We start from the raw sequence: 288,358 nt of genomic DNA on the forward strand, positions 1-288,358 counted from the left end.
TGATGATGTCCACCATCAAGAGTTCTACATCTTTACACATTTTGAACATCACTTCAGCATATAATATTTATTTAATCCTGACTATCATCGTGTGAGGTGAATGATCTCCTCCATTTTACATAGAAGAAAACAGAAGCTCAAAGAGAAAAATGACCTGTCCAAACTCACAAGTCAAGTTTGTTGTTAGCCATCACCCCAGAGAAGAAATACTGATTTTACCCCACAGTTCTCATTGAACATTTAGGAAATATTTTATGTGGAGTACTAAAGGAATTTCAGGTCATTCAGGAAAAGGAAATTATATGACCAGGTAATGTTCCATTAAAATGTTGAATTCATGTGGGATGAGTCTTTGAGTACTTTCTCTATTGTTCTTAGAACAGTGTTCACAGTGGGCACCTGGGTGAGTCAGTTGGTTAAGCCTCTGCCTTCAGCTCAGGTCATGATCCCAGGGTCCTGGGATGGAGCCCCATGTCAGGCTTGGTCTCCTCTCTCTGCCCTTCCACCCCCATTCATGCTCTTTCTCTCTCTCTCTCTCTCTCTCTCTCTCACTCTGCTCTCTCACTGTCTCTCAAATAAATAAATAAAATATTAAAAAATTTAAAAAAGTGTTCAAGGAACAAACCACTTCTTTAGTATTTGTTGAATATTGAATGAATGAAGGTGAAGAGCACTTGAGGCAACCACTAGCTTTTTCCTCTGGTTGTATATGTCAAAATCCTGAGTCAAAATCTTGTTTTTCTCATAGACTCTATTATGAGTTGAATTGTCTTTCCCTGAAATTTGTATGCTAAAGCCCTAACCCTCACTGTCTCAGAATGTGCCCTTATTTGGATATAGGGTCTTTAGAGAAGTAACAAAGTTAAAATGAGGTCATTAGGGTAGGTCTTAATTCAATATGACTGTTATCCTAATAAAAAGGGAAAATTTGGAGACAGGCATATGAACATAATGTGAAGATAATGTGAATAAACATAGGGAGAAGATGGCCATATACAACAAAAAAAGAGGCCTGGAATGGATCCTACCCTGACAGCCATCAGAAGTAACACCTTGATTTTGGATATCTAGCCTCCAGAAATGTAAGAAGATAAATATATTTTGTTTCTGTGGTACTTGTTATGGCAGCCTAGAAAATCAATACTGACCCTACCTCCTATTGTCACCACTCTTAAAATATATCTAGAATCTAGCCACTTCTCACTACTGTGCTTCTTCTACTCTAATCAAGCCACATTATCTCTTGCCAAGATTATTCAACTGTCTCCTAATTAATCTCCAGGGTTCTATCTTTACTTTCTAATTCTATTTTTCACAGAGTAGCCATACTGTTCCTTTGAATGTATGTCAGATTCCTGTTACTCCTCAAAACTTTTAGAAGTGTCCCACATTTACCACAACACAAAGCAAAATCCTAGTATGGAGGATAATAACACATAATTTAATCATCTGCTTTCTCTCTGACCTCATCATCTCTTCTCCATACCTTCACCCATCTCTAGGTTCTCCTCCACCATACTGACCTCCTTGTTCTTCCTTGAATATGTTAATCATGTGTTTGCATCTAGGCTTTGTATTTATTGCTCCCTTTCCTTGTTATGGTCACCCCTGACATGGCTGAATGGCTCTTCCTTTCACTTTCTTCCAGTTTCTGTGCAAACATCACTTTTTCAGTCAATTTATCTATTGACCAAACTACAAAATAGCACCCCAGTCTCTCATATTTCTCTCATAATTCATTCACCTAAATTAATTTTTCTCCCTAGCATTTATCACTGTCTGGCATAGTACATAAATATTTAAACAATTCATAAAAAATAGAACAATAATTTAGGGTGATCTATAGTATTTTCTCACATATACATTGAAGACATTATTAAGTTTAAAAGGGAAAATTAATATTTATGTGCCACTTCTTATAATAAGTACTGGGGGTTCCTAACTTCTACAAAGATATAATAAAACTCAGCTATTGTCATCTGGTTGTTTACAGTCTAATTGGCGAAGTAGTCTGATGTCAACTCTATTTCTTTGGAGAAACATGGAGGGTTTCATAAAGGTGATATCTGAACAGGTCTTGAAGAATAGGTCTTGAAGAATGTAAAAGGCCAAAGTGGGTAAAAGAGAAAAAAAACATTCTAATCACATTATTATCATACACAAAAATGCTTGTCGAGAATAATGTATAAAATACAATATATTCAGAAATCAATTGCAAAACAGAGCCACCTGCAGGAAGCAGCGTAGCAGTGACACTGGCTGCCTAACTTGCTAACACTAAACCCCACACCCTGTGCTCTGGCAGGACTGTCCTTCTCAGTCAAGTTTGCCACAATCCCAGCATGGCAGGCCCCTCCCCCAGAAGACCAGCACATGCCACTGCTGCTCACCCCACATCTCTAAAGTCTGCAGTTTTAAAGGTCAGCAGGTTTGGGATGCCTGGTTGGCTCAGTTGGAAGAGCGTGCAACTCTTGATCTACCCATGACCCTACCGCTTATTGTCACCACTCTTAAAATATGTCTAGAATCTAGCCACTTCTCACTACTGTGCTTCTTCTACTCTAGTCAAGCCACATTATCTCTTGCCAAGATTATTCAACTGTTTCCTAATTAATCTCCAGGGTTCTATCCTTACTTTCTAATTCTATTTTTCACCTGGTAATGAGTTCAAGCTTCACATTGGGTGTGGAACCTAGTTAAAAAATACATACATACATACATACATACATACATAAAGGTCATCAGGCTTGGCTGGGATAGAGCCTGGAGGGCCCAGTGCTGCTCCTGGAGAGCAGGCAAGGAAACAATCTGGGGGCAGACAACATGGAAACAGTAATCTGAAAAACTGGGGCACACAGAGAGAAAATTATTCCCTCTTCTCAGAGTGCTTCCCCGAGAGGCAATATTCACAGAGATGCCTCTCTGGGAACAAAGGGGCTAGCTGGTGATGTTTCTCTTCCCTGCTCCTCAGCACAGGCACAGAGCCACCTGCAGGAAGCAGCACAGCTCTAACTCTGGCTACCTAACTTGCTTATACCAAGCCCCACTCCCCTACCCTCTGATAGGACTGTCCCTCTCAGTCATGTTTGCCTCAGCCAAGTACCCAGTACAGTGCCCCCCACCTCCGGATGACCAGCACAAATCCCTGCCCACACCACAACTCCCAACCAGAGTTCTGCAGGGCCTCAAATCTTGTGGACGGGGTGTCAGGTTTCATTTCATAAGCGGAACAGAGCATGCCTTGTTAAAACTGGCCACATTCAGGTCAGGGACCAAGCACTGCCCACAGCAGGCAAGAAGAGACCGCAGACAACTGGCCTAAAGGATAGAGCAGCCAAAATACAACAACAGAGTGCACACAGCACACACCAGACACACTCACTGACACACCGGGCCCTGGGCACTACATGACCTCTTCCTCATAAAGCCATTAATTTCAGAAGCAAGAGACATAACTGGCTTTTCTAACACAGAGAAGAAGGCAGAGACTTACACAAAATGCCAAGACAGCAGAATTTATTCCAAATGAAACAACAACATAAGGCCATAGCCAGAGACATAAGTCAAAAAGTTATAAGTAACATGCCGGATGAAGAATTTAAAGCAATAATCATAAGGACACTCGGCTTGAGAATAGAAGACATCAGTGAGACCCTTACCACAGATATAAAATAGTTAAAAAAGAATCACTCAGAAATGAAGAATGCAATAAATGAGATTAGAAACAGGTGCAATGCAATGAACTGCAGGATGGAAGAAGCAGGGGAATGAATAAGTGACCTAGAAGACGAAATAATGAAAAATAATAAAGCTGAACACAAAAGAGAAAGAATTATGCAACACGAGAATAGACTTAGGGAATTCAGTGACTCCATCACATGTAATAACATTGTATTCTAGGAGTCCTAGGAGATGAAGAGTGAGAAAAGGGGGCAAAAATTTTATTGAAAGAAATAATAGCAGACAAATTCCCTAATCTGGGGAAGGAAACTGTCCTCCAAATCAAGGAGGCACAGAGAACTCCCATCAAAATCAACAAAAGCTGCTGTACAGCAAGACATATTGTAGTAAAATTTACAAAGTACAGAGATAAGGAAAGAATCCTGAAAGCAGCAGGGGAAAAGAAATCCCTAATCTACAAGGGAAGACAAATCAGGCTGCAGCAGGTCTCTCCACAGAAACTTGGCAGGCCAGAAGGGTATGCCATGATACATTCAAGGTGCTGAATGGGAAAAAAAAAATATGCAGGCAAGAATAATTTATCCAGCAAGACTGGTATTCAGAATAGAAGGAGAAATAAAATTTCCTAGACAAACAAAAACTAAAGGAGTTTGTGACCACTAATCCAGCCCTGCAAGAAATATTAAAAGGGACTCTTTGAATGGGAAAGAAAGACCAAAGGTGACACAGAGTAGAAAGGAATGGAGAAAATCCCAATAAACAATGGCAAAACAAGTAATAAAATGGCAATAAATACATATCTATCAATAATTACTTTGAATGAAAATGGACTAAATGCTCTAATCTAAAGAAACAGGATGTTGGGATGGATAAAAACAAAATAAGACCCATCTATATGCTGCTCACAAGATACTAATTTTAGACCTAAAGACACCTGAAGATTGAAAGTAAGGGGGTGGATAAACATTTATCACAAAAAAAGGATGTCCAAAGAAAGCCAGAGTGGGCGCCTGGGTGGCTCAGTTGGTTAAGCGACTGCCTTCGGCTCAGGTCATGATCCTGGAGTCTCGGGATCGAGTCCCGCATCGGGCTCCCTGCTTGGCAGGGAGTCTGCTTCTCCCTCTCCCACTCCCCATTTGTGTTCCCTCTCTCGCTGTGTCTTTCTCTGTCAAATAAATAAATAAAATCTTAAAAAAAAAAAAAAAGCCATAGTACCAATACTTATAACAGAATAACTAGACTTTAAAACAAAGACTGTAAAAAGAGACAAAGAAGGGCATTATATAATCCTAAAGGAGACAATGCATCAAGATACAATTGTAAATATTTATGCATCCAACATGGAAACACCCAAATATATAAAACAATTAGTAACAAAGCATACAAGAATTAATTGGTAATAACACAATAATAGAGACTTTAATACCCCACTTACATCAATGGACAGGTCATCCAAACAGACAACCAACAAGGAAACAATGGCTTTGAATGACACACTGGACCAGATGGACTTAAATATATTCAGAACATTCCATCCTAAAACTGCAGAATATATATTCTTTTCAAGCGCACATGAAACATTCTCTAGAACAGATCACATATTAGGTCACAAAACAAGCCTCAAAAGGGGCGCCTGGGTGGCTCAGTCGTTTAAGTGTCTGCCTTCACCTCAGGTCATGATCCCAGGGTCCTGGGATTGAGCCCCACGTCAGGCTCCCTGCTCCACGGGAAGCCTGCTTCTCCCTCTCCCTCTGCCTGCCGCTCCCCACTGCTTGTGCTCTCTCTCTCTCTGTCAAATAAATAAAATCTTAAAAAAAAAGGGAACAGGCCTCAATAAATACAAAAAGATTGAAATCATACCATGCACCTTTTGTGACCACACTACTATGAAACTAGAAGTCAACCACAGGAAAAAAATCCAGAAAGAACACAAAAGCATGGAGGTTAAACAACATGCTACTAAACAATGAATGAGACAACCAGAAAATCAAAGAAAAAAATTTAAAAATTACATGGAAACAAATGAAAATGTAAACATGACAGTCCAAAACCCTTGTGATGCATGCAGCAAAGGTGGTCCTAAGAAGGATGTATATAGCAATACAGGCCTGCCTCAAGAAGCAAGAAAAATCTCACATAAACAACCTAACCTTATATCTAAAGGAACTAGAAGAGGGACCATGAAAGAAAATCCAATGGAAACAAAAAAACAAAAAACACATTCTCCTCAACAAATGGTGTTGGGAAAACTGAACAGCAACATGCAAAAGAATGGAACTGGAGCACTTTCTTACACCAAACACAAAAATAAATTCATAATGGATTAAAGACCTAAATGTGAGACATGGAATCATTAGAGGAGAACATATGCAGTAACCTCTTTGACATCAACCATAACAACTTCTTACTACATATGTCTCCTGAGACAAGAGAATCAAAAGCAAAAAATAAATTATTGGGACTTCGTCAAAATAAAAAGCTTTTACATAGTGAAGGAAACAATCAACAAAACTAAAAGGCAACCCGACAGAATGGGAGAAGATATGTGCAAATGGCATATCTGATAAAGGGTTAGTATCCAAAATCTATAAAGAACTTATCAAACTGAACACACAAAACACAAATAATCCGGTTAAGAAGGGGCCAGAAGACATTAATAGACATTTTTTTCTAAAGAAAACATCCAGATGGCTAGCAGACACATAGAAAGATGCTCAACATCACTCATCATCAGGGAAATACAAATCAAAACCACAATGAGATACCACCTCCCACATGTCAGAATGACTAAAATTAACAACCTAGGAAACAACAGATGTTGGGGAGGATGTGGAAAAAGGGGAACCCTCTTATACTGTTGGTGGGAATGAAAAGTGGTGCAGCCACTCTGGAAAAAATATGGAAATTCCTCATAAAGTTAAAAATAGAACTACCCTATGACCCAGAAAATGTACTATTGGGTATTTACCCCAAAATATGAATTTAATGGGATATATGCACCCCAGTGTTTATAGCAACATTATCTATAATAGCCAAATTATGGAAACAGCCCAAATGTCCATTGACTGATGAATGGATAGGAAGATATGTGTGTGTGTGTGTGTGTGTGTAGTGTGTATGTGTATATATACACACATAATGGAATATTACTCAGTCATAAAAAATAATGAACTCTTGCCATTTTCAATGACATGGTTGGAGCTAGAGAGTATTATGACAAGTAAAATAAGTCAGTCCAAGAATAACAAACACCATATGATTTTACTCATATGTGGAATTTAAGAAACACAAGAAATGAGCAAAGGGAAAAAAAGAGAGAGAGAGAAGCCAAGAAACAGATTCTTAACTTTAGAGAACAAACTGATGGTTACCAGATGGTGGGTGGGCAGGGGGTTGGGTTAAATAGGTGATGGGGACTAAGGAGTACACTTGTGATGAGCACCAGGTATTGTATGGAAGTGTTGAATCCCTATTTTGTACACCTGAAACTAATATTACACTATATGTTAACTAACTAGAATTAAATACTTAAATAAATAATTGCAATGACTTCTTAAATAAAAACTGCTTAGGGGTGCCTGCATGGCTAATTTGGTTAAGTGTCCGACTCTTGATTTTGGCTCATGATTTCATCATCTCAGGGTCCAATGTTGGAGTCCTGTGTAAGGCTCTGCACTCAGCAGAGAATCTGCTTGAGGATTCTCTCCCTCTGTCTCTGCCCCTCCCTCAGTTTATGCTCTCTCTCTCGTTCAAATACATAAATTAATAGATAAATAAATCTTTTTAAAACGTGTTTAATGAAAAAAATTGTTTATTTTCTTTCTGTATTTAAATAAAAATAAACAACTGAAGTAATCCAACAGATCTGTTCAGTAAAGTATGCCATCCAAGTATAAATTAAAATTTGTTTCCGTTTGTTTTAAAAAATTGGCTCCCATTGGGACGCGTAGGTGGCTCAGTTGGTTAAGCATCTGCCTTCAGCTCAGCTCATGATGTCGGGGTCCTGGGATCGAGTCCTGCATCGGGCTCCTTGCTCAGTGGGGAGCCTGCTTCTCCCTCTGCCTGCCACTCCCCCTGCTTGTGCTCTCTCTCTCTCTCACACAAATAAATAAATAAATAAAATCTTTAAAAAAATAAAAGATTGGCTCCCACTTAAAATCCATACTTATATATCAGCATATATCTAATTTTGCCTATTATGGGTTTATTCATTTGACTCTGACAAACCTATTCAGAATTTTAATTATCCTGATCTTATAATAAGATGGAATAAATTAAATAAGTAAATCTTCAGAAGGGGGGGCACCTGTGGAGTGCAACTGGTTAAGCATTCAACTCTTAGTTTGGCTCATTTGGTGATCTCAGGGTGGTGAATTGGAGCCCAGTGTCTGGCCTCAGTGCAGAGTCTGCTTAAGATTCTCTCTCCCTCTCCTTCTGTCCCTCCCAACCCATGTGTCCACTCTCTTTCCCTACCTCTCACTCTCTCAAAAAATAAATAAATCCTTTTTAGAAAAAGTAACATTTTAAAAAAAGAAGGAGTAAATTTACAAACTAAATTTTTTAGTGATACAGAATCAAAACAACTACATTTGTTACAATGATATGTTATTTTACCCATTGTGTGACACACTATTAGGACCTGCACTTCTGGTCTTATTTATGCTCTACTATTCTAGTTTATCACATGGGGCTTTAAAAAGAATTAATATAATCCACATTGGTATCATATAGCTGTGTTATTTGGTAGCTGGTTTGGGCTCATGGCTGCTTTGGAAATGTTTTAGAGAAATATAAAAAAAGTCCAGGCGCAGAGTGATGCCAGTTATAGCTGGATAGCTATCGATGCTTCAGGAAGTAAATGAAAACAGTATTTTTAGAAGCCAAGATTCTTCAACCTCTTTTTTTTTTTTATTCTTATGTTAATCCCCATACATTACATCATTAGTTTTAGATGAAGTGTTCCATGATTCATTGTTTGTGCATAACACCCAGTGCTCCATGCAGAATGTGCCCTCCTCAATACCCACCACCAGGCTAACCCATCCTCCCACCGCCCTCCCCTCTAGAACCCTCAGTTTGTTTTTCAGAGTCCATCGTCTCTCATGGTTCGTCTACCCCTCCGATTTCTCCCGCTTCATTCTTCCCCTCCTGCTACCTTCTTCTTCTTCTTCTTCTTCTTCTTTTTTTTTTCTTAACATATATTGCATTATTTGTTTCAGAGGTACAGATCTGAGATTCAACAGTCTTGCACAATTCACAGCGCTTACCACAACAGAACCAACACTGCTGTGGTAATGTCTTTAAAAACTCCTACATCATATTACTCTATTTAGGCTGTTTGCCATTTTATGGCCTGTATTACATTGAAGATAAGACTTTTGCATACATTTGCAAATGCAAATAAAAGAAAAAAATATTTTAAATATAAACAAAAGTCCTTTAAAAACATCTTCCAGCATTACAGGAAATAAAATCCAGTCACTCTTCTGAAAAAAGATATTATTCAAATGGCTATTAGGCAATTCTTAATATAAGATTGTAGTATTTTTCTAAGCAATTCAGTTTCTATTTTTAAAAAAATCAAATTTCCAGGTTGGTATTAAAATGAATTTCTAGGCCTAAGATGGAGCTGCTCCTGCCCGGGGTGCAATGTCAGCAAATCAAAACTTAAATAACTTTTATGTCCTTGTAAATGTTCCACTTGACCAGAAACACAATCTATCCAGTCAGCCAATCTCCAAATGCCAAACCAGCTCTCTGCCTTCTGACTCCAAACAAGGTTAACTATGTAGCTCCAGCCAATTAGATTTTGTTTTGTTTTCTTTTTTATTCTTTATCCTATAAAAATTTCCTTCCTTCTACTCCATTTTGCATTTCTCTAAATAGACTGTTCACTTCATGAAGTGTTAAATAAAGTTTGTTTATATCACCCAATTATCTTTTTAATCAATTTCTAACAGTTTTTGGTGAAGACAAATGGGATCCTAACCTGACTGCTAACATCCTATGGGACAAACACACATAGGCTAGGCCATGGTAAGTCACTCTCAAATCCAAGCTCTGGTCTCTTGCATACAGCTCATAAAAAGACTTTATTAAATATATATATTTATATAAAATATCAGGGGCGCCTGGGTGGCTCAGTTGGTTAAGCGACTGCCTTCGGCTCAGGTCATGATCCTGGAGTCCCAGGATCGAGTCCCGCATCGGGCTCCCTGCTTGGCAGGGAGTCTGCTTCTCCCTCTGACCCTCCTCCCTCTCGTGCTCTCTCTCATTCTCTCTCTGTCAAATAAATAAATAAAATCTTTAAAAAAAAAAAAAATAAAAATAAAAAAAATAAAATAAAATATCATACATACATATACACAAATTGTTCACAGAAACGTTCTGGACTACTTATATTAGGAGTCTGCAACAAATGGCCAATGTTAGGGCTCACAAAGTCTCAAGGTAAGTCTACAGCATAAACAATTGAGGCCCTTGAGGAAATACACTAAGACGAGAAATTCAGATTGTTTTGACTATCAAAATCAAAATCAATGTAAGCACAAGTCAGACTGTTAAAGTCATTAGGGCACCACCACAACAAAGAAATCTTCTAGTGAAGTAATAGATCTAGTAATAGAGTAAATCTCTTGCTAATGGATTCTCAAAAGCCAAAGCCACAGTGAGTACACGGCTGTAAACAAAAATCCACAAAGTTAGTGGGCAACTAACAACTGCACCAGCTTTAAGGCCAGAACCCTAAAACATTTGCACCCCCCTTCACCCTTCTGTGGGCCCATCATCAAAACAATGGTCCAGAAACTGGTGTCTTCTTTGCAATCAACTGGGACACTGGAGAAAAGATTGTCCTTGAATGTCTCATCAAATCCTTCCACTTCCAACTCAAAGGCTCTCATACCTACCCTCAAAGGAAGAGGCTCATATGGGCCCGTCCCAGGGATGACGGGACTCCAAGGGAGTCCCTGGGAAACTGCTACTAATTATTGACTTAAACAGCCAAGGCAGGGGCTCCTGAGTGGCTCAGTTGGTCAAGCAACTGCCTTTGGCTCACGTCATGATTTTTGAGTCCCAGGATAAAGTCCTGCATCAAGCTCCCTGCTCAGTGGGGAGTCTGCTTCTCCCTCGGACACTTGCCCCACTCTCATGCTCTCTTTCTGTCTCTCTCTCAAATAAATAAATAAAATCTAAAAAAAAAATAGAAAAGAAAGAAAGAAAGAAAAAATAAACAGCCAAGGCAAAATAAGAACTGAGGACCATCTCTTCAAAATGCAAATCTCAGAGAGATACTCTTATCAAAAGGAGGGAAAAAAAACAACAACATGAAAAGACTGTTTGGAAACCAGGAGAATTATTTTTTTTTTAATCTTTAACACAAATATCAATAAAAGGTTTAACCCATCTGAGAGGGTAAACAACTTATTCCTTGTGCCAGAGACACAATTTGGATCCAACTGTCTTTTTATAGCTAGTGACACTTGCATTATCTTACTTGTCTCATAGGTAAAATATTAAAACAAAAGGTGTTTGTATCTGTCTGTATGTTTGTATATGTCTATGTATGTATGTTATAAATGTGTGACTTTTTTTCTATTCTGGATGATACTGCCAGAGTTAATTTTTAAAATCTCTATTTAATTGGCTTAAAGACAACTAATCCACAGAATGCTAGTGTAACAGAGTATACAATTGCTTACTTAGCAATTTTCACTAGGAATAAAGCATCCTAAGAGTTAAGGATTCTAATCAATATATGTAAATAAAATGACTTCAAAATAATAAGGGCGAAATAAAACAACTGTGTATGAAAAGTAGGTAAAGAAAATAGAATGTGTTTTTGAAAAAGGAAAGACATGGAGGATGTATTTTGTTTTGTTTTGCTTTGTTTTTGGTTTTGGTAAGGGGAAAAATAAAGTATTTTTGTCTTAAAGTAAAATGATTGGCTGAGAGGATGAGAAAGAGGGGAAAAGATAGAACAAAATCTGAATGGATATAAAAAGTTGTAGAAAGTTTGTGTTCTTTATCATGTTATATCAATATACATGTGCATTCATTTTTCATTTCTTCTTCAGCATTAACAATAAAAATTTTTGCATTTCCTATTGTTGAAAATGCTTACTTTTAAAAACGGAAATTTGGAAAAGACTTTTATGCTTTAATTGAATCACTTCTACAGATCATGTGTGGTTTAAAAAAGCTCTATATTAGGTAGATAACTATTTTGATTTTGTCTCACCTAATTATGTTCTAATTATGAAATATTTCTTTTCTTCCAGTTACTGAGTGTCCTCGAATGAAATAGAATCTCTTTTGTCTTTCTTTAGGATGTATGATCAGCCTTTAGGGTCTCTCTATGAAAAGAAAACTTGCAGATGAAAGACACCGGACTTTTTGATTTTCTGAAACCAATTAAGAAAGAAAAAAAAAAAGAATATATTTCATCCCTCTGCTAAAACTCATAGTTCTGGAGCTCCCTTCCCCCCTGCCCCAGTTCTCTATCCTCTACCCACTTGGAGAAACCATCCTCTGCTTAAAGCGAAGGAACCAAAAATATTTTACCTCGAATAGCCATTACTGCAGTGGGATAAGAGACATTGTTTAAACCTTCCAGGAACTACAAACAGCATGTAAGAAGGAGAAGCCACTTTCTGAGGTCACCCACTTTAATTTACACTCTTGGCCATCTCAAGGCCATGAAATCCATTTTCAAGTGGCTCCATGTTCAAGTGGTAAAATTTATTTTCTGCAGCTTGTCCTATTCTCACAGTTCTCTTTCTTCTCTTCTGAAGATCCCTGAAACTCAAAATCTCATGCGTCTTCTTTGGTATTTTTTATACGCTGTCATGCAGAGAAAATTTAAGGGAGAACAAGACAGGAATTTACATTTGGAAATCTATCTTCCCAGAACTGTTCTTTGAGCTTTTAAAGCTACCTTTGTAACAAAATAAATTTATTTTCTGGAAAAACACAAACAAACAAACAAACCCAAAAACTTGAGTTATTAGAATATTCTGACCTAGGGCGCCTGGGTGGCTCAGATGGTTAAGTGTCTGCCTTCGGCTCAGGTCATGATCCCAGGGTCCTGGGATCGAGTCCCGCATCGGGCTCCCCGCTCAGCGGGGAGCCTGCTTCTCCCTCTGACCCTCTCCCCTCTCATGCTGTTTCTCTCTCGCTCACTCTCTAAAAAATAAATAAAAAAATCTTTAAAAAAAAAAAAAAGAATATTCTGACCTAGATTCAGATATATTTCTCACTGTAATATCTTTCTTAGCCAAGTGTCTCTCACTCTGGTTTTAATGAATCCTGATTATTTTCTGAATAATACTCTTCTTTTCTTCTTCCCTCAGATAATTCTTGCAGATCTTTCAGTTCTCACACCATAGTGCTACTTCTTTTTTTTTTTTTTTTTTTTTTTAAGATTTTATTATTTATTTATTTGAGAGAGAGAGAAACAGCATGAGAGGGGAGAGGGTCAGAGGGAGAAGCAGGTTCCCTGCCGAGCCGGGAACCCTACGTGAGACCCGATCCCAGGACTCCGAGATCACGACCAGAGCCGAAGGCAGTTGCTTAACCAACTGAACCACCCAGGTGCCCCGATCATGCTACTTCTATGGGACATTTCTCTATCACTCAATTTTCAGCTAGGTGAGCCTTCCAAGAGCTCTCATAGCATATTGTACAATATTTCATTTATCAGAGAATGGATAACACTATATTGAAATTCTTGTTTATTTCTCTGTACATTACATTAAAGTGTAGGCTTCATAAGGTCAAAGATAATTTCTAGATTATTCGTGATTGTATCCTCAGCTTTCAATAGAGTCTCTTGCATAAAGTAAGTTCTTATTATTTTTTGAATGAAGAATAGCATAGTCAATTATTTGAATATTGAGATCTAATGACTAATTTTTTTTAATTCTTTATTTTTAAGACTTTATTTATTTGTCAGAGAGAGACACAGAGAGAGAAGGAACACAGGCAGGGAGTGGGAGAGGGAGAAGCAGGCTCCCCGCAGAACAGGGAGCCTGATGCAGGGCTGGATCCCAGGACCCTGGGATTGTGACCTGAGCCGAAGGCAGACACTTAACGACTGAGCCATGCAGGCACCCCTCTAATGACTAAATTTTAAAATTCAAAGAATTTTATGGTAAGATCCTCTCAAAACCTTCTTAGTTTGCTGTTTTTTGTTGTTGGTGGTGGTTGTTTTTTTTTTTTTTTCAAATTAAAACAGTTACAAAGATTTATTGTAACATATGAAGCAATATAGTAAAACATGTATAAATGCCAAGCTAATCATGCCTTCCCATCTTTCACCTCACTCCAGTATGCATCTCCCTTTCAAATATTATTGACATGTATTTTCCCATAAGCTTTTATGTAAATAAAATTATTTTGTTTGATTCTTTTACCAAAATATAATCATGTTACAGTCAGTTGACAGTTTGCTTTTGTTGCATCACCATATAAAATGGGCCTGACAGGGGTGCCTGGGTGGCTCAGTCGGTTGAACGTCTGATTCTTGGTTTCAGCTCAGGTCATGATCTTGGGGTCCTGAGATTGAGACCCCTGTAGGACTCCCTCCTCAGCAGGGAGTCTGCTTGGGATTTTCTCTCTCTCTCTCTCTCTCTCCCTATGCCCCACCTGTTCACACACTCTCTCTCTAAAATAAATAAATAAAATCTTAAATAAATAAATAGGCCTGACAACAGACTAGTGATTAAACACCAAACATGTCTACAGTTTCTTTTCACCCCCTCCCACCAATTTATTTAGAAATAAATTTTAGCAGATTGCTACTTGCCCTCCAATATCCATTTCTTCTGTATTTCTCTATGCAATAGCAGCATCGATATTTAGTTTGTGGAATGGCCTTCTCTAAATCTTTTCTTTTTTTTTTTTTTTAAGATTTTATTTATTTATTTTAGAGACAGAGCACAAGAGGGGGGAGCGGGAGCGGGAGAAGCAGACTCCCTGCTGAGCAGGGAGCCCGATGCGGGACTCGATCCCGGGACTCCAGGATCGTGACCTGAGCCGAAGGCAGTTGCTTAACCAACTGAGCCACCCAGGCGCCCCTCTAAATCTTTTCTTATTTCTTACATTTAGGTGTGTCCACGTGACTGTTTTGAACAATGGGATATGAGTAGAAATGATTGTGTGACTTTTTAATTTTTATTTTATACTTAAAAAATTTCTTGTCTTTCAGTTTTTAGCTTTCATCTGGTGGATCAGTAATGTGTTGATTTGAGAAGGTTGAAAAATGTGGATGATAGCTAAAGCCTAGGAATTGAGGAAGCATGATAGAAGGTACCAAGAAAAGAACCTAAAAAAAAAAAAGGGACCTAAATACATTTAATTTTGTGGACTAGAGGTAGCTCTCTGCCCTTGACTTTGGGCCACATCTAGACTGCTAGGAGAGAGGTAAATAAGATTCTATTTTATTGGAGCCATTTGGGTTTTAGGTTTCATTATTAAGAAATATAGAATGTACCTTAATTAATAGATGAACTGCTACCTGAGAATGAAGTACTGCCTCAAGAAAAAAAATAAACAATATGGCATAGCTCAGCACTCAAGTTATGCATAACTAAGAAACAAACATTTCAGGCCAGAAAACAGGTGTTCCTGTTATACCATGACAAATCATTTAGTAATATTCTATGACAACTTCAAAGATGTATCATGTATCTATTCAGTCTATAATTTTGAGGGAGATGGTAGAAAAATTCATATCATTGGTATGTTTGTATGTTCTGGTGTTTTATGTTTTCATATATTTAGTATTGAAATAGGTTAGAAAAGAACCCATATGCAAGGAGTGATTGAAGAGGATAGAGTTCTGCCAAGAGCCAAAATCTTTGCTAGGCTTGTAATTTAAACTAATGGAGTGAGGCAGCCAAATGAGCCAGTTTCCAAATCAAAAAGAGGAAAGATGTTTTAATAAGGATCTCCCTAAACAGCTTACCATTAGATATTCTTGGCTGGACGTTGAGCACCAGCCCAGTGATGAAGTTTTATTAGAAATGGATACTTTTATGTCCAAGTGGATAATTTTGATGGGTTTAATGCTACCACAATTAAAATGAGGGATAAATATATGGGTCAGATACAGAAAGTAGTAAATAGAGGAGTCAGCAGGCTTAAAATCTATGTCCAGAAGGGATCTGTGGCTATGTTTATTTGCACAATGAAGTGAAAGAAAACAGGTAAAGTAGAAACTTACTATTCTATTGAAGAGATTGTATTACTAAAGAAAATACAAACCTGTTCTATAAAAGCTTTTGTCCAGTCCCTGAAGCAGTTATTTGCTTTCAACCATGTAGTAGCAGAAAGCAGTCTCAGAAAGCTGTTTGGTCAGCAAGAGTAAACATACACTCAAACAACTTCATATTTGGCTATTAAGTTTAATAAATGAGAAGGAATCTCCTAGAGGTCAAAGCCAGAAGTCATGGAGACCAAGATATAAGAATGTAATCAGCAGAGAATCAAAGGCATCCTGATGAAATAAACAAAGAACAATCTATACATCTATTATCTATTACCTAAGTTTAAACTGAATAAATGTCTTAAGAATAATAAAAACAGGGGCACCTGGGTGGCTCACTGAGTTAAGCATCTGCCTTCGGCTCAGGTCATGATCCCAGCGTCCTGGGGAAAAGCCCCACATCAGGCTTACTGCTCAGTGGGGAGCCTGCTTCTCCCTCTCTCTCTCCCTGCAGCTCCCACTCCTTGTGCACTCTTTCTCTCTGTCAAATAAATAAATAAAATCTTTAAAAAAAAGAATAATAAAAACAATAAATTGTTAATGTTTATGAGGAGCTTATTAAACACAGAAAGCAATAAGATAGTATGATTTTCCTTAGTTTTATTTTATTAGGCCCCAAGTTATTCTTTAACATTAATTAACTTTCTTTTTTGAGATTCCCAAATAGAAATTATAATAATGTTCCTAAAGTAGTGGCATTCACATACAAAATACAAATTCACTTAGAATTGCTAGAACAAGTTTTCTCAATCTTCATGCTATGGGCATCAGGAGCTGAATCCTTCTTTTTTTTGCAGGAGGCTGTCCTGTGCCTTGTGGGATGTTTAGAAGCATCCTTGGCTTCTACACACTAGATACTAGTAACACCTCTCTCAGTTTTGACAACCAAACAAGCTTCTAGACATTGTCAAATATCTCACTGGGGTAGAGTTATCTCCTGTTGAAAGCACAGCTCTAGAACATATATTCTGTTCCCAGGAGTTCCTCTAGAGAGGCTCCGTATTTGCCTTCCAGAACCTAGAATATAGTTCATATTCTTGTTTCCACTAACTAACTAAAAGGACTTTTTAACTACATTCTATACAATCTTCACTTTATTTACTTGCCTATCAAAAAATTAAAGTTGTTTTTTTTTAATTTTATGACAGTTTTATTTTCTTCACTCTTTTTAAAATAGATATCTCTGAAACAGAGGAATTGATTTCTAAACAATTTTCTCTCTACCTGTGTCAATTCTTACTTCAGTGTCTATTCAAATTAATGAGAAAGAGCAAAAAAAAATAAATGAATGAAGAAAAAAAGAAGAAATGAAAAATACAAGACTTGTATGTGTGAGTTTTGCCATTTGTATTAATCATATCAATTATATAACAAACATTCTAGATTTATCTAAATACTGGCTTTGGTAGCTTTGGTTGTTTTTCTGCAGAAATAATATAAAAATAAAAAATGGCACTTGAAAAACAAAATAATATGCACCAAATGGCCAGTGTTCACTCTAATATTATTCAAGCAGAACTTTCACATTTCACATTTTACATATCAAAAGGTGCAAATTTCATGACCCAAAAGTCAGTATTCATATGAATTAAAATAAAAGGCATTGGATGTTTACCTCTAAACTGATTCAAACAAACAAACAAATTTAAATATATTTAAGATAATCATGCTAATGTATCAGCATTTCAAGTATTTTGCAGGAGGAAATGCAGTCCTAGCAAGTGAGGCTCAGACACATTTTTCTTATTTCTGGGTCTGAAAATTAATCTTGAAATCAGTGGCTTTGCTTATTTATTACATGCTCTATAAGGAAAAAAAAGAGGCTGTAATTGTTTGTTTTGTTGTTGTTGTTTTTACACATCTATAGAGAAAACAAAATATCAGATTGCTTATTTTCATAGTATTAGTGATTAAAATTATGAAGGCTGAAAGAAAACAGAGAATTAGAACAACTGTTTTAATCAATTATAATTAGCAATATTCAGGTAACCTCACAAGTTTTAGGAAGACAATTTTGACTTAATTCTGTCTGATTCTTTGACATGGGATTGTCTTCAGAAATCAATCAATGACACTTCTGACTTTTAACTGTTCTTAGATAGTGCCTTACTCAATTTTTTATATCATCTGTAAAGTACAAAAGGCTATAAAACAAGCAGTAGCTCTTCCTCATTTGATTACTTTTATTCTCTCTAGTTCTTAACAGCAGTTAATCTTCCAGGTTCTGACAATAAAAATGAATTCTATGTAAGAATTTATTATTAACAGTTAGGGAGTCACTAGAGAATGCTATTCTCCATTGTTTTAAAAATCTTTCAGTGTCATATGCTACCCACCAACTTAAGTGATAGTTTTAAAAGTATTTTGGGGATAGTTTTAAAAGTATTTTGGGCGAAGAGGTTTTCTAAGGATCACTAGTTTACCCTGATTTGAAAATGTCATAGAAATTTGGGAAAGCATGCCCTGTTTCTTTACTTTATTAAACATATTTATTTAGCATCTAATATGTCTCAGGCACTGTTCCCCTCTGTTAAATTCTATGAAGAAAATAAATACAGGAATGTGATGGAGACTGACATGGGAGATTGTGTAATTTATATCAGAGAATGAGTTGATATTTAGACTGAAAGTTTACAAGAAGGTGGCAGACATAAAATAGTTGACAGCAAGCCTGTCCAGACCAAAAAAAAAAAAAAAAAAGAAAAGAAAAATACAAAGAAAGATTGAGATTTGATTTTCAGAAATAAGAGTTATCTAGAGTTATATATGTGTATATATATACACACTTTGACATGTAGTTGGAAGTAAGATAAACAATAAGAAAAAATAAAACAGCTAAAAATGACAAAAGATGCCAAATGGTACATTAAAAATTATAAATATTCCTATACAAGAATTAAGGCATTATTAAAAGATCAATCCATGTATTGACAAGACACACACAATATTTTTAAGCAAGGTAATTTATGTCTAATGTAATTATTAGCAATATCTAAAGTGGCTTCTTCTAAAATATGATAATTTGTTTCTGGAGATTATCAAAAAAGTATCAGTAAGTAGGAATTTTAGAGACTAAGTAACTGTGATATTATTCTATATAATTAAATATTTAAATTTCACTTCAATTTTTTGTTTGATACATTTGCTTTCTTTAATTTTTGCCACTTCAGATCCTCCACTGTCATTATAAGTGAGAAGCTGAATATCATATGAATATCAGGCAGAACCTAAGAAAAAGAAAATTTTTCTTGCGTAAGAAAATATTGTGTTTGAAAAGCCTGTGGGAGGGTCAGACTGACCTGACTATGAATAGGAACTAGCAAGATGGAGTTCTGAGTAATGCAGAATCAGAAAAATAGGAACTATATGGCAGATGTCAATAATGATATTTCAAATTAAGATTAGCAAATTTAAGGAGCAGATTTGACACAGTTGAAGAAAACTAGTGAAATAGAAAACAAACCTGAATAAATTTAACAAAATGCAACATAGGAACATAGAGATAGAAAATATGAAGAAATGAAGATACTTGGAAGATACAGTAAGAGGGACCAACATAAATTTGGTAGAACTTTCAAGAGGAGGCTATAGATAGAATGGTGCTCTTTTTGAAGAATATAAGAATATAAGAAACATGTTCTCAGATACTGAAAGTACAATAAATCCCAAGAAGTACAGATAAATATAAACCCTTACTTATTTTATTGTAAAATTGGATATCAAAGATACACAGATCATTTCCAAAGTAGCAAGAAGAAAAGACTGATTATTTACAAAGTTATTAACTGTCTGTATACTTAATTAGTTTCAGTTTGTGATTCACTGCTAAGTTCTCTTGATATATTCAAATGCATAAAAAATTTGGATAATTCTGTCCTTTTAAGGAAAAAAATGATTTTATTTATTTGAGGGAGAGACACCGAGCATGAGCAAGGGGAGAGGCAAAGAGAGAAGGAGAAGCCAACTTCCAACTGAACAGGGAGCCTGATGTGGGGCTCAATGTGAGGCTCGATATTGGGATGCTGAGATCATGACCTGAGCTGAAGGCAGACGCTTAACTGACTGAGCCACCCAGGTGCTCCTGATAATTCCGTCCTTTAAGGAAATTTGTACTCGGAGCCTTTTAATCTGCTTCATTCTGACCTCTTTATCAGAAAAGATAGAATTCTTTTCCCCCAGTTTCTGTTGATCCTCCTCATACGGGAGACTCTACTCTCTCTTGGGCTCAATCCCCTGAGCCTTCTTTATTCAAATTCCTCTCTGTTTCTTCACCTTTTTGAAAAAAAAATATATACATATATATTCTCCAGTTGCTTTGGGGAAAGGTATGCCAATTTGATTTACCTAGAAAAAGTTTAAGAGGTGATTTTTTCTGTTCTTGTTTAAATGAGTGCTTGCAGTATAACAGAAATGAGAGAAGCAGTATAAATGGTGGAAAACAGCTAAGCAAGCATGTCAGATAGAGTCTAGTTTCATTCTGATACCTTGGAGAGCTCTGAAAGTTTAATTGAACCACTAAGTGGATCTCACTTTAAGGCATGGGAACTAATGTCCTCTAACTCCATATCAGTCTGTCAAAGGCTACAGATTGCAGCTTTGTGAGGTGGTAGAGTGATGTCCCAGAGGAGCTGGCCCTTTAGACCCAGAACAATTCTCAGAGGAAAGGGCAGCAAAAGAAAGAGATCCATTAGAAGGCAACATTCACAGCACCTGGGAGATGAGTACATATGGCAGTAAAGAAGATTAAGACAAACTGCTGACAGCATCTACTCAATTGCACTTGATTCCCACATTCTGATTTCATCCAGTTGCAGATTCTTCAATGTTCTCGTTGGCCAGATTTCTGGGAAAACTTACAAGAGATGGAATAATAAGATAAATTAAATATTCCACTGCTGCAGTTGGTCTAGAGACCATAACTGATAATTTTGCTCCACCCCGAATTCTAGATCCCTTACTACCATGGATGGCCATACTGTCGCTGGTCTAGATAGTTTGCCTGATGGACAAAACCAGATTTGCATTGTTGAAGGTTCTAAGCATTGAATTTCATTCCCTTATCAATCTATGATTGCTGTACCTGCCCCTTGTTAGTTGGAACTGAACACAGAGGTACCAAGAATCATTCTATTAAGTCAACTAGCTCACAGACACATTCTTTCTTGTCCCTATTATGTATACATTAATGACAAACAGGGTTATTTCCCTTGATAATATGATAACTCTTTTGTTTGCCTGCCAGCTAAGCACCTCCCCCTATCTGCAAATCAGACTGGGACATCAGAATTTATGAAAGCATAGGAAACAATTTCTTCAAGTAGCTACCCAAATGATGATGATAAGATCCATTTCTATTTCTACCCTTTCTTTCCAGATCATGTGTTCTAACAATTGGGAGTGCAGTACTATATAATGACTGTTGTTTTAAGCCAGTTAACCTCAAAATTTAGCATTCATTAGAATCATGTAAAGAGTGTGTTAAAACATTGTTTGTTAAACCACATCTACAGACTTTTTTGTTTCAGTAATTCTAGGATAAGATTTGACAGTTTGCATCTCTTTTAAGGTCCTAGATGATACTGGGATGCTGCTGGTCTAGGAATGAAACTTTGACATCCACTGATTTAAGTTGTATTTCTAAACAAGAATGTTCTATTATTGTTTGTGAAGTCTCCAAGATGGTACCTCAGCTGAATATTCAAGAGGCTATTTGTTCAAGTTTCCTGGAAGTGTAATATGTTGTGATAACAGTGGATCTCAAGATCATGAGTTCATAGCTACATCACCATTTCTGTAATGTGACTCACTTGATATGAAACAAGGTCATGCACAATAGCTCAGACATGATTTAAACCCTTGAATAGCATTGCTGCCTGGGATATGACAGGCAGGAAAGATTCCCCAAATGTGTGTCAATTCTGAGCAGGATAAAATATTTTCCTTTCAAGGTTAGAAATGGTCCTATGTAATCAACTTGACACCAAGTGGCTGGTTTCTGTTGGTGACTAGTTAGACATTCAGCAGTGACAATAGCTAAATTTGACTTAGTGAAAAAGAATCCATGCTTTTAGGCCCAAGGGCAATCACCACCTTTTTTCTACATATCTACTGGAATAATGCACTTATTAGAGAAGCACAGTGTTGACCAAAGATAGAGAATGACTAACTTCTACTGGCTGAGTCATCCTGCCTACTTGTTTTTATATTGTCACTAATGCAGTGGGTGCTCTTTGGTGGAACACAAAGACACTATGTGTGCTCTCCTATGAGTCCATATACATGCCCCTTTTGGAGACTTCTTAATCCATGACCTGCGCTTTATTTAATTTTTATTTTTTTGTGAATTATTTTATTTTTTCAGGTGTCTGCATCTTTATTATTATTATTGTTTGTTTGTTTCAAATTTTTATTTAAATTCCAGTTAGTTAACATATAGTGTAATATTAGTTTCAGGAGTAGAATTTAGTAATTCATCACTTACATGTAACATCTTGTGCTCATCACAAGTGCCCTCCTTAATACCCATTTGTCCTATCCCCCCAACCACCTTCCCTCCAGGAACCCTCAGTTTGTTCTCTATAGCTAAGAGTCTGTTTTATGGTTTGCCTCTCTTCCCTCCCCCCATGTTCATCTGTTTTGTTTTTTAAGTTTCACATATGAGTGAAATCATATGGTATTTGTCTTTCTCTGACTGACTTATTTCACTTAGCATAATACACTCTGGCTCCATCCACGTCATTGCCATTGCAAATGGCAAGATTTAATTTTTTTTTTTGATGGCTGAATAATATATATACACACACACACACACACACATATATCTCATATCGTCTTTATCCATTCATCAGTTGATGGACATTTGGGCCCTTTCCATAATTTGGCTATTGTTGATAAAGCTATTATAAACATTGGGGTGCATGTGTCCCTTCAAATCATTATTTTTGTATCTTTGCATAAATACCTACTAGTGCAATTGCTGGATCATAGGATAGTTCTATTTTTAACTTTTTGAGGAACCTCCAAACTGTTTCCCAGAGTGTTTGCACCAGTTTGCATTCCCACCAACAGTATAAGAGAGTTCCCCTTTCTCTGTATCCTTGCCAACATCTGTTGTTTCCTGTGTTGTTAATTTTAGCCATTCTGACAGGTGTGAGGTGATGTTATAGTTTTGATTTGTATTTGCCTGATGATGAGTGAGGTTGAGCATCTTTTCATGTGCCTGTTTGCCATTTATATGTCTTCTTATTCATATCTCCTACCCATTTCTTACCTGTAATCCCTGATCTTCTAACCATGCTTCTTCTAGGCCCTTGACCAATGAGCTAAGTTATTTTCCATCATTTATGACTCTACTGCTCATGAAGCCATGTCTTTCTCCACATAATATAGATACACTGCCCACTGAAGGAAAAATTACCCTACCCATTAGGAAAATTTATTCTAAGCACTCTCTTTTTGGGACACCCATGAATGGGAACATAGTGCAGCAGCAGTCCATTTATGGCTTGTACACTCATGCCAAATCAATCCACCCTTGAACCAAACATGGGTATTTTCCTCCTGTATATGTTAATCATAAGAATCCTTTCTCCATTAGGACTTTAATGTAGCTCATGAGATGTGATTAGGCTGAACAAACAGCTATCCCAGAAGTTCTGGTACTTTTACAATTAAGTCCTGTGCTGATCCTTAGATAAATCTACTCTCCAGTTTCAGAGTATGAACATCTCTTTAAATGTTTTTAAGGGGGTGCCTGGGTGGCTCAGAAGGTTGTCTGACTTGGCTCAGGTCATGATTTCAGGGTCCTGGGATTGAGCCTTGTGTTGGGCTCCATGCTAGCCAGGAATCTACTCGTCCCTCTCCTTCTCCCTCAGCCCCTCCCCACTACTCATGCTCCCTTCCTCTCTCTCTCTTTCTCAAATAAATAAATAAAATTTCTAAAAAAATGTTTTTAAGGAGACCCTCACATATTCACTTTGTGTTAAATTTCTCATTAGTAGATTTAAAACTATAATTTTCTCTTGTAATAATTATAGCTAAATGTTATTAAGAGCTTCATTGGTCACTGGCACAAAGTAAGTTTCAGGAAATATTAGCTGTTATTTTCCCTAAATTTGACCCCCTATTCTCTTTAGATCTAAACCAGGAGAGCTCCCTCCCTCCTTCATGTCAGAGAGCAATGCATGGGAAAACAAAAACAAAACAAAACCTACCTTAAAAGTGTATGGCTATTATGGACTGGATATTTGTGAACTCCACAATATTTACATGTTGAAATCCTAACCCCCAGTGTGATAGTATTAAGGCAGCAGGGGCTTTGGACGGTGATTAAGTCCCTCTTGAATGATTACTGACCTTATAAGAAGAGAAATGAGAGCTTGTTCTCTCTGCTCTCCACCATACAGAGATACAAGAAAAAGGCAACTAAATGCAAAACAATATAGAGTTCCCACCAGACACCAGATCTGCCTGTATTTTGATTTCCCAGCCTCCAGAACTGTGAAAACTAAATGTCTGATGGAAGCCACCCAGTCTATGGTAATTTGATATAACAGTCTAAGCTGACTAAGGCAGTGACCTGGCCTGACCCAAATGAAATTAGTGGTAAAAAGAATAGGTTTATGCTGTTTCTGAAAATTCTTTTTGTTACTTCTTAATTTTTTTATACAAAATGAAATTCATTCTTTCAGGACTTTACTCCTTTGGCACAAATCTTTGACAAACTCCTCCACATATTTTCTCCAAAGACGGATTAAATACAGCAGTCTTCTTGCTTTTGCCTTCTTCTTCTTCGTGTGTGTGTGTGTGTGTTTGTGTGTTTCCAAGAATGTGACTATTCCAGAATTTCCATCTTATTTCCTCTTGATTTATCTCTCCTCTCTCTCTCTAGCTTTCACTTTGGTCTCACTCTCAGTCTTTCCTCATACCTCTCCATCCTTGACATGTTCTTTCCAGTTTCTCATGAATGTAATTATGATCTTGTATTTCTACAAACAAATCTGGATACTCCTTTCCCTCCAATAGAAGGAGGGAAACCGTTAACTAATACACTTAAGATGTCTTCTAAGGCTCAGCAATGGGAAGGTAACAATGTAGAATTTTTGTCTTATATTTGCATCTTTGAATTCTAATATGATTTCCAAATTTTCTGTAAAGATTTCTACTTATAAACTATGCAACTGATGCTTCAGATTATAAAAAAAAAGTGAAATTTAATTTTAGAGATGAAGGAATACTATAGACAGAATAATGGGACAAAAAACTCTTTATAAAGCATATTAAAATATTCATATAGGTATAAATTCTATCTTCAAATAATATGCACACTTCATTTTACCTGTTCAGTTCCTAATGATAATTTTGATCTTGCAAAATACTTTGCAGAGCTGCCATTCCTCATTCAGTGATGTTGAATCAATCAATCAGCTCGTATAATTTTCAAAAGCTTGGATGTTAAATTTATCTTTATCTACTGTAAGTCTTTGAGATTAGCTGGCTTGTAAATAAGGCATAAAATTATATTTTACAAAAAAGAACAAGAAAACAAACAAAAAGAAACCTATATGTTACTAGAGGAGATAATAAGAGGGTGTGTGTGTTGATATCCTTTGAAGGATGATCAAAGAGATAACTGAAATACATTGGGAAATAACTGTAGAATAATGGCAATTTAAAATAAATACACAAATGCCCTTCTAAATCTTAGGCTCCTCTATGAAGAAATTTCTTCTCTGAAGAAATATATTAGTTTCTTCTAGGAGTATTCTAGAAAATTCTCAAAGTCTTTCTTTTAAAATTTACATTACGTGTTTATAGCTTCTTTTAAGTTGTTCTGGATTTTTAAAAATTGTTTTTTAGAAGATTTTTCCAAAAGTATAGGACCTTTGACATTTTAAAGATCTAAAATTAATGAAGGCTGTAATATAGAAAAGTCATTGCAATATGTCAGTACTCTATATACCTCTAGTAATGTTTGAAGTATGTCTGAAGCACATCATTCTTAGAGCCTTCTCTGGAAAACCTTAATCTCTTCCACTCATAAATATATTGAACTTGATATATTTCAGGAAGCCCTTCCACATTTTTAGAATAACTAGGCCTGGATTTCTCAAGGAGGGGGGGGTTCCTGGAGATTTTTTGTACACAGAGCACATAGAATAAACTTTGTTTAGGCTCTTCAATAGCATATATGCCAGTGTAATCAGGAAGAATTTAAAACATTACAGAATCTAAGCTACAAAAATCTCCTTTTATCTGATCAGATTTTGGGTTGCAGCAAGACAATACTTGTGAATTTGACGTAAATTGTCAAGATTCTTTATTTTATATGTATGGAGAGGCACGTATAGTTTATTAAACATTTTTAAAAGATTTTATTTATTTATTTGGGAGTGAGCAAGAGAGAGAGAGAGAGCACAAGCTGGGGGGCAGTGATGAAGAGAGGCAGAGGGAGAAGCAGACTCCCCGCTGAGCAGGGAGCCTCATGCTGGGCCTCATCCCAGGACTCTGAGATCATGACCTGAGCCAAAGGCAGATGCTTAATTGGCTAAGCTACCCAGGTGACCCTATTAGATATTTTCTTATAAATTATAGCAAAATCGGGGATTATATAGGTATAGACATTATGTGCAGTGCAGAAGCAATCTGTTTAGCCATGGTATTTAAAATATACATTATATTTAAATATGTTCCAAAATACCTAAAAGATAGCTTAGTCCTCTTAGTAAACAGTTGAGTCAGTGCCCTCAAGAAGAACTATAAAGATATAAACCATTTTATTCTGTGTTGGCCTACTCCTTGTAGTTGTTTAAAATATCTATCACTCCATTTTCTAATATAAAAATAGGAAACAGAGGCAAGTCAAACATTCTCTAAGTGCATTCCAAGGAAGAACTTACATAATCGCTTTTATTTCTCCCTGAATATCCTTTTTTAATAAAGATCCTAGTTAGAACAATAAGGGGAGGGAGTAATAACTATATTGCTGAATATTCCTTTAATTTCATTCAAATATTGGTCATGGAGAGCAAAAAATTTAGTACAAAAATATGTGTGCAAAACACAGACAAGTTTGAATGCATCCATGATAAGAGTTGGGGGTTTGAACGGAAAAGACACATAAGTGGGAGGTCAAGCTCCTAGTCAACTGCTCAGGTGTTGGTTAGAAATACTGTACTGAAATCACAAATGTAGTAACTGAGTTCACAGAGGGAGAGTAGGTAGCAGGCACTAAGATGCTAGGTCAAATGTTAGTGTCTAGCATTTGATCACCTAAAAGCAGGTTCAGATTAGTAGCAGTTATAAAATTACCAATATTTCTTTAAAACGGTCCTTCACCTTTGTGTTTTCCTTGCCTTTTTTTATTATTGGTTAAAAAGAAATAGTAAACATAAGCTCTCAACTTGAATGAGACAAACATTAGTATTTAATTTGTTGATCATTCTAAAATTGACCCAATTAAATGCTGATTTTAAAAATGAATGCATCTAAATTTTCCTGATTTAAGATAGTGCTTATTATGGAGATCTAAGGTTTGTTTTCATTTGTTGGTTTTAAGCAGATATTATTTAACAGAGTGGGGAAGTTCTCTTTAGCTTAATTCATTAAGGCTTGTTTTCTCCCCCCAATAATAACAAATAGGTGTTAAGTTATATTAAATGCTTCTTCTGATTCTGTTAAGAAGATAATATAGTTCTTTTCTAGTAATCTGTTTAGAGTTAATTAATTAAATAGAATTATTTTCAAAATGTTATTTTTATTGTATTCCTCTTTTATCTTACTGGATTCAGTTTCTTTTTTTTTTTTTTTTTAAGATTTTTTATTTATTTATTTGACAGAGAGAGAGATAGCGAGAGCAGGAACACAAGCAGGGGGAGTGGGAGAGCGAGAAACAGGCTTCCTGCCGAGCAGGGAGCCCGATGTGGGACTCGATCCCAGGACCCTGGGATCATGACCTGAGCCGAAGGCAGACGCTTAACGACTGAGCCACCCAGGCGCCCCTGGATTCAGTTTCTTAATTTACGTTTGTTTGGGGTTTTGCATTCATAACCATGAACAAAATGGACATGTGATTTTCCTTCCTCTCCTTCTTCTTATCTGACTTTGTACCTAGACAAAGAATTTGGGTAAGGTAAGAATGACATACCGCTTCAGATTTTGGTGAAATATACTTAAAAGACCCTGTAAAATTTAATTTTTATTAATGGAAAAATATTAAAATTACTACCTTGATTTTTTAACAAAGAAATAATTAAAGAAAATAATTTATTTTATTCTTGAATCAATTTTGTTTGATATTTTTATTTAGTGTCCATGTGTCTAAGCTTTCACATCTTACAGCAACTATAAGTTTATACCAGATTTAAAAATTTTTCTATATCTTGTTTATCCCATTTTTATGCATATTATTTTTGCTTTATCTTTTTTCTCTTCATCAATCAAACCAAATGTGTTTCTACTTTATTAGTATCTTAAGACAATTTTGTTTTTGCAGTGTCTCTTTGATTGTTTTTTTTCCATTGTATTATGTTTCTATTTTTTTAATTATCTGTTTTCATTTTTTAGTGTCTATTCTCTCTTCCTTTTTCCTAATTACTCATTGGAAACTGATGTTATGACATTAAGAATTTTCTCTTTTTTTAAAATAAGTTTTCAGTACAACACATTTTCCTCAATGTACTATTTTGCTGCATTCCTCAGGCTTGAAATATAGTCTTTCTACATGTTTTACAGATAGATAGGTAGATGATAGATAGATAGATAGATGATAGATGATAGACATGTACATATATACCTATATATGTATATATATGTTAATTTCTAAAAGAGTCATTTTTAGCTCATGTATGGGAATTTTAAGGGTTTTAAATTTTACCTTTTTATCAACATAATTTAATTCAATGGTGACAGTAATGTTCTCAATGTTACTTAATTTTGAGGATATATTGAGAAGATCTTACGTCCTGAGTGATATTTTTAAAAATTTCATGTCTTTGAAATTAATGTGTACCCTGTAGTATAAGATACAGAACTTAATACATAGATTTATTAGACAAGGCTTGATAATTGTGCATTCCATAACTTTACTGATTTTATATTGTTTGGACAAACGAAAATGAATTTATGTATAAATATTACACCATCAGATACATATATTTAAACAATTTTATATCATCCTCTGAAGTTGGCACTTTGTTATCAAGTACTGATTCTTTCTATTACAGATAATTTTATTTTAGAATATTTTTCTACTAAAAATATAGATATAACTGATTTGTATTGGTAGTATTTTGCCTTATATAACTTTTTCCATCAATTTATATTCAAAACATTCATAGCGTTATGATTTATATGTGTCTCTTTTCAATAGCACATAGATTTGTATGTTATAAAACAACTTTGATCTTTATCATTTAATGGACATGTTCCTTTATATTGTATTTTTCTTAATGACATATGCAATATATATTTGTATTTATATTTGAGCTCATTTTTCTATATTTCTTTTGTCACTTAAAAAAAATTTTTTTAAAGATTTTATTTATTTATTTGACAGAGAGAGAGGAGAACAGCGAAAGAGGGAACACACGCAGGGGGAGTGGGAGAGGGAGAAGCAGGCTTCCCGCTGAGCAGGGAGCCCGATGCGGGGCTCGATCCCAGGACCCTGGGATCATGACCTGAGCCGAAGGCAGACGCTTAACGACTGAGCCACCCAGGTGCCCTGTCACTTTAAAAATTTATTTCATGAATCAATAAAATGCACTTTGCTTATTTTATTCTTTGCTTTTATTAGTTAGAAATTTTTATATTTCTGCTGGTCAATTTAAAGCATTTAAATATGTACAAAATTTCCTCATACCTTAATTTGAATGATATACTTGCTTACTTCTGAAAGATTTTAAAAGGATTTTCTTTTTTTTTTTTTTTTTAAGATTTTATTTATTTATTTGACAGAGAGAGACACAGCGAGAGCAGGAACACAAGCAAGGGGAGTGGGAGAGGGAGAAGCAGGCTTCCCGCGGAGCAGGGAGCCCGATGTGGGGCTCGATCCCAGGACCCTGGGATCATGACCTGAGCCGAAGGCAGATGCTTAATGACTGAGCCACCCAGGAACCCCTAAAAGGATTTTCAATACATTAACTCGATAATCTCACTTGCACATTATATATTACTGATGTCAAATCTTTCAGGGTTATTTGCAATCATATATTAGTTATTAATTTATTATTATTTTATTCAAATAATGTTGGATGTTCCTGTGGGTTTTCCATATAATATGTACTCCATTCTTTCTTTTATCTCAACAATACTTCGTGGAGAATTTGTTTTCTTAAAGTCTCCCTCTCAGATTTTAATTTGAGGGGGAAGTGTTGGGTATATTTTTCCTGAATTTTTACCTGTAAACGTTGAAATTTACCTTTGTTCCTAAATGATAGCTTTGTTTGTTTTATAGGTATTTTTTCTCAAAATTTAAAGTCATCCTCAACTGTTTTTCTGATTTCCATTTTTATTACTGGAAGATCTGTTACTGTCTTTTTTGATATTGTATGTCATCTCTCCTTTTCCACTGGTTACCTTCAAAATTTTCTCTTTGTCATCAATGTTCTTTGGTTTCATTTTGACTTGCCTGGGTATGGATTTTTTTTGTATTGACTTTTCCTAGAATATCTAACACTTCTTAGATTAGTGGACTTCTGTTTTAACAATTCTACAAAAAAAAAATCTACAAAATTATCTCCTTTTTTCCCTTCATTTTTTCCCATTTTCTCTTTCTCGTACTCTAATCAGACAGTGTCTCTTTCTATACTTCAACTACCTTAGCACCTTTTTCATATGTTTAGCTTTCATATGTTTAGCTTTTGATTAATTTTCAGATACATTCCATGATCCACTTAATATCTGTTTAATAGTGTCTAAGTGACTTCACCTATTATGTTTTCATTTAAAAAATATATAAAATTTCATCTAGCCATTTTATTTTTTTAATATTTCTTTTTATTCCTAATATTTTCTTGTGGATAATCTGTTCATAATTGCATCCTTTAATTCTTAAACATTTAATATACATTTAGAGTAAAATCTGTATATGAAAGTTCCAATATTTTTCTGGATTAAATTTTGGTTTCATCCTTTTGCCAATACTTTCTGTGGCTTGTCTTCTAATATGTTTGATATAAGGTATTAGTTTGTAGGTGATTGTCGAGTGCACATCCACACACACATACATGTATACACACACAAAAAGCCTCCAAATGTACCCAGCATAGAATATGAAATTATGGAACCCAGCTGTACTATCAAGGATGAAGATCCCAAGGGTAAATAAAGTACGTGGGATCAAAGCATCCTTAGGCCTAGATAATTGTGGGGAGTTTGGCTCATTGAGGAAGTCTGGTTCCTAGAGTCAAGGACCAGGCGCTTTGAGAAGATTAAGGTATCATTTAGACTCTGATTGAAAAATTAGTTTCTTCTGATGCATTGGAAAGTTTAAAACCACATTTACTGAGTACCCTTGCAGCTAGTGTTCTTGATGAATATAAGATTCCACCAATGAGATATTGGGTAGATGGAAGTGGAACAAAGATAACTTTTTTTCAAAAGCAGCTAGCAAAAATTAGAAGAGACTTGAATGTCTAATGGTGCCAGATTCTGCATTCCAGCAATTTGGTTAGGAGAGCCAGTTTTTAAGGCAGTAATAATGGTAGTAGCAGCCTAAGTCTCTCCATTTGATGTGCTGCTACATTAGTGTGACTTCCTCTTAATTCCACTCCTTCAATTCTAATGATTTTATAAGCACTAATGCCATGATGTAAACCGTTTCTCCCTGATATACTTAGAGCAACTTCGGTTTTCTTCACTGAACTCTGACTGAAACAGATGGGGACTGAAGAATATTTTAGGGTAGAGACATGATTAAGATTTATGGACTATATGATGGTTGCTTTTAAGATTTTTTTTATTTATTCATTTGAGACACAGTGATACAGAAAGAGAGAGAGCGTGAGCAGGGGGAAAGGCAGAGGGAGAGGGAGAAGCAGGCTGCCTGCTGAGCCAGGACCCTGACGCGGGGCTCAATCCCAGGACCTTGGGGTCATGATCTGAGCAGAAGGCAGACCTTAACCATCTGAGCCACCCAGGTGCCCCTGATGGTTACTTTTTTTTTATTCTTATGTTAATCCCCATTTTACATCATTAGTTTTAGATGAAGTGTTCCATGATTCATTGTTTGTGCATAACACCCAGTGCTCCATGCAGAACGTGCCCTCCTCAATACCCACCACCAGGCTAACCCATCCTCCCACCCCCCTCCCCTCTAGAACCCTCAGTTTGTTTTTCAGAGTCTATCGTCTCTCATGGTTCGTCTACCCCTCCGATTTCCCCTGCTTCATTCTTCCCCTCCCGCTACCTTCTTCTTCTTCTTCTTTTTTTTTTTCTTAACATATATTGCATTATTTGTTTCAGAGGTACAGATCTGAGATTCAACAGTCTTGCACAATTCACAGCGCTTACCAGCGCACACACCCTCCCCAGTGTCCATGACCCAGTCACCCAATCCCTCCCACCCCACCCCCCACTCCAACACTCAGTTTGTTTCCTGCGATTAAGAATTCCTCATATCAGTGAGATCATATGATACATGTCTTTCTCTGTTTGACTTATTTCACTCAACATAATACCCTCCAGTTCCATCCACGTCGTTGCAAATGGCAAGATCTCATTCCTTTTGATGGCTGCATAATATTCCATTGTATATATATACCACTTCTTCTTTATCCATTCATCTGTCGATGGACATCTTGGCTCTTTCCACAGTTTGGCTATTGTGGACATTGCTGCTATAAACATCGGGGTGATGGTTACTTTTAATGGGAGCTCCTCATCTGATATCATATTGAAAGAAATACACCATATGTTTCTACCCTGAATTTATATTCTATTTCTCTTTTTGCTCTACTTTTTTTTAAGATTTTATTTATTTGACAGAATATATAAATAAAATATTTTTTAAATTTTATTTATTTGACAGAATATATAAATAATTTTTTTTTTTTAATTTTATTTATTTGACAGAGAGAGACACAGTGAGAGAGGGAACACAAGCAGCGGGGGTGGGAGAGGGAGAAGCAGGCTTCCCGCCGAGCAGGGAGCCCGATGTGGGTCTCGATCCCAGGAGCCTGGGATCATGACCCGAGCTGAAGGCAGACGCTTAACGACTGAGCCACCCAGGTGCCCCTACTCTAGATGATCTTCACATGGTCCCTCTGGTTCAGGAAATAACAGAGCCTAGGATCTGGGTGAGGTACATCTCTGAATGCTGACTCCACTGCATTCCTATGACTCTTCTTATTCTGTTATTTTTATTTTTGGACCCCACCACCACATGTTTTTTTCACTAACTCTTCCTTCCCCAATCTGCTTAATCTATATAATCTCTTGGAAAATTCAGATTTTTTTCATCCACTTTTTATAATCTCTTTTTAAAGGCACAAACTTAGGGCTCTGAGAACCAAAAGCAGTTAATTCAGAATTCTACCTTTGAATACTCAGGCTCTAGTGGGTAATGAATGATTCCTGACTGAAGTCCATGGACAACTGGACTAGCATCACAGACTTTTTGATTCATTTAAGATTGCATGAGCAAATTGGAGAGAGTGTTGCATTTTGCTAGAGAAATGGTCTGAATCTTTTATAAGATGTTAAAGAGTCACTAATGGGAGAACAGCAACATTATATAGAGTGAAATACTTTATTAGGACTACTGTGATATACTCATTTGTTATCACATTTCTATTGCAGGTAAAAAAAATCCCAAACTTTAGAATAGCCGAACAGTTACTAAATTAGTATTGAAATAAGTGGTTTAGAGGTGTTTACTTCTATTACTTGGGTTTTTATCATTCTTCCCTAGAGTAGCATTTTGCAGAATTTAACCCCAACCTAGACAATTTTCTCTAATTCCCTACAATGAAAAAAGACAAGAATTAAAAGTCTCTATATTTATATGTACAATTTGACCAAGCACTGATTTGGGGAGGGGTACTTTATTTTAGTTTGAGACTTTTTTTAGCACTATTTGGCAGATAGGCACATTGATTGAATAGACCCATCTGTTGTCCTAGCAATTAGTTGGCTTGCATCTAGATGAATCAGGCATATATCCAATGTAAGAAGAGTCTTCTGTGGTAGGCCATGATTATGAAAATAAGATTTGGCTTCCAAGAGAAATGCCAAGTTGTTCTAGGCCATAAGTCTGTGCATTCATTCATGGCATTTGGGGACTTTCCTGAGACACACAACATTTATTCAAAATATTAATTGAATCAAGTTCATTTTCAGGATGAAATTGGCTTAAGCTTCGTTTCATGGTGTTTTAAAGTACTGAACTCACAATCAATAAAGTGGGCATCATTTATTGTTAGATTTACTTAAGAGTTCTACTAAAGCTAAACATATTTTAGCAGAATATTTTCATACAATTCATCTTATAAAAAAATTCTTTGTTGAAACATAAATCAGAATTAAAGCCAGTGTAGTTCAAGTGGTCATCATCTATCTACTATCATATGCAAAATAGCAGAGAAAAAAAAAACACTTTTTGGGCGCCTGGGTGGCTCAGATGGTTAAGTGTCTGCCTTTGGCTCAGGTCATGATCCCAGGGTCCTGGGATCGAGTCCCACATCGGGCTCCCGGCTCAGCGGGGAGCCTGCTTCTCCCTCTGACCCTCTCCCCTCTCATGCTGTTTCTCTCTCGCTCGCTCTCTAAAAAATAAATAAATAAAATCTTTTAAAAAAAAAAACACTTTTTCACAAACTGTCTACCCTGTTAATTAATTGGGGCATTGACAGATTTTTGTTTCTCATCCTCAGGATATAAGCACAAATGCCACTTTTCCTTATTGAAAAGTATCTTAACTTTTATAGATTTGTTATGTCTCAATAAATTCACCCACTCTTTCATTCATATAATAATATATATTGAGAACTAACTTTGTGCTAGCATCTTAGATCCAGATGATAAAGTAGTAAAGAAAACATTAAATTTTAATGAATAAACAAACACTGCCCTTATTGAGCTTAAATTCTAGTATCAATCAAGAGGTAGTAAATAAAATTAATATATTAAATAATATTTATTATATTTTAATGCTCTGGAAAAAATAAAACAATAAAAATTAGGAGTGTTAGAGTGTGTGTTCCAATTTTAGATACAGTGAACAAGAGTGGTAACTAAGAAGGTGATATTTCAATGAACACTAGAATGACATGAGGGAATGAACCCTGCTGATTTAGGAAGTAGAGAGTGCCAGACAGAAATAAGCAAATGCACATGTCCTGATGCAGGAGTTGTGCCGGGTGAGGTAGTAGAAGAGCCAGGAGTCAGTCTGGTTGCAGCAGTGATTAGGGAGGGAGCAACTGGATATGAGGAAGGAGGTAATGGACCTCTAAAATTACTTCGGTTTTTATACAGAGTGGGATATGGATCCTTGGAAGGTTTTGAGCAGAAAAAGATGTAATCTGGTTTTAAAAAAATAAAACTATGGTTGATCTAGAGAGAATTAAGTACAGAGGCAGGATGGTGGAAGGGTGGAGGCCAATTAGTCAGCAGTAGCAATCCAGTTGACAGATGATGATGCTTTGCCCAGAATGGTAGCAGCCAAAGTAATGATAAATATTTAAAGTCCATGTAAGTGCCAAAGGAAAAGAAGACTCAGTGATAACAGTGAGGCTTTCAGCCTCAGTTACTGAAAGGATATAGATTAACATATCTGAATGGGATATTTACTTAAAACTAATGTCCATGTGGGCTTTTTAACTATTTTGACAGCAGAAGTGTAGGCCATTTGCATCTCTAGTCTTCCCCCAAACACAAAACCTCCAACTACTTGTATTGCACTTTTGTAAAGAAATTCCCCTGATATATCCTATATTAGAAAATGCTACACTCAGGGCGCCTGGGTGGCTCAGTTGGTTAAGCGACTGCCTGCAGCTCAGGTCATGATCCTGGAGTCCCAGGATCCAGTCCCGCATCGGGCTCCCTGCTCGGCAGGGAGTCTGCTTCTCCCTCTGACCCTCCCCCCTCTCGTGCTCTCTCTCTCTCATTCTCTCTCTCAAATAAATAAATAAAATCTTTAAAAAAAATAAAAAAATAAATAAATAAAAGAAAATGCTACACTCAGTCCTGCTAACAAGCATCTCACTATTCAAACTGCACTGCTCTTCCTTTAGCTCATTTATTCAAATATCTCATTGCATAACTTGTTCTACCTCATTAAATACTCCAGTCTATAGACCTACATAACTATCTTCATTTCTCTTGGTACTCAACTGAAATTACTTCATTTATCATTTCAACTACTTCTTTACAAACGGCCTTAATATCAATATTACCTCACTATATTGATATTTTTCAACTCAAATATCAATTTTCTCACTAGCACATCTAATCAACTGCAGGTTTCCTGAAAAAAAAAAACAAATTGATTAGATTTATTTAAAAATCATATCAAATGAAAATACTACTGCTAAGCTTATAGTGATCTATCAAATGTTTTTTCCTCCTACACAGAAAGAATTGTTAGATACACTAATACTCCCACACTCTTGCTCTCTAGGATAAATGATTAGATATACTTTTATTTTTTAGATGAATTTTCTCCATAAATATTCATTCATTTTCATGGTTTAAGTACTATTTGCATGTTAGTCCTTTCCCTGTTTTTATCCCTAATCCAAACCTATTCCTTAGCTCCTAATTAGTATATCTAATTGCCTACTTGTCTACCCGACTTCACTTAGAGGTTCATATGTAGTAATCCCAAACAGAACTTAGTGTTTCCAGCACAACATTTCCTTCCCCCATGGAAGAATTACTTGTTCAGATAATCAGGCCAGATACCTAAAATTCATCACTGATTTTTCCATTTTCCTCTATCACCCACTTTTATGATTTATATAACTTAATCAAATGATAAGACTGATATATGCTTATATCTTTAAAAGAAAATATGACTATAACAGCTGTATATTATATAAAATGAATACATCAAGTTGACAAGTATGTCCATCAAATGTCTCTTTGGTTTATTCTTGTTTGTTTTACTATTATTACATAATTTATTTATTTTTTTATTTTTTTAAAGATTTTATTTCTTTATTTGACAGAGAAAGAGACACAGTGAGAAAGGGAACACAAGCAGGGGGAATGGGAGAGGGAGAAGCAGGCTTCCTGCAGAGCAGGGAGCCAGATGCGGGGCTCGATCCCAGGACCCTGGGATCATGACCTGAGCCGAAGGCAGACGCTTAACGACTGAGCCACCCAGGCGCCCCTATTATTACATAATTTAGACATCCATCTGTTTCTTTATCATTAATACTATCTTATTATCATTAATATTATATCTTGATGTTTTAAGTTCCTTTATCTTATTTTATAGTAAAGATCCAATACTTGTAATTAGCACAACTATTTGAATTATCATTATATTCAGAATTATCAAATACGGATGTGTTATGAGTACAACTGCTTAAGTTAAAGTTAAATAAATGTACTATATAATCTAACACTGCTGTCAAAATTTTCCATAAAACTACCTGAGATGTTATGAATTTTAGGAACCTTTATCAAATTATTTTACTTACTTAGATTATCTTTTGGAAAATATATCAATTTAAACAAAATTACAAATGAGCTTGTCATGGAAATGTGTAACAAATGTTCTTTTCATAATTAAACACATTTCAATGAAATTTAGTTAGCACTAACATCCTACTGTTGAGGTAATGAAACTGAAAATATTGAAACAATCAACTTATATTGAACTTACTGTAGTTTTAATTATTTAAGAAATAAATCATAATGATAGTCTAATAGACCATCTAAAATTACCATTTGCATATAGATTTTGTACAATTAGTTTCTACTATGTGTAATATTTGGTTTTATGTGTGGACCTGGCTAGCTATAGTACCCAGTTATTCAATTTAACACTAGTTCACATGTTACTGTAAAGGTATATTGTAGATGTGGTTAGCATCTACAATCAGATGATTTTATGAAGATATCTTTGATAATCTGGATAGGCCTCATTCAATTAGTTGAAAGCCTTTAAAAACAAAACACTTACTGAAGAAGAAAAAATTTAGCCTCAAGACTGCAACATCCATCCCTACTAGAGATTCTCCAGCCTAATGGCATGTCCCATAGATTTCAGAACTGCCAGTCTGAAAAATCCTTAAACCAAGGCCTTGAAGTAAGACTTTCTGTCTCTGATTGTCTCTGTCAATCTCTCTCTCTCTCTCTCATACACACACTGTGGCTCTTTGCATCTGTGCACAACTAGGCTTAAAGAGCTGTGAAAAAATCTTTAATTTTAAAGTAGGAATATGTGTGGGTGTGTCTGTGTGTGTGTTGAGATGTAAGTTTAAGGGGTAGTAATGTAGAGAAAACTTCTTAAATGTACTTGGTGTTGAGCTCTGAATTTAAGAAGGAAAGAGTATTAAACTGATAAAAATGTTTGCCTTATATAATATTGACTATTTAATTCTCAGTGGCATTTTTCCAAAATTATCTAAAACTTATATTTTTGTATAAAGCACAGGACTGATTAAAGATTATAGGATGTTATCAGTTTGTCATGTGTGCTTTATTTTTTTTTATTTATTTTTTAAAAAGATTTTATTTATTTATTTGAGAGAGAGAGAATGAGAGACAGAGAGCATGAGAGGGAGGAAGGTCAGAGGGAGAAGCAGACTCCCTGCCGAGCAGGGAGCCCGATGCGGGACTCGATCCCGGGACTCCAGGACCATGACCCGAGCCGAAGGCAGTCGCTTAACCAACTGAGCCACCCAGGCGCCCTGTCATATGTGCTTTAGTTATTTCTCTTAAAATAAATCAGACAATAGTATTTAGACACTTTGCAACTGGAGTCATGTGAGTTTATTGATTCTCTTGATCGAATATGTCTAGGCCACAAAATATGTAACAAGGGCCTTATCTGTATTTGATAACATCATGGATGATAAATAAAAATATTAAAATAATAAATCATAACAAAATAAAAGGGAAATCTTATGCTGATCAATGAGAATCGTGTCCTATGAACTGCAACATTACACAAACTGAATTCTATGTACCTAAAGGCACTGATGAACAAAGAAGTGAAACAGAATGTATTTGGAGTAATATTGTGACTTGAACTATATTGTCAAATCAGAGGATCCTAAAAGGAAAATCTGCCTATTATCCTCTTATGAAGTGCATAAGCCAAATTTCCCCTTTAAAAAATGTAATAGCACACTTTTGCATTTAAAAACTTTTCAAATAACTACCAGATTTACAAAAATTAAGAAATTATGAAAGATATTAAAATCAAAACAGATGTTCTGCAAATGCCATCTGCAGAGGTTTCACTAGATGACAGAAAAATAAGAAGTCTTCAGAAAATGTCCAAGATCTAATAACTTATATAGAAAATTTTTTACTCTTCTAATTTAAAGAGAAAGGAGCAGAGAAAAACTTATGTCTATGCACACAAATAGCTTCTGAATGCATATGTAATAAAGGTATTGAACTAACAATAGACATATAAGAAAATAAAACACTATTCTCATTATTGGATACAAACACATTCAACCATTAAACTGATTTAGAAAATCTATTCCTAAATATAATAACTAATAATACATTCCTTCAGGGTTTGTTTCCAGAATAATATAACCTACATTTATGATGTAATCAAAATGACATAGATTAAGAAATGAATACTCATGACAATAGTTTACTCCTGACATAAATCCCACTGGTTAAAAATCAACCTAAAATTAAGTGATTTTTTTCTACCTACCCATCCAGTTCTTGTTGGTCCTGGCAAGGTTAAAACTTTGACGTAATTATCATTTAATAGACATTTTTTATAAAACCCTTTCCTATCAATATTACATTTTCACCCTCTTCAATATTTCAAATACTATAATATGAACTATATAAACTTTAGAATCCCAATTCCAAACTTTCTATGTCTTTTTTTCTCACAATAATGACTCATTCATTCAGCAAATAAACCCAGACTTACTAAACAAAAACACAACACACAAACACACATACCCAAATGTACCTTGAGAGAAATGCCTTTAAATATTTTCAATAGATATATTTAAACTGTAGAATAATAATTTTCTTTATGTTTTTATTATCTGTCCACATTTGTTATCATGATCATGTATGGTTTCACAGTAAAGAAAAGTGTATTCAAATACCTTTCAGTTCCTTTAAGGAAAAAAAAAAAACACATTAAATCAGTGATATTTAAGAAAGACTTTATTGGTTAAAGCAGTGATTTACAAACTTTTTGCTTTATGGCACACATAAGAATATATTTTTAGGGGACACTAAGTTACATAAGACTGCTTAAGGCTAATAGCTATCAGCCTAGTTAACTTGCTGTCCTGAATGCTGATGCCACCAATACCTTGGGACAATTGGTAGCTCATAATTTGTACACCAGTTTGCCACACTTTGAAGAGAGCTCTGGGTTATCTTAGGACATGCTATTACACAAATACTTCCATTACTTTTCAGAATATTGAAAGTAAATTTTGGGCAGTGTAACTTCCACTACTCTTTTTTATTTGTTTATTTGCTTGTTTGATGATTAGGTTTTCAGAATCAACTAAAAAAAGGTGAAATGCCTGTCAAGTATTTGTCTCTTCATGTTCTTTATAGAGGTTGGATATAATACCTTCTTTTATTCCTTTCTTTTCCCTTTTTTATGTAAGTATATTTTTAACAAAATCAAATAAAACACATTTATTACTGAGAATGGTTATCTTATGATCTTGGCATCTGCCAAAGTGAAATTTAAAACTGTATTCTAGTTCAAATTATTATTGTACAAATAAATATTTTATAGTGTGCTTTTTTGCAAACATTTGTATAAAAATCAGGACAAATATAGTATTTTTATCCATTATTACACACTAGGTGTGGCTAAATCTAAGTATTTAAAATTTTTATCATTAGAAACATTAAATTATTCTAAATGAATAACAATAAATATATGAGTTGTTAAATTCACATAATGAATTAATGCATAGTTCAAATAGCATTAAATTAGCCTATTTAATAAAATAAGTAAGTCACATTGGACTGAACTAGGACTAAAGAGTGTACTAATTTTACTATCATAATAATACTGCTTTATAAAATACAAATGAAAACTACAGTGAGATATCACCTTCCCCTCCTGTCAGAATGGCTAAAATCAACAACACAAGAAACAACACAAGAAACAATGAGCAAAGATGTGGAGAAAGGGGAACAATTTTGCATTTTTGGTGGGAATTCAAACTGGTGCAGCCACCCTGGAAAACAGTATGGAGAGGCACCTCAAAAAGTTAAAAAATAGAACTACCCTACAATCCAGCAATTGTGCTACTGGGTATTTACCCAAAGAATACAAAAGGATGCATGCACCCCAGTGTTTATAGCAGCATTATCTATGATAGCCAAACTAAAGAAACAACCCAAGTATCCATTGACTGATGTATGAATAAGGAAGATCTGGTATACACACAAACACACACACACACAATGGAATATTACCCAGTCATAAAAATGAAATCTTGACATTTGCAATGATATGGATAAATCTAGAGAGTATGTAATGCTAAGCAAAATAAGTCAGTCAGAGAAAGATGAATACCATATCATATCACCTATATGTGGAATTTAAGAAAGAAAACAAGCAAGCAAAGGGGAAAAAAGAGACAGGGAGAGAGAGAGAAACCAAGAAGTGACTCAACTATAGAGAACACACTGATTTTACTAGAGTGTAGGCGGGCAGGTGGATGGGTGAAATAGGAAATGGAGATTAAGGAGTGCACTTGCCATGATGACCACTGGGTGATGCATGGAAGTGTTGAATAATGATATTGTACACCTGAAACTAATATTACACTGTATGTTAACTAACTGGAATTTAAATAAAAACTAAAAATGTAAAAATGTAAAAAATATATATTTAAAATAAACCTTCCATTATCCTCACCCCCCTTTTTAATTTTATTTTACTTTATTATGTTATGTTAATCACCATACATTACATCATTAGTTTTTGATGCAGTGTTCCATGATTCATTGTTTGTGTGTAACACCCAGTGCTCCATTCAGTACGTGCCCTTTTTAATACCCATCACCAGGCTAACCCATCCCCCCACTCCCCTCCCCTCTAGAACCCTCAGTTTGTTTCTCAGAGTCCATAGTCTCTCATGGTTCATCTCCCCCTCCAATCCCTCCCCCGCTTCATTTTTCCCCTCCTACTATCTTCTTCTTCTTCTTCTTTTTTTTTTTTTTTTTAACATATAATGTATTATTTGTTTCAGAGGTACAGGTCTGTGATTCATCAGTCTTACACAGTTCACAGCGCCCGCCATAGCTCATACCCTCCCCAATGTCTATCACCTAGGCACCCCATCCCTCCCAGCCCCCCACCACTCCAGCAACCCTCAGTTTGTTTCCTGAGATTAAGAATTCCTCATATCAGTGAGATCATATGATACATGTCTTTCTCTGATTGACTTATTTCGCTCAGCATAATGCCCTCTAGTTCCATCCACATCATTGTAAATGGCAAGATTTCGTGTGTTTTTTTTTGATGGCTGTATAATATTCCATTGTGTGTGCGTGCGTGTGTGTGTGTGTGTGTGTGTGTGTGTATCTCACATCTTCCTTATACATTCATCTGTTGATGGACATCTTGGCTCTTTCCATAGTTTGACTATTGTGGACATTGCTGCTATAAATGTTGGGGTGCACATACCCCTCCGGATCACTACATTTGTATCTTTGCTTACCCCCCTTTTCAAGATAATATCCTATTTACTCTTCCTTATTCTGACAGATATTGTTAAATAATATTTTTTAACTTTGTGACTGCAAATTAATTTTTTTTAAGATTTATTTATTTATTTGAGAGAGCGAGAATGAGAGAGAGTACATGAGAGGGGGGAGGGTCAGAGGGAGAAGCAAGCTCCTCGCTGAGCAGGGAGCCCGATGCGGGACTTGATCCTGGGACTCCAGGATCATGACCTGAGCCAAAGGCAGTTGCTTAACCAACTGAGACACCCAGGCGCCCCACAAATTAATTTTTTAATGTTCTCAATCATGATTTCTCCTTACCACTCTGAAGAAACTGTTGTTATCAAGGTTATCAGCGACTACCTAGTAGCTGAACCTCCAGCACACTATTTGTTTTCCCCCTTTGATTTAAATACCATATGGCCCAGATGGCTTCCCATTAATTCTTTGAAATCCATTTTCTTAGCTTCCACTACAATACTCACCTTGGCTTTTGCTGTGCACTTTACTAGTTTATCTTTCTGTGTGTATCCCTGGAGTATTAGTGTTCTCTATGTTAAAGGTTTTCAGAACTATGTCTCCAAAATATAGACCAATATTTTACAATTCTTGAATGTTCAGTTTACTTCAAATACAGTGGTTCCAAAACTGAATTAATTATCTTCTGTTAGCATCCCAATTAACCAGTTAACCAATTTAGGAATCTATAAGATATCTCTGCCTCATTTCTCTCCACTATCTCTCATACCCAATAAGTTACTAACCTCTAAATTCTACTTCAAAAAGCTATTATACCCACTCTTTTTCAATCTTCCCAACCCCACCACCATTTTGTTGGTGGAGACACTTATAATCTGTTTTCAGATATATTATAAGTCACCTAAATTCCCTATCAAGAGACTCTCAGAGTTACAGTAATATCATCCACATTGTTACAAAAGTTATATTTCAGATGCAATTCTGACAAGATGATTATGCATAAAATGCAGTTATGAATTCTTACTGTCCACAAGAGAAACCTAAGCTTTGTGTAATGACGTAAAACATGCCCCAGGCAGTATCATGACTAGTTATTTTCCTAGAGTTCATACTCCCTTCTCTCTTCTTTGCTCTGCGAAATTATTCTTCAGCCTCCCCTTTGAATCGAGGAGATAACAGATATCATCCCAGTTAATTATTTTTTGAAGTTGACTGAAGTCTGTTTTGATTATTTTAAGGTAATAGCTACAACTGATAAAACTCTGTGACGTAAACCACAAAGTATATTAAGACACATTATGAAATATCATACCAAACAATTACACTGTTCTGATTTCCAGTAATTATTTTCTCGTTCCTATTTTGAAATACTTCTAATCATGGGCGCCTGGGTGGCTCAGTTGGTTAAGCGACTGCCTTCGGCTCAGGTCATGATCCCGGAGTCCTGGGATCGAGTCCCGCATCAGGCTCCCTGCTCAGCAGGGAATCTGCTTCCTCTTCGGACCCTGCCCCCTCTCCGGCTTTCTCTCTCACTCTCTCTCTCAAATAAAATCTTGAAAAAAAAATAAATAAAAATAAAAAAATAAAATATTTCTACTCATTATCCAAGAAATATCTTTTATTTTTATACCGTAACAACCTGCATATGACCAAAGGCTGAATTAATCTATTACTTATTATCACTATCTTATGTCTTACATTACTATATACCTATACACTTCATCATACTTGTGACTTTTACTTTCCCTACGTTTTAAACTATACACGTCTGTGGACAGAACTATATGTCATTGGCGTGTATGTGTGTGTGTGTGTGTGTGTGTATGTGTGAAGATATACTAGGGCACCTATTTCAATTTAGGGAATTGGTTGAATTATACAATAAATAATTTTATAACTTCTAATTCCTTAAATACTTACTGAAAAACCACTGACATGATTAAAAAAATTACTTTATAGAATTTGAAAATTAAAGTTTTATTCATATATTGAGCATACACTCAGCATAAAATGATTTGAGAATTATTATGATATCAAATCCCGTTTCTTCCTATTCCACATACAGCCTAGCAGGCAAACTATGGTAAGTCTCTCTTAATATTACTAAAAGTGGATTCTTCTCTTAAAAAAATACTACAAAAATTTGGTTTGCTCAACTGTTCCATAAGTTAATTGATCATATATGGGTGGGGTTTATTTCTGGGTTCTCTATTCCATCATATATGGGTGGGGCTTATTTCTGGGTTCTCTATTCTGTATGTTTTATGCCAGGATCATACTGTTTTGATTACTATACTTTGTAATATAGTTTGTCAATACCTAAAAAATAATTCATTCCAGTTAGAGAAAATAGCTAGTGAAAAAATGCTTTGTGTTGGATTGTGTCTAGTGTTTTTTTTTTAATTTATTTTATTTTATTATGTTATGTTAATCACCATACATTACATCATTAGTTTTGATGTAGTGTTCCATGATTCATTGTTTGTGTATAACACCCAATGCTTCATGCAGAACATGCCCTCTTTAATATCCATCACCAGGCTAACCCATCCTCCCACCCACCTCCCCTCTAAAACCCTCAGTTTGTTTTTTAGAGTCCATAGTCTCTCATGGTTCGTCTCCCCCTCCAATTTCCCCCCTTCATTTTTCCCCTCCTGCTATCTTCTTCTTATTTTTTTTTTTTTAACATATAATGTATTATTTGTTTCAGAGGTACAGGTCTGTGATTCAACAGTCTTACACAATTCACAGCACTCACCATAGCACATACCCTCCCCAATGTCTATCACCCAGCCACCCCATCCCTCCCACCCCCACCACTCCAGCGACCCTCAGTTTGTTTCCTGAGATTAAGAATTCCTCCTTGGGCGCCTGGGTGGCTCAGTTGTTAAGCGTCTGCCTTCGGCTCAGGTCATGATCCCAGGGTACTGGGATCGAGTCCCACATCGGGCTCCCTGCTCAGTGGGAAGCCTGCTTCTCCCACTCCCACTCCCCCTGCTTGTGTTCCCTCTCTTGCTGTCTCTCTCTCTCTTTGAAAAATAAATAAAATCTTTAAAAAAAAATTCCTCATACCAGTGAGATCATATGATACATGTCTTTCTCTGATTGACTTATTTCGCTCAGCATAATACCCTCCAGTTCCATCCACGTCATTGCAAATGGCAATATTTCATTCCTTTTGATGGCTGCATAATATTCTATTGCTGCTATAAACATTGGGGTGCATGTACCCCTTTGAAACCCTACATTTGTCTCTTTGGGGTAAATACCTAGTAGTGCAATTGCTGGGTCATATGGTAGCTCTATTTGCAACTTCTTGAGGAACCTCCATGACCCTGTTTTCCAGAGTGGCTGCACCAGCTTGCATTCCCACCAATAGTGTAGGAGGGTTCCCCTTTCTCCACATCCCTGCCAACATCTGTCCTTTCCTGACTTGCTAATTTTAGCCATTCTGACTGGTATGAGGTGGTATCTCATTGAGGTTTTGATTTTGATTTCCCTGATGCCAAGCGATGTTGAGCACTTTTTCATGTGTCTGTTGGCCATTTGGATGTCTTCTTTGGAAAAATGTCTGTTCATATCTTATGCCCATGTCTAGTGTTTTAAAAATATTAAAGAGGCTGGTAGGTATAACTGGAGCAAAGTAGTCAAGAGAAAATGTTAATGATGAGATAAGAGATGTAACCAAGTTGTCAGGACACTTAGGGGTTTAAAAAGCAGGTAAGGGTTTTGTTTTTACTCTGTGTCAAAATGATGAGACTTTAAAGGATTTTTGAACTTAGAGATAGCTTGATATGATTTATATTTTAAAATGTTACTCTGGCTGAAGTATTGAGCATATTATATAAGGCATGCAGGTGACTTGGAATATTGTGGTATCAGTTGGCTTTTGGTTTAAAAAATGTGTAGTCTCAACAGTCCCTATTTGAATGGGTTGAGTTTCTCAGTTTTTAAGATAGACTCTTGCTTTCATTAAAAGGCAGTCCCAGATGCCTCAGTGGCTCAGTCCTTTGAGATTCTGACTCTTGATTTCAGCTCAGGTGGTGATCTCAGTGTCCAGGGATTGAGCCCTGCATTGGACTCCATGATCAGAGGGTAGTCTGCTTGAGATTCTCTCTCTCCCTCTCCCCTTCCCCCTTGTATGCTCTCTCTCTCAAATAAATAAATAAATAAATCTTAAAAAAAGGCAATCCTTATAACCATTATTATTTTTTTTTTTCAGAAAAGCCCATATCTTTGCAGGTAAAAGAGTCAGTTCCTAACAATGTCACAAGGAATATACTTGTCCCAAGAAATAAATAAACCATTTCTAAAGTGCCTTGTTCCTATTTTAAAAATGTCAGAATTTTCTTCTGATAAGATATGTGCAGTCCCAACTATCCAGTGGGGGGTCAAAAGCAGCTATCAATCAAGAGTTCTTATGTACCAAGGCTAAGAAACACACTTCACAGAAATAAAAGGTCCAGGTCTAGTAGATGACTTCGTGCATTTAACTCTGTCCTACCTGTTGTATGGATAACACACCAGTATTCTTTCAGACATCAGGGTATAATACGAGAGAAATGGGTTTAGATTCCCGTATTATAAAGAAAACACAAGGATTTTGAAGTTTATCTTTTTATATTTAAATTCAATTTCTAAATAAAAAGGAATAAAAACAAAGTACTTTTTTAAGATTTATTTATTTATTTGAGAGAGAGAGTGTGAGCATGGTGGGGAGGGGCAGAGGGAGAGGGAGAGACTATCTGTAGCTGACTCCTGGCTGATCACTGAGCCCCATACAGTGCTTGGTCTCAGGACCCTGAGATTGTGACCTGAGCCAAAACCAAGAGTCAGAACTTTAACCAACTGAGGTACCCAGGTGCCCCAAACAAAGTAATTTTAAAAAAAAAGAATCTTCCATAATAAAATTAAAAAAATGAAGAAGATTAAAGCAATTAAAACAAAGGAAATGGAAGAACATAAAGAAAAATTAAAAACAATAATAAAACTTCACCCATTCAACAATCAGCTAAGTTTCAGCAACTCTGGAATTTTTATTTATTTTTATTTTTATTTATTGTTTTAAGATTTTATTTTTATTTACATGACAGAGAGAGAGAGCACAAGCAGGGGTAGCGGAAGGCAGAGGGAGAGGGAGAAGCAGGCTCCCCACTGAGCAGGGTGCCCGATGTGGGGGCTCCATCCCAGGACCATGGGATCATGAACTGAGCTGAAGGTAGCCACTTAACCAACTGAGCCAGCCAGGCTCAGTTGAATTTTTAATTCAAACTTTCCATACTCTGATCATATATTCATATTTCTCCAGAACTATTTTCTTTCCATTGCACATGTTTGTGATCTCATAAGTATTTCTACCTTTTGTGAATTCTTTAATTTATTCCATATAAAGGAATCCTGCCCCTTCTCTTCTCACTCTAAACTAGCATCCAAGTTTTTGCCAATACTCTCAAAACTGCCCCATTTTTGTCTTATTTTTTTAGCACATATATGCTATACTACCTATATCCTGGATCAATTAAATTGTTGCCACTCATGGCAGCCGTGCAATTATTTATGAATTCAACTGAACATAGTTTACAAATATTTTGTATGATTCTGAAATGGGTCTTTAAAACTGGCCCCAGGTCTTTCATTTTCCTAATCAACATTCTTTCCCATTAACAAATACAAGTTTCCAATATGTTTCCATTTGGATCATCCCTCAATTACAACTACCATGATTGTCAACAGACTCATTAGTATTTTGCCTCAGGGAAAAATATGGACCTCTTAATTTCTTACACACCATTAATAAATATCAACATCTGTCTTTCCTTTTCATTTCCTGTTTTAATGGCACAAGTGTTCTTATACGAAGTTAAGATGCCAGCTTGACTTCTGGATCTCATTCCATCTTCTTCAACAGAAATATCACTTTGTTGAATAAATCGTCACTTTTCTAAATCTCTCAACAACAATCAGCAAAAAAATATTGAATTTCTACCTTTGGTCAGGCAGTTGTCTATAGATTAGAATAGTGAAACTAAACAATGTCAGGCAGTTGTCTATAGATTAGAATAGTGAAACTAAACAATGTCAGATTTAGCTTGTGAATCATAGTCTCTGGTTTGATGAGTTATGTAATATTCAAATAATCATGCTTAACATGAAAAATTTAGAAATGTAAATTTCTATGAAAAATTCAGTTTTAGGAGATAATTTGATCAATAATTTAATAAAGTAAGACCTCGGGGAGGCTTCCTAAATAAGTGATTATTTAGCTCTGATAAGAAAGGAGAATCAGCAATTTTGAAATGGTTTTGCAAAGAAGTGGATTTCCAAGCAAGAAATAACCCTACAGACAGAGGGAGCATGACATTCTAATACAAATTTTAATAATAAAAAGTCCAGGATGACTGAAATGCAGAAAATTAAGAGAGATGTGGATACTGGAACTAGGGAAGTAGTTGCAAATCTATTAAACGTAAATCTATTAAATGTCAAGTTATTAAATGCAAATCTACTAAATGCCAGGTAAAATCAAGTTTCAGTGCTTGGAACAGAAATGATTCTAGATATTTTCAAACATGAAGAGAATTAATACAGGAGATTAGGATCTTTAAAAATTCTTGGGAGTCACTGGAGAAGTATCAATTAGAGATGCTGCCACATGGTGATAGAGCTCACCTTCACAGCAACTTTTACAAAGGCCAGAAGAGAGCCATTGCCTCGGGCAGGACTACAATTGCCCCAATTAAACATGTGTCTAGACGTGAAATGCCACCACAGTGGTCATCACAAACATTAAAGTCTCTCAAAACTCATTTATTAACATCATAGCATCAAGCCATGTTAAAGTATTTTACCTTAAAATTCCCTTCCTGTTTCATGGAAGCACATCTCCTGTCTTAAGTCTACATTGCTCATTAACCAAGGAAATGTGCTGTTTAGATTCATTCATTGCAGTTCAGGAAGTGCTTGGAACTGGGTAAGAATGGATGCTAAGTGGCAATATACCATAAGCTGGACACTACGTAAAGTTATGTTGGCTTTTAATCCTAAAACCATATAATCCATTAAATCCTTTTAATATATTATGTTTGCAGTTTGGAAATATCATGGTTTACTGTATGAAGAATGATTTCAACAGATGCAGAATGGATTCTAGAAAGAAATTTGGAAGGCATGGCAGTGTTGGTCAAGCTGAGAAATGATAGCACACTATTTATGGTCTGGCCATGTAAATAAAAGAAAGCACAGATAATTAAAACACTGAGGGAATAAAATTGATAAGACTTGTGCATGTATTAGTTTGTTCTTCTCTGAAGTAAATCGTTAGACAAAGATTTACATGCAAGAAATTTTTTAGATGCGATTCAAGGAAACCCTGGTCAGTGAGATAGGAAGTGAGATGAAAAAGAGATGGAAGCCATTGTAGATCTATTATTAAAAAAAAAAAAAATACTCCTCTATGGACATCTGGAGCCCATTGTTCCTGATTCTCTAAGAGACAATGGAGAGAATTCTTCATCATTGTCCTATGCAAGGGTAGAGGTTGCTGAATAATTAATATTCTAAGTCCCGTTCATATTAACTAAAGATTGTTTCTAAATTATCCACTTTCCAGCACATCTAGACTGTCCCACATGTGATCTGACTGTGCCAGTAAAAGACCTTGGATGGAGACTCACAGACACTTGCACAAGGTAGCCAAGAGCATAAATAAAAAAGGTGAGAACTATGGGGATATGGACAAGGAAGTAACAGCATCTACTACAAGAATAGATTGGATATGAATATTGTAGGAGAGGGCGATAGCAAAGATGACTTCATGATTTACATTTTGAACAACTGAATAGATATGATATCTAGATATTTACTAGATATTGTTTTACTAGAGAAAACAATAGAAAACCATGTATCAAGAGAGATTAAGAGCACAATATTAAAAATAGTAGGTTTGAGGTGCCATTGATAGATCTGCAGAAATATGTCAAGTAGGCACCTGAATATATAAATTAGGATCTCAGAGAAGAGCTATAAGCTGGACATTTACATTTTGTAGATATTAAAGCCATTAGTTTATCAGGAGTCATTATGGCCAATGTCACAGTCTTCCTCAAATTTCCATAACCAGGCCTCCATATTCATTCTCCAGTTGTTATTATTTATGACAGCTAAGAGCTCACAAATGTGCCCCCTCCACAGAATTTTCCTCAGCTAGAATCAGTCTGTTCACCAGAGAATTAATGCAATACCACAAGGATGGCCCACAACTTATCCACATGGCATCAATGTTTAAGTTTGTCTAGCCATGGCTGGATTTATTTGAAACAGTATTCTTGGTATTTTTTCATCTTTACTTTTCTACATTATTACCCAATCACTTACATGATTACTTTGTGAACAATCTCTCAATAAATTATGTGCACCTTAAACGTTGTCTCACATGAGTAAAATGCACAAGCCGGTGGCACAGAACTCCATGTCACCTACCATTATTGCACTCATACTTCAAACTCAGATCACACCTCTGCTCGTGGGCAGGGTTTATTTTGAATTGCTGACAGAGGAGGAAATACCACAGGCTTAGTTTAATCATGCGTTGCCTAGGGATGTAGGAAAGGTGAGGATGGCCTGTTGCTGAAATACAGTGACACTCAGGGACTGGCATGGAAGGTAGTTTTGAAAGGTAATTCTCTGTGTTATCAGAGCCTTAGAATTCACCTGCCATTTGCTTTCTGTTGGGAAGGTAATAATCTGAGTTAAAGGTGTACACAGAATCGCGGGCAATGGCAAATAGCTAACCTGTTCTGAGGTCTGAAAGGGTAAAGATTGGGGAATTGAGGCTAATGAATCTTTGGGAAGAGATAGAAAGATCATCTTACCAAAGGTGACACCAAGTATGAAGATCGTTCTATGGCACCTTATTCCCCATTGGAGATCAGACCCCATAGAAGCAACACTAACAAAATCAGTATGATGACTCACCCACATCATACCAGTTAGCTGTGTCATTGACTATATCAGTCCTCTCAAAAGGGCACATAGTCATAGCAGTAGAGATGGATGGTGCAGATGGAAGATGGGATAAAATGAGGTTTTATTTTTTATTTTTTTTAAAGATTTCATTTATTTATTTGACAGAAAGAGACAGTGAGAGAGGGAACACAAGCAGGCAGAGTGGGAGAGGGAGAAGCAGGCTCCCTGCTGAGCAGAGAGCCCGATGCCGGGCTCGATCCCAGGACCCTGGGATCATGACCTGAGCTGAAGGCAGACGCTTAACGACTGAGCCACCCAGGCGCCCCTAAAATGAGGTTTTACACATTTTGGATTCCAACCCTGCTCCACTAGAAATGGTCACAAAAGTCACTGATGACATCTTTGTCATAAAATCCAATAATGACTCTATTTCTGTTCCAAAGAACTTCTCAACAATTTGAGAATATTTACCACTCTGCCTTTGTTAAGTACTTCACTTTTCACATTTAATGAACTGTGCAAGTTTTCTTTCTTCTCTAGAACAATTTATAAATGGACGTTTTCAGTCTTTCCTAGTTTTTTTTTTTTTCCCCTACTCTCCCTTCTTTGAAGGTTATCAATGGCCAAGATTTTAGTCAGAGTCAATAAGATTTAATAAAATGTTAATAAGTTCTATTATTCTATATTGAGAGGATGACATGGGATATGAAGAAACAGGTATAATAATTGCCATAGAGAGATAGAAGACAGGATTGTATTTGTGATTTCTGGGATGCCGAGGCAGAGGGGTAGAGAAGTGGGACTGGAGGTGAGGAGGTGTTCTCACAAGGTACTTTTGCTTTATTTACATCGTCATTATGATGAAATACTATTAAAATTGAAAAAAGGAAAGCATTTTGAAAATTTGAAATGAATTAAACAGAATAAAAGAGCTTATGTAGGTAAATCCATTTGTTTATACATGACTGGTTATTGTGTTAAGCAATTGAAATCTTTGAACCATTTTCATCATGAAATATGGTGCAATATATAGAAAATGATATAAACTAAAAGTGTAAAGATTAATAATTTTTACAAAAGAACTCCAATTTTGCAACCCTCACCCAAAAAGGAGAAAGACCTCCACTACCACCCAAGATGGCACCCTCCTAGTCCTTTCTTAATTACTGTCTTCCTCCTTCCTTCCCAAATAACTAATATCTACATTTTATGATAATCCATTTTTCCCCTTGCATATTTAGATTTAAGACATGCCTACCTAAACACCGTTTTTTACTGGTGTGTGAATGTAATCATATAACATTACTGTTTTCTGTCTGGCTTATCTTCCTCAACATTATGGTGATTCATTCTTGTTGTTGCATGCAGGTATAGTTTATCCATTTCCACTACTGCATAATAATCCATTTTATGATTCACTACAGTACATCTATCCACTATATAGATAGATAGTTGTTTTTTCCCTAATTTTTATCATTATAAATAATACTACCTTTAACATTTTTTGCACTTCTTCATATGCATGTGTCAATATTATTCATAAACATATAACTTTGGGTTACAGAGTATGTACATTTTAACTGTTGCAAATAATACCAAGTGTTTCTAAAATGGGTGTATAATTTATGTTTCTGCAAACATTGTATAATTCTCATCCCTCCACATGTTTACCAATACTTCATATTGTGTGTGTGGTATAATTTTATTTTTAAAGACTTTATTTATTTATATATTTGACAGAGAGAGACAGCGAGAGAGGGAACATAAGCAGGGGGAGTGGAAGAGGGAGAAGCAGGCTTCCTGTAGGTCAGGAAGCCCGATGCAGGGCTCAATCCCAGGACCCTGGGATCATGACTGAGTCGAAGACAGACGCTTAACGACTGGCCCACCCAGGTGTCCCTGTGGTATAATTTTTGCTACTTTCTTATAAATAACTAAGATGGCTCATTTTCAAATACTTTTTGGTTATATCTATATCTTTATTTTTGGAATGCCTATTTATATGCATTTTTCCATTTCATATTGAACTTTAATTTTTATATTGAATTTTTACCTTTAATTATGGATTTGCAGTCTCATTCTATGTTCTAGATACAGTTTCTACATCGGTTATATTTGTTAAAAATAGTGCCTGCCATTTTGTAACTTGAATATTCACTTTCATAATATCTTGTGACAAACAGAATTTCTTTGTTTTTTCATGTTATAAAATTTGTTTTCTGTTCATTACACTTATATTCTATTTAATATTTTTATTCAATTTCAAAGATCATGAAAATATTCTTTTATTTTCTTTTTAAAGATTTTATTTATTTGACAGAGGGAGACACAGTGAGAGAGGGAACACAAGCAGGGGGAGTGGGAGAGGGAGAAGCAGGCTTCCCGCCGAGCAGGAAGCCCGATGCAGGGCTCGATCCCAGGACCCTGGGATCAAGACCTGAGCTGAAGGCAGACGCTTAACAACTGAGCCACCCAGGTGCCCCGATCATGAAAATATTCTATAATAGTTATTGGAAACCATATAATTTTTGCTTTTTGAGTTGAGTTCTATAATCTACATGAAATAGATTTTTGATTTATTCTATGATGCTGAAGTCAAATAACTATGCTTTTCATTTGCCTATCAAATTGTTCTATTATAATTTTTTGAAAAGATTATCATTTCCACCTGATATCTAGTATAATTTGTAATTTGTTTTAATTTACAACTGCATATATGCATACATGTTATATAAATATAAACAAAACGTTTATATATACACAAACGTGTGTGTATATATATACACAAACACATGTTTGTGTTCATATAAGTGTGTGCATGTGGGTGTGTGCAGTAGCTGACACATTACCTACAAGTTAACTGTAAATAAATTATTCTACTATATTGATATCACAATAAAAACTTTAATTTCCAAACCTAGTTGGGCTTTAAAATTCAAATGTCCCCCAATTTTTTTCTTTTCTGGTATGTATGAAATTTAAACTTTCGAACTAAAGCACATGCCTACTTGAGCAGAAAGTTGAATTATTTTTTGATGACTTTGTAGTCTACGGTAACAAGGATTTGTGGCACTTATTTTATACTTTCCTATTTATTGGTAGATTTACTTGTTCACTCTGGGAGACTGTTTACTAAATTACAAAAGCTTATCTCATAATTTTTGAGGGTTTACAATAATGTATTTGTTTTATATAGAGAGTCAGAATAGTATACTCTTCCCAATTTAACTTTTAATGACTTAAAATACTAATTAAAGTGCTTGTACACTATTATTCTACAGTTTCACTCTTGTTTTCAATTTAAATAAAATTTAGTACTAAAGTAAATTATGATAGTAGATAAAGAATAATAAACTCACCATTGCTTTTCAAATAGAACAACATGCCATCAATGATTCTTTGTTTCTGTCATGGAAGTGAGTGGCTTAAGATACTATATTTGCTTAGTTTATTGATTGCTAAAGCAAAACTTGATTTTGACACATACTGGATAGTCCTTAACTATAAGAAAGCTTTATGATTGAGCATTAAATGAAGTCATAGCAAAATGCTATTATATAAAAAAGGAAAATAACACTTGCTATAATACTAGTATATTCTACCAAATTCATGAGCGTATATGTATAAGTATATGAGTGTGTGTGTGTGTGTGTGTGTGTTTATTCCTCCCCCTGCCAAGAGAATGTTAGATTAAGAATTCAAAACCTCAACATAGTATTCATAGCCTTGGGGAAATTAATTGCAGATAAAAAGAAAGTACTCATGATATCTTGAAGGTTTGAAGGACTTTAGTTGATTCTTGTGCTACCTTGAGTGGTTCCTAACTATAAACATATTCAGACAATGTTAACTGTTTAATTATTGAGTCAATGTTCTATTTAATTTTATTTCCTGCAGAATAATGTTATAGAACATGTACATAAAAAGTGAAAATTACTTGTCCTCTTTAAAATTTGTTAAGTGTAAAATTGGATTGCATCGAATGGTCAATTAAAGAGTTTGTGTTTTTCCATTAATCTCAGCTATGTAATAGCAGAAAAACACGATTTAATTTCTTAGCTAACTGAAGTGTGTATCACTAATAATACCAACAATAATATAGAGGGTATGATTTTTAGGCTCTCACACGTTGGCATATAAGAAATTTTGTATAATAATTTACATAGACTAGTCACCAATCTACCTATTATTGGAATCCCTTTACCATGAGAATCACTAAAACAAAGATTAAAATGATTCCCTAATGGATTGTTTAAGAAACTAGGACGAGCGGTGTTCCTTGTAAAGAGCCAGGCTGAATGCATTATGTTAACAAAAATTGCTCTGTCACTTGTTATTGACGGTAAGGAAGATTTCATAAAAGGAACTACTGTATTGTTTTTTGTTTTTTGTTTTTTTTTGTTTTTTTGATTTTTAGTAGGGAAGAAATACTGGACTCAACTTCTAATGTTTATAGCCAAGGAGCAGGGTGGGAGTCAGTAGATAGAATGTTACTAAGAGAAAACAACAGGGAAACGGGATTCTGGCTGAATCAATTTGACAGTATTCTTGCTGAAGGCAGGCCAGGTGATCAGATATGCCTTGGGGGATGATGGTAAGTAAAGAGGAATTTGATCAAATATCTACTGAGGGTAAATCAAATATCAATAGTTGGGATCTCTCTAAACTGATTAGCTGCAACGTGGCATTGCAGGCCCGACGAGGAAAGATAACAAGGTTGAGACCTAGACTAAATAAAAGGCAGCCTGGCTAATATGTACTATATTGACAGCAGTTATGGTTAGAAATGAATTTTTGTTACATTAAGTCACTGGCATTTGGGAGTTGCTTGTTAGAGATAATATAGCCTGTCCTATCCTGACAGAAACTTTAAATATTATAATATTTATTGATTTATTTGCTAACTCTAAGAATGTATGTTTCCAAATTCATAGAATTTTGTCTGTGGGATCACCTTATATTTATAGTATTAACAAGTCTGACACAATATGCATGTCATAAATATTTGTTGAATGAAAAGATAAATGAAGATAGGATCAGGAATTACCTTCATTACAAGAGGAGCCAAGGCAAATTAGAATTTAAGGGGAGTTGTAAATTTGAGAATGAGTATATTAAATTTCTTCTATTTTCTCAATGAATAAATAGAAAAATACTTTACTAAATAAGGAGTTTAATAAATGTTTGTTAATTGCATTAATAAATTAATAAAACAGAAATAAATATTTACTCATATTTTAATACTGGAAAATACTTAGGATTTAGGAATGTGTAGATAAGAGCTTAAAACTACTAAATGATAAAAATGTACAATGAAAACAATGTAAATATGCAATTTATGCTTAAAAAATAAAATCCACCTTCATTTTAAATATGTGATGAAAGCATACGAAAGCTACCAAAGTTTGTTTCCTAGAGTTATCTCTCAAAATATGAAATATGTATTTGGTTTTTGTTTGTTTTTCTTTTCTCTTTTTTGTTTGGCAAACTATGATTTAGTAACATAGGTTATTCACCTAATTCATTTCTTAAGGCTTATAAACATCATTCATTCTCTCTGAAGGAACAAAGTAGTTTTCATTAATGGAGCAACATCTGTTCTTTTAGAAGTAAATGAGTTCCCTGAAGGACAATTAATAAAATAATATTGGCACTAAACACAGCTGGTAAAGTGTTAATAAAAATGGAACAAGTTAAAGGGAAAATAACTATGGATTCAATAAACATGAAGATAGTCAAGTATATAAATAATTTTTCATTATAAAATCAATTAAACTAGAATTTTTAATTTTTAACATGGATGTACCATACCATTCAATAATAGCACATTGAGGGGCACCAGGCTGACTCAGTTGGGGGAGTGTGGGACTCTTGATCTCGGGTTTGTTGGTTTGAGCCCCAAGCTGGATGTTACTTAAGAGATTTAAGAGATTACTTAAAATATCTTACAAAAGAGCATTTTGATTATTGAAACCAGAAATACTTATTATCATTTCATAATTGCAAATGTAAGTTGTTGGATTTAATAAACTAAATAGTGATAGAATAAAAACTTGTTGAATTGAAATGATGTTTCATGTATTAGGAGAAAAATATCAATTGAGATCCTCTTAGGTACACTCTGTTAAGTGGCAGCATAATTTGTGGTTAGCTGAACAAACACATGCCATTTATCTACTTACTTGCTATCTACCTATTAATGTAAACATTGGAATAGAAAATAAATTTAGCTAGATACTATGTGAAAGGCTTTGAACATCAGGCTAAAATATTAGAATTAATTTGTTAGTCTACTACAGTCACTGAAGAGTTTGTAGAAGAATGTAAAGCAATTAAGAAAGTGCTGGAGGAAAATAATTTATAGCACTATGTAGACAGAATTGGACAGAACAGGAGAATGGAAAGAACTGAAACCAGCTATTTCATTAAACTTAAATTTTCACTTTTAGCATCGTTAAGTAGCTGTAAGGCAGTGATTCTTTTTTTTTTTTTTAAAGATTTTATTTATTTATTTGAGAGAGAGAATGAGAGAGCACATGAGAGGGGGGAGGGTCAGAGGGAGAAGCAGGCTCCCCGCTGAGCAGGGAGCCTGATGCGAGACTCGATCCCGGGACTCCAGGATCACGACCTGAGCCGAAGGCAGTCGCTTAACCAACTGAGCCACCCAGGCGCCCAAGGCAGTGATTCTTAAGTTCAGTAGTCTTAACATTTGTCCCAGTGAATTCCTTGTGGGGAAAGAGGGTGATCCCCTGTTAATTGCTAAAGGTGTCCTCAAGTTCCCAACCCCAAGTGGGTCGGGGAGTGCAAAGTTGTCTGTTGTTTGAATCACTGCTTTACAGTGAAAAAATTGTTTGATATATGTACTTATACAATCCCAAAATTTTGATTTTTAAGGACATGTATATAAGAAGGAAATGCCACCTTTCAACTCATATTTTTAATTTGTAGCATATCTTTGGAAGCCTTCTGAAAATTTCACAGTGAAGTAAATTGCCTCTTATGTGTTCCCATGTTAAATTGCTTTCTGCAGCTATTCTAACTCTTACATTCAGTTGTAAGAGTTATAACTCGTGACAGCTTTTAAAGTTTAAGGATTATACTGTATTCAACTGCCTTGCAACTGTATTCATCACTGTCTGAAAATAGTGGTTGGTAAATACATTCATTTGCTGAATTGAACAATAATAGGCATTTGGAAAAACAGAGGACCTCATTTATCATTTTGTCTCATTTGCTTAATTTTTTGATAAGTTCACTGATGGCCAGAGATAGTAAATACTTTTTTTTTTTTTTTTCCTGGTTGCACATACCTGGTGACTGAGGCAACAATATCTAGGACAATATCCATACTGTATCTGTTGTGCTCATAAGACAGAAATGTCTTTCATGACTCCTTTATCCTTTTTTATATTTCACATTCAAAAAGAATCTGATATCTGTTTCCTAAGTATAGATGAAATTTATTCTTCTGTTTCTCTTAATTTTCAGTGAGAGTTCTTTAATCCTGGGCATTGCCATCTCCTACCCAGATTACTGCATGGGCATTCTTGCCTCCAGGCTTTCTACACTCCTTGTTGTATCCAAGTGGGTATTGACATACTTAAAACCATATTCTAGCTTTTCAGAGACTGTAGAATAAAATACAACCTCCATTATATGACTTCGAGCGAGCCAATTTACTTCTCTGTCTCTACAGTTCGTGTCTGCCATTCTCCATCTAACATTCTGTGGTCCATTTTTTAATAAATTCATATGTCATAATATGATTGTCACTTTTGCAAAAGATAGCACTTCTATCATGTCACATAATTATCCTTTTTACTGATGGGAATAATTAAGATCTAGTCTCTTAGCATGTTCGATGATTATAATACAACATTGTTGTTTATATTCACTATACTTTGCATTAGATCTCTTGGACTTATTTATTTACTAGTTGCAAGTTTGTACCTTTAAACAACATCTCTCCTATTCCTCAACCCCAGCCTCTGGTAGCCACCATTTTACTGTCTGTTTTTATTCATTTTTTTTTTAGATTCCACATGTAAGTAACATCATACAATATTCATCTTTATTTGTCTGACTTATCTCACTTAGTATAATGCCCTCAAGGTCCAGCCATGTTTTTGCAAATGGCAGAGTTTTCTTCTTTCTCATGGATAAATAATATTCTATGTATATACTGAATCTTCTTTATCCATTCATCTGTTGACAGACACTTAGGTTGTTTCCATATCTCCATTATTATTAATAATACTTTAATAAACATGGATTGCATATATATCTTTAATATCCTGTTTTCATTTCCTTTATGTATATACTCAGACGTAGAATTGCTCATGCATATAGTAGTCCTAATTTAACATTTTGAGGAACCTTCATACTCTTTTCCATAGTGGCTGAATCAGTTCACATTCTTACCACCAGTGTACAAGAAGAGTTCGCTTTTTTCCACATCCTCACCAACTCTTGTTATCTCTTATCTTCTTGATGATAGCTATTCTAACAGGCTTGAAGTGACATCTCATTATAGTTTTAACTGGCATTTCCCTGATTATTAGTGATCCTTTCATTTGTCTGTTAGCCATCTGTGTGTCTTCTTTGGAAAAATGCTTATTTAGTTTTTCTGCCCATTTTTAATCAGATTTTTTATTGATTTGTATTAGTTATTTATGTATTTTGTATATTAACCCCTCATTCAATATTTAGTTTACAATAATTTTCTCCCATTCTGTAGCTACCTCTTCATTTTGTTGATTATTTTTTTGTTGTTGTGCAGAAGCTTTTGGTTTGATGTAGTCCCACTTGTGATTTTCTGTTTTATTGTTTAATATCAGTTATTTGATCTTTAGGCTAATATATAATATATACGTCCAGCCTGAATCACCACCTTCTCTCTGACCACTGCTTCTTCTAGATAACTCCAATTTACTTTATGTTCTCAACTTAGACATTCACCTTTGATCATTATTTAATAACATTTGACAAGCTGGTAAAGTTTATTGCTTAATTGTCAATCTCTTTGCACCATAAACTCAGAGGGCAGAACCTGTGTCTGTCTTATTTCTTTTTTTTTTCTTTTTTTTCTTTTTTTTTTTTATCCAGTCACCTGGTACCTATTCAATTCTCATTCACTTATAAATGAATAACATTTATGGATGACAACAAATAATCACTTGTCTTTTGCCACACACTAGGCTAAGTGCTGTGCATTCACTTTCCTGGGAATAAATTGTTTAAAAAGAGTGAGTAAATTATCCAAGTCCCTGAGTTACTAAGTAGGAAAGACTAAACATAAAAACAGGATCACATGTCCAATGTTGATACTTCTTACCACTGCAACACTTCTGAAATCATACTAAGCACTAGGAATGGATTTATTTTAGAACTGAATGAAATGTTTTCAAATTTGCTTTTTCCTAAGAGGAATTTTACTTACTTCTAAATGGTATTTTTATAAGCTTTCCAAGTTTTTCAGTGGACCTTTCATTCAGAATATACAATCAAGTGATAATGATGCTTTTGTGTTCCATCTTTTGACATGCTATTGTTACCAAATAATGAGCTCTATCTCCCTCTTTATTTTGACCATAGTATTGAAACTAACATTTTGTTGTGTTTGTTATATTCCATGAATCGATATATCCTTGTCTTTCTAACAACCCTCTTTTTGGTTCAAAATACATTCTTAATATATTCATATATAAAATTAAATAACTGATCTTTAAAAATGTGTATTACATTTTACTATCTCCTCTGGTAGATATAAGCTTACATCAGGTGCCAGTAATAAACTATGATGAAAGAGGTTTCCAGGAAAACACTAATGATAAAGGAACACTTGTATACAGTAGAAAGACAATTCCTTTAGGAACAATTATTTTTAAAAGAGAAGGATAAACCGAAGAAGAGTAAGACTTAACCAAAATATTAAGGGAACCATAGAGAATCTAGACTGGAAGAGATCAGAATTTATAATAAACGGAATTAAGAAAGAAGGGAGATAAAAAATTTCAGACATTGGGATCTGAAAGTGTTCAATCTCCACATGTCTGTTCTATTGTTAAAATGTTTTGAAATCAATCGTGTTTGAATACATAGTCATTAAACTCTTAGAAAATCCTGAATATGTATTATTGAACCTCAACCTAATGCAGATCATAGTAAATTCAGTGTACGAGACATTTGTTATATCTGTTGTCAGTATCCATTTCTTCTTCTGTTAATTGCAACAAATTCATGTCAGTCACAGAAATCAGAAAACACTGTTTCCACAACATTCCATGACAAAGATAACAATAGTCATTTTTTTTTTCTCTCAGTGTAATTATTAGGGATCAGAAAGTGTATGTGGAAATATAATTCAAACCTGGGTCTTTCAGATTTCAAACAGATCATGGTTTCAACATTGATATTTTTGTGACTAAATCTCTCTAGTAATTCTCTACAAAGCCTGAACAGATTTGACTTCTTCAAAGTTGGATGGCAAAAAGTTCCTTTTTGCTTGATGACTTCCATTGAGAATAAAGATCACCCTTCAGTATCAACTCAGTATTAACTTATATCAATAATAACAGGTTCACGATAATAGAGCCCATGGAACTTAATCAGCAGTCTACAGGTTATTTTTAAATAATGATCATGGTAATTATAATTTGCATCGTGAATAAACCATACAATATATGTTCTCAACTATTATTTAATTTGAATTAAATCCAAGGAAGATAGTTATTATTTATACTCAAAATTTATATAAAAGGAGACTATGGCTCCAGTTTCCCTATGGTGAGCCCATTTCCTTTCTCACTTTTCTTGTCATAATAGGTGGGAAATGATTCAGCTACTGGAAGAAAATAATTTAAGCTTGTACAGACACACTTCAAATAAGCGAACAGGAGGTAATTATAATGGTATTTCAAGAATGGTTCTTGATCTGGAACATTAGTGGTTATAAATGTAAAATGTACTGTTAAATATATTTTAGAAAAAAATTTTTATCGAAGTACAGTTGACATACAATATTATATTAGTCTCAGGTGTACAACGTAGTGACTTCACAATTATATACATCACAAAATACTCACTAGTGTTGTCACCATCTGTCACCTTACAAACTTATTACAATATTATTGACTATATTTTCCAAGTTGGATTTGAAAAATGAAATATTATTGATCAAAATAAGAGCAGTGTCTATAAAATAAAACACATAAGATTAAAGAAATGCATTTAGGTAATGCTTTTAAGAAGTTCTGAATAAAAAGAGAAAAAATAGTTTTCCTGTAAATGGAAATTAAAAAGAAGATCAGAGTAAATCCCATTCCTAAATCATCTAACTCAAGTTATAGATTAAGTGCCTGTGTAGAATTATTTGAACTATTTAAAAATATGGGACAAACAGAAATGCCAAATTCAGGTAAAGTTCTGTTGACAGGACATGCTTTGGAGAAAATCAAGAAAGGAATAGTTAGAAGTATATTTAAAACCTATATTCTCCTTTTCCTGAGGCAAATAAATAAATCTTTTCTGCCTTAAATAAGATAACCGTAGTGTGTAATACAAAATAGCACACTATATAGCTAAATAATAGTTCTTATCGAGAGCCAAAATCCTTCACAGGTCTCTCTAGATGTATGCTAATCCATAGGACCTGAAATAACTAAAGCAATCTGGAAAAAGTACAGAGTTCCAAGATTTACACTATCTGACCTCAATTCTTATTATAAAATCACAGATATCAATACCTTGTCGTATTTGGAAAAAAATGAAAAAAAAAAGATCAATATAACATAACAGAGAATCCAGGAATAAACTTGCACTGATATGATTAATTGATCAATCGATTTTCAAGAACCCTACCCAAGTAATTCAATGTTGAAAGGAGAGACTTTCAGTAAGGCTCATGGAGGTCATGTATTAACTAAAACAAAACAAAACAAAACAAAACAAAACAAAACAACAACCCACATGTGGAAAAAATGAAACTCAAATTTGATCTCATACTCTCACATAAATGTTTCCAAGATATCATCTACAGAAATGTGTAAGTTAAATCTATATGTTTCTAGAGTAAAATCTAGAAAAATATTTCTTCAGCCTAGGGGCAGGAAATTCTTTCTTAGGTAGGATGTATAAAGCAAGTAACAAAAATCAAATGATATATTAGAATTCATTAAATTGTTAAGAAAATAGACAGTTCACACACTGAGTGAATATTTTTGCCAAATATATATCTGACAAAGACCTGTTTAAAAAACTTTTAAAGGACTCTTAACACTCAATTCAAAGGCAGAGTTCCCTCAAGATTAGGCCAACAACATCAAAAAAATATTATTTTACAACATCAAAATTTCCAAAGGAAATGAACAAATGGTCAGTAAGGACATTAAAAAAGTGTTCAACATCAGTCATGAAATGCAAATCTAAATATTTTTTTAAAAGATTTTATTTATTTATTTGAGAGAGATAACGAGGGAGAGAGAGAGCACAAGCAGGGGGAGCAGCAGAGGGAGAAGGAGAAACAGGCTCTCTGCTGAGCAGAGAGCCTGATGCGGGGCTTGAACCCAGGACCCTGGGATTATGACCTCAGCCGAAGGCAGACACTTAACCGACTGAGCCACCCAGGTGCCCTTCGAATTAAAATATTAATGAGAAGGGAGCATAGGTGACTCAGTTGTTAAGCCTCTGCCTTAGGCTCAGGTCATGATCCCAGTGTCCTGGGATTGAGCCCTGAATCGGGGCTCCCTGCTTGGCGGGAAGCCTGCTTCTCCCTCTCCCACTCCCCCAGCTTGTGTTCCCTCTCTCGCTGCGTCTCTCTCTGTCAAATAAATAAATAAAATACTTTAAAAAAAATAAATAATAAAATGAAATAAAATAAAATAAAATAAAATATTGATGAGATACCAATATATATATAGCTGCTAGAATGGCTAAAATTTTCAAACCTGTCAATAATAAAATACTGCTGAGGACATGAATCAACTGGAACTCTACATTGCTGGTAAGAAAATATATGGTAGTTTGAATTGTGACAAGAAATTGAGAACAATTAGTCATATACACCCTGACACCTAAAGGTCTATTTTTCTATGGAAATACTGTACTTCAAAGTACCATAACTTTCCAGAAAATTTATGTATATAATTAATTATTTGATATTAATTTAATGTGTTCTTTATCAGTAAAGTTTTTCTTATGTTTTGTTAAATGCTTTTCAGTGACTGAAGAAAAATAGCTGGCAAATCTGCATTAAAATATTCGGAACTGAAGATTACTTCATTTTTAATAAAATCTGATGTATGTAAATGATGTACATTTCATGCAATTTTAAGTTTATTATAATTACATGAGTATGCCCTACTGATTTCACAGGTTTTTATCCTTTTTTTGCAAATACACATCTGTGTGGCATCTTTCTCTTTTCATAAGTTTTTCCTTTTGATCCTATACTTTTTTGTTTGTTTTCATAATACTGACTATTATATAGCAAGCATATTTTAGTGTGAGAACCCATGCATTCAACTGTATTGTCTAAATGCATATTTTAACAATGTTCTCCTTTTATTTATTTTTTCACTTGATTTGATCGTTATATACTGATTTCTATATGTCACCTGCTTTAAATATGCTTAAGGAAATTATTGTATATTGCTAACCATTCATTAGTCTTTTCATGAAACATTTCCAACTTTACATGTTTAATTAGAATGCAATTATCTGTTTTTTGCAGATTGCCATTATAATTTTTAGAGAAAAGATTAGTATTTTTAAATTAGTTGCTACACTGAAAGTTACATGGAAAAAAGAATGTTGTAACTATTTTATTCTTATGTGATTAATTTCAAAATTTTTATTTTATAATAAAAGTATAATTATCATTATTTATAATAGTATCTTAAAAACAATCTTACTAATATTATCTTAAAATAACAATAACTCAATTACAAAAAAAATGTTGAACAAAATTTTAGACATTTTATGATTCTAGTATTCTAAAAACCATGTTCTATTAGGGCAAGTGCTTTACTTTTTTGTTCATCATGACACTGTTTTTAAGATTGCCTGGCTCAAAATAAGAAATCAGTTTACATTTCTTGAATGAATTCTCATTTTTTCCTTTATATTTCAGTATGTATAATAATGGAAAGAAAAGTATTTAAATTTTGATAACTCATATTAAACTTGCACCTTATTTCAAAGATTTCAAAAGATCTCAGAATAATAGGTTTTAATTGTTTGGCTTGGTAACTGCAAAATGTAATATAATTTACAGGGTTCCATGGAATACTACTAAGTCTAAATAAATACTTCTCATTGAGTTCATCCTCCACTTAAATAACAAATTGTGCATGAGAATATAAAAAATATATAAATTGAAAAATAAATATATAAATTGAGTCCATAAGACGGAATTATCATTAGCTAATTAAATAGAATATTTTTTGCTGTTGTGGATAAATATTATTAATGTATTTTAAATTTAATATATCTATGCAATATTATTTTACAACTTCAATTTTATTAAGTTTCAAATGCCCATCCCCTATTTTTTTTGAAATATGGTTGACATATAACATTGTATAAATTTAAGGTATACAACATATTTGTTTGACAATCTTTTATATTATGAGTGTCATTATAGCAACAATTAGCATCTCTATCATGTTACATAATTATAATTTTCTTGTGGTGGAAATAATTGAGATCTAACAAGTTTGATAATTATTACAATATTGTTATGTATATTCACTATACCCTTCTCAGGACTTAATTTGTCTACTAGTTGTAGGTTTGTACCTATACACAACACCTAGCAGGCCAACCAAAAGTAATGCTTATACTGTGGAAAACAGTATGGAGTTTCTTCAAAAAGTTAAAAACAGAACTACCCTACGACACAGCAGTTGCATTAATAGGTATTTATCCAAAGTATACAAAAATACTGATTTGAAAGGGGCACATGCACACCAGTGTTTATAGCAGCATTATCAACAATAGCCAAACTATGGAAAGAGCCCAAATACCCATCAACTGATAAATGGATAAAGTAGAAGTGATATATATATCGTCCATCTTCCTCCTAGCCTCTGACTACCTTCCATGTCCCACACTGTCATGGGGCTCAAGGCCTGCAGAAGGACCGAAGTAGGAGCAGCAAGGTGGGGCCTGTCCTCCTCTCGCCATCCCTCCCGAGGACTCTGGGGGCAAAGGGGTGGGGGCCAGCTGGCCAGGGGAGGGAAGAGGGACATGCAGCTTGGGCTTCCCGCTCCTAAATAAACCACTGATCACCGGAAAAAAAAAAAAAAAATATATATATATATATATATATATCAGCCATCAAAAAGAATAAAATCTTGCCATTTACAATGATGTGGATGGAGCTAGAGAGTATTATGCTAAGTGAAATAAGTCAGAAGAGACAAATACCATATGATTTCACTCATAGTGGAATTTAAGAAACAGATGAACATAAGAAAGGGGGAAAAAAGAGAGAAAGGGAAGCAAACCATAAGAGACTCTTAACTGTAGAGAACAAACTGAGGATTGATGGAGGAGAGGTGGGCAGGGGATGGGCTGAGTGGGTGATGGGTATTAAGGAGGACACTTGCTGTTTTGAGTACTGGGTGTTATTTGTAAGTGATGAATCACTAAATTATACTCTTAAAAACAATATTACACTGTACGTTAACTAACTAGATTTAGGGGTGGTTTGGTGGCTCAGTCAGTTAAGCGTCTGCCTTCGGCTCAGGTCATTATATAGACTTTTTAATAATCCTCTGTCCTTGGTTTATTAAGAGTTTTGAATACCCAGAATGAAAGTAATGGACCAGAAAAATAATTTCAGAATACTACCAGTATCTTTATTGTTTAAAGTATTGCTTAATGTTTGATCATTGGTTTGTGTCAGTACTTTTTCATATGTAAACTAAGAATCTACAAAATTATGTAGCTTTTGAAGTGGATGACTTACTACTTCCTAGAAAACAGGAATAATCTATCATTTATAAAAAAAGTCATATTATGCATTTGGCTAATATCTTTTGTCTTATTGGAACTAATGGCTTATAGAAAAAATAGTGCAATACCCAAGAAGAAAGTTAATTTTTTTAAGGGGGGCAGGGAGAAGGAAAGAGAGAGTCTTAAGCAGGCTCCACACAACTAATGTGGAGCCTGAGATGGGGCTCAGTATCAGAACGCTGAGAATGATATGAGCCAAAATTGAGAGTTGGGCACCAGCCACCCCACTGAGTAATTTTTAATACTGCCATAAAAAGCAGGAAGGCAGTCTCACTGTTGACAAGACTATATAATATAATGAAATCTAGGATAACTTTTTAATTTTTGAATTTGTGAATAATTTAAATTTATAACAGATATTGTATACATAATGTTTATGAAAAAAATTACTTTCAGAAAAGTTTGGAATATTCTGAAATACTTCAGCACATATTCAAGAGTCATAAACTTTGGGGCAGGGTTTCATATATCAATACTTAATTTTGAGTATTTGTGAATATTATATTTCTAAATATTAGTTAAAACTCGGGTTTAACAAGCTTTTCACATTAATTTTATTTCCTCAACTTCATTTTTCCTTATATTCCTCCAAATCTTATTACTGTAAGGGAAATTAAGTATTAATTAAAAAGTACAGTGTTATCCACTTTAGAAGTTCAGGTTTCTTATAATGGATGATTAATGTATATTGCTGAGATCTTTTACAAACCTCTTGCTGTCCATATTTAAAAAAAAAAGTCTGGAGAAAAACTTTACATCAAGAAAATAGTAAATGGGAAGAAGTTGTGTTAAATAATTTTAAAGAAGTCAGTCAATATATATGAAAAAACATCACATAAATAAGGATGACCAACATAGCTATTATTTATTGCTTATCCATTGCATTATGTTTAACCTTTTATATGTGCTAACATCTTTTGTTAATTAAAGAATTGAACATTTTATGATGAGGGAGAAGTATGGATAAAAATATTTAAATCTATTATGCCTATAATTATCACTAATATTATTCTAATTAGCATAATTAAAATGTAATTTTCCACGGGTATTATTTTTATTCAGATGTACACTAAGATAGGGGTACCATTGTTATTTTATGTATTAAAAATTAAGGGTTAGAAAATTTAAGTGACTTAGACAATGTTAACCAAACACTTTTTCTCCAGTACTTGTAAAGTGCTTCTTTTCTATATATGTTTAAACTACAAAAAAATTCATAGTTTTTTATTCTTTACTGAAAAGAAATATAGTTTATCTCATAAGGGTGGATTATCTCTTCATGATCCTAACGTAGAACTTCCTTACTGAGATTTGACAGACAAATCTAACATAGATGGCTACTAACACAGTGGACTAGAATTAGCTGATTAAATGTCGTTTGTATTAGACAGATGTGGACAGCTGATAATAGAAAATACAAACGAGAGCAAAAGAAAAATGACAGTCTGATAGCGAAGGAGGAAATGCTAAAAAGAAAGTCTTAAAAATTAAAAAGGAAATGATGATAGGAACTAGAAAGGTGTTGTGATCAGAGGCATTTAGTGTTCTTAAATATAGCTTATAAGCAGTAAAATACTTACGAAACCCAGGAATGGAATGACTACCTTTTTGGTATCTCCTCAGTCCTTGGCACTTTAAATATATTTGGGACAAAATTGTAATAGCATGCAATGTTTTGATCAACCACTATACATTAAGTACTCTTTCTTTCTTTCTTTCTTTCTTTCTTTCTTTCTTTCTTTCTTTCTTTCTTTCTTTCTTTCTTTCTTTCTTTCTTTTTCTTTCTTTCTTTTTCTTTCTTTCTTTCAACTAAATAAATATGGTCTTTGCAATGGTCAATTTCAGTTAGAATGCCTGCTAATTTAGTGGATAGAAATACCTTGAACAGTCTTGCATGTTTTGATAGCTTTGAAAAGATATTTCATTCTTTTAAAAGAGACGAATGATACAAAAGATATAATATATAGTAAACATTTGAATTCAGTGTTTATTGATTTCTTCCCACCCACAGTTCCCTAATATAAACTCTGATTGCAGTGCATGATGTCAGCTATGTTCACTGTTTTATTATTAGTGCATAGGTCAGTGCCTGATATATCAATACTTGTTAAATATTCATTTAACCGATGGATACAAACTTAACTTAGATTTAAAACTATATTAATATGAAAAAACTACATTAAGTGAAATTGTAATGAATTATACATTAATTCATAATCCTGTAAACCTACACATGTGATTTATATTTCTTATATTTTATGTATTAAAGGTCATTATCAGACTAACACCAAGTCATGTATGTAGTCTTGGGTTTCTATGGAGACAGACCATCTACACTGAAAGACCTTGTTATAGTTTAATTACCTATTTTTGGCAAAATCAAAGCCCTGGTGTTTTTTGACCATCATTGTGGACACACTATACTGGTACAAATATAAAGCATAATATTTGTTTAATATTTTAAAATTCCTGTAATCATCAAATAATGAAGTTATTACAGAGCTAAGGTCTCTCTTGTTGTTTGTTAAGTATGTTTGTGCCTTTTTATACAAGAGTTTCATTGGTTTGTCCTTATCATAAATGGAGATAAATGTAATAATAAAATTAAATGGATTTGTTTTCACAAACCTTCATAAATCACCTAGATTTTGAGGTTTTGTTAGGAGTAGACAATACACTAGCTCATATTATTTCCAAATATTGAGTTTGGAATAGTATAAATTGTATTTTTTCACTTAAAAGAAACTACCAAATGAATACTTTTTTCTTCTAAATACTCATTTTAGTGTTATGTTATCAAAGGCTATGCATATTCCAAACATATTTTTAAAAATAAAGCAGAAACAGCAGACACTATTTATGAGAGAACTTTATATATATTTTTAAAATATTTTATTTATTTATTTGAGAGAGAGAATGAGAGAGAGAGAGCATGGGGGGGGGGTTCAGAGGGAGAAGCAGATTCCCTGCTGAGCCGGGAGCCCGAGGCGGGACTCGATCCCGGGACTCCAGGATCATGACCTGAGCTGAAGGCAGTTGCTTAACCAACTGAGCCACCCAGGCGCCAAAGAGAGTACTTTATATTTTTAAAAGAGTTATCTCAAGGTATTTTTTTAAGTGATCACAGTATATTATAGTTTTATAGATGAATAATGTGCAATAGCACATTCACCCAAGAGTAAATCATATGAATTGTTGTCATATCTCCTATCATTCTGAACCAGTGCTGATCCTTCATATAAAGCAGTTATTGATTCATTTATTCACTAAATACTTATTAAGGACCTGCTGAGTTAAAATGTGAGTAAAATATATATGGATACTATTGTTCTGGGAAGACAGAAAATAAAATGTCTACCTTCATGGTATGATTTTAAGGCCCAAGTAAAATGTTTGAAAGAGCGCATCACACAAATTAATGCATTACTAGCATATTTTTTAAGTGTTTGAAGCCCAAAATTTGGGATTAAATGATGGCTATCATGATTATACTATCTAATATCTTAAGGAGATTGGGTTTAAATCATGGTTATCCTACTAATATATACCTAATACTATAATATACCTAATACCCTGTGAGCTTTCAACAGACTCAGCCTCATTTATGTGATAAAATTAAGTAGACTTAATAATTATTACTTTGCCACTTCTAAGCAATAAAATAATTAATATATAGAAAATGCATATGTACCCATTATGTAATGAAAAAAGCATAGACTGAGGTTGACTCTCTAACTATGTGATCCTGAGCTATTTTATTTTCTTCCAGATACTTTAGTTTATGCATTTGTACATTTTCTAAAATGCCTATACCACAAGTTACTCCCTTTAAAAAGATTGAATAAGATCACTATTTATAACAGAAATGATCAATTAGGTTAATTTAAAATGAAGAATTTCTGTTTGTCAAAATTATTCCCAGAAGGAGGAAAACATAATCCACAAAATGAAAACAAATATATATATAGTTACTATATACATACCAGATGAAAGATTCGTATCCATAATTTATAAATAAATAATTCAAATTATTAATAAAATGCATAAAGCTCTATATAGAAGGGGCAAAGGACTTCCATATTTATCTCACAAAAGAGAAAAGATAAATGGTTGATGAATCATAGAAACATATAAAAATGCTCTCAATCCCATTAGTAATCAGAAAAAGCAAATAAAAAATAGCTATCAGAGGCTATTAGACACTAATTAGATGGCCAAAATTGAAATGTCTGCCAACATTGTTATAAAAATGTTAATTCTCGGGCGCCTGGGTGGCTCAGTTGGTTAAGCGACTGCCTTCGGCTCAGGTTATGATCCTGGAGTCCCGGGATCGAGTCCCACATCGGGCTCCCTGCTCAGCGGGGAGTCTACTTCTCCCTCTGACCCTCCTCCCTCTCGTGCTCTCTGTCTCTCATTCTCTCTCTCAAATAAATAAATAAAATCTTTAAAAAAAAAGTTAATTCTCATTAATTCTTAGAGTGCAAACTAGCAAAAACACTCATTTATAGTAAAATCAAATAAATTTATAACCTAATACCCCAGAAATGCTCTTTCTTATGTAGCTCCAAATAATTTGTGTACTTAATGTACATGGATACACATATAAGAACACATGTAAGAAGTAACATTATAACCTACAGCTAAAAACCAACTCTCCATCTGCAGAATGGCTAAACTGTGGTAAATTCAGACAATAAAAAGTTACCCAGCAAAGAAAGTAGCAAAATAGAGTTAGTTAGGAAACATGAATAAATCTAGCAGACAAATGTTTTTCCATAGAAAAAGCAAGACAAAAAAAAAAAAATACATAGTGTAATCCCATTTATATAAATCCCAAAAAGTATAAACTATTTTTTAAAAAAGATTTTATTTATTTATTTGACAGAGAGATAGAGAGCACAAGTAGGCAGAGAGGCAGGCAGAGGGAGAGGCAGAAGCAGGCTCCCTGCTGAGCGGGGAGTCTGACATGGGGCTCCATCCCAGGACTCTGGGATCATGACCTGAGCCGAAGGCAGACGCTTGACCGACTCAGCTACCCGGGCGCCCCAGTATAAACTATTTTATTTAAGAATTTATACTTGGACAATAAAATTTAAAAGAAAGACAACAACAAGAACAACAAAATCAGGATATTGGTTTTCTCTGAATTGGGGAGACAAAGTCATTATTTCAAAGTAACACATCATGGCTTCTGACAATGTTCTATTTCTTGACCTGGGTGGTGGACATTTTCATGCTCTTTTATTCAGTGTATTATACATTTTAATGTTATATACCTTTATGTATATGTGTTACATTTCAAAATAAGAAAACATTTAAAATCTGATGCAGTATATAAACTTCATGGTAACTTTCTTAAAGTCTTAAATCCTTCCAATTCAAAATAGAAATTGATAATTATTTTTTTCCTCACAATATAGCCACACCTAAACGTCTCAGCTTCATGTTTCACTCTTCTTACTTAATTTATCAGGAACTGCCCAGACCATGTCTTGAGGTTTTGAAAAAGCTAAGGCTTTGCCTTGGAGTATCCTTCAGGTTCTTTCTTTACTGAATCTCATTCTTAACCTCCAGTCTAACCTAACTATCATCAACTAATTTGAATCTCTAATTTTGGATATGCTCTAGCGTCTGTTGCAGTATTCACAAAAGTATGTTGTTACTTACCTATGTGTGTCTAATTATGAAGATGGCTGCCAACAACCATGTCTTAATCATTATCTCCTATGCCTACTTTGTGGCTGGCTTTTATGGCAGTGGGTCAGGAAAAATCTGAAATCCTTGCTTGGCAGTTAGTTTTTATCAAGAAAATAACGTATCTGTCAAGAAAATAGATCAATATTGCTATAAACTTTCTGTAAGATAGCCACATATCTGCCATACAGGAGAATGAGTCTTGGCTGTAGGTCTGTGATCCAAACTAGACTTTACCTTCCATTTGACCAAGGAAGCAACCTGAATTCTGTGATTCAAAACCATTAACACTATTGTCTATTCCCTACTTAAAGCAAAGGATTGAAAGAATTGGGAGGATTTCGATATTATTTGGATTTAGAGTTAAATAGGAAGTACAGATAATAAATTTTGTTGCTAGTGTCACTCAGTATTTTAAAACAGGAATCACAGGGTAATTAGAAGAATGAAAATATTTTCCTGGTTAGAAAGTAGAAGGATCACTAAGTCTAGAAGATTCTAAAACACCGGAAGTGTTTTCTTAATATTAGAAATCTAAGATCAGAAAACAAGGGTAGGAAATATTATATGGGTGGAAGGAGGATATTTATAAGGATAATATGATCTTTTAAGGCTGAGAGTGACTTAGGTATTTCCACATATTCAAGTGGAGAGTTCACACTTATGAACAGCATATCAAAAAGAATTGGGAAAGCCTACAGCAAAATTACATCAACAGATGTCCTACTCTAATCAAATCTTTAGATTTTTTAGGTAGAATTATATTTATATAAACTATATATTATTATATAATATGCTATTATATTTATATAAAATTTATATTGTTATATTATATGCTGTATTTTAAATATATTTATATAAAAATAAATTTAACAACAAAATAGAGCAACTATAACAGAAAACCTTTTAGGTAGAGATAACACATAAATATTAGTTTCTGAGGTTGAGAAAAGAGAAGCTTGTAATAAAAATTAAAAATTAATAAAAATTATTAAAATATCCTATATATGCGGTGTCTGTCTGCCTCGTCTGGTGAAAATCCAACTCTTGATTTTGGCTCAGGTCATGATCTCAGAGTCCTGGGATCAAGTTCCATGTGTGACTTCATGCTCAGCAGTGAGTCTGCTTGAGGATTCTCTCCCTGTCCTGCCCCTACCCCAGCTTGCACTCTCACTTGCTCACTCTCTCTCAAGTAAAAAAATTAATTAAAAAAAATAAAATGTCCTATACAGGGTTGTAGCTCACTGTTCACATATGAATTTTAAATTTAATAAATAGATTTAGTATTCATAATCATATATCTAGAATATTTTGAATATAGAAAGCATGTGCCTTGAAGCTTAGCTGACATAATTTTAAGCTAAAATATTCAAATATTAATTTAAAACTTGAGGAAAAATGTTTGATTCTGAACACGTTTATGTGGAATTATCTAAAGTGTATAGTAAAGCATATTCCAATGAGGTATATCTTGAAACACCTTATCACACTGGGTCACTTATTCTGCTAATGGATCTTTGTCTTGCAACTTGTTTAAAAATGCACACTTCATGCCAGCTACTTTGCCTAGGATTATAAATTTGACTTAATTTCCTTCAAATTAAAAAAAAAATAAAGTTCTCCTTTGACCCCACACTTCTTTCAAGCACCTTTCTTTCCACTTCCTTTTTTTTTCTAAATTTCTTTATTTGTATTATTTTCAGTTAGCCAAAATATAGTACATCATTAATTTTTGATGTAGTGTTCAATGATTCATTAGTTGCATATAACACCCAGTGCTCATCACAGCACATGCCCTCCTCAATATCCATCACCCAGTTACCCCATCTCCCCACCCACTGCCATCTGCAACTCTCAGTTTGTTTCCTGGAGTCCAGAGTCTCTCATGGTTTGTCCCCTCTCTGATTCCTTCCCACTCAGTTTTCCCTCCCTTCTCCTATGGTCCTCCATGCTATTCCTTATGTTCCACATATGAGTGAAACCATGTGATAATTGTCTTTCTCTGCTAGACTTATTTCACTCAGCATAATCCCCTCCAGTTCCATCCATGTCAATGCAAATTGTAGGTATTCATTCTTTCTGATGGCTGAGTAATATTCCATTGTATAAATGAACCACATATTTTCTATCCATTTATCTGTTGAAGGACATCTCTGCTCCTTCCACAGTTTGGCTATCTGTGGACATTGCTGCTATGAACATTGGGGTACATATGTCCCTTCCTTTCACTACATCTCTATCTTTGGGGTAAATACCTAGTAGTTCAATTGCTGGGTTGTAGGGTAGCTCTATTTTTAACATCTTGAGGAACCTCCATACTGTTTTCCAGAGTGGCTGTATCAGCTTGCATTCCCACCAACAGTGTAAGAGTGTTCCCCTTTCTCCACTTCCTCACGAACATTTGTTGTTTCCTGTCCTGTTAACTTTTGCCATTCTAACTGGTGTAAGTTGGTATCTCATTGTGGTTTTGATTTCTATTTCCCTGATGGCTAGTGATGTGGAGAATTTTTTCATGTGTCTGTTAGCCATTTGCATGTCTTCTTTGGAGAAGTGTCTGCTCATGGCTTCTGCCCATTTCTTGACTGGATTATTTGTTTTTTGGGTGTTGAGTTTGATCTTGGTGTAGATCTTGGATACCAGTCCTTTATCTGTAATGTCATTTGCAAATATCTTTTTCCCATTCCATAGCTTGTCTTTTATTTTGTTGTTTCTTTTGCAGTGCAGAAGCTTTGTATCTTGATGAAGTCCCAAAAGCTCACTTTTGCTTTTGTTTCCCTTGCTTTTAGAGATGTGTCTTGAGAGAAGTTGCTGTGGCCTATGTCAGAGAGGTTACTGCCTATGTTCTCCTCTAGGATTTTAATTGATTCCTGTCTCACACTTAAGTCTTTCATCCATTTTGAGTTTATCTTTGTATATGGTATAAGAGAATGGTCCAGTTTCATTCTTCTGCAGGTGACTGTCCAATTTTCTCAGCAACATTTATTGAAGAGAATGCCTTTTTTTCCATTGGATATTCTTTCCTGATTTGTTGAAGATTAGTTGACCATAGAGTTGAGGGTCCATTTCTGGGATTTCTATTCTGTTCCATTGATCTCTATGTCTGTTTTTGTGCCAATACCATTCTGTCTTGATGATCATATCATTGTAATATAGCTTGAAGTCAGGCATTGTGATGCCACAGCTTTGGTTTTCTTTTTCAAGATTACCCTGGTGATTTCAGGTCTTTTATGGTTCCATACAAATTTTAGATTATTTGTTCCATTTCTGTGAAAAATGTTGATGGTATTTTGATAGAGATTGCACTGAAAGTGTAGACTGGGGCGCCTGGGTGGCTCAGTTGGTTAAGCGACTGCCTTCGGCTCAGGTCATGATCCTGGAGTCCCGGGATCGAGTCCCACATCGGGCTCCCTGCTCAGCAGGGAGTCTGCTTCTCCCTCTGACCCTCCTCCCTCTCATGCTCTCTGTTTCTCATTGTCTCTCTCGCAAATAAATAAAAATCTTTAAAAAAATAATAAGGGGCGCCTGGGTGGCTCAGTTGGTTAAGCGACTGCCTTCGGCCCAGGTCATGATCCTGGAGTCCTGGGATCAAGTCCCGCATCGGGCTCCCTGCTCGGCAGGGAGCCTGCTTCTCCCTCTGACCCTCCCCCCTCTCATGTGCTCTCTGTCTCTCTCATTCTCTCTGTCTCAAATAAATAAATAAAATCTTTAAGAAAAAAAATAAAAAATAATAAAAAAATAATAAAAAAAGAAAGTGTAGATTGTTCTGGGCATTATAGACATTTTAATAATGTTTATTCTTCCAATCCATGAACATAGAATATTTTCCCATCTCTTTGTATTTACCTCAATTCTTTCATAACTGTTTTGTAGTTTCTACAGATCCTTTACCTCTTTGGTTAGGTTTATTCCTAGGTAACCTATGATTTTTGGTGCTATTGTAAATGGAATCGATTCCTTAATTTCTCTTTCTTCAGTTACATTGTTAGTGTGTAGAAATGAAACTCATTTCTGTGCATCGATTTTGTATCCTGCCATATTGCTGAATTGCTGTATGAGTTCTTGTAATTTGGGGGGTGGAGTCTTTTGGGTTTTCCACATAAAGTATCATGTCATCTGCAAAGAGGGTGAGTTTGACTTCTTATTTGCCAATCTGAATACCTTTTTTTTTTTTTCTTTTTGTTGTCTGATTGCTGAGGCTAGGAATTCTAGTACTATGTTGAACAATAATGGTGAGAGTGGGCATCCCTGTCATGTTCCTGACCTTAAGGGAAAAGCTCTCAGTTTTTCCCCATTGAGAATGATATTTGCTGTGGGCTTTTCATAGTTGGGTTTTATGATATTGAGGTATGTTTCCTCTATCCCTATACTTTGAAGAGGTTTTTTTTTTTTTTTTTTTTTTTTTTTAGTATTTTATTTATTGATTTGAGAGAGAGAGAACATGAGCAGAGAGAGGGGGAGAGGGAGAGGAAGAAGCAAACTCCGCACTGAGCAGGGAGCCTGACTCAAGACTCAACCCCAGGACCCTGAGATCATGACCTGAGTGGAAGGCAGACACTTAACCGACTGGGCTACCCAGGCGCCCCTATACTTTGAAGAGTTTTAATTAGGAAAGGTTGTTGTATTTTGTCAAATGCTTTTTCTGCATCAGTTGAGAGGATCATTATGGTTCTTGTCTTTTCTTTAATTAATGTGCTCTATCACATTGATTGATTCCTAAATGTTGAACCACCCTTGCATCCCAGGAATAAATCCCACCTGGTCGTGGTGGATAATCCTTTTAATGTACTATTGGATCCTATTAGCTAGGATCTGGTTGAATATTTTGGCATCCATGTTCATCAGGGATATTGGTCTGTAATTCTCCTTTTTAATGACGTCTTTGGTTTTGGGATCAGGGTAATGCTGGCCTCATAGAACAAGTTTGGAAGTTTTCCTTCCATTTCTATTTTTTTGAAACAGCTTCAGTAGAATAAGTATTATTTCTTCTTTAAATGTTTGGTAGAATTTCCCTGGGAAGCCATCTGATCCTGGACTCCTGTTTTTTGGGGAAGGTTTTTGATTACTGCTTCAATTTCCTTGCTGGTTATTGGTATGTTCAGATTGTTTATTTATTCCTGTTTTAGTCTTGGTAGTTTGTAAGTTTCCCAGAATACATTCCTGGAAACTTTCCATCTCTTTATTGCATCAGCCATTCAGAGTCACTATATTTGCTGTCTTCACTTGCCTCTTCCCATTCTCTCTTAAACCACTCCATTAAAGTATTTGTTTCCTTCAATCCACTGATACTGTGTGAATATTCAGGCCATCTTTCACCTCAACTTAAGAAAATTTCTTTTTCTTTTCTTTTCTTTTTTCCTTTTCTTTTCTTTCCCTTTCTCTTCTTTCCTTTCCTTTTCTTTTTTCTCTTCTCTCTTCTCTCTCTCTCCCTCCCTTCCTCCTTTCCTCTTTCTTCCTTTCTTTCTCTCTCTCCCCCTCCCTCCCTCCCTCTCCTACTTTCCTTCCTTCCTCCCTCCGTTTCTTTCTTCCTTCCTCCCTCCGTTTCTTTCTTCCTTCCTTCCTTTCTTTCTTTCTTTCTTTCTTTCTTTCTTTCTTTCTTTCTTTCTTTCTTTCTTTCTTTCTTTCTTTCTTTCTTCTTTCTTTCTTTTTCTTTTTTCTTAGAGACACTTAAGTCTTACCCTTTAAGCAAATTTCAAATATGCAGTATTGTTAACTGTCTTCACATTGCTGTACATTAGATCTCCAAAACTTATTCATCTTGCATAACTAAAACTTTGTACCCCCTGGATAAAATCTTTCAATTTCCCCCTTCTCCCAGCCCCAACTGGACTCTTATTTCACACCATATACAAAATCAACTCAAAATGTATTAAAGACTTAAACGTAAGGCCTGAAACCATAAATTTTGTCGAAGAAAGCTTTGACATTGGTTTGAGCAATTTTTTTTTTTTTTTTTTTTTTTTTTTAGATATAACACCAAAAGCACAAGCAACAAAAGTAAAAATGGATAAGAGGGATTACATCAAACTAAAAAGCTTCTGTCCCCTAAACTCCTGAATCATATTGTCTAGCTATCTAATTCTCAATATATTGGTCTGTTAAGCATTTCAAACTAAGTGTGTCTAAAAATTAACACCTTGTTTCCACAAACCTCTAAATTCTGCAAATCTCATATGCTCCCTCATCTTAGTAAATTTTTCTCTCTTCTTCTTATAGCTGGAGACAAAAATACTCAGAGTTATATTTTACTTTTATTTATCTCATCACTCTTTCCCACACCCAACACATCAGTAAATTATTTTGGCTTCACCTTCAAAATTTATCAAAAATTCAACAGTTTCTTACATTTTTCCATTGCTAAATGCACTGTCAATTTTGGACTATTTGGCCCGATTTTCTCTATACCATTTTCTAAATGCACACACTATTACAACTAGTGCTTTTGGAGGATGAGTGCCTATATTTCATGCTACCTACTGGGTTTTCAAAGCATATGTAATTTTGTATGTGCTGTCTTGATCATACTTTATAATATCGGACTATCTCATATTAAGCTGTTAAGCAAAATAAAACAGAAAAATAATATTATTATTAATTTTTACCCTAGAATGGTAATTTATTATTTGGTGTGTGGACAATCAAGTAACTTGAAAAATAATGATACCATATAGGCAAAGCTTTATCGTGATGTTTGTTTGTTTGTTTTTTCCAAATTCACTTTTATTTGACAATCTTACTTCAGCATTTTGTTTCTCTATCATGTATATGTTCTGTATAGATAGATGCTTTCATGCTTTGTTCTGCATAATGGACCACCTGGGCCTGCATGTACACAGGCAAGCTAAGGAATGTTGTTTGTGAGCCTCATGCTGTGTGAATAACCTTGAGAGTCTGGTTGTTTGAAGTATATTATCTGGCCTCCAGGTCAGAACCTGCCCTTCTGTTCTGGATGCCAAGAGCTACAGATCTTGTCTCAAGCCCCCACTTGCTCCAGGCTGTGCTGCCCCACCTCAGTGGAATCTGGGAGGGGAGGCAGATACACATAGCCCAGGCTCCTTAAAAATATAGAAACATGATAACATGGAAATATATCTTGCTTCAAAATGCACATAGGTGAACAAATGTTCAGTTTCAAACGTCATTATTTGCCCTATATATATGACTCTTCTGGGAATGGTCAGTTGGAAGTCTCACCTGAGGGGAGGACACTCTGCCCAGGCCTCTCAATCAGGACTCCAGCCTGGCTGTTTCCACTGGGCTTCCCCAGCTGATGAGGTTAGATGCTGTAAGTACCCGATATGATGTAACTTTGTCTTGTTCTCATTTATTGCCTACTATTACCTTCATCTATGTGTAGATTCTTTTCTTCTCCTGTCTGTATTAGGTCTCTATAATAACAAAATTTCCTTTCCTTTTAGAAAACAAAACACGGCTGTTGTGAATCTTTTGTGCAGAACAGTTATTTTCTACTTTTCTACATTCCTGAATTTCCATTTATGCACAGTGAATACATCAATATTTATTTAAATTTTAATATCTATTTTGCCCTTTAAATGTATATTTTTAACAGTGAATCAGGCCTAAATTTGAATTGTAGTCTAAAGATGTGCTTTGCTTTCAATATTTAACTTCTGTTACTTCTTAATAAGCCACATAATCTGGATAACTTTCAGATCCATTAAAAGTAGTTGTTTTCTTTCTTTTTTTTTAAAGATTTTATTTATTTGAGAGATAGAGAAAGGGAGCACAAGCAGGGCGAGGGGCAGAAGGGGAGGGAGAAGCAGACTCCCACTGAGCAGGGAACCCAGTGCTGGGCTTGATCCCAAGGACCTTGAGATCATGACCTCAGCTGAAGGCAGACAATTAACCAACTGAGCCACCCAAGCACCTCTACTTTCTAAACTTAAAATTCGGGTTTAAGATTTGATGAAATTGATAGATTTTATTTTTTTTTTTAAATCAAGTTTAGCCTATTACACATCAGTCACTTAAAAATTAATACATTTTAAGAGAATCTATTTTTAGTATTATCAACATACAAAGTTATTTCCAAGATAGGAATTGCATGGAAAAAAAAGTCCAATGTTTATTGAACAACCTAATCAAATCCGAGTTTTGGAGCAAATGGAAATATCAGCAGTGGAAAGTACATTAAAGAATTCTGTGACATATGGGTGTGTGAATTGCAGAAAATGTTATTTTGTGGTCCAGATGGCTTAATGCATCACTTTTGGAGAAAGAGTTTTCTGAATTTCTATGGACAATAAATTGAGGTTCTGACATATTTGATACTTATGTTAATATAATATTATATTATCATATTTATGATTTATAATTTTTATAAGAAAGGAATAACAACACGGGCAAGGCTTTAGACTTTGCACGGAGAGCATCAGCATTACTGAAGCAGCATCCTTCTATACCTTTGAGTGTTGTATTAGTTTATTTGAACTGCCCTAACAAAATTCCACAAACTGAGTGGCAAAAGAGCAATAATTTATTGTCTGACGGTTATGGAGGCTAGACTTCCAAAATCAAGGTGTCTGCAGGGTTGGTTCCTTCTGTGGGATGTGAGGGAGAATATGTTCTATGCCTTTCTCCTACCTTCTGGTTTTCTGGCAATCTTTGGGTTTCCTTGGCTTATTGATGCATCACTGCATCTCTGCCTTCATATTCAAATGGTGTCCTTCTTGTGTGTGCATATCTATATCTAAATTTTCTGTTTTTAGAAAGATGCCAGTAACATTGTATTAGGGGCCTCATCTTCCTCCAGTATGACCTCATCTCAACTAATTGCATCTGCAACAATGCTATTTTCAAATAAGGTCACATTCTTAGGTACTGGGGATTAGGACCTCAACATATGAATTTTAGAAATGCACAATTTGTGATGGTTAATTTTATGTGCCAACTGACTGGGTCACGGAGTGCCCAGATATTTGGTTAAACAGTATTCTGGGTGTGTCTGAGAGTTTTTCTGGATGAGATTAATATTTAATTGGCACACAATAAAGCAGATTGTCCTCTCCAATATAGGTGGGCCTCAATCCAATCCATTGAAACCCAGAATAGTATAAAATGTTGAGTAGGAAAGAATTGTCTCTCTTTGTCTTTGGATGAGTCATCAGTTTTCCACTACCTTCAGACTCAAACTAGAACTGGAACTTACACCATCAGCAATTTGGGTTATCAGGCCTTGGGAACTAGACTAGAATCACACCATTGGCTCACCTGGGTACTCAGTTTTCTAACTACAGGTATTGGGACCTGTTAGACTCCATAACCATATAAGTCAATTTTTTTAATAAGTAAATACGTGAATGTGCATGCACACACATACACACACAAGAATACACATATAATATCCTATTGGTTCTCTTTCTCTGGAGAACCCATACCAATGCATAGTGCACCCTATAACAAAGTGTCATGTACATAACATTTTCCCTTATAGATATGCTTTCCTGTTAAAATTAGTATAATCCCATGACCTTGTGCCAAAAAAATAAATAAATATGGCTAAGAACTCATTTGGATATTTTGAACAAAGGAAAATTATAAAATTATGCTATGAGTTTTTGTTAGAATGCTGTTTATTCCACATGCAGAAACAGATGAGCCTTATAATTTGAGAAGATTTATGCTACTAATTATGGAAGTAGGTGTTGAACATAAAAGAAATTATGCAACAAAAAATGCTGAGTGAATAAGTTTGAAATAAATAAGAGTTTCAAGCTAAATGATGGTTTTGTAAAATATTCCTAATTAGAAAGTCCAAAATTATTGTGTTTATAAGAAGACACCAGAATAATGATCAGCAGTTTTGGAAAAAGTTGTGGAAGAAATAAAACCAACTATATCACCATTTAAATGTCTAAGACAAAATCTGTAAGGATATTTATACACAATAAAATCTGTAAATAACGAAGGTATGTAAAGGTTTATTTTTAATAGTTTTTATTTTTTCTTTTTATACTGAGACAATAATTTAGTTATATCAGCAAACAAAAAGGGTTATTTCCATATCACATCAAAATGGTGTTCTTTTTTTTTTTTAATACTTGCACAATGCACCATTACCCACATTACTTTTCAGCTAATTTTTGTTTTGTACACATAGACTTCATGTGATTGTTTACTGCAATGGTCTTTCAGAATTCATTTTTCATTTTATACTGCTACAGTATAGTAGAACCATCTTTAATTGACTCAATAAATACTAAGATCATTTTTATTGTTTTCTTAAAAGATATTTTGTGAATGCTGACAGAAGCTTTATGATTGTCTGATACTTCCAGAGGTGACTAAATAACACTTGTTTTACTAAAGCTCCAGATGCATCACAGATTATTTTACCCATTTTAATTGTGGAACCTTTTTATATTTACACAATTTCATAAATCTCAAATTTTTAAAATATTGCTTCTTAGCTGCAGCTAAGTCAAAACTAATAAAGAAAATCTACATATAATAATTATTTCTGGCATCATTGTTTCCAAAATTGTGTAAAAACTGGGTAGGCATAAATAGGGAAAAAAAAAAAAAAACAAGCCAGAATGAGATGCTTATTTGTACTCAATTACTTACATGAAAAGCCTTATTTTGAGGAAGGTGAAAAACAAGTGGATAAAAATGCCTTTTACCAAATGTTTCTCTTTGCTGCTTTTAATGAGAGCTATATTTTTGTCTGTTCATACCTTTAGTGTTTTTAATTGGCTGTCAGTATTATTTCTGTGCATCTCAAGAATGCACAAAACTGTCAAGATCTCCTCCTTGAACATAGAAATGAATTATTATTTCATATAGTAGAAAAACTCAATAAATTCAGAATACAATGGTGCCTTCAATAATTTTTCAGAAAAATGTTACATTGCTGCAGCCCCATTACGGAAGTACCTCTGAAACAAATAATACATTATATGTTTAAAAAAAAAAAAGAAGAAGATAATAGGAAGGGAAAATGAAGTGGGGGGAATCAGAGGGGGAGACGAACCATAAGAGACTATGGACTCTGAGAAACAAACTGAGGGTTCTAGAGGGGAGGGGGGAGGGGGGATGGGTTAGCCTGGTGATGGGTATTAAAGAGGGCACGTATTGAATGGAGCACTGGGTATTATATGCAAATAATGAATCACGGAACTCTGCATCAAAAACTAATGATGCAGGGGTGCCTGGTGGCTCAGTCATTAAGCGTCTGCCTTCGGCTCAGGTCATGATCCCAGGCTCCTGCGATCGAGCGCCGCATGGGGCTCGCTGCTCAGCGGGAGGCCTGCTTCTCCCTCTGCCACTCCCCCTGCTTGCGTTCCCTCTCTCGCCGCGTCTCTCTCTCTCTGTCAAATAAAAAAATAAAATCTTAAAAAAAAGAACTAATGATGTAATGCATGGTGATTAACATAACATAATAAAATTAAAAAAAAATAAATGTACTTCATACATTAAAAAAAAAAAAAAGAGAGAGAAAGAAAAAAAGGCCAAACCCAAAAGGTTACCTACTGTGTGATTCCATCTATATAGCATTTTGAAATGACATGATTTTAGAAATGGAGAACAAGTTAGTGAGTACCAAGGGTTATGAACAGAGTAGTGGGTGGGAGTGGCTGTAGCTATACAAGGGCACAAAAGAGATCCTTGTGGTGATGGAAATGTTTTGTGACATTGTTTCAATATCAATGACCTGGTTGCTTGCTGTAGTATAGTCTCAGTTGGTAAACTGTAAAGTATAGAAAGTATACAAAGGGTTTCTCTATTATTGTTTACAACTGCATGTGAAAAGTTCTGGACAACAATTCCAACGTGTGGGTGGGGGATTTCTCCCCCATACCACCCAGGACATCTACTTGGAGATAGCATGAGATTCCACAGATAAAGGGCTCAATTCTATAAGACTATCCCCCCACCCCCCACTTCAGATGCCAATCGTAAGTCCAGGTTGTCACCTGTGCTTCCAACCACCCGGCTATAGATCAGAGATTACAATAATCCTGTTCTCAGTTTCAATTAATTTGCTAGAGAGGCTCATAGAACATAAAGAAACATTTTGCTTACTAGATTCCTGGTTTATTATGGAATGATATAACTCACAGATAGCCAGATGGAAATGATGCATAGGTAAGGAAGGGGGAAAGGACATGTGCTTCCATACCCTCTCCAAGCATGTCACTCTTCCCAAATCTCCATGTGTTCACCAACCCAGAAACTCTCCAAACCCTGTCTGTTTGGGTTTTTGTGGAGGCTTCCTTACATAGCTTTGACTGATTGAATCATTAGCCATTGGTGATTGATTCAACCTCCAGCCCCTCTCTCCTCTTTTCTACAAGAAATCAGGGTGTGGGACTGAAAGTTCCAATCTTTTATTCATGATTGGTTCCCCTGGCAACCAGGCTCCCTCTTCAGGTGCTTTCCAAAAGTCACATCATCAACTTAAAACCACTTATAGAGGAAAGAGGCTTGCTTTGAATAACAAGTTACCCATTTCACCTTTATGATTTCAGGATCTGAGGGCAGAGACCAAATATTATGACAAAACATGTTCCTATAGTTCAGGATGTACTTATAGTTCAGGAAGTTCCAAGGTTTCTTTACACTGCAGTATCACAGAACGTTTCCATAGCAGTGCTGACAACACTGACTCCATGTTTGGCCCTTCATCTTGTTCATGACCACATAAAGACCTCCCTCAGGCTGCGTGTTCCAGGCCTCTTGGAGGTTGATGCATGCCCTGACTGGGATGTGGGAAGGTTTGAGCTGAATTTCCTTAAAGTGGAGTGCAGAAGGACCCACTTTAAATAACTAATAGAGTGACACACAGATGGTGTACCTTTAGATAACTACCCTTTGACCTTACCACGATGCCCCTCATTCTATTTAAGTTGTGGGTTAAGTTCTGGATGGGGGTGAAGAATAGCTATGTAGCGTCTGGATCATTGTTGTCCTGATTCCCCCTCAGTATCCTAAATAAAATTCTGTGTATGGAGTGCCTTGAACTGTTTTTTGGTTTCAAAAGGCCTGCATTATCTGGAGGATACTTTGTTGCTGTCCCTCATTCACCTTCTAACAGTTATTCTACAGTTATCTCAAAATTTATTATTTTTTCAAAATTTCAAAATTAATTAGAATTTTTCCTAAAAGTATTTTATTTCCCAGGCTATTTTACACTTTGAAGTGATCATTTAATATGTTTCTGGTAAAAGGGTTGTAGGGAAAAATTCCTAGAAAACCATTTTTTTCCATTTTGGCCTTTTGTTGTTTTCTGTTTGAACCCTGAGATGGCTTAACTTTCAAAAACCAGAGCCACCTTTAAGGTAATAGGGCAGGAAAATAGGAGAGGTATGATTTGCTAAATAAAGTAAACAAAATAAACTCCTTGTTGTTCATAATACAACAGGTTTTGTTTGTATTTAAAACTGTAGGCTTCGTTCTTATTCAGGTATGGTGAGACTGAGAGATTAGGAGATGATGGCCATTGAAAAGATAGTTTGATACTCAAACTGAGTTCTCAAGGGAACATACCATGCCACATAAGGGAAAAAGAGACACCAGGGACAGTCAGGAGGAAAAGAATTAGTGGAAAACATGGGCAAGGGCTTTTACTGTGGTTCCCAAAGGAATGGGTGAACTAGGGTAAGTAGGTTTAGGATTGGCTAGTTTGAATAATTTAAGCAGGCTCTGGGGATAGGGGTTTTCCCTAGTTGTCTGGCACCTGGCCCTGGGATGATTAGGATGATAGTGGCCCAGTATAAGGGCCCTATAAAAAAGACGGGTCAGAGTATATGGGCTCTAACTGGTTAATTTGGACATGAAAGATGCACTTCAAGAGGAGTCACTTGTTATATCTGGAAGTTAACTATCTCTGGGAGGGGCAGCCTTTCCAGGTCAGCAAGACCTCATATATCACAACATGAGACACATGGTGAATACAGTTTGTTTATTTTGTTGTTGTTTGGATTTTGTTTGTTTTTAATAGCCAAATATAATGTCCATTTTTGACAATGGGGATAATAAAAGGAAATGCTCTTTAATTGTGATAATTCCAATAGAATTACATTCCAGATTGGTTTAGATTATTTGGAAATAATAATATAATGGAATTATATTCCAGAAAAGCTTGGATTCTTATAATTAAATAATCCAGATGTATAGTTATAACTAATAATTTATTTAATGCTTTTAAAAAATTCAGAAGTTGGGCGCCTGGGTGGCTCAGTCGTTGGGCGTCTGCCTTCGGCTCAGGTCATGATCCCAGGGTCTTGGGATCGAGTCCCACATCGGGCTCCCTGCCCGGCAGGAAGCCCGCTTCTCCCTCACCCACTCCCCCTGCTTGTGTTCCTGCTCTCGCTATCTCTCTGTCAAATAAATAAATAAAATCTTAAAAAAAAAAAAAGAACAAGTGTCTATATAAGACGTCTGATTATAACACTCATGTGGTTGCAATGTGATACTGAGAAAGTCAAATTTAGTGATTAATATAATAACATTTTTATTTCTAAAACACTATAGTATAGTTGTCGATGGCAAAGGAAAATTGCTTTTTTGTTCATGCCATTTTAGTATAGGCCTAGAATAGCTTAGATCTGGTGCAAATGACACCAGGATTTTGATATGCATATTCTAAAACTGGAAAAAGAATTTAGTTATGAATATTTTTAATTCACATTTATTGAGGTATAATATACATCAAATATAATTTACTATTGTTAGGTGTACAATTCAGTGAGCTTTGATAAATGTATGTAATTGTATAATTACCACTAAAATTGAGATATAAAAAATGTCCAATCCTCTAAAATTCCATTATGTTTTTTATGTATTCTTTACTTCCAACCCCAGCCCCTTACAAGTACTGTATGATTTCTACCCCAGTGTTTGTTTTCTCTATAATGTCATATAAATTGAATCACACTAAGTAGCTGTTTGTATCTGGCTTTTTTCACTTAGCATAATATTCTGAGTTTCAACCGTGTTGCTGTGCATACTTTGCCTCTGAATAAGCCAAAGAAGCTATGTTCCCACTTCAGGGGGGAAGCAAGAAATTTACTCATTCCCTGAGTTTTGTCCTAGGCCCCAAACACCAGATAACACCTCAAAGAGCCAAATCCCAAACAGGTTCCTGGACATTAGCTCAAACAAACCTTGGCTGATACTGTCATCAATACCCCCATCTTCAATAATTTATGGATTAACACCTATTGTTCATCTGACACTTGCCTTTGGTGGCACCCTACCCTGAATTCCTGGAGGAACACTTACCCTAGACCCTCTTCTAAAATAAAGCCCCAGCCACAAGCAACGAAGAGACTCATTCTCCTTTCCTTTCTCAGTCTCCCAGACACTCCATCTGCTATTCTCCACCTGTCACTTACATTATTCAGTAAACTCTGTTTTCACTTTCTCTGGCTTTCGCTTGATTTCACCAATAAAGAGTGCATCCTCAAAACTCTAAGCCCCCACACTCAACCCCAATAAAAGCAGAACCGTAGGTCTTCTCTTTCTCACTTTTCCTCGCTCCCTCATCATCACCTTGACCTGAATGTGGTGACCCCAGATATGCTTTGTAATTTCCAGGTCCTATAAATAATAAACTTCTTTTTTCCTCTTTTCTTTTTTCTTTCTTTCTCACCCTTTTTTTTTAATGTTTCTTGCTGGTTATTGTTGAAAGGCATCTTGCAATCATAATAGGAACCAGAGAGCTGGTCCAACCACAAAACTGGTTATTGATTGGCTGGAACAGGCACAAAGCAAGGGCACATGCATTAAATTTATGATTTAAAAAAATTAAATGTTATTCCCTCAGGCAAATAAAGCATTTCGCTTGTGATTGCCCTCTGTGAACCTTAAAATAAAATACCTAATTATTTTACAAGAAAATATTTGTTTTTTTATCTTCAGAGAAATACAGATTTTAAGCACCCCCTTTTCTCTTCCCTTCAAAGCTATCTATAACATACAGCAATTTGGTGAAATATTAATAATTTTATGATTATCTGTATATATATTTACATAAGTTCAACAAGATAAAATATATTTATAAAAGCATCATAATAAAACAAAAACTGTCAATGACAAAAGACTTAAAAGTGCCAATAGTTAAAGACCAGATGAGAGACTTTCTGATGTGATTGATAAAGGAATTTGGTTATTTCTGTGACATTTATTTCAAAATGATGACTGATAACATTATACAAAGACATATCAGAATTTTAGGAATTTTACATAATTTCTGGAATATTTATAACATATACCAATATAAATACAACATAAAGGAGGCTTAGTATTATTTTTCATTTGATAATGCTTTCCAAGTAATTTATTTATTTATTTATTTATTTATTTATTTATTTATTTATTTATTTTTAAAGATTCTATTTTTATTTATTTGACAGAGAGACAGTGAGAGAGAGAACACAAGCAGGGGGAGTAGGGGAAGGAGAAGCAGGATTCCCACTGAGCAGGGAGCCGGATGCAGGACTCAATCCCAGGACCCCGGGACCATGACCCGAGCCGAAGGCAGATGCTTAACGACTGAGCCACCCAGGTGCCCCTCCAAGTAATTTAATATACCAAATAAGACTAAGTAGTGATATAGGAAAGACTTTAGGGTTCAATGCCGATGGCCAAGGAAGAATTCTTGAGATATCTTTGGTGCAAAAAGGTGGTTTTATTAAAGCACGGGGACAGGATCCATGGGCAGAAAGAGCTGCACTGGGGTCATGAGGAGTGGCCCATTATATACTTTCAAGTTTGGAGGGGATTAGGGATAAGCCAGGTTTCCAGGACCTTGAGGGGCCTAGCTACTGTTGGGAAAAGGTCATTTATTACCATCTAATAAAACCTTAGTCATGAGACCCTTCAGAAGTATACTGGTTGGCCATATGCTTGGGGGATGATTGTCAACAAGTATCTTGGGGGGTTTAGACATAAAGGAAATTTCTAACCAACTTTTTTTTTTTTTTTAAGATTTTATTTATTTATTTGAGACAGAGAGAATGAGAGACAGAGAGCATGAGAGGGAGGAGGGTCAGAGGGAGAAGCAGACTCCCTGCCGAGCAGGGAGCCCGATGCGGGACTCGATCCCGGGACTCCAGGATCATGACCTGAGCCGAAGGCAGTCGCTTAACCAACCGAGCCACCCAGGCGCCCATAAAGGAAATTTCTAAAGGAATTTTTATATGTTAAAATAGACTTACAGGAAAAAAAAATATAGACTTACAGGATCCTGGTGGGGGGTTCAGGCTAGTATTGTCATGCCCTTAGCAAAGTATTAACATTGAGGCAGTTGGGCGCCTGGGTGGCTCAGTTGGTTAAGCGACTGCCTTCAGCTCAGGTCATGATCCCAGGGTTCTGGGATCGAGTCCCGCATCGGGTTCCCTGCTCTGCGGGGAGCCTGCTTCTCCCTCTCCCACTCCCCCTGCTTGTGTTCCCTCTCTCGCTGTGTCTCTCTCTGTCAAATAAATAAATAAAATCTTTAAAAAAAAAAAAAAAAAACATTGAGGCAGTTGAGTTCCTAGAGGAATGTCACTCTGCCTGTTTCAAGGACTTGTCAATGGACTATAGGTAGTAAGGAAATTTAATATTTTTTCTTCTGCCTTTGTTTCCCACATCAAATATTATATCTCCCTTTTTATATAGGAAGAGAATGATCTATTTAACCAAAGTGATAATAAAAGATTTTAAAAGCAAATATAGGAGATTCATAGTTCTGAGCAAAATTTAGCTCTTAATACTGAGAAAACTGGGTTTATTTAAACAAAGATCTGATGATAAAGAAAACAAAGCAGAGGATAAAATTTGGAAAAAAAATCATAAAATCTTTGTTTCCTAGGCAGATTACTTAAAAAGGTAAAAAGAACAACAACAACACATTTGTTTATATATTTTTTTTTATTAAGAGCAGACCTATAATCTAAGAAAATTTTGTCCAAATTCTTTGGTCCAAAGAAGACAAAATTCTAATTTTGCATTAGTCTTGTTTTGATATTAAAACTCTTTTTTTCTCTTCACTTTAAATCAGTCTTTTCCAATCTTAGCTTGACTACACATAAAATTCCTTTCTCCAGATTCCTTTTTCATAAACTTCTGCAATTTACTATATCCACTTAGGCTTTGTCCTATCTTTTTCCTTTCTTACCCTAAACAATCATTTTACCTTAAAAAAATGCCTTTTTTTTCCTTCAACAAAAACACATCTCCATTCCTCAGACCTTCTTTTACCCACAGCACACATCCTACTTTCCTTAAACCTTTAACACCTGAACCCATTTTCTCAGCAATTGCCATAATATCCTCCTCTTCATTAACACTTTCCAAGAGATTCCACCTCTTAGCATCCAAATTGGGCTTTGTCACAGCACCAGAATCTTTTTTTTTTTTTTAAGATTTTATTTATTTGCGAGAGAGAGAATGAGAGAGAGAGAGCATGAGAGGGAGGAGAGTCAGAGGGAGAAGCAGACCCCCCGCTGAGCAGGGAGCCCGATGTGGGACTCGATCCCGGGACTCCAGGATCATGACCTGAGCCGAAGGCAGTCGCTTAACCAACTGAGCCACCCAGGTTCCCGTCACAGCACCAGAATCTTAATCCATGGCATTTTGTGTCCTCTTAGCTTTTAAGATAACATACCGAGGTCTCCAATTTGTCCTGCTTTCCTGCCTTGTCTGCAGCCCTGATACTGGCAGAATAGTGGACAACCTGTACATCCTTTTCTAATTTCAGCTCTTCTTCCTCATAGTAACTGTGTGTGTGTGTGTGTGTGTGTGTGTGTGTGTGGTACAAAACACGTTTATTAATAGACCTAAATATTTTTGTTTCTCTGTAAAAATTAAAAAGCCAAAAGTAGATAAACATTTTTAGCATTTACTGTTTACCTTATCTGGAAATAACTTAGATATTTAATGTATATCTATTCTTTGGTTTAACTTAGTATGCTGTAAGGATCCTTTTAGGACTTTTTTTTTTTTTAAGTTATTTTGTCTTTAAGAGGCTCTGCTTACCAATCAAAAATGTATTCCAATGTCTCTGAGATGTTTGGAATCCTCTCTTTTCAGGGCACCCCTTAAGGTGGACTTATCTAAGTTAAAGTTTCCCCTAAGCAGCCACTACAATTCCAAAAGTTCACCCATTTTCCAAAGTGACATGAGATCCTGGTCCACAGACCAGATGGAACTCATCTTTGCCTTTAGGTTCCATAAGATGTTTTGACTGAAGGACCTTGTTTTCTAGCAGCTGTTCCAAAACACAGGGAATCATATGTTCCCACTTTTGACTTACCCAGAAGCTTCAACAAACAAGCAGAAGAGCTATCACCAGGAAAGGTGATGACTTCATAAAAATAGATCCCAAATAAAGCTGGAGAGCTCAAAATGCAGGCAGCAGAGCTCAAAACCCAATGGAGACTTACCGTCAAACTCCAGAGTCAGTGAGAAAGCAGTGAGCTGAATGAGCTCAACAGCCACCTGTTTGCTCAACAGCCTCATAGTTGTTGGCAGTCTTCTCTAGATCCCACTTCTCTGACACCATGTAATGTCAAACTTAAAAGAAATAAAATAGCCAGCTATTGTACTAGGAAAATGGGTTTATTTGGGAATAGAGGAACTGTAATGCAGGACAAGCGGACCATGGCAAACCACAGGCAAATCCTTTGAGGATTTGATATGTATTTACAGGTAAGGAATGTAAAAAGGGCAGAGCTCAGTTGGAATCAGATAATTCTAAACCAAATGAAGACCAGCCTTGAAAATTTCCCCCACACAAGTAAACAAATCTCAATTCAGCCCCCTTAGTGGGCCCAACATAAACTGGGCCATTTTAACTTAGGGTTAATATGAGACAACTTATCAACCTTCCATCATCCAAGAAAATTCCAACACTATCAGTTTTCTGTTAGACATTTAAGAGAAAACAGTCTTTTAGTCCTTAAGTTTTGTCTTCCTGGGCACACATGTATAACATTCTCTATTTTGTATCTGACAGTTCTACTTGAAATTGAAATATTTTCACACTTCTACAAACAAGCTCCAGGTCATTCACTTTATTCTTCACCATGCAACTTACTTAGCACCCTCTCTTCTTTCATTGCTAGATGTCTCAAATGAATAGTGTGTTCATTAGTTCCTCGTACAACCTGCTTCTCTAATCCCTTAATTATCAATCATCTTACTTTTAGTTCCATTATTCAACTGAATCTTCCCGATCAAATGTCACCAACCAACAACTTATGCCTCAGTTTCACTAACTTGATTCATAAAGTTCCATTAAGTATTAGTCTTCATGGATATATAAAATGGGAATAATTTAAACTGTATGGATTAAGACATCCCCTTGGGAAATTAAATTAAATTAAATGTTTTGCTAATATTGTCATTCTGAAAAAATAAAACTCAATGTAATAAACAGGGTCTAAGATGTTATTAGTGCATTTTGCCAGGGGAAAAATAGTATGCCTCAAAATATCAATTGGTGACAGTTTATTTGCTCTAAGAATTAATTTATGGCAACAATTATGCCGAAGCCACTCTGTAAACCAGATTCTTGTGTGTGTTTTTACTTTTCCTAATTTTCTTAACAAACATTGAACTTTCATATTGTGTATGACCTTCTGAATCAAGTTGAACAGGGGATGTAACTCTGTTGTAATTCTCGTATGACTTGGTACGGTTCTTTTTTTTTTTTTTTTTTAAGATTTTATTTATTTATTTGACAGGGAGAGACACAGCGAGAGAGGGAACACAAGCAGGGGGAGTGGGAGAGGGAGAAGCAGGCTTCCCGCCGAGCAGGGAGCCCGACGCGGGGCTTGATCCCAGGACCCCAGGATTATGACCTGAGCTGAAGGCAGATGCTTAACGACTGAGCCACCCAGGCGCCCCTGTGCGGTTCTTATAAATAGAAAAAAGAATAAATAAAATCCTTAACATGTGCTACAAAGTTGCTACGTTTTCTCACCTCTCTACTTTATCTCACATCAATATCTCCTTTAATCTTTTTTTCTTAAGATTTATTTATTTGAGAGAGAGAGAGAGAGAGTGAGAATGGGGGAAGGGGCAGAGGGAGAGAATCTCAAGTAGACTCCTGCTGAGCATAGTGCCAGAGGCAGGGCTCGATCGCAGGACACATGGGATCATAACCTGAGCTGAAATCACAAGTCTGACGCTTAACGGACTGAGGCACCCAGGTGCCCCAATATCTCCTTTAATCTTTGTGCACCAGACCAACTGTCCTCATTTTTCAAAAGTACCATCTCCTTCTTGTCAAGGATTTATCACAGTGGCTTCTTTCTCTGCCCTCCCCTATGCCTAAGTAACTTCTATGTGGCTTTCAGAATTCTGTTTAAATTTTACTGGCTCGGGACCATTTACTCAGACTTCCCCAGATCAGACCTCACTTACATATACTTTCAACATGTTAGTATGGTTCATATCTTAAATTAATAAAACAACATTTCATTATTAGCTACAGTGAATTGCATTATTAGCTAAAGTTTATTCATATTTCCTCAATTTTTTACCTTCTTCTGTTATAGGATTTCACCACATTATATTTACTTACCGTGTCTCCTTAGGTTCCTCTTGGATATGACAGTTTCTAAGACTTCCCTTGTTTTTGATGACCATGCCAATTTTGATGACCTTGACTAATCAAGTATTTTATAGAATGTCTATTAGCATTTGTCTGACATTTTACATTAGATTGAAGTTATAGGTTATTTATTTATTTATTTGAGAGAGAGAGAGAGCTGGGAGAGGGGCAGAGGGAGAGGGAGAGAGAATCTCAAGCAGACTCCCTGCTGTGTGCCAAGGCTAATTCAGGGCTTGATCTGAAGACCTTGAGGTCATGACCTGAGCTGAAATCAAGAGTTGGACACTTAACCTACTGAGCCACCCAGGTGCCTCAAGGATGTAGGTCCTTCTCATTAAATCACATCAAGGGTACATAACATACCGTAAACATGACTTACTACTATAATATTGACCTTGATCAGCTGGCTGAGATAGTATTTATTGGGTTTCTCCACTGTAAAGTTAACCATCCAGCAACTCACAACTAAGGAGTTGGAATTAGTGGTTTCCTTTTATGAAGGAATATTCTACAGAAATTATTTGGAATTCTTCTGTAAGGGAGATTTGTTATTTATTTATTCATTCATTAAATTATTTGTTATTCAGTTATTCATTCATTCAATCCTAAATATATATCAGTACACGCTCATGGATATTTCTTATATACTTTGAGTTATAATCCAATACTACTTCATTTTATTGCTAACAGTGTTCCAGCTTTGACCATTTGGAGCTCCTTACTTTGCTCATATGTCCCTTTGACATATCTTCAATGTAGATTTTGTTTGTTTTTTGACCATTTCCTTATTATCTGGCCTACAAAATGCTTTAGGCTTATGTAATTTCCTGCTGTAGCCCCAGAATCAACTTTTTTTTTTTTAAGATTTTATTTTTATTTATTTGAGAAAGAGAATGAGAGAGAGAGAGAGCACATGAGAGTGGGGAGGGTCAGAGGGAGAAGCAGGCTCCCTGCCGAGCAGGGAGCCTGATGCGGGACTCGATCCCAGGGCTCCAGGATCATGATCTGAGCTGAAGGCAGTCGCCCAACCAACTGAGCCACACAGGTGGCCACAGAATCAACTTCTTAAAGGAATTCTCATTCCTTTTATTGGAAAATAATATTTAAAGTGAAGGTTCAGGAACTAGTGTGCTCATTTCATTTCTGGTATTAGTCGTGTCATCTCTCTTTTATTCTTAGTTATCTTGGCTAGATATTTATCTATTTTAGTAATCTCTTCAAGGACCAGTTTTGGTTTTACTGATTTTACCTGTTTTTAATTTCATTGATTTACTCTAGTTTTGTTATTTACTTTTCTTCTGCTTGCTTTAGTCTTAAATTTTTCTTCTTCCTCTGATTTCTGAAGGTTGGTGTTAGATTGTTGAGTTTAGACATTCTTTCTTTTCTACTATATGCATTAATTCTCTAAATTTCCCTTTAAACATTGCTTCTGCTCCATCCTACACATTTTATTGTCTTTTTATTTTCATTTAGTTATTTTTTTTTAAATTTCTCTTCAACCTTCTCCTTTGACTCATGTGTTCTGTAGATGTGTGTTGTTTAATTTCCAAATATTTTAGTATTTTTCAGATACCATTCTGTTAATAATTACAGTTTAATTCTACTGTCCCCTGAGAACTTATTTTGCATAATTTCGATTTCTGTTTAAAATTTGTTAATGTGTATTATAAGGCCCTGAATTTAGTATATTTTTGTGACTGCCTCATGTGATCTGAACAAGAATGTGCATTTTGCTATTTTTGAATAGGATATTCCACAAAGATTGCTTAAGTCAAGTTGATTTATACAGTTTATTTATACTATTCAAGTAAACTGTATCTTTATAGATTTTCTGCTTTCTTGACCTAGAAATTACTAGAGAAAGTGTTGAAGTTTAAACATATAACAGTGGATTTGTATAAACCTCCTTTCTGTGTTTCTCATTTTTCGATGCACACATTTGGATGCTCTATTGTTAAGAGCATTCACATTAAAGGTAAGTCTTTAAGTCCATAAACACCCATTACACGAAGATCTTTACCTAATGCCTTTTTTTTTTTTAGATTTTATTTATTTATTTGACAGAGAGAGACACAGCGAGAGAGAGAACACAACCAGGGGGAGTGGGAGAGGGAGAAGCAGACTTCCCGCTGAGCAGGGAGCCTGATGTGGGGCTCGATATCATGATCTGAGCCGAAGGCAGACGCTTAATGACTGAGCCACCCAGGTGCGCCCACCTAATGCCTTTCTTCATCTCTGTTACATTTCCTTGTTCTGAATTATGCTTTCTCTGAAATTAATACAGCTACTCCAATTTTCTTTTGATTAGCATGATATAACTGCTGCCCTACTATTAGCTTTGTGTCTTTACGTATAAAGTAGGTTTCTGTTTTCATCCACTCTTAAAAACTACCTCTTTTAATTAGTGTATTTTGACTGTATTCAGTGATTATTGATACAGCTGGATTCATATCTACCATATTTTCACCATTTGCTGTTGACTGCCCGACTATACCTATTCTTTCTTTTCCCTTGTTTTTTTTTGTTTTTTTTTTTTCTTCTGCCTTCTCAGGGTCAAATTGAGCACTTTTTGAGATTTAATCATATCTCTTCTATTAGTATATCAATTACACTCTTTCTATTTTTTTTTTAGTATTTGCCCTAGAATTTGCAATACACATTTACAGACGATGTAATTCTATTTTCAAATAACACTATACCACTTCATGCATACTACAAGTACCTTCTAACAGATTATTTCTTGTTCTCTTTAGACCTTAAAGATTGCTCTCATTTATTTCTATTATCAATATGCTATAGTCACACAATACTTTGTTACCATTATTTACCTGTATTTATTCTGATGCAATACTTTTCCAATTTTTATACAGACCAGATTTTCTCAATTTTATTTACTTTATTTTCTCACGGAAGAAAGCTTTTAATATTTCTTTCATGACATGTGATAAATTTCCTCAGTTTTTGTTTGTCTGAAAATTTCTTTATTTTTCCTTCACTTTTGAAGGATAATTTCCCTGGATGTAAAATTCTAAGTTGTTTTTCTTTTTTCTTTCAACACTTGAAATATTTCACTCCACTCTCTTTCACATGCTAGGATTCTGACAAGTGTTCCACTATCATTTCTATTCTGTTCCCTTTATAAGCAAAGTTTTATCTCTACCCACTCCCCACTTTCTTTTTTTTTTAATTTTTTTTATTTAAATTCAATTAACCAATGTATAGTACATCCTTAGTTTCAGATGCAGTGTTCAGTACTTTATCAGTTGCATATAACGCTCACTGCTCATCACATCACGTGCCCTCCTTAATGCCTATCACCCAATCCCCACTTTCTTTTAAGTTTCCCTCTGTTTTATTTCACTGCAGTTTAAATAGGATATGTCTAAATGTAGATATATATATATATATATATATATATATATATATATATATATATATATATATATATATAAATTCCATGGGATTTGTACTTTGGTATTGGAGATTAATTTTCAAAGTTATTGGACTTACTACTTCAATATTTCTCCTTCATCCCTTTTTCTTCTACTTTTAGTATTTCAGTTATGAATATCTAACACTTGTAAAGTTGCACAATTGTTTTTAGATGTTTTGTTTTTTATTCATTTTTTTCTTCTCGATATTTCAGTTTGTAATTTTTTACTGATATAATATTAATCTCATTGATTCTTTCCTCTGTTATATCTTATACATTGATGAGCCTATGAGAAAATTTTTCATTTCTAGTCCAGTATATTGAATTTCCAACATATTTTTAAGTCTTTCTAACTGTTCTTACTCACTTCCATCTCACTGCTAACATATCTCATTTGTTCTTACTTGTTGTCTAACTCTTACATGAAAGTCCTTAAAATATCAGTCATAGTTATATATAACACCAGGTCTGATAATTCAAAAATCTGTGTCATATCTGAATTTGATTTTGATGCTCGCTTTGTCTCTCAGACTTTTTTCTTGTCTTTCAGCATGACTTGTATTTTTTCTGTTTTTATTTAAAAGGCCATCATGATATATAGAGTAATAAGAGCTAAAGTAAGTAAGTATTTAATGTTAGATTTTATGTTATCCAGCTAAGAGTTGGGCTGTGTTTCGTGTTTCCTATAGCTGTAGGTAACAAGGGTTTCAAATTCATCAGGTGTCCTTGTTTTTGTCTTCCATATTATCTTTGGTTTTCCTGGGAGATTCCTACAAAGCCTGAATCTTATAGCTTTTTGAGCTATAAGGAGGAGAGGAAACATTCTATAATATAATGTTTAAATGTCAGTCTTTTAGTGGGCCTGTGTTTCTGGGCTGTAATCTTTACAAGCATTTCTTATCTTCCCCATCTTAGCATTCCTGTCACAACCCTCCCTTTACATGAGATGGGAAAGCTAAAGAGAGCTCGAGTTGGGTAATTTCTCTTTTAACTATGATGTAAGGATAAAGTATTTATTTATTATTAAAATATAGTTGACATACAATGTTATAGATCTACAACACAGTGATCTGACAATTCTATATGCAATGTTCACCATGATAAGTGTTGTTACCATCTGTCATCATATGTAGCTAAAATATAATTTAGTATATTCCCAATGCTGTACTTATCAAAGCTGTGACTTATTTATTTTATAACTGGAAGTTTGTATCTCTTAATCCTCTTCACCTATTTCTCCCATCCTCCCACACCCTCCCCACTGGCAATCATCAGTTTGTTCTCTGTATTTATAAGATATTTGCAAATGATATATCTGATAAGGGATTAATATCCAAAATATATAAAGAAACTTATATAACTCAACACCAAAGAACAAAAACAAAAACAACACCAAGGAACAAAAACAATAGTTTAAATAAAAAATGGACAAAGGACCTAAATAGACATTTTTCTACAGAAGACATACAGATGACCAACAGACTGGTGAAAAGATGCTTAACATCACTAATCATCAGGGAAATGCAAATCAAAACCACAATTTTTTTTTAATCTGTTGATGTGATAGATTGCACTAATTGATTTTCTATTGCTGAACAAACCTTGCATATATGGAATAAATCCCAGTTGGTAATGGTATATGTGTGTGTGTGTGTATAACTATATATAACAAGTATAACTACATATACATATTTGATATATATATATAAATTTATATATATTTGATATATATATTTATATATATGATATATAATTATATATAACTATAAAATATTTTGATATATATAGCTATATATAATGTATATTTGATATATAACTATCTATAATATATGTAAGTATATACATAGTTGGTATATGTATAACTATTTATAACTACATATACTATATATAATTATATATTTGATATATATAACTATATATAACTAGCATAACTATATATTTGATATATATATATATATATATAGTTTTTTGGATGTGTTTTGTTAATATATTGATGATTTTTATATCTATGTTCATAAAAGATATTAGTCCATAGTTTTCTCTTCTTATAAGGTCTTTGCCTGGTTCTGTTACTAGGGTAATTTTGTCCTCATAGAATGAATTAAAAAAAAAAAAAAAGTATATATATATTCCTTTTGTTTCTTTCCTCTAAAAGAGATTATACGCATTCAGTATAATTTCTTCCTTAAATATTTGGTGGAATTCACCAGTAAGCCCTTCTGGGCCTGGTGCTTTCTGTCTAGAAGGTTGTTAATATCGATTCAATTTAATTAGTTGAAATAAGCCTATTCAAATCATCTATTTCTTTTTATTTGAGTTTTGACTGATGGCATCTTTCTAGGACTTGGTCCATTTCATCTACATTATCAAATTTGTAAGCATTAGAGTTGTTCATAACATTCCGTTTTTATGCTTTTAATGTCCATGGTATCTATATTAAGGTCTTCTTTTTCATTTGTGTCCTCTCTTTTTTTCTTAGTTGGCCTGGCTAGAGGTTAATCTGTTTTATTTTTCTTTTCAAAGAATCAGGTTTTGGTTACTTTGATTTTTCTCTATTGATTTCTTTCTTTTTTTTTTTAATTTCATTGATTTCTTCTCCAATATTATTTATTTTCTCCTGAATTGCTTTGGATTTAATTTTCTTTTCATTTTCTAGTTTCTCAAGGTGGAAACTTAGATTGTTGATTGGCTTTAGACTTTTTTTTTTCTAACATATGTATTCAGTGCTATAAACTTCCCATCAAGCACTATTTATACTGTATCCTACACATTTTGGTAAGTTGTGTTTTCATTTCATTTAATTCAAAATATTTTAAACATTTTCTTGAGATTTCTTCCTTGATCCCTATATTATTTAGAAGTGTGTTATTTATTCTCCATGTAATTAAGTGTTTTCCATTTATTTTTCTGTTATTAATTAATTTCTAGTTTAATTCAATTGTAATTGAGAGTTATTTATTACTCCATCTTTTATCCTGTTCAGGCTTCAAAATATTGCATGAGGCCTGGACACTCTGGGAGAGTGGAATCTAGGTTACCTAGTCGACTGATTCAAATATCAGTGTTATCAAGAAATAGCCTCATAGACAGGCTCAGAAATAAGATTTAACAAACCTGTCAGGTTGCCATATAAAATTAAATGTTACACTATTCTTAAATTTCTGTCACAATATTTGATCCTGAAGGAAATAATTCTTAAGTCAATTTAAAATGCATAAAAGGAGCCAACATGTGATATCAAGTTTGGTTATAAAAAAACAAGCAAAAATGGAAAGTATAAATACCATCTTTTACAGATTCTAAGATGCAAAAGTTTTATATTTTTTGCATATTTGAAATTGAAAGTGTCTCAAATCCAATGGCATCTTACAATCACTACTAGCAGCTTTGACATAGTTGGTATTACCAACAAACTTATAAATTTGTCACAATCCTTAACATATTTATCTCTTTTGCTATTTTCCTTTAATATGCTTTCTTTTTTTTTTTTTAAGATTTTATTTATGTATTTGAGAGACAGAGAGAGCACAAGCAGGGGGGAAGCAGAGAGAGAGGGAGAAGCAGAGTCCCCGCTGAGAAAGGAACCCAATGTGGGGCTCAATCCCAGGACTCTGGGATCATGATGTGAGCTGAAGGCAGATGCTTAACCAACTGAGCCACCCAGGTGTCCCTTTAATATGCTTTCAAAAGTATAACACAACATTTAAAGAATAATTTATTTTATATCCATAAAAAGTACAGGTACAGAGCACCAGGGCAAATATTTGATATTAGTACAGCAAGTATTTATTTAAAACTGGAAGAATAGCTATAATTTGTCAACTTTATTTCAAAGCAAAACTAAATGTTTTTGAAATATAAAAAAATGAATATAACTCAGAAGTAAATTAATCTTTATTTTATTTAACATTGATGCACATGCAGAAAACATTTACCCCACAGCAACAGAGTACAATGTGTGTCCTCCAACTGGAAAAAAAAAAAAATCCCAGATACAGTATTAAAGCACTCTGTTATGAAATAATGCATCATTGATACACATTGCTACAAAGGATGATATCTTTGAAAAATTGCATAAACTATGTGTAAGAAGTTATTCAGAAGAGTTGGACTCTGAAATTTGAGACACATCTTAAGCAATTTATTTTGCTTAACCAATCCATAAAATCTTAAATATCCTTCCAGAAAGGGTAAGAATCATTTCTGGTCATAATACCTGGTCCAAAATATCACATGGCCATGCCTAACTTCAAAGGAGGAGGAAAAGTTTAATGCTACCATATCCCAGAAAGAAGACAGACTACTATGAGTAGATCTATGAATACCAGTGACATTGTATTTTGCTGGACACTAGTTGTACCTACTAAACATTTGATAAAATTGAACATATTAATTTATACTTTTTTATTTTAGATTACACTTGAGAAAATATATTAAGACATTTCAGTATTTCACTAAGCATACAGATATTAACTAAGAAATTATGTATGCATTTTCAATTAAAAAGCAGCTAGTTTTAATCTGTCACTGATAATAGCAGACCATTGTTTGACAAAAGATGTAATATAGCAATTTCTTATCCTGTTTAAAATTCATGAAACCATATCCTGACAGACAAATGCTTATTAATTTCTAAATTGCTTTATTGACTCTAATGAAGAAATGCGGGCTTAGTAGGCTGCAATACAATTACAATTAAAGTGAATTTTCTATTGCCTATTTAGTTGGACAGGTAGTTTTGAGTAGTTTCACATCTTGTAATTCTTTTATTATATTGGATTATTGAAGAAAGCAAGCATTTCTCAAATAAACACATTTCCCAAGAAAAGATGCTTTCAGTTTATTACAATACCACATTATATCAAGTATATGGGCCTCTATGTTTTCTACTGGATAGTTGGTGTTCTAAGTAACTGAGGGAAAAATGATAGGGGTATAAACAGCTCACCTATTATAGGTTCCTATGTGAAGCATAGCAAATCACATGATAGAGTCCTCCCTCCTCATTTTTATTTATTTTTTATTTTTTTAAATTTTTTTAAAGATTTTATTTATTTATTTGAGAGGGAGAATGAGAGAGAGAGAGCATGAGAGGGGGGAGGGTCAGAGGGAGAAGCAGACCCCCTGCTGAGCAGGGAGCCCGATGCGGGACTCAATCCCAGGACTCCAGGATCATGACCTGAGCCGAAGGCAGTTGCTTAACCAACTGAGCCACCCAGACGCCCTCCTTCCCCATTTTTAAATCTAGGTTGGACTTGTAACTTGCATTAGTCAATGGAATGCATCACAATTGAAACAATGCCATATCAGAACCTGCAAAGGGTAAGGAAGTTCTGTGTGCTTCAGCTCCTTCTCTTTAGTTATCTGCCACAGTATGGCAACAAGCCCAGGTTAATCTGCTGGTAGATGAGGGACCACATATAAATGGGCGGAGTCAATCCAACTGTACTCCCTAACCCAGTCAGCCTATATAACCAGCCTATAGCCAACCCTCCAGCTGACCACAAATGCATGAGTAAGACTAGTTGAAATCAGCCTGAGAAAAATCATCCAGCTCATGAATAAACTCCTAGGCAAAAAAAAAAAAAAAAAAAAAAAAAAAATAATAATAATAATAATAATAATAAACATTTGTTGTGGAAGGCCACCGAGGTTTTGTGATCATTTGATATATAGCATTAATTGTGGCCATAAAGAACTCAAACAATTTAAATGCTGGTGAGAATTTGGCTCTTGGAAGTATTTAGTGTTAGTTAATGCACACACATAGGGACATTTCAGCTATATGCACTTTCTTTCCAGTACATTTATTTTTATTAAAATATATACTTAAATAGGCCAAGCTTCATGGTCTTGAAATATATAAAGTTTTACAGGCAACATAGATATATAAGGAGCACTGATTTTATTATATTTCAAGTATATAGTTATGTCCTTATTGCTTGATTTTTTTGTTTGTTTCCAGCATCATTTTTTGTGCATTATATAAAAATGAAACTCTTGATTTACATTAAACCATTGATTTTATTCAACTGGAAAAAGAATGACTTAATTCTATTGTATTCTCATTAGCTCCTGCAGTTGTTATTTAGAATGTTTGATTTTTTTACTGGGTTAATTTCTGTTTGTAAAGGAAGGAACGGGATCATAGAAAAATATAAATGGGTAGATGAGAGGAAGTGTTGTTTGCTTTCCATGCTTAATATATTTTAAAAGCAATGCATATTTTTTAATCCTAAAATTTATTGGAGTTCCTAACTCCATTAATGTCTCAAGTGGTATTTGTTGAATGACTGACTTAATGAATAAAGAATGACTGAATTTCAGAGATATTCATTTCTTATAGCATAACTGATATATCTTTGTAATTTTTTTTTAAGATTTTATTTATTTATTTGACAGAGAGAGATAGCGAGAGAGGGAAAACAAGCAGGGGGAGTGGGAGAGGGAGAAGCAGGCTTCCCGCCAAGCAGGGAACCTGATTTGGGGCTTGTTCCCAGGACCCTGGGATCATGACTTGAGCCGAAGGCAGTCGCTTAACGACTGAGCCACCGAGGCGCCCCTCTTTGCAATTATTTTTGACACTTGTTAACTGCAATCCACTTCATTATAGTAATTATGTCTGATATTATTACAGGCATATATTTCTTGGGGTTTAAGAGAGAGGGAGAGGGGCGCCTGGGTGGCTCAGTCGTTAAGCGTCTGCCTTCGGCTCAGGTCATGATCCCAGGGTCCTGGGATCGAGCCCCACATCGGGCTCCCTGCTCAGCGGGAAGCCTGCTTCTCCCTCTCCCACTCTCCCTGCTTGTGTTCCTTCTCTCACTGTGTCTCTCTCTCTGTCAAATAAATAAATAAAATCTTAAAAAAAAAAAAAAAAAGAGAGAGGGAGAGAGACAGACAAAACCAAACTTAGATAAAGTAATATATTAGTTTATTGGCTCATGAAACTGAAAAACGAGAAGTAAAAAAGATACATTGAGAAAAAGTGAATCCCAGGATGATCTGAGTGCTCAAATTGAGTTAAAAGCTCCCAAAGCTGGTGGAAGAGTTACTGTCACCTGATTGACAATCTCAACAAAATTACCTAGCGTAGAGGAGAGAAACTTCTAAAAGTAAAATATTCTAAGAAGGAAAAAATGCATTTACTACAATGAATTTCTTATTTGATCTTTTTGGTAAGTACCTGTTTTTTTTAATTTATATATTAGAAAACTGATTGAAATAGGATTAGAACACTGGTATAACTCTAGACAGTCCTAAAGTTTACACACAGTGAAATTTTAGGCGTTACAGAATAGTATTAATTACTGTTATTTCATTGGAACAATATGGAGAGATTAGGAATACATTTATTAAAAAAAATTGGCATTTTAGTTTTGATAAAAATATATCTATATAAAATATCTTTGCGTACATATAAGTATTTAAAATTTTTCTTCATATTATAAAATGCAGTGTTACTTTTCCTTTTTTTAAACTCTTTTTTCCTTTTACTTTCCTTTCAATGATCTTCTCTTCCTCTTTCATGTAATATCTCCTTCAGGGAATATAGAGTATCTTTTTCAGCTTAAAAGTAGAAAAAATATCTTAAACAAGACCAAAGAAAGCAGTGATCATAAAGAAAAGCGAGATAGATAAAATAGGTAGAAATTAAGACTTTTCAGTCATCAGTTATGCCATAAAGAGAGTGAATAATGAATCAAAACACTTTTACAGTCATAAGATTAACTGATTTATTCCAGTAAAAAAATATCTGCAAAAGGAACTAAGAGGGAGAGGAACAAAGCAAGTTATTATTTTTTTCTAACATACCAATCTGTGCAGATTGAATGAAGTGGCTGAAGTAACCTAGTCATGTTAATCTAGATGCCTCCACATTGAAACATGAGAGGAAAGGAAACCAGTTACACCTATTAGATTCCATATGTATGTTTTGTATGTGTGCATGTGTGTGTGCATAAATACATATATATATATATTTCTCTCAACCCAGTTAGCTCACTTATTGTGCAATAGCATTTAATGGATGTCTATTTCTCATTTTCACGTGGCAACACCTTTGAAGAGCCTCCTGGGACCTCTGTTGACCCATGTAGATCTTGCCAACAGAAGACTCTGACATGGTTCAGAGTAGTACCTTATTATTTTAGATTTAAGAGTACATAATGCCCCAGCAAAAATAACCCCTCAATCTTATTTTCTTACAAAATATTTATAAATGTTATGTTATAGTGTATATTAGAGGCTCTTCAATGAAGTAAAATAATAACATAGAGAGATTCTAGCAAATATAGTTAAGCAGGGAGAAAATCACACGAGAAAAAAATATACATTATCAAACACAGAATAATTTACTTAAGCCAAAATTCAGACAAAATGATAGGCAGAACATTACTTACAATTAATATGCCAGAAAATGTTTTGAATTTTAACTAATCATGCTACTTTGGAAAGTAATACAATCAACCATATCCAAAGTGTAAAATCAGCAAAAGAAAAATGATCAATAACATTTATAATTAAAAATATAAATTTTAGGTGTGCCTGTGTGGCTCAGTTGGTTAAGTGTCTGCCTTCAGCTCAGGTCATGATCCCGGGGTCCTGGGATCGAATCCCACAATGGGCTACCTGCTCAGCCGGAAGCCTGCTTTTCCCTCTCCCTCTGCCTGCTGCTCCCCTGCTTGTGCTTTCTCTCATGCTCTCTCTCTCTGTCAAATAAATAAAAATCTTTAAATATACACACACACACACACACACACACACATATATATAACTGATAAATAAAATATAATTTAAAATCCTGGGTATTGTATGTGAGTAACAAATCACTAAATTCTATGCCTGAAACTAATATTACACTGCATGTTAATGAACTGGAATTTAAATACAAACTTGAAAGGAAAAAAATACTTAACCTCAGTATCAGTTGTATGGCCTTCAAAAATTTTGCTTGCAACAACCTTAAAACAAATATTTTATGATGTGATTTTATTAGTGTATTTTAACCACCTATTGAGATAGGAAGAAAGAATTAGAAGTGATTTGTGTAAACATTATATATATATGGGCTTTATCCAATGTGTCTTGAAGAACCTGGTAATCCTGCAGAACATTCCAAGTATATTTAAAAGAATCACATCATGTTGTTGCTTTGTTTTTCTTCAAATTAAACTTTTCCAATGAGTACCACAATACTCTGATGCTAATGCTGAGTTTCACTCTTTAGATAAATACTTTCAAATCACACAATGGTAGAAAGCTTTATGACTTTTTTTTTTTTTAATATTTATTTGAGACACAGAGAGAGAGCATGAGCAGGAGGTGAGGAATAGGGAGAGGTAGAGAAGCAAACTCCCCGCTGAGCATGGAGCCTGACTTAGGGCTTCATCTCAGGACCTCAAGATCATGACCTGAGCTGAAACCAAGAATCAGACACTCAACTAACTGAGCCACCCAGGTGCCCCTATGAGTTTATGTTCTTAATTAGCTATCATAATAAATGTCTCTAAAACTAACCCTTAATAACCCTTAATTTTATCTTTTTGCTTGGCACACATAAAATTTTACACCCTAAAATATGCCCTTCATGGAGACTTGAAATGGATGAGGAAGAGTATATAGGTGAAGAGTATCCCTTAATGTGGCAGACAGAATAAAAACCTCCTAAAGAAGTCCATGTTCTAATCTCCAGAATTTGTGAATATTTTATTTTACATAGCAAAGGGGATTGGCAATGTGGCTAAGGATCTTAAAATTGGAGGTTATCCTGAATTACCTAAGTGGGTCAAATATAATGACTAAGGTCCTTAAATGATAAGAGAGAGGCAGATGAGGAAGAAAGATGTGCTGATGGAAACAGAAGTTAGGAGATAAAATTGGTTTTCCAGATAAAAGAGGGCCATGAGCCAAGGAATGAGAACATCCCCTATAAGCTGGAAAAGACGTGGAACCAACTCTTTCCTAAAGCCTCAAGAAAGAGTGTATCCCTTCCAATGCATTTTAGATTTCTAACCTCCAGAACTGGAAGAAAGCAGATTTATGTTTTTTAAGACCTAATAATGGTAATTTGTTATAGCAGCAGTAGGAAACTAATACAATTATTTTTGATAAAATGGTAAATAAACTATTGTGAACAAGGCTGATTCTCAGATAATGAGTTTTTTAAAATATCATATATGGAATTGTGTATTTAGAAAATTATTTCCCCTGAAGAGTCTTTATTTGTGTGTAGCAATGGAGCATATTTACCACAGTTTGGAGACTTACCAAGGAGCATAAAACTAATAAGAGCATGGACTCTGTGGTCAGTGTTTCATGGTTAAATCTTTGATACTTTCTAATTTCAGGATTCCATGAAAATTACCGGCTCTTTCCATGCCTAAATCTTTGATACTTTTTGCTTCTTAACCTCATGAAAATTACCTAATCTCTCGGTGCCTCAGTTCCTTAATTTTTGAAAATTCGAATATTAGGAATTACCTAATAATTTTGACAAGCAGATTAAATGTAAAAAAAAAATCACATAGGCAAAGTACTTTTAAGAAAATCTGCCACCTAGTAATCAATAAGTTAATATGATTTTACTAATAACTGAAAGAAATTTCCTAACAATTATTTATTGTAAGTATAATGATTACTAATTATTGAAGACATATGTAAAACATGGGATATAATGTTTTCTGTTAAAATTGGAATACAATTGAATAATTACAAACGAAGAATGAGTTGGACAGCATACACATCATGCTGTGAGTAAAAATGATTCATATGTTATGGAAAATACTTTTTCATTTTGTATCATAGTTTAAAATGCTCAGTTTCAACCAATACTTTCAGGAATCTATTTGAATTAATCATATACTCAGATTACATAATGCATGATTATTTTCATTTTACAAAATTTTACAAATAATTTTACAAAATAATAGAAATATTGTAAACATTTAGATAAACAGGGACAGTTTATAAGATGGGATATTATGTATCCTTTAAACATTGTACTCCTAAAGATATGTTTCCAGCATGATTAAAGAATACACATATAAATAAAATATTTAAAATACACATTCCAGAAAGGAAAATAATAAAATAGCACAAGCTGGTATTTCTCAATGATGGACTTTATAAATTTTTTTACATGATTTTCACAGTTTTCTACCTTTAAAATATTTCTTTATTTTGTATTTCATTCACTATAATAGAAAATTAAATATGTTGACTAATAAATCATAAATCTTTTAAATGTCTTAAATTTAATACAGATTCAAAAATACATACTTGATTAAAATAACACAACATCTCTATGAGTAACGTATATTATCTCATAGAAGAACAATAGTTCTCAATTGTAACTGTGAAGCAGAATGAACTGGAAACCTTAAACAGAACAAAAACATGATGAACAATCAAATAACACCATAACCCCAGTCCCAGGGTTACTGATTCAACTGCTCTTGGGATGGGATAGACACATACACTCACACTTCCAGTAACTGTAATCAGTTCTAAGAAGTAGCTTATAGTTTTACCAACATTTGTAAAAAAAAGAAAAGAAAAAAAAAGACTGTTAGTGGGTCTTCACTGTAATTTTTTTGTTAAAAGTTTATAAATAAATTATTTTGAATAGACTATTTTGTTTTACTATGCATCACAATATTATCTAAAAAACCAGGACACTTTATTGGGAACCCCAATAATTTTTAAGAACATAAAGAATTTCTGAGACAAAGAAGTTTGAGATTACTGCCATAGATCATAGTTTGGTACAATCTCATAGAAAAAATTTAGTTATTTCTCGGCTTCCTAGTAAATATAATTTACTCTTCAGTTTGTTGAAATCACGTGTTATAATAAAACTGTTCTTAAAGTGAACAAGGTAAAAATTTGATGAGTGGGAAGACTGAGAACTACTTCAAAAGTTACAAAATAAATAGGTCATTTAACTAGTTAAATGTTACACATTTCTGAAATTCAAATGCAGCCAAAATAAGAACATAGGGAAAATCAATAGAAATACTTTTTAAAAAAATTATTAGACTTGAATAATATAAACTATATTATGATTCCATAAAAAGCATGATGAACTCCCTGACATTTTGAAAATTGTTGTTATATAAATAGCCAACTAATTAACTAAATAATATTAAAGAAATATAATGGTAAATATTTGTTTGTTTTCAATGATCTTTTTAACAGATGATGTTGATACAGGAGTCTAGAGACATTTTAGAAAATTATTAGTCCTTGGAGTCAAACAAATTTATTACTTCATTTATATGAAGAAATATGTTTGAGTTCTCGGAAACTTAATTACTCTTATTGAACAACCTGGAAAAGAGAACGAATTAAATCTAGGTTTTCCATCCAAATGCACTGTACGTTTTTGAGATCTAAGATATATGCCGAAATAACTGTCCCTCAAATGCAAACAAGAGTGCAGAATTTTGTTCCCGTACAGACTTCATTCCAAAACAAAACAAAACAAAAAAGGAATGTGACATTAATTCAACTAGCTAAGTAGCTTGACTCTTCTATTGGGATTTGCCAGAAACTCCATGTTATCTTTATCTGCAACTGTTACTTCTATCATCATATGACTTGCAAGATCATATGGCTTAAGTGTCAAGGCTACTTGCTACGGAGTCCTTTATTGCTCTGGACCTACTCAAAACTGGCAGTTGTCCAAGTCACCTGATAAGTGTGTCAGGGAAATATTTACTATATGAAAAATCCAAAGAAGGCTACCAAGTGCTCCACTTTCTTCTTTGTGGTGGGAAGGGCAAAGTGCAATAATATATAATTTAACTTGTAGGGAATACTTTAGTGTGCCTAAGAGCTATAGACCTTTAAAGCTTCACTAAGGTGGGGCTGCCTTAAATTTTTGTATTTCATAACATTGCACCTGGCATTCATGGGTCTAGCTGGGGCAAGCAAAGCACTTGCTCATTATTGTTCCTAGATCTAATTTACATAGTTTTATGTATTTTATTCCCCCAAAGCAAGAAACCAAGTGTAGAAACAGAATTAATCTGTTAAAGCAAAGGCATCACATCTGGAAAAACTGTGTTAATTGGTAATACACTTGGTTAAGTTTACAGTAGTCTTTGGTATCCACTATAATCCTTGTGTTTATTGAAGGGCAGGACTGATGAATTATAAAGGGTTATGATAGGGCAGCATTATCAAAAATAACCAAATTATGGAAAGAGCCCAAATGTGCATTGACAGATGAATGGATAAAGAAGATATGGTATATATGTATGTATGTATGTATGTATCTATCTATCTATCTATCTATCATCTATCTATATATATGTAATGGAATATTACTCAGCCATAATGAATGAAATCTTGTCATTTGCAATGGCATGGATGGACCTAGAGTGCATTAAGTTAACTGAAATAAGTCAGTCAGGGAAAGACAAATACCATATGATTTCACTCATTAGAGAATTTAAGAAACAAAAGAAATGAACAAAGGGGAAAAGAGAGAGAGAGAGAGGCAAACCAAGAAACAGACTCTTAAATATAGAGAACAAACTGATGGTTACCAGAGGGGAGATGACAAATGGGTGATGGGGACTAAAGAGAGCACTTGTGATGAGCACCACGTGTTGTATGTAAGTGATGAATCACTAAATTCTATTCCTGAAATTAGTATTACCTGTATGTTAACTAACTGTAATTTAAATAAAATCTTGGGGACCAAAGAAAAGGTTAAAATGGGGAACATCATCCTCCAATTAGTTAAGTGTTTAAGACTGGCTGATCTCTGTCATTTTACCTAAATTCTACTTAGTGCTTCCGATTTTCTACCTTATGCAGGAGTAAGGAAGTTTCAGGAGCTTCTATTTGATATTTTCTACTATGATGACTTTTTTCCTCATGACAGAGAACTATTTTAAAGGTTCAGCCAGCTGTTGATTATACCGATCCTGATTAATACCTCAGACCAATGCATGGCCATAATGTGGGGCTGTGACTAATCATTGAGAAATGGATTTGGGCCACTTCATTTATCACCAGGCTTCTATATGTCCCCATACCTGCTAGGGAACTATAGTAGTATTTCTGCTCTCCTGTTCTCTGTCAGTTTTGTCCTTTATGTAAAAATTCTTGAAAACGTTGGTCTTATTTTTTTCCCAATAAATAGTTACTATTTAATTGGGGGAAGCACTATCATATACACTTAATGTGATGTTTTGGTGATCTTCTTCAATGTGACTTAGCCTTCTGTTCAACTTATGTTCTTCAGTCCTGAGAATTGGAATCTGAATGAGAGCCCATATATAATTTTTTTGAGGCAGCTGAAAGCAGATTTGGGCTCATTAGCTCTTGAACAGCTTTTGTTATACAGATTAAGCTGTATCCTCACTCATGGTTTATATACCTAATCCCTAGGAATCCCATGGTCTATTAGTCATCCCTATAGATCTCTGTGAGTTATTCCAGCTTTCCTACTTGTTGCAGTAGCCATATAAATCTTGTCTCTGACATTAAGTGTTGTCACCAGGCTTGTGCTTTCTGGAATCTTATTATCATTATTAACACTTAGGAGCCCAGCTGCATAACAATTTCTCCTATTACCAACCCTGTCTACAAAAGACAGAAAATATTATTTTTTGTTAGTGATTCCAGGTGCTCTGTCATTAGCACACTGCTTATTGCTTCAGAGAAAGAAATACCCCTGGATCCTCCAAAGAAATAGAATTAACCAATAGGTCCTCTAGTCTCATAAATCTCTTCTCTCATGGTACCCAGCTGAGATGTGACCTCATTCTCAATACTGTGCTAAGGCATATTTTCCATTTCCACCTCATTTACCATAGACCATTTTCTTCGTATGTGTTTTTTTTTGTTTTGTTTTGTTTTGTTTTGTTTTGTTCAAGATTCAAAACACTGTCAACGCTTTGTATTAAGACCAGCTTAAGGATGTTAAATCCTAGGTTACAAGAAGGAATCCCTATTAGTAAATATCTTATATTAGACATATTTGCCTCTCTAGTTCATTCTAGTACCCCAAGATCCATTTCCAGTTGTATTTTCCTTGCCCTATATGAATATATCAGCCTGAACTTGCAGCTCTTTGGTGGCTTATATCCTTTTTCCTGAAATATGCAACGCTTGCTATGTTAAGGCCAGGCTGAGATTTGATACTAGCTATTGACCTCGAATATCTTACTAAATATTAGGGCAACCTTTGAAGAAGGCAAGTATCATTACTTGAGACATCCACCTAGTAGAGGCTTCTACATATTGTTAAAGAATAAGTAGGGCTTGAGGTTTAGAGATAAAGGTTCTCAAGCATGTCTAACAAGATGTCCCCATCCAAGATGTCAGAGTCTAACAGGGTTTATCAGAGCCAAGGCTTTAGTGAAGGAAAATTTTTAGAGGTTTGAATAAACCTCCTTTGCATTTCTACTCTCTGAAATCAGGTCCTGTGCCCTGCTTCAGTCAATAGGGTATGGGATATCTTTAAATCCTTTCATAGGAGACTTGGGGCTTTCATAGAATTTCTGATTTTCACAGTTTACTGATTTGACGGTAGGTTGGCTTGTACCTATTATTTTCTTCCTTGAGTACATCAGTGGCAATTAATAAAACTCAGCCCACCAGCACTAGCATCCTCCCAACACCCATGTCCATCATTTTCTCAAAAGCAAGAAGGTTGCGTAAGTCAGCATAACTCCCTTCACCTGTATCCTGTGCTAATTTCACACATGTAGGAGCCTTAATGATTGTGATGTTGCAGCATGCCGGCACTTCTAAATACACCACTAACCACCAGAATGCGGTTTTGTAGTCATCTTGCTGACAAGTAATTCAATTCCATTATCTCCTCATGGGTTTCTGCTTCCTTGGATCATTTCTGGTACCAAATTACTATAGGCACCCCTAGAAGCAAGTATACAAGTATACAAGACCACGTTCTTTATTTGGGAGGCACAGGAAAAAATAGCAGAAGAGTAGAGAGGTAACACAGAGAAGGAAAAACAACCAAAATAGATAAGTTATTAAACCAGTTACAGAAGTTGCTGATGAGCTTAATCCTCTTGGGGAGGAAGGCAAACCCCAATAATTACTTATTATTACTATCAAATAAGATGAAATAGAGAAATAATCATCAGCATATCTAGTAAGACACTCTAAAAATTTTAAAACATTTTTATTAGTATATTTAGAATTGAACAAGAGACCCAATAATATTGGTGGAGTTGTTGCTGTATTTTGTTTCATGAAGACTATTCCTATGCCTAACTGTGCTTCATAAAATGAAGACTGTCAGCTGAAAATGAAGTTCATTTCAAGGCTTAACGAATCTGAAATATAATAACCTGTATTAAAGAGTATCTATGGGGGAGACGAACCATGAGAGACTATGGACTCTGAGAAACAAACAGGGTTCTAGAGAGGAGGGGGGTGGGAGGATGGGTTAGCCTGGTGGTGGGTATTAAAGAGGGCACGTACTGAATGGAACACTGGGTGTTATACGCAAACAATGAATCATGGAACACTACATCAAAAACTAATGATGTAATGTATGATGATTATCACAATAAATAATAAAGTAAAAAAAATAAAGAGTATCTATGCACTCTCTCTGGTCTAGTCCTTTATTAAGTCAGAAGAAAGAGTTTAACTTTGACTTTTGGTAGAAAGAGGTTTGCATATAGAAGATACTCATATTTGCTACTTTAATCAGATGTTTGTTTCAGAAGGCTCTGTTTCAGAAGGATTAAGATTATTCAGACCGTGTGTGTGTTGGCATTGTTAATGTGCACATAGAAATAATTTTGAACATTATTTTACTGTAAATACTTAACTTGTTAAAAATAACACTATGTGACATTCATAATTCAGTATATTATTATTGTTATATTTTGATAAATGCCCAAGTTCTCAAGTATTGAAATTCACTTCCTACTTGTCCTTTATGTGGCTTCCTGTTCTCTGCTTTCTCTTTCTTTCTCTTTTTTCTATTTTTCTCTCTCACCCTCTCTCTTTCACTCTCTTCCTTTAGTTCAGTTTACTTTCTTTACCACATGCAGACCAAAAAAAAAAAAATTACACAATAAAATATGGTTGTAGAAAGTAACATATAAACCAGAGCAAAAGTTCAAAAAGTTATGTGTATGCATTTGTTATATTGTGTATACTTTTGAAAGAGTATACTTCCCTTCCTAAAAAAATACTGTTTCCTTTACTCATGTAGATTATTTAAAATTTGCATTTTTAATTTCTTAAATAATTTTAATATGGTAGTGGAACTTAGAGTTTCTTTAAGATACTATTAAAGAAACTATAACATCTACGTCATATTTATTATTGTACTTCCTTCCAATAATCACATCTTAAAGGAAGAACATATACCTAGCTATAAAATGTTAAGTATAAGTTGTACTTAGTCATAAGAGGTTACTTGTGAGAAGTGTTATTTTTTGGCATATCCAATATATTGCAAAATGCATTTTTATTTTCTGTGTTAGAAAGAAAGACAAATCTGATAAGCCCACTCCTTTGCTTCAAAACCTTTTGTGGCTCCCCAGTGCTCTAAGAATCAGTTCTAAGATCCTTAACATGGCTTGCATTACCTGGTAAAACATTGCATTGGGTTACTGCAGGGTCACCTTGCACCAATCACTGTAATGTCTCACTGGGTCCTGAGTGTTCTTTTAAAAACAAAATAAATTTAATTTAGAAGACTTTAAAGACTTTCCCACACACATAGAAAAGAAAATTCAAAATTTTTTGCCATGAGCTTAAATGCCTTACATGCCCTGGCTCCTAATTCTCTTCTGCCCCACATTTCCTTCTGTTCACTCTGTGACAACCACACACAACTTCTTCCAGTTTCCCAAACCAATTCAGCTTCTTTCTCCACAGATCCTTTGCATCTTCTGTTCTAACCCCTCAAACTCTTTTTTTTTTAACTTATTTTATTTAAATTAAATCAGTTAACATAATAGTGTATCATTAATTTCAGATGTAGAGTTCAGTAATTCTTTTTTTTTTAAGATTTTATTTATTTATTTGACAGAGAGATTGACAGCGAGAGAGGGAACACAAGCAGGAGGGAGTGGGAGAGGGAGAAGCAGGCTTCCTGCTGAGCAGGGAGCCCCATGCGGGGCTCAATCCCAGGATCCTGGGATCATGACCTGAGCCGAAGGCAGACGCTTAACAACTGAGCCACCCAGGCGCCCCTAGAGTTCAGTAATTCATCAGTTACATATAACACCGAGTGGCTCATTACATCATGTGCCCTCCTTAATGTCCATCACCCAGTTAGCCTACCCCACCCCCCCACCTCCCCTATAGCAACCCTCAGCTAGGGTTGTGAAGAGTCTCTTTGGGTTTGTCTCCCTCTCTGATTTTTTTTTTTTTTTTTTTATTTGACGGCGAGAGACACAGTGAAAGAGGGAACACAAGCAGGGGGAGTGGAAGAGGGAGAAGCAGGCTTCCCGCAGAGCAAGGAGCCCGATGCGGGGCTCGATCCCAGGACCCTGGGATCATGACCTGAGCCAAAGGCAGATGCTTAACAACTGAGCCACCCAGGCACCCCTCTCCCTTTCTGATTTTGTCTTGCTTTATTTTTCCCTTCCTTCCCCTCTGATACATATAATTACCTTTCTCTGATTGACTTATTTTGCTCAACATCATACCTTCCAGTTCCATCCACATTGATGTAAATGGTAAGATTTCATTCATTTTGATGGCTGAGTAATATTCCATTGTATATATATACCATGTCTTCTTTTATCCATTCATCTATCTTTAGACATCTGGGCTCCTTCCGTAGTTTGGCTATCGTGGACATTGCTGCTATAAACATTGGGGTGCACGTGCCCCTTCAGATCACAACATTTGTATTATTTGTGTAAATACCTAGTAGTGCAATTGCTGAGTTGTAGGGAAACTCTATTTGTAACTTCTTGAGGAACACCCATACTGTTTTCCAAAGGGGCTATACCAGCTTGCATTCACACCAGCAGTGTAAGGTCCTCACCAACATTTTTTGTTTCCTGACTTGTTAATTTTAGCCATTCTGACTGCTATGAGGTAGTATCTCATTGTGGTTTTGATTTTTATTTCTCTAATGCCAAGTAATGTTGAGCATTTTTTCATGTGTCTGTTCAACAAATGGTGTTGGGGAAATTGGACAGCCACATGCAGAAGAATGAAACTGGACCATTCTCTTACATACACAAAGATAAACTCAAAATGGATGAAAGGCCTAAATGTGAGAAATAATTCATAAGAATCCTAGAGGAGAACAGAGGCAGCCACCGCTTCAACCTTGGCCATAGCAACTTCTTGCTCTACATGTCTCCAGAGGCAAGGGAAACAAAAGCAAAAATGAACCATTGGGATTTCATCAAGATAAAAAGCTTTTGCATAGCAAAGAAAACAGTCAACAAAACTGAAAGGCAAACTATGGAATGGGAGAAGATATTTGCAAATGACATATCAAATAAAGGGCTGGTATCCGAGATCTATAAAGAACTTATCAACCTCAACACCCAAGGAACAATTAATTCAGTCAGGAAATGGGCAGAAGACATGAACAGACATTGCTCTAACCCTTCAAACTCTTTTTTTTTTTAATATTTTATTTATTTATTTGAGAGAGAGAATGAGAGAGAGAGAGCACATGAGAGGGGGGAGGATCAGAGGGAGAAGCAGACTCCCCGCTGAGCAGGGAGCCCGATGCGGGACTCGATCCCTGGACTCCAGGATCATGACTTGAGCCGAGGGCAGTCGCTTAACCAACTGAGCCACCCAGGCGCCCTAACCCTTCAAACTCTTGGCATGGATTCTTCTCAAAGGTCTAGAGGTGTTCAAAAGTGCTTCTTCAGAGAAAACTTCATCGATCCCTCTGTTTAATGTAGAACACTTTTAACCACGTTTATTTTTTTCAAAGAAAATAATACCATATATTTATGTGTTACATATATACATGTGAGTTGTACATATGCATACATGTGTGAATATATGTGTACACACACATAAGCACACGCGTACATTCTGTCTTTTCCCTTTAACGTGTAAGCTCTGTGAGGGTATAAGAGTAGGTATCTTGTCTGTATTGTTTACTATTATATATATCAGACTTAACAGGGAAAGATACTTAATATAATATTAGATGGGTTAAAAAAAGTTAAGTTTAGATGCCTCTCTCTGTGCATCATATCTTTTGTATCACAATGTATAGAGGATTACTTCAGTTAAAGCATGAATGTAAAAATATTAAAATAACCACATATTGAGGGTTATATTTTAGATTTCTGATTAACTGCCAGCTAAGTTATTATGATTTTAAATCAATAAGGAGCTTCATGAGGTCAAAGAAGTGAATCAAATTTTAAACTATATAATCAGAATTATTGCAACTGAGAGTTTATTCATGGAATCAGTTTATTATTATTAGCTATTTATAGAAAAAGAAATGTATTCCAAGCATATGATGAGTATTCATTAATTTATAAAAGTTAGTAGAATAGATTTTATTATAAGAAAAAAAAATCCTTGTTAATAAGGGCTCTTTTCACAGTGAAAAACAAAATACCCAGTCATGAGAACAGATGGTTCAATCAACAGGAAAAAAAAAAAAAAAAAAAGCTTCCCTTATTAAATGCATCTTCAAACTATTAATGTGAATTTTGCCCTAATTCAGTAAAAGTTGTATCAATCCTAAAATTGGGATAAATTGGCAAGATACGTGTTCGGATGTTTCATGCAGACTTTAGAAGGCCACATCTGTTGGTGCTCTCATGATCTTATTTAGAAAGATTATCTCACAACAGATGTTCATGAGTATTTCTAGAAAATAAAATACTTTGATGGCATAATGTGTACTTATATAAAAAATTTGGGCCAAAGAAATCTGTAATAGATTACTTATATGTCTGAAATATCAACATAATGTGCTATCATTCCCAAATATTTTAGAATGTATTTCCTACAAATAAGGGTTTTTTTCCCACTTAACTACAATGCAAATGTTAAAATCAAGAAATTATTAACATATTGCTATCATCTAAATCTCAGATACAACTCATAGTTGTCAACTTTTCTAATAACGCCTTTTATTTTATTTTATTTTTTTTTTAAAGATTTTATTTATTTATTCATGAGAGACAGAGAGAGAGGCAGAGGGAGAAGCAGGCTCCCAAGGAACAGGAAGCCCGATGCGGGACTCGATCCCAGGACCCTGAGATCACGACCTGAGCTGAAGGCAGACGCTTAATCATCTGAGCCACCCAGGCGCCCCTCTAATAACGCCTTTTAAAGGAGAACATTCCATACTAGAATTATGTGTTGCTTTTTTTTTTCCTTTCTACCTAAATTTTTTTTCTTTATTTGACTTTTATGACCTTGACACTTTTGAAGATTATATGCCAGTTATACTTCCAAAGTCCTTCTATTTAGTTTGCTTAATAATTTCTCATGATTAGTTCTAGGTTATGTGTATTTGGCAGGAAAATCACAGAACGAGGAGTTTTGTTTTGTTTTGTTTTTTCTCACTGCATCCTATTAGGTGGCACACATTTTCTATAAGTCATATTATTAGTGATGTTAACTTTTTTGATTAAGGTACACCTTCCAGTCTTCTCCTTTGTGAAACTACTCTTTTTACCTTTGTCATTAATAAGTAATTTTGAAATCATGTAATATATCTTGGTTGTCATCAACATTTTATTTGCTTATAGACTCAAGGCATCCTATTATTTTTAATGGTTTATAATTTTATTACTATCATTATTTTTCTAATGAAATATTCTGATTTTGCCAGTGGAAGCCCCTCAGATCGGCTTCTGTGTTTTTATGATATGCCTTCGTCATTCTTTGAGTACTTTCTTGATTTCTTCCATGGAGGATATTCTGTGGAACATACTTTTTCTATCCCAGCCTTCAAACCACACATTTCACCAAAAAGCCCTGGTTATGTTAAGTGGAGAATGATATTTTGAAATTGAGATCTAGATCCTATGCATGCTCATTGTTGTCACTGCTCCTAGGTCATCTCAGCAAACAAGACTAGAGAAAATATGTTTGAGTTCATGTGCATGTACACATACACACATTTATATGTCAGTTTATTTACATCGGTTCTATACAAAAGAAATTCCTGTGATTTTATTTAGAATATGTGTATACATAAATTGATAAAATGTATCAATCAACAGTTAACAATAAATAAGCAGAAAAATCAGTATGTGTAAGTACATGTGTAGATATGTTTATGTAGCTAAGCAAAAGTCCCAGTTACCAATTCATCACCTCTAGTTTCTAAATCACCCTTCATTGACATTTAATGCTGAAAAACCTCTCCTTTGTCAGCTGCCATGATGATAAATTCTGCCATTAGAGGGCATTGGAGATACACTGTAGGACTTGGGGCTTTTCTTCTGGGTTTCAGTGAGCTTCTCCTTTTCCTGCTTCTGTGTGGTTCGAACATCAGTGGCACCTCCAGCAGTTTCAGTGGCACCTCACAGGAAGCTTCCTAAAGGTAAATTGAGTCACAATCCTAAAGGAAGCTTTCCAGTGAATTCCATGGGCATTCCACTTGACTTACTGAGGGCGAGTCCCAGAGTCTGCCTATTTCGTCTTCCAGACGACTTCCAAGTAACAGTTTCTGGGTAAGTTCTTTGGGTACTCAGCCAGCGTCCCAGAGTTCAACAGCATCCCTCATGGGTAGATTGCCCAGTAGCTATGTGGAAAATCCAACCAGTGCCTCAGCTAGATTTCCAGAAAATTCATCACCCTATTCCCTGCAGACGACTTCCCAGAATAAGTCATCAACACTTCTGCCTGTCAACCTTGGACTGATGACTGAACCAGCTCTTGCTCAAGATCGCAGAACAGACTTCTCCACCATCCAGTGGACTACAACCATATCTTTACCAAAAAATTGGAATTCCAGCCTTGGCGTGCCCCTCACATCTCTTTTGAGTTTGTTTCTTTATTGGGTAATTTCCCTATTACAGGGTATTGTTTAGAATTTTCTTTATTCTAAACTCTTATAGTATAAGTATAATTTAGTATAAATTCTTTATACTAAACTTTCCCCAACCCCAAGTTACCATGTGGTTTATATCTACTGACTGAAACCTAACTGACAAAACAAAGAAATAAATATAGGTCTGATTAGGTGTATTTATAGGTGTGTGTGTGTGTGTGTACAAATACACTATAGAATATATATGTACAAATACATACATACATGTACATATATACTCTATACTGTTTGTATATATATTTCTGTGCTGTCTAATATGCTACTAACCATATGAGATGATTTAATACTTGGAATTTGGCTACCATGGTGGAAAAACTGAACATTTAATTTTATTTAACTTTGATTAATTTAAATTTATTTTTTTGATTGATTTAAATTTAAATAGTCATATGTTGCCAGTGGCTACTGAACTAGACAATGCATATGTATACATACACACAACCACAAGTGCATGAGTTTACAACTATATTTATTCTATATTTTTCTGTATCTGTTTGTCAGTTCAATGCCATACGGACTGTTCTGGTGAACATGCTCTCCATATTTGCACACCCTTGCTCCCAAAGCCCTTATATATTTACTCATTTCATAATTCCCCTTGTATGTACTCAAACTTGTACACTCCCTCCTTACCTCATCCATGCTTTGGAATCTTGCCCTGGGTTGCCCACATCCCTGCCTCTTAATAGATGCTGCTAAGCTTTTGTGCTCTCCTGACTACTCTGATCATCCAAACATACTAGGGCACCCTCCTCACCTAGTTGCACTTTAATATACAGACTTAGAAACCTTCCTATGCAGATGTGCTCATCCTCCTTCCTAGGCCCTAATTCTCCACTTCCGGTGTCCTTCCCCATAAATACCCCTTTCACTGCATATAACATCTATCATTGTCACAGGCATCTCTTCTCAGGGATATCATTTTCACACCAATCAGATTCTGTGCACCAAGCCAGTCTTTTGCAGATGCCTTTTTCAATCTGGGCTTTGACATCTTATGTCAGACTGTCCATTAAAGGTACTCTACTCACCCTGGTCAGGATTTGCCATGCTGCTCAGTGCTATGATGTGTTCCTCCTCCTTACTTAACACAGATTCCCCCCCTCATCCACTCCGTCCCAAATAATGACTATGGACTGAATTTGGCAGAAAGGAAATAAAAACGAGTTGGAAAAAAGGGGAGGACCAATCTTGTTTTTGTTTTGTTTGAAAGGAGGTGATCTTTGATCTATCATTAACTGATAGATTAATGTTAAAATCTGAAAACTATGATAGTAGGTTTGTCAGTTTTCTTTTTGTCATTTTATCAATTTACCCACCCACCCTCCATTTTGAGGCATTTTACTAGTTGTACCCAGGTAAAAATATCACAATACTTTCTTAAGAAACGTAACTTCTCTTATCATAAAGTGGTGTTGTCCATCTCAAATAATACATTTTGTTGTAAAGTCGATTATATTTCTCATGTTAATTATCTTTTGTAATTTTGCTATTTACCAAATATTCACTCTCCCCTCCCCCAAGGGAGAGATATGACTTCCCACTCTATTGATGTTGATCTTCACTCTATGGTGTGCTTTGGGAAGTGATATTGTGTGGAAGTGATAGTGTCTGCTCCGAATAGAGTCTTTAGGAAGCCTGGCAAGTTTCTATCCATCATCTGCCCTCTGCCATGAGAAAATATGCCATAAAGAAACTTGTTCTTCAATTTACATGCAGAGAAGACAAGGCCTGTGGATCAGATCTGAACCCTATATAAACCTGGAACAGAATTTCACCAGTCAGTATGCAGGCCAGTGAGATAATAATAATTATTGTCATTATAAGACATGGATATTTTTTGGATTTTTGAAAATAATATTAATGCTGGCTAATATGGTATTTGGTAGAGGAGTGATAGAAGAGAAAAGGAAGATTTCAGAAATTCTGAGACTTGAAATATACACTCTCAGGAAAATACTCTCATATGTAACGTTAAGATCTGTTCTATTAAAACACCTCTCTGTTTGTATTGGATTTGCTCCCAGTGCAATGTATCAATTTAAACGATAAAAAGGGCTTAGGAGGGGCGCCTGGGTGGCTGGCTCAGTCATTAAGCATCTGCCTTCAGCTCAAGTCATGATCCCAGGGTCCTGGGATCGAGCCCCGCAGCAGGCTCCCTGCTCCGCAGGAAGCCTGCTTCTCCCTCTCCCACTCCCCCTGCTTGTGTTCCCTCTCTTGCTGTGTCTCTCTCTGTCAAGTAAATAAATAAAATCTTAAAAAAAAAGGGGGGGCTTAGGTAAAAATGACAAGTGCATGTGCCACTGATGCCTTTTTTGTCCAAAGAATCTGTACTCAAGTCAAGAAAGAAATGACATTTCTTTATTTTTTAAATTTTGTTTTAAATTTCATTTAAATTCGATTAGTCAACATAAGAAATGGCATTTCTTAAAAAGAATTGTGGGTGAGGCATGACTGGAATCAAATCAACAGATTATAATGATTAGGTAAAATCTAACGACATTTTGCAATGGATGGACGGCCAAAATTGTCATCTTGGATGAAACTTTGACAATTTGAAAGGGAAATTTACTCTTGAACACACAATATTTTATGAACAGAAATCTGATTAAGAAAGGTACCAGCCAACAAGGAGGGGAAAATTTTAAATGTCTTTTTCAATGTGTCCAAGTGATACCATGAAATAGATATACTCAGAGAGTAGAGTCCAAACAAATAAAGAATAATGGCCCGGTAAGCTACTCCCAGGCAGTAGTATAAGGGCCTAATCAAGAAAGTTCAGAATTTCTACAGCCATCTGCAATTTCATAATAGATTCCTGTTCCATCACCTTGAATTGAATGTTTCTTTTCCTTCTCCTTCCTTCCTTCCTTCCTTCCTTCCTTCCTTCCTTCCTTCCTTCCTTCCTTCCTTCCTTCCCCCCCTCTCTCTTTGCTCTTAAATTTCCAGTCCAAGGAGAATCTCATCTAGATCTGATGTAGAAATTACTGAAATATCAAGGACTTTGAGTTACATGTTTTATTTGGTTGATGCTTTTGGGGTATCTTCCTCGGGTTTCAAGTGATTTGTTTTCATACAGAAGAACAGAATCCAAGTATATGCAGCTAACATAGCAGCTTGTGACCAAATACATTATTTTTAGAAAAATTCACACTTCCTTCCTGTAACCCCCAAGAAAGTTGTATTTCCTTTCCTTACTGATATGGATGGGTCATGTAACTTGCTTTGACACATAGAATATGGAAGGAGTCAACAGTATCCCAGTTCCCACACATGATGTAAAGATGTAAAGAGTCATTATAGTAGCCGCCTTGTGTGTCTGCATAGAGAGGAGCTGCTTTTTGAACCTGTAACCAGGAATGAGAACACACATAGAGTAAACCCAAACCCATCAGTTCTCTAAATAAACCCAAACCCACCAGTTCTCTGAAATAGAGCAATTGCAGCCAACCAGCAAAATTTTGTGAAATAAATATATGAGGAACTGAGAATTTTTACATAAACTTATTGCAGCACAAATGTATATCTAATTTAAATTTACCATTTGTTTGCTCTACTTCTCTGTTTAATTTTTCATACATTTTATGTTTTTTTTACAGATTTTATTTATTTATTTGACAGATAGAGAGAGCACAAGCAGGGGAGCAGGAAGGGGAGAAGCAGACTCCCCACTGAGCAGGGAGCCTGACACAGGGCTCGATCCCAGGACTCTGGGATCATGACCTGAGCCTAAGTCAGTCGCTTAACCAACTAAGCCACCCAGGCACCCAATTTTATGATTTTTGAATTGATAATCTATAGTTCTTCCTTAGTGAGAGAATTACATGCCTAAAATTAATTTGAATTCCACTGTTTTAGCCAAAGCATAATTGATACCTATCTTGATAAATTTTGTTAATGTAGCATATGTACTATTTTATATAATTTGTTTACTAATTAGTAAAAAATAAAATAAGGATATCATGGAACATGAAATATTTGCATTCATTATTAATACTCTCATTTCCAATAAACTTATTTTTCATTGTTTAACTGATGGCTTACCCCATTTTTTTAACTATTATCTAACCTTCCTTTTGCGACTATGTCTGTGATTGACATGCCTACTTCTAGATTTGAAGCAAAACGATCTTGAACCTATGTCACTTACTATAAGCAGTTAAAATATCTTCACAGTTTTCAGTAGAATTTTCAACCTTAGAAACCCACTCTGAAAAAATAGAAAAAAAGCTATGACAGACTATGCTATAAGAACATTTATTTCAATATTACCTATTACTTATTCCTTAAAATGCCATGATTGGTTTTAATTTTGAACATCTATACTCCAGCATAACTATGTTTATAACTTTCTCACTTTCATTTAGAATAATCACAAATGATTATCTCTCTCTCTCTCTCTTTTTATTTGTTTTGACAGTTAAGCTTCTTAATCCAAAGAGTAACACTTCACATTAATTTATCTTTTTATAGTGAGACTTCCAAAGGGGCAATACAAATCTTTGGAACAATTAGTGCTTCTTGCAATATTGTAATGAGCGAAGCAAAATCTATCTAATACATTTAGCTCATAGTTCATTTTAGTTCCCAGAATTTAGAATCCACAATGAATTATTGATTTCACTTATTTAATAAGACTTGTTTCTCAAAACAAATGAGCAAAGGAAAAAAGAGAGAGAAACCAAGAAAAGACTCCTACCTATAGAGAACAAACTGATGGTTGCCAGAGAGGAGGTAGGTGGGAGGATGGGTGAAATAGGAAATAGGGATTAAGGAGTTTACTTGTCCTGGGGCACCTGGGTGGCTCAGTTGTTAAGCATCTGCCTTGGGCTCAGGTCATGATCCCAGGGTCCTGGGATTGAGCCCCGCATCGGGCTCCCTGCTCAGCGGGAAGCCAGGTTCTCCCTCTCCCACTCCCCTTGTTTGTGTTCCCTCTCTCGCTGTGTCTCTCTCTCAAATAAAGAAATAAAATCTTTAAAAGAAAAAAAAAAGGAGTTTACTTCTGATGAGCACTGGGTGATGTATGGAATAGCTGATTTGCTATATTATACACCTGAAACTAATATAACACTGTATGTTAACTCTGCTGGAATTAAAATAGAATTAAAAAAAAAAAAACTTTTTTCTTTGAAAGAAATAAAGATACCGTTATTACACACTGAAGAAAATCAGTTAATGTATTTTAGTATTTTATTTGTTTTTCATTATGGGATTTTAATCATACTTGGAGATTTGAGAATTAAAGGTGTTTAATTTCTAGACCAGAAATCCTTTTCACAACTGAGTCTATACTCTATATTCAGTCACCTTTTTTTTCTATTTATGAAATACTTTATTTATGAAATTGGACTTTCTCTTGTTGAGGTTGTGGTTTTGCTGAGCAAATGGATAAGAATTATATCTTCTTTTCTGTTCTGTATAAAGCAAACAAAGGCAAGAAAAGCTGACAGAATTTTAAAAGTGTCAATCAAGTAGCAATTGCAAATTTGAAAAGCAGAAGACAATGGCATTCCTGACAAGCTGACAATACCTACAGTTCCTGATAGAAATAACTTTGAGTCTAAACGACTAGCGTAGGGTGGTGTCTGACAGCTGATTTATACATGAAACTAAAGAAGGCAGTAGGAGGAATGTGACTGTATTGAAGACTAAGGAAGGAATAAACCATAAGGAAAGGTGATGCACACCTGTTTTTTCCTTGCAACTGCTATAATGACATACCCCACACCTTGCATTTCAACTTCTTTCTTACGTTATCTAAAACAAATAAGCCTGAGACAAAGAAATAATAATATGATTAGCTGTGTAATAGTTTATTTAGTTGTTTGTCATTTATTGTCTTCTTCTGCTAGAATGTAATTGCCGACTCAAATTTTACTGATTTAAATATTAATCACAGCTAAAAAACTACAGAGTACCATCTAGGATGGTGCTTGACCATTCAATTGTCAATTGACCATTGACAATTGGGCATCACATTCTATTGAAATTGACACATAAAATTTAGCATCACATTCCATTCATTATCAGTTTGGCACCCATACACTTCTCCTTAATAATAGTTAATCTCTTAATAAAGACAGTAACGAAGTCACACTTCTGCCTAGCATGATGCATATATCCTGTGTACTGTTATTAAAACTTATTAATCCTTTCCCCAGAAGAGGATGGGAAGTCCTTGGGTGATGTTCATACTTCTCCTTGATAACCTGTAAATTAAATATTATGATGAAAAATTATTATTTATTATGTTATATGATAAAGTGATTTAAAAAGGCAAGAAAACAAGGAAAATTTAATACACATGCATATTTATAACAAAATAAAGAAGAAATACTAATAATAACTACGGGGTCCTGGATTTGCAACTGGACACCCAGATCTAGCTAGTATTTAAAACTACCTTCTTCCACTGCCCATTCTATATTCCTTTTGTGCTCAGCAGGCACCTCAGCTGGCTAATCATGATATTTTTTGAGTGATTTCTGCTACTGTATTTTTTTTAATTATAGCAAAAACATTGAACATGAAATCTATCTTCAACACACTTTAAATGTACAATTAGATATTATTAACTATAAGCATTATGTTGTACAGATTTTAAACACTTATTCATCTTGCATAACTGAAAATTTATATGCATTGAATATTTACCCATTCCCCCCTCCACTAGCAACCACCATTCTAATCTGTTTCTAGGATTTGGACTATTTTAGATACCTCATATAAATGGAATCATGTAGTATTTGTCTTTATGTCACTGACTTATTTTATTTAGCAAAATGTCCTCCAGCTTCATACATATGGTAGGATATCTTTTTTTTAAGTCTGAATAAAATTCTGTTGTCTACGTAGACCATATTTTCTATTTCTATTAACCCATCCATCACATTTAGGTTGTTTCTGTATCTTGGTTATTTTGAATAATGCTGCATTGAACATAGGAGTGCAGATATCTCAGTTCTATTTTTTTTAGATGTATACACAGAATCCTGGATTATATGGTATAAGAACCAACATATAGACTAATGAAACAGAATAGAGTCCATAAAAAAAATTCATACACAAATCATCCTCAAAAAGAATGCAAGAACCACTGAACATTACATCAAAAAGAAATTAAGAAAAAAGAATGCCAAGAATACACAATGGGGGAATGACAGTCTCTTCAATAAATGGTGAGAAAACTGGATATTCACATGCAGAAAAATGAAATTTTTCTCTTATCTTACACCCTATATAAAAACAATTCAACCTGGATTAAAGACTTATATGTAAGAAATTAATCTGTAAAACTCCTAGAAGAAAATATAAGGTAAAATATTCCCAACATCGGTCTTAGCAATAATTTATTGGATATGATAGTAAAAGCACAAGCAATAGAAACAAAATATAACAGTGAGATTACATCAAACTAAAAAGTTTCTGCACAGCAAAGGAAACAATCAACAAAATAAGACTGCAAACTGAATGAAAAAAAAGTTGCAAACCATATATCTGATTGTTATTAGTATCTAAAATATTTAAGAAACTCCTACAACTCAGTATCAAAAAAACACATAAGTGAGTAAAGGACTTAAATAGACAATTCTTCAAAGAAAACACAAATAGTCAACAAGTATATGAAAAAGTGCTCAACATTATTAATCATCAGGTAAATGCAAATCAAAACCACAATGAGATATCACCTCATGCCTATTAGGATGGCTATTAAACAACTATAACATCTTGAGTTCAACAAGTATTGGCGAAGATGTGGAAAAATCAGAACCCTTGCAAAATGTAAAATAGCTCAGCTGATATGCAAAAAAAAAAAAAAAAAAAAAAAAAAAAGTATGGCGTTTCCTTAAAAACTGAAAGAAAAACAAAACCAAAAAAACCCAAAAACAAAACAACCATAGAACTACCAAATGATCATGGTTTATACCTCGTGGTGTGACCCAAACTCTCATTGCTATGGACAATTAGTTGTCCTGCCTGAATTAAGTCATTGCAGTTTTCCATTAACTTCAATTATAGGGCATGATGATATTAAAAGTTGACCTAAGGGGGGGCGCCTGGATGGCTCAGTTGGTTAAGTGACTGCCTTCGGCTCAGGTCATGATCCTGGAGTCCCTGGATCGAGTCCCGCATCGGGCTCCCTGCTCGGCAGGGAGTCTGCTTCTCCCTCTGACCCTCCCCCCTCTCATGTGCTCTCTGTCTCTCTCATTCTCTCTGTCTCAAATAAATAAATAAAATCTTAAAAAAAAAAAAAAAAGTTGACCTAAGGGAAAAATGAAGGGGGGGTACTCAGAGGGGGAGATGAACCATGAGGGAATATGGACTCAGAGAAACAAACTGAGGGTTTTAGAGGAGAGGGGGTGGGGGGGATGGGTTAGCCCAGGGATGGGTATTAAGGAGAGCATGTATTGCATGGAGGACTGGGTCTTATAAGAAAACAATGAATCATGGAGCACTACATCAAAAACTAATGGTGTACTGTATGGTGACTAAAATAACAATAAAATAAAATTAAATTTTAAAAAAAGTTGTTCTAAGTAATCTCATATATCCTAAACATGTCCTTCCACCTTGATTATGTATAATTTCCTCTTGGAAATAAGGATCAATCACTGCAGCCAGGACAATTGGAATTGTCTATTCTAATTATACATTTCAGAACTGGGGAAATAACAACAAGATGTGTCCATGGACCCACAAACTGGGTCCTGATCTGAGGTAAAACTCTATAGATCATTTGACCTCTATAAACTCTTACTCTAACTGGTGGACAACAATGACCTTTTGGGACTCCTAGAATCAGTGTCGATAATAACTCATGTGCAGTAATCTTGAATATTTTCATCATTTTCTTTCCCCCAGTGCACACTTTGTGAAAGTTCGCAGGTCCCTTTGGGGAAGGCTGGGAAGAAGATTAATAGTATAAATTCTAACAGAGTAGCAAGCTCCTTCCTATAAGGATTCATCCCCCCCTTCATTCAAGAGGTTCTGTGTCTTAATTCCGACTTGATATAGGGAACTGAATGAGAGGCTTTGAATCTGTTTTTATGATTCAAGTTAGACTTCTATTCACTTGACCTAAAAATCTTCTGCTTATACAGATCAAATAAGAATTTAGCAGACTGACCAATTATTTCATTTTAGGGATACCATGACCAACTAGCCAACACCATAGGTCTTTGCAAATCACACTATTCTAATTACAGATTTGACTGTGTCATTCATTATGGTAACTATGCTCACCTTGCCTTTGGAGATTAAATGCAGCCACTTGGCTCCTAATATTCTGGGACCAAGTATCCCCATTGCATTTAGGCTTCCCAATTAAGGGGCAGTAGTTCCCATTGTAATTTATGACCTACAGAAAAGAGTAACAAAGAAAGTAGTATAACGAAGAGCTCCTTTTAGTAAAAGATAATTTGAAAATCAGTAAGTAACCATTATGCTGTATTTTAAGATTTTGAAAGATATCAAAATAAATTCCATTTTATATGATAATCAATAATCCCTATATTAATAACATAAACTTTGATATTTAAATATTCTGTGTTCTTTTTTCCATGAATTTTGAAGTTAAAATTTGGTTAAATAGAATGCAATAATATGGTGTCATTTACAATAATACTGTTATTTTAATGTGAAAATTTTAAGTGACATTAAAGATGTGGAAATCATGTAAATTCATAAAATTAGAATTTATTTTATAAACTAAATATCTCTGTAATTTCATATTAATGTGGAAGAATCTATAAATATCAGTATCAATTTAAAAGCCAAAAAATGATTTACAGTAAGGAAATAATTTTTAAATTTTTTCTTAAGAATACTTTTATGGTTGGAATGCCTGGGTGACACAGTTAAGTGTCCAACTCTTGGTTTCTGCTCAGGTTATGATCTCAGAGTCCTGAGATAGAGCCCTGTGGAGTCTGCTTGAGACTTTCTCCTTCCTCAACATGCAGTCTCTCTCTCTCTCTTTCTAAAATAAGTACATCTTAAAAAATAAAAAGACTACTTTTATGGTTTTGAAATATCAAGTATATTTTCCTGAATTATTTAAATAATCAATATATAAAATATTAATTGATACCTATATAAAATACTCATAAATATGTATACATATAAACACACAACTAAAATACATATACATAATTATGTAAAAATAGTTGATTTCATAAAGAAATCCTTTATAACTTTCTTTCCTTTTTTTTTTTTTAAGATTTTATTTATTTATTTGAGAGAGAGAGAGAGCATGAGGGGGAGAGGGTCAGAGGGAGAAGCAGACTCCTCGCTGAGCAAGGAGCCCGATGCGGGACTCGATCCCGGGACTCCAGGATCATGACCTGAGCCGAAGGCAGTTGCTTAACCAACTGAGCCTCCCAGGTGCCCTCTTTTTTTTTTAAGTAAGCTCCATGCTAAGCATAGAGCCCAACACAGGGCTTGAACTCACAACTCTGAGATCAAGGCCTAAGCTGAGATCAGTAGTCAGTCCCTTAACTGCCTGAGCTACCCAGACAACCCTAACCTAGTTTCTTAACTTGAGATTTGTGCATGAGCTTCAGGAATTCTGTGAAAATCTTTAAACTTGATATAAATACTTGCACGGATTATTTTTTCCTTTGGAAAGGATCATAAATTTCATCAGTTTGCTATGTGTCCATTACTAACTAAGTCTCTAAACCATTATTTATAACAGAAATATTGATTTTTGATATCTGAAATGGGAAAACTGGACTAATGAAATCAGTCTGGATTGTGTCCTTATTACCAACTGCCACAGGTACTTTTTTGTATTTTAAATAGTTTTCTGTCCAAAAAGCTATGGACTTGTTTGGGATTCACATTTAGTATTTGCATTTATCTTTACAGTTTTAAGCCATTGTAAACAAATATCAGATCAAGATAGTTAAAGACCAGAGTCAGAAAAAATTTCCACTGGAGCACAGAAAATGCTTGTTGAAAAGTAGAACCCTCTCATCTGAGTCTACATTTTTATAGCTTATAATTATTTCATATGGTTAGTAAGAATGGTTTATGATTTGCTGGAATATCATTCCTTAGAATTGAAAGCAAAATTCTCAAAAACTACAGAACCATCTTAATTCTCATGCATATTAGCAGTGGGGTACATTATTATCATTACACAGGGCAGAGACCTTTTTTTTTTTTTTTTTTTTTATTCATGAGAGACAGAGCGAGAGAGAAAGGCAGAGGGAGAAGCAGGCTCCCAAGGAGCAGGGAGCCCGATGCGGGACTCGATCCCAGGACCCTGAGATCATGACCTGAGCCGAAGGCAGACGCTTAACCATCTGAGCCACCCAGGCGCCCTAGAGACCTTTTCAGTACTTACAAATTTAAGAAAGCTAATACCAGAGTGATATCTCACAAAATGTGCTGCCACTGGGGAGTCTGTCCATATTTCATTTTCAGTAGTAACACTGAGTAGCCTAATTGCCAACACTCCCAAGCCACTATCAAGGTATTCTGTCATCTGTTTTCACTAGCAGTTTGTCTGCCTCTATCCTTGTGCTTTACTTGTTCCTCTACTTTCTCTCCTCACAAATGCTGCCAGATTTTAGTTTACTTGTAAGTTTCATAAAAATCAATAGTCTAGTGCTCACTTTGGCAGCACATATATTTAAAAAAAACCAATAGCCTACACTTAATTACTTTTTCACATATTAAATATGTTAAACATAATATATTAAATATGTAGGCTACCATTTTAAAATATTAAATTTCTAAAACCTTAGTCTAAATTTCCTCAATTTTTCTTCTTACTTCCCTCCTCAATCTAATACTTTTTCAAAAATAATTCTGCTCATAATTTTCAATGCTATCATAAATATTGAACATATGCATTAACTTTATTTAAAATGTAGTGACTCCTTGGGGCACCTGGGTGGCTCAGTTGGTTGAGCGACTGCCTTCGGCTCAGGTCATGATCCTGGAGTCCCTGGATCGAGTCCCACATCGGGCTCCCTGCTTGGCAGGGAGTCTGCTTCTCCCTCTGACCCTCCCCCCTCTCATGTGCTCGCACTCTCTCATTCTCTCTGTCTCAAATAAATAAATAAAATCTTTAAAAAAAATGTAGTGACTCCTCTTAGAAATGGGAGGAAAACTACCAAACTCATTCTATAAGGCTGGTAGTACCTTGATGCCAAAACCAGATAAAGACCCCACTAAAAAGGAGAATTACAGGGCAATAGCCCTGAGAACATGGAGGGAAAAATTCTTAACAAAACATTAAAAGTCATCCACCACAATTAAGTGGGATTTACTCCTGGTTTGCAAGAGTGGTTCAATATTTGCAAATCAATTAAGGTGATACACCACATTAATAAAAGAAAGGATAAGATCCATATGATCCTCTCAATAGGTGCCTGAAAAGCATTTGAAAAATACAGCATCCATTCTTCATAAAAACCCTTAACAAAGTAGGTGTAGATGAAACATACTCAACATCATAAAAGCCATATACGAAAACCCCACAGGTAATATCATCTTTATGGGAAAACAAAAAACAAAAAACAGAAAACAAAACTGAGAGCTTTTCCTTTACAGTTAGAAACAACACAAGAATGTCCATTCTCATCATTGTTATTTAACATAGTACTGGGAGTCCTAGCTTCCACAATCAGAAAACAAAAAGAAATAAAAGGCCTCCAAATCTGCAAGGAAGAAGTCAAACTTCCCCTAATTGCAGATGACATGATACTCTATGGAGGAAATTCTAAAAACTCCACCAAAAAATTGCTGGAACTGATACATGAATTCAGTAAAATCACAGGATATAAAATCAATGTATAGAAATCTATTGCATTTCTACACACCAATAATGAAGCAGCAGAAAGAGAAATCAAGGAATCAATCCCATTTACAACTGCACCAAAAACCGTAAGATTAGAAATAAACCTAACCAAAGAGGTAAGAGATCTGTACTCTGAAAGCTATACAACACTTATGAAAGAAATTAAGAGGACACAAACAAATGGAAAAATATTCTATACTCATGGATTGGAAGAACAAACATTGTTAAAATGTCTATATTACCCAAAGCAATCTACACATATAATGCAATCCATATCAAAATAATACCAGCATTTTTCACAGAGCTAGGACAAAAAATCCTAAAATTTGTATGGAACCACAAAAGACCCTGAATAGCCAAAGTGATTTTGAAAAAAGAAAAGCAAAGCGGGGGGTATCACAATTCTGGACTGCAAGCTATATTACAAATCTGTAGTAATCATAAGAGTATGGTACTGACACAAAATTAGACCCATAGATCAAGGAGCAGAAAGAAAATCTAGAAATAAACCCATAATTATGCAGTCAATTAATTTCAACATAACAGGATGGGAAAAATGTCTCTTCAATCAATGGTGTTGGGAAAACTGGACAGCTATATGCAAAAAGAATTAAACAGGACCACTTTCTTACACTATACACAAAAGCAAATTCAAAATGGATGAAAGACTTAAATGTGAGACCTGAAATCATAAAAATCCTAGAGAAGAACACAGATAGTAACCTCTTTTTTTTTTTTAAGATTTTATTTATTTATTTGAGACAGAATGAGAGAGAGAGAGAGAGAGCACATGAGGGGGGGGAGGGTCAGAGGGAGAAGCAGGCTCCCTGCCGAGCAGGGAGCCCGATGTGGGACTCGATCCCGGGACTCCAGGATCATGACCTGAGCCGAAGGCAGTTGCTTAACCAACTGAGCCACCCAGGCGCCCGACAGTAACCTCTTTGACATAGGTCATAGCAACTTCTTTCTAGGTGTGTCTCCCGATGCAAGGAAAACAAAAGCAAAAATAAACTATTGGGACTTCGTCAAAATAAAAAGCTTCTGCACAGTGAAGGAAACAACCAATAAAACTAAAAGGCAACCTACAGAATGGGAGAAGATATTTGTAAATGACATATCTGATAAAGAGTTAATATCCAAAATATATAAAGAATTTATCAAACTCAACACCCCCCCCCAAATAACCCAGTTAAGAAGGGGCCAGAAGACATTAATAGACATTTTTTTCCCCCCAAAGAAGACATACAGATGACTAAGAGACACATGAAAAGATGCTCAACATCACTCATCATCAGGGAAATACAAATCAAAAATACAGTGACATACCACCTCCCACCTGTCAGAATGACTAAAATTAACAACCCAAAAATCAACAGATGTTGGTGAGAATGTGGAGATAGGGGAACCCTCTTATACTGTTGGTGGGAATGCAAATTGGTGCAGCCACTCTGGAAAATAATATGGAAGTTCCTGAGAAAGTTAAAAATAGAACTACCCTATGACCCAGCAACTGCACTACTGGGTATTTATCCAAAGGACACAAAAACACTGATTTTAAGGGTCACATGCACCCCAATGTTTACAGCAGCAATGCACACAACAGCCAAATTTGGAAAGAGCCCAGATGTCCATTTACAGAGGAATGGATATATGTGTATGTCTGTGTATCTGTGTATATATATATAATGGAATATTATATGTATGTGTGTGTGTGTGTGTAATGGATTATTACTCAGCCATCAAAAATAATGAAATCTTGCCATTTGTAATGATGTAGATGGAGCTAGAGTATATTATGCTGGGTGAAATCAGTCAGTCAGAGGAAGACAAATACCATATGATTTCACTCGTATGCGGAAATTAAGAAACAAAACAGATGAACATGGGGAAGGGTAAAAACAAAGGTAGAGAATCATAAGAGACTCTGAACTATAGAGAACAAACTGAGGGTTGATGGAGGGGAAGTATGCAAGGGATGGGCTAAACAGGTGATGGGTATTAAGGAGGGCACTTTGTTGAGCACTGGGTATTATATGTAAGTGATAATTACAAAATTCTATTCCTGAAACCAATATTACACTATATGTTAACTAACTGGTATTTAAATAAAAATTTGAAAAAATGAAAAAGAAAATTAATGACTACAATATGTATAAGGATTGTTAAAATACTGATTTGGAAGAAAGAATTCTGTCAGTTAAGTTTTATAAAGTTATGTTCTCCTTAAGTTCTACAGTCTAAATAACAAGTTTGAAAGAAATATACTGTAATTATGGTCCATCTTTCAGGAAGACACATATTTAAAAACTTTAATCAATTTACTGAAATAGTAATTCCATGTTTTCTTACGTGTCATGCATTTAAATATATATTTTAGTTTCCATACCGTGTTTTGAGTTAGATCTCCTTTTATTTTTTTTATTTTTTATTTTTTAAAAGATTTTATTTATTTTTTAACAGACAGAGAAACAGCGAGAGAGGGAACACAAGCAGGGAGAGTGGGAGAGGGAGAAGCAGGCTTCCCGCCGAGCAGGGAGCCCGATGTGGGGCTCGATCTCAGGACTCTGGAATCATGACCTGAGCCGAAGGCAGACGCTTAACGACTGAGCCACCCAGGCGCCCCTTAGATCTCCTTTTAAAACTATTAATATATGAAATTATGATAACAGGTCTTAGCCTACTTGCCTCAAACTCCTGTTGATAATGTATAATGTCTATATTAAGAATATAGATATTTTAGTCCAATGGGCAGTTGTAAACTGTGGCTTAGGCCACTTACTAGGTGTGTGACATTAAGCACATTATCTCACCTCTCAGTGCCTGAACCTTTTAATTTGTAAAATAAGATTACTAATTTTACCTAATGATGTGAATTTAGAGGTTTAACTCATAGGGATTTGTAAGGTAATTACTTATAAATCGCTTAGAACAATCCCTAGTGCTTTGTTTACTATCAATAATCATGAATTATTTTACTATAAGTCCAGGGATCTAGTTCTTCCTTTAGAAATATGCTGGGCATCCATTACACATTTTTGAAATGAAATAATAAAAATAAAAAGACAAAATATAAAAATGAATGGTACTTTTCTTTAATGTAATATGTTAAATGATACTCAGGAATCTTCGTGCTTCTCTTTCTAAATTGCCACAGTTTATTTTTTATTTTTATTTTTTTTCTTTTAAAGATTTTTTTTATTTATTTGACAGAGAGGGAGGGAACACAAGCAGGGGGAGTGGGAGAGGGAGAAGCAGGCCTCCCGCAGAGCAGGGAGCCCGACGTGGGGCTCGATCTCAGGATCCTGAGATCATGACCTGAGCCGAAAGCAGATGCTTAAGATGCTTAAACGACTGAGCCACCCAGGCGCCCCTAAATTGCCACAGTTTAAAGCTGACATGTACGGCTTAAATTGTTATGTATCTGACTTACCAAGATATACAAATGCTTTGTCTTTTAATACAATTTCATTATAATCAGTATATTGTGATAAAATATATTTCTAGACAATTAAAAAAAGAAACCAATATCTAGAGTTTCATTAATAAGTACTTAACATGAGCTTGTGATTTGCTAAGTAGTATGCTAGGTTTTAAGGATACCAAATGGACTAAGATATGATTGCTCCCTTAAAAAGCTACTGCACTCAAACCCAAAGTGTAAAGAAATCCCTTAATAATAATAAAGGAAAAATAAAAGTAATAGTTCTACAGATAATGACTGTTCTACTTATTTATTTTCCCAAAATTGTACTGAATGATATAGAGTTTTGGAGAGTGATTTTTTTTAGTCATGGTTGGACTAATATTCCCAATAATATTTTGCTTAACCTTCAGAAGTTGGTATGTTTCTCTGAACACTCTTGAACATGCCCATACATCTTCAGTAAAAACAAACAACAAAACAAACAAAATCTACCTCTGTCTGCCTCACTAATGTGTTCACATATTTCTTTTTTCTTTTTAAGATTTTATTTATTTATTTATTTATTTGAGACAGAGAGAATGAGAGGCATGGAGCATGAGAGGGAGGAGGGTCAGAGGGAGAAGCAGACTCCCTGCCGAGCAGGGAGCCCGATGCGGGACTCGATCCCTGGACTCCAGGATCATGACCTGAGCCGAAGGCAGTCGCTTAACCAACTGAGCTACCCAGGTGCCCTGTTCACATATTTCTTAACCAACTGAGCCACCCAGGCGCCCTGTGTTCACATATTTCTTACCTTTCTCATACTGTATCATATTGTATCACTCATTTATCTCTTTTCATAGGTTCATAGCTCTGTGGCAGCAAGTACTTTGTCTTTTTTGTCTTTTAGATCCTGATTTCCAGTGTACCTGGACCATTGTGGGTAATTATACACACAGAGATGGAGACAATATGACTGTCCAATGGTGAAACCAAACTGTATGGGAGGACATTAAAGAAGTGGCCAGAGTAAACATAATGTTTTATTTTATTTTAATTCTACAACAGGGGGAATTCAATATCCCACTTTCTTTTTTTAAAAAAGTTTTTTTTAATTTAAATTCCAGTTAGTTTACATATACTGTACTAATAGTTTCAGATGTACAATATAGTGATTCAACACTTCCATATAATACCTGGTGCTCATCACAAGTGCTCTCCTTAATCCCCATCACCCATTTAACCAGTCTCTCCACCAACTTCCCCTCTGGTAACCATTAGTTTGTTCTCTATAATTAAGAGTCTGTTTCTTGGTTTCCCTCTTTCTTGCTCTCTTTTTTTTTTTTCCTCCTTTGCTCATTTATTTGTTTCTTAAATTCCACATATAAGTGAAATCCTATGGTATTTGTCTTTCTCTGACTGGCTTATTTCACTCAGCGTAATACTCTCTAGCTCCATCCATGTCATTGCAGATGGCAAGACTTCATTCTTTTTTATGGCTGAATAAAATTCCATTGTATCTATATACCACATTTTTTTTTTGAGATAATGCTGCTATAAACACTGGGGTGCATGTATCTCTTTGAATTTGCATTTTTTGTGTTCTTTGGGTAAACACTCAGTAGTACAATTGCTGAGTTGTAGGGTAATTCTATTTTTTTGACTTCTTGAGGAACTTCCATACTGTCTTTCAGAGTAGCTGTACCAGTTTGCATTCCCACCAACAGTGCAAGAGTAAGCATAATGTTTTAAAGTGGATGTATTTAGAAATGTGAAATAACAGTGCTTGAAATGAAATTGGTTGCTACTAAAACCAGCAAAATATACGGTTAACAAGAAAAAACATGTTTATCAATTTTAAGAAGAAAATTTTGAGCAGCTCCTGAAGGCACTACACTTCTAAGGATACAAAACAAAGTGACTGGGTAAGATGAAAAGGGCCCAGAACCCTCACTGAACTCTCATACACATAATTCTGGAAATGGTCAATAATATATAAATACTGCAAGTGCTCTAACAAGAGCGACAGGTACGAAAGAATGCTATTCTTTTTAGACAAACTTTAGGGAATTGTCTTTAATACAGTTCAGTATCATAAGAATTTACATGATGATTCCAGGTTAACTTGTCTCTGATATTAAAGCTTTCTTTTAGTATTTACATGGAAAATAACCTTGGAGAACTTAACGAACAACCTTTAATTTGAAGAGACTGAACACATGGGAAAGTATGAGCAATGATGAAAATAGCTACTGTACATGTTGATGGTACAAATTATCTACATTATTTACATTGGAACTATAGATTATATGGATGCCAGTCTGTGTCAAAGTCTGATTTGTGGTGTGTGTGTGTGTGTGTCGGGGGAGCAGGTTTGAAGTGAGGAAAAACTTTTTATAATGCATCTAGGGATATCCTCTAAATATACACAAGGGGCAGACACAAATAGTAATTGGAAGTCAGACTAAATGCAAATTCTAATGAATCCTACATCCTAGCTCAAAAGAAAGAATAAAACACAAGAGAGAAGAAAATCCACTTCTGGGACTGCTCATAGTTTTGATTGTCATAATGCTCTACCAAATTAATAAGTGTGTATTTAAGTTAAATAGCCCCCTCAAACTTCAAGTCTGAAAAAAGTTTAAAGTGATGCTGTTAAGATAATAGATGAAATTTCTTCACGTAATTGTTTTGGCCTTAATAGTTGCATCCCCCAACTGTCTCTGCCCACCCCCAAAAGAAAAACAACAATGAAAAGAAAATGAACATGAATTAAGAATAAAAAAGAAACAGAAGATCCTGAAGCAGAGCACAGAAATATCACATACGAAGATACTTATTTTGCAAGCACTTAACTGATAAGGGGTTTGGATTTTGAAAATTCTCAGTAATCTTTTCCAGTATGTAGAGAGAAGAACAGGTAGTTCATATCGTTATTTTCTTCCTCTCTGATCATAGAATTTGCTTCAGGGTAGATTAAATAAGGAGTGCATTTGACTTTCCTTGGGGAAGCAATAAAGTCCAGGGAGCTACAATATCTAGAAGAAAAATATCCAGTTTTCAGAGGCCATTTCTCAATGGAAATTGTATGTTGCCACACCTCTAAGTAGATGGTGTGAACCTGTTGAACAGTTGCCAAAATTTCAGAAGGGAGAGCAGAGTCCAGATGTTCTAACTGCCTTTCTAATAAAGTGTATACCCTATCTTAATCAAGACATATTACCCACCATGCCCCCTTGAACACACACACACACACACATGCACATACACACACACGCACACACTTTCTTCAATACAAAAGATCCAGTATATATACTGGATAACTCAGAGACACTGTATAACACAGAGACCAGGGCGCCTGGGTGGCTCAGTTGGTTAAGCGACTGCCTTCGGCTCAGGTCATGATCCTGGAGTCCCGGGATCGAGTCCCACATCGGGCTCCTTGCTCGGCAGGGAGCCTGCTTCTGCCTCTGACCCTCCCCCCTCTCATGTGCTCTCTCTCTCTCATTCTCTCTGTCTCAAATAAATAAATTAAAAAAATCTTAAAAAAAAAAAGAAGTAGAGAACTATCTGAGTTATAAATGCTTAACCTGCAGATTTCATGGATTCATAAGGGCACCCTAATAAAATCAATGTAAAATAACAATGATTTTTTTTAAGATTTTATTTATTTATTTATTTGACAGAAAGTGTACAAGCAGGGAGACCAGCAGGCAGAAAGAGAAGCAGGCTCCCTCCTGAGCAAGCAGCCTGATGCGAGACTTTGATCCCAGGACACTGGGATCATGACCTCAGCCAAAGGCAGATGCTTAACCAACTGAGCCACCCAGGCATCCCGTAAAATAAGAATCATTTATATATGTATTCTTAAATTTAAGGTTAAATACTCTTTAAATGTCCTACTTAGAAAAATAAATTCACTACAGAATATATTAGAAAGTCGGTTGTCGGGCGCCTGGGTGGCTCAGTTGGTTAAGCGACTGCCTTGGGCTCAGGTCACGATCCTGGAGTCCCGGGATCGAGTCCCGCATCGGGCTCCCTGCTCAGCAGGGGGTCTGCTTCTCCCTCTAACCCTCCCCCCTCTCATGCTCTCTCTCTCTGTCTCTCTCTCTCTCAAATAAATAAATAAAATATTAAAAAAAAAAAGAAAGTCGGTTGTCCACAGATTCTAAAAGAGATTATAAAAGAGTAAAAGAAAAAAAAAAAACCTTTATAGATAGAATTGAGGTCCTTAAATATGTATCTTCCAGATTTCATCCAACTGTCTTCTTATCAGAGATAACCAGTATCTTGAATTTGGTATACATTATTTATACTCTAATTGTTGTATCTTTACTACATATACTGTATTATTAAGTAATAGCAAACATTGGTAGGCATGCTTATAAAGATATTAAAAGGCACGTATCCTTTAAACTTTCCTTTTACATTCAAATAGTTACATACTCATTTTCCCTAACTTATTTCTTGAATTAGTTTTTTTGTCCTTTTAACTGTTAGTTACCTCTATCCATATCTTGCACACTAATTAAATAAACTCCAAGGTCACGCTCTACCTTTGATTGGACATTCACTTCTTAGCATATTCCCTCTCTCATTTTCAAGTACACTGTCCAGTATAGCTGACTAGAGATTATCATATTATGAAAGTAAACAAAAGTATTAAATACATGTTGTACACCAGACACTAATGTAACATTGTATGTCAATTATACTTTAATAGAAAAGCATTAAATATATCAAGTAACAAATTCTAATAATGTAAGCTAAATCAAGTTGAAATATAAATTTCAATTACTTATTGAAAGCTAATGTATATATACATATATGTCTTCCAATTAATCATATTAAAGTACAAAATATTATAGCTTCCGTTTTACTCAGTTTTAGCCAAAAAAAAAAGAGAGAACTTAAGTCCCTTCACGAAAAGCAGTACCCAGGAATGGTATTTTCCCTACTGTACCCTCAAAATTTGAATTAATCCACCACCAACTCCCTTATATGTCACTATCTGTACATTAAAAATTAAATTAGAATCTCACAAAATACGAAGGGTATGTGATGTCATGAGCACTGGGTATTATACACAACTGTTGGATTGTTGAACACTACATCTGAAACTAATGACGTACTATGTGTTGGCAAATTGAATTTAAATTAAAAAAAGAATTTCACAAAATCAACCTCATATCAAATACACTTCAAAATGAAGTAATTGTCAGCATATAAACAACTATGTGATGAAAATGAATTTCCAGAGCCCAGCACCTTATACAATCTACACCTACATTCTCACCAATGTTTTGTGTTGTTTGGAAGAATTAGAATAGAGGGACAAAGAAAGAGACTTTATATAACAATAAAATCTATATCTTTACTATATTGCTAAAATCTATATCTTTATATATATATAGGTACATATATATGTATGTATTACATATCATAGACTTTACTATGCCTGAGAGTATGACAAAAAGTGGTTACAAGGTATTTAAGTCCCCTATCCATACAAGATCACTATGAGATAGGATTCCTCTGTCCCTACAAAAGTCCCCCTTAGGATATTTAGCTTCCTTCAAAGAATGGTAATACAGAAATTCCATTAGTTTAATGAAATTAAACAATTTACATCCATCGAAGGGTTATATTTTCTCTTTTTGTTTGGAGTTGAGGATGATATTCTACCTATCTAATTATCTACACCTTTATTACCTAAATTTCTCTCCTATTCCAACCATTCCACCTATTCCTCTCCCAATAACACAAATTATTTCCTTGTCTTAGTTCTAATCTATTTTCAATAATTAACCTAGGATATAATTTTTTTCAGGATACTAACCTTTAATACCAAAATTGCCTTAGGGTGTCTACCATACCTATCTATAAATATATGTAATATTTCCAATTTTTATTAATCATGCTCAATTATAATGACTTGTTCTGTTATCTCATTCTCTCATTAGAATGCAAGTTATTTAAGTGTAATGGCAGTGTTGGTTTACTTTATTGATTTCACAGATCAGAAAACATGGTGATTGAGTAGGCAAGCACAATATAAGGTACACTTTAAGAACAATAAAAATATAGAAATGAAAAGCAACTTTTTAATGTAGTTCTTTATAGATACAATACTGTATAGAAGTTTTTTTTTTTTTTTTAAGATTTTATTTATTTATTTTGAGAGAGAGAGAATGAGAGAGAACACATGAGAGGGGATAGGGTCAGAGGGCAAAGCAGACTCCCTGCCGAGCAGGGAGCCCGATGTGGGACTCGATCCAGGGACTCCAGGATCATGACCTGAGCCGAAGGCAGTCGCTTAACCAACTGAGCCACCCAGGTGCCCTAGAAGTTTTAAGGAATATATTAATATGATCATTTGTTTTTAGAAAAAGATCCAGTGATCTTGGTCAAAAAACACCACCTAGTTTCCCTATAAGGGGATTAAATAACATAACATTAATTTTGGCTTTTGTTTACCTGAATGCACTGAGCAAGTAGATTCAATGGAGGATAAAATAAGTGATGACACTTCTCTCCATAACTGTGTTTTGCCTCTCCACTAAATTATTGGTGAAAACAACATATGCAAAGGATGCTGTGATGGACACCTGTTTTACAACTCACGGTGCTCACATGTCTAATCACCATGTATATTTATTATAAGAATAAAAAGTTATATAGCATTTAAAAACAGTTGAAACTGTTAATTCGGGACGCCTGGGTGGCTCGGTCGGTTAAGCCTCTGCATTCGGCTCAGGTCATGATTCCAGGGTCCTGGGATCGAGTCCCCCATCGGGCTCCTTGCTCAGCAAGGAGCCTGCTTCTCCCTCTGCCTGCCTCTGTCTGTCTCTCTCTCTGATAAATAAATAAAATCTTAAAAAAAAAAAACCTGTTAATTCCACTTTAAAAATTGAGTAATTAAGCTGTTTGTAAAGAGAAACGGAATACACCCAACACATCCACAGAAGTACAGACCCCGGAAGCAGAGAATATCAGAAAATTTTCAAGGAGATATGCCAGGTTCAGTTTCTTGACAGTCAATATTTGTAATCTCCATTCATTTGTTTTCCAAATAACTACATAGCCCAATAAACAATACTAGCCAAATTACACCATTTTAAGTAGTCCCATTTAAGTGAATGAAAATTTCACCGAGACCAAAATTTTTTAAAACAAGAGCAGAAAGTTCAAGGGTAGGGCATTTTTACCTTAGCCTCCATTAAAAAATGTTGAACAATAACAGTTAATGTGTACTTTAGTCTCTATCTGTAATAATTTTTGATAATAGGTAAAATTCAAAATATTTTAAAATCTAATATTAAAATTAACTCAGTAAAGTTTATTTATTTAAAAAGTTATTAGAGCTGCCTCCATTTATTGAGTATTTTATGACCAATTATTCACACATAGATTTTGATAATAGTTTTCTGCTACTTATGGAAAAGAGAAAATTTAGGCTTCAAGATTAAAGCAAGTTTACAGAATAATTCAGCTAGTAAGTAGCAGAACCTGGATTCTAATAAAGATCTTCCTAATACTAGTACATTATTTTCCTTACTATATTGTGTATCAGTGTATAATATATTAAATAAATTACAATTGCATAAGAAATTATAATTGGAAAGTATAGTAAATGTTCTCTCAACAAATTTTATGTTAGCATGACAGTTATTATTTTTAATAGATTTTTCATAAATTATTACTGTGTACTTTATCCTCAAAAAGCAGGAAATTATTCAGATATTTCCATCATATAAATTAGCAATTATTACGGGCCATGGTGCTGATAAATTAGCAATTATCAGGTACTTTTAGCAGATTATTCTTACCACAAGGAATTATAAAGAAATATAAAATAGCTCAAAATCTTCTAAACTTCAGAAGATTTATCATTCTCAGTCCTCTCATTAGCAACATATTTGAAATGGAACAATGAGAGTGGAGTAAATCTCATTAGCTTCAGGAAGGGAGAGAATCCTTATGTTCTATTCTGGTTCTTAGTTTTACTACATATACTTAATGAAATAAGAGATGGGCAGAATTATTTCATTAAATATGAACAGAGCAAGTGAAGCAAATTGAGTACTGCATGTATACACAAGAAAAGCTGATTTGACAATACAAATTAGGTTTTAACTAGATATGTGAAACTTGAAAATATATAACTGCATGTGAATAAAAACTTCTTTCTACAAGAGGTCTTTCAGGTTTTATCACTCCCTTGAATTGAGTATAGATCTTTGCTGTGGAGCTGCCTCAAAACGAAATTAGAATCATTTAAGTCAACACCCATATTCCTCCAAAGGTTTTGTGGTTTGATCATTGTAAAATATGCATGAAGCCAAGAGTCGTGTTAGCAAGCATCAGGAAGGAGCTAATCCATATATGCATCTTGACAGTTCTACCATGCATTTGCTTGAGAACACTTATCTTTATATCTATCAGGATGCCACTTCTGTTTATTCTGAGTCAATTTTCCATTCTCTACCCCTTCTAAATTCTCCAAATTTTATTACTATCTCTATTTTTATAAATTTTATTAGTTCCTGTATGGGTAAATTAATCTACACTCATGCTTTCAAGTCATGATTTTATGCATATGAATTATATATTTCTTCACCCTAGAGCTTGTCCATGTTCTCAGATCCATATATCCAACAACCTACAATACAATTACAAATCTGATAGTTTGTAAGTGCCACAAAATCACTATCTCAAAAATTGCAATACTCATCTTTTCCCCTCAATTCCTCTCTTTTTCTAGAATCCTCATTCTCAGTGAGTAGCATCACAATGCCAAATTCTTCAAACCTGAAATCACTGCCTTTCCTCAACTTCTTTTTTTAGCATTCCTTTTATTCAATCTGCAACCAATTTTTATTGAATATTACCAGGGATCCCTTGTGTTTTAGCCATTTTTTTTTCTCCTTTCCCCCTCAGGATTGATGGCAATGGCAATTATCAGAGATCCTTGAATTGCTCAAATGTGCATGATCAATGTAATCCCAAATCTCATTTGGATAGTTGGTTTCCTGGGACTATTTCCAGTACCAATCCCTCAATCAATTAAAGTGCTACAATGAAATACTAGTAGAGTTGGCATATTATAGTTGGGTGATTTTAAGAGATTCGAGAAATAAGACTATTCACAAAGGTGTGGAGGTGTGGATAGGATAGTGTGTAAACAAACAAAACTAAATAATGTAGCCACCCCAAAACTAAAAAGAGCAAAATGTCATTATTCCTCCTGTGTCTGCAAATAAGAGGGAATAAGGGAAAATTGGAACTTGGACAATAAGAGAATTTGGCATTAAAGGTTTCCTGAAAGGAGATATGACTTTTGGTTGAGGTATAGCCAGGCCACAGAGGATCCCCAGGGAGAAAATCTGAGGGATAAACACTTCAGCTCTTGTTTTCCATTGGTTGAATCAGAAACTATAGAGTAAAGCAGCCTATTCATTTAAATCAGACTCCCACACCATACAAAAAGGATAAAGAAGAATGAAAAGCTACCTGAAAGGATTCACAGATCAACAACACAATCTTCAACTCCTATGGGAGACAACAGCCTTCATCATGCTTCTCAGTAGGATTTCAAAATTTTTATACTCCTTCCCTTTTCATAAAGGGGAAACTCATCATGGTTTTCCTGTTATTTTCTGCTCAACATTGTATATTAAGCATTACTAGGGGTGGGAGCAAATTCCTTGCTTTAATTCTTAGGTTATCAAAGTACAAAAAGCCACATGGAGAGTAATGGAAAAGCCAGAATATCACCAGACATTTTTGGATGCTAACTGAAGATGACTGTGGGTTGTTTCTTTTGGGAACAGAATGAAGTCTCTGACAGTAAGAGTGACATGGCTTTTCACTTTGCTTTAATTTTATTATTAATGATTTTGGTATATTAATTTACATTTTTGAGGAATTTCTGAGATCAAGCTTTTTTTTTTTTTTTTTAAAGATTTTATTTATTTATTTGACAGAGAGACACAGTGAGAGAGGGAACACAAGCAGGGGGAGTGGGAGAGGGAGAAGCAGGCTTCCCACTGAGCAGGGAGCCCGATGTGGGGCTAGATCCCAGGACCCTGGGATCATGCATGACCTGAGCCAAAGGCAGACGCTTAATGAAAGAGCCACCAAGGGACCCCTGCAATCAAGCTTTTGATTTAAACTAGCAATTTGTAAGTTCTTATATATATGATAAAGTAAGTGACTTTAAACAACAACAAAAAAGATAATAAGTAGTTTTGAGAGAACTACAAGGCAAACTGAAAAAACAGAAAAAAATCTGTACTTGACCATATAATAAAATATATGTGCAGAAAGATTTAAGGGTTAATTATGCAAATAAATTTATAGAAGTGCTAGAAACAATGGGTATTGTATCTGAGTGGAAATAATAGGCATATACAAATATACATATTTTCTACACAAATAGAAAACAAAAATCTAGTTGTAAAATACTTGACTAAAAATGACTCAGAAAAAACTATGTGAAAAATGTATTTATATGTATCTAATAGATAAACTGAAAAAGTATGACAAAATTTGAACATAGGTGAGAATACAAATTCATAACTAATTCTTGACAATTGCTTTTTTTTTGCCTATAAAAGACAGATGGAAAAGTATAAACATGCCAATTTTCTGAAACTAACAAATTGTTTTCCATAATTCCTCACTGTTGGTGAGATTATGGAAAGTTGACAGTTCATATACTTCAATACATATATTGAAGCTATATAGATAAATGCACCATATTTCTCTAATTTTCCTCACTTTTGTGTATTTATCCATAATGTTCTATATACAGACTCTTTTGTAAATCCTACGTTCCAAAATGTAGCCATATTCTCCATGTAATTATTAGACCTGTGTAGAAAAAGGATCTGCCAACAATAAAGACTGAATACAAAATAGAAGATAAATAAATCAATTTTAGCTATATTTTCAAAAGCAGCAGGTAAAATCTTTTATAAATCACTATGACCCAAGACAGTAAATCATGTAATAGAAGAAAACAGCTAGCAATTTTGGTCAGAGAATATTTTTTAAAATATAAAGCTGTATGAATTCAACATTTTTATTTGATGAACAATAAAAGTTCTATTTCTTCCACTCTTGTGTTGTTTCTTTGTTACTGATTGTCTGTTTCAGAGATGTCACGCCAGTTAATGTCCTATGCATTTGGGGGGTTATTCTTTCTTTTTTTTTTTTTTTTGAAACTTGGCATACATTGTGACATGTGCTATTCATTTCAAAAAACATATTTTATGTTATTTTGAAACTGCTGGCCATATAAGTGAAAAAATACACTTTATGCTGCTTAATGATTTTGGATAATCATTAAAATAATCTTTATATAATTGACAAAACGCAGACATCCCTGACATCTTTAAGAGAATCTTGGTTAGTTTTCCTTTTTCCTATGTAAGTTGAAAACCAGGTTGGGCGCCGGGGTGGCTCAGATGGTTAAGCGTCTGCCTTCAGCTCAGGTCATGATCTCAGGGTCCTGGGATCGAGTCCCGCATCGGGCTCCCTGCTCCTTGGGAGCCTGCTTCTCCCTCTGTCTCTAATGAATAAATAAATAAAATCTTTAAAAAAAAAAAAAAGAAAAGAAAAGAAAACCAGGTTTACCATTGGTCCCATGATGGCACTATTAAAAGACAGAGATTCCTTAATATTTCTGACTATTTTATTGGCCCTTTATTTCAGGATGGTCAATGCTTGTCATAAAATAATAATGTCAGGTTCATTTAATTACTAAATACGACCATGGTATCTGCTAGTTTCTGTCCATATCCTTAACATTTGATTCAATTCAAACTTATGAGGCAGTCATGGAGAAAAGCCGTATCAGCCATACTGGAAAAACAAAACAAAACAAAACCCAAAAGCTGTTTACTCCATTCCATTAATTAGATAGTTAGTGTAGCCCATATATTCCCAGACATCTTTCAACAGATCTGATGCATTTTGCCAACACTCCACCACTAAAGAGAAAGTTATTAATGTTAAGCCTTATTTTTATACAAATACCTCAGAAAACACATTCAGTTGTGATCAGTCTTGACCACTTTGTTATATATTAATTTTAATATCCATTTGCAATTCCTCTGACTAGCTAACTGGGAAGAGAGCACTCAGAAATTTATAGTAATTACACTTCAAATGTATGCAAAGCTTTACAATTTCCAAAGCACTTTAACAAATCTGTATCATCAGAAAATTATATCACATATGCTAAACCCATTTCCCAGATAATTAAGTTGCATTTGCCTAATACAATATATCATTACTCATGACAAGAGAACAATTGATATAATGTTACTCTCCTATTCCAAGTTGGGTGATGTTTCTGAGATGCACACAACCTCCTAGAGATGCTGAAACAGAAGAAATCGTGAAATAATTTTTCATAGAATCCACACCCTCAATAAAGCAACTATGGTGAAAAGGAATATCGGCAATTTGCATCAGTTAGTGATAATGAAAGCAGTAAGTGCCTGAGGTTAAGTAAGATAAACATTTTCTTGGAGAAAAGTTTGTTGATTATTCTCAGGCCCAAGTTCAACAATACATCAATCCCTTCCTTATTCACTCTCATAACTTCCTATATGTGCCTCATTGCAACTGTCCTTTTTAAAATTCCATATTTACAAAGGTATTTGATTAAAGTTTTTCTAACCAAACAAACTTCAAACTTGAGGGCAAAGATAATCACCATTTTATTGACTGCTTTATTCCTACCATGTGACATATTTTATGCATATCAAGTGAATATCAAAACTTACATTGAATGAAATAATCAATAATAAATAAATGTTATGATACAATTATCATCACTTTATTTTTTAAATTTCTATCAATAAAAATATACTCTGATTTATAAAACAACCAAAAAACGTAAAGTATTCTTAGAATCCACAATGCTATACCAACTGTAGAGACCAACATACACCAACAATATTGCCTAAATGACTCCATAACTTCTAGACCAAACAATAACTTTTATTTTAGGGCCAAATTCTATTTCATATTTAGAAATAACTTAACTGGAGATTTTTTCTCCTGTTTATGTCTATGTCTGCTTTCATAATCCTATCCTTTCCTCAACTATCACTTCCAAATATTCAAGACATTTTCAACTTAGCTAATTATTTACTTAAAGAATGAATATTAATTACCTGATACCGTTTTTACACAGCTAAAGGTTGGGTGTCCAGTTTTTTGGGATTTTTTTGAATCTCAAAGGAATAACAGTATTACTATGATTATCATTTTATTGCTCCTGTAACAAATTGCCAACTTGGTGGGTTAAAACAACACACATGTATTACCTTACAGTTCTTTTTGTTGTTGTTGTTTTAATTTTATTTTATTATGTTATGTTAATCACCATACATTGCATCATTAGTTTTTTTTTTTTTTTTAAGATTTTATTTATTTATTTGACAGAGAGACACAGCGAGAGAGGAACACAAGCAGGGGGAGTTGGAGAGGGAGAAGCAGACTCCCTGCCGAGCAGGGAGCCCGATGTGGGGCTTGATCCCAGGACCCTGGGATCATGACCTGAGCCGAAGGCAGACGCTTAACGACTGAGCCACCCAGGCGCCCCTGCATCATTAGTTTTTGATGTAGTGTTCCGGGATTCATTGTTTCCGTATAACACACCTTACAGTTCTTTAGATGGAAAGTCTTATATGAGTGTCATTTGGCTAAAATCAAGATTTCCTCACGGTAAAATTTTCTTTCTGGAGGCTCTAGAGGTTAAGTCATGCCCTTGCCTTTTGCGAGTTCTAGAAATCGTCATCACTCCCTGATTCATGGTTCCTTTCCTCCACCTTCAAAGACAGCAAAAAAAGGGCAGGTCCTTTCATGTCACATCTATATGATCTATACATTTGCCATTTACTTCTCCTTTTAAGGACTTCTGTGAGTGGATTGGGCCCATTCTAATAATCTAGGGTAATATCCCCACTGTAATGTCATTACCGTTAATCACAAGTTTATAATCTCTTTTGCCGTAGAAGGTGACATATCCACAGCTCCAAGAATTAGGAAGTAGACAACTTTGAGGGGACATAATTCTGCCCATTACCCAACCCATCCTGCATTAGAGATATCAGAGGTACCCTACCAAGCATTAGATATCTTTTTTTTTTTTTTCCTTGCAAAGACAACCACATCTATACCACGTCTTTATATTAGAATCAGGTGGGTTTTTGGTGAAATTCCAGCTACCCATACCTGGTTACGTTTATAAAGGTTATGTCTCAAGGGATGGAAAATTTACCAGGTTCACTAAGTCCAGTAATTAAAAATTCTTAAAATCTGAGTTCTGAGAATCAAATCTGTTATTTTTTATGTGTTCACTGGCACCCATATTTAATTCTTGCCCACAGGTAACCCTCAGTCATTCCTCACTTCACCAAGTATTATGATGTGTCAGTGTAGGTTCATCAATTGTAACAAACATACCATTCTGGTGAGGGATATTGATAATGGGGGAGGCTATAGATGCATGGAGCAGAGAATATATGGGAAATCTCTGTACTTTCTTCTCAATTTTGCTGTGAATCTAAAACTGCTAAAAAAATACTCTTAAAATAACCAAGTGCATCAATATAATTTTGCCCATGAAATAAGATATATAAATTACTGCACCAGAAAAATTAACTTTTAAACTTAATGCCTCCAAATTAAAAAAATACAACAATTAATCACATTGCCTTCTTTGATAATTTAGAAACTTTAGAACAGTATGAGAAGTTCATACAAAATAAATGGTAGTTTTGTTAATAGTTTACTGAGTAAAATGTACATGTATTACCTAGACAGAAATATGAATCTGTGAAAAGGAATTATAACAACAGTTTGATTTATATAATATAAAACAATACATAAGGGACATTGTATCACTTTATTTCTGTAAATTTTGTGTATCATTTCAATGATACATGGAATAAATTGAATAATGCTGACTGATGTTTGTAATGGGAGATATTTTTCCCTGCCGGTTAAAATTTTATTTCTCTAACTAAAGAAAAATAGGTACTTATTTTAAGCATTGGTTTTAAAGCCCATAAATGATGTTGTAATTAAAATAAAAGTTGTACAAGATTTATTGTTCATTAGTAGAAATCTTTTTTAAAAAATGTTTTATGGTATAAATCTAGGGCGCCTGGGTGGCTCAGTTGGTTAAGCAACTGCCTTCAGCTCAGGTCATGATCCTGGAGACCTGGGATCGAGTCCCGCATCAGTCTCCTTGCTCAGCAGGGGGTCTGCTTCTCCCTCTGGCCCTCCCCCCTCTCATGTGCTCGCTCTCTCAAATAAATAAATAAATCTTTAAAAAAATGTTTTGTGGTATAAATCTAAAGAAAATTTTAAGATGCATGGCTTATATTTCATTATCTTGAACCATGGCTTTTTGCTGAGAATCTCATTAAGTGCCTAATAGCTTCTAATGTAATAGTCAATTAACAACATGACAGTCTCCATGGAAACGAAACAGCAAGATATGGTTGTAGTAACATAGGTTAATGTACTTAATTTTCGCAGTGTAGGAGTTCCCTGAAGCACCAAAGCATTGCTTTTTAGAAGTATGTGTGATATTAAATCAATGTAATTTTTAAATAGGAAAATCAAATAACTTCTTTTAGAAGATCTATTACCGTCAAGTATAAAGTAATTCATGCCAGTTATTATTTTGAGCACCTCTTATCCACCACTATGAAGGAACTTATTTTGGGAAATAAAGCTACATAGTTAAATTATCTACAGTCCCTAATTTCAAGAAAGCCAAGAGTGGGAGAGCAGCAAACACAAATTATAATGCAAACACAAAACTGTAACACTATGTGATGCTAATGCTGAGGATGGTGATGAGAGTAACTTTCTATGAACAAGGAAATCTGCTAAAGATTTTTTATACTAGTCTATGCCATACTAGATAGATATAAAGATATTCCTATTTTGATAATGAGTAAATTAGGCTAAAAAGAAGTCAAAAAATGTTTAAAGATTTTATTTATTTATTTGAGAGAGAAAGAATGAGGCAGAGAGAGCATGAGACGGGGGAGGGTCAGAGGGAGAAGCAGACTCCCTGCCGAGCAGGGAGCCCGATGCGGGACTCGATCCCGGGACTCCAGGATCATGACCTGAGCCGAAGGCAGTCGCCCAACCAGCTGAACCACCCAGGCACCCAAGAAGTCAATTTTTTTTTTCAAAAGTGGAGGAACTGGAAAATAGGGTTCTCAACTACTTCAATCTCATTTATTGTAGCTGAATAAATTAGATATAGTGATATGGCAAAAACATTTAATGAATATTTGCTATTGTGTATTTAATATATAATAAAAGTGATCATTTGTTAATTTCGTTTTTCAACTAGAAAAAAATTTCTTAGATATTAAAAAACAGAGCATGATCTAGCCACGCAAGGAGAACTGCTGACTAAATTATAATCACCCCGGGGCGCCTGGGTGGCTCAGTCCTTAAGCGTCTGCCTTCGGCTCAGGTCATGACCCCAGGGTCCTGGGATCGAGCCCCGCATCGGGCTCCCTGCTCAGCAGGAAGCCTGCTTCTCCCTCTCCCACTCCCCCTGCTTGTGCTCTCTCTCTTGCTGTGTCTCTCTCTCTGTCAAATAAATAAATAAAATCTTTAAAAAAAAATAAAAACAAGTAAGTGTAAGATAGCAATAGATCATAAATCATTCAATTTTATTGAACACTGAAAATGTTAAAGCTCTATGAATGAGGCAAACGTGTTCCTGATAAGTAGTTGACAATGAAATTAGAAATAAAATAAGAAAATAAGAGGAAAACTTTTCAAAAAAGTTAAAGTATACAGTGACTAAGATTTATAATATCTTCAGACACATAGAAATTTCCCCTATTAGGAAATCTAGAAAATCTGAGAGAACATTTTATTAATAAATATATAGTTTTCTTCGTAGATTTTTTTCCTCACTTTATTAGGAAAACATAAACAGAAGCGTCCAGAGAGTTACACAGTAAACAAAAATGTCCTCACTACTTAGATCCTCATATTAATTATGCTATAGTTCCTTTATCACATATCGTTATCACATACCTATACATCAGTCCTTTTATCCACCCAGTAAGTGTGATATATATTGACAAATTTCAAAATTGTAGACATTAGTACACTTTGTTCCTAAACATTTCAGGATTATTACTAACTGTAGTTAAATTGTAATTAACTTGATTAAATATAACTTTTAAGTAGAGGTCAATATTTGTTTACAGAATTTTTTTTTTTTTTTTTTTTTTTTTTTTAGAAAGGAGGGGAGGGGCAGAGGGAGAAAGAGAGAGGGAATCTTAAGCAGGCTCTACACCCAGTGCGGAATCCGAGGGGGGGCTCAATCTCACAACTCTGAGATCATGACCTGAGCTAAAATCAAGAGTTGGATACTTAACTGACTGAGCCACTCAGGTGCCCCTGTAAGTGACTGTTTTTAAAAATAGTATAAAGCAGGACAGCATCTGTTAATTTTTCTTAACTATTTCAAAAATTACTTTTTATGAAATACAACCTTGGTAATTCTACTTTTTAAAAAAATATTTTATTTATTTATTTGATATATATAGAGAGCACAAGGGGAGAGGGAAAAGCAGGCTTCCCACCAAACAAGAACCCTGATGTAGGACTCCATCCCATGATCCTAGGATCATGACCTGAGCCAAAGGCAGACGCTCAACTAACTGAGCCACCCAGGCATCCGGGTAATTCTACTTTTTAATATTTTTTAGAAAACCCCATACTGTTTTCCACAATGGCTGCACCAGTTTGCATTCCCACCAACAGTGCATGAGGGTTCCTTTTTCTCTACATCCTCACCAACACTTGTTGTTTCTTGTCTTTTTAATTCTAGCCATTCTGACAGGTGTAAGGTAATACCTCATTGTGGTTTTCATTTCCATTTCCCTGATGAAGAGTGATGTTGAGCATCTTTTAATGTGTCTGTTGGCAATTTATATGTCTTTTTTGGCAAAATGTCTGTTCATGCCCTCTGCGCATCTTTTAATCAGACTATTTGTTTCTTTTTTGGCATTGAGTTGTATAAGTTATTTATATATTTTGGATATTAATCCTTTTTTGGATATATCATTTCCAAATATATTCTTCCATTCAGATGATCTCTGACTTTTAATGGACCTATTTAATACAAATCTTAATTATATTTAATAACATAGATATCAATATGACTGGGGTTCTGTGTGTCATTTTACTATTTTTGGTTGGTTCAATTTTATTTTGTTCTCCTATTTCTAGTTTTCTAGATTCAGATTCCCAGTTATATACTGGCTTTTTAAATATCTTAAGACACAGCTGGCATGCAATAATCAGCACACATTAAAAGTGAACAATTTGGTAAGTTTTGACATATGAATAGACTTATGTAATCATCACAGAAATCAAGATACTAAACATATAAATCACCTCTCACATTTTTTTCTTTGTAAACCTTTTCTCTTATCCCTAAGCAACCATAGATCAGGATTGTTACTATAGATCAGGATTGTTCAAGAGCAGCACTTTTACATTTTATTCTGGATAATGTCTTGCACTTTGTAGGTTATTTTGTAGCACCTCTGGCCTCTACCTCCTAGATGCCTCTACCTGCCCACACTCACAATATTGTTAACTGTACATTTCTTACTTCAAATCATCAATTCCCTTGAATACTTTAATAATAAAAAACAAATTACTACATATGACACTCTGATAAATCACAAATGGAAGAATGAGAAGAATCAAATAAATTTGGGTTCTGGAAACAATATCAATTATTAAGATACCTTTTCTATCAGTGAGAAATCCATAGTATATATCCCAAAACAATGATCTCATTTTATCCACAACCAAGATAGCCCAGACTTAGGTTGAGCAAATTCAGGCAAATAGTCCTAGGATACATACTTACTAAAAAGACTTCTAATTACACAACAGTGAGCACAAAATTAATTTGTGAATAAACATATCATTTATAATGACTTATGCACCAGCTCTTTGCATGCACTTGGCTTTGCATCTTACATTTTAATAAAACAAATAACAACCCTTCAGGAAAAAAAAAAAAAAAAAAGATTTGTGAAATGAAATAAAGGAAATCTCATTTTAAATTGAGTTGGGAGGCCAGAAGGGGAAGAATTCACATCCTACCAACTCATGATCACTTACAGAACCCAAGAGGAAGAAGCTCACCTTGCATTTTCCAATAGGAAGAAGACTACTTTACTACCCCAGCAGGAAGAAAGACGATTTTTCTCCTTGCTGAACAACATCTCAGCCAATGAGAAACTGCCACAACTCAGCCAATGAGAAACCTTAGCCACTCTGAATTCTTGCTTTCCTCTGAAGGACTGTGATTCAAAATAGCCCCTCCCAACTTCCTCCTTTTTTTTCTATAAAGTAATGTCCTTCTTCTTTGTTCTCTGAACTTGCCTATGGTTTTATCATAGATTGCATGTCCCAAATTGCAATTCCTCTGCTATTTCCAAATAAACCAATTTGGCTGGTAAATAACTGGGTTTTTTTTAATTATTATTTTCAAAGTCAACAGGATCTTTTACAAAGTACAAGATAGGTTATGCTTTTCTTTAAATTTAAACACCATAGATCCTCTAGTATAAAATTTTAATATAATAAATATTCTTGATGTGAAATGTTACTGAAGTGAAACAAACAACCCCATATTTAGGCACATAATAAACAACATTCCCTTATTTTTATCATGTATCATAGTTCTCAGGATTGACTGAGGTCTACTATTCAGTCACTGGTCAGAGTTTCTTTTTTTTTTTTTTTTTTAAGATTTTGTTTATTTATTTTAGCGAGAGAGAGTGCAAGCAGGAAAAAGAGCAGAGAGAGAGAGAGAATCCCAAGCAGACTCAACACTGAGCATGGGGCCCTACATGGGACTGGATCCCAGGACCCCAAGATCATGACCTGAGCTGAAATCAAGAGTCCGACGTTCAACCAACTGAGCCACCCAGACACCCCTCTTGGTCAGAGTTTCTTATTCAGACAATGGCTGGTCCTGGAGTCATCTAGAAAATTCTTTATTCACATGCTTGATGTCTGGATTAGTTGGGAAACTGTTGGGAGTAGTTGAGACTCCTAGGGCATCTTATTCTTCGTGGTCTCCTTAGCCCTGTAGCCTCAGTATAACTGAACTTGTTATATGGAAGGTGGAGGCTCCCAGAGATGTCTCAAGAGAAACCAGCAAAAACTGCATGTTTTTTTCTAACATAGTCTCAGAAACCATACAGTACCACTTTCACCACATTCTAACTATTATGGCACTCAAAAGAAAGGCATATCTACTCCAACTCTTCATGAGAGGAGTATCAAAGTATTGGCAGGGAAGTTTAAACCCAAAGAACGTACAATAGGCCATTTTTCTTTTTTTGAACTATACATCTACAAATATATTTCTTTTTTTAAAATTTATTTATTTAAAATAAAAATGTCACTATTTTAATCCTAGCCTCGTGAATTCATCATGAGAACTTTGTTGTTCTAAGTCTTCAGTATATTAATTGTCTTATTTAGAGGATATTTCAACAGGTTTTCCATACCGAGATATTAGAGTTACATCAAGATTGCCCACTTGTATTCTGGTGTGCAATTATGAATCCTTAGTTTACAAAATTATTTATACCATTTGTAAAGAGCCATGTGCATACAGAAGTCGATGGCAAGCCTAATCCATTTCTATCACATTCATTTCTGCACTATGTATTCACCAGGCAATAAAATTTACCATTACTCTGCACAAATCAAGAGACCTTCAAGAACATGCTATTGTGATATTACAATATTCTGTGGTATTTCATTTTTTTCATATTTCACATGATGGAAAATGATAATTAAAAGTCATTATATTTTTCCAGAGCAATAGTTTAGAGGAACAGGTGCATGTCATCTCGGACTCAGTCTGAAGCTCATTTCAACAAACTCAGACTGGCTGCATTTTTAAAGACAGCACTATTAGTTGTCTCATTTGTTACAACCATTCTTTGCAATTCTCACATCTGTCAAAGTCCATACAAATAGTCCCTTGTAGGAAGCAGATGTTACAAAGTTATAATTTAGATGTCTGTTTTGACTCAGACAAAATCTGGACAGCAAAGATCCTGTTCTGTTAAGCAGCATTATCAAATGCAAATGGTTGATGAATTTTTTTTATTAGTTTACTATTGCTTTTGAAATGCTTCTCTCCATAATTAGTACTGGGAAAAACATAATATTCTCAGATTGCTTAGCCTTCAAATAGATAGGGATAAAGGAAGGAATAGGGGAAAGAAGGGAGTGGGGCAGGGAGGGATGGAAGGATGTGATAGATAGATGATAGATTGATAAATAGATACAGATAGAGAGATGATAGAAGTAACTAGATGAGACAAATTTAAATAGATATTGATATACCTGAAAGCCGAGTGTGATTTTGAAATTATATTTATATGATAATGCTAAATTGACTCAACATTTGTAAATATTCGATTTACCCAGAAAATAGTGTATAATTCATAATATTTTACTCAAAATAAAATATTAAATAATGATTAGTAAAGAATAAAGATAGATTTTTGTGGAATGTTAACTAAGATTTTGGTTTCAATTTTATTTTGACTTTTACTTTGTTCATACAGCTTCTGTAAGCATATACATATTATTTCTGAAGAATTAAAGGCAGGTTAAGAAAGCCTACTAATTCTCAGACTGTAGAATTTTCATTTATTGCTTATATATTAATTTACAAAACACAAAAGATAAATGAACCAAATTTAATTTTCAATTTGATATCGTGGTAGACACATTTTCTGCTTAATCCTTAACAGATATCCTATAATAATGATGATAACAACATATTTAAGAAGATACAGAACACAATAAATAAACAAAGGTCAGGACGTACTCTTTACTGCATAGAATTTTTTTCTGAAATGATTTTGATGTACCAATATACAAGGGCAAATTTTCTCTTATTTTTCAATTCCAAAACATAAGTGTATTCTTCTTAACATAATATTAGCCCTATTATGAATGTAATGAATTCATAATTCATGTTATGCTGAATCATCTGTATATTCTTCTTCTCCTGAGTAGAAAACAAATACTTATTTTTTCTACTAAATTTAGAGAAGATAGCATGATTTCTTTCTACAATGAAAGAAATCCTCATTTGTTGTTACTTAGTTCTTTCATGCTAGGTTAAATGCTATTCTAGCACATAAAAAATAGAAAATCTCATCCTCCTTTTCTGTATGTGAATACAAAAATGTATAAAATTCTTTGTGATTATGTAAGTTATGATGAAAAGAATAAAAATTATAAAGTATTTAATATTTCTATGATACAAACCAAAACTAGGTATTCTTGCACATGAATGTTATACCAAAAATACTCAGTTACTTTTGAAAATTTGCTTTAAAAAAGGATTACACTTTAATAACACGAATTTTCAGGATGCTGTCAATAATTGTTCATGCTCTTCTTTGTTTCCCCCCAATCATTAATATGATTATAAGTATGATACTTAAAATAGTGGCTTATATTAGAGTAATTAAAAATAATATTTGAAAAGACTTTAAAGATTATATGGGAAAATATCCACAGTATTTTATTGAATCCACACTACGAACACAAGAATATATTAACATCATATAACAATTTTTAAATATTTATATCATGTCCAATGTTGCACTTAAAAATATTTTTCACAGTAATGTACTTTTCTAAATTCTAAAAGCTATAATACTGTTCATAGTATCCTCACATTACCACTTCATCTCCACTGTTTGATTTTATGATTCATTTCTCATTCCAGGTATAGCTTACTTGGCATTCTTTCCTTCTTTAAAGTAATTACTTCATGTCAGAACTTTATTTTTAAAATATATTTCTTACAATGAACATAAATAATTTTTGTAATAAAAAAGGAGTATGTAACTGATGGTATTTATCACAATAATTAACCATCTCATCCAATATTTTAATGCCCACAAAATATATTATACAGCAATTGGGATCTGGTTTAATAATCATAAATATTATAAATAGTATGACAATCAGAATCCTAGCAGATATATTTTTCTTTAATATTCACATCCCCAATTAATTTCTTTGACTACCTATAATTAAAATTATAACAACTGAATTAAGTCAGTGGTTATGTCACTGAACTCATGCTGAAAATTTGCCATCATATTGATTATTTCTATTTCCAAAAATATTTTATAAGTTTTAACAATCATTTGCTAATGCTAATTTTTAAAACTTCACTAATTTGATAAAGTATAGTGTATAATTCTTTCGTATTTTCAAGAACTAATTATACACTTGAAATTCTCATTTGTTGAATGGATTCTTATTATTTTTGCCATTATTATTCTAAGGGATTCACATTTGTCTTATTTATCTGTTTTTGAAGCCTATATTTATACCATGAGCATTAGTACTTGAATTGACATAATAATTATTACAAAATTTCATTATCTTTTGTATTTATTTTATGGTTAAATTTTGTATAAAGTGTTTAAAATTATTATGTTTTCTGTCATATCACTATTTTTATTAGAACTATTAGTTATATTTAATCAGTAGAATCATTTTTATACTAAAATGATACAAATGCATTTGCTGCAGTGCCATTCTGTTGTTTTTGTTTACATTTCCTTAGACAATAAATCACACACTAAAAGGTCATGTCTTTGATGTTGTTTATTTATTTTACTTACCAGTTTTATTTTACTTCCTAATAATTTTCCTTCCTAATATTTTTTTACTTTTATTCTATGTCCTAATAATTAAAATTTGAGTAAGTTTATTTTACTTCCCAATAATTAAAATTTGAGTAAGTCATCATTTGTGATGTAATTTAAATTAAATATTTAAATATTTAAATAAAATAATATATTATAAAATAAAATATTTAAATATTTATGTGATATTTCTCCAATTATTATATTTCACTGTGTAAAGGTATTAGTATCATGCTGTTTCAAACATCATAACTTTTTAAATGGAAACATTCCTTCTCCCTTATTCTTTAAAACTTCTTGTGTGTTCTTGTCCTATAATTCTTACATGCTGTTCGTTCACAAACCAGTCCCTGTATATGGAGGCCAAGGAGAGACTGAAGGTTAGCAGGTGGCAGTATTAATAAGCAAAATAACTTACTTATGGAGATTGTCTTGGTTGGTGGCAACACAAGTACATCTTTGTACTTACCCATCAAATTTTGAAAGTATATATAGAGGTCTTAACTGGGTTCAGTCATGTATTCAGTGTAGTTGGTCTCAATGGCATCTACTCTCTCAAGGCTCCATGCAACACTGTGGGAACAGTAGGCAGAACATACGTTCCGATGACAGGGGAGGGGCTGGGGAGCCTCTGATCACCCTGGAGTGGCTCTAGGGCCAACCAGCAGTCATGTCCTCTTGATTGCCTCCTCCAACACATGCACGTGAGTATGTATTAATACACAATATATGCACACACACATATATACTTATACGGCATGTATCATTTATAAATATAATGGTAAATAAATAATGAATAGAGCATATATCTAAAATCCTGTTACAGACTGAATGTTTGGGTCTCAACCAAAATTCACGTGTTGAAACCCTGATCCTCAATATAGTGGTATTTGGAGGCTGGGCTTTGGGGGAGGTAATTAAGGTTCGATGATGTCAAGTGAATGGAGCAGTCATGACTGGATTAGTGCCTTTATAAGGAGATGAAGAGACCAGGGCTCTCTCTTGAGGACTCAACAAGAGGGCTGCCATCTACAAACCAGTAAGAGAACCCTCAACAAGAAATGACCATTTGGCAGATTTCCTAACCTCCAGAATTGTAACAAATTAATTTATGTTGTTTGAGTCACCCAGTTTATGGCATGTTGTTAATGCAGGCTAAACTGACTATGACATATTCTATCTCCTACATCATTCAAAGTAAAGAAAATTTGGGGAAATAGCACAGGTTTAAATGCATTTTAATATGTACTTGTTTATACTATAGATCTTATACATATGGGAATCAAAATAAATGTTTTTAACATTGATTATTAATATAATTTCATTTTATTTTATTTTAAATTTTAATTAATATAATAATATAAACTGATTATAAAACTATTAACTTTCTATACAGATAAATATAGAGGAGTAAAATATAATTTAAAAAGCAAATAGCAAAAAATTACATATTAAGCCAAAATACAAATAGTCGGTAATGAATACAAATAAAATGTGCATCTATCTTTATAGATAAACTAGATAAATATAAAATGGTAAAATGCAAAATAAAAATACAAAAATAAACCTAGGTATATATTCTCTTTATCCTTCGGAGGGAAAAAAATGACTAATGAAGATACTTGAAAATGTTAAGAATACATGATAAACTCCTTAAAAAGCAGGCGTAACATGGTATTTTATAAAGAAAGCACATGATTGATATACTTAGACTAAAAGAGCCTTTTGTATTGGTCATATATACATGCCACATAAAACATCTATTTTTATGAGACAAAATATGTAATATTGAAATACATGATAGTAGATATATTTCATTTTGTTTCTGTTTTCTTGTGTTATATACAGGTCACTAAGGTTTATTGTGTGCTACTGTTACATTTGCCATAGTTTGTTGGATAAGGCAGAAGTGCCTGACCGAAAAGTCAGACATTATTTTTTTTAAGATTTTATTTATTTATTTGAGAGAGAGAGACTGAGAGAGAGAGAGCACATGAGAGGGGGGAGGGTCAGAGGGAGAGGCAGGCTCCCTGCCGAGCAGGGAGCCCAATGCGGGACTCGATCCAGGGACTCCAGGATCATGACCTGAGCCGAAGGCAGTCGCTTAACCAACTGAGCCACCCAGGCACCCCAGACATTATTTTAATAAAAATTATCTCCTTATGCTCATGACAAATGACTGAATGAATTAGGTTCTTTCTAGAGTCAAACTATTTTCCTCAGAGCAGTAGACTTGAAAGGCATATGTTCATAGCCACCACCACCGGACATTGCAATAAATATTAATATAATGTAGTGACTCTGAATTCTGTTATGTTCTTTTCTCTGTTGTTGATTTTTATGTCTATTAGGTATAGTCCTTGGACTCGTACTACAAAATCTGGCTTCCATAAAGTGCATTGACGTATGTGTTCAGTTCTCTCAGCTTCTGAAGGCTGATATTTTGGACTGCCCCTTGGAGGTCTTGTCAATACCTTTTTAGTTTAGTAGTCAGTCAGGGATTTGCGCTGGGCTTATTTCCATATTTTATAGCTCAATACTTCTGCATTTTTCTTGCTTCTGATGTTCACCTCTTCCCTAAATTTCCAGCTGATATGCTAGTCCAGGGCTCTGTGCTCTGACCTTTTCACCTACAAAAGTCTCAACATGATGCTGCCTAAGATTAGCTCAAGTCAGGGATTGAATTCATTATAAAAACAATAAATTCACAAAGCTCATCTAGTGCATTGTTGTCTTTTCGGAGCAGATTACTCATATACTGGTTGCTTGTTTGCAAAGTTCCCAGGTGTTTTCCTCAATGCATTCATACTTTAGCAGGCAGCAGGGATTTGGGCAAAGTGAATACCCAGAATTGGAATTTTACCCTTTCTACAGTTCTCTATCCTTTTTTTTTTTTTTTTTTGCAAATTTAAGCCAATAAATTTGTGGTTTTGTGGCACTAGTGCTGAGAGAGTAGGAAAGAACCATCAACAAAAAAATAAACAAAAAAGTGGGGAGCAAATAAAGTAACAACAAAAGCAGCAACTATCATCTCATGCCTACATTGTAGCTGTACATTTGCAAAGGTAAATTTTTGTTCCACTACTGCAGGTTTATGGTTTTTCCAATGCTATAAATGTTTTAAAAATAATTTTTCAATATTTTACATTTGTCACTTGTGAGAAGTTTTAAGTGATTATGATCTCAACCACTATTGGTAACCCAATTGGGAGAAAACACGAATAGTTGACAAAGTATAAATAGTTCAAACATACTACTACTAATAAAAAGATAATCAAGCAGGGGCGTCTGGGTGGCTCAGTTGTTAAGCAGCTGCCTTCAGCTGGGGTCATGATCTGGGATCGAGCCCTGCATCGGGCTCCCTGCTCAGCGGCGGGCGAGCCTCCCTCTCCCTCTCCCACTCCCTCTGCTTGTGTTCCCTCTCTCGATGTGTCTCTCTGTCAAATAAATGAATAAAATCTTAAAAAAAAAAAAAAAAAAGATAAGCAAATAGAGTCGAGTGTAACAAGTGAACAAATACTTAGCAGAATAGGATAACTCACTAGTCTATGGAACCACTAGTCTATGAAAAGCTGATTAATATCATCAATGATGAGAAAGTAAAAATTAAAATAATTTTAAACTTTATTACACTCATTAACTTAGGAAAAAAATCTCTAAAATATCTGACAATGTTAGATATTGCAATGATACAGAGAAAAATTAATCAGTCTAATGGGTGAGAATATCACAATCTTCTTCAGGACAATACCTAATTCTAGCAAACATGGTAATGGAATTAGGGAGATGTAAATAGAGGTCCTCTAGCACTCGTAATCTTTTAAAAAATTTTTTGTTTTTGTTTTATGAGAGAGAGTTAGAGAGAGAGAGGAGGAGGAGGAGCAGAGGAAGAGGGACAAGCAGCCCCGATGCAGGACTTGATCTCAGGACTCTGAGATCATGACCTGAGCTGAAACCAAGAGTCAGTCGCTTAACCGACTGAGTCACCCAGGGGCCCTCACCCCTAAATTTTCTAGTATTAGATTTGAAAAAAAGTATAAGGAGAAAATATGGAAAAATATTCACTTTCGTTGGAACGAACGTTGATTGTGTTAAAAGTTGAAGTTGATTGTGTTAAATTGGCAATATTAAAAGAGGAAGAAGTGTTATGAAATGCTGTAAAGTTAATGAATGATCTTAAGGCAATTAATTTGATGTAAGGTAACAGTGTGTCCTTAAAAATGACATGAGTGATTATTTTACAAAAGGGAAGAGGGTGTAGAGGAGAAGCATTATTACATCTTTCTTTAGTCATATATAGTCTAATGATTATGGAATAAATTAACATTTTATATGTTATGTAATTCTCATTTTTTCTGGATTTTTTGTAACCTTTTATTTTGATATAAATGTGAGTTTATGGAATGTGAAAATATTGTAAGAATCTCCTGCTTACCCTTTAACTATATTCATCAATAAATTCCATTTCTCCAGCTATTTGTCTCATTATTCTGTCTCTATCTCTTCTCTGTCTCTCTCTCTCATAGTAGTTATAATTTTAATTTCCCTAATGATTATTAATGTTTAGCATCTTTCCAAGTGCTTGTATACAATACAAACCCTTTTTTGTAAAGGGTTTGTTCAAATATTTTACCTGTTATTTATTGGGTTGCTTGTTTTCTTATCATTGAGTTTTGATATATCTTTATATATTCTTGATATAAGTTCCTTTATCTAATATGCCATTTGCCAATATTTTTTCCTATTCTGTTTCTTGTCTTTTCATTCTTCTATTAGTGTCTTTGAAGTAGTATTTTTTTTTTTAATTCCAATGATATATTGTTTGGGCACAGTTTCTTAGAAATCTTTTCCTAGCTCATGGACATATAGATTATTTTCCTATGTTTTCTTCTAAATTTTACAATAGTACCTGTGAACGTTTGGGATTTTTTTCATCATGAATTTGTTGCATATCATTAAATGATAAAGGCAAAATTTCTTCAGTATATAATTTGACTAACAATGTACTAGTGACTGATATTTATTTCAAAAGTTGTGTACCATGAATTTAATGAAGTTAATATATGTAAAACTTTTAGAGTGGAGTCTGGTTCATAATTGGCACAAAGTATCATGCTATGAAATTAAACATGTTAATATGTTAAATTGCTTTAATAAAGACATGATGCATAGTAAGTATATAATAAAGAACATATTAAAGAGACTGTAAGCACATACCAACATACAATAATCACTATACAAGATTGTTTTTATATTTTTTCCTTCTTCCAAATTTGTAAATTTAGGATCTCAATCTTGGTATTTGCATTTATAAATCTTTCTACAAATAGAAAGCCTATAGTAGAAAAGCAATCGGCTAATTTAGCAATACAGGGAAATGATTGGTACCATATCAAAACTGGCACATTGTTGATTATAAATCATTTTTAAGAATTTATGTAAAGAGAACTATCTAATATTCTTTCTTTATATATTTGACTGATTAAAATATTTACATTTTCTATATTTCCTACTTGGATTTTATTTAATTGTTGATTATACTTTGCTAAAAATGCACTCTTAAAGATTAATAACTTGAGGGTCTTAAAAATGGAATAATTAAAGTAATGCTAAAACTGTCTTAAGCTAGAAAGAGATTGATTTCTAACTTTATATCCAACATGTCAGTATTTTTATCATATATTCACTTCATTCATATGAGAATAAACGATGTTAAAAAATGTACTTAGCGGGCGCCTGGGTGGCTCAGTTGGTTAAGCGACTGCCTTCGGCTCAGGTCATGATCCTGGAGTCCCTGGATCGAGTCCCGCATCGGGCTCCCTGCTCGGCAGGGAGTCTGCTTCTCCCTCTGACCCCCCCCCGCCATGTGCTCTCTCTCTCAAATAAATAAATAAAATCTTTAAAAAAAATGTACTTAGCAGTTAAGATCTTTGATATGATTTTCAAAAGTAACTATTTTAATTAGGTCTTTTTTAATTTTTTTTAAAGATTTTATTTATTTATTTGAGAGAGAGCGAGAGCACAGAGGGAGAGTGGGAGAGAGAAGCAGACTCTGCTGAGCAGGGAGCCCAATGCGGGACTCGATCCCAGGACCCTGAGATCAGGACCTGAGCCGAAAGCAGACACTTAACCAGCTGAGCCACCCAGGTGCCACTTAATTAGGTCTTTTAAACTACATGGAAGCCCAGTGTAGGTTTCTCTGTTTAAGTTTATAGTGAACAATTTATTCACTCACAGCAACACTTTTAATGGGAGTCTGTGTATGTGTGTGTTTTTATATTATTAATATAAGTAGATTTTGAAGTATTCTTTTGATAATGTGAATGCAATATCTACCACCACTGACACGAATGTGGAATAAACATTTGTTCATTATATATTTGGTTTCCATTATAGTCCATCATATTTTTCAATTTTACCCTGTTTAAATTCTTTACTTATTATGAAAGAATTTTCATGATGAATCATAAATGTCCAAATGTAGGAGTCACACATTCATTACTTATTAGCAAATGATGCATAATTATAATGCCTTTTTTTAAAGATTTTATTTATTTATTCATGAGAGACAGAGAGAGAGAGAGAGAGAGGCAGAGGGAGAAGCAGGCTCCCAAGGAGCAGGGAGCCCGATGTGGGACTCGATCCCAGGACCCTGGGATCATGACCTGAGCCGAAGGCAGACACTTAACCATCTGAGCCACCCAGGCGCCCTATAATGCCTTTTTGATTCATATGCACACACACAAGAAACCCTAATGACTGATACCTCTACATGAAGATCTATGGAAAATTTTCTTTTAGGCCAAGGTTTGTATTTTTATTTATTTATTTTTTTAAGCCTCCCAAGCAAGATTAAAACTTTATTCTTTAGTTATTGAAACACAAGGCAGAATCTCCTGCCACTCTTTTTTTTTTTTTTTTTTTTAAGATTGTATTTATTTTTTTGAGAGAGAGAGAGCATGAGAGGGGGAGGGTCAGAGGGAGAAGCAGAATCCCTGCTGAGCAGGGAGCCCAATGCAGGACTGGATCCTAGGACTCCAGCATCATGACCTGAGCCTAAGTCGGAGGCTTAACCAACTGAGCCACCCAGGCACCCTCCTGCCACTTTTTTTTCAAGTATGAACTGTTAGTAAAAGCACAAATTGTTAGTAAAATTTCTATAGGGAAGCCTTGAGGCCTCTCCCTCTCTTCCAGAAGCTAGATTTAACAAATAAGAAGCCTGGTCTGGAATCAGAAAAACCCTTTCCTGGCATTAGGAAAGTTAGTCAACTCCTCTGAGCCTATTCTCCTCACCTGTTAAGCAGAGATAATAATGTATATCAGAGGTCATTGTAAATATTAAATGAGATAATATACACATGTGCTAACCTGGAGACTTGTGATTTAGTAAGCACTCAATAGGCCAAGGATTTTTAAACATGTGTCTTTTTAACAAAAATAAATGTGATATCTTATTTTGAATCATTGAAAAAAAAATCAGTGAGACCCTTAGAGAAATGGGAATAGAGTCTTTATGTGAGATTACAGGACTGTATTGGTGTCAGTTTTGGATTTTGATAATTTTTCTACGGTTTCATAATATTTTGTTTTTAAAATATATTTATTGCATTATTTATAGTATAGTTTGTATATATATATAAACACATATGTATATACATATGTTAATATTAATGCTAAAGAAAGAGGGAGGAAAAAAGAGGGAGAGAGAGAAATTATAATTAATTAAGTAAATACCATATATCATTTGGGGAACCTGTGTATAATACTTAGAAATTATTTTTGTAGCATTTAAAAAGGTGACTTTTAAAAAATGTGACTTTTTCACAATAAAATATTTTGTAATTGAAACTAATTCAGTGCTATAATTTTAAAAGGATACAAATATTTCATAAAATGGTTCATGTTTTTATAAATTAAATAGTAATGAACATATAAAACTTGCTCATAAGATTCCAAAGCAATGTAAGGAAACAAATCAATACGCTTTCAAATGAAAAGTGACATGTATATCCTATATTCAATGAAAATTTTAAGCAATTAAGTTGCCTTTTATAACTTTCATATGTTCAATCCCCTAACTAACCTTTTCTCTATCTCTAGTGTTAGCTGATTTTAGATTTATGTATCATTTAATGTGCTTACCCTATACCAAATGCTCTCTGACAAATTATTTACAAATGTCAATGTTCCAATTTAAATCAGGGGATGTTTTAATTTAAGTCAGATTTACTCTTCATTTAGTTTCCCCTATGTCTCTATATTCTTACTACAAGGATCAGATTAAAAGTTTTAAATTTAAAAAAAACAGTCTATGAGATATTGATTAAACTAATGAAGTAGTCTGTTGAAAGCATATCATCCATAAGTAGCTATTTAATTTAATTCACTTAGTATTTTCCTATTTATGTTTTTCTGTGCTTTTCACATAAGTAAAAACAGTAAAAATCCTTAGATAGCTATGTAAAAAAGAAACTTGGAAGTCAGAATTTTTTTATTTATTTTTTATTATGTTATGTTAATCACCACACATTACATCATTAGTTTTAATGTAGTGTTCCATGATTCATTGTTTGCGTAACAAACACCCTCAGTTTGTTCTCAGAGTCCATAGTCTCTCATGGTTCCTCTCTCGCTCTGATTTACCCCCCTTCATTCTTCCCTTCCTGCTATCCTCTTCTTTTTTTTTTTTTCTTTAACATATAATGTATTATTTTTTTCAGAGATACAGGTCTGTGTGGAATCCAGAATTAACTGAGACTTGATACTTGATTTGCCACAATCCGTGATAATACTTAGTATAAGGACAAAGGGTGATTTAGTTGTTAAAAAAGGGAGAGCATTTCTATATTTTTTACTGATCTATTTTGTAAGGGATTAGTCTAATTTGCCACCTTTTCCGTGGTAGATTCATCTGTCCTCAAAATCCCTAATATCAGAGCAACAAGTATTCTTGGGAGAAAATAACCAATGATATCACACTTAGGAAGGACTTCTTTCTCTGGATTCTTAATTTATTGTTGTTTCCATAGCTCTCTAATGTAATTAAAATTGTGATTTTTGTAATTTATCAGATATTTCTATGTAACAGCAGGATCACTACCTTGTTTCTGCCCACTGTATCCTTTCCAGAGATAAAGTCTAAATACATTTAATATATATTTGAGATTAATCTCTTTGTTATTTATCATTATACTATACTCTTTTGCTGAATTTTATCCAGACTCACCATTTGCTTGGTATTTGTATTTTTCTTCACAATTATTTCAGTGCTTAATCTAAAAACCACTAGCTGCATTTTGATGAAAGGCAAATACACATATCCCAGAAAATGCAAAGACCTTGGAACAATTCAACCACATATAGCACCCCTTTGAATTACGTTATTTTATGTATGTTTTAATTATTTCTGTATGTTAAGCTCACCAGACATTATTATTACCTTAATATATTCAATATTCATTTACATTTACTTAAATATGTGGCTTCCTTTACTCCTGAAGAATTATCTGTGTCTACTTTGTGTTTACTTTCCTCCTATCTCATCACATCTTATTCCAAACTACCTTATGCTTATTATCAAAAATGGTCAAGGACTCATTAAGCAGACCTCTTATATCCAAATCCCAACTATTTACTAGCCATCTGATTTTTTAGCCATCTTATAATTAGAGTTTCTATGCCATACCTGTCTCATCTGTGTAGTGAGTGTTATAAAAATGTGGTGCCTTATTTCTCATCCTAATGATTAAATGAGTTAATATATTTAATGTGCTTAGAACAGCACCTGCACATATTAGGTATTATGCTTGTGTTCTTTTCATCACCTCCAATGAAACAGTTCCTGCTAAGGACAACAGTACTAAACAGATATCCATCTATCAATCTTCATCTTTTTGTCAGCATTTAACACTATGGTTGCCACATCATTTTTTTTAAAAGATTTTATTTATTTATTCATGAGAGAGAGAGAGAGAGGCAGAGCGAGAAGCAGGCTCCCAAGGAGCAGGGAGCCCGATGCGGGACTCGATCCCAGGACCCTGAGATCATGACCTGAGCCGAAGGCAGACGCTTAACCATCTGAGCCACCCAGGCGCCCGCCACATCATTTTTGATGCACATGTCTTCAAGCTTTTCTGACCCATTTTCTCTTTCTCTTTGATTGTTACTTCCATGTTTCCTTTACAGAATCATCGTCTTCTTCCCCAACACTGATTGAATTCCTGAGGATTCTTTGTCTTTCTTCGCAATTATATTGTCTAAGAAATATATTCCCTTAAGCAATCATATTTATGCCCACATGTATAATTCACTGTCTGTATACAAATATTTCACTAATTTATTTATATTTCCCAGATATCTCACTTCTATGCATATCCAAATGCCTATGTGGCCTCTCTCCTTTGAGATCTCAAAAGCATAACAAATATCAAAGTGTCCCCTTCTGACAAAAATAAACCTAATTTTCTTTTTTTTTTTTAAAGATTTTATTTATTTATTTGAGACAGAGAGAATGAGAGAGAGCACATGAGAGGGGGGGGTGTCAGAGGCAGAAGCAGGCTCCCTGCCGAGCAGGGAGCCCGATGTGGGACTCGATCCAGGGACTCCAGGATCATGACCTGAGCCGAAGGCAGTCACTTAACCAACTGAGCCACCCAGGCGCCCAATAAACCTAATTTTCTTTCAGTTATCTTAGCAACAACATGATTAACAATCCAGTTATGTGATTGTAACAATGTCATGACATCTTTAACTTACCCTCACTCTCCATATCTAATTTATCACCAGGTCCTTTCAATGGAAGTTCTGATTATGTCTAAAATAATGCAGGTTTCTCTGTATCCCTGAATACTTCTATACCCCAATAGAAATCTATTTTTCCCTTACTAATTTACAGTGATTAACCTCTAGATATTATTTATTGTCCTTCTTGTATCTCATCAATCTAATGTTCACACAGAGGCAAAAGTCATTAATTTAAATATCCACATAAGACAACTACTATAATTCATATTTTTAATTATTTCTTACTGCAATGTTAACAAAGAACAATTAAAAAAAAACTTAACATGCCTTTATATTTTGGTAGCTATTTCTCTCTATCTTTACCTTGCAATAAACACATCTTTTTGTTCTCAACATCCCAACTCTATTACCCATATAATTCCTATAGGGTGTCACATTCTTTCCTATCAGAGTCCTTGCACATGTTAGCTCTGTTCTGTGTGGAAATCTCCTCTTTTGCCAAGTTTGAGGCTACTACTTGAGACTGAAATTATTTTACTTCATTAGAAAAGGGTTTCCATACATACTTGACTAGATAAATTATCTTGCTGTAAAACTTCCTGTTACATATATCTATCTCTTTTTAGCACTTACTGCAGTTTGAAGTGTGCATGGCTAATTATTTTCATATATTTCTGTGTATTTCATGGAGATAAGAAAGGCATTTTTTTTTTCATCTTTGGGTCTTCACTTCCTAGTATTTAAAAATGCTTATGAAGTTTATTGGATACTGAATATGTATTTTTAGATAAATTAAGAGTTCTAGATTGAGATTCATCAAGTTATATGTGAGAGAGAAGACAAGGGTTGAATATATCACCACAGAGCCGAATGCAAAGAGTATACTGATGGTAAACTATTGGAGGAAGATGGCTCTACAAAAGATATTTGATAAGCCATAATAAAGAAAAAAATGTAAAAAGATGGAGTGATTACATCAATAGAATGGAAATTTTAAAGAATTAGTGAGTACAAAATCCAGTGATCCTTAGAAATCAAGAGACATATAGAACATTTTCAGTGGAATTAAAATATAAACATAAAAATAAAATATAAAAATAATAGGCCAACTTAACCAGAGCATTGTGCAATGCTATTTTACAAATAATATTATGAGTTTGATTACTAAGTAGAAGATGATAAGAGAAATATAGGCTCTTATTTAATAATAGTAGCAGCGAAGACAGATCATATATGAGTTAAATGAAGAGTCTTCTCCTTTACTAGTGCTATTTGAGATGTTCAATTTTTAAATTAAATAAAAAATATATAACTAAAGATGAGGCTGAATTTAATGGACGAGGAGTGATTCAGAAAGCCTAGACCTTGAGGAGGAGAAATCACAAGCTAGACACAATTAAGGTACATGTGTGTGAATACAAAAACAGGTATTTTTAAAAAAACAAAAACAATAAAGATTATATGATGGTGGAAATGGGTAGTTGAAAATTAAAATGGAATTATATTTCAAGAAAAGGAATTGCAGAAGTTTTGCTTAATGTTACTGATCTTCTGTAAATTAGCAAGCAAATTTCTCTACTGATAATGAAAACAGAATGAGTGGAGAATAAGCTCATGAGGTTGGGATTGTACAATTAATTTAAAAATTTGGATTAACAGATAAGGGGGAATTTTAGCAGAAGTTAAGTAGCGAGGCAAAATCCTTGTTTACTGAGTATGCAAAAGGAGTAAGAAAATATCAATTTGTGGTGTCACATATATATCTCTATCTATCTATCATCTATCTATCTATCTATCTATCTATCTATCTATCTATCATCATCTATCTCTCTCTCTCTATCATCTATCTATAAACATTTTCTACTTGTTTATCTATTTGTGAATTTATTAATTTAGTTACATATATATTGTTGATTTATACTTTTCTGTATACTAAGAATAGTGTTTATAAGAACCAAAGACAATATTTTACTTGATCCAAAGCTGAAGTGTTTTATGGCAAAGAAAATAAGTCTATAATGGTAAAATAGAGAGAGGATAATGGAAGGTGAGTGGAATAAAAGGTAATGAAAGTGGCTGAATAGCTAATTTGTTATGTATGTAGGCCATGGCCTTCCCCACCTCCTTGCCAGGTTAGATTCTTCTTTTTCTCCAGGGTCATCTTCTATTCACCTCTATCTTATTTCTCTTTCTTCTTCACTATACTTTCAGTAAAAGAGAAAGAGAAGAAGAAATAAATGGGAAAAATAGAGAAAGAGAGAAGAGAGAAAAAGAGGGGGTTGAGAAATGAATAACCAATTTTAAGGAAATATATAAACATTAAAGATCAGACATTTATATATGTTGAAAGTTTAACATGTCAAGTAATTAAAAGTCATGTATTCAAGTGCAACTGTGATCATATAACCCCATACTGAGAAAATATCGGAATAATAAATAAGGATTAAAGCACTGATTGAGGGACGCCTGAGTAGCTCAGTCAGTTAAGGTTTGCCTTCAGCTCAGGTCATGATCCCAGATTCCTGGGATCGAGTCCCACATCAGGCTCCCTGCTCAGAGGGGAGCCTGCTTCTCCCTCTGACTGCCGCTCCCCTTCTTGTGTCTTTCTCTCTCTGACAAATAAATAAATAAAATCTTTTAAAAAAATAAAAAAGCACTGATAGAATGTAGACTTAGAAAACTAGTCAAGGAGCACCTGGGTGGCTCAGATGGTTAAGTGACCAACTCTTGATTTTAGCTCGGGTCATGATATCGGGCTCCTGTGATCGAGCTCAGCATGGGGCTCCACACTCAGTGCAGAGTCTGCTTGAGATTCTCTCCTGCCTCTTGCCCTGCTCAGGTTCTCTCTATCTAAATAAATTAATTAAATTAAAATAAATAGTCAAAGTGTTATAAAACAGTTATAGCAAACTAAGTAATATTTTTCAGTCATCTAAAATCATAAAATGCGGGCCGCCTGGGTGGCTCAGTCGTTAAGCATCTGGCTTCGGCTCAGTCATGATCCCAGGATCCCGGGATTGAGCCCCGCATCGGGCTCCCTGCTCAGCGGGAAGCCTGCTTCTCCCTCTCCCACTCTTGTGTTCCCTCTCTTGCTGTGTCTCTCTCTTTCAAATAAATAAATAAAATATTTAAAAATAAATAAATAAAATAAAATCATAAAATGTTTTAAGCACTGTAGCACATTCTGGAGCTACATCCACGACAAGTACAAAATTTTCTTACTTGTTTTTATTTCCTCTTTCTTTCAAATGGAATATAATCTGCAAGAGGAGTTAGCCAAGGATATTCATAATGAAATATTTGGAAGAATTTTGATGGTTTGGAAAAAAGATTATTGAGAATGATAGTCTGAAAATTATTACTTAGTACAGATTTTAGTGAGTAGATAAGTAAAAAAAGAAAGATAAATTAAGGAAATAAGGGAACGAGAAAGAGAAAGAAAAAATGTAAACCTCAGAAAAATAATTGGGTAGATAATAAAGGGGACAATGATTACAATTGAAATTTGCAAAATAACAGTTTTATATTCAGTTACTTACAAATGAGACACACTGATGTGTTTATTGTATATGCCATTAACAAATATTTAATATTCAGTGTGAGCCGGCTGGGGATTGCTAGTGGAAGTATCTGGCTAAAGTGAAGAGTAATAATGAAGAAAGCAAGATAGTCTTTGGAAGGAAGAGATTAAGAACACAGTGCACATTTCTCTTGTCATTTAAAACTCCATGTTTAACTCTTCATCTCAGTTTAAATATCCATTCAAAGTTATTCACTTGACCAGCTGTTTTAAAGTTTAAAATTGGGATTCTGTTAATTCCACTGTATTGGGATCCTCCATATCTACTTTTAAGTCTTAGCTACTCTGCGGCAGCAAGTAACTATCGGTCAAACATGATCATTGAAGAGACATAATATTCAAAAGCTTGTCTTTTATTATGCTAAAGGATTACTTAGCGTTGATTTTTTTCAAAAAAAGTCGTTGATTAAACTAACCTTCCTTATTTTAAAATCTCAACTCTCTGGTCGCTTGGTATTTTGTTTCTTCACAGTTTTGCTTTTGTTTTTGCTGTTATTTATGGTAGTGGAAGTTGGTTAGTTGTTGCGCTTTGTTTATAGAGACCAAACTTAAACATAATACTGAAAAATTATTTAAAATCTTGGCATTTTTCGGCATGCCTGGATGGCCCAATCGGTTAAGCAGTTTAAGCATCTGCCTTCAGCTCAGATCATGATCTCAGGGTCCTGGGATGGAACCCTGGTCAGGCTCCCTGCTCAGGCCCCTCTCCCTCTGTCCCTCCTCCCTGCTCATGTGCTCTTTCTCTCTCACTCAAATAAATAAATAAAATCTTTAAAAAAAATAAAATCTTGGCATTTTAAAATTATAAAAATGAGTGTATATTGGGGCAATGTTCAACAGGAAACCTTTAGAAGTAGACATTGTTCATTTCATTAAATTAATTTTGTTACACCAATTTAATCATACATTTTATTACTGTAGAACATTTACAAGTCCTCCAAACCTATCTTTAATTGTGTCATATTTCTATATATAGAAAACATCTAATGTCATGGCTATGTGTGGAAATCTTTGTTATATCAGGTAACTTGACTTTAATAAATTTCAGGAAATATAAGAATAAGAAAAGAACTATGAAATATAAAATGAAATAACTAATCATTGCCCACAGATGACAAAAACAGACACATGATTATGATAAAACTAAAATAAAAAACTCTCGCTGCTCATTAACTCAGAACGATGTTTACCAGAGGCAGCATATGTATATTCATTAAGAAAGAGACAATTAAGTAATATACAGCAAAACTCAGTAAACAGTATATAATATTTGTACAGTTTTCTGTGTAGATACAAAGAAGTGATGTACATCACCATTTAATTGCAATGATTTTGAAAGCAATTGAGCTACAAAATAATACCACTTCAACTTAAAATAATATAAAATAATTGGCATAATTCAGTGGCATTTCAAAGCATTATGCGGTGTTCACATTATGGTGTCTTAATGAATAGAATACTGATAATCAGGAAAACTATATGCCCTTTACTCAAATTGATTGGCAATAATTCATGAGGAACCAGCAAATAATGAAGTTGTAAGTCACATTTTATAGTAATTAAAATAATCTATATTGTATGAGAGGAAATTTTTATACCAGTCATGGTATATATGCTTTATATATACAAGTGCAGTTTTTCCTGTAACTCTTTAATAAAAAAATAAGGAACAAATATACATGGAATATTTTCTGAGCTAGGGAAATCAACAGATATAAAATAGGCATGCCCTCAAGGACATATACATCTAATTGTGTAGGCAAGATATAAGCCAATATTATCTCTAAGAAATATATGACTCTAGGAAAAGGTGGAGGAAATGTCACAGGGCAGTATGGGTATAGTTTATCATTGATGAATTATAATGATTTTTTATGCAACTTGTAAATAACATGAGGTACAACCACTGGTGGAGATGTATTGGGAAGGTTTAATGGAACAAGTGGGATTTGTTTGTGAGCTCTTAAAACAGGAAATGCCTTGCGAGTTGGAAGATGTGGTTAGATAAATGAGAAAGCCTAATGGAAAAAGCTCAAAGATAGAAAAATTCACATTGTAGTCCAAGCTGTTAAATAAATCAACTGCTTAGGGTTTAAAGACGTATTATGTAATGGAACTGGATATTTAGTTTATGGCTTTCCTTTGTGTAGCATGTTAATCATTTTCAAGACTTTATATCTTCCTATATATATATATGATATATCTATATATAAATATATAGATATAGATATAGATATATGATATATATATATAAATATATATATATATATATATATATATTTGATCCTACAGTGTCACAAAATTCAGCTATGGCAGGATTGCATTCCATTTCTTAAAATATCCTGTTTAATATAATATGCTGTAAAAGATAATAAAATCCAACTATACATTAATTTATTCATTAATTTGATACTTACGAGCTGCCATTTTGATAGATACTATAAGTATACAAATAGTGACTCAATAAATTAGAAGTGTGTTCATGTTAGAGTGGGAACACAAGGGAGTAGTATTTCAGCTCTGAATCAGTGAAGGTCCCAGAGATGTGCTCCCCCATGATCAGTCTTGAAAGCATATATTTATCATGCAAGTGATATTGACAAGAATACATTCACAGCATTGGTCAGTAACTGAAAATAGAAAGAAGAGTAGAGGATGTCCTCAAAGATAACTGCATTACTTGGAGATCAGGAGAAATTCTGTGTCATTGAGTAAAGGGAGTTTGGTAACTTGAATAAGATAAGGGGGTGCCTGCGTGGCTCAGTCAGTTAAGCGTCTGCCTTTGGCTCAGGTCATTATCCCAGGGTCCTGGAATCCAGCCCCACATCGGGCTCCCTGCTCAGCAGAGAACCTGCTTCTCTCTCTTCCTCTGCTGCCCGCCCTGCTTCTGTGCGTGTGCGCACTCTCTCTCTCTAATAAAATGTTAAAAAAAAAAAAATTCCTTTCACTTATGCCTTATTTTAAATGACAATGAAACAAAGAGATATGAAATTCCTTTTCAAACCTATAATAATCAATGGTATTGTCAAATAATGTTATTTGTACTTTATATTGAAAATATGTTTTAGACTAGCATAAATATATGTAAATATAATAGCAATCAACAGCTGAGTTAGCTTATATGTTAAGTAAGGTTTGGGAAAATAAAAAGCTCTGATCTTGAAAAATAATTTTATAATTGATCTGGATATAAACAAAAATCAGTGAGAAGCAGGTCAAAATATCAGCTTTATTTCTGATAAGCCTAATTATAAAAATTGCCTTCACCCTTTGGCATATATAGTTTCCTTATTTATTTATTTATTTTTTAAAGACCAGGTAACCTCTAAGTACCTGCACTTTTTTTTTTTTAAGATTTTATTTATGTATTTATTTGAGAGAGAGAAGGAGAGAGAGAGAGAGCATGAGATGGGGGAGGGTCAGAGGGAGAAGCAGACTCCTCGCTGAGCAGGGAGCCCGATGTGGGACTCGATCCCAGGACTCCAGGATCATGGCCTGAGCCGAAAGCAGTCGCTTAACCAACTGAGCCACCCAGGCGCCCCCCCATACTGGTATTCTTAAGAACTAAGACATAATGGTCTTGACACTAGCCTTGAAATGATGATGAAACGAGCTTTATTAAGTCAAAAAAAAAAAAAAAAGGAATCAGATTCATGTGTAGAAATATTTCCCCAAAATATTGGAATTCCAATGCATACTATGCTTATATGGAAAGTCAAAGGCTGAATTGTTGCATGTGAAGTTCCTTTTTTTCTATTATAATATCTTATCTACAAATTGGATATGGGCATGTGTCACATAAATTCTGAATAAGAAGCTAGAATATCAATTTTATCAAAGTTCCGTCTGATTATAATGCAAAATAGCTTTAAGCAGAGGCCTTTGGGGGCCCGCTTCCACTAATAGAGATATGGATAAATTATAAGCTTGCTTGCTGCAGAACCCATAACTTATACAGTAGTCACTTCTGTAACAGAAGCATTGGAATAGAAATGAGATTTCACAACAATTTTTTTTTTTTTAGTATATCAGGGTTATTGCACTATGAGATGAAACTCCTGTAAAACAATAAAATATATTTTAAATAATTGTCAAAAGCGGAAAAAAATAATCCCCAACTCCTTCACAGACAGAATTGTCCATGCAACATATTCATAACTAATCACATACAAACATGCCTAAATCCATTTTACTGTCTTATCTCATAAGTGGATATCCCTAGGGCTGAGCTAGGGACCTGGGGAGAGTTTAGCTTCCCAAAGAATAAAAAGGAAAGACTCAGAATAGAGTTTGGGTCTCTCTGATCTATTCTGGCCAGAATTTTGACATAAGTCTTAGAGATATAGGAGATTCCAACAACATAAGGATGAATTTATGCGCTAATGACTGAAGGACTTTTTTTTTTTTTTAGATTTTATTTATTTATTTGTCAGAGAGACAGAGAGAGAGAGCACAAGCAGGGGAAGCGACAGGCAGAGCAGGCAGAGGAAGAAGCAGGCTCCCCGCTGAGCAAGGAGCTGGATATGGGACTGGATCTTAGGACCCTGGGAACATGACCTGAGCAGAAGGCAGATGCTTAACCAACTGAGCCATCCAAGGGTCCCTGAAGGACCTAGTACTTTGACCAAAATGTTGACATGCAACATCAAATTTAAACTCTTATCCTTTAACTTATCATTTATTATAAATAAACTCATTATCTGCTTTTAGTTATCCTCAGTGGATTAGATTTCTAACATATGATTTAAATATTCACTTATTACTCTATCATATCAACCTTCATATCATGATCTTCATATCAACCTTCAAAGAAATCTTGCAAGTCCCATAATCATGCATATTATAATCTCTGGAATATCAAGGAATTATATTTACTATAACCATGCTATATGTAAATCCATATTATATAAAATAATATTTAATATAACACTGCTTGCCATTTTAAGTGTCAGCAGTACCCGTTAATACAACAGCAAATTGTATACATAAAATATTTCCAATTCATATACATTGCTATTTATTCCTTTGAATTATATTTATATCCTCATTATCATTACATATACCTTATTATTTTGTAACAAATAAATGTTATAAATATTAGAAATTCAAGTACCTAGGACAAATATTCTTGTTTTAAAGTAGCTATTTAAGAAAAAAATAGTTCTATACATTTGTTTAGCCTTCTCAAAATATTTAAAAAATTCTATTAAATGCATGATATTTCATGAAATTTTCAGTTAATTTAAAAATTGACCAGTAGTTACAGATGAATATTATTTTTCATTTTGCTCCTAGACACATTAATCAATCTGCAGGCATGTTGGGATCAATCAATTGCAGAAGTTGTGTTCATTCATCTTTGTGCTGCCATTCATCCCATGGCAGCAAGGAGCACACTGTGTAATTGAATTTGGTTGAAATCTAATATAAGAGCAAACTGTGACACAGTAGCAATAATCAGTTTGATTCAAAAATTTGAGCAGGCATTTTGGTTTTCTGCTTTCAGCGAGAGGTGTATGATACTCTATTCAGTAATAGTACCGTAAATGAGAGCTCTGGGGAAAAGGCACACAGCATGCTTTAGGACACATCAAGTGTTCATGGATTTTCAACTTAAAAAATACAGATGGTTAGAAGAACGGGAATACTAAGTACAATAAAATGTCTATAGAAAATAAGGGAATAAAGCTTAAGGTTTAAAGTCTCAAGATACATAATAAGATTAACTCTTAAAATTTTTTGGTTAACTATACTGGAATTTTAAAAAAACTCATAAATATTGTCATGAAGTTAGCAAAAGTTATGTGATGAAATAAAGTTCCTTGTTTTAGAGATTTGGAGAATCTGAAAATTATATCTGTACCTATATATCTATATGTCTACAGCCATATCCATATTTATATATAATTGTGTTTGTGACAGAGCTTTATCTCTCATTTTTTAAAGTTGATTTTGAAATGTGATCAAAACTAGCCTAGGTGAATAATATAATTATCTGGAATTATTTGTTTTTGTATTTTAGGGAAGTAATAAATTTTCTCCATTCCACTTCCAGCCCAGAATTAAAGCAAATCTTTGGAAGTTTTTGAGCCCATATATTCTACATTTTACTCCATAAATTGTTCCATCATACATTCTGGGTTACACTTAATTTTTCATTTTTAAATGTCATTTTTCTTAAGATTTTATTTATTTATTTGACAGAGAGAGACACAGTGAGAGAGGGAACACAAGCAGGGGGAGTGGGAGAGGGAGAGGGAGAAGCAGGCTTCCCACCGAGCAGGGAGCCCCGATACGGGGCTCGATCCCAGGACCCTGAGACCATGACCTGAGCCAAAGGCAGACATTTAACGACTGAGCCACCCAGGCGCCCCTTAAATGTCATTTCTTATATCACTATGATTGTCCCTTAAATAGGTAATTGCATATGTTTTTATCTCAAAATGATAAAGAGCACATTCAGAGATAAAAGATATTCAGAAAATAAGTTTTTCTTGTAGGCTAATTTCAACACAAAATGATCATTTTTAACTGAGTTTGTCTTCACCCACTACTACCTTTATAAAATAAAATAAGACTAAAGGTGAATATTTTTTAAGAGGAGCCACTGGAATTTTCTACTCATCTTTCTGTTATTTATAATGAAAAATAATAATACAAAATATGTGGCAACTCAGCTCTTTCCACAGTTTGGCATTTGTGGACATTTCTGCTATAAACATTGGGGTGCAGGTGCCCCTTCAGATCACTGCATTTGTATCTTTGGGGTAAATACTTAGTAGTGCAATTGCTGGGTTGTAAGGTAGCTCTATTTTTAACTTCTTTTGTTTTTAAGATTTTTATTTACTTGACAGAGAGAGAGAGAGGGAGCAAAGCAGGGGGAATGGGAGAGGGAGAAGTGGGATCCCCCTGAGCAGGGAGCCCAGTGTGGGGCTCGATTCTAGGACTTTGGGATCATGACCTGAGCCGAAGGCAGTCACTTAACCCACTGAGCCACCCAGGTGTCCCTCTATTTTTAATTTCTTGGGGAACCTCCATATCATTTTCCAAAGTAGCTATACCAGCTTGCATTCCCACCAACAATGTAAGAGGGTTCTCCTTTCTCCACATCCTCGCCAACATTTGTTGTTTCCTGTCTTGTTAATTTTAGCCATTCTGACTGGTGTAAGGTGGTATCTCATTGTGGTTTTGATTTGTATTTCCCTGATGCCAAGTGATATGGAGCACTTTTTCATGTGTCTGTTGGCCATTTGGATGTCTTCTTTGCAGAAATGTCTGTTCATGTCTTCTGCCCATTTTTTTACTGGATTCTTTGTTTTTTTGGGTGTTGAGTTTGATAAGTTCTTTATAGATTTTGGATACTAGCCCTCTATCTGATAGGTCATTTTCAAATATCTTCTCCCATCCTGTAGGTTGCCTATTACTTTTGTTGACTGTTTCCTTTGCTTTGCAGAAGCATTTTATCTTGAAGAAATCCCAGTAGTTCATTTTTGCTTTTGTTTTCTTTACCTCAGAGACGTGCCTAGCAAGAATTTGTGATGGCTGAGGTTGAAGAGTTTGTTGCATGTGTTCTTCTCTAAGATTTTGATGGATTCCTGTCTCACATTTAGGTCTTTCATCCACTTTGAGTTTATCTTTGTGTATGGTGTAAGACAATGGTCTGGTTTCATTCTTCTACATGTGGCCGTCCAATTTTCCCAATACCATTTGTTGAACAAACACATGGAAAAAAAAAAAAAAAAAAAAAATATATATATATATATATATATATATATATATATATATGTAGGCTCCACACCCATCATGGAGCCCAATGCAAGGCTTGAACTCACAATCCTGAGATCAAGATCTGAGTTGAGATCAAGAGTCAGACACTTAATCAACTGAATCACCCAAGCACCCCTATACTTTTCTTCTTTTTTATGAAACCCTATTAAATATGAATTGTGTCCTTTTTCCCCTTACCTCTTGGGGATAAGTAAAGGAAGATTTTACTGGGAGAAAAAGAAAATATGGAAGGAAAAATACATTTAAGCCTTGTACCAGCTCTTCATGTTTAAAAAGGCTACACTTAAAGAACTGCTTAGATTAGTAAGTTTTGTTTTTGTTGTATGTTTGTTTGTTTTTATATTTTATTTTACACTTTGATCTATGAGGTCTCTCCTTTTATAAAACAAACAAGCAAACAAACAAACAAACAAAAGATTCTTTAGAATCACTTGACAAGGACTGTGTATTTTCAGTAAGGAGTATGTATCAACTCTGATGAGATTTTAATTCAGACTTCATGAAAAGTATTTTTATGGGACAAAGTATATTAAATAAGAAAATGTGAACTGCCATTGTTCCCAGAAAATAAGTGTAATGACAGTCTGTCATTCATAATTAATTTATTCATAATATAATTTATTAAATTATTCCATTTGTTGTGGAAATGCGTCAGTATGAATTAACTCTGATTTCTCTAACTTTGGTGGATGACATCAAAAAGATAAATATTGGTTAATTTTTGTCAAGTTATTAGTGTATTACTTTGATTTAGAATTGACTGGATGCTTAAATTGTTCTAAATTTAGTCTAGATCTCTCTGCAGTGGTTGAGTGTGTATCAAATCCATTTTGTTGAAAGATTTAACAAAAAATTTACTGATAAAATATTCCCATTCATTTCATGTTTTAACTGATTAAAATACATTTTATAAAATTACTTGAGAAAAGATAATAATGTAATATGTAGACAATAGTGATAGTTATGGGTCATAAAAGGGAAAGCATTGTGAAAGAGGGACACTTACGGAATTGTCCCAGTGCCAGTTTAAAAACAAAAACAAGTAGAATGACATAGATAAATTTCAAGAAGTTATAAATGCAAGTTTTGAACTAAAATGATCTTTGCTATAAATTATAAAATATTCATTCAACTTTATTTGTGGTAAGTACCACATAGTTCTTCGTAATGAGTGGAATGGACAAAACTTCATATGTTTACCCTTATTAGGAACTGGTAAGTTGATGAAAGCAAAGGATAGTAGATGCAAACTATAAATCTAAAAACACTCTCTGAGGGCGCTTGGGTGGCTCAGTTGGTTAAGCGACTGCCTTAGGCTCAGGTCATGATCCTGGAGTCCCGGGATGGGGATCGAGTCCCGCATTGGGCTCCCTGCTCGGCAGGGAGTCTGCTTCTCCCTCTGACCCTCCCCCCTCTCATGTACTCGCTCTCTCTCATTCTCTCTCTCTCAAATAAATAAATAAAATCTTTAAAAAAAAACAAAAATAAAAACACTCTCTGAGATAAAAGTAGGAATGCCATTAAAGCCTTTTTGAAATATATTTACTCTGAGAAGATTCAGAAAATGTGTTTTCTTATCTTTTAAAGAAAACACCATTTTTGTGATCTGCAACTTTATATTGCTAACAATTGGATAAACTGGAAATGTCAGTCAATTTAAATACAAATGATTTTAAGACTTCAGAAAATTAGACCTAGGAGTAAGTATAGATTAGTTTCTTCCAAATGATCCATTTCCTGTCGCTTTGCATAGAAATAGGCAGTACTTTTTAGTCCTGTGTTACACATAATCCTTCAAGCATTTAGGTGGTATTAGATTGTACATATGGCTTTCTGTGTAAATAAAAGTGTTTTCCAAACTAATCTAATGGGAACAAGTTCAATATGCTGGGAGTCTATAATTATATTTGAAAGAGTTCATCAAGACAATGAACTAAAAATACTTATAAATACTGGAAATACTTATTTTTAGTACTTTCATGAAGTTTATAAATGGATATTTGCTCTTCACAATTGATATTTGCTCTTCCTCATAAAGACATGAACAACATTTTCTAGTATTTTAGAAAATGATTAAAAATATCATAAACTTAATTCAAGATGAAGAAAGCAGATACTTATTTTTGGTCCCTTCACATGGTCATTATTTTGCAACTACTTTTTGGAGACTCTTGTCACATGTAGTTTAGTGTTTTCATATAACCCAAATTATATGTTGCCTGACCACTATCTTCCCCAGCAAACTGTATTGCTCTTGTGTCTTAAGTAAGAGAAGAACCTTCCAATCTGATAAACATATACTAAGAAATAATGGTTAGTTACTATTTTATAAAGTATCCTTCAATGTATAGAAGGTTGCATGGTTAGTTTTCCTCAACCAGGGCATTGCAAGACGATAGCATTCACACATCACTGTGATAGCTAAGAATGTCTTGAAATATTTCCAACCCGATATTATGAAGAGGTCCCTTTTAAAAAGAAAATTAAATCCAAAGTAAGCAAGAGAAAAGAAATAATATTAGAGGGGAAATCAATGACTTAAAACACACACAAAAAAAGAGAATAAAAGTCATTTTTAAAGATCAATAACATCAGTGAACCAGGTGGATTAGCCAGGCATATCAAGAAAAAAGAAGGAAGCTATAAATTTCCAATCTTAGAAACAAAAAGGTGACATGATTATAGATATTGGAATTGAAAGGATAATAAAGGAATGTTGCTAGTACAATTATGCCAAGATATTAGACGACTTAAAGGAAGAGGACAAACTACTTAAGAGATACAAAATGCCAAAGCACAAACAAAAGGAATAAATAGCCAAACCACCTTTATCCTATCCCCCCATAGGGATATAACATTGCTTTAATATTGGAAAATTAACTAACTCAGGGGCACTTGGGTGGCTCAGTAGTTTAAGCATCCAACTCTTAGTTTTGGCTCAGGTTGTGATCTCAGGGTCATGGGATCAAACCCAACATCAGGCTCCACACTCAGCATGGAATCTACTTGGGGTTCTCTCTCCCCTCTCCCTCTGACCTTCCCCCACCCCCCTCTCTCTCTGTGTCTCTCAACAATAATAAATAAATAAATAAATAATAAATCTTAAAAAAAGAAATAAAAAGAAAATCAACTAATTAAATCACCATATTAATAAACTAAAAAACTAAAACCATATGGTCATCTCAATAGATGTAAAAATGAGAGATGAAATTTAACACTGACTCTTGATGAAAGCAAAAAAAAGGCTTTGTAAACTCAAGAAAGAAGAAACAAATAAAGGGCATATCTCTAAAATTCTTACTAATATCACATTTAATGGTAAAAGAAATGGATGTTTTTCTTTATGATTAAGAATAGGTCAGGGATATGCATTCTTACTATTCCTATTCCTTATTGTACTGGATGCAATAACCATTTTTACAAAGAAAGAAAAATAAATAAAAATACCAATTCGAAAGGAATAAGTAAAATATACTCTATTTGCAGACGACTGAAGATCTACAGGAAAAATTCTAAGGTCCCTATAAAAGAGTTACCAAAGAGTTACTAATAAGTGAGTTTAACAAGGTCAAAAGATACAAGATAAATCTACAAATTATCAGTTATATTTCTACTTACTACATTCAACATTAGAAATTAAAATAAACTTAAAATATCATCAAAAAGTGCTATATTTAGATATAACCTCACAAAATATGTATCAATATGTACATTGAAAGCTGAAGAGCAATTCTAAAAGAAATTAAAGAGAAATACATTAAGAAATATACTATGCTCATTAAACAGAGAACTCTGTTGTTAAAAAGTCAGTTCCTTCTATATCATGCTATAGTCAGTTAAATCCCAATAAAAAAAGAGAAGGAAGTCTTTGGTATAAATTCACAATCTAATTCTAAAATATATATGCATGTGAGAATGCCTTAGAATGGCTAAAATAATCCATCTCCCCCCAAAGTTGAAGAATTTACATGATCTGACTTCAAGACCTACTATGAAATCATAGTAACTAATACTGTTTTCCTGGTTATCAGGAAAAGGAAATTAAAAAAAAAAAAAAAAGGAACAGAAAAAAGTCCAAAAAGACTTTTTTGGTGATGGATGCCAAATAGGTGATGGACTGATTTTTCAACAAAATACCAAGTAATTCAAATTTAAATAGATAATTTTTTTCAATAAAAGTTACCAAAACAAGTAAATACTCATATACAAACAACAACAAGAACAACCTTCAAAACTTACATCACCTAAAAAGTGTCTCAAAATGTCTCATAGGACTATACAAGAGCTAAGAAAATACAACTACTTTAGGAACGAAAACAGGATAAAATGTGACCTAGGCTTTGGTTGAGATATTTTAAAGAGAATACAAAAGAAAAGAAACATACAAAAATTGATCTTTACCAAATGGACTCCATAAAAATTAAATTTTTTTGCGCCTCAAAGATACTGCTAAGAAAATGAGGAAAAGCTACGTATTTGAAGAAGATATATGCAAATCATATATCTGATAAATTAGTTGTATCTAGAATAAATAAAAAGCTTCAAAAATTTAATCATAAGACAACCCATTTAAAAATGGGTACAAACTTTACAAGAATTTAACCAAAAAAAAAAAAATTCCAATGGCAAATAAATAAAGGAAAAATTATTTAACATTATTAATCAATATTGAGTGCAAAGTGAAACCATAATGTAGTACTACTTTGTACATAGAATAGATAAAATTATAAATATGGGAAATATCAGGTATATAATGTTCATACACTGTTAACAAGAATGAAAAAATAAATATATCTACAGCCTCTTTGTGAAACAATTTGGCACTTTCCTTAAAACTACATCTATCAGATGACCTTTGTCCCACTCTTAGGTATTTACGCAAGGCATTTACATTGAGTATTTACCTAAGAGTAATAAAAATATGTCAACACGAAGATTTGTATTCAAATGTTCCTATTCTAAAAAAATATTCATAACAGACATAGTTAGAAACAAAAGGGTACATTAGGAGTATTAATTTATAAGCTAATTTTAGATATACATACACTAAAATATTGCTCAAAATTTAGAAGACTAAATTATTGTTACACACAGCAACATAGATAAATCATAAAAACATTACTTTTACTGAAAGAAGTCTGATACAAAAGACTGCATACTGTATGATTCCATTTATAATAAATTCTATAAAAGACAAAACTAGGTTGACAGAAAGTAATAATTGGTTTCCAGTTGTTAGATTGGGGTGTGGGAGGGAAGTAATGGCAATTCTGTATCATGATCATGGTAGTGGTTATACAACTGTATATACCTGTCAAAATTCTTGGAACTGATAGCTTAATATTAATGGATATTTTGTATATAAGTTATATCTCAATAATGCTGCTTAAAAACAAAAGAAAAAATGTTCATAGACTAAACATCAAAATTCAAATGCAGAAATTGTACGACCAGATGAAAAAAACAAAACTTCACTACATGATGCCTGTAAGAAACATGCTTTAAATATAAAGATAAAATGGATCCTGTGTGCATCATACAAAGAATAATAAGAAGAAAGCCATGATTATTTATTTATTTATTTTTAAAGATTTTATTTATTTATTTGACAGGGAGAGACATAGCGAGAGAGGGAACACAGCAGGGGGAGTGGAAGAGGGAGAAGCAGGTTCCTCGCCCAGCAGGGAGCCTGATGCGGGGCTCGATCCCAGGACCCTAGGATCATGACCTGAGCCGAAGGCAGACACTCAATGACTGAGCTACACAGGCGCCCCAGCATAATTATTTAAATATTAAATAGTTTTCAATACATGAGGTATTAAAGAGATTGAGAGCAGCATTTAATAATGATAAAAAGTCAATTCGTTAGTTAGAAATAAACTTCATATGTAGATTAATATAAGAACTCAAATATATATGGAACAAAACTTGACAAATAAAAAGTGAGAAGCAGCCAATTCCAAAATCATAGTTGAAGATTTTACCACACCCCCCAGCAATTAATAGAACAATTAGACATATATGTGCAAACACATATTTAATTTTAATAATACTGCCAATCCCTTTGAATTAATTGATATATATAAGACACTAAACATTCTTTGCAGGTGCACATAATATATTCTCCAAGATAGAATATATGCTGGGCCAAACAATCAGTTTAAAAAAACTTGACAAAAATCATATGGAGTTAACTGATCACAACTGAATTAATATAGATAACAATAAAATACATAGAAAACCCCATATGTTTGAAAATTTTAAAACACAATTCTAAAAGAGCAAAGGTTCAATAAATAAATATTCCTTTTCTCAGGCTGAATGATTTTATGTTTAAATTAGGCAATATTTCAAATGTACTTAACTGTCATGTGCTTTATAATTGACTTTTTTTCTTTTACAAAATGGAGTGAATTAGATTACTGACTTTCTTAATTCTCACTCTTAACAAAAACCAAAATCCAGACACATTTATCACACATTTTATGTAAGTGAAACAATCTGGTGATATAATGCTCAAAAAGTTTTGGCCAAAGTATAAAACATTTTTTGCTGATTTATTTCAGCAAAATGCTTAAACCTATTCCTAAGAGCAATGCTGAGAAAACCTTACATAGATAAATGATCATTTTAAGGAAATCAAACAGAATCTGAAGGAAACTGATAATATAATTGAATAGTTTAAGTAGTAATTTAAGTTTAAGTAGTAATAGTTTAAGTAAAACTCCTCAATTATACTCCAGCTCTTCTTTAATCGAAATAAAATTTTAGACCACCGGGCCCTATTTATTTGCCAAGTTTACCCTTTGGTCTAACTTATTTTAAGATTCATTCAATGTTTCTATTTAACTGTTCTAGCATTTGAGGTTTAAAACATGAATTGTCTGGGGCAGGTGGGTCACCCAGTCTGTTAAGCATCCAACTCAGTTTCAGCTCAGGTCATGATCTCAGGGTGGTGAGATTGAGCCCCGCATGAGGCTCCGAAGCTCAGCATGGACTCCGCTTGAGATTCTCTCCCTCTGCCCTTCCCCTTGCTCTCTCTGTCTATAAAATAAAATGAATAAATAAAATATTTTAAAATAAATAAATAAAATGTGAATTGTCCATTTTACAAAGTGGAAAAATAAAATCAATGGTTTCTTCATCAATTGTTAAGGGCATTCAAAGTATTGACCTATTTAAATCAAGCAATATAGAATAAATCAGCATGGTTTTAATATTGGATTAATTTTGAAAAATATAATTATACTAATTTTGCATTACATTTTACAAAGATTAATTTAAGAAATTAAAATTAAGTTTAATCCTTTTAACTATCTTTTTTTGGCTGACAGATTAATTAGCCTGACAAGATAATTTACTTATTTTAGCAAATGACTAATCTTTTTTTGGCTTTTGTTAAATTCTATTTTTATTATCTGGCCCAACCATTTTAAACTCATAATGGTTAAAATATTTACTCTAGCAATGTCAGATATAGATTATGACAGATAGATAAATAGATGATAGATAGACATATAGATAGATGATAGATAGCAATCTTAAAAGCCTACCTTGTCAATGAAATTGGCAGGTATGTGGAAGAAACTAAATCAATAATTGATTTGTCAAATATGAATAACTTTTATTGTTTTTTACATTTGAAATTCTATCAACATTCTTTTGCTTTGGGAGAAGTGATTTGCTTTACATTTTCATGCACACACACAGAAAAGCAAGGGTTATCTCTGAAAGTCTTAAAGCATTTTTTCAAAGTATATATGCCATCATTTAGAAAACATAACTCCCGAAATATATTTCATATCTCTTTAAAATGACTAGGATGCAATTAGATGTATTTTACATTTATTTTTTGGAACAAAAGCTGCTAAGAACTTTGTTTACATATTGACTCATAGACTTTTCAGTTTAGGTATACATATATTAGCATATGATAAAAACATATATAATGTATTAGAAAAGAAGCACATAAATCAAACTGGAAATTTTTATTTATTTAGTAAATTTTCCTGAAAGTGAATGAGCCTGGTTGGCTCAGTCGGTGGAGCTTCCCACTCTTGATTTTGGTTGAGGTCATGATCTTAGGGTCACGAGGTCATGACCTCGCAGTCCTGAGATCAAGCCCCACGTCAGGCTCTACATCTAGCATTCTCTCTCCCTCTCCCTCTGCCCCTCCCCTCACTCTTTCTCTCTGAAGAAAAAAATAAAAATAAATAAAAATAAATAAAACTTCAACCAAAATGAAAGGCAAGGAAAGATAATTTAAGTAGTAAAATGTCCACTTATTGAAGAAAAAGTAGATAAATTTAAAAAATTACAAAAAATAAATTTTAGTATATAAAGAATAAGATGTTTTTGATAATTTGTCATTATTTTTTGGATATTTACCATGTGTAAAACATTGTTGGGATTTTTTTTTTTTTAAAGATTTTATTTATTTATTTATTTGAGAGAGCGAGAATGAGAGACAGACAGCATGAGAGGGAGGAGGGTCAGAGGGAGAAGCAGGCTCCCCGCAGAGCAGGGAGCCCGATGCGGAACTCGATCCCAGGACCCCGGGATCATGACCTGAGCTGAAGGCAGTCGCTTAACCAACTGAGCCACCCAGGCGCCCCTAATTATAATCAATCTTAAGTGCTTACATAATGATAAAATTTACAGAGAAACAACGTTCCCATTTCAACAATGCTCATGGTGACTACAATCCAGATTTGCCAATTTACTATGTAGACTTTTAAATTTAATTTAATTTAGTTTTACTTTATTTATTTTGTATCTTAATCGTATTTTATTATTATTAATAATTAGTATTTTGTTATTAATAATTAATAACAGTAATAATTAATTATTATTGGACCAGACTATCCTTTCAGTAGTGTCCTTGGTTCTGATGTTCCTCAAAGCTTGACCATCTAAAAGCAATAACTATAAGTTGGTTAGAGAGAATTTGAATACCTATTGAAATGTAATGAAAATGTGTGACTGACTAGACTTAGTCTAGGTGAAAATAGAGAGACCATGCATATTAAGTTAGAAAGTATGGTGTTTGCTCTTGAAAATCTTATAAGAGTAGTGGAGTATTAAAGAGGGCACGTACTGCATGGAGCGCTGGGTATTATACGCAAACAATGAATCATGGAACACTACATCAAAAACTAACGATGTAATGTATGGTGATTAACATAACATAATAAAATAAATAAATATATATATATAAAAGAAACACTCACATTTTAACATAAAATTTGCCTAAAATATATACAGCTATGCACTGAAAGATAGGTGCATAACAATACTGAACATACATTTTTGTGGCATACTATCAATAGTAGGGGCACAAAGAAAATTATTCCAGTTTTTCCACTTCATTTGGGCAAACTTAACATTACCCTACATTAGTTATGTCATCCAAGATATAGGAAAAATAACAATATGTAGCAGCTAAAAAACACTTATTTGTTAAGGTTCCATCAGAATAATAAAATCACTAGCAGAAATATATATTAAGAAATTAATTGCAAAGAACTGGCTTTCTCAATTGTGGGGGCTGGCAAGCAAGATCAAAGTCCTTTAGGCAAGCCATAAGAAAGGGCAAGCTTGAATTATCAGGCATGATCTCAAGCTCTTATTCATAGGTAGATTTTATTTTTCCTTCAAGAACATTTTACTTCAGCTCTTAAATCCTTTTAACTGATGAAGTCAGACCCACCCAGATTAATTGGGATAATCTTAAAGCCAACTAATTATGGACTTTAATCACATTTACAAAATAGCCACACAGCAAAACCTAGATTAGTGTTTGATTGAATAACTGAGAACTATAGCTTAGCCAGATTGACACATAAAACTTGCTATCATAACAATGAAGGCACATTGTAAATTTTAGACACTAAAATATAATATAGGACAGTTATATTTATCTTTACTTTTATTCTTACTAAAGCTCCATTAGATAGACATAATTTATTCCTGATTTAACCTAAGGAAGCTGGGAAGAGGTATTCGGTGTTGGTAATAAGCAGAAAGTGGGAATTAAAATCAATGTTTAAGATAACTCATGCTTTTTTATTTTACACGGTACTGCCTCACAGAAATAATGAGACAGAAATAATGTGGACAATTATAGTCCCATAAATTCATTTAGAACTATTGTTTTCTGTGATGTATGGATTTCTTTCATCTTTATTTTTATTTTTTTAAAGTTTTGTGTTTTTTTTTTTTTTTTTTTTTTTTTTTTTTAATTCATCTGAGACACAGAGATAGAGAGAGAGAGAGCATGAGCAGGGGGAGAGACAGAGGGAGAGGGAGAAGCAAGCTCCCAGCTGAGCAAGGAGCCTGATGTGGGGCACAATCCCAGGACCCTGGGATCATGACCTGAGCTGAAGGCAGACGCTTAACCATCTGAGCCACCCAGGCGTCCCAATTTCTTTCATCTTTAATGACTACCTTCACAGTTTACAATTCCTCAGATACACTTGCCATCTTACTTTTTCATTTTAATTGTAAGTATGTAATTCTATTTCAATTGAAATACATTGATGCACTTAAAAGAAATAACTAAATTGCTAAAATTTCACAATTTGCATTTTTTCCCTTCATTCAAAGGTGAAAATAATACAGACATTTTCATTAACTATTTTCCTAGTATAAAAGAGGATACATCACCATTATATCTATCATAAATGGATTTCTTTTTGGCCAATAGAATAATATTTTGGGGGGCGCCTGGGTGGCTCAGTCATTAAGCGTCTACCTTCAGCTCAGGTCATGATCCTAGGGTCCTGGCATCGAGCCCCACATCGGGCTCTCTGCTCAGCGGAAAACCTGCTTCTCCCTCTCCCACTTCCCCTGCTTGCGTTCCCTCTCTCGTTGTCTCTCTCTCTGTCAAATAAATGAATAAAATCTTTAAATATATTTTTGAAGGATAGTGTGATTTCAACAAATTAAACAATAAAAAGTACATATAATTAATTTATGTTGTGATAGTATTTGACAGACTATATGTATGTACATATGAGACAGATAACTAAGAGGACATAAATATAAGATATAATATTTCATTAAAGATATTAAATATATTATGCTATAGACAATGTTTTGATAACATATGCAGTGCATTTTACACATAGAACTTTCATAAATATCTGTTGATTATATAAATAAATATTTGTACTGCCCATGATCATTGATTATTATTTTTTGCTGTAAGTGGTTCAAAAAGCAAGCATAGGGGCGCCTGGGTGGCTTAGTCGTTAAGCGTCTGCCTTCGGCTCAGGTTATGATCCCAGGGTCCAGGGATCGAGCCCCGCATCGGGATCCCTGCTCCGCGGGAAGCCTGCTTCTCCCTCTCCCCCTCCCCATGCTTGTGTTCCCTCTCTCGCTGTGTCTCTCTCTGTCAAATAAATAAAATCTTAAAAAAAAAAACAAAAACAAGCATAAACATATAAGATGGTAAAATGGGATTATGAAGTTAAACTTTCCAGAGTTTCAGGACTATCTAGAAATATTTTACCATCATAAGAGCAATAGACTGTTAAATCTCTATAGCACTTATAACTAAGTGGACTATTTCTTGATACTGGTGTACACTTAATCATTTATATTCACTCCAAAGCAACAGATCGGTACAAATAAGCTTCAATGAATACTGACAATGAATAAATGGGAAGGTATCAATTTAGGTAAAAAAGAATATAAGTAACTTCTTTGGGTAAAATGAATTTCAAGATTAGTATGAATTGGACATAATCTGAGTCTTATGCTTAAAGGTATCACTTGAAAGAAAAGCACATGTAAAAAATAATTGGGGAAGAGTTTGTAAAAATCAAATTAAATTAAACTTAATTAAAATTAAAATCCCATAACTTTAAGATATTTTAGCACTCATTAGAAACATTAGTCATGAACATTACAAAGCCAGGATGATAGGAGAGTTTATTGAGGAAAGGAGTATCTATGATTAGAAAAAAGTTCAACATTCTATAGATATACAGCAATTAGCAGAATGAAACCTTTACCACAAATTTGGTGGTTTAAAACAATAGAAATATGTCCTCAACACTCTGGAGGCCAGAAATCTAAAGTCAAGGTTCTGGAATGGTTGCGTTCCCTCCAAAGTTTCTAAAGGAGAATACCTCCTTACCCCTTCTAGCTTCTGGAGGTTCTGTGTGTGCCTCCACCATAGCTGCGTAACTCCAGCCTCTTTCTCTGTCTTCATATGGTCTCCTCTCTGTTTCTATTTTATGTGTTTCTTATACAGATATTTGCCCTTCAATTTAAAGCCCAGGAGAATACAAAGGAAGATAACTTCTTAACAATCTTAACTAAATACGTCAGCAAAGACTCTCCAAACAAGGTTACATTTATGCCTTCAGAACATGGCCATATCCTTACTGGGGACATTATTCAACCCATAACAACACATCTACTGGCCCCTCCTCCCCCCCCCGAAAATTAATACTCCACATACCAAATATATTTACCCCATCGAACACCACAAATGCCTCAACCCATTACAATATCAACTCTTAAGTTCAAATTCTCATTTAAACATAATCAGCTCAAAAAGTCCCAAATTTCATTATCTATATCAGGCACTGGTGAGACTGAGACTAAATTAATTCTGAGACAAACTTGATCACCATCTACGAAACTTAATTAGAAAAAAAAAAATCTGCTTCTAAAATATAATGGTGGGACAAGCATGGGCTACAGATTCTCATTCCAAAAGATAAAAATTGGAAGGACTAAAGTGGTCACTAATCCCAAACAAATTTGAAATCCAGCAGGATAAATTCCATTTTTTTTCAATGTCTGAGAACAATCCTCTGTAATTAGATGTTCTGACCTCTGGGACTGCAGGAGCTCTGCCTTCTGCGCTGCCCAGGGCAATCCTACATATCTTTGTGCAGTGCGTGGAGGCTCTGTTTCCAGTCAGTCTTCCTCTTTGAATGGTAGAACATTTGGCAGCCAAGTAGCTCTCTGAATCCATTCCCTGCCTTCAGAATTTTTGGAAATCTGACAACCTTCTCTCATTACATCCTGTCTCTGCCTCTTTTAGTCCAAGCAGACAACATTTCTTTTGATACAGTATTCTCAAAAACCTGATTCTCCTATGTGGAATAGGGGTCCATGCCATCAGATAAGAAGGACCTCAACAGATCTTTCCTTATTAAACCTATCGCTATTCCTGGTTTATGTTGAGATGGTTGAGTAGTACGTCCATGAGTCACACAATCAATCTCTTCAACAAAAGGCTTTGTAGCCACACGTTTGGTCCTCTGTCTGGAGCGTGATTTTCCAACAGCGAATTTCCACATTTTAGTATCTTGTGCAATCTAGATAGGCCAAGAACTTCCCAAACCATCAAGTGCTGTTTCCTTTTTGCTCAGCAGTTTCTTCGTCAATTTATCTCTTTCCTCTTACATTTTACTATGAGCAACAAGGAGAAACCAGGTCATATCTCCAGTACTTGGAAATCTCCTCAACTAAATATACAAATTCATTTCTTACAAGTTCTACTTTCCACATAACCATAGAACATATTTAAGCCAAGTTTTCTGTCATGGTAACAAGGGCTGTCTTTCTTCTAGTTCCAGTAACAGGTTCCTTATTTCCTTCAGAGCTGTTTCTAGGACATTCATAGCTCTTCCAACATTCTGTTCAAGGCAATCTAGACTTTTGCTCTCATGAATCTTAAAATCATCCCAGCCTTTACTAAGCCACTTCTACATTTTAGTTATTTGTTGCAGCAGCATCCCATTTTCAGTCACCAAAAACTGCAGTAGTTTCTCGGGGCTTCCTTAAATTACCAAAAACTTTCTAGCTTAAAATAACAGAAATTTATTTCTCCACAGTCTGGATGTGAGAAGTCTGAAATCAAGGTGTCACCCATTTTTTGCTCCTTCTAGAAGGTCTAAGAGAAAATCCTTCTTGCCTCTGAGTTTCTGGTGGCTCATTTTCAAGATCCTTAATTTTGTCTGCATATATCTCCCCCACACCCAAATAGGGTCACAAACAGACTCTGCAATGCAAATATCTTTTGAGACTACCATTCTACCCAATAACAAGAAAAGTAATAGTGTCTCCATTCTACTTCTTATTAGCTCTATGGTATTAGGGATGTTCCTTTACTTCCCTATGTCTCAGCTTTCTTATCTGAAAATATGAAAAGTACCACATATGAGACTTAAGTGCCATGCTTAAATTAAAAGAAAAAGCTGTTTCTGATTAGGTTTTCCTTGAGAAAAATAAGAACATTAAAAAAAATAGAAACACAAAATGAATGATGAAGGTATTAAATTAATGAACTAGAGCGAGTAGACAGAAAAAAAGGAACAGGGTGGTATCAAAAATGTTCATGGGCACGCAGAATGTAATTTTAATATTAAAAATTAAGGTTGTTGGAGATACAGGCTACTGGCTATAAAATGAATAAGTCACAGGATTAAAAGACACTGCATTTGGGAATATAGCCAATGATATTTTAAGAACGATATACAGTGACAGATGGCAGCTACACTTGTGGTAAGCATACATAATGTATAGAAAAGTTGGATAGCTATGTTGTTATACCTGAAAGTAATGTAACAATTTAAAAGTATAATAAATTTAGTAAAATAGAAAACAAAAATATAAATTATAACTAAAAACATAAAGACCAAAGTTTTGAGATACAGAAGATACAAAAGATTATAGAAATGGAAGAGAGTTCTTAGCTATTTAATCCAACTAATTCCATAAAGATTTGAAGGAAGGAATGAGTTGAAGAGATGTTGAAATAATTTTTAAAAGATGAGCTAAAAAATTATGTGAATCTATAATTTTAAAGAGGCTGTTGATAAATCAGGCAAAGCTTAAAAACATAACATCTTTAGGGGGCCGCCTGGGTGGCGCAGTCGTTAAGTGTCTGCCTTCAGCTCAGGTCATGATCTTGGGGTCCTGGGATCGAGCCCCACATTGGGCTCCCTGCTCCACGGGAAGCCTGCTTCTCCCTCTTCCACTCCCCCTCCTTGTGTTCCCTCTCTCGCTGTGTCTCTATCTGTCAAATAAATAAATAAATCTTAAAAAAAAAACAACAACATAACATCTTTAGCTACAATATGTTGTTGTTATTGCTTCTGGTTTGTTTTGTATTTTTGCTGTCATTATGTCGCAATGTGGGTAATTTATGTGTTAAAGTAATACATTGGAAAACCAGTTAGAAAAAGCAGGAAACTTACAAGATACCAAATATAAAACTTTAGATGATTTATGACACTAAATTTCAAAAGACACTGGAACAAACTTACAGATTTTAGAAAAATTAAGAAAAACAACATTGAGACCTGATAATATACAAATAAATAATTGTCTCCAGTGTGCAAGAGGAATAGACAGTGTGTGTGTGTATGTGTGTGTGTGTACTTTCAAGAATAGAAGAGTTCAATAAGTATACATCTGTAAAATGTTCCCTTAAAAAAATGTCCAGGTAACTAAGAGTCATCAGAATAAATATTTGATACTGGATGTATTGTGAAAATAGAAATAAAAGTAGCATAACCTAAAAGTATGTCTAAAAGACTGTCAAAAAAAAAATAAAAGACTGTCAATAAAGTTATACACAACACATCAATAATAATATTAAAAACCACTTGCAATAAATAATAATATAGTAACAGAAATAATTCTTATTCCAAAATTTAATATGGGGGCAAATACATGTGAGATAATTAGAAAATGTATATGCTTGGGAAATTTTATCTTCACCAAGAATAATGATATTTTTCATTTTTCCCCTTAAAAGAGACTTTCTTCTAATAAACTACAATGTGTTATTATTCCTAAGACAGTTAACATTAATTATTATTAATTTTGCAATACACTAAGTTGTTATGTCTCTGCTATATCTTTTATTCTGGAATATTTTTCCCATCCAAACTTTAAAATATTTTTAATTTGATTTTTTAAAGAATTCAAGACAGATTCTTATAGAATGGCTCATATTATGAATTTCTCAGACTGCTTTCCTCAAAAAGAAATCAAATTGAAATGGAAATAAAATTATAATAAATCATGAAAAATAAAATTCTGCAATGTATAAGAGCTCTCATATCAGACTGTGTCATGACTATCCTTTAAGTCGTATAAACTCACATAGATTCCGGTGAATATTTACTTGGTGATACATATTTGGCCTTTAGTACATATTTATACATATTTGATGTTAACAGACATATTTAAAAATTTAAAGACATAGGGGTGCATATGTCTTCTTGAATTAGTGTTTATATATTTTTTTCAGATAAAAATCTAGAAGTAGAATTGCTGGATTATAGTAGTTTTTTTTGGGGGGGGGCCTTCATACATTTTCCAAAGTGGCTACACCAGTTTATATTCCCAGCAACAGCATGTGAGGGTTCCCTTTTCTCCACATCCTTATCAACACTTGTTACTTCTTGTCTTTTTGATAACAGCCATTCTAAAAGGTGTAAAGTGATATCTAATTGTGGTTTTGACTTGCCTTTCCCTGATGGTTAGTAATGTTGAGCATCTTTTCATGTGCCTGTTGGCCATCTGCATGTCTTCTTTGGGAAAATGACAACTTTTAATCAGATTGTGTGAGAGTTTTTTGATACTGAGCTATAAAATTTTTTAAATATATTTTGGATGTTAACCTCTTATTGGATATATCATTTGTGAATATCTTTTCCCATTTAGTTGGTTGTCTTTCTGTTTTGTGATGGTTTCCTTCACTGTACAAAGGTTTTTAGTTTGATGTAGTCTCATTTGTTTATTTTTGCTTTTGTTGTCCTTGTTTGAGGAGACAGGTCCAAAATATTATTGCTAAGAATGATGTCAAAGAGTTTACTGACCATGTTTTCCTTATAAGTTTTATGGTTTCAGGTCTTACATTTAAGTCTTTAATCCATTTGAGTGTGCTTTTGTATATGATGTAACAAAGTGGTCCAGTTTCATTCTTTTGCATGTAGCTGTCCATTTTTCCCAACAACATTTATTGAAAAGACGGTGTTTTCCCCATTGTATTTTCTTGTCTCTTTTGCTGTAGATTAATTGACCATATATAAAATGTGGGTTTATTTCTGCATCCTCTATTCTGCCCCATTGACCTATGTGTCTATTTTCATTCCAGTACCATACTGTTTTGATTACTATAACTTTATAGTACAGTTTGAAATATTGGAGGGTGATACCTCCAGGTTTGTTCATCAAATCAAGACTTTCTGGATATTCAGGGTCTGGTGTGGTTGCATACAAAGTTTAGTATTATTTCTTCTAGTTCTGTGAAAAATACCATTAGTATTTAGATGGGAATTGCATTGAATCTGTAGATTATTTCTGGTTGTGTGGACATTTTAACAATATTAATTCTTCCAATCCATGAGCACAGTATATCTTTCCATTTACTTGTGTCATCTTCAATTACTTTCATCAATGTATTATAGTTTTCAGAGCACAGATCCTTCACCCCCTTGGTTAAATTTACTCATAGATATTTTGTTCTTTTTTTTAAAAAAGATTTATTTATTTATTTGAGAGAGCGAGAATGAGAGAGAGAGAGAGTACATGAGAGGGGGGAGGGTTAGAGGGAGAAGCAGGCTCCTCGCCGAGCAGGGAGCCCGATACGGAACTCGACCCTGGGACTCCAGGATCATGACCTGAGCCGAAGGCAGTCACTCAACCAACTGAGCCACCTAGGCGCCTGATATTTTATTCTTTTTGATACCATTATAAATGGGATCGTTTTCTTAATTTCTCTTTCTGATAGTTTATTATTATATAGAAACATGACAAATTTCTGTATATTGATTTTATATCCTGCAGCTTTACTGAATTTATTTATTTGTTCTATTTTTTTTTTTTGATGGAGGCTTCAGGATTTTCTATAAATTATATCATGTCATCAGCAAATAGTGACAATTTTACTTTTTCCTTTTCTGTTTAGATGCCTTTTATTTCTTTTTCTTTCCTAACTGCTGTGGCTAGTACTTTCAATACTATGATGAATAAAAATGGTGGGAGTGGACATCCTTGTCTTGTTCCTATCTTAGAAGAAAAGCTTTCAGCTTTTCACCATCAACTATGATGTTAGCTATGGGTTTGTCATATATGGTCTTTATTATGTTGAGGTTACATTCTCTCTTCTTCCATTTTGTCGAATCAATGCTTTTTTAAATGAAAGCTGGTCATGGTAGAACTATGCCATGTCGCATTTTTTTCCCAATCAAGTGATAGTGTGTATGTTTTAGGTTATAAACAATCCTTTAAAAATCATTGTTTCATACAAAAGTTAAATTTATGTTGAGTAGATATATACACATTCTGTAAAAACACCCACAAATGCACAGATATTGGTGTAATTTGTACATTTCTTTTGGCTGTTGTTGATTTTGATGCATGTTCAGTTCACTTTAGGCTTGTATAAATTTTATGTAGAGATTTTACTGTTATGTAGAGATTTTACTATTGTTACTTTTCTCATTATTTTTACTTGTAATGGTATAATTATTATCATGGTACATGATACATGGTGCAAATTTTCAAGTGTCCTAGGCAGTGAGAATAACTTTGCTTCAATCATTATAAGGTTTGTGAGATTGATGACACTGATACAACCAGTTCTTTAAATCTGTTGCTTTGGGATTCTCAAATGATTAGGAATTACTCTTCTGTGGCTGTTTGCAAAGAACACTAATCAAATCATATAGTACATAATAAAACAGAGAAGAATGACAAGAGAATAAAAATTCAGACACTATCAAATGTAGTCTTCTTGACATTGAAAAATGATCCCCCCATTTCCTAATGAACATAGTTTTAGGAATCTTATGTGATTTAGTGATTGTACACTTGGTCCAAAACTAATATTTTTCTTACAACAAGTATGGATCTTTTATGAGACTCATGAACTAATAAGACATGCATGACTTCTTGTTTTATACTGGGCTGGGACTTGATTCTTGTTCAGAATGATGGCCTCAATTTAAAATAGGATAGGGTTAGCTAGGTAAAAAATATGAAACAGGTGCACGAATCAAGAACTGGGTGTTGTTGGCTCAATCAGATCTAGAAAAGGGTATGTATGTGACCAGGATTTGAGGAGTAAGTGAGAAGAGAAAAGAATACAAGTAGTCTAAAGTGGAAAGTAATTTATTTTGAAGAATTCCTGGGAATAAATTTAATGCATTTGTGAAATTGTGTGTGTGTGTGTGTGTGTGTGTGTGTGTATATATATATGTTTTCTGTCTTTGATGGGTCTGAAAAAAAATGATTAATGTTTCACTCTATTACCCATACATGCTATGGTAAAATATCAGAAAGATTAAGAAAATAGGTAATAAAAAGAACAATAATAATAATCATGGAAATTATATTTTTAGTTATGTACTTCATTCCATTTTATCAAAAATATTCAGTAAAGTGTAGAATGGTAAAAATGGAAATAATGAATTCACAGAACCTTGAATATAAAGATATTTATTTGTTTTTTTATTAAAGATTTATGTATTTATTTGAGAGAGAGAACATGATTTGGTGGAGGGGCAGAGGGAGAGAATCTCCAGCAGACACCATTCTGAGCACGGAGCCTGATGCAGGGCTCTATTTCACAACCCATGAGATTATACCCAGAGCTGAAACCAAGAGTCAGACGCTCAACCAACTAAACCACCCAGGTGACCCGAATATAAAGACATTTATTTTTTATTTATTTATTTTTTTAAAGATTTTATTTATTTATTTGAGACAGAATGAGAGAGACAGCACGAGAGGGAAGAGGGCAGAGGGAGAAGCAGACCCCCCGCCGAGCAGGGAGCCCGATGCGGGACTCGATCCCGGGACTCCAGGATCATGACCTGAGCCGAAGGCAGTCGCTTAACCAACTGAGCCACCCAGGCGCCCCTATAAAGACATTTATAAAAAGTATATTTCTACCCAGAGAATTAATAAAAACAACAAAATTCTTAGAACTAGTAGGTGTTTACAGCAAGTTTACAAGATGTATGTTGGCATAAAAGTGCTAATTGCTGTTCTATATATCATCAATGAACAACTCGATTTTGAAACTAAAAATGCAACACAATTTACATTTGCACATACACACAAAAAATAAAGTGCTTCAATATAAATATAACATAAATGTACAAAGTCTGTATGAAGAAATCTTAAAAAAGAAATGCTGATGTATGAAACCAACAATCTAAATAAATAGTAAGATATTCAATGTCCATGGTTAAGAGGAATCAGTATTATTAAGATGTCACTTCTTACCAATTTGATTGATATATTCAACATAATCTCAGTCAAAATCCCAGTAGCTTAGTTTTGATATCAACAAACTGACTCTAAAACTTATATGGAAAATCAAAAGACCCAGAATAACCAACGCAGCACTGAAGAAAAATTTGGAGAACAGACACTGACTGACTTAGATGCATTATAAATCTATAGTAATCAAGACAGTGTGGTATTGGCAAAAGAATAAACAAATGGATCAATTAAACAGAAGAGAAAGTCCAGATATAGATCCACAAATATATAGTCAACTGATTTTTGACAAAGGAACAATAGTAATTCATCAGAGAAAAGATAGTCTTTTTAATACATATGCTGGAATCATTTGAAATTCACATACAAAAAAAATAATATAGACTAAGATCTTACACTCTTTAAACCCACACAAAAACCCTCAAAACTTATCATACACCTAAATTTAAAATGCAAACTATAAAATGTATAAAAGATAACAAAGAAGAAAATTTAAATAATCTTGGATTTGGTGATGACTCCATTTTTTTCCTATATTAAATAATTAAATTAAATTTTATTTCCATTTGGATGGAAATATACACATTATAAACTATTTATTATTCCCTGATATCAGAATATTATACAATTACCCAAGCTTTGGGCTAATGGGTAGATGCTGGATATGGGCAGTGAAGAAAGAGGAACAAAGATCTCACTTTCCCTTTTATGAGAACTACTGAATATAATTCTCTGGATGTATGGAATTTATGTGTTAATATCAAGAACTTATTTACTAATAAATCCTTTCAGTTGCTGCTTTTTACATTTTAAAACAAAACTACTGACTGACATATTTTTGAGCTACTTTGAGTGATTCTCCTTATTCATAGCGGTGATGACTCTTTAGATACAATACCAAAAGCATAATTATGAAAGAAACAACTGGTAAGTTGGACTTCATTAAAATTAAAAACTTCAGGGATGCCTGGGTGGCTCAGATGGTTAAGCGTCTGCTTTTGACTCAGGTCATGATCCCAGGGTCCAGGGATTGAGTCCTGCATCAGGCTCCATGCTCAGCAAGGAGACTTCTTCTCCCTCCGCCTGCCACTCTCCCTGCTTGTGCTCTCTCTCTGACAAATAAATAAATATATTTTTTAAAAGTTTAAAAAAATAATAGAATTAAAAACTTCTCTTCTGCAAAAAAGTTAAGAGAAAGAAAAGACAAGACACAGACTGGGATAAAATATTTGTAAAACACGTATTATATAAAAACCTGGAATCCAAGAATTTAAGAACTCTTAAAATGCAACAATAGAAACCAACCCAATTTTAAAATGGATAGAAATCTGAATAGATACCTCACAAAAGGAGGTCAAATAATCACATGAAAAGATACTCAATATCATATTCCATTAGGAAATTGCAAACTAAAACAGCAATGAGATATCACTATAAAACTATTAGAATGGATAAAACTCCAAACCTTGACAATACCAAGTACTGGTAAAGATGTGGAGTAAGAAGAACTTTCATTTATTTCTGGTGGGAATGCAAATGTCTTCCACATTGGTAGATAGTTTGACCGTTTTGTACAACGCTATTTACAGAATAACAATATGATTGAGCAATCCTGCACCTAGGTACTGACCCAAATGAGTAAAAACACACAGAAATCTGCATATGAATGTTCACAGACACTTTATTCTTAATTACCAAGACTTGGAATCAATCAAGATGTCCTTGAGCAGGAATATGGGTAAGTAAAATGTTATACATCCAAACAATTGAATAGTATCCAGCAATAAGAAAATAATGAGTTATCAAACCACAGAAAAAGACATGGAGGAACTTTGAATGGTATTACTAAGTGAAAAAAATCAATGTGAAAAGGCCACATACTGTGTGATTATAACTATAAGACATTCTGGAGATGGCAAAACTATGGGAATGGTAAAAACAAAACAAAACAAAAACTAACAGTGATTGTCAGGGGTTTGGAAAGAGTGGGAGACAATCAATAGATGGAACACAAGAAATTTGGGTTGTGAAACCACTGCATATGATACTTTATTTTTTTAAAGACTTTATTTATTTATTTGAGACAGAGAGAGCACAGTATATCTTTCCAATTACTTGTGTCATCTTCAATTACTTTCATCAATGTATTATAGTTTTCAGAGCACAGATCCTTCACCCCTTTGGTTAAATTTACTCATAGATATTTTATTCTTTTTTTAAAAAAATATTTATTTATTTATTTGAGAGAGCGAGAATGAGAGAGAGAGAGCACATGGGGGGGGGGGAGGGTCAGAAGGAGAAGCGGGCTCCCTGCTGAGCAGGGAGCCCGATGCAGGACTCGATCCCGGGACTCCAGGATCATGACCTGAGCCGAAGGCAGTCGCTTAACCAACTGAGCCACCCAGGCGCCCTGCATATGATACTTTAATAGTGCATATGTGACATCATGCATTTGCCCAAATCCTTAGAACCATGTAACATTAAAAGAAAGCTCTAAGGTAACTATGGACTTAATAATGCATCAATATTGACTCATCAACTATGATAAAGACACCACGTTAGTGTAAGATGTTAATAATTGGGCAACTGTGCAGGGGGGGCAAGGAATATATGGGATTTCTCTGTATTTTCTGCACAATTTTTCTACAAATGCGAAATTGCCCTAAAATTAAACATATACATATATTTTTCTCTCTCTTTTTTTATCATAGGTATTTGCAGGAGATTCAAGTTAAGAGAAAAGGTACATCTCCCTTGGTTTTGACTTATACAAGCATTTTTTTTTCATTTGCTTAAACAACACAGGCACAGGTTAATTATATTTGTGACTTCTAGTATGCAAAATGCTATTCTTAGTTCTATCCAAAACACGAGGGATCAGTCATTTCATAGAGATATATGGGGAATCAATCAGAGATGTAGTGGCTTTCTGTAAATGTAAGGCACAGATAGTGACTTGTGAAGGAGGATCTTTAACCTAAAGCATTTCCTAAGTATTTACTGTTATAATGTTACACCATCTCCTACACCTTACTCTGAAATCATATGAGAACAACTTGCTAAACAAAGCAAACACTGAAACTATTACTATACTCACATCAGTAATTTATGAATCAATTTTGAAGCATTGGCACAATTTAAACTTTTACAAAGTTATTGCTTTTCTAGACATATATTTCTTTTAAAGACTGATACATTTCTTTAGTATGGCAATTTAAAATAATAGGGGTACCTGGGTGGCTCAGTGGTTAAGCAGCTGCTTTCGGCTCAGGTCATGATCCCAGAGTCCTGGGATCAAGCTCCTCATTGGGTTCCCTGCTCCATGGGCAGCCTGTTTCTCCTTCTCCACGGCTTGTGCACTCTCTCTCTCCAAAATAAATAAATAAATAAATAAATAAATAAATAAATAAATAAATAAATAAATAAATAAGTAAGTAAGTAAATAAGTAAATAAATAAATAAATAAATAAAACAGAAAAATAAAAATAAAAAAGTAAAATAAGATATTCCTCTAAAATAACTATCTTGGTTTTAACATATAATAAAGAATGCTTCAGAAATATATGCATTAGAGATGATCCATTTTAATAGGGTATCACAACAGATGAAATAAATATAATATTTAATATAATTTTAAATTTAATGTTTATGAATGTACAATGTAATGTAAATATATGTAATATATTTACATTATGTAAATGTGCAATGTAAATGTATAATTTTTTCTGCAGATGACAACAATGATTATACACAATGTGAATATATTTTCTCTAATTTGGACAAATGTTTTATTTGGGGAACAAAAGCCAGAAATTATAAACTAATAACTGTTCCTATTTTTATTCTCTTCCATAGCTATCTGCCTATCAGCATGAAATAAATATTCAGAGCTGAAATATGGATTAAATTGTTATGAGAAGAATCTGCTATACACATTGATTACATCTTAAATACCTTTATGTGTATCAAATAAGTCTATACTTCACCTTTCCTTCTTTTATCCCATCCATCTTGTTTCAATCCTAATCAGAAACCACATTCAAACAATGATGTAAATAAATACAGAATTTAATGTAATTTATTTGTTCTCCATTTACTTATACCCATTAAATTGAATGGTTTCATTTTTATTAAAAATTAGGAGATTCTCAGAAATGTGAACCTTTTTAGATTTCTCATATAAGCATAAGATGAAAATCACTGAAAGGAAGGGTGTCTAAACCTATACATTCTAGCCTTCACAGCCTTCATCAAAGTCTTGCTGGAAGAACATAGGCTGAAGATGAGATAAAATAAATTTAATAAAATTGTGACATCCCCCAAAATATTTATTTGAAAATAATAAGGAAATGAAAATAAATTTGAGTGAATCATGTAGAGAATTATGCTCCTATCGAAACAAAAGATAAATTTAGAGATTATTTACTGGTGAATATAAACTTTAGAAAAGTAACAAAATAGAAACAAGGAGACTAATGTATTCACTTTGGGAATTCTAAAACAAAAAGCATTTGTTTTCCCATTAAAATTGATAAAATAAAGCCTTTAATTAAAAAAAATACTATTTGAGGAAAAACAAATCTTTTTTTTATTAAAGATTTTATTTATTTATTTGAGAGAGAGAATGAGAGACAGAGAGCATGAGATGGGGGAGGGTCAGAGGGAGAAGCAGAGTCCCTGCCGAGCAGGGAGCCCGATGCGGGACTCGATCCCGGGACTCCAGGATCATGACCTGAGCCGAAGGCAGTCGCCCAACAAACAAAGACACCCAGGCGCCCTGAGGAAAAACAAATCTTTAATGAAATGCATCAGTTTAATATTTATTTATTTATTTATTTATTTATTTATTTATTTATTTGACAGAGAGAGACACAGCGAGAGCAGGAACGCAAGCAGGGGGAGTGGGAGAGGGAGAAGCAGGCTCCCTGCTGAGCAAGGAGCCCGATGCGGGGCTCGATCCCAGGACCCTGGGATCATGACCTGAGACGAAGGCAGACGCCCAACGACTGAGCCACCCAGGTGCCCCACTTTAATATTTAACAGGCAGCTTATCTTGATCCGCATTTGCAAAGAGAAATACATATGGTAGAAATACTACAAAAATGCTTTTTCAGTATTTCTATCTGAAATATATATAGCAAGAAAAATGACAGAATACACCTTTTGCTTCCTACCTTCCTTCAGGAATTTTATATTCATTTCATTATTCTCTTCACACATACACACAAGATTTACAAAAGGCTGCATTCTAATTGTTTTCATTTGCCTTTAGTTTTCTCTTATGAATTAAAAAGAAATCTGATAAATGTCTTCTCAATGCTTTTGTGATTTTATATTACTGACTTGATTTTAGCAGCTACTTTGAGTTTTTAAGATCATTTAATACTGGAAGGCTCTATATAAACATGTTTATGCAACATGGCAATGAAATTTTATTTAATTTTGATTATTTTTTAAATTTTATTATATTTACTCAGACTGCAAGATAGTATTTGCAAGATTGTTCGTGCTTCACAACTGTATTAAACACAAATTGGGGTTAGATGATTTCATATCTTACCGAAACCTGAAGAAAAAAAATCTTCACAATTCTCAGATGAACCTTTATGTTAGGTAGAGTTTGGAAAGCTGCATGCCTAATCCAATAGTAGAAAACTTTAAATACTGCCTATCAACTTCAAATGTCAATGGAAGATTACTAGCAATAAATATCATGGAGAGCTCTAATTACCTCCTACTGCTCTACTCTTTTAGAGAAGATGTTCTATCCACACAGGTCATGCTGTGTAACATATTCATTAAATATTTTCTGTGCTAATGAGAATTTGTACAGTAAAACAAACAAAAAAATAATGCTTTATCAAAAACTACAATGAAAAAAGAGTACATAATAAAGCAAAGAACTATTGCCATTAAAAATAAAATCTCCGATTTACAACAATCATACTAACTAGTATTGTACCTTCTTTAATATTCTGTTTGGAAACAAGCAGGTAAAGAGGTATTTATACAAGACTAAGACCATTTTATTTGTCCTCCATCCTTTCAGAATGAGATATTACATTTTTGCAGACTTGAAAAGAAAATTACTTTAACTAAATGAAAATGCATCTCTAGTGCCACAAGTTTCTTTCCCATTGTCATCACATGATTTATTTAAATATTGAGAATATGCAAAATGTTATTCATTTATGGAGATATGTTCACATTTATAACATGAAAAATTTAAATTGCCAGTTCTTTTAAATGTGTTTCCCTAAAAGATAATTTTCCAGAAAACAAATGGAATTTAGATTTGTGTATCCAAATGAGCATTAGAATTTTAAAATTTCATAAGTCTATTTTAATGATCTGTACATTTTAACAGAAGATAGCAAGAGCAAAGTTAATATAGGTTTGAACTGTGTGGGTCCATTCATGTGAATTTTGTACAGTACAGTAATACTGTAAATGTATTCTGTATTTCTTATAATTTTCTTAAATTCTCTTTTCTATCACTTACTTTATTATAAGAATACAGTGTATAATAAATATAACATACAAAATATGTGTTAAAATATTTGTTAATCAACGGTTTATGTTATCTGTAAGGCCAGTCAACAGTAGGCTAATAGTAGTTAAGATTTTGGGGGATCAAAAGTTACATACGAATTTTTGACTATGTGGGAGGTAACTGTCCCTAACCCCCATATTCTTCAAAGGTCTACTGGAATTGAACATTATTTTTTAAAATCTTTCATTGAGTTATGACAACTATCTACATTCTAGGGTTTTTAAACAACTGGATATTCTACTAACCATTTGAATTTCAGTTGGTTATTTTCTCATTGGTTCCATGTCTGCTGCTTTCTCTTACACTAGGTCCTTCAAAAAACTGTGATGTCTTTTTCATCCCATAACTCTCAAAGATGACAACCTTGAAATATGTGATTTCTATAATTATGATTATCCTAATTATTCTTTCTCTCCAGTTATACTTCCTGACCTAGTTTACTTGTTTACTACATGAAATTGTAGTATATCTGATTAACTCTCTCCCCTGCTGTATTAAAAACAGCATGAAAGCAGTCAAAGTCTGACTAGTCTCCCAAAGTTTAAGTGTTCTGGGATATAGTAAGTATGAAAATGGATTGAGTCACTATGAAGCATTTTTAATTTAATTTTGCATTAGCTTTTTTGACAATTTCATAAAACCATAGGCCTAACTCAAATCTCCAGATCATTTTTTCAAATGCATTACTAGAAAACAAATTATGTATGTCAGAGTTTTTATGAGAATTAAATGAATATATACATGTATGTGCATGTATATTAGAAAAATTATTGGCACACAATAAACATTGTGAATTTATTTAATATTTTTTTTCTAATTTATCAAAGAACTTCTTTTCACAGCTGTCTGTGAAATTCTAATATACTATATCTAAAACTTATTATTGGGATGGAATTAAAATTATACAGACCATTCTCATATAGAACCTATTTTTGTGGTAGGATAAACAAACAAAACACTTTAAGTTTTAGAATTTAATTTCATCATTCCTAAAACATGGATCATTATTTTGAGAACACTTATGTTTCTCAAAGTCAATATTTTATCTTTATAATCACACAACATACACATTCATCTCATCTCATTTTGAATAAAAGTATTCTATATCCTGGCAGCCTGGATACTAAATTATACCTTATTAATTGCCTGCCTAAGAGTACTGAGAGTACTGATTTTGGACTTAAATAGAATCCTGGATCATTCTTACTATGTACTTTCATTTGTTAACTGTGCCTTCAGCAAGTTGTATACTTTTCTGAGGTTTAATTTCTTCCACTGTGGAGTGAGGAATACAGTTCTATACCTCTGAGCATGGTTATAGTCACGGAAATAACATATGAATCAAAATACCTAGAATTTAGTAAAGATCTAATAAGTACTACATAGATACATCTGTTATTTTTATTTATTATTAGGTTCCAAAGCAGACACCCTTAGAAACAGGTTGAAAGGAATATAGCTGTAACTCATTTGAGATGGTGATTCTAAGGGGGGTAAACAGAAAGCTAAGACAATGGAAATCAAACTCTAAGAGGAATTTATTTATAAATTCTAAATATATTTGTGCGTATAATGAATTTAAAAATCTCTCTGAAATCTGAGTTAATTTCATCCTCTATGTGAATAATTTATGGTAGTAAATGTGTGGAATCCCAGAATAATCATTTATACCATAAATTATATTCATATTTACTTTTAAAATCTGCATAGTGTTACTCCATGTTTGCATACATTTTTTTCTTTTTCCATATCTTTTCTTAAATTATTTCCTCTCCAGTTTAGAAAAGTGGATTAGAATGATTAGAATAGATTTTTCACTGTTTGTATTAATCTAAAATTCTGTAACCTAGTAAATGAAGCAAATACAAAGTAAGTTATACTCTAAAACTTAAAAAGAAGTTTAAATAATTGTTTAGGATTCTAATTATCAGTTGAAAGTATAATTGAAGACAAAGAATGATAAAAACGAGTCTCATTATCTTAAAATGAAAGCTCTATATTTTATTTTATTAACTGATAATGTGAATTTGCAGATCTGTTTGAATTAACTAAAAAATATACAGCAATTCTGTTTATGTTTCACAATCCAGAAAAATAAACCAAAAAAAAATCCATTTTTTCAAGTTTTTATTTAAATTCTAGTTAGTTAACATACAGTGTAATATTAGTTTCAGGTGTAGAATTTAGTCATTTAAATTAATAGAATATCCTCATTGAACTCATCATGTCTCTGATCAATTAGTGCTGAAATGAGATAGACCTAATTTACAAATTAGCATTGTAAGTTTGTCCAGGTACATATATTATTCCTGGGTTTTGGATTTTTCATGAGAATTTAGAATTCACAAGGAAGAATGTGTCAACAATCAGTAAGTAATCATCACAGTTAGATAATTTTTTTCTCATGTGTCAGTCTTTTTTTTTTTTTTTTTAAAGATTTTATTTATTTATTTGACAGAGAGAGACACAGTGAGACAGGGAACACAAGCAGGGGGAGTGGGAGAGGGAGAAGCAGGCTTCCCGCGGAGCAGGGAGCCTGATGTGGGGCTCAATCCCAGGACCCTGGGATCATGACCTGAGCCGAAGGCAGACGCTTAACGACTGAGCCACCCAGGCGCCCCTCATGTGTCAGTCTTCTAATAAAAAAATATATTAAACATTCATAAAGGCCAACTTTTGAGGGTTAGCCTATTGGAGAGTCCCTATTTATACATGACATCACTTTTTAAAGATAATTGCAAACCAAGTTAATATAAAATATATTGCTCCTATTATAGTTTTTACTTATTCTGTATAGAAAATAACTTTTTAGTATCATAGACAAGTTAATTATTAAACCATCTTTTTTGCAGATAATTACATGAAAACAAATATAAATAAGTGTATAAAACATGATACAATGGAGTGTACATGTCTACACATAGAGATACACGTGCGTATATACATACATATATATCTTACATACATACACACATATTTACCTATATATAGACACTCATTCACACAAGTACACAAACACACACAAAGATTATCATGGATATATGAATATGCAATAGCATTATTATGTTCTCTTCATGTAGAGAAATGCATGATCATATACAATGAACACCAATATATATATTCCAAATCGCACACACCTAAAAATAGCCAGTTAGCTACCCCCAACTCAGAGCATATTATAATAAGTGGATTCTTATGCATTCCATCCTTTCTTTTAGTGAATAAACGTTGAAGTTCTGTCACTTCACCTCTATAAAATGGAAATTTAACACGATGGATTCTGAAAAACAAACTGAGTGTTCTAGAGGGGAGGGGGGTGAGAGGATGGGTTAGCCTGGTGGTGGGTATTGAGGAGGGCACATTCTGCATGGAGCACTGGGTGTTATGCACAATGAATCATGGAACACTACATCTAAAACTAATGATGTAATGTATGGGGATTAACATAAGAATAAAAAAAATGGAAATTTAACAAGATATGTAACTCATAGGGCATTTGTGAAGTACAAAAATGCATGGTATATGACTTTCGTAATATCTGTTGTTAGCTAATATAAATATCACGAGTATAATTACTAGCATGGTCTAAACTAAGAAGAATACACTATATCATAAGACATTGGCTCACAGAATTTTATATCTCTCAATGTCTATAAACTATATAAAATTGTTTTCTGTAATAAATTTTTTCTGTTAATCAGTTTGATAATAACTTTGTAGATACTTTGACACTTATAATTCAAAATTTTGGAGCAAAAGAATCAGCTCCAGCAATCTCCTTCATTAATTTTAAAAATAAATATTTTAGAATATCTATATTAAAATATATCAGTCTCTTACAGTTATTTAAGTTATATGGGACATTGTAAATAACACTGTTTTCTTTTTCAATATATATATTTGAGTCTATGATATAAGAAATACACATGCATAAGTGCTCTTTTCAAAGTCTAATAAGTATTTTAGTAGGGTGCTGAAATATTATAGTTGTTTGTTAAAAAATAAACTGAGGTATATTAAAAATATTTAAGGTTTATTTGAGCAAAACTGATTCCAATTTAGCAAATATAAAGAAGCTCAGAAGAGCTATACAAAAAGAGACTTTTATAGACAGAAGGAAGTGGAAACAAGGAAGTTATATTGGCAAAAAAGCAGATTGGTTATTGTAAAGTTACTTAAGAGGATGGGCGGGATCTATTAAGCAGATCACCTAACCAGTGTTGATCACATGATTCCTGATTGACAGGTTTTGAAACTCATTTCTGGGAAAGCTAAAACTGTCAAGTCTGTTTGGTGACATGGGACTTGGCATAAGTGACTCCATTTCGGGCCTGTTGTTTTGTTTTCAACATGTTGAACAACCCTAAAAATGTCTATAGTAATGTACAGCTATATATATGTATATATATAGAGAGAGAGAGAGAGAGAGAGAATTTCTTCAGCCTAATACATAAATGAAAATCATTATATTCTAAATAAATTTACTTACTTAGAAACAGAAGGTAATATGTATTTAAAGTAAAATTTTGACTTCTTTACTGATGTGGGATCTTTTGGAACATAGCCTCTGACCAAGGGACCCATTTTATGATGAAGGATGTGTTCTGAATGGCACGTGACCCTGGGATGCACTGCTTTTCCCATATACCACATCCCAGAGGTGCATGTTGTGTCATTCCAGTGTCACACAACAGTGGCATACAAAAGTCTTGGCCATAACACCTGGATGCCATTTTCCAAGATGCAGCATATGCACTGAAATGAAAACATGATATATTGTATAGAAGTAGAATTGACTCCTCCCACCATCATTCCCAGTGTCATACTTGCATTTTTTTCCCCACTTCTCCTGGAGGTAGTATCATCTAGAGTATCATTCAGTAAATATCCACTCTTCCATGCCCCCAACCTACTCACACACACTCCATGTAAAAATTATAGTTTCCTGCTCTATTGATGTTGTGAACTTGGCAATATAATCTGCTTAGCCCTTGAGGTATATTTCTCCACACTTTGACTTTGGGCTGACAAGTGACTTGCTTTAGTCAGTGGTATGGTAGCAGAGTTGATTCATGCCAAGGCTTGATTTGCACTAAGCACAGTTAGACAAGAACATAGGCCCTGTCTTCCTAGGTTTCTGCCATTACCACAGAACATTCCCAGGTAGCCTACTGGTCCCAGAAGAACAAATGACACATGGAGCAGAATACATCCAGCCAATGAGCAGACTCACAGTTTAAAGAAGATCTTTCCCAATAGATCTTTGAGCATGATAATAAATGTTTATTGTTAGAGATTTAAAATAAACAAGTACAATAACCTTATCAGGTTGTCTATAGACTCTATCCTAGTTATTGTGACAGACAACTTGAGTTCAAAAATTCAAATGAAAAATTAAAATTTCCGGGGGCAAAATCTATTTCTTCTTATTTTCCACTTTATTTCCTACTATACTCTTCTGAAAGTATTAGGTATTTGAAAAAAATAATTGTGTAATTATAATTATGGATTTCCTATATTTGGCAAAAACATATGAGAACCTAGGTAAGCATATTATAATCTTAAATATAAAAGAGGGGACGTTATGCTGAGTTCTTTTCCCTGATTTTAAGGTATAGTCATTGCTGCAGTAAAACACCAGTTAACTCTAAAAGTCCTGTTACAGCTGACCTAATAAATACCAAATATTCACATTAAAGTAAGTGCTGAAGAATCCATGAATTGCTAACAACCTACTATGAAGTGTATTCTTTGTGTCTTTTTTTTTCAGCAAGGAAGAAAACAGAAATCATCAATTTAATTATGTGTGCTTGTGTTGCCTCCTTTGTTATCCAGAGGAAGAACACTGTCATTTGTGACTTATTCAACCCACTACAAAATGTGCAAGTTAATTTTCAACTTTATTTTGTAATGTGAAGTAGGGAGGCTTTAAGCTGTCACAGCCCATGACAGGTATTTAAAACTTGTGTTGCTAGTTCTAACTGTTCTAAACATATTCAGAAAGCTGACATTTCTGAACAGACTATCTCTCAACTCTGACTGGCAAGAATATTTAATGGAATAATTTATTCTTTATTGAATAAAAACTATAGACTAAAGTTGAAATGACTAGAAAAAGTAACTTCTACAATTATTGTAGTATACTTACAATTAAAAATCAAAATAAAATGCTATTTACTGAACATAATTAGTCCAAACCTGTTAGGCTAATAATTTATAACATCAATCAACCAGCCCTTCCCTCTACCTGCAAGGAATTAATCTAATATAGAACTAATACAATATTGGTTTATGTAGAAAAAATCAATTTCTTCTACCTGTTTCACCTATATAAAAAAAATCATAACAACTTTGCATACTCTCTGTCATTTGGCCAATAAATTGAATTTAAATTATATGTTGATTAGGAAACTAACTTCCTACAAGAAATGCTTTATTACAACATCAGCAAAAGTGCCTTGTTATGTTACAATTCTTAAGAGGTGAAATTCTCAGAAGTAAGATAGAAAATCCAACTCAGTTAGTATTTATGGTATAATCTATGTTAAGAGTCTTTGAAGTCATGAACTAATTATTTACCTCAAGTATATTATTTACTCCAGATGAGCTGCATAAAATGTATAATTAATGGTATATTTCCTATAATTATAATACAATCACATAATATATAAAATATATAATATAACATACAACAAAATAAATACAATAACAAAAACTTTGCTCTTTAAAATATTCAGTATTAAAATATGTTATCTAATTTCACTTTATTTATCTGTAAAATATAAATGTAAATTTTCATGTTTGTATTAATTTGTATATCTGACACTACAGTGGCCCAATTCAATACCTTTTGAATAGTGGCAATGATTCAGTGCCTTTCTTTTTTTTTTAAGATTTATTTATTTATTTTAGAGAGAGAGAGAGAGTGAGCACAAGCAGGAGGGACAGAAGGAGAGGGAGAGAGACTCCTAAGCAGATTCTACGCAGAACATAGAACCGATGCGGGGCTTGATCCCATGACCTATGAGATCACGACTTGAGCCAAAACCAAGAGTGGGATGCTTAAACTGCTGAGCCACCCAGGTGCCCCAAAATAGTATTTTAAAGTATGCAAATCCCAGTGGAATCCCCAGGGTTCCTTGGAGAAAAAACTGATTCCAGGTCTGGTAGAAAAAGTACAAGATGTGCCTGGGATATTGTGCAAACAGCAATGCAAATGAAACTGTAATAGACAATTTTAGTCATGTCAAAAATACAAGGGTCCAAATTAGAGAGATCCCCACTGGCTAATACTGAGATACATGTGGATGAAATAATGTAATATCTAAAATTGGCTTAAAAATAATCTACTGGGGGTGGTTGGGTGGGTTTGTTTTTGTTTTTGTTTTTGGTTTTGGTTTTGGTTTTTTTTTAGGATCTATAGATAAAACACAATCATTTCTGAGTTGATAAGTTGAATTTAGGTAATGAATCCTTGATGGTTCATTATACCAGACTCTACATTTTTGCATGTGTGAAAATTTCCCTCAAAAAAATTAACTGGAGTACTTTGAATGTAAGGTATCTTAACGCACAGGTAGTGCTTTGCAAAGAGGAAATATATTGATTTAACCAAAATGACATTTCTTGTTTCCTCAGGGTTTATATTATGCATTCTTAAGTAGATGCTTAAAAAATGAAGAAGTGATATAGGAAAAGAAATATGTAATAAACATACTGTTTATATCTTTCTGGAACCCTGATCATCTTTTGCTTAAAAAATGGGTTCTCCTTCTTCAGACATATTTCAGCTTGCATCTCAAGCTAGGCCAAGCAAACACCTCCTCTAGAACGTGTGCCACAATTTTTAGTTAAGATTTTGCCTAAAAAATTTATATGGTGTAAATATAAGGTTACTAATGGACATCATGTCCAGCAATTAGCAAGAATATGTCTAAGAGATGAAGAGATGGCCTGGGATCAGAGATCTCTTGAGCATTTAGTTTCAGCCATGCCTAAATGTCTGTATAAAAATATGTCCTTATTTTTTAAGGTATTTTAAGTTAGAATTCTCTCACTTTTAATCTAAAATGTTTTGATGAATATAGGGCCAATAATAACAGAACTAGTTAATAATTAAATCATTTGAGACAGTTTTGTAAATCAACTAGTATGAGAACTATATGTATAAGAAGCTAGATGAATGGTCCCTATTGAATCAGATACAGGACAGTGAAAAAAATCTCAGGTAAAACAGGGGATCTGGCCCACAGTTATTGGCTTAATGAATTGATAAGAATATTACCAGTGAGATCACCAGCTGCCTTAGGGTACAAGATAAAGAAGAGTGGTTAGGAACATATTTATTGCAATTTATATGCAGATACCTTAGATATATTAAACCTGGAATTATTGAAAAAGTAAAAGACTGAAAAGAACAGCCCAGTAACACACTGGAGAAGTAAGGCAGAAAAATTAAAACAATAATAAGTAAAAACTAGAAAGAAGACTCCTGATCAGATTAATATAATTTATAAGTCAGAATGACAAAACTTCTTACCCAGGAAGTGAGAGTTTATTATCAGAATCGTAGCTTACTGTAGATTAATTCCTTTGTAGTTTTAGGGCATATCTGAGTTAAATATAAAAACAGTTTATAAGTCATTTATCTTTATGGGCAAAGTCACTCTTTTGCTGTTCTTGTTTTTAGTATCCAGTTTAAAAACAAAACAAAACAAAAAGAATTTCCAGTTAATTTTATACATCAAAACTTATGGACTTTGAGACTTTTATTTCATAATTAAAATCAGAATTTTGGTGCCAATTTAAGGTAAACTTATGGAAATACCAAACATTAAGGGAAAGTGCCTTGTTATGTTATAAAATACAGGAAATAGAATCCACTCTCAATTATAATAGAAGACAATGAAGGATTTGTTTGAATAAGTAAAGTAACATTTCAAAGAATAGATGATTTTATTCAGGTTGCTCTGTGAATGTTTGTTTTATTCCAATAGTATTCAATATTTGCTCAGGAAAAAAAGAAAAATAAATGCTCCTAAAAGAAATAATGTTTCAATCATAAAGTTGTCAATGAAATGCATTTCTACTCCAAATAAAAATGTATTTATATTTTACTTAGTTTTATATTCATGGAAATTCTCATTTCCAGTATACAGATAAGCAAATATAAACTTCATTCAATTTTCTGGATTTCTCACCTATTTCAATCAAAAGTAAGCTAAAGTGCTTTTATTGTTTCTTCAAAGTTGTTCAAAGTTACCATAGCAAGTTTTTACAGTTATCTTTCTAACAGTCCTATTTTAAGAGATTACTGTATATGGATACTTTATTTAATATTTAACATAGTTTCTCAGTTAAAAAATAACAAAATCTTGGTATTAATATTGTGAAGACCTCTTAAAGTCTATTTTAAGTGGCCTAAATATCACTTTGCAAAAATGCAAAAAGTCATACATTTCTCCTTATGTAGTTATTGCCTAATTTAAAAAAATACTCAAATTGAACACATAGTATTCTTTTATAAAATTTTAATTGATTTATTATGTTGTAACTAAATCAGATAATTAGTTAACATACAGAGATAAATCACATTTAGGAGATATTATCTCTTAACACTGCATCTTTAAAATTCATTTGACTGGGCGCCTGGGTGGCTCAGTTGGTTAAGCGACTGCCTTCATGATCCTGGAGTCCCGGGATCGAGTCCCGCATCGGGCTCCCTGCTCAGTCGGGGGTCTGCTTCTCCCTCTGACCCTCTTCCCTCTAGTGCTCTCTGTCTCTTATTCTCTCTCTCAAATAAATAAATAAAATCTTTAAAAAAAAATCTTTAAAAAATTAAAAAAATAAAATTCATTTGACAAGCATTTATGAAAGTCAATTATGTGTCTAGCTATTGTTCTATATTCCATGTATATAATGGTGAGAAAAATAGATAAATAATCTCTCTTCTCCTAATATGGGGTGGGAAAGGAGACAACGGTTTGAAAAACAAATAAATGCACAAAAAACACAAAATGTAAAGTACAAGTAGAAGAAAGTTACCAAAAGCTGTTACAGCAAGTAATGGGAGGGAGGCATTCAAAGTTATCACAGAAGGCTTAATTGAGGATATGATATTCAAGGTGAAACCTCCAGGATGATTTAGAGCCACAGAAGGGCACTCCATAAGAATACAGCCTGTTCAATGGCCTTAAGCCTGGAAAGGGTTGGTATATTTGTTGAATAAGAAAAAGGCATTGGTTATTAGGGAACAAGTGGTGGAGCATCATGGGATTTGGCTGGTGTAGTAGGTCACCTTAGACCAAAGAACCCTATATGTCAGAGCAGGAACCATAGATTTTACTCTGAATGGACAGCTTCCAGAACATAAAGCTAGTGGTTGTGGTAGGGTGGGGGTATGTTGGCTGATAGTGCTATTGCATAATGTGATTTAGGTGGTAAAAAGATCACTTGGCACTGTTGAATCTCAGATCTGTACCTTTGAAACAAATGATGCAATATATGTTAAGAAAAAAAAAAGAAGAAGAAGAAGCAGAAGAAGGTAGCAGGAGGGGAAGAATGAAACAGGGGAAATCGGAGGGGTAGACGAACCATGAGAGACGATGGACTCTGAAAAATAAACTGAGGATTCTAGAGGGGAGGGGGGTGGGAGGATGGGTTAGCCTGGTGATGGGTATTAAAGAGGGCACGTTCTGCATGGAGCACTGGGTGTTATACACAAACAATGAATCATGGAACACTACATCTAAAACTAATGATGTAATGTATGGGGATTAATATAAGAACAAAAAAAAAAAAGAAAAAAAAAGAAAAAAAAGATCACTTGGCCACTTATGAAGAATATATTGGCATTTAGAATTCCAGTAATTATTCCTTGTGATTTAACCTGTTAAAGGAAACATTGGAATCTTTAAAAATTGAGACTCTATATAAATATCTTTACATATATTTCTTTAAGGTGGCACTACTAGATTACTATCCAGTTATTCAAGTATGCCATTTTCCTGACAAATGCATACTAAACTATATATAAAAACATTTTAAAAAGTACTGCATTTGGATCTGTCTTACTACTATATTTACATATTTGATATTTTGAATATTGTAAAAACTCCTTTTTAATTTCTTCTTTAAAATTGTCACAACTGGATAGAGTGCTACTGGAATCATGCTCGTACTAAACATCATAATATGCACATGGTAAACCCCACAACAAAGAACATCTTCCAAGCCAATGGAGGGGACAAAGATGGTGTTCCGATGACTGTACCAAGTGAAAAACAGGATGTGCCCAACTGCCACTGAGGGGAGGGAGGTTGGCAACTGTTACTCTGAGGCAGGTTCTCCTCTGTGCTCAGGGAAAACCCAGGGTGCAGTGGTTCAACCACCCAAGTGGAAGCTAAGGCCAAAGATTAGTGCCACCAACCACTGGGTCCCATTCTGACCCTCTCAATAAATATGTGGGTGGTAGCACCAGTCAGTGCCAAAACGGTCACTATCTTTATTATGATAGAATGACTATAGAGTTCTAATGACATCCATGCCATATCTTTGGGACAATTTAGCTGGTTCTGTTCAGTGATTTTTCTGTTCCCAACATAGGGGTCTGTGAGTGATCAAGCGTTCATAACCGAAGGTAAGCCACATGAACCCATCCCATATCTGAGCTTAGCCACCGTTGGCTCTGAGAGTGGTATTTTTAAGACCCTTCTAATCAACAGTTTGATGGGCTTCCTAGATAGTTGGAGAAAAAAAAAAGAATATCCATGCCCAGTGTTATTGATAGCGTGTGCCACTATGAGTCACAGACCTGTGACCGAACACCATAGAACACCAGGATCCTAAGGTTGAAGATAGATGTTTAGTAGGAACTTGTATAGAAAAGTCTTCCACTGGGGCACTATGGTTGACACTCTTTCTATGCACCCAATCTGCTGTATCTACTAAAGGACCAATAGCTAGAGCTTATACCCAAGTTAAAGTATCAGCTTGCTAATTGCCAGGGGGCGTGTCAGTGTCTTACAAGACTGGATGTGTAAGAGCGAGGACTGCCTCAGATTCTTGCAGGTGAATCCAAATGTTTTTTTCATATATCCTCACCCCACAAGTGCTTATTTGTGATCATCTACCTCTCAGATTCCTGTTACCTAAGCCATGGAGTTAATTCCTTTAGAATAGCCCAACTGTCAGTGCAAAGGGTTAATGACTAGGGCTCATAACTGATCACCAGTCAAACCGCTCTTAGTCCAGCTCACTGGCTGCTGTGGTTCATTACTGTTTCCATCCAGGTGGTGTCAGTGTTGGAGTGAGTAGTCACTATAGTCCTTGTGGGCAGATTGCCCTGACTATCCTTCTGTATACTAGACATCTATGGGAATTTCCTTACTCCTCTGCAGGCCACAAGGGCCACCGCACGAATAGGGGTGGGGACATTTGTAGTATCTACATACTCTACAGAGCCTAGTAGCACCTGCATTTCTGGAGACAGTGGACTGGAAGACAGAGTAGTCCCCTGCTGCAAATACGCATGCCACTTAGTCAAATTGGGGGTTTGAGCTATGACAGAGGTGAGTCAATACAACATATTCTCAATATATCCCTTGATAGGAAGGAAAATTCTTACCATAATATGCTGTTCCTTAGTGAGAGGCTCTACCTGGAGAAATGTGTACACTGCTAGGGGCTGTTGCTTTATGGATTACATCTGGTTTCTGCCCCCTTGCAGAGCTGGGACCAAAATCTTAGTATTCCCTCCTTCTGTTGTCTCTGCCACAGTGTCCAACACTGTACTTTCCAGAGTCACAGACACATCTTATTCAAATAGTAGCCCTGCTTGGGAGATGCTCAGAATTTTAATCTGCTCCACTGGTATTTTTACCTTCTCAGAGTTGGCTTGCTGCTCTGATCCCCAGTCCCAAACTTGTCCTTTATTTATTAGTCAGTATAAGGGATGAAGACACAATGACAGTTGGGGAATAAGTCTTCCCAAACCCCCAAATCCCTACTTGCACTCCTTTCACATTCTTAGGAGTTGAATAGGCTCACACCTTATTAGTTAAGGCCTCTGGAACAACACATGACTTACCTGACCAAACAACTACCAAAAACTTTACGGCAGTGTCTGGATCTTGAATTTTCTGTGGGTTCACTGCCTAGCCTCTTCCTTGCAAATGTCCCAGCAAAGTCTGTAGAGAGTCCTGCAGCAGAAGTAAGTCTTCACATGTTATCATTATATCATCAGTGTAATGAACCCATTTTACTGATGTAGGGAAGGAGAACAGGGGCAGGTCTTGGGTTATTATCTCATGATGTATTGTGGGATTGTGCAGGTAACTTGGAGGAAGCACTTGAAAAGTCCATGATGACCCTTCCACATAAAAGCAAATTGATCTTGTGACTCAACAGCCAGGGATATACTAAAAAAAAATTTTTCCTAAGTCTAGCACAGTATGGTACACTCTTAGGACCATAGCCAATGTATCTAAGATGGTGTCATTATCAGGCACAGCTGCATACATGGGGGATACCACCTTGTTCAATTCTTGGTAGTTCAATATCATCCATCATGAGCTTTTTTTTTTATTCTTATGTTAATCCCCATACATTACATCATTAGTTTTAGATGTAGTGTTCCATGATTCATTGTTTGTGCATAACACCCAGTGCTCCATGCAGAATATGCCCTCCTCAATACCCACCACCAGGCTAACCCATCCTCCCACCCCCATCCCCTCTAGAACCCTCAGTTTGTTTTTCAGAGTCCATCGTCTCTCATGGTTCGTCTACTCCTCCGATTTCCCCCATTTCATTCTTCCCCTCCTGCTACCTTCTTCTGCAGCCATCAAAAGGAATGAAATCTTGCCATTTGCAACGACATGGATGGAACTGGAGGGTATTATGTTGAGCGAAATAAGTCAAACAGAGAAAGACATGTATCATATGATCTCACTGATATGAGGAATTCTTAATCGCAGGAAACAAACTGAGGGTTGCTAGAGTGGTGGCGGGTGGGAGGGATGGGGTGGCTGGGTGGTAGACGCTGGGGAGGGTATGTGCTCTGGTAAGCGCTGTGAATTGTGCAAGACTGTTGAATCTCAGATCTGTACCTCTGAAACAAATAATGCAATATATGTTAAGAAAAAAAGAAGAAGAAGAAGAAGAAGAATTAGAAGAAGAAGAATTAGAAGAAGAATTAGAAGAAGAAGAAGAATTAGAAGAAGAAGAAGAAGAAGAAGAAGAAGAAGAAGAAGAAGAAGAAGAAGAAGAAGAAGAAGAAGAAGAAGAAGAAGAAGAAGAACATTGTGAGCTTTTATACCAGCCATACTGGGCTATTGAAACAATATGGGCTGGGTGTATAATACGCAGTTCGTGCAGCTCTTGGATAGTTTCTCCTATTTCTTTATGCCCTTGGGCAATTTATATTGTGCGACAGTTATCATTCTTCTTTGAGGTGGCAGGCTTAGCAATTCCTAGTTGGTGTTTCCACCAGCACTGGTTTCATTACTCTAACCTAGAGATAGAATTTACTAATAGAAGTTTGCAGAGTTTGACCTTGTAACTTGGCATTAGAGAAGACATACAAATACCCAACAAATATATGACAAGGTGCTCAGCATCACTAATCATCAAGGAAATGCAAGTCAAAACCACAAGAAGATATCACCTCACACCTGTTAATATAGCCATTATTAAGAAGACAAGACATACATAACAAGTGTTGGGGAGAATGTGGAGGAAAGGGAATATTCATACACTGTTGATGTGAATGTAAGATGGTATACTCATTATGAAAAATAGTATGGTGATTATTCAAAATTAAAAATAGAACTACCATATGATCCAAGAGTCCCAGTTCTGGATATTTATACAAAAGAATTGAAATTAGGATCTCATAGAGATATTTGTATTTTCATGTTCATTGGAGCACTAGTCGAGATGTGGATAAAACCACCTAAATGTTCATTAATGGATGGACAGATAATGAAAATGTGTGACATACAATAGAATATTAGTCATCCTTGCGAAAGAAGGAAATCCTGTCATTTGCTACAACATAGATGAAGTTGGAAGGCATTATGCTAAGTGAAATAAACAAGCATAGTGGGGCGCCTGGGTGGCTCAGTTGTTAAGCATCTGCCTGCGGCTCAGGTCATGATCCCGGGGTCCTGGGACCGAGCCCCGCATCGGGCTCCCTGCTCAGCGGGGAGCCTGCTTCTCCCTCTCCCTCTCCCCCTGCTTGTGTTCCCTCTCTCACTGTGTCTCTCTCTGTCATATAAATAAACAAAATCTTAAAAAAAAAAAAGAAAGAAACAAGCATAGAAAAACAAATACTACATGATCCTACTTCTATCAGGAATCTAAAATAGTCAAACTCATAGAAGTAGAGAGTGGAGTTGGGGTTACCAAGGACTGGGGGAAGGGAAATCAGAGAGATATTGATCAAAGGGTACATAGTTTCACTTATAAAAGATGAATAAGTCCTAGTGATCGACTGTACAGCAGAGTGCATATAATTAACAATATTGTACTGTATACTTAAAAATTTAAGATGATCATAAATGTTTTTAAAAAAGAGGAGGGGAGGAAATTTGTAGAGGTTATGGTTAAGTTTAAGGCATTGTATATGGTGACAATTTAACTTATCTTTAAATTCATTAAGATGTATACATTAAATATGTAAAGATTTCTTGTATGTCATTACATCTATATATTTTTTAAAGATTTTATTTACTCATTTGACAGAGAGAGAGAGAGAAACAGCGAGAGAGGGAATACAAGCAAGGGGAGTGGGAGTGGGAGAAACAGGCCTCCCGCTGAGCAGGGAGCCTGATGTGGGGCTCCATCCCAGGACCCTGGGATCATGACCTAAGCAGACACTTAATGACTGAGCCACCCAGGCACCCCTACATCTATATATATATATATTTTAAATAAATGAAGGATAAAAAGAAAACAAACAAACAAAAAGAAACTGTGAGATGATAAATGTAGGTAATTTCATGCCTCCATCCCCTTCCAAAAGAATAATAAAAGGAATAGAAATAGCAAATGATGATATAGTCTCAGGGAGTCAAAGGGAATGATTCTAACTCAAGTGAACTAGAGTGTCCTTTGCTCAGGTTATAAGGCTCTTCACCTCTAGTGCATTATTTCTAGGCATACCTTGACATTGCCAGATCTTCAAGAATTTAGAGATAACAAAAATGTAATTGTGATGTCTTAATTTTTAAATATTGCCAATAAAACTGCACTTTTTTAAAACATGGTATGGACTGGTAAAGTATGTACAAATCATGTGTAGGCTTAATTTGGCAGAACAGTGATATGGAAGTCTTTGGTGAATATCAAGAACAGTTTCAGTATTGTATTGGGATGAAAGTCTACTGGAAGTTGTTTAGGGAAATAGTGAGGCAAGGATGAAGATTAACTTACTATAAAAAATACACTTTTTGAAAAAATTTTCTGTGAAAAATGATTTTATAGCTGGAAAGGGGTATGGATTCAAGTTTGGAATGCATATATAGAGAGATACATAGGTAGATAGTTATAGATAGATAAAGATATATTTTGAGATGGGAATTTTAGAACTTATTTATATGCTAATAAGAATGATTTAGTAGAGAGATAGAAATAGAAATTGATCATGTATGAGAGAAAAGCAATAATTTCAATAATGAGAACTTGAAAGAGAAATATAGACTCAGAGCAAAAATTGAAATCTTGATTTTATTATTTATTTAGTTAGTTCGTTAGTTTTAGAGAGAGAGAGCAAGTATTTGGAGGAGGAGAAGAGAGAGACGGAGAGAGAATCTTAAACAGGCTCCACACTCAGTGCGGAGCCTGACGTGGGACTCTTATCTCACAGCCCTGATATCATGAACTGAGCTGAAATCAAGAGTTAGATGTTTAAGTGACAGAGGCACCCAGGCACTCCAAAGCCTTGGTTTTATAAAAAGGGATTAAAAAAGCTTACATTAACTGTTAAGAAAATAGGGGTGCCGGGGCGCCTGGGTGGCTCAGTTGGTTAAGCGACTGCCTTCGGCTCAGGTCATGATCCTGGAGTCCCAGGATCGAGTCCCGCATCAGGCTCCCCGCTCGGCAGGGAGTCTGCTTCTCCCTCTGACCCTCCCCCCTCTCATGTGCTCTCTCTCATTCTCTCTCTCTCAAATAAATAAATAAAATCTTTAAAAAAAAAGAAAAGAAAAGAAAATAGGGGTTCCTGGGTGGCTCAGTTGGTTAAGTGTCTGCCTTCGGCTCAGTTCATGATCCTAGGTTTCTGGGATGGAGCCCTGCACTGGGCTCTCTGCTCAGCAGAGCCCGCTTCTCCTTCTCCCACTGCCTGCCACTCTGCCTACTTGTGCTCTCTCTCTCTCTCTCTATCAAACAAATAAATAAAATCTTTAAAAAAAAGTTAAGAAAATAGAGAGTATTATATAGAGGTATAGGAAGGATGATATATTTAGAAATGAGATGAAAATGTGCCCGTTTCTTTTTAGGTCAGAGCAGCATGTATTGGCTAAATGTCACTTAAATAAATATTATTTAAATATATACACACCAAATGACATTTTTCCAGGTAGTCTGAAAATCACAGTATATGCCTGAGGAAATAAACATTCTATGTGCATTGAATTATTCTGTATTATATGGACCTTATTAACACTATCCATGTAATGTCTATAATTTGTTTCCTTAATCTTTAAAAAAATATGTAGTAGTACCTGGACAAGTTTATCAGTATTTATTATATGCAGTATCATACATGGCAAATCCAGTTATCATTAATTTTACACGTGTAGGTATGCTTTGTTATGAAAGACCTGAAAATTGTTTGTTCACATGTAAAAAAAAATCTCTCTATGGAAAAAGTACATCATATGTATAAATGATATATTTATATTATATTTTATATATGATATAAAATAAACATTTACACATTCATGTATTTATATATGAATGTAATAATGTTATAAATCACTTATTTAAAAACAAACTGAGGAAAAAAGGGGAAAGTTAGGTAATCTTGAAAGTAATAGATAAGTAATATCAGTTTATACACATAAAATTAATTGCTAATTAATATTATTATGAATAACAGCATACAATTTCATTTTGAGTCATTGTTTAACAACAACAAAACACTTGAATTTCTTGCTGTTTTCCTTAGCAGTTGATTTTGCACAGTTACATGCCATTAGTGCTTAAATCTTCAAATCAACCAAAAATAACTTGATCCCGAAAATACTTGCTTCCAATTATCAGCAATAATAGAAATGCTATTAATTAAAAATATGTGACAGTGTCAGAGCCACAACTATTTACAAGACCTATAAAGCTATTTTGCTTCCAATAAAAGAATTTTCAAGCTATGTTCAGGCTCAACTTGTGTCTATCAAAATGTGAATAGTTCTTTTTCAAAATGCTTCCATTGTCCATAAAATTGAGAATTCAATATTTTTACTTTTGAGACATTGTCAGTTCGAACTAGTATATAAAAAATACGACAAACCCTGCAGTAAATATATGTTACCTTTATACCACATGATTTTAAAATATAATGATAACAACATCCTTATTATGGTAACCTACCATATTATGGTAACCTACCAATCTACCTACCCTGAGGTAACCTACCAACCTACCCTGAGAAATAAGACACTACTGTTTTAGCATGAGAAATAAATGTTATTTTAGGATATTCTCTATACCTTCATGTTTAGGCGAAGGGAAACAGATTTTATAATTATGCCTGTTGATGGCAAAGGTGTAGATGTGTGTATGTGTCTGTGTGATTTTATTGATATTCTCCACTTCCCTGGTGAGCCAGTATCATACTAAGAGATAAAATAAAAGCCCTCTGACTTAACCCTTACTGAGAGATGTCTTTTGTTGTTGTTGTTAAACAGTTCCACTATTCCACCATAAATTCTTCTCTCCCTAGTCTCTCAGCATCACCTCATACCTGAGTATTATCAAAAATAATGGCTATTATCATTCCATTAGAATGGCTGTGATCAAAAAGGCAAGAAGTAAGTGTTGGCTAGGTTGTGGAGAAAAGGGAACACTTGTGCACTGTTGGTGGGAATGTAAATTGGTGCAGCCACTATGGAAAATAGTAGTAAGTCTCCTTAAAAAATTAAAAATAAAAATACTGTATGATGGGGCGCCTGGGTGGCTCAGATGGTTAAGCGTCTGCCTTCCGCTCGGGTCATGATCTCAGGGTTCTGGGATCGAGTCCCGCATCGGGTTCCCTGCTCAGTGCAGAGCCTGCTTATCCCTCTCCCTCTGCCACTCCCTCTGTTGTGCTCTTCTGTCTATCCCTCTGTCAAATAAATAAATAAAATCTTAAAAAAAAAAATATGGGGCGCCTGGGTGGCTCAGTTGGTTAAGCGACTGCCTTCGGCTCAGGTCATGGTCCCGGAGTCCTGGGATCGAGTCCCACATCGGGCTCCCGGCTCAGTGGAGAGCCTGCTTCTCCCTCTGACCTTCTCCCCTCTCATGCTGTTTCTCTCTCTCTCTCAAATAAATAAATAAATAAATAAAATCTTAAAAAAAATAAAATAAATAAAAAATAAAAAAATAAATACTGTATGATGTAACAATCTTACTTTCAGGTATTTATCCAGAGAAAATAAAAATACTAACTCAAAACAATATTTACACACTAATTTTTGTTGCAGCACTACTTATAATGGCCAAGACAGGATATGGAAACAATTTAAGTGTCCATCAATATACAATTGAATATCATTCAGCCATATTAAAGAAGGAAATCTTGCCATTTGTGACATGGATGGAGCTTGAGCACATTATGCTAAGTGAAATAAGTGAGAGAAAAACAAATACCATATGATCTTCTTTGTATGTGGAATTTAAAAAACGAAAACAAAAAAATCAAGCTCGTATATACAGAGAACATATTGGTAGCTGCCAGAGGTATGGATTGAGAGGTGGGGGAAATGGATGAAAGGAGTCAAAAGATACAACTTCCCATTATAAAATAAATGTCATGGGATACAACATACAAGATGGCAACTATAGATGATAATACTATATATATATTTTTTAATTTTATTTTTTTTATTTGAGAGCGAGAGAGCGTGTATGCGGATGGGGGTTGGCAGAGGGAGAAAGAGAGAATCTCAAATGACTCTGCACTGTGCAAGGAGCCTGATGCAGGGCTTGATCCCACAACCCCGAGATCATAACCTGAGCTGAAATCAAGAGTCGGACACCCAGGTGCCCCAGTAATACTGTATTTTATATTTCAAAGTTGCTAAGAGTTTAGATCTTAATAGTTCTCATTATAAGAAAAAATTTGTATAATTATGTATGATGACAGATGTTAATTAGATTTATTGTGGTGATTATTTCACAATATATGCAAATATTGGATTATTGTGTTGTACAACTGAAATTAATATAAGAGTATATATCAATTGTATCTCAATAAAAAATCATATGTAAGTACAAAATACTTAAATAGCCAAAACAAAATTGAAAAAAATCAACAGTATTGGAGGGCAACCATACCAGATTTGATGATTTATTATAAAGTTACAGTATTAAAAAGAGTGTGATATTGACATCAATAAATAAATGGAACAGTGAATCTAGAAATAGATGTACATGTATAGGTACAACTGGTTTTTCACAAGATACAAAGGCAATTATTAAAGAAAAAATATCCTTCACAAGAAATGATGTTGGAACAATTCTATATCCATATGCAAATGAGTACTTCAGTCTATACCTTACAATATATAAAAAAGTTCAAAATGGATCAAAGATAAAATTTTGCATCTGGGTGGCTCAGTCTGTTAAGTGTTTGACTCTTGATTTTGGCTCTGGTAATGATCTCAAGATCATGACTGAGCCCCACATCAGGCTCTGTGCTGGGTGTGGAACCTGCTTAAGATTCTCTCTCTCCCTCTCCCTCTGCTGCCCCCCCCCAACTCACGCTCTCTCTGTCTCTCTCCCTCTTAAAAAAAAAAAAAAGAAAGAAAGAAAGAAAAGAAAAGAAAAATAATTGTAAAATCTAAAACTATTACGTTTCTAGAATAAAATATATGAGAAAAAATTCTATAACCTTGGGTTAAGCAAAGATTACTTACTTTTGGTAGCAAAGAATGTGATCCAAAAAGAATATGTTAATAAGTAGAACTTCATCAAAATTAAAACCTTCAGGTCTTCAAAAGACATTGTTAAAGATTAAAACCTCAAGTCATAGACTAATATAGACTAAAATACTTCTAAAGCATATATCAGATAAAGGACTCATATTCAAAATATATAAAGAACTGTCAAAACTCAATTATAAGAAAGCAAATATCCAAATTAAAAATTGGCAGATCTGAGCAAACATTTTTAATAAGAAGACATGTGGTTGCCAGTTAAGCAAAGCAATAATGGAGATAGACATTTTAATAATTTTTCCTGTGCACTGAACACAATGCTTTGTCAGTGGAGAAACATTCCAGGAAGATGGGTTTTCATTTTGTTTACTTCTTGCTTATTTTGAACTAAGAGTTGTGGGGACATTCAGTGCTACCCTTGCAGCTGCTGACTCATAGCGTACAATCTCTCAATGACTTCACAATTCCAGTACAGTGAATATCTCTCTTCAGTTATCCCACCTCAGAGACTACAGAGCCCAGGCCCCATTCTGCTTCACAGATGAGAAATCTCTCTGTAATCACACTGCAAAGGCATTCATTCCTACTCTTCCTGGGAGTGTAGACTGGTGAATGTCCACATATGAATCACTTTATAGGAACTGCCTTCATCCAAAGAAATTTTGGAAACATCAACCTCCCCAAGATCAGCTCAAATCTAATGACTGGTGGATGTGTAGATATGAAGTTGCAGTCTCCTTATCTTAATTTGGGCAACTCTGAAAGACCTCCCACTCCAGAACATTCCATGGTATTAGCTGAGGCCCTTCTTGCCAGTTGCATCATAGTTCAATTTCTCTCTCTGATTTGCTTTCTTGTTTTCTCATCAGTGTAGTTTTCAAGAGCAATTCCCAACAAACTTTTGGCATGCGAATCTCCCTCTCAAAGTCTGATTCTCAGGAAAATCTACCTTGAAATTATGGCTCACAGTAATCACCTTAAAATAATAAACTCAAATTTGATTATACTTATATTTCTAGAATGTACAATAGCAGTATATTTTGAAATAGGAAAATATTTGTTAGTTACATATTATTGTATAGCAAATTACTAAAAACTTAGTGGTTTCAAACAGCATATATTTATTGTCTCACAGTTTCCATAGAGCAGAAGTACAGGTAGAGATTACTAGGTCCTCTGCTCCGGGTCTGACCCAGTTTAAATCAAGTTGTTGAGCAGGGTTGCAACTTAATCTGAGGCTCACAGTCATCTTTCAATCTCACTCGTTGGCAGAATTCAGCTCTTTGTTCTTGTGAGAGTGAAATCTTTCTCTTTTTCTCTCTTTTCTTTCTTTCTTATTTTTTTTTCCAGTTATAAGCCAAGGATATCTCTCAACTTTTAGAGGTTGGCATCAGATCATTGCCACATGATCCTCTCCATAAGCTCCCTTACAATGTGATAGCTTATTTCCTCAAGACCATTGGTCAGATGAAGCCATATGATCCATCACTTTTCTTAAGGGCTCATCTGATTAGGGGAGGCTCACCCAGGATAATCTCCCTTTTGATTTACTTTAAGGAACTGATTAGTAACCACTCATGAGAGTGATATCTCATCATATCATAGGTCTCCAAAGGGAGTGATTTATTTTATTTTATTTTTTAAAGATTTTATTTATTTATTTGAGAGAGAGAGAATGAGAGAGAGAGCATGAGAGGGGTGAGGGTCAGAGGGAGAAGCAGACTCCCCGCTGAGCAGGGAGACCGATGCGGGACTCGATCCCGGGACTCCAGGATCATGACCTGAGCCGAAGGCAGTCGCTTAACCAACTGAGCCACCCAGGCACCCCTTATTTATTTATTTTAAAGATTTTATTTATTTATTTGACACAGAGAGAGACTGTGAGAGAGAGAACACAAGCAGAGGGAGCGGGAAAGGGAGAAGCAGGCTCCCTGCCAAGCAGGGAGCCCAAAGCGGGCTTGATCCCAGGATCCTGAGATCATGACTTGAGCCAAAGGCAGATGCTTAACCGACTGAGCCACCCAGGGCAACATCTAAGTTTTAAGAAGCTGTTTGTAATATAGTATAATTTGTTTTATTTTCCTTTTTAAAGATTAATCTTGCAAAGTAGGAACCAGGTGAAGTGAGCTTGGAAAATTCCCCTTCTCTCTCTGTCCGTTATTCATTCTTTACCTTAGGAGATGGAACAATTTCCCAAATGAATGAGTGGTATATTCAGCAGTTGTACATGCTCTATCCATCTCTTCTTAGCACTTCTTTCAGGATTTCCCAGTAGAAAAGACATCACCCTACTCTGGTTTCCAAACCATAGAGATCCCTGTGTGGGAGATTTGTCCACTTCTTTATGATTCTGAATTTGGGCAAAGGAGGACGAAGCACTATTCCAAGGCTCTCTAAATAATCAACAACCATTAAAAGTACTTAATACACGTGCATTCAGAGTGATGAAGGGCAAGTAGAAAATCCCTAGAAGATCAGATTCACATACTTTACAATTTTGAAAAAAGTTAATGGCTCTAATATGGTGTGCTCTTCCATATTTGAATTCTGTTCTTTGGGTAAAGATATGTATTTTAATCTTTTAATAGTTTTTTTTTTTTTTCTTTTTTACTTTGTTTTAGTTATGTGTGTTGCACCTGTTTCCACAGCTGTTAACTGCTGTACTCTACAGATTTCTTCTTGGACATTTTTTTTAGAATTTTATTTTTATTTTCTTTTTCTTTTTTTTTTTTAAGATTTTATTTATTTATTTATTTGACAGAGAGAGACACAGCGAGAGCAGGAACACAAGCAGGGGGAGTGGGAGAGGGAGAGGGAGAAGCAGGCTTCCCGCCGAGCAGGGAGCCTAATGTGGGACTCGATCCCAGGACCCTGGGATCATGACCAGAGCCGAAGGCAGACGCTTAACGACTGAGCCACCCAGGCACCCTAGAATTTTATTTTTCTATGCTTCCTATTAGTTCTCTAATTTGGTGTCATGGAGTGGATTTCCACTTCTGATGATATGCTAATTTGCCTGGATCATAATTTCTGAAACCCTGAGAATTTTTGTTCAATGCTGTATTTACTAGGGGACATCAGTTGAAACATCAAGTAATTGGTTATCTCTTAATATCAGATGAGGCTGATTGCTTTCAGAAAGCTTTTGGCATAGCTTCTCCATCTTCATACTGATTCTATCACATCCATAGGGAGTAACACATTAACATCCTACTGTGTTAACCAAGTTATTAATTATAGATTTCCACTATTTCCACATCAGGTACAACAGTAAAGGTAGCAAACATATAATATGCCTCTGGAGTGAAGGCATGGCTATAACAGATTAATATATTTTTTTTTATTCTTATGTTAATCCCCATACATTACATCATTAGTTTTAGATGTAGTGTTCCATGATTCATTGTTTGTGCATAACACCCAGTGCTCCATGCAGAACGTGCCCTCTTTAATACCCATCACCAGGCTAACCCATCCTCCTACCCCCCTCCCCTCTAGAACCCTCAGTTTGTTTTTCAGAGTCCATCGTCTCTCATGGTTCATCTACCCCTCCGATTTCCCCCCCTTCATTCTTCCCCTCCTGCTACCTTCTTCTTCTTCTTTTTTTCTTAACATATATTGCATTATTTGTTTCAGAGGTACAGATCTGAGATTCAACAGTCTTGCACAATTCACAGTGCTTACCAGAGCACATACCCTCCCCAGTGTCTATCACCCAGTCACCCCATCCCTCCCACCCCACCCCCCACTCCAGCAACCCTCAGTTTGTTTCCTGCAATTAAGAATTCCTCATATCAGTGAGATCATATGATACATGTCTTTCTCTAACAGATTAATATTTTTAAACCTATTTCATATTATTTTAGAATGCTTCCAAAGTCATATTTATTACATGGATTTTGGCAACATTCTAAATCACACAATCACACTTCATTTTAAGAAATTTAAATTTTGAGGTGTAATCATAATTCTTCTCTAAGCTTAGAAAATAAAACTAGGGCACCTGGGTGGCTCAGTTGGTTAGGCGACTGCCTTCGGCTCAGGTTGTGATCCTGGAGTCCTGGGATCGAGTCCCGCATCGGGCTCCCTGCTCAGCGGGGGGTCTGCTTCTCCCTCTGACCCTCTTCCCTCTCGTGCTCTCTGTCCCTCATTCTCTCTCTCTCAAATAAATAAATAAAATCTTAAAAAAAAAAAAGAAAACTAATGTAGTTGTATACATTTCCATGTATTGTCTCATCTGGTTAGACTGATACATTGATGAAAATACTTGATAGTCTTTGATCTCTTGCAACCTCAATTTATTTGTGCCATTTGGGGAGATAGGCTTGCCATACTTGTAATATATATGTATATATATGTGTGTATATATATATGTGTATATATATATATAATTTCAAATGAAATGTAATGTGATACTTATGAATAATTTAAGATATCATTTCTTAAAAATTAAAATGTTTAATGACATGTGGATAGTTTATAATTTTAAAATGTCAATTTATGTGTATTTAATATATTTAATGAGGATTAGGTTTTCCTATGTTAATATATCATTCATGCAATAAATATTTATTTTAGGCATGCATATAATGCTTAAACTGAAGTAAATTACAATAGTCTATGTCAGATAATTTTTATATCAAGTGATATATTTATCATGCTTATTTTATAGAAGTGCCCTCATGTATTTCTGTTGTTAATTCTAGCTGAAATATTCATTAAGACCTCATTGCATTTATAAAATTTGGTTTCCATACAACTCATAATCCTAGAATCTATGATGAATTGTTTTGGTTAATTCTCATCCAACCCTATTTATTCATCAATGCAGTAAATGTGCAGAGTCTCATTCTGTGCAAGGTATCCTGCTAAACCTAAAGATACAACAGTGAATTACATAGCTGAGGTACTCAAGTTCCTGGAGCTACAAGTTGATATTTTAAAAAATTATATTTTATAGATAGAGAAAATTTGGTCCATAACTCTCTTTTAAAGCCACTCTGCCAATCCCCAAACTTAAATCATCCTTACTTATAATTTATTTTAATAGCACTCTTAGTGCTGTTAAGCCGACTGGACAAATGAATATGCAATGCAATCAATAAAACTGTTATGTTTTTATTTTATTCCTAGGTCCACTATTCTCTAAAAATCTTCAGAACATTTTCTCTCATGTAATATACCAAAATCACCTCCATAATTTCTACTAACAGCTATAGATTTGCCTTACAAATTATCCACAAATTTTACATAGATGTGTGCCTAAGGAAACTCCCTTTTCTTGCATCAACACTCTACCTAACTTTGTTCTAGAAAACTCACTTCCCCACTCCCGTCTTTGCATGAACTGACATTTCTCCTTCTACGTAAGTCAAATCTACTTACACCTGCATGGGTCTTTATTTTTTTTTTAAAGATTTACTTATTTATTTTAGAAAGAGAGATAAAGAGAGCAAGCACAGGGAGGGTCAGAGGGAGAGGGAGAGAATCTCAAGCAGACTCCGAACTGAGCGCAGAGCCCAACTCGAGTCTCCATCTCACAACCCTGAAATTGTGATCTCAGCTGAAACCAAGAGTCTGATGCTCAACTGACTGAGTCACCCAGGTGCCTGTCTACTGCTCATTTCTTAACTGGATTGTTTTCTGGGTGTTGAGTTTCATAAGTTCTTTATAGATTTGGGATACTAACCCTTTATCAAATATGTCATTTGGAAATACCTTCTCCCATTCTGAAGGTTGGCTTTTAGTTTTATTGAGTGTTTCTTTCACTGTGCAGAAGTTTTTTTTATCTTGATGAATTCCCAGTACTTTATTTTTGCTTTTGTTTCCCTTGCCTCCAGCCACGTGTCTAGTAAGAAGTTGCTACAGTCGATGCCGAAGAGGTTGCTGCCTGTGTTCTCCTCTATCATTTGATGGTTTCCTGTGTCACAGTTAAGTCTTTCATTCATTTTGGATTTATTTTTGTGTATGGTGTAAATGGTGTAAATGGGGTCGAGTTTCTTTCTTTGCATGTTGCTGTCCATTTTTCCCAACACCATTTGTTGAAGAGACTCTTTTTTCCATTGGGTATTCTTTCCTGCTTTATTGAAGATTAGTTGACCATATAGTTGTGGGTCCATTTTTGGGTTTTCTGTTCTTTTCCATTGACCTGTGTGTCTGTTTTTTTGCCAGTACCATACGGGGTTTTTTTGTTTTTTCTTTTTTTTTTTAAGATTTTATTTATTTATTTGAGACAGAGAGAATGAGAGAGAGAGAGCACATGAGAGGGGGGAGGGTCAGAGGCAGAAGCTCGGCAGGGAGCCTGATGTGGGACTCTATCCCGGGACTCCAGGATCATGACCTGAGCTGAAGGCAGTCGCTTAACCAACTGAGCTACCCAGGCGCCCTGTTTTGTTTTTTCTTTAAGATTTTATTTATTTATTTGTCAGAGAGAGAGAGACTGAGCAAGCAGGGGAAATGGCAGGCAGAGGGAGAAACAAGCTCTCCTCTGAGCAAGGAACTCAATGTGGGACTTGATCCCAGAACCCTGGGATCATGACATAAGCCAAAGGCAGATGCTTCATCGACTAAGCCACTCAGGTGTCCCTATATTGTTTTGATCACTACAGCTTTGTAATATAACTTGAAGTCCAGAATTTTGATGCCCCCAGCTTTGTTTTCCTTTTTCAAGGTTGCTTTTTCTATTAGGGGTCTTTTGTGATTCCATACAAATTTAGGATTGTTTGTTCTCACTCTGAAAAATGCTGGTGCCATTTTGATAGGGATTGCATTAAATGTGTAGATTGCTTTGGTAGTATAGACAATTTAACAATGTTTGTTTTTCCAATTCCTGAGCATGGAATGTTTTTCCATTCCTTTGTTTCATCTTCAAGTTCTTTCGTAAGTGTTGTATAGCTTTCAGAGTACTGAACTTTTACCTCTTTGGTTAGGTTAATTCCTAGGTATCTTATGGTTTTTGGTGAGATTGTAAAAGGGGACAATTCCTTAATTTCTTTTTCTGCTGCTTCATTATTTTATATAAAAATGCAACAGATTTCTCTATGTTGATTTTGCATCCCACGACATTGCTGAATTCATGTGTTAGTTCTAGCAATTTTTTTGGTGGAGTCTTTTGGGTTTTCTACACAGAGTATCGTGCTGCCTACAGGAGACTCATTTTAGAACTAAAGACACCTCAGATTGAGTATGAGGGGATAGAGAACCACTTATCATGCTATTGGATGTGGAAAGAAAGCTAGAGTAGCAATATTGTATCAGACAAACTAGATTTTAAACCGAAGACTGTAACAAGAGATGAAGAAGGGCACTATATCATAATAAAGGGGTCTATCCAACAAGAAGATCAAACAATTGTAAATATTTATGCCCCAACTTGGGAGCACCCAAATATATAAAATAGTTAATAAGAAACATAAAGGAACTCATTGATAATAATACAATTATAGTAGGGGACTTTATCCCCACTTACATCAATGGACTGATCATCTAAGCAGAAAATCAATGAGGAAACAATGTCTTTGAGTAGCATACTGGATCAGATGGACTTAACAGATATATTCAGGACATTTTATCCCAAAGCAGCAGAATACACATTCTTTTTGAGTGCACATGGGACATTCTCCAGAATGGATCACATACAAGGTCACAAATGAGTCTTCAACAAGTACAAAAAGATTAAGATCATACCATGCATGGGGTGCCTGAGTGGCTCAGTTGGTTAAGCATCTGCCTTCAGCTCAGGTCATGATCCTAGGGTCCTGGGATCGAGTCCCGCATTGGGTTCCCTGCTCCCCGGGGAGCCTGCTTCCCCCTCTGCCTCTCTCTCTATCTCTCTCTCTATCTCTCATGAATAAATAAATATGATCTATAAAAAAAAAATCATACCATGTATATTTTCTGACCACACACTATGAAACTTGAAGTCAGCCACAAGGAAAATGTTTGGAAAGAACACAAATGTGTGGGGGCTAAAGAACATCCTACTAAAGAATGAATGGTTCAACCAGGAAATTAAATAAAAAAAAAAAAAAACATGGAAGCAAATTATAATGAAAACATGATGGTCCACAACTTTTGGGATGCAGCAAAAGCAGTCATAAGAGGGAAGTATATAGCAAATAGAGACCTACCTCAAGAAGCATATATTAAATCCTTTGATATATTTGGATAAAGCTGATATCTCTAGAATACTGAGATTTCCTGTTTCAAAATCTGCAATATGGTACATCACTCATAAATATATATTCAATTGCGTTTAATACTGCCAATTAAGATAACATTAAGAAGAGGATTGTAATTAATTTCATGAATCTAATTTATGGGTTAATACACATGTTTATGGGTTATTACACATATTTTCTTTTCATTCTGTAAAGTGCAACATCACCTGTATTAATTTTGCTTGATAAATTTCTTTTATGACAAAACAATTAGTTCACAATAATAAATATTTCAAGTTTTAACACTATGCTTTGACTTAATGATTCTTCAATGATATACACATTACATATTTTATTCAAAATTCTCCATTTTTATATGAGGACAACATACATATACACATATTCATTTTGAGACCAAAAAAAAAAGTGTGTTCTTTTTACATGTACCTTTTTTTTTCCATATCTGGAGTTTTCAGTTTTATTTAGTTTATCTGATATGTTGTCTTTAAATTAAATGCCATACTATATGTGTTCCCACAGTCCTGCAATTTATATTTCAGTTGTTTGGCAATAATAAAGACTTCTAAGATTATGGAAAAACTGGCAAAATCTATTTAAATATTTGATACTCAATCCATTTTTTACTTTTGTTATTTCCATATATTGTTCTCATGTTGCAAAGATAATTCTATCTAAAGTCATCTCAGAGAATAAAATTAATTTAGATAATATTCTTTTGAGATTGAAAAACTGGTCATCTTTGTTAGGTATCACATCTTTAGCTTTCTGCACATGTTAACATACAAAGTCAAATCATTATGCACTCTAGGAAAGCCTTATAAATGTTAATGGATGTGTTAACCACTGATGGACTAAATGTTAAAGCATATGATTCTTATTCCTTTTCCTTTATTTCTTTACATTCAGAAAGTTTGAACTATTATTTTGTTAAAGGAAAAGTTGGATCTTTTTGGAAAATCTCAGTAGCTCTGGTGATGGTCTTGAACATATTTTCAATTGCTTATATTAAAACTTACCACTTTCTCCATCTATGTTTCTCTCCACACCACTAACAAGGTAAAACCTTGGAATCAATATATACCAAAGCTTAAATGATAATAATAACTAATATTTAAAAAATGCCATGTGCCTGGTTCAGGTTTAAGCACTTAACATGTATTAATTTGCTTAAGTCTTACAGAAATCCCATTTGGATATCAGTAGTATTATCAGATTATCAATTCTACTTAACAGATGAGGAAATGGAATCAGGAAGAGCTAACGTAATTTCCCCAAGGTCACACAATTTGAAAATGACAGAAGCATAGCTCAAACCCAGATGGTCTGGCCCCAGAGATAGCACTCTCCTTCTTTATTTTTTACTAGCTTTTTAAAATTTTAAAGTATGGTAATGGAGACACAAAATGCTGTTATTACACTAAAATGCAAATGCTAAAATGGCACATTGGAAATTGACAATGACTTCACTGTTATTTCTTTGTACCATACTGGAATATTGAACATGTTGTGGATAAGCTGTACTTACCTTGGGATGAAAATGTTTCCGTTGTATACTTTTACTGTATGCTTAAAAATTCCAGAGAAAATCTTAATTAGGAAGTGATTTAAATAGAGGTACACTGATCATTCTGGTAAAGAAGAAAATAACTAGCTATTTGAACCATATTTTTGTTGCTTTTTCCTGAAGTTGACTAAAAGCAGGTAACCGTAGGAAGGACAGAGGTGAATCTAGATCTTTATCTCAACTTGATAGAAGAGAAAAGAAACAAACAAACAAAAACAAACAAAAAACAAAACCTTATCTTTGATTTCTAAGTTTCAGTGTAGAATCTACTATTACATTCTATTAAAGTTCTCAAATGTAGTGTTAGGCCAGACTGAATAATTATATATTAATGAGAAACTATTAATATTTCTATATTTCTATATCCTCAATAACCAGTGACTTGCTGGAATGACCCACAGAACTCAGCATATAGTTGTATTTGTTCTTAAGGTTTATTAAATTGCAGAGATACATGACAGGATCAGAAAGAAAAGTAGGCACAGGCAGAATCTGGAGAGATCCATGCACACACGCAGAGGTTATCTTTTTTTTTTTTAAGATTTTATTTATTTATTTGAGAGAGAGAGAGAGAGCACATGAGAGGGGGGAGGGCCAGAGGGAGAAGTAGACTCCCCGCGGAGCAGGGAGCCGGACGTGGGACTCAATCCCGGGATTCCAGGATCATGACCTGAGCCGAAGGCAGTCGCTTAACCAACTGAGCCACCCAGGCGCCCCACATGCACAGGTTATCTTATGCTCCCTTCCTCCTGTGAATGGTCTGAGTATGCTCATTTCTCCAGCAATAAAAAAGACATAACATGTACAATTTTTCTATTCCAGGAGTCCTGTTAATGACTTAACACCCGAAGTTCTTTGTGATAGTACTGGTTATGTAGACTACCCTCAGTAATTTAGCACATACAGAAATTCAGACTTTCATAAAGAAACCAAGAACTAAGGATAAACCACATTATTTGTATGCACAGTCTGGGCGGTTAACCACCCTTATCCGTTAAGGAATGGTTTGTGTGCCAAGTTCCCAACCTTGTAAGAAGCCTCAGTTGCTGTCCTAACATTTTCTGCACAATTTTATATTTTATACTATAATTTTAATGGATTTGTCTTAGGGGCCATAGGTTAAGGTCATCCTCTGGGTATAACTGACATTTCTGGTCTCAAACATCTTGGGAATGAGGACTCCAAATATAGATGTAAGCAAGAGATGGGACTCCTAAACTTTAGAATTCTCTCTTATGTGAAAACAAGGTGCATTTCTATTGCAGTGAAGAAGATGACAAGTTGTATAAATACATATTGGATTCTAATGGGAAGAATTGGGAATTTGGAATATAAGATCAAATATATCTTGTATCCAATTTAATTTTCTCTGTTGAAATTTCTATCATTTTGCATTAGTTTCTTATTACTGCTATAACAATTTACCATAAAGCTAATGGCTTAAAGCAACACAAATTCATTATTCTCTAGTTCTATAGGTGAGACATATGACAGCTTTTTGGGGGCTGAAATCAATGAGTTGGCAGGGCTGCGTTCTTTTCCAGATGCTCTAGGCATATATCCACTTTCTTGCCTTTCCCAGCTTCTAGATGATGTCTGCATTCTGTGACTCATGACACCCCTTCCTCAGTCTTCAAAGCGGGAAACATTACCTCCCTGATCCTGAACTGTTGTTGCATCTCTTTCTCTGACTGTCCTCTTCTTCCCACCTCTTGCACTTTCAAGGATGCTTTTAATCAAATTGGGCCCACTCTTACAATCCAGGGTAGTCTCCCTATTTCTTCCTATTTTAAGATCATTTGATTCGCAACGTTAGTTTCGTCTGGAACCTTAATTCCTTTTGCCCATGGAATCTAACATATTCACAATGCCAAAGTTGTGGACTTTGGGGGGCCATTATTCTTCCCACCATACCTTATACATCTTTTTAGCAATAATAGTGGTAATAGTAATAAACTCTAAAATTAATTAATGCTAGTATAAGACACTCTTTTAAGTACTTAATATAAATTAATATAAATTAACTGATTTAATATCTCCTATAGATCTATGAAACAGGTACTGTTTCCACATTTTATCAGAGAGGAAGCTAAGACATGGCATGTATAAGTCATTTGCCCAGTGTCACATAACTAACATGTGAACTATATATTTAATTTTATTTATTTGTATGACAGAGAGAGACACAGCGAGAGAGGGAACACAAGCAGGGGGAGTGGGAGAGAGAGAAGCAGGATTCCTGTCCAGCAGGGAGCCTGATGCAGGGCTCTATCCCAGGACCCTGGGATCATGATTTGAGCCAAAGGCTGATGCTTAACACCTGAGCCACCCAGGCGCCCCTGAACAATATATTTTGAGCCCAATATATGTGATCCAAGGAACATGCTTTTACCCACCATCCTTTCCTTCCTCTGTTGACTTTATAGTCACCTCTTAGATGTGTAAGGGGAAGTAAAAAAAATGGGCCTGATTGATACTTTGAACAGAATAGAAATAAGAATATAACCCTTTCCTCCAAGCCAGTATGATGTTGGTAGGAATGGTCTATGAAAGAGTTAAACATTATCAAGGTGAATTGTGACTTATGTGAGAATGAACAATGATTTTATAAGTCAGAAACTGAGTAAAGGATGAAATGCTGATTGATGAATAAGTTGATGAGATACAAAGTTTTTCTCCTGTAAACATTCAAGAAAAGAAGAGTGGGACTCAGATTTTTTATTTTTATGTATATGTAAACTATCAGAATACATATATTAGATTTATCAGAAGAATTTTTTTAAAGGTTTTATTTATCTATTTGAGAGAGAGAGCATGAGAGAGAGAGCATGAGTGAGAGAGTATGAGCAGTGGGGGGAAGGGGCGGAGGGAGAAGCAGACTCCCCGCTAAACAGGGAGTCTGGTGGGTAAAGAGCATGTCCCTGATCCCAGGACCCTGAGACCATGACCTGAAGCAAAAGCAGACACTTAACCAACTGAGCCACCAAAGTGCCCCTACATTTGTCAGAAGAATTTAAAAATATAATAAATACATAAATTTACTAGATGCTATTATTTTAGTTAAAATAAATGACTTTTGGATGCCTGGGTTGCTCAGTTGGTTAAGCGACTGCCTTCGGCTCAGGTCATGGTCCCGGAGTCCTGGGATCGAGTCCCACATCGGGCTCCCTGCTCAGCAGGGAGTCTGCTTCTTCCTCTGACCCTCTCCCCTCTCATGCTGTTTCTCTCTCTCTCTCTCTCTCAAATAAATAAATAAATAAAATATTTTTTAATAAATAAATAAATAAATAAATAAATAAATAAATAAATAAATAAATATGACTTTTTAAGGTGCAACAGTTATCTATTGCCACAATAACAAACAGCCACCAACCTCGGTGACATACAATAAATACTCACTTAGCTCATGAGTCTTCAGGTTTCAGGGTTATGGACTGGACTCAGCTTATTTCAACTAAACTCACTCATGTAACTGTATGATCATTATAGGTCATCTACCTGGCTCTGCTGATCTTGACTAGGCTCATTCACATCTTGTGCTAGGTTGACTTTTGGTTGGTTTAGAATGACTGGAGACATTTAGGATATTTGACTCTGTCTTATATGTTTTTCAACCACCCGTGAGCTAACTTGGGCATTGTCTTACTACAATATTTGAAGTCAAGAATGGGCCTGTTTAGCTACATAATTTATTATCAAGTTTGCTTATGTGACACTTGTTAAAATAATGTTGGCAAAGTCAAGTCAAATGGATGAGCTCAGAAGCAATAGGATGGGCTGCACAAAGTTATATGGAAAAGGATGTGGATACAGGGAGGCTAAGTATTTGGAGCTGTTAAGGTATCCAAACTATTACAGAAATTACAAATTTAATAAAATATTGTACGGATAATAATAAAAATTAAAGGGCACATACTGTGATGAGCTCTGGGTGCTATACGTAAGTAATGAATCATTAAATTCTACACCTGGAACTAATTTTACCATATGTGGTAACTAACTAGAATTTAAATACAATCTTGAAATTAAAAAAAAAAAAAAAAACTACAATGTTTGGAATATCAAGTGCTGTATTGTTTTACATAGGCATTGTAAATAACCATTTTAGTAAATATATGACATTTGTAATATCCCAACTTTATACATTTTCCCCACCTCCTGAAAGGAAACATACTTGGCTGTGTGGGAAGGGATGCTTCCTGGGAAAGATGAGGTCCTGATGCTCTGAAAAATCCTTCATTAAGGATTAACAAATCTCTTAGTTGCCCTAAAAGTCCAACATAATAAGCTTAGATGTTTACAAAACTAACATTTGCAATTATATGATATGTATCTAATACTATCACCATCTTCTTACATCATATACAATAATGCATATATATATCACATGTATCTGCCTGCATAACAGTAATGTAGTGATTTCTATGACTCCAAGGTGGGATGGAGCTAGGATAGAATAAATGACTATTGCCTCCCGAAAATTTGTGTTACATTTAATGAAGTAAATAACTTTCCTCTCTGTATTAGCATCTTTGCTTGTAGACCTCAAACTACAATTAGCTTTACAGATTAATATCAATATCTGTTATTTTTATTGTATAAATTGTATTAATATGACTAAAAAAATCAAATAATTTCAAATAGAAATAAATAGAAACTTTTAAAAAGAGTCCTAAAAAACAGCAGTTATAGACTGAATGTTTTTGTTTCCCCAAAATTTGTATGTTGAAACCCTAACCACAGGGGAAGTTATTTGAGGATGCAAGGAGAAGGCAGCCCAAAAAGACAGGACTTACTAGAGACAGACATTCCTGGGACCTTTATCTTAGACATGTAAACACTAGAACGAAGAGAAAATAAATTTCAATTGTTTAAGCCACCCAGTCTGTGGCATTTTTATGGGAGCCCAAGATGACAAGACAAATATGCAAGTAGGTGTCTATACATGTCTAAATGTTTGAATGTTAATGTGTTTATTTTACCATAATTGGGGACATAAAAGAAAGTTTTAAGATTATACATAATGCAAATGTGTTCAAGTGTTTTGTAAGAATGCATAATATATTTTAAGTGAGAAACATTCCATAATGCATTAATATAATATTTTATACTTCTCTGTGGGATTTTACACTATAAACAGATTTTCAACTTATTAACCAACAAAAATTAGAATATTACTACAAATGGAAGTTGTGAAAACGTATGATAGTAAATGATAATAAAGATGCTATGAGAAAAGAGGCATTAACATTCTTTCTTATTTATTATTTCATACTTCATTATTATCCTAAACAATATAAATACATATATATGTTCTATAAAATAACTTGGCCATGTTGTGCAGGTGAAGTTATAGTAGTAAAATAAGCTTATTATTAAAATATAAATCTAATTTTAAAAAATGGGTGTTATATACACACATTTGTAAGAATATCTACTTGGATGTACCTAATAGTTAAAAGAGTGCTTGAACATATTGTTAGTGCATGATAGATTATATGTATGTGTGTACAAAATAAAAAATTAGCTGGTAATATTCCATTATCCCATAATAATGTCATAATTTAATATTCAAATGAAAAATATGTAATATATATTCTGAACTACACTGAGTCTTCTAGCACTCATAATGCCAAATAAAATTTTATTATTACCTAATGAATCCATAACTTACATTAAAATATTAAAATGTATTTAGGCTTCTTGTTTTAAAAGTTTGCATCTATTAAAGTTGTTAAATTGTCAGGTTTTAAATGTGAATTGACCTACAAAGTCAAATGAAAATACTTGGATACTCAATTAAAATCCTTAGTTAATGTCATTTGAAGAAGCTAGGGAATTAGTTAATAGACTTAGAAATATTTAAAAAGCAGAATACATTTAATAATAAATTATTGTGGTGAGCATAGATAATGTTCTTTATTTTCTTTTTGGAAATAGTGTAAACAATTTTTTCTGCCTTTTAAAACTGTATCTAAACACTTTACCTCTACCAGCAATTCTGAAATAAAGATTAAATCTGTGTCTGTTTATAATGTAAATGATCACCTTCCATAATTACAATATTGTAAAAGGGCCATGTATAATAGACAAATAATCATGATTTTGACACTGTTTCTTTATAAGAAAGTTTTTTGGTGCATTCGAAAAGATCATCAGAAATGGTTTAGTACCTTTTCTATTTTATTATGCATAGAAGAATATCTAATGTCCAATATTATTATTTCAGTTGGGAAATAATATCTAAGAAATTAAACACAGTTAAATCATATAACATACTTAAATGAATAGCACAGAACAACATTTTTAGTTTTTTTAGTTATTTAGGCCATATTTACCTTGTAGTTATACCAAAAAAAGTGTTTTTCACATTTTTCTACAAAAATTTATACTTTTCAAAATATTTAGAGGTGCCTGGGTGGCTCAGTCAGTTAAGTGCCTGCCTTCAGCTCAGGTCATGATCTCAGGGTCCTGGGATCGAGCCAGCTTTGGGCTCCTTGCTCAGCAGGAAGCCTGCTTCTCCCTCTCCCTCTGCCTGCCACTCCGCCTGCTTGTGTTCTCTCTCTCCCTCTTTTTCTGTCTCAAATAAATAAACTCTTTTAAAGAAATAAAATATTTAATCGTCACAGACTTCAGTGTACCACTATTTTTTTAAATGATAAAGAAGTATATTACTTTATATAATGGTTGATCTAGATTCACTGGATTAGAATACAAGCACTTTTTTTTAAGATTTTATTTATTTGAGAGAGAAAGAGAGAGAGAGTGCACAAGCAAGGGGGAGGGTCAGAGGGAGAGGGAAAAGCAGACTCCCTGCTGAGCAGGGAGCCAGATCATGACCTGAGCTGAAGGCAGACACTTAACAGACGGATCGGCCCAGGTGACCAGAATACAAACACTTCTTTCATCAGATTTTCTTTCAATAAGCTTTGCAATGATAAAGCATGCAATGTATCATGTTCAAGTATTATATGTTTTCTGATGATGATATATGACATGCTAGATGTATATTCTCAGGTAAATATCGCCCGTTAGACCATAAGCAAAAAATATAGCCAAACTAAAATTAATGAGAATTTGATTCTTATTTACCTTAACTAGAAATCAGAAAGTCTTAATGGATTTTGAAATCTCTGATTAAAAAGATAAATTTATTACATAATATGGATATTAAGTGCCCTTAGAGATATTTTGCATTACTTTTTGAGTTGTGGCTTTTGTTTTGTATTTTTATAACAGGTAATGAGATTTAATTAACATGCCATAAATCCATCCATGTACAGTGTACAATTCAGTCTTTTAAATATATTCAAAGAGTTTTGCAACCATCACCATTTTGGGAAATTATAACCCATAAAATAAACTCCATACTGATTAGCAATTATTCCTCATTTTCCCTTATGCCCAGGCCCTGGAAATTACTAATCTACTTTCTGTCTTTATGGACTTTTCCATTCTGGACATTTCATATAAATGGAATCATCCAATATGGGGCCTTTTGTGTCTAATATCTTTCCCTTAGCATAAGTTTTGTTTGTTGGTTTGTTTTTAAGATCTATCCATGCTATATAATGTATAATTATGTACCTTGGAGTTCAACTTTGTCTGTTTCATCCTGCTTCCTTCATTCCCTCCTAAGTACTGTTGCTGAGTACTCCATATAAGTACTCTCCAATAAACAGTGTATATGCAAATCTCTTTCTCTGAATTTGTCTCCAGGGAACTTGGCCTTGGACATAGAGTATGTAGAATTAACCTGACAAAAAGAAAACAAGGAATCATTCCAGTAGCCAGTAGCCAGCCCAACATGCTTTCTGTAACAGTTAGCTTCATTTGTTTGAAAATTACAGAGTATGAGCCCTAGAAAGCATGTGCTTACTTTTATATTTCAATTCACTTTAGTGTAGTGGTTGAGGTCCCTGGCTCTGAAGATGGACAGATCTGGGTGTGAAAGCCAGCTGCACCTCTCAGCGGATCTGTACCTACACACTGCCTTCATGAGAATTTGATGTAAACTTAAACATATATAAAGTCCTCAATATAACACCTGACATTTAAAAATAACAAAATCAGTGATAGCTGTTACTATTATCAGTAGTAACTAATATATGAATGCAATGAATTATTCATAATTTTAAAAATTAATATTAGTGGACACAGAATCTCTACAATTAGATTAACTATCTTTCCATAACATACAAGATATTTGCCTAAGGAAGTTAATATGTTTTATTCAGCTTTCGTATTTCCAATGTTTTGAAATTTGCTGTTTTAATGCAGTTTTAATTTTAAAATATCCCTCTGTACTGTTGGGGATAGAAGACATGCATTAAAAGTACATGATAAGATTTTGCAAGTCTTGGCCCCTCCTAGCCATGTTCCATAATTAGAGGTTCCAACTTAACAAAAGTTTATTGCTATTAGGTTTTCATCCAAAAGTGTAATACATTAAGTGTTACAGTTGGCCAGTTTGCTTGAATAACTTTTTTGCTTGGATTATAGCATTAAAGCACAAAATCTTTTGTGCAATGTCATTTTCCCTCTAATTTAAATAATAGACTGAGCTAAGATCCATAGATAGCAAGAAAAATAAAAGATCATGAGAAGCATAACAGCAAGGGAAACTGTTTAAGAGAATGAACTTGTTATCTTCAGATCGTTCCAGCTGTTTTAAAGTTGTTCTGATATTGGAACCAAGAACTTGTAAGAGTAGACTAACCATCATTTCAATTAAGTTTTCACCTAGTTTAAGAAGTGTAGTTTTATTATATTTCTCATGCCAAATTATGACATAGTATATAAAGCAACAGGACCTTGGTAATCATCACTAATACCGGGAAAACAAAATCAGTCCTTTCTTGGGATCATTTTCCTCTATTTCAGTATCTCTAGTTTTGAACTAGCATTTCTGATACTATTAAAAGGCCCTTGAAAGAAAGTTCACCTTGTGTTTGCCTGGACAACACATTTCAAACACATTTCAAACCCACCGTTGCTGAATCAATTATTTTCCTTTCTTATTTCTTGAAAAGAATGGAGAGCAATTTATGTTAAAATATGGAAGTTCTCATAGTGGCATGCCTGTTTTTCGATTAATGTAAGTATTATGTTAAAATTACAATTCTGTCACCTTGATGCTTGAAACTGACACATATTTTGTTAATCAGTAAAAATTATATTTTCAAATTATGAATTATTCTGGTTATGCAAGAAATTAGCAAAATATTTTCTATATTTCTATTGAAGTAATTCTGCATTATGAAATAATAAACAATGCATGCCATTTTTATAAGTTTAATCACAGTATGGCTGTACATTCAGTTGTATTAGAAGCATTGCTGACTAAAAGTAATGTTTTATTCCAAGACTAAATATTTCAATTTTCTCATTTCTTTCTAAGTTTGTCATCTTACTTGTTAACTTTTAATTTTTAATTTTAATCTTATAATTTTAACTTTTAATGTTATAGCCTAAAAACTGCTCTTACTTTTACACATTATTTTCAATAAATAAGGGGACAAATATGAAAAAAGTGGTGTCTAAGATGTTCTTATTTGTTCTGATTTGAATCTCTTAATTATAATTAATAAATGATATTAAATGATATATCAGTTTTCATTAAAGCTAATTAGATAAATAAAGTACAGATTAGATGCAAATAAAAATATAGGTAATTCAAATTAATGTGATATTTTGGGGTGCCCGGATGCCTCACATGGATAAGCATCTGCCTTCAGCTCAAGTCATGATCCTAGGGTTCTGGGATCCAGCCCCACATGGGGCTCCCTGCTCAGTGGGGAGCCTGCTTCTCCCTCTGCCTCTACTGCTACCCCTGTTTGTGCATGCTCTCTCTCTCTGTGAAATAAATAAATAAATAAATAAAATCTTAAAAGAAATAAATATGACATTTTAATATTGCCTTTTTTTACATTATTTAAGAGTATTTTTATAAGAACTACTAATAGAAGTAATTATGATTTAATCATTCATCATTCAAATATTCCTGCATGAATTCTGTAATTCGGACCTTATATTATTTAAATGTCACATTACATTACTATGACATTTGAAACCTCAACATATCTAACTGAATATGTTGGTTCACTTGAACCTATAGCCAGTTCTTGACTTAATATGCCCAATTAATGTGATGACATTAATTTTTAGTTTCTAAATGCATTGGCTTACTTGGAAATTAGGAAATATAAAATAATTTTTTTTAAAGATTTTAATTGTTTATTTGACAGAGAGAGAGATAGCGAGAGAGGGAACACAAGCAGGGGGAGTGGGAGAGGGAGAAGCAGCCTTCCCGCTGAGCAGGGAGCCCAATGTGGGACTCGATCCCAGGACCCTGGGATCATGACCTGAGCTGAAGGCAGACGCTTAATGACTGAGTCACCCGGGTACCCCTAAAATAAATTGTTATATCAACTAAACATTCTTATATAAATACAAAAATATAAAAAATACATATAGATACCTGGGTATCTTATTATGAGCTGCTGCATGATAAAGCCAGTCTAAATTCTGATTACCACGTTCAATGTATTTTCATTTGGTTTTTAATTTTTCAAATAAAAATGTTACATGCATTCTTTTTTATAAGATGGTACACAAGGATTTAGTACTACTTTTCAAAAGGATTATAAAATTTGATAACTTTAGTATTAAGTAAACCATTTATTCTTAAAGTTACTTTAATAAAATATAGATATCAGTTTGTTATCTCAATTAAATTGAATTCATTTATTTAATAAGTGTGTTTTAACCACCTCGAAGCTTAAGTTATGTCTTTTGATGCCCATTGGCGTTTCCAATAACTTGAGATTCTGTCCAGTTGTTAAAGGTATATGTAAGGCTCGTATTTTTTACTTTTATCTCCATCTCAAATTTTATATGCAATAAGGACATACAGAAGTAATTTTTATTTTTTTGTCTTAGGTAATAAATGGCTATATTTTGATTATTTTTTCCATGAAGTATGTGTTTTCTTGTCAATTTTTTCATTGATAATATAGTTTTTATAAGTTAATATAAAACTTAGTAAAAGCATCAAATATTTTAATAACTTTGAAGTATTTTGATCTCTTCATTTTCATTGACTTTAATGATATATCCCTGTAATCATGTATTTTCATATTTGCCATTTTTCCTCAAACATGCTTTGTTTATTTATTCTAAGCCAAAAAGTCAAATTCTGGGTAGACTGAAAAATTCAATCTTAAAGTATTTTTTGATTCACTATGGAATGCACTCAGCAATATTTACTGAGAACATATTAATGTCAGGAACTTTTTTAAGCATTAAATATAAAATTGTTAACATTTAATTAATAACTTGAAATTTGATGGTTTCATTTTATAACAGATTTAACAAAATATTTATTTATAAATTCACTGAAAGTTCACACATCACGATTCTCTATATTATTAAAAATAATCTAACGCCTGGTATAGGTGCCGTGGCACACAAAAGTGAGAAGTTTCTTTAATTTTTTTTTTACCAGGTCCTGTCATTCAACTGCATTTGTATATCGTTTTCCAAACTCTTTTTTAAATGAGCTCACATTGGGGTTCCTGGGTGGCTCAGTCGTTAAGCGTCTGCCTTCGGCTCAGGTCATGATCCCGGGGTCCTGGGATCGAGCCCCGCGTCGGGCTCCCTGCTCAGCGGGAAGCCTGCTTCTCCCTCTCCCACTCCCCCTGCTTGTGTTCCCTTTCTCACTGTGTCTCTCTCTGTCAAATACATAAATAAAATCTTTTAAAAAAATAAAATTAAAAAATGAGCTCATATTACTTACACTATTTAGTCTTTCCAGACATGATGATTAAGATAATTTTCTATGTAAGAATAGTTTCATTTTCTAGTTTCCCTTTTGTGCTTGCTATTTTCATTATACTAAACTGTTCACAAAGTTTCCACATGATATATTAATTTGTAAGTACAAGATATCATTTATAACTTTTAATTTTCTTTTCTATCATGATGCAGTTTCCATCTCATACTGTGATTTTCTATCAATACACATCACAGCAGAAGGTGAATTTTCTTCCTAAAAATTCATCTAACTAGATGGATCCCCAGTATTTGAACAACGGCAGGCACTGCAGTGCATGACTGATGGAAATCAAACAAACTCATGTTTACATATTCTTTTCCAGAGTTCATCTGCTTAAACATCTTGTCCCTGATTACATAAAAATAATAATAATAATAATAATAATAATAATAATAATAATGTCACAAAGTTTTCACAAATATATTCCAGCTGCTGTAGATAGGCAGATTATGAAAATGTTAACATTATTCTGGAATGGGCGCCTGGGTGGCTCAGTTGGTTGGGCGACTGCCTTCGGTTCAGGTCATGATCCTGGAGTCCCGGGATCGAGTCCCGCATCGGGCTCCCTGCTCAGCTTGGGGGGGGGGGGGTCTGCTTCTCCTTCTCATGTTCTCTGTCTCTCATTAAAAAAAAAAACAAAAAAAAAAAAACAAAGAATAATTAAAAAAAAAAAAAACAAACATTATCCTGGAAGGAAACACAGCCCAATTATTTACTACAATCTATTTTAAATTAAATATTTGGCGTGGAGGGGGATGGGAGGGATAGGGTGGCTGGGTAACGGACATTGGGGAGGGTATGTGCTATGGTGAGCACTGTGAATTGTGTAAGACTGATGAATCACAGACCTGTACCCCTGAAACAAATAATACATTATATGTTAATTAAAAAAAATTTTAAGAAAAAAAAAGTAAAAAGTAAAGTAAATATTTGGTTTTTACTTTTTTCCTGAAAGAATTTTCTAGGACAACAACAGTGAACATTGGGAGAAAAAAGTTAAATGAGGAATTATTTACTGTATGTTCTCAGTTTTAAATATTTGTTTAGTTGAGGTGTGAAAATTGAATATCAATAAGAGTATCTTTTCATCTCAATATTATGCATTATGCTTTCTTATTTTCTAAATCATCATATTTATTGTAGAATTCTAATCTGATTTCACTGTATCGTCTAAATCAGATTTAAGAATCTTGGCATCTGCTTCTTCTTACTTCGTTTTAGACTTTAGTGTTTCTTAAGCAATATGTTTAGCATTTTTAGAATTCTGCTTTTATTCAAAAGGTAATCCAAAAAAAAGACATTTAATCAGTTATGTTCATTTAATCAATTTCATGGCAATAACTTAGTACTACAAAGTAATTTAAGTACATATGTTAGTTTTGACCAAGTGAAGGTCAAAAATACCATAGCATAATTTTTTTAAATAAAGAAATTATTGTAATTTAAAAGGAAGTAAGATAGGGATGGTTTATTCATTACTTAGCATGTGTTAGATATGTCATACTCATTTTGTGAGTGTGGTTTCCTATTCAACACAACAGCATATATCACATGTGTGTGTTTTTAATGTTATATTTTGCATAATTTGTACTAATTTTAAATATTTTTATTGATTTTGTGTTGCTTAAAGTATAACTTTTCAGCTCGATTTATCTTTTCAATTATACAAACAATATAAAAAGAAAATCTAATTTAAGACCATCAAATTTTTACTATTTAACTATTTAATGGTGCTTATGCATTATTCAATTTTACTATTTCATCAAAATTTTACTATTTAATGGTGCTTATGCATTATTCAATTTATTATGAGTTTTGAAGTTATCGCTGTTGATGATAGGTGTTAGACACTTCTACCTTAAAGGGCATTAAGGTTGTCAAATCTTGAAAATTGTGTAGATAGCATGTTATCTACTTCTTAGCTATGTAGCTGGGAATGGGTATAAACACAGATGAGAAAGTGTGTCAGGAAGGTCTATTCCATGCATATTCTGACTAGATCAGAATATACACAGAGAAAACTAGTTGTTTTTCTTTTTTTTTTAAGATTTTTTTTTTCCTTTATTTGAGAGAGAGAGAATGAGAGACAGAGAGCATGAGAGGGAAGAGGGTCAGACGGAGAAGCAGACCCCCTGCTGAGCAGGGAGCCCGATGCGGGACTCGATCCCGGGACTCCAGGATCATGACCTGAGCCGAAGGCAGTCGCCCAACCGACTGAGCCACCCAGGCGCCCCTAGTTGTTTTTCAATATTTTTCTGATTCGTGGTTTCCATCTCAACTGACAGATAGTAGATGTGTTGAAATCTTCTATCCGTTTTTATTTTCCAAACAAGTAATTTATTATAGAAACCCATTATAAGGAGAAAGATATTAAGATAGAAACTTGAATGTATCACCCGTCTGTGTGTAGTATCTCTTCTACCACTGGCTTCTGAGAGAGGGGATTTTACATGAATAGAAGTTTGCAGGCCTCGAAACAAATAACTGGATGAAATGAAATAATCTATTTTTAGGGGCACCTGGGTGGCTCAGTCAGTTAAGCGGCTGCCTTCAGCTCAGGTCATGATCCCGGGGTCCTGGGATCGAGCCCCGCATCGCGCTCCCTGCTCCGCGGGAAGCCTGCTTCTCCCTCCCCCCTCCCCCTGCTTGTGTTCCCTCTCTTGCTGTGTCTTTCTCTGTCAGATAAATAAATAAAATATTAAAAAAAATAATCTATTTTTAGATTTTATTTATATTTTAGTTTGATGTCTTTTTAGCCCCTCTACATATTTATCTCACAGGATATAATTTCACCCAAAGCCAAGCACTCTTATTATGACAACCCCTTTGCTCTCATGACTTTCTCCACTTCATAAGTGAGAGACAACTAAGAAGTCCCTTTTTTCTAGCATTTTATATTTCCTGGTGGAATCTTTTCTTTGTATAGTATACCCGCATAGCATATTTATTTAATTTTTACTAATAATATCCAAAATATCCCTGCTCGGCAGGGAGTCTGCTTCTCCCTCTGACCCTCCTCCCTCTCATGCTCTCTGTCTCTCATTCTCTCTCTCTCAAATAAATAAAATAAAATCTTTAAAAAAAAAGTTATTAAAAAAAAACAAAATAATAGAGGGAATCCAAAGGTGAGCACAAAATCTTGAAAGATGAGTGTTTAATATATTTTTACCACAGTCAAAGACTTTTATGTTGAAATTCAGAGGACTGCTTAAGATATTTACAGAAACAAAAAGTATATTTGTGTTAGTCTGCCAGGGCTGACATAACAAAGTACCATAGACTGAGTGACTTAAACACAGAAATCTCTTTCTCACAGTACTAGAGTCTAGGGGTCCAAGATGAGGTGCCATCATAATTGATTTCTTCTAAGGCTTCTCTCCTTGACTTGTGAGACTGCTATCTTTTGTTGTGTCTTCACCGGGCCTTTTCTCTGGGCATACAGATCCCTGGTATCTTTTCCTCTTCTTATAGGAACATCAGTCATCTTAGATTAGGGTCTCCCCGCTATGACCTCATTCAACCTTAATTACTCTTTAAAGGCTCTATCTCCAAAATAGTCACATTGAGGTTTAAGACAACTATGTATGAATTTGGTGGTGGGGAGGCATAATCCAGTCGATGAAAATACTCCTTCAGAACTAATGTGATAACTGGTTAAATGAGGAGGAAACATTAAGATGATATTTTCTGTGGTATGCTAATGTTTTTTTTTTTTTTTTTTTTTTTATGCAGAAGGTGGTCAAGATACACAAGATGTTCAGAAATCCTGTTTTCTAATTGTAGGCAGAGGACATTTTCTAGTTTCCCTGATGATAAGCAAGTTCTCTCCAATAAACTTGGGTAGGAGAGATGTATATCACCTTGGACTAGACCAAGACATCTTCCTTTGTTTCTCTCTTTGTTCATAGACCAGATCAAAGCAGTGTATCTTGTGTATGATTGGAAGAGACCTGGGAAAATGGAGATGCCACAAGAAGGAGGACACCAGAGTCGCTAAGTCTCCATATAAAGGTGCTTGGCAATTCCCTATTTGACTGTGTATATATAAGATGACAATTTTGATGAGCCATCAAAATTTTGTGTTATTTGTTATCTTATTTTTTACTTAAATTATAGTACTTCTTTAAAAAAAAAACCTAAAATATGTGGTATTGGTTTAATATTAAGAAAACTGGAAGCAAAGTAAATTTTAGTGTCTAGGAAGATGGCACAGTGCCTGTTATATGGTGGTAATATATTGGGTAAAACCCCTCTCTCATCTCCCATAACCTAAGAAGCAAACCACATATATACTGAATTGGTAGATATACAAGAAGAGAGTGGAAAATTAAAATTCAAAATGTGTTTGGATTATTATTGGTTGTACTTGGTCAGATATTCCTATAAAAGATGAGTTCTGAAAGGAACCGAATAGTTTGTAAGCAGACATGAAAGGGAAAAAACTAATTCAAATATTCACAGTATTTGCACGGGTGGAAATGTCAACTGAGTCTAGATCCAGCTAAGAATTAAAATGCAAAGTTTTGTGCAATAAAAGACAAAGAAAACATTTTGTTAAATAATGTGACTCAATACAAAGATCCCAACTTTAAGTGACTTCTCAAATTTAGGTGACATTAAGGCACAGGTAATTATGTTGTGAAAAAGAAAATAAGGGTTAGAGTTCTGCCTAACAGAAAACTATGAGTATGACTTCTTAAACATGGATCCAATTGGAAGCAAACAGATAAAACAAAGATTAAAATTTTGGAGGATTTGTGTTGTCAAATAAGCCCTGCGGGGCGGGTGGGGGATAACTATTTCAAACTTCAAACAACTTTTGGCTCTCCAACCTTTCTAAAGTTTTCAAAGAGTTGGAAATATACAGTCAAAGGCATGATCCCCAAACTTGGTAAATAATGTGGGGAGATCAACTAAGGGTTTTGGGGAGAGAAGGAAATTTCTATTAGAAAGTAAAATTAGGAAACTTCCCACACATCAAGAGTAAGATCCCCAGAATATTCCAGAATTTCTTTAGCTCAAAGCCTGTTCTTTGCCTCCTATTCTTCCTTTTTCTAAATGAGTATATATCTTATAATCATCCTATCTCTTTCAATTCACTGTACTGAGTTTGGTGGGGAGATATATACTTATCTATTTTAGTTCCTACTTACTTGAGCGCAATGTACCATATCTGGCCATGATGATGAGAATCACACATCAATTGGAAATCCTGGGCTTTGAATAGCATGTAATGACTATAAGGGACTTTGTGGTGTCTTTACTTTGGGGATAATGTATCGCGTATGTTGATAAAAGAATGAAACAGTAATTAGATTATCAAAAGGCAAAGTAATATAAGAAACTGGCTAGAAGTTTAAAATTCCATTTCTTTTTGGTGTATAGAGGAAGACTCTGTTTTTCAGCCTCTCTTGAAGTTAGTTTGAGTCTTGTGATTTTTTTTTTTTTAATGGCTAATAGAATATGGGTAGTTGTGATGTATTTCACTATCACATCTTATCGTGAAATGTTATGTGAAATCTCTTTTTTCTTCCTTTCCTTATTTTCGGGACAACTGATGGAGGGACAGAAGGACCCTGTAGGACTTCAATTTAGTCTAGTGTTATTATAAGATAGTGTTGCTAAAAGTTGGAATGAGTAAGGACTACTGTATCACTAGAAGAGGTGTACCTGAAGACCTAGACACACTAAGAGTTAAAACAAATTTTATTTTGTTAAGCTACTAAGATATTTGGTCATTTTGTTACATTATCTACTGTGAATTATTCTAAAAATACACATATTAACACATTTTCTAGTATTCATTTTCTCAGCAAATACTTCCCTTCATTTTAGTACTTTTGTTTGTTTTGTTTTTTAATTCCTCACCTCCCCTACCACCATAACAGATTATTCCTGGGAAAAATAGAGAAAAAGACTTCTGTTTTACTTCTTAATTATTGACATTTGTTGGGAAATTGTCAGCAATTGTTTATTAGTACCATGTATCTCTAGTCATGTACTCATTATAGGTTCTTTAATGTTATGTATGCAGAAAGAAGAAATTTGAAATAAAGTCTAATTATAACTATAATGAATGACTGTGTTGACTTAAGGAATTGTCAAAATCTTTATACAGGGCCAGAGAAGAAAACAATATGTGTACAGCCTTGATTGATACCAGCAAAAAGAGTCAGAGCTGTGTGGTATTATTTATACCTCCCTTTACCAAGGAATTCCCTTTACCTAAAGAAGCATAACTATTGGGACACCTGGGTGGCTCAGTCAGTTAAGTGTCTGCCTTCAGCTCAGGTCATGACCCCAGGGTCATGGGATCGAGCCCTGCATTGGGCTCCCTGCTCAGTGGAGAGCCTGCTTCTCCCTCTCCCTCTGCTGCTCCCCTGCTTGTTCTCTCTCTGTCTCTCTCTGTCAAATAAATAAATAAAATCTTAAAAAAAAGGAAGACATTAAAAAAAAAAAAAGAAGCCTAACTATTTAAGAGTTCCTAACAATACATGACCCTTAATTTCTGTTGGCTTTTCCCCAGTATACACATGGGCTATGTCAAGCAGTGAAATAAAGAAAATTTTTATTTTTGTTTCATAATACTTGTCAAACTCCTGTTCTAGATGTAAAAATTATCCAACAACAGATATCATTGAGTCATGCTCACTTGGACCAGTGCAGAGGAAAGAGAAAAAGTTCAGACCAACTCACAAAAAATAGAACTTTCTTTTGAGTTTTCAGATTTTTTTTTACGTGGGGGTGATTCTGGTAGTGAGCTGAGAGTTGAAGATTTTTAGTTCGGTAATTTTATAAACACAGCAGTGAGGCATTGAAGTTGTTTAGCACTCTCTTTAGAATATGGGGATGCTAATTGCTTATTTGCCATAATTTTGTGGCTTTATCTGAAGTTCTAAGATCAGAAAAAGTATATCTTCTTGATCAAAACCTTGATCTCTTACAGGGCAAGCAATTAAGTCTACAACTACTTACTGAATCAGATATTTCCCCCAAAGTTCTACTTACATATTTGGGTTTGTTTTGTTTTATTCTTATTTGATTATGTGTTTTTATTTTGTTTAGTTTTCCCTTTATGTATAGAACCATGAAAGAAGTATTTGGTTGATTTGTTTCTTTGCTTTCCAATTAACAGTGAATAAGTTTTTTTAATTCTCTGCCTTCTCAGTTGCAATATGAAGATAACATTTATGTTAAAGTGTTGGTATGAGGGGAATAGAAATAACCTATGTGTACTTTCTGCTAAACAGTACAAACTTCCATAACATAAGACTACTTAACAGGATTCACTTTGTCATGGTCAGTTTTTTGCCCCCTCATCATCTTGCACAGTGCCTCCCAGTGACTAAGTAATCGATTAAAGTCTGGCAAATGAATGAACGAATAAACAATTCAGTTATGTTTTACTGGAGAAATAACATTATCATATTATCACCCATTATAGATTGTTAGAATTCGCTTAAATGCCTGCATAAGTATACTTGTCCTGTAATGTCCTGTTATATAAATAACTTAAAAGCAAGTATCAATGGAAGAAAGTTTCTGGACCAGTTACTTCCAGGACATAAAATAGGTGTGCTTCTTCGGATTCTGCCTATCCCAGCCTACATGGGGTATCTTGAACACAACACAGAACAAAGTGAAACAGAATTTAAAGTTTAGAATAACATCATCCCCTTTAATTTTCTTTTTTTTTCCCTTTGTACAGACTAGAGTAATTTGAAGACCGTATTATTGTTATGTTAACACTGAAGAGATGGAAGGATTGGAAAATCAAATGCTTTATCATTGTAAAGCAATAAATATGGTCATTTTAAAAACAAAACGTAATACTCTCATGATGGGGTTTTTAGTAATTTGGTGTTTCATTCTGCACAGTTTTTACGTATATTTTTTTATTTTATTTTTATCTATTTATTTATTTTTTTATTCTTATGTTAATCCCCATACATTACATCATTAGTTCTAGATGAAGTGTTCCATGATTCATTGTTTGTGCATAACACCCAGTGCTCCATGCAGAATGTGCCCTCCTCAATACCCACCACCAGGCTAACCCATCCTCCCACCCCCCTCCCCTCCAGAACCCTCGGTTTGTTTTTCAGAGTCCATCGTCTCTCATGGTTCGTACACCCCTCCGATTTCCCCCGCTTCATTCTTCCCCTCCCGCTACCTTCTTCTTCTTCTTCTTTTTTTTTTTTTTAACATATATTCTGCACAGTTTTTATTTGAGGTCTTCCTTAAAATTCCTTACCTTTCAGCTAATGGTAAAGAAAAGTCATTCAGATCTCTTAAGAATGCATGTATTAGCAACTATTTCCATGCTACATCCAGCATTCCAGTGATCATTTGATATCAAAGTTTCTCAGAAGACTGAATTAAGAGGGACGAAGAGTTAGCAGTAGCTTTGCTTTTATGACATTATCTTTCTAAATCAGTTCTACCAAACCAGAAGATGAATGTGTGTTAAGGCAAATTTATCAGATTATCTAACCTACAAACGCCAACAAGGCAATAACTACTACTTCTGGAATAATGTGATGGTTAGAGTATGGGACCACTCTCTCTCTCTCTCTCTTTTTTTTTTTTTCTTATCATGTTTTAAAATTATCCCTGGATTTCATTTAAGTTGAATTTTATTCTTGTGGATCAGTAAAGATTTAAGTACAAAAGCATTTTAAAGTTACAGCGTTTGCAGTTTTGATTATTTGAGATGTCCCTACTCCGTTGTCTGGTTACCTAGGAAACAACCATGTGACAGAGTTGGACTCCTATTACCTAAGTCCTACTTGATTGTGTTATATTTGTTTTATACTTTGTAATGCAGTTGGTTATTCCTAGTTTGTTCCAATATTCATATCAGAAATGGTTTAGTTAGCTTTGTGATGCTCTATTCATAGGCGTATTGTAGATGCCATGTATTTAGTTTCTTTTTATACAGCATTACTGCATATTGATTTGCATCAAAGTAGGGTTTATTATGCAGGTATGGTTTATTATGTTGCTGATGCATCATATTTAAACAGCAATGAAAATTAACTGCAGTGCATGCTCAACAGCTAATTTTCAAACTCAGAGCTTTTGGGGGTATGCTGGTCACCCATATATTTAAAAGGCAAGAAGATTTAGCCAGTTTACTGCTGACCTTTAATGCTATTTTGTGCATGTTTTTATGATGCCATTAAACTAGTTTGTGAATAGTAGATTTAATACTGAAACTGTGTTGGCTGTTCCTTTAGGGTAGAGAAAAGACATTACTGAATGGGGAACTGAGACTAACAAAGCTGCATACATGTGGTCAACTTTCTCACATCCACAGAATCAGGAGAAAGTGTAGATAACTATGTTTGACCTGAGATACTTACACCTTTTGATTTGAATGTACGTGTTTCTGAAATTTAGAAATATGTAACACTTCAAGCAAAATGTGTAAATCTCTCTCTAAAATCTCTCCATAGAGTTTCCCTGTCTGTAATCCTGTTCAGTATCTTTACCGCACCTATTTTTACAATGAGATCAATTAATTAACTACCAAAAGAGATAATAGGGGAACAGCTTAATGCCAAGACCAGCTGCATGTTAGACTTGCTGACTTTTATAACCTGTGTAACAAGTGACATTTCTACATTATGGTAAGATTTATTTATGCAATTGCATTTACACAAAAATGTTAGCTGACAAGGAGCTACTAAATGCCCCACAAAATGTGGAAGCAATAGTACTTGCTTGAGTAGTCATGTTGTATAACTTGCCATCTCTTTCATTTTCCTTACTAGATGTTATCAGTTTACATTCCCATCAAGAATGTACAAGTGCTCCCTTTTCGCCATATTCTTGCCAGCATTTGTTGTCTCTTGTCTTTCTGATAATAAACATTCCAACAGGGGTGAAGGAATATCTCATTGTGGTTTTGATTTGCATTTCCCTGATAATTAGTGATGTTGAGCACCTTTTCATGTAACTGTCGGTCATTTTTTGTTTTCTTTGGGCAAATGTCTATTTAGATTCTTGGCCCATTTTTTAAATTGGGTTATTGGTTTTTCTTTGTTTATTTGTTTGCTGTTGAGTTGTATGAATGCCTTGTATATATTTTTATGTTAACCCCTTATTACATAGATGATTTGTAAATATTTTCTCTCATTCTATAGGCTGCCTTTTCATTTTGTTGATAGTTTTCTTTGCTATGCCGAAGCTTTTTAGTTTGATTCAGTCCCATCTGTTTACTTTTGTTTTTGTTGCCTTTACTTTTGGTGTCAAATAAATTAAATAAATAAATAAATAAATAATCACTGTGAAGACTAATGTCAAAGAGCTTACCCCTTGTGTTTTCTTCTTCAAACTCCTCAAAATTGTAATGTGCCTCTGTTTACCTTTTGAAATTACCAAACTGTATTCTGATATTTTTACTACTTCTAGAATAGCAACATAGAGTTCTAAATATAGAATCTGTACCTTTATAGTTTTGGCTCTAAGTGATATCAATCTTATTTAATATTGTATAAATCTTTAAGTGTGGTTATGGTTTTAGATAACTGCATCTTATGCAGCAACTCCTTTAACCAATAATGGGTGCATTTATACAGTAAAACCCTCCTTATAGTTAAATCTGCATTTGTCTCAGTCTACACAGTGTTTCCTTCAGTCACCACCAACTAATTGTAAATGTCTTGACAATGAACTTATTTATATTTTAAGATGAGATTATCCCTATAATCATCTGTGATATTCTAGGATTCCTTATTCCTTGATGATTATTTTATCGAAGTATAATTGACATACAATATCCTATGAGTTTTAGGTGTTCATCAGAGTGATTCGATATTTTAGTACATTATTAAATGATCCTCAGGATAAGTCTAGTTACCATCTGTTACCATAAAAAATTACTCCAATATTATTGAGATATCCCCTATGCTGTATATTACCATGACTTATTTATTTTATAAATGGACATTTGTGTCTCTTAATCTCCTTCAGCTGTTCCACCCATCTTCTCATGCCCCTCTCCTCTGGTTTGTTCTCTGTATTTGTGAGTCTGTTTCTGTTTCATTTTGCTTGTTTGTTTTGTCTTTGTTTATTGCTCTTTGAGAGAGAGAGAGAGAGAAGCAGGGAGGGCCAGAGGAAGAGAGAGAATCCTAAGCAGGCTCCATGCCCAGTGCAGAGACTGGCATGGGGCTCAGTATCATGACCCAGAGATCATGACCTGAGCTAAAATCAAGAGTCAGACACTTAACTAACTAAGCTTCCCAGGCACCACTGTTTATTTGTTTTGGTTTTATATTCGACAATAAGTGAAATCATATGGTATTTATCTTTCTCTGTGACTTATTTCACTTAGCATAATGCCATCTAAGTCCATGCATGCTGTCACAAATGGCAAAATTTCATTCCTTTTTATGGCTGAGTAATATTCCATTGATTGTGTGTGTGTGTGTGTGCACACACGCACGCATCTTCTTTATCCATTCATCTATCTGGATACTTAGGTTGCTTCCATATCATGGCTATTGTAAATAATGTTGCAGTGAACATAGGGGTTCATATATCTTTCAACTTGGTGTTTTTCTTTGCTTCAGATAAATACCCAGAAGTACAGTTGCTGGACCATATGGTAGTTCCAAAACTTTTTGAGTTACCTCCATAGGTAACTCAAACCAATTTACATTTCCACTAACAGTATACAGAGGTTCCTATTCTCCACATTCTATCAACACTTGTCATTTTTTGTCTTTTTGATAATAGCAATCTGTGGTGATACCTTCATTGTGGTTTTGATTTGTATTTCCTTGATGATTAGTGATGTTGAACATATTTTCATGTGCCTGTTGGGCATCTGTATGTATTCTTTGGGAAAAAAAAATCTATTCAAGTCCTCTGTCTATTTTTTTAAAATCAGGTTGTTTCTTTTGCTTTGTTATATATTTTGGCTATTAACCCCATATTAGATGTATGATTTGCAAATATATTTTCCCATTCAATAAGTTGCCTTTTCATTTATTTTTTTAACATTTTATTAATTAATTTATTTATTTGAGAGAGAGAGCACAAGCGAGGGAAGTGGCAGGCAGAGGGAGAAGCAGGGTCCCCGCTGAGCAAGGAGCCCAATGCAGGACTCCATCCCAGGACCCTGGGATCATGACCTGAGCCAAAGGCAAAGACTTAACCAACTGAGCCACCCAGGCGTCCCACTTCTAATCCCTTTCAAAATGTTATATCAAATATGTTCTTTTAGGTACTCCAGTATCTATTACAGGCCATCAATAAATGAAAAGGCATGGGACGCCTGGGTGGCTAGATGATCATTTAAGGTGCAAAATTTTCTTTTTCTTCTCTCAGTATAACCTGTCTCATCTGAGTAGCTCCTCCATTAGCCTTCTATTCCTCAAGATTGGATTATCAAAAGAGACAATCTGATACAATAGCAGTACACTAACCTCACCTCTTACCATCCAGGAGATGTTTCTTCATGATTCTTCATAAAAAAGGCTAACAATTTCACTATGTAAACATATTTAAAATTACCACCAAAACTTTTAGTATTTTTTTTATGTTGAAGTAATTTCCTCATAGAGGATCAGACCAAGATGAGTTATTATAGTTACGAAAAAGAATGCAACTGAGATAATATAGGAGGGATTGGTACAAAAATATGAACAATGAAGTTTCTTAGAATTTTCTCAGCACCCCAGAATGGTCCTAAATCCTGGTTTGATTATACTGCCTTAGAAGTATTTATTAAATTTTCTAACCTCATGTATTTTTTCAGTGGTTTTCATCTTTGTTTTAATACATCATATGTACATTAGGGAGAAACTTTGAGTCTATAATCCACTTTTAAACTGATCTAGAGATAATTTTTAAATATTCATATAGTGGTAGACTTACTGGCATATATCAGAAGTGCTAAGTTCTCTTTAGCAATAAAGTATTATTTCTCTGGTATTGTGTGTTCTTTCGAATAGTAGAAGATCTTAATTCAAACAGAAGGCATGATCTCTACTCAATTTAATAATTTCAAATGAAAACAGGGACACCTAGGTGGCTCAGTCAGTTAAGTGTCTGACTCTTGATCTCAAGTCAGGTCTTGATCTCAGGGTCGTGAGTTCAAGCCCTGCATTGAGTCCATGCCCACAGTGAAGCCTACATTAAAAAAAAAAAAAAAAAAAAAGTAAATAAATAAATATGTATTTTCTTTAAAAAAATAAAATAAATAAAATGAAAACAGTTTTGGTTCTTTCCTGGCTATCTCTTTTCAGTGTTTTGTCAAAAATCTAGAAATAAAATACTGAAAAACAATCACAGCTATATACATTTCCATTGCTTAAAAACCTACTGTTATTTTAGCAGTGTTTTTAAGGGTTTGCTATGGTTAAGATGACTCTACTACACATTCATATAAGGCATAGAGGTCAAGATAGGAATCTGGGACTATTTCCCAAGTGGAAGTTGCAGAAGATGAACTTTGTCTCAGTGCATACGGATACCAAAGACAGAAAAACAATTAATACAATGAAAGAAATGTGACTAAATATTTTTTTCATAAATGACAAATATATATGATAAATTATATATATGATTAAGTATAATATGCTCAATATATATGTTTTACACATATATAAAATATGCACAAGTTTGTATAAATGATCATCTCTAGTATCATGATTAAAATCCTCTTTCTAGGGGCACTTGGTTGGTTCAGTCAGTAGAAGATATGACTCTCTATCTCAAGGTTGTAAGTTTGAGCCCCACATTCAGTGTAGAGATTACAAAAAATAAAGCCCTGGGTGTTATACACAATTGATGAATCAATGAACACTGTATCAAGAACAAATGATGTACTATATGTTGGCTAAGTGAATTTAAATAAAAAAATCTTTAAAGAATAAAATAAAATCCTCTTTCTAAAGTGAATATTATTATTTGGTAACTAATATAGGAAAAAACTCAGTAGTCACTTCCACAAATTCCATTCAGCTTGGCTCATTATATTTTCTCTCTTTATTTAATTATATTTATTTATTTTTAAGTGAAGTATAATTAGCATACAATGTTATATTAGTTTCTGGTGTACAACATATGGATTCAGTAATTCTATACTTTACTTGGTGCTCACCATGATAAGTATAGTCACCATCTGTCACCATACAACGTTACTACATTACTCATTATATTCCCTATGCTATACTTTTTCATCTCCATGACTTATTTATTTTATTACTGGGAGTTTATACCTCTTATCCTCTTTTTCTATTTCTCCCATCTCCTCACCCATCTCCCTCTGGTAACAATCAGTTTGTACTCTGTATTTGTTTGTTTGTTCCTTCTTTCTTTTCTCTTTTTTATGAGGTAGATATATGATGAAAATTTAAACATAACTGTTCTGGTTGTAATTTCATAAGTTTTACATGTATACTGTAGAGTCATATTTTATTTATTTTTAATAGACAATTTTTAAAAGATTTTTATTTATTTATTTATTTGACAGAGAGAGACAGCAAGAGAGGGAACACAAGCAGAGGGAGTGGGAGAAGAAGCAGGTTTCCCACTGAGCAGAGAGCCCGATGTGGGGCTTGATCCCAGGACCCTGGGATCATGACCTGAGCCGAAGGCAGACACTTAACAACTGAGCCACCCAGGCACCCCTAGAGTCATATTTTAAACAGTAATAATTTCATTAATGAACATGTATGAATACTTAGATACACACATTCTTTTATGGGGTTTTAAAAATCATATACATGTACTGCATAGAATGCATACATTTTGTAAACATGACAAGTCAATTTTCACTTACATTTTATTGAAAATGTAATTCCAGCTCCATCTTGTGGTTTATGATTTGGTTTCCAAAATGGTACATTGTTATGATTATACTTTATTTTTTATTATTGCATCTTTTTATTCATTGAATGAATATTTAATGGTTACCTGCAATCCTATATTCTAAAGAAGATTCTATACTTTTTCTGTTATATATGAAATATATCTTTATTTTTGAAGTTCTCATATTTATTATTTTTACTTTTATTGTATGCACACATAAAAGAAAAACAAGTACTATACTAATCAAGTACTAAATAAGTACTTATATTAATCAATATAATAAGCCTCCTTGAAATCTAATCTAAAGGTCTTATTAAAATTTCAATTAAATTTATTAAGAAATGTAAAAGTATAAAGTCAGCATAATTTTATTTCCTTCAAAAATACTTTGTTTTGCTTTCTAAGTCTCAGTATCTATATCCTTAATATTCTTGCTAGGTAAAATAAATAGTATTATGTTTCAAAAATGCATGGTGTAACTGCAATAAAATTAGTTTAATTTTGGCTTACTTATCTGACAATAAGTTTAATTATTTCCTGCCATATTAATCTTCTGAGAACTTTCAAATAGCTAGTATTTATAAAGTGCCTATTTTAGGACAAACTACAAATGTTGGAAATATAAATTAAGGTTTTTTTATACTAATTTAATTAACATTTAAAGTGATTTCAGCCCCCATCCAAGAAAATCATGATTTTATGACTGACACAGTTTAATATGCCTTACTTGAATTCCAGGGTTTATTTCACTAATTTAATTGATCATGTTTTTCAGCATGTAAAAAATGGCCAATCAGAATCCAAGATTAATCATGCAACCTGACTCCTAAATTCAAAGGAAAGAATGCATGATTCATACCACACTAGTTGTATAGTTGTAAAGCTGCAATAGTTTTTGTAGATTACCATGTCATCAGTCTGGCTGTCCCCATCAGAACTAATATTGAAAGATGCCAGGAATAATAAATCCACAAACTGTGGTCTAGTTTGTCATTGAAATAATTGACACATAGGATAAATATAAAAGCAATCTAAGATACATTATCTCTAGTTTGTTTTATATAATATGTGATATTTCTTATATATTGATTAGTTATTTATCACTTGTAAAAATTTAAATATCGCTAAAGAGGAGAGAGAAATTTATATCCTACCAAATAGCTGTTTTGAGAGCAATTCAGTTGACCAACTATAAAGAGCACAGGGCCTTACAATTCCAATATAAATGCATGCATACAGATGAAAAAGTAAGAAAAACCTTTTTTAAAAATCTTTTTTTAAATTAAGCTTTATTTTTATTATTTTTTAAGATTTTATTTATTTGACAGAGAGCGAGAGAGCACAAGCAAGGGGAGTAGTAGAAGGAGAGGGAGAAGCAGGCTTCTCACTGAGCAGGGAACCTGATGCGGGAGTTCGATCCCAGGACCCTGAGATCATGACCTGAGCCGAAGGCAGATGCTTAACCATCTGAGCCACCCAGGCACCCCTAAAAACCCTTTTTAATAAGAAAATATCAACTTGCAATATTGTTCACAATATATGAAATATTAGTAAGTTCCTTTTAGCCCTTACTTCATACATAAGATGAAATCATTTTTAAATATAATGGTTAGAGAAAAAGCATCCTCGATCATAAAATATTTTGATTAAATAAATTTACATAGATTATTGATTCTCAAAAAGTAATAATACAATTGAATATAACAGTATATAATAAAATGCGTGTAGACTGTCATGGAATAAACAGGGTTTTCCTTTTGGCATATAGTTTCTTCTAGGAACCAGTCCTATGACCCATATCCTATTCCCTCTTCTAATGGCTCTCAGCAAGAAGGTTTTATTATATACATTGCTTCCAGGCCAGAGATTTGGGTCTGGCATAAAATACCCTAAAAAAGCTTACAATTTAATACGTGACTCTTTATTATTATGAATTAGAAGAAAAACTATGGTCTGAATTATTGCCATGGCTAAAAGAGAATGATATAAAATTAAAGAGTTGCTAGAATGTGTGCTTCTTGCATTGTGTATCAAAGTAGCATAAGAAGAACATCTATATATGAATAAATAAAGAACACATTCACAAAGGGAACAGAAGTTGGGCATGCAAGTTACCAATTCTAGTTGTTACTGAGATCCAGCCACATTTCTACACTTGTGTTTGGTGTAAAACTTTTGCATCTTTTTCATAATAGATATCGCTTATGTCAATTTAAATTGCATTTCAACCATTCAAATATAAAGATACTTATTTTTTTAAGATTTTTTTTTAAGATTTTATTTATTTATTTGACAGAGATAGCGAGAGCAGGAACACAAGCAGGAGGAATGGGAGAGGGAGAAGCAGGCTTCCCACTGAGCAGGGAGCCCGATGTGGGACTCGATCCCAGGACTCTGGGATCATAACCTGAGCCGAAGGCAGACGCTTAACGACTGAGCCACCCAGGCACCCGAAATATAAAGATACTTAATTAAAAAGAAAGGCAAACTTTATCCAATACAGTAGTTTAGAAGGCAATCCAAGATTGCACAGAATTAATCCAAGCTTCTGAATTGTGATGTATTCATAATATCTGAGTACCAGAATTAACTAATAAGAATATTTGTGTTTTCATAAATTTATTTTTCACATTTTACTATTTTTTTTTTACACTTCTTCCAACATACTGATTTAGAGCCTCTTCAGAACACTACATACTCTCTTTCTATACTTTCCTCTGTGTTTACACTGTAAGAACTTTTTTTTTTTAAGATTTTATTTATTTATTTGAGAGAGAATGAGATAGAGAGAGAGCATGAGAGGGAGGAGGGTCAGAGGGAGCAGCAGACTCCCTGCCGAGCAGGGAGCCCGATGCGGGACTCAATCCCGGGACTCCAGGATCATGACCTGAGCCGAAGGCAGTCGTTTAACCAACTGAGCCACCCAGGCGCCCCACTGTAAGAACTTTTTAAATACACACACATACCCCCACATGCATACACTTGTATGCAGTGGCTTACAAAATGATAGAAACAGTGCTTATAATCAGTGTTTATAACAGTGTTTTATAAAATGATGGAAACAAATGTACTTGTTACTCTGTCAACATACTTAGTCTTCAAAGTGAACATTATATTTCTTTTTTTTTTTCAATTTTTATTTATTTGAGAGAGAGAGAGTGATAGTGAAAGAGAGAACATGAGCGGTGGGGAGAGGGAGAAACAGACCCCCAGCTGAGCAGGGAGCCCGGGGCTAGATGCCAGGACCCAGAGATCATGATCCGAGCCAAAGGCAGACGATTAACCAACTGAGCCGCCCAGGCACCCCGATACATTATATTTCTGACACAGAAAATAATCTTAATCAAAATTTAGTCATTTTAAAGGACTTGAAACATTAAAAATGATAAGGTATTTATAAAATATAAGACAAAACTTCTGTCTACTTAATAATGTGATCAAAATACAGATGTTAAGGGCACCTGGGTGGCTCGGTTGAGCATCTGCCTTTGGCTCAGGTCATGATCTTGGGGGTCCTAGGATCGAGCCCCATGTCAGGATCCCTGCTTAGGGGGAGTATGCTACTCCCTCTCCCTCTGCCCCTCTCCCCATTCATGTTCTCTCTTTCTCAAATAAATAAAATATTTTAAAAAATCTAGATGTTAATATTTGGATGGTTCATTTTGTCAGAACATAAATTGACTAGTGGTAGTTTTGACCCTTTATAGATGCATGCCTTCATTTGTCTGTGAGGGTGTTCATCAGTCTGTAAACAAAAGCAAAGCATGTCCTTTTTAATATTAATAATTATGTTCAATTAATGTTTTAATAAAATAAATTGTGAAGTACTCCTAAAAATAAAAGAAATCTAAGAAAAGTATATTAGACTCTTTTCCACTGTACTTAACTAGGCTAAATATTAGCAAAAAATTTAAAAGCAAGAGAGAAAAGTGATTATTCAAATTATAAAAGAGAACATTGAAATAATTTTAGTTGATCCTCTGGTGAATTTACCAGGTTTTTGTACTGATAAATATAATTTTTAAATCTTTCTCTAAAAAAAACCGTAGTCACACTAATTTTCTAAGTTATTTATTGTATGAATAGATATATAAAGCATATATATCCATTTAATTTCAGAAAATAACATTGAGCAAAATTACTTCCTGCCTTTTATGCTTACATTTACTTTACATTTATTCTACATCATCCACTGTATACAATGGCAAAAAGAGCCCATTAAGAATTTCTTTGAACCTGATAATGTATCACATTTTGTGTTTGGTAGAAAAAATAGAAAATACAAAGGTACAAGACAATCCATACTGCCTGGTTAATATTCATCATATGCTGATAACCTTAAAGTTTATCTTATATTTTATGTGTATCTTTGTGTGTATATGTGTGTGAGGGGGTTTATTTAATCATCACAAATATCCATGTCTTTATTTCTTTTCTCAAACTTGCAAAACTAGTTCCATAACTCTTTTCATCTTAATCTTTCACAAAGAGTTTTCTGTTCCTTTATGTTGGTCAAATCTTAAATATTATCTTCTCAAGAGAACTCTGAAAACTCAGTTAGCCACCCTGACCCTAGTTATATTATGTTGCAAATTCCTATTAAACCATACCCTTTCTTAATTCTCTGTATCACACTTACTGGCATATGATATTTTTATTGCTTTACTTATTTATTCAACTAGAATAAAACAAATTTTTACTAATCACATTCTCAAGGTTTGGTACATTGATGAATTCACATCTCCATTTCACATATTTCATTCAACCAGCACTGGGCTTAACAAAACAATGCAAACAACTCAACAAGTACTTCATGAATTGAAGTGAATTTTCTAGTCTTTCCACCTGTCATAAAAAGAAAATTTTCCAAAGAAATAACCTAAAGAAAGAGGATATGGTTAGATAACAGATATTTAATGGAGATTAACTGTTAGTGCTAGCTCAATTACCTAAGCATTAGCCTTGATTAAAATTATACTTAAAAAAGTATAATAAAGCTCAAAAAAACTGAAATTTAAAATGAGAAAAAATATGAAAGATAACCTAATGAAGGCATCTGCAAAATAAAATCTTATAATAATGGAAAATGTAAGTATTTCTACACAAACTTTATTCAAAAATAAATATATATACAAATAAATATCTTAAATATAAATGTATAAATATATCTATATAAATATGTATGCATATGGATATATAAATGCATATTGGTATATGTTTGCATATGTATAATTTATAAATATATATAAATATACGCCCCAAATAATGTTTTTAGTTTATATTCTGTTATTTAATAAAGAGTAAATATTATAAGTCAACTCTAAGTGCATAAATAGATGTATTCTAATTTGTGAAATATAGTTTTTTCCACTAAATGTAGAATAAAATTATTAAAGCTTTTGATAGTCATTATAATTTTAATTAATATTAACATATATAAATATTTAGAGTTAAAGAGGGAATATTTTAATAATCTTGATTGTATTTTATTAATTGGAAAATATATATTAAAATATTTCAGAAAGAATGTTTCATAAGTGATTTTCAAACCATGATATTAAATAAGTTATTATATTTTAACAATTTTAAGGTTTTAGATATCATAATGTGGCAGTATAATTTGAGGAACAAAATTAAAACAAAGAAACTAAAGTGTATATTTATTAAATGTGATTACTGGCTATGCCAAAAGTTTTATACTGTTTGTCTCTGAAATCCCAAATTAGGAAACACTATGCAAACATAAAATGCCGTGACTTGTTCATGGTCTTAATGAGACAAATTATGGCAGATATAATGAAAATATTTTGATCTTCCTTTAGGAATACCTAACCTTTCAGATTAATTTTCACATATTCAGTGTGACCAATTAGAAGTAAATGTCTGTGGACCCTGTTAAAATAAGCTATTACATTACATCTACAGAATCTCTGTGCTTTACAATGAGCCCCAGAGGGGTACTTGACAGTCCATAGAAACCAATTTATAAGGATTGCAGAAATATTAATTTTGGATATGACAGAAGGTAGAACATTTCCACAGTGCAGCATATCTCAGTTCTGATGTCTTAGTATTTAGGTAATTAAATATGTGAAATTTGTGTGGAATTTGATTTAAACTCTGCTTTTAACGTGATGAAAATATTGAACCAAATTCTAGAGAAAGAGTGTAAACAACTGGAAAAAAATGAACTAATCTGATGAATGGATTATATTTGTTTAGAAACAACATAAATTTGATGATATAATATATAGGGTTGCCAGGTAATCTGAAAATCATTTTCAGAAAAATTCAAACTATATATATAAACTCTTTTTATTATCATATGCAGAATTGCTTTTGAGTTGGAAATTATATTTAGTTTACTACAGATAAAATTTGCCTCGTGGTTTTTAAAATGCATTTGGAAAAACTATAGCGAAAAGAGTTATGTCAGAAACATCAATTTATACGTTATTTTAAAATGTTGTACATAAAAATATTTTCTTTTTTTTATAAAATATTTTCTAAAATATACTATGATATTGCAACTGTTGCAACATTCTCATAAACAGAAATTTCTTAAATAATAATGTAATTCTTATAGGCTTTCATGATTCCTCGGTGTATTTATTTTATAAGATATTTCATTATATCACTATCCCTTTTTGAATTCTCTTTAAAATATAAAATAGTCAGTAGCAAAAGGATATGTTAAGAAGTTTGATTATGAGGACATGCAATTGCACTTTTACATTAATTAGAATGGGGGATACTGACCAAAGCCACTGAATTCCTAAGAGATTCAAGGAGCAGTTCCCATTTGCCTAACAGGAGATCTTCCAGTATTGTTTATGTGTTCGTCCTTCCTGGATTTATTCAGAAAATGGAACTTTTTCCCCTAGATTCCTCTTCAGCTTTAAGGATTTATTTCAGCTGAAAAACAAACATATAAAAAAAAAAAAGAAAATCAACTAAAACCAAACAAAAATGTTTTATCTTATTCCAGTTGAGCATCTTTCCTTTTTTGTCTTGTCTTTATTGTCTTCTATTTTTTATCCTCCTTGCTAACATCTAGGAAGCTATGCTGTTGAAAACTCATTATCTCTTTATTTTTATTGTTTTAAAGATTTATTTGTCAGAGAGAGAGAGCACAAGTGAGGGAAGTGGCAGGCAGAGGGAGAAGTAGGGTCCCACTGAGCAAGAAGCCTGATGTGGGACTCGATCCCAAGACCCTGAGATCATAACCTGAGCCAAAGGCAGACACTTAACTGACTTAGCCACCCAGGCATCCCTCATTATTTCTTTAATCTACACTTACATGAAGAAGGGGGAGAAAAGAAGAAAACAATAAAAGAAAAAAGATTTGAAAATCATTCACAGATATCAGCACCAAAGAGAAAAATGATTCTAGTTAATCCATATTATTTCTCATCTCCTATTGTTTTCCATGGATTAACCTTAGAGACAGTTCTTATTTAACACTAGAAAAAGTTGGTGGGTGCTTCTAAATAATAAATAATATAATGAAACACTAATGACTGGTCTTCACGTGTAAAAACTTTGATTCAGTTGGTCTGGAATTAACCTTGGGTATGATCATTTCTTTAAAGATCACTGAGTGATTCTAATGAATACCTGTAGTTCAGAACCATTGTTTAATTGGTCATATAAACATATTTATTGAATTCACCTTGTCCAATCCATACACTCCCATGTCCCTGTGCATTGTTGTCTTCAAATCTATTACTAGTACACTCCCTAAGAGTTTCTGAAAAATCAAATTGTTTCCCCAATTAATCCTAAAAATCATATATTAATTTAAAAGTATTTAAGGGGATTTAATTTTGCTTTACATATTTTAATATTTAATAATGTTTATTTTAATATCAAAATTTTAATCTAAAGCCATTACATCATTATTCAATGACTCCAATTATAACTAAACACCATGGTGATTTATATCTTCCAATTAAAATAAAATTCATAAGCAAGCTTTATTTTAATTCATTTCAATTAAACTTTACTAATGGGATATGTAATAATAGCATATTTAAATGTTATAAATCTTTCATTGCACATTCTTTCATATTTATATTACTATATCTATGTAAATTTTAAATATATGTGAAGTTTAAAAACAATTTTCCTTGCTAAAATGTCTTTGGTTTGAGCTTATTAATAGTGAAAATTTAACCAAGACAATATAAAGGTACCTTAAAATTTTTATATTTTGTAAATAACAATATTCAATTAAATTCACAACTCTTAATGAGATTACTGTAACCTTTTAAAAATTATTTTCTGCATCCATAGATCAATATTGCTTACACTGCTACAAGAAGGCAGACTTCATTAATATTTTTTTCTATTCTTCAATTTTTCATAGATACACAGCTGAAGAAATTTTTCACAAAAATACTTACGTAGGAATTGAGAAAATATCAGTTAACTACAGTATCAGGACCATGAAATTCATTTTTTTAACCCCTTAAAACTTGTGTAGCCCATCACTGAAATTAATTTTAATTGTCTATGACCTAAAAAAAATTCAATTTAGGTCTCCTGCAATTTTAATGAAAACAGGTAATTACAGGCTACCTTTTGTGCAAAAATAATTTTTCAATGGTTTTTAGAGTCATTCATTTTTACAATAGAGGCGCAAATTGTTGCCAATTTTTCATGTAGTTTTTATACCTCTGAGTAATCATGTTTGAATGGGTAAATGGGTAAATGGTATGCTTTCTTCTATAAAGTGGGAGAAGGGAGATTGCAAGCAAAATTAGAAATGGTGTCAGAAAGCCAACACAATAAAAACACAATCTCAGGAAGATAAATATTAGAAATGGTACATAAAGATTTTGAATTTCTGCTAATTAATTTCTTTAAAACTGTGCAATTCTTTACACCTCTTGGGGAATACTCTTGCATAATCTAGGTTATATGTAATCCATTTGCAACATTACAAGTATTTTCCCTTTACTGTGGTTTTTATAACAGGAATAACTTGAGATAATTTATTCAGGAAAATAACTTCTTTTTCTTCAGGAAAAAATATTTATTTATGGTATGTAACAAGAACATCCAAATGATTAATAAAATTTATAATTTATCAAATGTTTTTGCAGTTATTTCTTATTGTTACAGAAAAACAATCTTTAATCAGTACCATGAGCATATATATTTATCAGAATTAGGGGTTTTTTTTGTTTTTTGTTTTTTGTTTTTTTTTTAAATAGGCTCTATACCCAGCGTGAGCCCAACTTGGGGCTTGAGCTCACAACCCTGAGATCAAGACCGGCGTTGAGATCAAAAGTCAGGTATTTAACCAACTGAGCCACCCAGATGCCCCCAGAATTAGACATTTAGAATTGAGTTCTCATTTTGTGCCTTTAGTTACTATATTTTCATAATTTTAGTATGCTCTTCTGGCCCACATACTCCTTCTTTAATTTGTTGCTATATCCCAAACTGCTACTAGTTTACTATTCTCCACTTCTTTCTCAATATTTTATTTGTATGTAATGTCATTATATATTTTTTACTATATAATGTGCACAAATCATATGTCATCTTTTTAAAAAAGAAATTGTTTAATGTAGAAAGCATGTAATAAAAATGAGGGAAAATCACATTACTCACTACTCCTAATACACAGAAATAGCAACTATTAATAACTTGGTATATAGATTTAATGTTCCTGTCTATAAATATATTATTTTCAGAGTTGTTTTACAGTATATAAAAAGGAAATATTGTATTTTTCTTTTATTTGGTAGCTTGCCACTACACCAAACTTTTTATTAGTTCTAATGAGTTTTCATTTCTCCTTCTAGCTTTTCCAGGAATACAATCATGCTATCTTGAAAAAAAAATTCTCTTTGCTTCAGAAAGCATACCTCATTTGTTATCAATTACTCCTAAATCAATAACTGCTATGTTAATAAACACAATTCTCACCCTTCCTTCAAACTCCTGCAGTCAAATAAACTACTCTATATATTCTCCTTTGATTACTCCATTAAACTTACCATTTCCTTGCCTTTCCTTAGCTCTGATCAGATTTCAGGTGAAGAGTGTCTCTTTATCCCAGTCTCCCACTTCTTAGTCTTTCATCTACTTCAGCATTTATGTAATTGGTTGCCATGTCCCCTATGCCCTTCTAATTCTTTTTATGCTATATTTGTACTTTTACTATCATACCTTAAATGAGCCTTCCTTTATCCCTCCAAACAGTGAATCCAGTATTTTGCCTTTGATTACCAATTACAGATATTTATCAAAAAAATGCATGCACATGATTAAAAATTCATATGTAAAAAAGCTAAAAGCTAACAACAAAAACAAACCCTCCATCCCAGTCTTCCCCAGACTTTTTCTTGTTTTTTGCAAAGATAATTCCTATTAACCAAGTACACATTCCACCATTTAAAAGAAACTATATTTATTAGGGAAAAAATGTAACTAGCTCTATTTATCGATTTATCAATTTTAGATATACACAAGCAGAGGGATTGGGTAGAGGGACAAGGAGGCTTCCCATGGAGCAGGGAGCCCGATGTGGGGCCCAATCCCAGGCCCCTGGGATCATGACCTGAGCGGAAGGCACACGCTTAACGACTGAGCCACCCAGGGGCCTCAGGAGCCCCCGGTTCTAACCACCATGTCTTTACTGTTTGTTATCACAGGCTATGTCATCTGACCCTCTCTGCTTTACACTAAAGATAAGAACACAGATGTTCCACGCTAGAATGAAAGTTATATTCTATATGATTTGGGTAGAAAATTTTAACCCAAAGTTAAAAATTGTACATAGATTTTTCTCTATCACATTATAAACATTGTTTACCACAGATCAAAGTATTATTAAAAGAATTAAAGTATTTGAATTATCAGATATTTATATGGGCAAAACTGACAAAGCTTTTTTTTTTTTTTTTTTTTTTTTTTTTTTAGGGGCTCATAGGTTCCATGGGTCAGAATTTGGGTAGAAATGACTTGTCCTCTTCTGTTTTGGTATCACAGCTGAGAAGACTTAGGTACCTGAGCATATCCGTAATGGCCAGAGGCTGAAACCATTTGGCAATTTCTTCACTCTTATGTATGATGCCTGAGTTATGATGAATTAAAGGCTGAGCTCAACTGGAAATATTAACCAGTGGCTACACATGACCTCTTCATGTATCCATGTAGTTTGGACTACTTCATACAATGGAAGCTTTAGAGTACTTGGGCTTCTTGCATGGTGGCTCAAGGCTCAAAGGCAACAAAACAGAACAAGACAGAAGCTACAAGGCCTTTTATGACTCAGTCTCAGAAGTCACAAAGTAATACTTTTACGCTATTGGGGAGGGCAGTTATAAGTAAGGAGAGGGAATACAGACCCTGCTTCTTGATAGATGAAGTGTCAGAGAATTTTTGACTATGTATTGAAGATCACCTTATGGTCACATATTTAAAGTGTTATCTAAACATTATATGTAAGCTAAGGGGAAAATTTTTGTATACTAACTGTACAGAATATTTTAGAGTGCAAATTCAATAACATTCTGTATTTCAAACTTGGAAAACTGCAATGCCACATGAACTTAAATATGCAGGAAAACCATAATAATATCCATGGTCCTGATAAATTATAGTTAATTGATACTACATAACGTGTTCAAAAATCTTGCCTATGTTTACTCTTTTTTTTTTAAGATTATATTTATTTATTTGACAGAGAGATAGACAGAAGAGCACAAGCAGAGGGAGTGGCAGAGGGAGAGGGAGAAGCAGGCTCTGCACTGAGTAGGGAACCCAATGCGGGACTCGATCCCAGGACCCTGAGATCATGACCTGAGCCGAAGGCAGATGCTTAACCATCTGAGCAACCCAGGCGCCCTATGTTTACTCTTAATATTGGCAAAATTGGCAAAGGCCATGAGGTAGTTAACAGTCACAGAGCTTATGAATGAATTTCCTACCAATTTAAATAAGTATTTCTTAGTAGCTAATAACATTCTGGAAAGTATCAAAACTAAGACAATCCTGTAAGTTTGGACCGTAGTAATGACTATAAAGTGATTTCTGTTTATGTATTATGCAAGTTTCTCAAAGACTAATTTACATCAAAGGGGTGCTGAAATTCAAATCTGTTAAATGAGAGAATATTAACAAAATGTCAAAAGGAGAATGATGACATAATTTACTCAATTCAGAATGATCAATTTTTGGAATGTGTGTATGAAAATATGGATCTTACCATTATAATAATGATTATACATGGGGTTATAAAGAAATATAACAAGCCAACAACATATCTCCCTGTGCGAGCCGTACATTATCTTAGAATGTTTCAGTAATAAAATAAAAAGTCATGAAATAGCATTATTGTTTTCATTTTGTTGATTACAAAGTTTTTTATCCTGCAAGGGATGTTGGAAAAATTTATGGTTTCAACCTTTAGTTTAGAATTAATGTTATTGCTGAGCTTTGGGATTACAAATAGCTATCTATTCCCAACATAACAACAGACAACCTTTACAAAAGTCATTTAATAAATACTGCCTTTGCTAGGAAAAAAAAAAAAAAAAAAGAAGATTCATTGTGTGAGAGCTATTGACAAAGGGCAGGTAATAATCTAATGGAGAAAGGTTATAAAATTAACAGAGGAAAAAACTTTAATTCTTTTAATAATATTCATCTACTTGGCAAAATAACATTGTCAAAATTTTCTATCACACATCATTTTTTAAATACTCCTGAAAAAAAAAAGATAGGTTCTTTATTCATTTTATTGTATAAAATTATAAACCATTTTATTGTTTTTAAATAGCTAGGAATGTCAGTTCCTATGTGAATTCAGGATACTTAAAAATAAACTTTAATATTAGTTTTATATGTTATTTTGTAAATGAAAATGTTGTAATGATACCAAAGAAATTTGTCTTCATTGCTTTTAATGATCTAAGCTAAAATTTTGAAATTATGCATGAAATTAGGGCTTGGGATAAAAAAGTTTGTTCAGTTGTTCATCATGCAATGCAATTTTCTGATTAGTACATATTTTTCATTCACAGATGCATCTATAAGTCTAGCCTAAAATACTTTTTTTTGTTTCTTTCTTTGTTTTTGAAGTCTTAAAATACCTGATAAACTAATTGTTATTTGTACATATGTAAAATTTTCTCCTTGTAGTTGAATGAAAATTTCATAAAATTAGTTAAATCAATATGGAGTACATTACATATTAATTTCTTTAGGCAATCTCTTGACTCACTAGTGCACAAATAGTGATGGCTGAGTTCAAGCATTAAGTATGTGGGGGTTTAAAAAAAAAAAGTATGTGGGGGTTTTTTAGTAGAAAAACAATTAGCTCACTGGTTGTGTGGATTACTCAGTATACAGTTTATGGAAAGTGACACTGGGGTTCTGCAGGAGGCAAAGTATGAATGTCCTTTATTCTGGCTGAGGTGATTTGTTTAAGATAGCATAATTGTGTGCCCTTTATAAGTCAACCACATAAATTTAGGTTTTATTATTTTTAAGAAAAGAAAACTTGCAAATAAGTCTATAAAATGTATTACAAGTACAGAAATTAGTATATGGAAAAATGTCTGTTTATTACTGTTTCTTTGTCATTCTTCATTTTATAGAAAATTTTAGAACTGAAAATTTAGCTCAAGCAATGACAATATTTCAAGATCTATTTTAAGACTATTATATAGGATAGATTTGATAACAAAAAGTGTTTTTTCCTCTTTATTCATTTTGTAAATAATTTTAAACATTTGATGAGTTTTCCCCAGGATCATTCAATAAAGAGGCTAAGTAAAGCTAAGTTTCAATAATAATAGAATGGTCCATTCAGCATAAAAGAGAAGATGTGGCTTATGTTATATGTTTCAGATATATTTATAAGTATAAATACACATATATAATGAATGTATACTTATTCTATTTGTATATTTATGCATATATACAGACACATGTTGGTACTATATTATATTTATATTTTAAATGGGGTTGTACAGGTATATTTAAATGGTGATTATCATTCAAGGTAAACTCATTGTAAATTATACATCATTTATGAATTTTATTTTCAAGAATATTATTACTCATTTTGGGTGTAAGTACTAATATAAGAGAAAATGTATATATATTTTTTAAGTTTACATTGACCCAAACGACAATAAATTACATTGTTTTACTTCTTTTGATTCAACTCATGTTTTAGCTCAATCCTTAGGAATTAGATTAGTTCATAGAAACATATTATGTTTCAATTTTACTTATTAATTTATTTTTCTAATTTTGTAAATATTACATATATTGCTATAAGAAAAGGTAAACAGAAAAAAACACTATAAAATATAATACAAAATTAAATTTATATTTGCCTGCCACTGTGAATAAAACCTAAAATTCTTATGATTTTTAGTTTGCAAAACATTTTCATATAAAGCAGTCAGATGAATATTGAGAGCAAGAATTGACAGAAATAATCTTTCAAAATAATTTACATTTAGAGGATTGATTTTATAGGTAAACGATTACCAATTACTTATAAATATACTGGAAACTAAAATTAAACTTTACTTTCAATTGTGGTTGTTTTGGCATGAGCATGAGCATAATCTACTATTCTACTTATTTCAAAGTATTATAAATTCTGGGGCGCCTGGGTGGCTCAGTCGTTAAGCGTCTGCCTTCGGCTCAGGTCATGATCCCGGGGTCCTGGGATCGAGCCCCGCATCGGGCTCCCTGCTCAGCGGGAAGCCTGCTTTCCCTCTCGCACTCCCCTTGCTTGTGTTCCCTCTCTTGCTGTGTCTCTTTCTGTCAAATAAATAAATAAAATCTTAAAAAAAAAAAAAAAAAAGAAGAAGAAGAAGAAGTCTAAACCTGAGAGAAAATAAAAGAAAATACCCAAGTGCAGGCTAAAGGCCACAGTGATGCCAAGCCCTGTGAAAGGCAAAGGGAAGGTGAGTCACCCCACAGCTTCAAAGGCATCAAAGGAAAAGACTCCTTCTCCCAAAAAAGAAGACTAGGAACCAGAAAGCCCTGCAGAAAAGAAGCCCTCCGCAAGACCTCCACCTGAGAAACTGGGGGAGGAAGGGTCTGAAGATGAAGCCCAGTCTGGGGAGGATTAAAAAGTGATGACGGTTGGGGAGAGATTTTATTTAAAAAAGAGGGGAAAAAAAGAAAAGAAAAGAAAAAAGAAAAAGAGGGAAAAAAAAAGAAAACCTACTTAAAATAGAACTGTGCAAGACTGTTGAATCTCAGATCTGTACCTCTGAAACAAATAATGCAATATATGTTAAGGAAAAAAAAAAGAAGAAGAAGAAGGTAGCGGGAGGGGAAGAATGAAGTGGGGGAAATAGGAGGGGTAGACGAACCATGAGAGACGATGGACTCTGAAAAACAAACAGGGTTCTAGAGGGGAGGGGGGTGGGAGGATGGGTTAGCCTGGTGGTGGGTATTGAGGAGGGCACGTTCTGCATGGAGCACTGGGTGTTGTGCACAAACAATGAATCATGGAACACTTCATCTAAAACTAATGATGTAATGTATGGGGATTAACATAAGAATAAAAAAAAAGATAGAACATGGTTTTGGCTATGGCTTTACTCATGGGCTTTCAGTGCCTTTTTTCCTTTTCTTGAAAATAACATTCTCTCTCTCTCTCTCTCTCTCTCTCTCTTTTTTTTTTTTTTAAGAAAACCATTGTAAGTTTAATTTACCTTTTTGTCTATTGGTCCTCTCTTTGCCATCACCCCTCTTCCCCACCCCTTTCCAATGAAAGCCATGTCAAAATAATCACTGGATTGACTGCTTCATCTTTTTATTTTTAATGGAAGGTATACCACAGTTGTAAAGCAGTAAGATTTGAGATGAACACTATGGAAATTTTACTTTTTGCTAAATGAAAGCAAGTTGAACCGTAATCAAAAAACATAGAAGTGTTTTCATTAAAAATGATTGCTTCTTTCTCTACCAGGATTTAAAAAAAATCAGTTGTCATCTAATACAAGTTTATATGATTATATACATAAGTATATATGTCTAAAAAAATCATGATGTTAAACTTCCACTGATGGGGCAGGTAGGACATAAAGATAAATTCTGAATTGTTACTAAAAGTATTCATATTTTTTACCTTGGGGGCAAGGCAGGGAATGGTGCCACCTGACCTTTTTTGAGGGTGTGTTTTTTTTGTTTCTTTGTTTGTTTCTTTTTTTTTTTTTTAATTTCATCCCTTGTTATCTCAAAGAGACCCTGAGACAGTGATCCTTTTATCCTGCTAAAGTCTTTCAGGAACTTTAAAAGAACAACAAAAAAAGGCAAGGCTGCCAAAACTTAAATCACTCTTGATTTCCTATTTCATTCTCTAATGGTTCATGTTTTTAAATATATATGTATCTATTCTGTTTCCTGAATAAAATTTTACCAAGGATCAAAAAAAAAAAAAAAAGAACCTTAGAATTTAAACTGCGAGATTTATACACCAGAGTGGATTTCTTCTTAACTGACAATGTTTAGGTTTTAAGCAAATAAAGTATCAATTAATGTGAAACTCAAAAAAAAAACAAAAAAAAAAGTAGTTTCTGCCGTACACCAGAAAAAAATCTTTCAAAGTAACTTACATTTAGAGGATTGATTTTATAGGTAAACGACTATCAATTACTTATAAATTTTTAGCAACAGACAGCTCAATTCAAAGTGACATAAGTTTAAAAGGCATATATAAACAGTCTGCCGGGGCACCTGGGTGGCTCAGTCCATTAAGCGTCTGCTTTCAGCTCAGGTCATGATACCAGGGTCGTGGGATTGAGCCCCGCATGGGCTCCCTGCTCAGCTGGGAGTCTGCTTTCCCATCCTCTGCCCCTCACTGACCCCTTCCCACACTCGTGCTCTCTCTCGTGTTCTGCTCTCTCTCAAATAAATAAATAAATAAATAAATAAGTCTTTAAAAAAATAAATAAAAATAAAAACAGTCTGCCATAAAACTTACTTTTGTGGTAATCCTAAATGATATCTCCAGAAATCAGTGTCTGCTCTTTTCCACATTGGCTTCATTTTCAATTTCTATATTTTAACAAAGTATCTCCCAGCTCTCCCAGACATACATCCTCCTACTTCAAGTCCAGTGAAAAAGAATATCATTCTCAGGTTGTTCCAGCAAAAACCCATCTATTAGCTCATAATAGCTTCAATAGACCACATACCATTATCTAAATCAAATAACTGGCTAAAGGAACATGAGATCTGAAACATGCCCGTTTACAGAACAAGGGCTAATTTAATATTACGTAAAGACATGGTTTAAAGTTAGGGGAAAGCCAGTTCTGCTTAACCAAAATCAGGCTTCTATTACTAGAACTAAAGTAATTTTATAAATTCAGAAAGTATTGGATCCTATAATCCCCTTTGAGAACAGAACACATAAATTGCCCTGTAGAAATCCTCAAGAAGTTTTGTAGGAAATAAATATGCTAAACTTGTTAAATACAGAGTCTCCCAAGTTTAGCTGACTGTTACCACAATTTCTTTTTTTTCACTATTGTTATGTTAATCACCATACATTGCATCATTAGTTTTTGATGTAGTGTTCCATGATTCATTGTTTGCATATAACACCCAGTGCACCATGCAGAATTTCTTAAAAACTTTCTTCTATATCACTTTTAATCCCTAGTAGTTGCAAAACAACTTTTGGAAAACACTGATACATAATTAGTTTCGAGACTGAGTTTTTATTTTATTTGATACAAATATGTACTATTGAATAGTTTTACAACTGGTACTGTGATTGAAAATGTATAATTTGGAATTATTGGACTTGCAACATTATGCAATAGGGACTGTGGTGAGGATAGACAAAATGACAGGCTACTATAGTTGTGTGCAATTACATCTCAATGTCTACATCATTGACTCATCCATGGAAGCCAGTGTTACATTAGATAATCTGGAAAAGTCAACACAAGTAGATTTATGGTGCTAACTCAAACTCAAAGGATAAGTGCAAAAATTTGGGTGAGTATGAAACATTTCCAAGGAAAAATTCTTAAGGAATAATGCCTTTAATAAGAAAGGTAAGGATTAAAATTAATATAGATTTAAAAATAATATTAAAATAGATTATGAATATAAGAGATGAAGAGAAAGAATTTCTAGTAAATATAAAATAAAACCTTAATAATTTGAGTCAATTTTATCAGATAGTGATTGGAAGAATTTGTGCAATTTTTTGTTTGTTTTGTTTTGTGTGTGTTGATACCTGTAAGGAAGTGGAGAGATGAAAAGAGGGAGAGCAGAGGGTCAGACAATGCCAGACAATGGGGAGGGAGAAAAAAGGAAAGAGAATTGAATAGAAGTTAGGCGAAAGGAAAAGAAAGAAGGGAAGGGAAAAGGTAAAAGGAAAAAAAAAAAGGTGAGGAAAAATGATAATGCTTAATTTCAAAATATCTAGACTATTTGTTTTGAAAAATGTAATTTTGTCAATATCCAAGGATCATCTAGGGAAATAGTTATATGATCAAAAGACTACAATTACAACTTTGGGGATTTTTTCTAATTTGGTGACATTGGCACAATATTTCAAAGTATGGATATGAATGTATGAACTTCATATTTAGGAATAGATCTAAAACCAGGAATGTAGCTATTATTATCAATATAAAATTATACAATATAGATTGTCAATTTTATAAACAATTGCTGATGTAAAGCTATAGCACATTTTTATGGTTTTGAACTGAATATTTCTTAAACAAAATCACATCATTTACAGTTATTTTCTATAAATTGCCTGCTAGTAAATATTTTAGGCTTTTCAAGCCAAAAGACAAAACTGAGGCTGTAATGTAAGTACTAGTATAACCAGAGGTAAAACATATTTCTATAATTTTTGTCATATTTCAAACGATGATAGTTTATGTTTATAATACAAGTATGCTAATAATAAATATAATAGATTTTGGGGTGCGTGGCTGGCTCAGACAGTAGTGATTGCGGCTCTCAATCTCAGGGTCATGAGTTCAAGCCCCACACTGGGTGTGGAGCCTACTTAAAAAAAATAATATATATTTTGGAAGGGATAATATTTCACTTAACTGGGATTCATAGTTAATATTTCCTATTATCACAGTTGATTGTAAATGTTCATCTGTTAAAGATGATGTATAATGAGATTTAACATATTTCAACTTTGAAATATCTTTACATAGATAAGCACTTCCAAATATTATCACTCCATGTGCATATGATGTGTTGCAAGGCATTTATAAAGAGTTGTTAAATTCTTCTTTTGAAATCTCTCTGTTTAAGTGATATAATACAATGTTAAGTACATCTTAACATTGAAGATTTTCTTTTAAGATTTATTTATTTATTTGAGAGAGAAAGAATGAACAGGGAGAAGGGCAGAGAGAGAATGAGAAGCAGACGGCTGGCTCAGCAGGGAGCTTGATGCGGCACTCGATCCCAGGACCCCAGGATCATTACCGGAGCCAAAGGCAGACGCTTAACTGACAGAGCCACCCAGGCACCCAGCATCGAAGATTAATCACTTCTAAATGAAGGTTTCATAGAAGCTCCTCAATTGCAGTGAAAATGAATTTTGAAATCTGGACATTTCCTTTGGACTTGCACTGAGATCTAAAAAATGCTGCTAGAACAATAGTGAGTTCACATTAATGAGTTCACATCTGCCCCAAATTTGTTAAGAGATAAGGCTCTTGCTTTTTGTTTTAACTTTGACAGCATGTAAAGTCATAAAGCAACTTGGCATTATCTGGGGTTCTGGAGATGAAAGTTGTCCAGATCACTTTACTAGAGTATAAGTTTCATATATAAGTGCTACTTTGCTTTGTACATTTAGTATGAACTTAGGTTGGCCGCAAAAGCTAATTTCCAAAGCCATTCAGTATAACACACTGGCGGTTAAGGGTGGTTCTCTTCCAGAAAAAAATAATCTCTACCCTGAACTAATTCAATCACAGTGAAACTTGATGATTTCGAAGACAAGATTTCTATGTGGTAAATCAAGTAAGTATATCCAACTTCTATTTCTGCAAAAATTCATGGAATTAATGAAGTTTGAGTCCATAAGAACAAGTGAAGCTCATCACTGATACTGTTGGCTCAATAACACATGACAGATTTACATATTTTTCACAAAGTATCTACTCAAGAATAATGCAGAGGGAAAACATATGCCATAAACACCTGCCATCTTCAGAAACTTGGAGAATTTGTCCAAACATGTCTTTTTTTGTTCCACACCTAGTTTCCGTACAAGCATCTGTAACACATTTCATCAGGTTCCACATGAATTTGTACTATAATACTGTTTTCTCAATTTCTTTGAAAATATTCTCTTATGTAGTTGTTCCATGAAGAATATTTTGTGGAGGCCAATTCTTCTGTCACTTCAAACTTTGCACTGACTCT

The sequence above is a fragment of the Mirounga angustirostris genome, unplaced genomic scaffold (genome assembly GCF_029215605.1).
Source record: "Mirounga angustirostris isolate CCGP_5_RB_7025 unplaced genomic scaffold, mMirAng1.0.hap1 SCAF_2, whole genome shotgun sequence".
NCBI classification, from domain to species: Eukaryota; Metazoa; Chordata; class Mammalia; order Carnivora; family Phocidae; genus Mirounga; species Mirounga angustirostris.